Below are 288358 nucleotides of genomic sequence, written 5' to 3'. Positions count from 1 at the left end.
TTTGGTTGCAGTTTGGTTGTGGGGGAGTGATATGGTCGATCGCACCATACATTTTTGGTGTGACAACATGGCTGTGGTTCATGTCATTAATTCCCTTTCATCCAAATCGCAATGGGTTATGAGGTTGGTGAGGGCCTTCACTCTGCGTTGCCTGCGGCTTAACATTTTGTTTTTGGCCAAGCATGTTCCTGGGGTGAATAATGGGGTGGCTGACGCTCTCTCTTGTAAACAGATGGAGAGGTTTCATCTGCTGGCCCCGGATGCCGATCAGGAGGCAGAGCCAATGCCCCAGGAGCTATGGCTGATTGGAGAGCCGAGGCCTGCAGAGCAATAGGTCTAGCCATTGCGCCTAGCACCAGGAAGTCTTACGAACATGCTGTGTGGCAGTTTGAAGACTTTAGGGTGGAGGTAGGGTATCGCATTGTTTGGCCCCTCCCGATGGAGCAGTTGCTCCATTATTGTGTTTCCTTAAAAGGTAAGGGATTGGCCGTGCGATCGATCAGAGGACGCCTTTCTGCGCTGGCTTTTGCTAGCAAGGCGTTAGGGTATAAGGAGGAAACAGCAAATGTTTGTATTTGAAAGATGCTGGAAGGGTGGTCCAGAGAGGTCGAGCCTAATCCTGACACCAGGAATCCTATGTCTCCTGAGATTCTTAGGGGTTTGAAGGGGGTTTGGAGTGCAGTTTGTGCATCTCACTTTGAGGCTGTTTTGTTTCATGCAGCCTCTTTGGTGGCCTTTTTTGGGGCACTTGAGATTAGTGAGTTAGTGCCAAGCTCCAGGAAGGCTGTTTCTGGTAGGGCATTGTCACTTAGGAATGTTATGTTATTGGGGGGGTAAGGCGGCTCTTACTGTCCGCTGTTCCAAGATGGACCAACAGGGCATTGGGACTGTAGTGGAGCTGGGTCCATGTTCAGAGGTGGAGTTTTGCCCGGTTTCCGCATTGGCTGATTATTTGGTGGTGTGGGAAGGCTGTGAAGGGTTGTTGTTTTGTCTTTCTGGAGGCAGCCCTCTGACAAAACATCAGTTTTGGGCAGTGACGTCTAGGGCCTTAGCTCTTTTGGGGTTGTCGGGAGTGTGGTTTGGTACCCACTCCTTTAGAATTGAGGCGGCCTCTACGGCCGCGGCTTTGGGATATTCTTCCTCGTCCATCCAGTGCCTTGGCCGTTGGTGGTCTCGGGCTTATAAGTGTTATATTCGCCCTTTGCTCCACTCATACATTTGTCAGTGGAGTTGGGGTGGTTTTGGTTAGGTTTTATAACTTGTTTGTTTTTTCTCTTTAGATGCTGTTGTTCCTGGCCAGAGGAGCCGAGTTCTCATCTGCGGGCACAGATATGTGTTTTGGGTGGCACATCAGGCTCGGAGAACTGCTGTTGGCTCTCAGCTGGGACTCAGCCAATATGTTACTGTGGAATGGCGGGGGAGCCGAGGTCTTCAGTGGCCTGGTTTGCTTCCGCTTTTATTTCATGGAAGTGTTGTCCCACCTCCTCAGGTTTTAATTATTCACCTGGGGGGGGAATGATCTCGGCCTGATTAAGGGCAAGGCTTTGATCTTGCAGGCTTGAGACGATTTCAAGTACATTAGGAAGAGGTGGCCTGGTATCACTGTAGTTTGGTCGGCCATGATTCCGCGCTTGGTGTGGCGCAGTGCTTGGAATCCTGCTGGGATAAAGAGGGCTCGTTACAGAGTGAATAAGGAGATTCGTAAGGCATTGGAGGGTGGTTTGGGCCACTATTTGCCCCATCCGGATATTTCTACAAAGTATCCTGACCTCTACAGAGGGGATGGGGTGCATCTCTCGGAAAAGGGTAATATGCTTTTCCTGAGGGATCTTTGGCAAGGGCTGGGTTTGGCTCTGGGCCTGTCGGTGGGTGCTAAGCCCTAAGCAGAGACTTGGCCTTAGTTGTGGCAGGTTTTACTGGGTTTATGGTGCCATGTGGCCTGGGGAAGACTGGTTAGCCTCCCCCTTTTGGGGAGTTAGGGGTCTGGCAGGATCAACCTTTGGTTATTGGTGACCCAAGGTGTGTGAATGCAGACTGTCCTGGAGACTCGATCAGATGGGTGCCTTTCGCTGAGATGCACGTCTGATGGCTGGACCCTCCGGTACGGGCCTCCCTGCTGGGCCTGCCTGATGGGAGCTGTGACACACAGCTCCGGCTGTGGGGCTGGGTCTCTCACCTATGAAAAAGGCAGGGGAGTGGTCTATGGAGACCCCTGGCCCTGACCTGGCCTCAGTTCTGGTTGCCCTTGCCGTTGCTATGATTATTTAATAAAGTGGCCCATAGTTTTACCAACTCTCTTGTGTCCGCCTGTTTATTCCGACTTGCCGGGCAATGCCATTTCCCTCTAGGGAGGCACTGGAGATCAGTCAGATTTACAACTGTTCTCTATATGGCAGACATTAGCTCCCCTTGAGGTGGTGGTGGGGGGTCAATGCCTTCACTTGGGTGGGTGGGAAGATAGCAAGGGTGGCAGGCACTCGCCCAGAGCCTCCTTCTACAGCCTGTTGCATTTTTCTTCACAACAGGCCTTACTCCTAGTACAGATAATAAAGCAGTCAACAAATGTGAGAACTGAGTTGGAGCCCAGTAGCACCTTTAACTATTCAAAGTCCTAAAAGATGATGCTGTTAAAGTGATGCACACATTATGTCAACAAATCTGGAAAACACAACAGTGTCCACAGGATTGGAAAAGATCAGTTTATATTCCAATCCCAGAGAAGCATAATGCCAAGGAATGTTCAAACTATTGCACCATTGCACTCATTTCACTTGCCAGCAAGGTCATGTTAAAGATCCTACAAGCTAGGCTTTAGCAGTATGTAGATCGGGATTTACCAGAGGTTCAAGCTGGGTTTTGGAGAGGTAGAGGAACTATAGATCAAATTGCCAACATCCGCTGGATTATGGAGAAAGCACGGAAGTATTAGAAAAATGTCTATTTCTGCTTCATTGACTATGCTAAAGCCTTTGATTGTATGGATCACAACAAACTGTGGCAAGTCCTTAAAGAGAAGGGAGTACCAGACCACCTCACATGTCTCCTGAGAAACCTGTATAAGGGTCAAAAAGCAACTATCAGAATGGGATATGGAACAACTGATTGGTTTAGAACAGGAAAAGGAGTTTGGCAAGGATGTATATTGTTACCCTGCTTATTTAATTTATATGCAGAGTACATCATGTGGAATGCTGGCTTGGATGAAGCACAAACCGGAATTAAGATTGCTGGGGAAAACATCAACAACCTCAGATATGCAGATGACACCACTCTAATGGCAGAAAGTGAGAAGGACCTAAAGAACCTCTTGTTAAGGGTAAAAGAGGAGAGCACAAAAGTAGGCTCGAAACTCAACATAAAAAAAACTAAGATCATGGCATCTGGCCCCATTACAAATTGGCAAATAGAAGGGGAAGACATGGAAGTAGTGACAGACTTCATGTTTCCGGGATCCAAGATTACTGCAGATGGTGACTGTAGCCATGAAATTAGAAGACGTTTGCTCCTTGGGAGGATAGCTATGGTGAACCTGGGCAGTATAATAAAAAGTAGAGACATCACCCTGCCAACAAAAGTCCGTATAATCAAAGTGATGGTATTCCCAGTAGTAATGTATGGTTGTGAGAGTTGGACCATAAGGAAGGCCGAGTGCAGAAGAATAGATGCTTTTGAGATGTGGTGCTGGAGAAGACTCTTGTGAGTGCTTTGTACTGCAAGAAGATCAAATCAGTCAGTCCTAAGGGAAATCAACCCTGACTGTTCCCTGGAAGGTCAGATGCTGAAGCTGAAGCTCAAATACTTTGGCCACCAGATGAGAAGGGAGCACTCACTGGAGAAGATCCTGATGCTTGGAAAGACAGAAGGCAAAAGAAGAAGGGGACGGCACAAGATGAGATGGCTGGATAGTGTTACTGATGTAACAAACACGAATTTGAGCAGACTTTGGAGGATGGTGGAAGACAGGAGGGCCTGGCGTGACTTTGTCCATGGGATCTCAAGGAGTCAGACTTGACTGTGCAACTGAACAACAAAAGCACCTTTAACACCAACAAAGTGGTGTCTATAGCCCCGTCACAGTGACATCTTACCTTTTGATATTGTTTCGGACACTAGAGTTTCTGGGGTTACTTACACACAGACACAAATATTTCTCTGACATGAGGCATGGATTTTTTTTTGCTAGGGGGTTGGATAGGGCATAAATTGAGATGAGGAGGAAGAAGGGGAAGAAGAAGAGGAGGAGGAAGAAGACCATAGATTTATAACCCACCCTTCTTTCTGAATCAGAGTCTCAGAGTGGCTTACAATATCTTCTTCCCCCACAACAGACACCCTGTGAGGTGGGTGGGGCTGAGAATGCTCTCCCTGAAGCTGCCCTTTCAAGGACAACTCCTGTACTTATGCACCTTGACTCTCAATTCTGTTTCACTAGTATCTGATGAAATATGCTTGTACACAAAAACTTATACCTAGGCTAGAATGAAACTTTGTTAATATTAAAGGTGCCACTGGTCAAACTTTATTGCTTCAGAACAACACAGCTACCCACTTGGATCTAAATAAAACAGTGTGCATGTACATGAAAGCTTATACCTAGAATTAACCTTGGTTCATCTTAAAGGTGCCACGGACTCCAACTTTGTTCTGCTGCTTCTGACCAACATGGCTACCCCACCTGATGTGTTCTGGATATCAAAACCTTAGTAATTAATTTAGAGAATCCAAAGGTACAGCAAAAAAAAATTGCAGATCAGAATTACCTTTCAAGAGTTCTCCTTCAACCCCCTAGGCCGACCAGATCTGTTCCTCCTCCATGGATCTGGCAGCAAAAGACCTTTCTTTTCCCCAGTCCCCACCTGTCTCCTTTTTTCCTGTCTCCAGAGATAGTGGTGGTGGGGGATGTTTACCTATTCTATTCCTGCTCTGCTAGCTCATTAGCATTTGTAAGAAGGTGTAGGAAATCACACCACACTACTGACTTTCTTGTTTTCAGCCTAGAGAAAAAAAACATCAAAGGAGTTTGTCACTATTTATTGCTTGGTTGCCAAGTCCTGAAGTCCTGTACTGATTGCCGGCAGGGGCTGAGCCCCGGGTGGGAAATTCTGGGGGGTGCTTGAGCCCTCCAGCCTCCACGTAGTTTATGCCTATGCCCTCATATATATTCTCTGCTATCTTCTGGACTAGACTGGATTGGAAGAAAGGGTTTTTTCATCTGCATTAGCTTGCTTCTTCAGCAGTAATGTTGGAACCATTATAATAACCACTAGGCTATTGTCTGTGTTAGCAAGGGTTAGCTAAACCACACCAAAGAAGAAAAGCAAATGTCCTTCAGGATCTCTGTCTTCCCAACCACCATTACCTTTGTCTTGTTGGGATTAGTTTAGTTCACTCTTAGCCATTTAACTATAGTAGAGCGGAAGCGATTCAGGACCTCTGCCACAGGAGATTTGGATAAGGAGATATAGAGCTGGGTGTTATCAGCATATTGAAGACTACCAACCCCCAGACTACTAATGATTTGTTCTAGTAACTTTACATAGAAGTTGAATAGAATGGGGATAGGACTCTGCCTTATGGAACTCCACACAACATGTCTCATACTGATGACAACTAATGTTCCCTCTAAGCTGCAGAGTCTTATGAGCAAAAATTCTACTTTGTGAGCTACTGGCATTAAAGTTGTGAGCTACTGCATAAATTATTGTGCTCTGGGGTATTCCTTTCTGAGCTAAGACAAAAATGTTTGAGCTGGAGGCTAAAAAACTGTGAACTAGCTCACGCTAACTCATCTTAGAGGGAACACTGATGACAAATGGTCTCCAACAGCAATCCTTTAAATCTGGTCTGTGAAGGATGATTAGAACCAGTCCAAGATACATCACCTGATATCTACAGATGCCTCAAGGAAACAGAATTGTCCACTGTATCAAAGACCACAGGTAAGTTCAGTACAAGCAACAAAGAGCAGTCTGCATTCAGGCGGAGGTCATCAACCAAAACCCATCTCTGTCCCATCCCCCAGCCTGAAGCCAGATTGAAAAGGGTCCAGAGCAGAGTTATCCAGAAAGACCTGGAGTTGGTCAGCTCCTGCTCTCTTAATCACTTTGCCCAGACAGAAAATGGGTGGTAACATTATTTTTTGGTAGGGATGTTTTTTAAAGTAGTGGATGTACAACCACCTTTATGAATATTATGTATTTAGATTTTTATTCTGTACTCTCCATGAGACAGAAGGTGCCCAAAGTTTTCGCACTCACCTCCAGCCGGCGCGACCCCCCTCTTCACCGCGCAGGATCTGCGCGGATTTCGCACTAAATGCCGCGGAGCAGCCTTTTGCGCCGGAAACTCCAGTTGCAAAAGCCGCGCAAACGCCAAACTTACTGATGTGGTCTTTACATGTCTTTGGTAGCCAGAGTGCACAAGGGTCCAAGGTCCCCACACAATTGTATGTCACCAAATAAGATACCCATTCTTTATCAGTCAAATAGTAGTTTTGAAGGATGCTAATTTTACTATTATTTCCCTTAAGTTAAGAAGATCCCTTATGTTAAGAAGATCCTGAATAACTTAAGGGACTTTATAGAGCAGCACTGAATGGTAGGGGCTTTTTTGTGTGAGTGAAAAATGCAGTCTTTGTAACACTGATTTATTTATGACTAATTTATATGATTTCTGACTGATTGAAATATCTCCTTAAACAATTGCCTGCCAAGTGGACTAGTGGGGCTCCAATGAACATATGAACATATGAAGCTGCCTTATACTGAAACAGACCCTGGGTCCATCAAAGTCAGTATTGTCTTCTCAGACTGGCAGTGGCTTTACAGGATCTCAAGTTGAGGTTTTTCATACCTATTTGCCTGGACCCTTTTTAGTTAGAGATGCCGGGGATTGAATGTGGGACCTTCTGCTTACCAAGCAGATGCTCTATCACTGAACCACAGTCCTTCCCCATTGAGCTGTGCTTTACCATACTGTTAAGAAGAAACAGTTGAGCAGCCTGCCAAACTGCCACAAAAGGGCTGATGGACAGTCTATTGAAAAATTAGCTTCCTGTTCAGGACTGAGTGGGCCATGAGCCAAACTGGTGGGGAATCCTTAGGTTTTATGTGTCTTCATGTCTTTAACAGGCATAGTGACCTGGTCATGATGCTGGAGGATTTCTCTCAGGATACTGAAGACCATGTTGGGAGGGAGAGACCAGAAGGCACTCCACCTGAGCATCTGCCATTCTGAGTCTAACCAAGCTAAGAGCAGAGCAGCACCTCATGGTTCTCAGGACATTAAAATCATTTCAGCCTAGAAGGAAGAGGCTTAAATGCTCATAAAGCAGTGAGGGCTAATATAATGGGAATGGGGTAAGAAGAAGAAGAAACACTATGTTTTTTAATAACATTATTAACCATGTTTAAGGCTTTTTGGTCAAAACTCACGCTATGAACACAATCAATCAGTTCTTTACTTTGGAGATGACCACAGGAACACTGGAAGATTTCAGGGTACCATTCGTTTGAAATCCATTAATCTAGTGGAGGATATCTAGAAGAAGTACAATAAAACACTGTAACATCACACGGTATCATCATCTTGAAATCCTCCAGTCCTCTTTTTGGAGCTCTGCACTGAAGACTAAATGTGTATAATGTATGCCTCAAAGCACACCAGAAAGAGCCAGGAGGGCCTCCAGGTTGCAGACTTGTACTGGCTCAGAGAACAAGCTGTTATCCAGGAGGTTGCTGCTTCAAGTGCTATCTGTCCTTAGGCAAGCAACATGTGCTCTATAATTATACTGGCCATTGTGGATGTCACTGTATGTCTGATGATCATCACAGAGTTGATTAAGTTACATTAGCTCTTATGGATGGAAAAAGGTATTTATTGTGTGAATTTATTCCTGTTCTTGGTTGTTCTGGCCAACCAGTAACTTTTTCTAGGCCATGATGAGAGCATCCAAGGATATTCTTTATAAACTACTGTGCACAATGTTTAATTATTGAATTATGAATTAATGTTGTATGCTAGATTCCTATATATTTTTATTAATTTACATTTGGGATTGAAGTTAAATAAATAAGAGGGGTTTTTTATTATTTTTAAAAACTGTCTCTCTTTCTTGATGCATTTGGAAAACTGTAGACCCCTAAGTCCAATCTGCACATGACTTGGAGAGCATGTAGAAGAGCATCGGGGGGAAGTCTTGCAAGTTTGATGTCTCTGGCTTGTACAGAGTCTGTTCCATACATATTGGAACCTCCTGGACCTCCACCTGTAATTTCCCCAGAAAGTCTGTTCCTGGAGGTGCCTTCTTTAGGAGTCCACAACTTAGATCCTGTGAATCCAATCCTCACCAAACTTGGAAGGCAAGTAAGAGGAGATTCAGCTGCAGACCTCCTGTGAGTCTGGTGTTTCTAGCATGCTGGCTGGGCATTCTACCACATCATGAACCTTACAAACCAAACTGTTTCTGTTGGCATCTAAAAGTTCATAACAGTTCCTGGGTCATGAACCAGGCATGCCATGAACTGAAATGAACCACATTCTTCTGGTTTGTGCCCATCCCTACCCTTCACTTTTAATTTTCTGGGCAGCAAATTCTTGCACAAGACATGCAACTAATGTTTGAAGATTAAAAGTTGTTAATAACTTGCTGATTTCAAAAACAGTTGGCCTAAACTTTAGTTGCAGAAAAAAAATACCTGGCTCAAAAAGTAAAGAGGAAATGAGTATAATAACACAACTATGGTGGATCTACCTCCTGTGGCATCCTTTTGGTGGTAGCCATTTGGTGGCTGTGTGCCCACCATACTGTGTCAGAATTCCAAAAGTGCCCACAGGCTCAAAAAGGTTGAGGACTCCTGCTGAATGGGAATACTCAGAAGTGATGTCATGCTGTTACTGACAACAGCCCCCCCATGCCCCCCCAGCAGGGTTTCCAAGTCCTTCCTGGCAATGGGCAGGGAATGGGTGAGACTTACCTGGAGAAAGAAGAAGGCCCAGGCCATTTTGCTAGTGTCACTCGGGAAATGTCTTCATCGTGTACAATGCCACTGTAATGTTCTGGTATTTGGCTAAAAACTGTTTCTGCCGAATACTGTTTGTACACCTATGATATGGAAATAAATGTTATTAACATATCCAAGTAAAGGCCAGTCTGTAGCACTTAAGTGTACCTGACCTCATAAAGCAGTGTTTAGAACATCTTTATTGCATTCATGTCTGGTCATTTGCTTCTGCCTTGCTTACGTTTCTAGCAATAAACAATCTGAGACTACAGTAACAAGGCTCGGCACCTTCCCAGCTAAGCCGGCTTCGCCCGCGATCAAGCTGGGTGCCGTCTTTGCCCCCGCGGATGAAGGGAGGAGCAGATCGTCAGTCGGATGCTCCCGAGCTGTTGGGGGGGCGTGGTCAGGGCTTTATAAGCCCTGGCTCCGCCCAGACTGTCCGTCGTCTCCGCTGGCTCTCTGAGGGAGAGCCTTGGTCATTTGCCTGGTAGGGCTGAGGCCTTGGAACGGGGAGACGACGTTGAGTCGGTGGAGCGGCACGGAAGTTGAGCGGCTCTGTCGGCGGTGGATCGTTCGCTGGCTCGGAGGAGCCGGTCTTCGTGGTTTGGTTGCGGGGGAGGTGGATAGCCCGCAGGGATTACGCTTCGGGGTGTAAGGGAGGCTATTGGGACGGTGGTGACCGGTTTTTTGGGCCACGGCGCGAGCAAGGGCCGCTTTTGGCGAGGCCCGCGGCGCGAGCGGCGGCCGTTTGTTCGGGGCGACTTTAGGCCTCTGTTGAGCCTCGTGCACAGCACGAGACGCGCGCGGTGGCCATTTTAGGGCGAGCGTCAAGCGCGGGGGTGGACATCTCATTGTTGGTCGCCCCCCCCCCTCTCCTTAGTGTGCCACCTACCTGGGTGCCGCCTGCAGCGTGAGCGGCGGCTGATTTTCGGCGGGGCCCTACAGCGCGAGCGGCGGCTGATTCTGGGCGGGCTTTAGGCCTTGGGTAGAGCTTCGTGCTGCACGGAGCGCACGCGGCGGCCATTTTGATTGAGCCGCGTGCTCTGGGAGGATTGCCTGTTGCTGGGCGGCCATTTTAGGGCTCGGCTGAGTTCTTCTTTGGGCGGTCATTTCAAAGCACATCGGCTGAACGCCCATTGCTGGGCCGCCATTTTGACGTGACGGTGGTTGGGTTTGTTATGCCAGGTGCGGGCGGCAGTCATTTCTGGGAGTCCCCACCTGGCATTTTTGTGGCAGTGCTGAGGGGCATTGCCTGGGAGTTTAGCATTATCATTGCGAGTGCTGCAATCAATTTTGGGGGTTTGCTATTTGAGTTTTGCTCCCACCTTTGTGAGGCCGGGGTGTTAGCCGTAATATTTGGTTAGCATGGCGCCTAGAAAGGGTTTGGGTAAGGCTAAGGGCAAACAGCCTGCTCGCCCGACCTGGGCCTGATGCGGGGCAGATTTCGGAAGAGTGGGTTAGGTCGGCCATTATCCAGCAGCTGGAGGCGTTAGAGCAGCAGAGAGTTGCTGCAGGGGCCCCTATTTGGCAGGGTAGCCGCCGCGCTTTGGAGCGGTCAAAGCGACCCATGTTTGAAGCGGAGATGCTGGCCCGTTTGTCTGCATTGCAGGGCGGAGCAGCAGTACCTGATCCTCCGCAGCAGTTGGATGACGAGGAGGATCCTGGTGAGGGCCCGTCGGGGGAGCAGTTGACTGGCGGCGGCTTGGGGGACGGTGTGCCTCGGACTCTGGATGGTGTGGGACCTTCTTTGGATGCGGGTAAGTGTTTTTTGCACCAGGCACCACATTGGCCATGGGGACCGGTGCAGACGCCACCCCTCCCCCCAGTGATGGGGAGTGGGGTTTGGGGCGGAGGGCAACCTGGGGCACCCACTGTTCCCTGGGATTCGGGGTCTCCTTGGGCCTGGGCCCTGCAGAGTCCTGCGGTGCAGGGGCCCGGTTTAGGGGCGGCTAGCTTAAGTAGCCCTGGACCGCAGACACCAGTCCAGCAGGCTGTCCCGTCTACCTCTGCGGCTGTGACGGTCGCACCCATGCCAGGGGTTTTGCCGTGGGGTGGGCAGCAATATGCACAGTGGCAAGGGCTGTGGCCCAGGGAGCCAGGCGGTGGGTGGTTTTACCCCCCCCGTTCCTTACTCTAACATACCATGCCACGCGCTCCCATTTGGCGACACTTCGTTGCCTTTGGGAGATCACCTAACGAGCGCCACGCGTGACAAAATTTTGCGTGGTGAGTACGTTGACGTGTTTAGTCTCCTGTATCGTGAGCTCGAAAAGAAAAGTAAGGACGAGCTTGATGAGAAGGAGAAAAAAAAGCTGAAGCGCAGGAAGGTGGATAGGACCTGGGCAAACTGGTTGCCTGGGTTTCTAATTTACGCGGGAGTCATTGCCCGGGCTCAGCCAGCACGTGCCGCCGCCTTGTTCCAATACATGGATATAGTGTATAGGGGTTACTCGGACTTTGTCGGTGCAGCATGGCTGCAGTATGATAAAGCTTTCCGAATGAGGGCGGCGGTCATTCCAGGGTTGCCTTGGGACCAGGTCAGCCAACAGCTCTGGTTGCAGCTGATGTCTCCGGCCAAGCCGAATGTGGGAGACAGATCCGACAGCGGACATTTGGTTCACAAGCAGCTGCAGCTTACAGGGGCCCGCCCAGCGGCGGGCCAGCCGGTTCAAACCCGGATGCTTTGTTGGGAGTTCGCTTCCAAAGGAGCGTGCCCTAGGAAGCCCTGTAAGTTCAAAAATGAGTGCCCGCTCTGTAGCGGGCCTTATGCCATGTCGGCTTGTAGTAGAGCAAAGCCGAGGGGAGGGGGCAAGTGCCCTGGTGGTGGCAGTGCAGGACAGCAGCCCCCTGGTAAAGGGTCCTAGTCCCATTCGGCTGAGGGTACTCAGTAACCTACTGAGGAGGTACCCACGTAAGTCAGATGGGCAATATTTGTGGGACGGGTTTTCAGTTTGTTTTAGGATCCCATTTCAGGGGCCTAGGGCCCCTTATTTTGCGTCCAACCTCAGGTCTGTGGCCGGTCTTGAGCACATTGTTCGAGCTAAGATCGCCAAGGAGTGTGAAGAGGGCAGAGTTCTTGGCCCTTTTGACACTCCGCCTGTCCCGGCATTGAGGGTTTCCCCTTTGGGACTGGTGCCAAAGAAAGCACCTGGGGAGTACCGCCTCATACACCATTTGTCCTACCCCAAAGGGGCGTCGGTTAACGACGCCATTCCAGAGGAACTATGTTCGGTTAGGTACACTTCCTTTGACCAAGCGGTCAAAGTAGTGCGTGGTTGTGAGTTGGGGGCGGAGATGGCAAAATGCAACATCAAGTCGGCATTTCGCCTCTTGCCAGTTCACCCCGAGGATTTTGAGCTCCTGGGCTTTTGTTTTGAGGGCAGATTTTATATGGATCTTGCCCTCCCCATGGGTTACTCTATATCATGTGCAGCTTTTGAGCGATTTAGTTCCTTCTTGGAGTGGGCATTACGGGACAGGACTGGGTGTACTGCCACTGCGCATTACCTTGATGACTACCTTTTCGTGGGTCCTCCGGGTACTGGGCAGTGTGGCAGGTTGCTACGTGCCTTTCAGGGGCTGGCCGATGAGCTGGGGGTGCCCCTGGCACATGAGAAGACAGAGGGGCCCTGTGAGGTGCTTACCTTTCTGGGTATTGAGCTAGATACGCTCAGCCAGTCTTCTCGACTGCCAGAGGTGAAGGTAACCGACCTGAAGGCTAGGTTGGCCGCATTGATGGTGAGACGTAAGGTCTCTTTGTTGGACCTGCAACAGTTGGTTGGTCACCTCAACTTTGCTTGCAAAGTTGTGGCACAAGGTAGGGCCTTTTTGAGGCGTCTTTGCGACGCTATGTGCCAGTTGCGCTTCCCGCACCATAGGATCCGGATATCGGCGGGCATACGGGCGGACCTGGAGGTATGGGTTAGGTTTTTAGAGGAATTCAATGGTATTTCCTTTTGGAGGGAGGATTTGAAGATTGAAGCTGAGCTTCAGATCTCCTCCAATGCCTCAGGGTCGACCGGGTTTGGAGTCTATTTCAGAGGGCACTGGTGTGCAGAGCAGTGGCCGGCAGAATGGCTGGATAGCGGGCTCATTAGGGATCTGACATTTTTGGAGTTTTTCCCTATCCTTGTTGCAGTTTGGCTCTGGGGTGAGCAGCTTGCCAACCATTCTGTGCTCTTCTGGTGTGATAACATGGCAGTGGTACATGTTATCAACTCCTTGACCTCGAAATCCAAGGTGGTGATGAATCTGGTTAGGGCCTTTACGCTACGTTGCCTCCAGTTGAACATTTTGTTCACGGCGAGGCATGTACCCGGTGTCTGCAATGGGGTGGCGGACGCTCTATCTCATCAACAGATGGAGCGTTTCCGGCAGCTCGCCCCAGAAGCGGACCCGCAGCCGGCGCAGATGCCATGGGAGCTATGGCAGCTTGGGAAGCCAAAGCCGGTAGGGCCATTCAGTTGGCTTTAGCGCCTAGCACCAGAAGGGCCTATAATAGAGCGGCCGGCCAATTCTGGGAGTTCAGGAGGGCTGCTGATTTGCCGGACTGCTGGCCGATTCCCACGGCCCACATTATGCAATTCAGCGTTTCCCAGAAGGAAAGGGGTTTGGGGCTTAAGACTATTAGGGGCCAACTGGCTGCTTTGGCCTTTTTGAGTAAAGCCCAGGGGTTTGCGGACAATACGTCCGACTTCCGTATTAGGAAGATGTTGGAGGGTTGGGCCAGGGAGCGTGGCCCGCGTTCTGACAATCGGCAGCCCATTTCCCCTGCTGTTTTGAAGGGGTTGTTTGGATGCTGGCCTGTTATTTGTTCTTCTCCTTTTGAGGCCGCGTTGTTTCACGCGGCATCATTGTTGGCGTTTTTTGGCGCGTTGCGCATCAGCAAGTTAGTTTTGCAATCCAAGACCGACGTGTCCCGCCGGGCGCTGCAAGCCGGGGATGTCAAAATGGTCCAGGGGCAGATCATTTTGACGCTACGGCAGTCCAAGACTGACCAGAGGCAGCGGGGGTCCATCATAACAATTGGTCAGTGTGAGGTACAGGAATTATGTCCGGTGCAGGCAGTTACACATTACATTCAGCTCAGGGGCTGTGTGGAGGGCCCCTTTTTCCTGCACGAGGATGGATCCCCTCTCACCAAGTTTCAGTTTTGGGCTGTGACGAGTCGAGCGTTGGCTGCCATTGGCTTGAGGGGGGTCAAATTTGGTACACATTCGTTTCGCATTGGAGCTGCCTCCACAGCGGCTTCAATGGGTTACATGCCATCCACTATTCAGAGGATTGGGAGATGGCGGTCAGCGGCCTTTAAGACATATGTGCGCCCGTTGTTGGCCTAGAAGGGCGCCTATTGGTGGCCTAGTTAGAGGTCATTCAAATTTGGGCTTTACTGGTTTTGATTCACCGGTTTAACACTATTCTGTCTTTTCAGGTGCTGTGGCTCGGGGTGAGAGACGGCGTATTCTCATCTGTGGGCACAGCATGGTATTCTGGGCTGCCCATCAAGCTCGGCGGTCTTCAGTTGGTACCCAGCTGGGGCTCAGTGCTTGGGCTGTCGTGGAATGGCTGGGACGGCAGGGCCTACGTTGGCCCGGAATTATGCCCCTATTGTTCAGGGAAAGGGCTGGCAGGCCTCCACACATCCTTGTCGTTCATTTGGGCGGGAACGACCTGGGGATGCTGCGAGGGAAGGCTCTCTCGCAGCAGGCCCTGGCTGATCTCCGGGAAATCAGACGGAGATGGCCGGGGGTGCTTTTAGTGTGGTCCGCTATTCTGCCACGCAGGGTGTGGAGGTATGCCCTCTTGCCTGGGGGGATTGAGCGCGCTAGGCGCAAGGTTAATAGGGCTCTTCAGATAGCCATGGAGGGTGGTTTGGGTTTGTTCCTGCCTTATCCGGCCATACGGGTCGAGGATGCTGACCTGTATCGGCCGGATGGTGTCCACCTGTCGGAGTTGGGCAACCGGGCCTTTTTGGAGGAAATTCGGCAGGGTTTGCGGTCGGCTCTGGGCCGCCCGGTGGGGCGCTAATGCCTAAGCAGAGGCTTGGCATTGGTGGTGGCTGGGGGATGTTTTGGCCACAGGATTTGCAGGGGAGCCCCTATGGCCTAGCACCAGTGGTGCGGGTGGTCTGTATGAACCGCAGATGGGCTACACGGCTCAGTGCGGGGAATGCAGACCACGGGTAGCCTCACCTGGGCGGATCTTTCCATGGGGATCGATGCTAGCCTAGGTGGAGAATGGCTGAGGGCCTGGCCGCTCAGTTACAACCCGAATTACGGCGGGTTTGTGCTGGGGGCAGGGGTGCTCGCCCTTAGGACAAGACGGGGTCAAGGGGTGACCCCAGGGCTTGTTCTGATAGGTCTTATCCCTGCCGAGTTTACAGGTTAATTGATTTAATAAAGCGGCCCGGTTATAACCCAACACCTGTGTCTGTCTCTTCTTTCGACTGGGGGGGCAAGGCTCGGCACCTTCCCAGCTAAGCCGGCTTCGCCCGCGATCAAGCTGGGTGCCGTCTTTGCCCCCGCGGATGAAGGGAGGAGCAGATCGTCAGTCGGATGCTCCCGAGCTGTTGGGGGGGCGTGGTCAGGGCTTTATAAGCCCTGGCTCCGCCCAGACTGTCCGTCGTCTCCGCTGGCTCTCTGCCCGCCCACCCGCCCTAGGCAGTACAGGTTTCAACCGGTCACCTTTTTGGGGCCAGGTAGGAATTTTTTCTTCTTCACAGAATTGGCCCATCTGGAGTTGTTTTTCGCCTACCTTGTACTGCCTTGTAGTGTTAGGTCCTGTAATTTTTTCTGCAGTTGTTGGTCGCTGGCTGGGGGATGTTTTGGCCACAGGATTTGCAGGGGAGCCCCTATGGCCTATCACCAGTGGTGCGGGTGGTCTGTATGAACTGCAGATGGGCTACACGGCTCAGTGCGGGGAATGCAGACCACGGGTAGCCTCACCTTGGCGGATCTTTCCATGGGGATCGATGCTAACCCAGGTGGAGAATGGCTGGGGGCCTGGCCGCTCAGTTACAACCCGAATTACGGCGGGTTTGTGCTGGGGGCAGGGGTGCTCGCCCTTAGGACAAGGCGGGGTCAAGGGGTGACCCCAGGGCTTGTTCTGATAGGTCTTATCCCTGCCGAGTTTACAGGTTAATTGATTTAATAAAGCGGCCCGGTTATAACCCAACACCTGTGTCTGTCTCTTCTTTCGACTGGGGGGGCAAAATATTTGTTACATAGCTGCTTATGTTTCTGGCAAGCATCTTCTGTTTCCTCTGCCTGCACCTGTCAGGCTATGTGGTCTCTCTCTTGAGAAGAAGCAGGAGTGGTTTGCTTGATTGTTAAATGGTCTGGATTTGGTTTTTTTGCAATATCGTTGTGTGCACACTGTTTCAGGAAAGAAGCCATATCGCCATTCCAAAAATAAAACAATGGAAACACATCATGCACGCAAAACATTTTCAGAACACAAGTGGCTACACCATTGGATGTTGGTTGTGAAATGTTTAGAAATCTGCAATGTATTTTTGTAATGAAGGTGGTTATTCAGCGATGAATGAAAGTCTCAAGCCCCCTTCGTTTTACTGTTTTGTTTATACTGTAAGGTACTGGACATAGATTGCAGGGCCTCAGTCTGGCAAGACCTAACTCAAATGAAACACTGGAAAAAAATATATAGTGAGTAAAGCAGGGACAGCATGATTTCTGAAAAATGAAAAGAATACTGCTAAATATTTTTGCTGTTTTCATGCTCTTGCTGGGGTTTTAATAGTGGGTTCTTAGATTATTTTATTATGATTGATTTGTATGCTGTTTTAAGATTTTAGTATGTTTTATTTTGCAAACTGCTTCATTCAGGTTCTCTGCAGAGACAACACACATTTTTTTCCTACATAAATAAAATAGTGGATTTTCTGCTTTTTGCAAGCTAGTCTTCGCTTTTTAAACTATCATGTTTTGATGGCATTGTTGAATTGCTGTTTTAAGAACTGCAGCCTGTTTTTCTTGGAAGTCAACATCTGTTCTCCTGCCTGCATCAGTGTGTAATGGCTGCACACAACTCAAGCAGAGCATGCCCGCACAACTTTGCAGCTGTGCATTAGCTCAGGTGGTAGAATTTATTCCCTTCTTCCTTGTGGCTGCTTTTGCATCTGTCCAATAAGTGAAATCAATCATCCATTAGGGTCATGGATGGTTGGGTCATGTAATTAAATGACATGGAGGAAGGGGGAGAGCTATGACTCTCATAAGTCTTTGTGAAAATTTGCATGCATTATATGTTGATAGCACAGCCTTAGGTCAACCCCAAACAGGAAATTTTAAAACCCACAGCATTAGCTTATAAACGAACAAGAGGTTTGCTCACTTGATTCAGAGGTAATACATCTGAGGGTGGGGTTAGGACTTCTATTGAACTGTGTTCTATTGGGCATGCCTGCCTGCCATGCAGCCATTTGGCACTGTTCTGACTGAATACATGGAAAGTAATCCACCGAATAGGCTCCAGTTGCTCACAATTAAAATGCCCAACAAAATATAGGCTTCCTATTCCTGACTGCTGAGTGGAATGTGAACTGAGCCAACATGTGCTTAAGCATCCCTAGACATAACTTACTTCTCAGGGTAGTTGTAAAGATAAAACATTTCTGGGAGGAGGAGGGGGCAGGGAACAATGCGTGCTGCCACAAAATCCTTAGAAGAAGGATGGGACCAAAAGGTGTGTTTAGATGTATTCTAAAGAGTGTCTTCAATTCTTCAAGAATTTGGAAAGCCATTTACAACATCAGTATAATATAATTAGAATATCCAAGTGAACAGTATCCAACTTTGAGAACCGGGGGTTGTTTCGTAGAAAAATAGGTGGTGGAGCTCAGTATAATTCATTAGTGTATGTGCCCCCCCACCAGCCCAAAGCAACCTGATGCAAGAAAGGCGAGCCCTGGGTGAGTGAGATCTTGGACAAGGTAGGTAGGTGGGGAGGAGGGGGGCACAGAAAGGTTCAGGAGCTGTGCTCATGTGAGCTCCTGCTGAACTCTAAGGCCTGATGAGAACAATAAACAAGTGTCTTAAGGGCACATGGTCAACTTATTTAGAGGCAGCCTGTGAAGAAATGCCTTTTTTCCAGGGGAAAAAGAGAGGGGCTAAAATAGGGTTGCTAGGTGAGGCTGACAAAGTGGCAGGGGACTTACCAGGAGGCTCTGGGAGAGGAAGGGAAGAAGCATGACTGAACTCTGAAGTGAATCTTGGGTGAGCTGGCTGTCACTTTTAAAGGGGCCACATTCCTTTTAAATGAATTCTTTCCATTGGAGATAATGGAGGATAGGGGCACTTCCTTTTGAGGCTCATAGAATTGGACCCCCTGGTTCAACCTTTTTGAAACGTGGGTGTTTTTTTTGTTGGAATACGAAGAAGAACAGTTAGACAAAGGATAGTATAATGTAGCCATGTAGAGGACAAACATAGTTAGACTAGCTGATATGCTAAATTGTTTTTCTTTTTTATCCCAAGCACCCTATCCTGATGTTTTCTAGTAACCTTTAGATAAGCTTAAGCCTCGACTCCAATTATTGCCACTCCACGCCTCTGAATTTAACGTATATTTCCCATCAAATTGGTAGCAGATAGCATGGTTTATATTGGAGTTTGGCATATTGGAAAGTGATTTTTTTTAAGTCAGAACAGGCAGAAAGTCAAAGTATTTTTGAGTGACCAGAAGCTGTTTGAAAAAGCTGTATTTTTCGCTACCGGAATGATGGAGAGGAACAAAGGACCCGCCGAGAGCCTAATTCCCTTGCTTGAAGCCGCTGAGTGAGAATCTGCATTTCAATTAGAAGCTGGAAGCACTGCATTCCTCAACACCGCTTTCTCCTGCTGACCCGCTGCAGCCTGAATTCAAGAATGTCTGACACACAAGAGGAAAATCCGATAACATCAGCTGTGGTGAGAAACGACGCCCAAGCAAACGCAATGATGGTACACATCGTGAGTACTGATCCAATCAATGTTAACATTCTGTTCTTAAATGCAAGCAATTTTAGATTTTGGTCGATTAAAATGCAACTGCTCCTTCATGAAAAAAATTGCTTTGAAGCAGTTTTCAATGAAAATAAGGATAAAATCCCAGATTTTGATCTTAAAGATAATTGTGCAAAATTAATAATTCTGAATGCCATATCTGAGAAAGAATCTCTTTTGGTGCTTGATTGTGAGACAAGTGCAGAGATATGGAAATTCTTGGAAAAGCAATCATTTAAACCTTCTATGACTCAGAGAATATTTCTCTGGGCGTTTTCGCACTGACCTTCAAGTGGCGCGACCACCCTCTTCACACCGGAGGATCTGCCCGGATTTCGCACAAGAAGCGCCGGCGCACCCAAAAGAGCCGGCTACTTCCGTCGCGAAACCAGCTCAAACGTTTTCCTGCTTCTTGGCGGTTTCCGTTTGAGCGGGTTTCGTGACGGAAGTAGCCGGCTCTTTTGGGTGCGCCAGCACTTCTTGTGCAAAATCCGGGCAGATCCTCCGGTGTGAAGAGGGTGGTCGCGCTACTTGAAGGTCAATGCGAAAACGCCCTCAGAGAAAAGCTGTACAGTTTTAAGATGAATGATACAGATTCAATGGCTACCCATCTGAATCAGATAATGGAAGTGGTTTCAGAGCTTAAAAGAATTGGAGCCACAGTGGAAGATGAAGAAGTAATGGCTGCTTTATTTGAATCTCTTCCTAAAAGCTATAAAAGTACTGCATCCTTGTTGAGGATGAGAGAGAAACAGGAACTTGACTACATTCTGGAATACTTGAGAGATGAGGCCAGAAGGAGGGAACTTTTTGAAACTGAGAATAAGATGTCTGTACTTAGAGTGCATCCTGGGAAAAAGGAAATTATATGTCATTTCTGCAACTTGAAAGGGCACTATCAATATTCTTGTAGAAAGAAATTAAAACAAAATCAAAGTGCAAATGCTTCTACTGGAGCAGCAACACCCAGTGGGCAAGTGGAGAATAGCAACCAACAAAAACATGATTTTAAATCTGCAAAGTCAGCAACCAAGGCTAAGAATGTGTCTGATAGGAATCCTACATATGCAATTACTGAATCAAATGCAAATCTTGAGAATCATTGGATGATAGATTCTGGAACTTATTATCATGTCTGTAAAGATAAATCTTTTGCGGAATTGGATGAGAACAACTACCCTAAATTAGAGCAAGCCAATGGACAAATACTGAAAGTTGAAGGAAGTGGGACTGTAATCTTAAATGTTATGGATGAAAGTCAAGAAATTAAAAAGATTACACTAACAGAGTGTGCATATGCCCCTGAGGCAGTCAGCAACTTAGTTTCAACAAAGAGAATTATCAGAAGAAATCATGAGATTGTACTCAGAAAGGAAAATGGAAATATTGTTGATCCTGAATCTGGAACTGAATTTATGCTTGATGTAGTTGATGGTCTTCATTATCTAAAACTTGCTGCTGCTGATGATGATGTGCAAAATGATGCTGAAAATATTTCTGATGTAACAAATGTTGTTGGATCAGTGTATAATACAATGCAATCTGTATGTAAGCATAAATCATGTCTTCTTAAATGGCATATAACTATGGGGCACCGTAGTGTGCAAAGTGTGCAAAAATTGTTGAAAGAATGTAATGTTGATGTTATTGATTGTGATCAAGTGCAATCTGGTTGTGATATATGTTTAAAGGCAAAAGGTACCGCCCCAAGATACACGGGTAAAAATACTGTACACAATGAACAATTTCTAGAGATGGTATTCTCAGATATTGCAGGGCCAATCAAAGAATCAGCTGGTACTTTTGAACATTTATAGAAGCTAAGTCAAGATATGTCTATGTCTACTTAATTAAAAGCAAAGATTTAAATCCTTTGTTGCTGCTGTGAGAAATAAATTTGGCAAAGTTCCAGAAGTATTGTTCACAGGCAATGGAACTGAATACAGTAGCAGTGAGTTCCAAAGGTTTATGGAACAACAAGGCATTCAACATAAAACTACTACACCCGATTCACCACAGCAGAAGGGTGCAACTGAGAGACTGAACTGAACAATTATGGAAATGGCCAGATCAATGCTAATGCAATCTGGACTGCCAAATTATATGTGGGGTGAAGCTGTAAATACTACAGTTTATTTGCATAACAGAATTCCATCCAAAGTGACTAATAAATCGCTATTTGAGATTTGGTATGGCAAACGACCCGATTTGAAACATTTAAGACCTTTTGGTTGCAAAGCATATGCGTTTGTACCTAAGGAGAAAAGGGGAAAACTAGAACCCAGAACAGAACTTGGTATACTTGTGGGCTATGCTAATGGTGGAAGAGGATACAGAATCCTAGACCCTAATGCACATACTGTAAAAGAATGCAAAGTGATATATATAGATGGCAACAGTGTTTTGCAAACTCCTATGCAAGCTGAATCCACAGTACAGAATCCTATAGAGGATCTTACCTTCAGTGAATTTGCTATTTGGCAATCTGTAGAGACCACCTGTGAGCAGGCAGGTCCACCTTCACAAGAAAGCAATGAATCAGAAGGGGAAGCAGGAAGTCCAAGAGAAGCAGAGACAACCACAGTTACTGTGAGAAAGTCAGCAAGGAGCAACAAAGGCTCCTTTTCTCCCGTTTGCACAATGCAAGAACTTGTGGACATTCAATGAAATTGCTGAGCAGTCAGGTTAGAACGGATAAAAGGAAGCACTTCTTCACCCAAAGGGTGATTAACATGTGGAATTCATTGCCACAGGAGGTGGTGGCAGCTACAAGCATAGCCAGAGGGGATTTGATAAAAATATGGAGCAGAGGTCCATCAGTAGGTATTAGCCACTGTGTGTGTGTATTGGCCACTGTGTGATACAGAGTGTTGGACTGGATGGGCCATTGGCCTGATTTAACTTGGCTTCTCTTATGTTTTCTATATTCTTAAAGGCGTACCACCGCCAAGACTTGGAATTTGTGCAACAGTACAACCTGTCAAAGAACCCTCAACTTGGAAAGAAATAAATCAACTTCCCGATCCAGAAAGAAAGAAATGGATGGATGCAATGAATGATGAAATGAAGTCTTTACATGACAAACAAGCTTGGACACTTGCAAACTTACCTCCTGAGAGAACAGCTATTGGTTGTAAATGGATACTCAAAGTAAAATACAATCCTGATGGAAGTGTGGATTGCTACAAAGCATGTTTAGTAGCAAAAGGATACAAGCAAGAACAAGAAATTGACTATACAGAGACTTTTGCACCTGTCATAAGTAATTTTGCATTCAGAATACTTCTAACAATTGCAGCCTCCAAAGGCATGCAAGTTTAACACGTGGACATTAAAATAGCTTTCCTCAATGGAGACTTAACAGAGGAAATCTACATGGAACAAACTGAAGGATTTGAAGAAGTTGGAAAGGAAAAACTTGTGTGTAAACTTCAAAAAGGAATTTATGGATTAAAACAAGCCGCAAGAGGTTGGTCAGCTAAGCTGACAGAACTACTAAAGAAGCAAGGATTTCAACAAGGGAAATCAGAACCCTGTTTGTTTACAAGACTCAAAATGGACAACATTGACTTACGTTGATGATCTGATTTTATGTTGCTTCAAGGAGGACATCAAAGAAATCGCTGATGAGCTAAATAAAGATGTGGAAGTCAAACAACTAGGAGACATAAAACATTACCTTGGAATACAAATTGAAAGAGCTGAAGCTGGAAGTTTTCTGCTGAACCAAAACCACAAAATTATGGATTTTGTTGAATTCATGGGAATAAAGAAAGATGGAAACATTAGTACACCACTTGATCCAGCATACTTAACTTTGAGAGAAGGAAAATTACATGAAAACAATTGTGAGTATAGAAAAGCAATTGGAAAACTACTGTACTTAAGCAGAATCTCAAGACCAGATATTTCTACTGCTGTTGGAATCTTGAGTAGAAAGACAAGTTCACCCTATTATCATGATTGGAATGCCATAAAGAGACTGGCAAGATACCTATCTCAGACTGCTGATTACAAATTACTAATTTCAGCATGTGACAACCCAAGACTAGTAGTCTACATGGACGCCAACTTTGGGAGAAATGAAGGAGATGGAAAATCAATAAGTGGAAATGTATTCTTCTATGGAGATAGTGTGATTGACTGGAACACTAAGAAACAAAAGATTGTAGCTCAATCTACTGCTGAAGCTGAATGTATGCCCAAAAGGCATGCAATGAACTGGAATGGATTATTTTTCTTCTTTGGAATAAATAAAAGGAATTTGGAATAAAGGAACCTAAACCAGTACTCATGTATGAAGACAACCAAGCAAGCATAAGCATATGCAAAGCTGAGAACATAAAACTAGACAACGAACATATTGTCATCAAGTGTTTACTTGTGCAAGAGATGATTAAAGAAGGACTGATTGAATTACAATACTGCCCTACTGAAGAATTGATCACTGACATCATGACGAAGCCGCTTGACAGACTGAAGTTTGAACGACTACGTGAAAGTATGAACTTGATCAAAATTGCTTATGACTGAAATGTTACATAACTTGAGAAGGGGTTTGTTGGAATACAAGCTATGCACATTTCAGACATTATAGAGTTAACTGTTTACCTGATAGAGAAAGTGATGTATTGTAACCTAAACCCAATTGTGAGCCGAGTCTTCTTTGCCTGCGAAAGATGTAAACACAACATTGGTCAGAAAGGATGTTAGGTGTGAAATGTTTTGATCTTGTATGCAAGCTGAATTGCTCTTCTTCCTGGCGAAATGCTCTTTGGGAAGAAGAACGGTTAGACAAAGGGTTGTATAATGTAGCCATGTAGAGAACAGACATAGTTAGACTAGCCAGTATGCTAAATTGTTTTTCTTTTTTATCCCAAGTACCCTATTCTGATGTTTTCTAGTAAATTTTAGATAAGCTTAAGCCTCGACTCCAATTATTGCCACTCCACGCCTCTGAATTTAACGTATATTTCCCATCTTTGTTTTTTGAGGAGCTATGCTGAAAATTTGGTGCCTCTATCTAAAAAAACAGGGACCAGTCTCCATATGATATAATGGAGCACCCAGAGGCCATCCTTTCCACTTTTTGATAGCCCTGAAGCAGGAGCTCCAAACTGACGAATCCCCCCAAACTGGAAATTGGCAACCCTAGGCAAAAGCCACCACCATACAATTAAATCCCCACCCCCGGGCAGAGAATAGGCTGGGAAGGAGGAAGTCTGTCAACAACTGTCCAGGCTCACCTCAGCTACCTCTTAACAAATACTAATGGGTCATGTGGAGAAACACCATCTTAGAGTGCTGGTGCTTCATTGGCAGGGATCAGAAAATCCCTCAGCAGGCTTTGTAGCCTCCCTCACTCCCCCCCTCCCTTCCAGAGCCAAACCAACAACTCTAGGGGGAAAGTCTCCTAGAGAGGCAGGAAGTGCTTTTGTTCTTTGCATGTGTTAGGCAGGAAGAGAAGCAGATTTGAACGGGGGGCTCGAGCGAGCATGTGGTGAGCATGGGGGCTCCTGCCTGGGAGGCCCCAGGCAGGCAGACCAAGTAAGTAATTCTCAAGACAGGACAAGTTTAGACCAGGGACAGTAGAAAGCGTTTATAAACACCTTTCCTTTGTCATGCTGTTTGCTGTGCTGTGCTGTGCTGTGCTGTGCTACTTTTTTAAATGCAACTGTTTTTGTTTTGTTTTTCTTTCCCTATCTTTTTCTCTTTTTGAATAAATATATTTTTACTGTTTAAATGCTGGCAGTCAAACTCTGTACCACATAGATCCCCAGACCGCTTTAGACCACGCTGTGTGGAGAAGGGGGCCCCGGGGAAGGGGGAAGGCATGCAGTTGGATAAGGTGCCAATCCTCCAGGGGTGCCCCAAAGAAGCGCTGAGGTCTCTGTGAAACCCAAGTGCAGGGTGGCAGAGGACCTGGAGGCCGAGCCTCACAGCTGGAGAGGGGGATTGGGAGTCCTGTTCCTCTCAATCTGAACCCCTAGACTGAGCAGGTGGTGGCAGCGAGCCCAAGGGGCAGGAGGAGAAATAGCTCCCTCCAGGAGTTGGCGACTCCATAGGGAGCTGATGGGACCGGGTCTGAAGGCAGAATCGGGCCGGTTCCGTCACACGTCAAGATTGAGAAAATGGGATGGTCAAGTCCAACTCCCTCCCCCCCCTCTCCCTCTTCCTCCTTGTAGGGATAGTCTTCCAGAAGGAGATTCCTGGAGCTCCAGGAAATGCCTCTTTGGCCTTATGACCTGGTTAGTGCATGAAGTACCAGAGATGATACAATTTCCTTGCAACAAGAAGGCTCCATCTTTTCCTGGAATGCTGTGTCCATGAGCACACACAGACCTCTCCTCTTGCAAGGCAGCCATTGACATGGCCAACACGTGGGAGTAGTCCAAGTAGACAGCTGCCTATGGTGTCACCTGATCTACAGGGCACCACTAGGCACCCCCTCTCCCTCCTTGGAGCTTACCTTTCCCAACAGAAAGGAGGCTCCAGTTTCGCATTCCTCGGGTCTGTTATAGACCAGGAGAATGCAAAAGCAGGTGGTGCCTGCACAGTGTGCTCCTTGGAGCCTGGCAGACTCTGAGGACCGTACTGCACAGGTGCCACCTGGCCACTTTCGCATTCCCCAGGTTAGACCCGGGGAACGTGAGGGTAGCTACCCTCCGACCCCACCCAGTCTTCCCAGGCCACGAGAAGGCTGAGTGGGGTCAGTGAAGCACCCAAGCGCTGAGTGTGCTCAGAGCCTGGCTCTGAGCATGCTCACTGCTGCCCCAACCTGGCCCAGGCTTCCTGAGACTCAGGAAGCCTGAGCCAGGTTGGGGGGTCATGGCAGAGAGCATTCTCGAAGCCCAGCTCTGAGCATGCCCACTGCCACCCCTGACTCCAAGCTTCCTGAGACTTTGGAAGCCTGGACAAGGTCAGGGGGATGTGTGGCAATGATCGCGCCCAGAGTGTGGCTCTGAGCACACCTGCTGCCACCCCGACTTTGCCCAGGCTTCCTGGGTCCTGGGAAGCCTGGGTGAGGATGGGGGACAGTGTGGCAGTGGGCGCGCTGGGAGCCAACTCCAAGCAGCCTGCTACCATGCCTCCTCCCTCCCCAGCTGGAAGTCAGTGGCGAGGGGCAGGGCTCTGCCTGGGGCGGCAGAACCCCCAGTGGCGGGTCTGGCCATTGATCATGTGCTTTCCTCAAAAGCTGGCGCAAGCTTCAAGGTAGATGTAATGCTGGAGGGATTTGTAATCACCTAAGCTAAAAGGACCTGTTCTATATTAACACTGGATAGGGCATGTATAGAAAAAGGGACAGAGGATTTTAATTTTCCCCATTTCTTTTGGAATCCCTTGCTCAGTTTGGTGTGGTGCTAAATGTATGCTAGTAAACACTTTCTTTTAAATAAATATTTTATAACTTTGGATGTTGGTAGTAGTTCTCTGTACCACATAAACTTCCATTGTCTTGGGTGCACTATTTCAAAAGGGGCAATTGAGAGGACGGCCAGCAGTTGGCAAATGGCTATTCCTCCAGAGGTGCTCAAAGCAGTGAACTGTTCCTGTGGTGACCAGGCAGCAGGAGACACAGAGGCAAGCCTCAGAATTTGGAAGAGAAGCTGGGAGTCCTGACCCTCCCAGTTGACAATTCTATACAAAGGTCATGTGGTGATGGCAGGCTACCCTAAGAGTGAAAGAAAAGCCCCTCCAGGTGTGGAGAGGCACCTAGGAGCGCAGGGCAGAATAGGGTCTGCAGGCCAGAGAATATGCATTCTTCCCACAGCCCATGTCATGAAGGGAAGATGAAGTGAATCCCCCAGGCAGCAGGATTTGGCACCACTGAAGGGTGGCATCAAGAACAATCTCTCTGGCATGAGTCATCAAGAACAATCTCCCTGGAAATTCCACTGAGGTGAATGGGAGAACTACTCTAGTGTATGTTAGTAGGAAGTTAGTACTCTAGTTAGTAGGAAGTTAGCACTCTAGTGTTAATTAGTAGGAAGGGGATGCCATTTGGGTCCTGTACTTCAAGCATGGAGGTGTCTTGAGCTCAGCACTGAGTTTATCACAGGGCATCTTTCCCCATGGTTACTTCACATTGCAGTTGTCATGAAAATAAACCCTCCAATTTCTAGTCATGAGGTAATAGCGACAGTTCCTAGCTGCAACCAGCTCAGCTGCTGCCTTGCCTCCCTCTAGCTAGTTTTTTTTTTCCCCCAGAAGATGTATGGGAGCAAAGATATTGTCCATGTTCAGACCAATGGTCATTTGGTCCCCTTGCAATGTGCCATAAAGCACAGACTTAACATACTTTATGCAGCCACAGGGCATTTAGTCATCCTATATTAGTTTGCTGCTGTATTACCTTTGCTTCTACTGACAGTAGAGAGCTGTTTTGGACAAGGTAGATATCTCAGCTCAGTGATGACAGATATTTGTATTGTTTAGCTTTGTTCTTCTTTGCAATTTACTTGGATGGTCCCCCGCAGACAAAACTTGGGTCCCAGAACAAAGCAGGGTAGAATGGTTTAGATTACAGCTGTCAGAAACAGTTATTTGGAGGCAGGATTGGACAGCCAAAGAGATCTGAAGGGAATGCAGGGGGAAGCTATTTATTCCAAAGTCTCTTACCTCTATAGATGGGGGGCATTTTTTGATATAGAGAATATTCTACCATTAGAGAAACAGCCCGGGGAGTATTTGCATTTGTGAATTTTGTGTGTGCAGAGGGAAAAAAATCCACCCACAGCCTATTTCTGTGGATGATGTATCAAAAAAGAAATTGTTAGAAGTTTTATGTGAAGATGGGGAAAGCAGGGAGACTCTTTTTCTTTTTTAACAAGCAGGTTTTAAAAGGGAGAAATGACTTGGGATTTTAGAAGCTCCCACGAACTGGAAGATACTTTATGAGCTAACCACTTTGGAAAGCATTGGTGGTGTGTGTGTGATGAGAAGCTGGAGAGGCACAGAAAAACCATTTGATCAGAGTAGCAAAGCACTGTCACCTTTCCCTCAAGCAGTGAGATGTTCCAAGGTCATTGCCACCCTGGTGTGGTTTCCTTCAGATGAGAAAGGAAGGACAGGTCTAGTGAAAGAGTAAGCAAGCTTTCTAGCTTGGGTGCCAGAAAAGTCTACCTGTGATGATGTTCATGTGATGCCAAACAAAAGGGCTGCCAGACAAGGGCTGTACTTAGGCAAACACACTGGGAGCAAGCTGAGACTTGGGCTTGCCTCAATTCTGAGGTCCTAGTCTAGCATGCTGTGGTCTGATTTGCCTGTTGCTAGTCTAGGGCCTCTGCAAAAGTGGCTTTATTTACCAGTATGCAGGAAAAGCAGAACTAGAAGCAAAAGGCACTCCCCACCCCCAATGCCACAGGCACCTTGTGGCACCTTACAGATGAAACACATTTTTATACAAGCAAAAACCTTCATGGACTAGAGCTTACTTCCCAAGCTCTCCTTCAAGAACATAAAAATATCTGGAGATCAGCTCCAACCATTGGCTCCTTACAGCTCCATCTACAGCTGTTAATAGACATTAATATTATTTTGTCAAAGGCTCCCAAATCCCCTCACTTTAGTGAGAAATCATAAGGACATGAAAAAGGCCTGCTGGATCAGACCAGTGGTCCATCTAGTCCAGGGTCCTGTCTCACACAGTGACCAATCAGTTCCTCTGGAGGGCCAACAACAGGGCATAGAGGCTGAGGCCTTCCCCCGAGGTTGCCCCCTGGCTCTGGGATTCAGAGGCTTAGTGCCAATGAATGTGGAGGTTCCCCACAGTCACCATGGCTAGTAGCCACTAATAGACCTATCCTCCATGAATCTATTCAATCCCCCCCTTAAAGCTGTTTATTCTTGTGGCCATCACTGCATCCTCTGGCAATGAACTCCACATTTTAATTACTCTCTATGTCCATCCACAGTGAAAGTAAGTTCACAATGCATCACTTTAAGGCTTCCTCCATGCTCAGTTCGTTTGTTCCCTAATAGTCAGTGTTTGGTGCTCAGTCTTGCTTGGTTTTCTCTTCCCTCCTTGCACTTTTGGTTAGGGAAAAGAAGAATCTAGAGAGAACTCAAATCCCTATACAGTCTTGCAAAATCTGTCCTTTGCATCTTCAGCAAAGCAGAACTGGAAGCAGAAGAGCAGTGCACCCTACTAGGGGGTGTGCAGTTGGAAAATTATTGTTTTAATTTCATATCATAATTTCAAAAAGGGCATGTTATTGTTTTCATTAAATAGTAGGAATATTTTATTGTATTGAAATTGTGTCAGCGAAAATTTCCATTTTCATTAACCTCGGATCAGATGTCTGCCTGTTATTTCCTATGGGGGGAATGGGGGTGGGGTTTCCAGAGTGCTTTTCCTCCCACCAAATGACACCAAGATTTCCCAAAACCTAATAGTCCTTCCTTTTTACTAAATACCCCAAAGTTTCCAATAAATTAAAGAGAGGTCCAATTTTATAGTCTCTTGAAGAAGGTGCTCCCCAGACATCCTCACCATTGTTTCATATTGGAGAGATATGGTAGGTTTCCAGAATGGCTGTTTTTTTCACCAAATGGCACCAAAATTTCAGGAAATCTATCCTCCCTACTAAATACTGCCCCCCCCCTTTGCCCTGTCTTGGATAGTCTAGGTAAGCCCAATCTCCAAAGCTATGTACTTTGATGGGAGACCTTGAAATACCAGCAGTCAGGAGGTGGGGTAGGCTTTATTCAGCCATCTCTCTGAATATCCTCCATGCTCCCAGTAGGGGTCAGTCACTAGAGATTACCATGATTTCCAGGTGCATTGGCACACTATCTCTCACACAAAATATCAAATAAAGAAATAAATACCCCCCATTTCAAGTCATTTTGCTGATTTTATGGCCCCCTGAAAAAGGTGCCCATCCCGTAGGAATGCCAGCCTCCAGGTGGGACTTGAGGATTTCTTGGAATTATAGCTCATCTCCAGGCTACATATATCCATTCCCCTGGAGAAAATGCATGCTTTGGAGGGTAGACTCTATGGCATTGTACCTCACTGATGACCGTGCTCTCCCCAGGCTTCATTCCCAGATCTCCAGGAGTTTCCCAACCTGAATCTGGCAAGCCTATCCCCTTATCCCCTGCTGCTGGCCAGGGGGGACTTGGCAACCCTAGCCCCTATGTCCCAATAGGGAAATATGGCAGGTTTCCAGAGTTGTCATTTATTTTAACTTAAAAAAATCAAATTAACAAAAGTTAAAATAAGAACAGTATATTAATAATAACAACCAAGCAACTTCCTCACTTTCCCACCCCCAATAACATAAATATGCACCCTTCATATCTAACCTAACCACCCAGGAAAAAAAAAATAAAGCTAGCTGCTATTCATAATAAAAATTCATAAAAGCAGCCTGTAGTCTAGGCAAAGATCCAGCATAGGAGTCCAATGTCCAGGTCAGAGTCTGCATAATCCAAGCAAGCACCAGGCAAAGACCTCCAAAGTAATCCAAGACTTTCTCAAAGCCACCAGCACTCAAGGAGCAGTGGGAAGGAATAAAGTTAGGGTCCAGTGGCATCTTTAAGACCAACCAAGTTTTATTCAATTACTGCACATCACCCTGTAGCTAGGGGCCACAGTGGGGCCACTGGCAGAGGGGGCCACAGGGGCAAAAGCAAGAAGAAAGAGAGACTGGAGGCTGCCCCTCTCCCTTCCTGAGTTATTTAAATTGCATGTTAGCTTTGATTCCCCTTCTCCTTCCTTTCCTGGAGCTCAGCCTACAGCAATCAACTTCTGAGAGTCCAACAGAGAGCCAATTTCTCTTTCTTTCAGTGCTCCCCCCCCCCCCGCACTTTTCCACTCTCACATCCTTCTCCCGCAGATGTGTCTGTGGTCCCTTTCACTGCATGCAGTTACAGGGACCCATTCTAACTGGCTTGCAGAGGGAGAGCATGACAGAAAGTTTTTTGAGGGGGGCATTTAAGCCCTCTGAAGTCTATGCATGAAGGGGAGCAAGTGGGATTGGGTGCCTCAGTGGCATGTGAGGCTTGGCAAAGTGGGGGTGGGTGGGTGTCAGCGTAGAGGAGAGAGGGAAAACGCCAACTCCATCATAGTCCTGCCACTCCCCTGTGCAATTTAAAGGGCCTGCCACTACTGATCGGCTGATTGGCATGACTTTTAAATGGTAGGGGACAAGCAGTGGCTACTCCTCGGCACTCCCCCCCCCCCAATGATTTAAATTATACAGGAGGGGGAGGGCCCTCCAAAAGCTGTCGGGGGCCAGGCCCTGTGGGCCCCTGGTTAGCCACGGGCCTGCTGCACATCCTGATTGGCTAATCATTCCCTGGGATCTGATTGGCTGGGAAACCCCTCTTCCTCCTCTCTCCAGTTTCACAGGGAATAAAAATAAACTGCAGGCAGAGAACTGAGAATAAGCCTTCTGACCTGCTTCTGGATTTTTCCAGTAATTGTCAGATGTAAGTTACTGAAAATGGGAAACTTTTGCTGTCAGATATTACTGATCCAATCCAATAATGGAAAAAATGGAATATTTTATCAGGTTGGTAATATCCAATTGCACATCCTTACACCTATTGTGAAACTATTGAATGGCTTGGAAAATGGAGGAGTGCAGTAAGATGTGAAAAGTTGCTTTAGGTCACAATTAGGGAGAAAAGCTTGATATAAATACAAAAGTATAATAAAGATAAGATTGGATGTATATATCTAATTCAAGTAGCACTGTTGCATCTCCTTGGTGTAGACAATGAGAAATTTGTATTTCAGCATGATAGTCTTGTGGAAGAATAGGAACTGCAAAGGACTGGCACTTCCTGTTTATACTGTAAATGGCTTGGTCATTTTGCTATTGGTTTAGTGGTGTAACTAGAGTGGGACACTAAGGAGCCATGCCCATTGTGCAATCAGCACGGGGATACAAAATGGGCATCAGAAGTCATGCTATATGTTATTAAAATAATGGGCTCAATCCTGCAGCATAAACTAGTGCAAGGAATTTGAAGAATGGATACCAGTGACTGTAGGATGTATACATATATTGGGGAGGGACAGTGGCTCAGTGGTAGAGCATCTGCTTGGTAAGCAGAAGGTCCCATGTTCAATCCCTGGCATCTCCAAAAAAAGGGTCCAGGCAAATAGGTGTGAAAATCCTCAGCTTGAGACCCTAGAGAGCCGCTGCCAGTCTGAGTAGACAATACTGACTTTGATGGACCAAGGGTCTGATTCAGTATAAGGCAGCTTCATATGTTCATATCTCACTGGAACACATTGTACTCTTGGGTGGAAGTAGGATTGCCAATCCCCAGGTGGAGGCAGGGGATCCCCCGGTTTGGAGGCCCTCCCCCCACTACAGGGTCATCAGAAAGTGGGAGGAAGGGAAGGAAATGCCTGCTGCAGGCTCCATTGTTCCCTACAGAAACCGATTCCCATAGGGTTTAATGGAAAAATGATCTGCAGGTATCTGGGGCTCTTGGGGCCTGTTTTTTTGAGGTAGAGGCACCATAATTTTAGCATAGCATCCTGTGCCTCTCTCCAAAACGCCCCCCAAGTTTCAAAAAGATTGGACCAGGGAGTCCGATTCTATGAGCCCCCAAAGAAAGTGCCCCTATCCATTATTTCCAATGGAGGAAAGGCATTGAAAAGGTGTGCGGTCCCTTTAAATGTGATGACCAGAACTCCCTTTGGAGTTCAATTATGCTTGCCGCAACCTTGCTCTTGGCTCCACCCCCAAAGTCTCCTGGTTCCCCCAATGTCTCCTGGCTCCACCCCCAAAGTTCCCAGATATTTCTTGAATTGGACTTGGCAACCCTAGGTGGAAGTTAAGACCACAATCCATTCTCCCACTATTCACAATCATTATTCCTTCTTTTTAGAACCTATGAAAAGGGCTAGAGACCTCAAGACATGGGAAGATGTCAGAGAAATAATGGGGAGTGGTATGCTTGTCATTTTTGTAGTTGCCATATGTGAATGTTGCTGGTTTTGACTCAAGCCTTCCTCAAAGAAGCTGCTTACCCTTTCACCAGATGTTAGCTATTTCCTCAGCAATTATACCTGCCTAACCTACAATCTCACCTGCTGTGCTATATGGCCCGTGTCTAAGTGCAGCCCTGATCACAGACTCTGATATGGGATGGAGGTTAATGCTCCTGATGGTCTCTAGGAGGGCAAAGGGGATGCCAATGAGCTTAATTGTCACAGTGCTTTGAGATGCAGAGCTGCACTACACTGACAAGGGAGAGAGGAGGATTCTTTTGAGTGCACTCTTCAGTAGAAAACAAAACAAACGTCATTAACTGGGGCAAATCTGCAGTCACCTGGCAAGCAGGTTGCCTAAATCCCAGCATTAATTCTAATATCTCTCCTCTTCTCCTGAATCGAGAGACACCCATCCAGTTCTGTGAGCATCCAAGGGTAGCATGGTGAAGTTGATTAAAACTGCAAGGCTGCAAAAGGTACCCACCTGGTGTCCTCCCCTAAATATTGCTTTTTCACAGCTCTGCATATGTGGAAATGTAACCAGGCAGCTGGGATGGCTGCTGGGCTTCAAAAGGCTTGCTAATGAGGCAAAAAGGAACCCAAATGGCATGAAGTTTGGTCACCAGCAATCAATGTTTCAGTGCTAGCAGCTGTGGGACCCTTTCTTGATCCCTGTTTACTTGTTCATTTAATGGCTTCTTTGCTTCAAGGCTGCTTTTGTGATCATCACTGTTATAAAAACAGCCAAAGACAGTAAGTCTGGTACTGCCACACCTGTGGGAGGCTACAGAAAACTGAGTGTTATCAGACCTCTTTAGTCAGAGCTCAGCTGGACAGACTGTCAGGTAGTCTTTAACACCTCTTTAACATGGGGTGTCCACTTAGTCAGGGGTTTTCATGATATATTCAAATCAGGAGCACCGCAATTTGGAGAATGCACCAGGATTATTTATAATCCCAACTATTTATCTATTTTATTTAAAACATCTCTATGCCATCTTTCTGTCTAGAGTCCCCAAGACAGCAAATATCAAAACATTACAGCAGCATTTTAAAGAAGGTATATATAATTTCTTTAAATGATTCAATAAAATCAAATAAAGATACAGAAACAACACAGCCAAGGAAGATGGTTAATAAAACTTACTGGAATACACCAAGCAAAACAAACAAAAAACCAACCTTCTGACAGAAGAAACTACAAAGGAAGATGGATGAATCTCATTGGAAGGGAGTTCTGAGTATGACATCTCCCCATACACAGATGGCATGAAATTTTCAGGAACTACACCGCTCATCCAAGGATCCCCCATCCCAAATTTCAAGAAAAGGGAGCAATAATAATAATAATAATAATAAATTTTATTTATATCCCGCCCTTCCCGCCTAGGCGGCTCAGGGAGGCTAACAACAATTCTTACATTAACATAAATGGATAAAACTTTAAATTTAACAATTAAAAAAAATTAAACATATAAAAACCAGTTAGTTAAGTTAAAATACATAATTCAAATCACATTAAATGTGTCTGGCAGCAATAACTGTTCTGGCGCTGGTTCTGCCAGTTTAAATAGTACCAGGTACATGCACCTCGAAATCTAACACAGTAAGCATATTCAGCCACTGAAAGTGTCCTCATTCTAACTACGCAGTTTATATTCCCACTTGCGTAAGGAACACAAGCAGGCATGAAATGAACTTTTTCCAGGCAGTGAGTCTATTGTTTTACAAGACAGCACAGGCAAGAGGAGCCAAATAAACCTCTTTACCTGACTCTGAGGTCCTCTTTCTATATTATTCCTGCCCAGCTGGTTTGTGGTATCAAAGGCTGCCTAGGAGAAAATGCACTTCAAGCACCAGTAAGATGTGGGGCAAACTTTGGGTCTCTTGATTCCATGTTTCAGTTGTCTTTAAAATGTGTCCAGCCCTTTACTTTTTTACATGTACATGGGAGAGGCTGCCTTGCTTTTGCCCTGCTCAGGGTTAATGGCAGATGGGTGAGAATCTGTGTTTCGTAAAGGGTGCCTCTGCTTAGTGCTTACCATGATTTTACAAATGTTGAGGAATCTCACTTCCCAAATCAGTAGTTTCCCCTCATATAAAGAGATGATCTCTTTACTGATCTCTTGCCTCTCATTGGGTCTGGTGGGTGGGTGTGAGGTTCTCAAAAGGCAGAAAAGCACATATGCTCAGTAATCATTAACACTCTTTATTCTCTATTTGAGGTACACACAGGTTGTGTGATACATCTCAACAGCTTACCTAGGAGGATCTCAAAGATGAATGCCATCTGTGCATTTGCTACGTAAGTCTGGCCAGTGAGAGGTGGCTTTTGTGGCTTCTCACTTGGGTCTTCTCCTCCTCTGGCCCCATCTAGGTCTATTTCTCCTCCCCCCACCCCCTGCCCCAGTGTCTCTTTCCTCTCCTCCACCTCTGTTCTTACTACATGGTCATTGTCCTCCAGCCTCTCTCTTGGTCCCTTTACTTCTCTCATTACCTGCTTTTGCTTCTCCTCCAGACTACTGTAAGGAGAGGCAATGGGGATACAAAGTTTGAGGTTCTATGTGTGTTATGTTTTTTGAATTCCCAACATTTAAAAGGTAAGTCTCTATTCCTGTCCATGGCTGAGGTATGCCTTTCCCTTAAATCTCTTCGATGGGAGAGACCAGAAACTTACTTTTGAATACAAACAAATGAAAGCTGGGAATTCAGAGAACTTGGCATGCATATTTGTTATAACATGGATCAGCATAATGATATTCTAGTGCCAAATGAAAAAAATGTAAAGGCTCCTGTGGTGGGAGGAGGAAATGGCTGCTTTGGGGACAATATCAGGGAAAATCTGGGGAATTTGGCTTGTGTGCCTCTTGTCAGTAGAGGATATAACTGACTTTTTCATATGTCCCCATTTTTCCTTCCTTATTAAGTATCTTTATATTGTCATCAGTGGTTTTTATGTTTGGGAGAGGGGAGTAGGGAAATTTTTTTTTTTAAATTTAGCTACTTCTTGAAAGAGACTGATATAATTGAAAGTGACTTATTCCCATGTAATTTGGGTCTCATCTGTATTTAATTTATAGTACTTCAGTACGCTGGCCTGGTGTTCTGGCTGGGAAATGTTTCTGATTCTGCTTGCTCATTCCTTTTTGCACTGTATTTTATTTCAAATAGCATGGAAATCACTAGTTAAGTAAAATCTGTTCTTTCATAACTCTATCCCAATTTTCTTCACACTTTCTTACATAATGAACAGGGGGTTTTTATTCATAGTATCAGGAAGCCAAATAATTGGGGGGGGGGGGGTTGTCGTATGTGGAGTGCAGATAACAGCCAAAGCTCATGACAACATACAGATGCTTAATGAGGAAGGAAAATTGGGGACATATCAAAAAGTCAGTTATATCCTCCATGGACAGGAGGCATGTCAGCCAAGTTCCCCAGATTTTCCCTGAGATTGTCCCCACAGCAGCCATTTTTGTCCAGGGGCCATACTGACTCTCAGCACGTCTGCCTCCATCTTGTCTTTTGTCCTACTCCTTACCCTATTCTATTCCATCTCTATCGCCTCTTGCTCTTTGTCTCTTTCTTTTCTTTTGTCCTTTCCATCTCCTCCTTCAGTTGCTGCCAAACTCTTCCTGCTGATGGGCCATCCATGATCGCAGCTGGTCTCCACCCTTGCATCCGTTTCTTCCACCCACCCATTTCTACTTTGGGGTGGGCAGGGTGAGGTGAGAGGCCATCTTCAAGTCCTAGGAGTAGTTAGATTGGGGTTCTGAGTGGGGTTCTGGAAGCTGCAGCAGAGCCTCTTGCAGCTTCTTCTTCCACCTGCTTTGTGAGGGGAGAGAATTCCCACTGTTGCTGGTACTCAGAGAGGCTGCTACCCCCCCATGTCTCCTTTACAGTGGTTTTGTAGGGTTGCCAAGTCCAGTTCAAGAAATATCTGAGGACTTTGGGGATGGAGCCAGGAGACTTTTGGGGTGGAGCCAGAAGCAAGGGTGTGATAAGCATAATTGAACTCTAAAGGGAGTTCTGACCATCACATTTAAAGGGACCACACTCCTTTTTAAATGCCTTCCTTCCATAGGAAATAATGAAAGATAGGGGCACCTTCTTTGGGGGCTCATAGAACTGGATCCCCTAGGCCAATCTTTTTGAAACTTTGGGGGTATTTTGGGGAGAGGCACTGGATGCTATACTGAAACTTTGGTGCCTCTACCTCAAAATACAGCCCTCAGAGAGCCCCAGATACCCGTGGATCAATTCTCCATTATTTCCTATAGGAATAAGTCTCCTTAGGGAATAGTAGAGTTTCCAGCAGACATTTCTCTCCCCCACCTCGCTTTCTTATGACCCTGAAATGGGGGGAGGGTCTCCAAACTGGAGGATCCCCTGCCCCCACCTGGGGATTGGCAGCCCTAGTTTTTGACAGCTGTAGAAGGAAACTCTAGCTTGCTTCTAATTACTTCAGAAACTTTATCGAGAATATGATTCTAAATGTAAGTTGGAAACCCCCACAAAACCCCATGATTGAAATGTGGTATGATAAGTTATGGGATCAGTATGTAATGGGAAAGACAATGGATAACCCTTATGATCTACTTTGGGCCCCGGTTTTGGAATTCTTTGGAAAATTTCTTTTTTGTCTAATACAATAGGCTATTTTTGAATTCTTAATACCTAGCATATTATACACTGTTTTTGTTTATTATATGCATCCAATGGTTTAAATTAGATCTTTGTATGTTAGATTTATATTTTTATTATTTATTTTCCCTATGCTTCCTTTGAATTGGATTGATCACGTTTTTTTCATTGTGCTCCTGAAGCCCTCTTATTTCTTTGGGTTTTTTCCCCTGTAAAATCCTTTATGAATTCAATAAACTGTTTCCCAATTAAAAAAAAAACCTAAATGTAAATCAAATTGATCCATCAAATACTAATCCCAGTAGGGTTGGCAGGTCTGAGTTGGAAAATGCCTGTAGACTTTGGGGGTGGATTCAGGAGACAGTGGAGTTTGGGGAGGGGAGGGGCCTCAGCATGGTACAATGCCATAGAGTCCATTCTTAGGGTTGCCAAGTCCAATTCAAGAAATATCTGGGGACTTTGGCGGTGGAGCCAGGAGACATTGGGGGTGGAGCCAGAAACAAGGGTGTGACAAGCATAATTGAACTCCAAGGGAGTTCTGGCCATCACATTTAAAGGGGCAGCACACTTTTTTAAATGCCTTCCTTCCATAAGAAATAATGAAGGATAGGGGCACCTTCTTTTGGGACTCATAGAATTGGACCCCCTGGTCCAATTGTTTTGAAACTTGGGAGGTACTTTGGGGAGAGACACTAGATACTATACTGAAAATTTGGTGCTTCTACCTCAAAAAACAGCTTCCCCACAGCCCCTGAAACCTCCAGATCAATTCCCCATTATACCCTATGAGAATTGATCTCCACATAGGGAATAATGAAGTGCTCAGCAGACGTTTCCCTCCCCCCCCCCCCGTTTCTGGTGACTCTGAAGCGAGGGATGGCCTCTCTACTCAGGAGTTGCTGCCAACTTCTCCAAAGTAACACAGACACACCATCCCAAGAGGAAGCCTTTCAATCAGAGACTGAAGCCTCCAGAGGTGGAAAGGCACATGGTCCTCTGGGGGTGGGGCTTCCACCTGCCGGCCAACTGACTGGGGGCGGGAAGGAGCCTGGGAAAGCAGAAGAACCCCCACTGGGACCTAGGGATTGGCAAGCCTATCCATTCTTCTAAGCAGCCATTTTTTTCCAGGGGAGCTGATCTCTGCCAGCTGGAGATCAGTTGTGAAAGTGGGAGATCTCCAGGTGGAGGCTGGCAACCTTATATCTGCAGCACACAGAGGCTCCACATCAAAAGGGGAGCAAAGCCTGGGTACCTGTTTCTGTTTCTCCCAACCCTACAGCTCTACTTGCTAGGTAGTGGGAAAGTGTTCCCCCCAGCGGTTCTTTTGTAGAAAAATAGGTGGTGGAGCTCATTAGCATATGCTGCCTCCCCACCAGCCAAAAGCAATCCAATGCAAGAAAGGAGAGCCCTGGGTGAGCAAGGCCTGCTTGGGCTGGCTAGAGATCCAGCCAGCCCAAGCAGGCCTTGCTCACCTGGGGCTATCCTTGGTCACACACCCCCCCACTAGTCAAAAGGCCAGCCAGCCACTCACCACCCAAAATAACATAAGAAGTGGAGAAAGGGTGGTGCAGGCTTCTTCAGGGGTTAATGAGGGCTGCTGGGTGTGTGGCAAAGCTCCTGGTGGCTGCCCACTCTCCTAATCCAGGGATTGTTATGCAGCTGAACCTACTATTCAATGGACAAGATAGGTAGGTGGGGAGGGGATGTCAGAAAGGTTCAGGAGCTGTGCTCCTGACCTGTGAGCTTCTGCTGAATTAAAGGTCTGGTCTCCCCTATATATTATGTGTGCATATGATGAGTAGGCTTGCCAATCCCCAGGTCCCAGCGGGGGTTCTTCCACTTTCCCAGGCTCCTTCCCGCCCCCAGTCAGCTGGTCGGCAGAGGGGGAAGCCCCGCCCCCACAGCCACCATGTGACTTTCCACTTCCAGAGGCTTTAGTCTCCGATTGGAAAGGCTTCCTCTTTGGATGGTGTGTCTGTGTTACTTTGAAGAAGTTGGCAGCAACTCGTGAGTAGAGATGCCAGTCCCTCACTTCAGAGTTGCCAGAAATGGGGGGGGGGAGGGGGGAGAGGGAAATGTTTGCTGGGCACTTCATTATTCCCTATGTGGAGATCGATTCTCATAGGGTATAATGGGGAATTGATCTGGAGGTATCAGGGGCTCTGGGGGGGCTGTTTTTTGAGGTAACCAAATTTTCAGTACAGCATTTATTGCCTCTCCCCAAAATACCCCCAAGTTTCTAAACAATTGGACTAAGGGATCCAATTCTATGAGCCTCAAAAGGAAGGTGCCCCTATCCTTCATTTCCTATGGAAAGAAGATGTTTTAAAAGGTGTGCTGTCCCTTTAAATGTGATGGCCAGAACTCCCTTGGAGTACAATCATGCTTGTCACATCTTTGCTCCTAGCTCCACCCCCAAAGTCTCCTGACTCCACCCCCAAAGTCCCCAGATATTTCTTGAATTGGATTTGGCAACCCTAGTGATGAGCCTTTGTTCCATCACTTCCCCCCATAACTGCTCTGCCTGTCTGTCAGTGCATTCAAGCAGAGAATTTCTCTCTCTCTCTCTCCTCTGCAGGGCATATTGACAGGCTGATGCTGCTTTTTTCACTTTGGGGAGTGGGAAGCACAGATTCTCCTTTCGGCCCATCTGCCTTGCCAGCAAAGTCTATCTCCTGTCTGTCTAATATGAGTACAGATCCGCATAATGGAGTAACTCAGGTAACTAGCATATGCTTCTCTCAGATCTCTTAAAATGTTTGTAACTGCCCATGTATACACCCCTCCCCCTCTATCTGAGAGAGAGATATTATTGGGGGCAGAGTGTAGGATGCCCTTAACCCATGAAAGTATAGCTTTGAAGGAAAAGTGAAATATCTTAGCAGGATATTTCCCTCCCTCTCTTCTCAGACCTTCGTTTTTATTTCATGCAGCAAACAGAGGATTCTGAAGTATTCATATACTCTGATAGCCATTCCACCCCCCAGTGGCGTCACTAGGGTGGGGCCAAGGGGGCCATCGGCCCTCCCCCAGAGCATTCTCATTGGCCCCAGGCACTGACCCATGACCCCCCCCCCCAACAGGAAGGGGCTAGCCCTGGGACTAGAACGCTGCTGCTGTGTGTGGGCTGGCCGGGATTCTGAAACCGGGGCCGCACTGCCGCCGGCTCAGCTAAAAGCATGTGGGTGAGTGGGGGAAACTTAAATGCTGCAAAACTGGTATCTTGGATTACGGGGGCTGGTCATGTGACCAGAGGGTGGATGAGGGAGGGGCCATGTGAAGTGGGCGGGGTTGTGTGTGGAGGGGGTGACGCAGCCCTCCAAAAGGGGTGATGCCCAATGGGGGGGTGACTTGAATCAGTTACACCCCAGGGTGCAACCCACCCTAGTGACGCCTCTGCCACCCCCTGTACCTATGCATGTCTATTTTCTATTTTCTTCTGTCTGATTTGTTCCTATACAATAACCAATGCTGCTTCTTTTTCTTCTGCACAATGTTGTTACTTTTTCTTTACCCTGGTTTCCCTTTCTCTCACTTCATACTAGGAATGTCAATCCTAGGATAAAAGAACATAATGGATGGATACATTTCTTTGTGATGTTCTAGCCAACTCTTTCTATTTGGAAAGGCAACCAACAAAAGTTGCTCTTAATTTAGGAACAGTTCCTTTAACTGCTTGTCTGAAATGTTGAATCTTCTGTGGTAACTAAGCTAGGGTTGAATGCCAAAACTACCCCAGAGGACTACAAAGCTTGCTGGGTTGGTGGCATTTCATTTATACTTCCTGCAGTGAACCCATGGCAAAGCACTCATCTGGAAATACACAGAAGCAGATCCAGGCAACTGCTGCCCATGCAGCTCCCTGCAGTGACAGGATGAAAAGCCAAGAGACACCTGTTTCAAAAGAACACAGCACAGCACAGCCTCCCTTCCTGAATCCAAGATGCATTGAGGATCCCACTGTGTTAGACTAATTGAATTTTTTGCCAATAATAAGACCAAACAAATTAGGGGTTTTTTTCCTTCTAAATTTTCACCCAGGGCATTAACTTTACCCAATACAAATTGCACTGCTGTGAATTGTGAGTCTTTGTTTCACCTGTGTGTGCATGTGAAGGCGTATGTGTGTGAGTGTGGAGAGAAGGAAAATAAAGAGGCATCATTATTGGTTTTAGGGTTTGTAGAATCTTTCGGGCTCAAGTGCCGTGTTCTACTGGAGAAAGTTTTCCTTCCAGATGTTTCGTTCTCAGCTGCGGAGAACATCCTCAGCGGCGTTGCAGCTGGAGCAGGTGCTCTGACCTTCTTGGCTGCTGCTCAATGCTCAATGCACAGCAGCGCCTGCTCCGGCTGCAACGCCACTGAGGATGTTCTCCGCAGCTGAGAACGAAACGTCTGGAAGGAAAACTTTCTCCAGTAGAACACGGCACTTGAGCCCGAAAGATTCTACAAACCCTAATGATGTTACCAGCCGTGAAAACCTGAAATCTTTGATTATTGGTTTTCTTTGCGCTACTATGTTTGAAATGTGGGACAGCTGAATGAACACAATTTTGGTGGGAAATTTGATCGTGAATCTCTCATGCAATGTGTTAACTCAGCCCTAAGCCTCCAATACTTCCATGAAGTGTGCATTTGGTTCAGTTTATTTTTCTGAATTTAACAGGATTTTCCAGAACATGGAGAGCTGCTACCTAGACATGTGTTTGATCATTAGCTACACATGCCAAAATCCATGGAGGCAAAAAGTCAGCATAGTTTCTCTTCAATTTGTAAAAATAATGGTTAAATTAATCACCATCAGATTTTTTAAAAGCAGTTTGTTTTTTCTGTGCTCCCTTATGGGACAGATAACTTCCCTGGAGAACCCTGGAATGGTCAGTTTTATCAGGAGATGGAAAATCATTTGCTGAAGCTCCCTGTTTTCAGCATGCAGGCCATCTTCCTTTGGTTGTTTTATTATCAGTTAACATGAGTGGACTGGGATACTAAAATAGCCTTAAAGCAAGCTGAGCCAAGTGGCTATTGTGGTACTGCTGTAGGTCTGCTCAGCTCAGACCTAGTCTGTAGTGAGCTTCCATCAACACAACTTAGATCTGAACTGAGCAGACCCTGAACACTGTAACCGATTTCGCACTCACCTTACGCCTAGGCTTCCCAATCCCCAGGTCCCAACGGGGGATCCCCCGGTTTTACAGGCTTCCCCCCAGCCAGCTGGCCAGTGGGGGAAGCCCCGCCCCCACAGCCACCATGCAGCTCTAGATCTCCGGCAGGTTTAGAAACCTGCAAACAGGCCTGTTTCAAAATGTGTGTGTGTCTGTATGCCTTTAAAGTTAAGCAGGAAGTACTTCATGGGAAGGGTCAGCAATACAGTCCATTGGTTTGTTTTGCTTTTGTTTCAGAGGAACTAAGTGTGTGTGTGTGTGAGAGAGAGAGGGTTGCCAATCCCCAGGTTTGGAGGCCCTCCCCCCGCCGTGCCTTAAGGTCATCAGAAAGCAGCGGGGGGGGGGGGGGGAAATGTCTACTGGGCAATTATTCCCTATGGAGAACAATTCCCATAGGGAATAATGGGGAATTGATCCACAGGTATTGGGGGCTCTGGGGGGGGTTGTTTTTTGAGGTAGAGACACCAAATTTTCAGTATAGCATCCAGTGCCTCTCCCTGAAATACCCATCAAATTTCAAAACGATTGGACCAGGGGGTCCAATTTTATGAGCCCCAAAAGAAGGTGCCCCTATCCTTCATTATTTCCTATGGAAGGAAGACATTTAAAAAGGTGTGCTGTCCCTTTAAATGTGATGGCCAGAACTCCCTTGGAGTTCACTTATGCTTGTCGCACCCTTGCTCCTGGCTCCACCCCCAATGTCTCCTGGCTCCAACTGCCAAAGTCTCCTGGCTCCACCCCTAAAGTCCGCAGATATTTCTCTAATTGGACTTGGCAACCCTACTTACGCCACTGTCATGTTCCTCTTCTCAGCACAGCGTCCAGATTTCCCACTATCTGCTCCGGGGCTGCACCAAACATTGCAGTTTTTGCATGGTAAATGGAAACTAGTTTTTAGCGGTTTCCATTTGCCACATGAAAACCGATGTTTGCTATAGCCCTGGAGCAGTTAGTGGGAAATCCGAAGGATGCCATGCTGAGAAGAGGAACGTGACAGCGGCGTAAGGCGAGTGCGAAATCAGGTGACACAGGGGGGCACTTGGCTGGCCTGGCTATTGATTGCTAGTGGCACCCCAGGGCAGTAACTCTGTGGGAACTTTTGTATTAAGTGAAAGGGCCACTCTGCCCTAGGCAGTAAAATATATCTGAGACTGGTTTAACTTGATAGTGTAGATATTCCCTAAAAGAAATGCTTCATTTGTCTGCTATAGTCACATCTCTATGGAAATTAAGTACCTGACTAATATTCTTTAGGGAAGCATCTGGACCCCTCTAGCCATGTGGTTCTCTATAGATACCTATTTATTATTGGGTCTACAAAAAGTACAGTCTAATTTATTGTATGCTTCTTGGAAATAAAGGCTTTCAGGTAGCATTGGGGCAGAAGTCTCTCTTCACCTCCTTTTCTTATGATTCCAGTTTATCAGAAGAATAGTTATGTGCCCTTTCCCACTCTGAATAGCGAGAAGTTCCTGGAGGAGTACTTTCAGTGTTTAGAGGAAAGAGCACTGAAGACTTATGGTGTTGTTACATTTGCTTTATATGTATATATACATGGACACACAGAGTAGAACAAAAGTGAAAAGCACTCTTCCAGGGCAGCAGTTCTGCTATCCCACAGCAAAGAGTGAGAAATCCTGTACTCTGAGATGCCGCAGCCAGTTCAGGCTCTCAATTCCTCACTCAAATTAGGTGTTTTCTTCATGCATATTTCCTATGTGTATGCTGTTTCTTCATACGTATTTCCATTCCCCGCCCTCCAAGTCACCTTCTCTGAGTTCTGAATAGCAACAGAGCCATCAGAGGACCCCCAATATACAATTTGCATCCACTGTAGTAGACAGATATTCTTTTGTCATAGCTACTCCTCTGGAATCCTTTTGTCGTAGACTCTGGCTCCTATTTGCCCGGTCATACTTTATGCTAAGCCCACTCATAGTAATTAGCCAGCCAACACTTCATAATATTTAAAGTCAACTTCTGCAGAACTTTACTGCTTTTGTGCTCCAGGTTGCTCAGTTAATAGCTTCTTCTCAGCCCACACATAGCCATTGAGGTTGTGTGAAATAATCAATCAGTCACAAACAATCTTTCTCAAGACCTGCCTCCTGCAGGGTTGGAGGGAAGGCAGTTGTAAAAGCCTGCTGGGTGGAAGGTAAGTACCAGCTTGTGAACTGAGCTGGCCTCTGTTGGTAGGAGATAATTAGCTAGCTTCCCCATGAGTTGGTGGGTCATGATCTATAAACATGATTGACACAGAAGGTGTCTGGTGGGACAGGAATGAGGCAGACCTGGCATCAAAGCCAGGAGCAGTCAAGTGTTATAAGGCTGGGATCAGCTGTAGAAGTGGTTATTTATTGGCAAGCAGCTTGGCTTTTCAGGTATGCTGTAAAAAGGCCAGTGGCACTTCAAAGGAAGTTGGTGGGAGAAGGACAACATTAGGGGTATGAATGGGACAGAACTGGAATTAGAACAAAGATAATTGAGAGGAAGGATTCATTGTGGGGAATCAGGAGTGAAGCTGCCTTGGCAGGCTGTAGAGGAATTCTTCTTTCCTGCTAGGTGACTCAGTTTATTTGCCAGCCAACCAAACAGGTTCCCACAACTTACAAGAAGTTATAAAGTATCCAAACAATGTATTACAAGAGACAGTGCAAAACCAACAACAACAAAAATAATACAGGTCATCAATATGACAGTCAATGATTATTTCACCATATCAAAAATAACGGGAAAACTAATATTTTAAAAAGTATGTTTGCATGTATAATGAATCCTAGGCTGCTAGATTTATCCTTTCTTCCTTTGTTAGGGAAACTTCTCTCAAAAGAACTTGGGGAATTAGATTGAGAGACAGCTGGCCCAATAGGAATCTTTTATTATCTGTGTATACCAGGCTCAACCGATCAGAGAGTCAATGCTCAATAAAAGGACTCTAATTTAATAAAAACCAATTGTAATTTATTTAGAATAATATTTCTTTCATACAAGGTAAAAATACAAAACACTCACACATTCACACAGGTCTAAGGAAATACAGATAGATTGATAGGGGTAACATATACGGGTAGACAAACAGGGTCATATTTACCATCGTCGTCTTCAGGGAAGGTTTCTAATGGCGACATAAGAGGACAGGGGAATGGACCCAACACTGTGGCCAGAATTGGGGATGGATCTAGACAGCGGGTAATAGGGGTTGCTGAATAGAAAGCACACCTGTGGGTAGCTAGTCCACAGGTTATATAGTATCACCTCAGTCCTGAGGGGATGGGAGGTAACTGGGAGTGTTAATGGGAGGGTCTGCTGATGACCAAGAAGGCTGGACATCGGCTAGACCAATGGCGAGTCCATGGCGACACCTGATTGGGTGTATGCTTCGACCAATGAACATCACCTTCATCCTGGGCATCCTGGAAACTTCCAAGTTGCGACAGGGCCTGGGGCGGCTCCAATGATATCAGTATGGGAATGGTTGGGTGATTGGGAAGAGATGGGATTAACTGGGAAAGGGACAATAGAGAATCAGATATGAACCTAGGTATTCCGGTGTAGACAAAAGGGCTTGGATGTATCAGGAGAGATCCTTCCTCTTTCTCCTCATCTCTTGGGTGAAGCCTGTTTGTTCAGGATATTACTTAGTAATCAGGATCAACTGTTGAACCATTAATCCATTCATAAACTAGATAGGTTGCTTGCGGGCTAGGAATGACTCAAGGTGTGTACGTGAGGTTCCCACTAAGAAGGAATGAAGCCCCACCAGGCAGGAAGATGGCTACATGTGATGTTAGCGAAACACAGTGGTTTCCATGCTTAGCGCTTCAACACCGTTCGCCTGGACAGCTCCGTGGCGGCGTAGTCTCTTCCTCGCCATGGCGGATTCCACGCGGTAGCGGGGAAACGTTGTGTGCGTCTGCAGACACTCTGTGCCTGTCTCAAGCACTTGTATAATGAGCAGATGGTACACATGAGTCTTACGTAGTCCCTGGATAGCTTCACTCGCATTCACTGGCCAGGCGGATGCAAGCTCACTTCTCCAGGCGCCCTGGCAACCTTATGTGTGTGACAGAGGGGTCATTTTCTCACACCTTCTCTTTTGGAAGAGTAAATGGGGCCGGTGGCATTAGGACCAGCCTAACTGTAGGGCAGAGGGCTGATGTGTTCCTGAGTTATAAAAAGTCAGGAGGAGCCGGGGCCCTTCTCCCAAGTAATGATTAAATTCATTGTTTCTTTCATCTAAAGCTGAAGTGATAGATTCTATTGACTGGTAGGTGAATTTGGCTCCCATCCTAAGGCCACATTGGATAACACCTTAGTAGACCTGCTTAGGTTTACTCCCTTTTATTTTAAAAAAAAAATCCATATTTCACTTTTCACAACACATTAACATTATGCAAAAATGACACATTTCAGATTAAAATGCTGTAATTTGCCGAAAGACCTGAAGGAGTTACTTCAACAGCCATGTTTTGCCCCTATGTGCAGACGAAGTTTCATAAACTGGAACCAATATTTCCTTCCTGTCATTTGACTGTTTCAAGTTCATCCCCCTCAAGTTCTTTTCCCATCTGTGAGGGATGCTATAGGGTGAGAAAAGCAGCCATGTATTGCCATCCACCAGGTGGGACCTGGGAATTCCCTGGAATTAGAGCTGTTTACTGGAAAATGCACACAGTGGAGTGTATGAAAGACCTCTGCAATGGCCACAAAGCATCTACCCAGCAGATTTCCCCATACTTTCCTTGTCTCAGCTCTTTCTACTCAAGGCCACTTGAGAACTTTTTAAAAAGGGAATACTAGATCACTATACCATCATAACATATATAAAGGCAAGTGTCCATCTGTTTTTGTTGTGGAGATAGAATAGGATGTGTGGAACCTGAATTTCCCCCCTTATAACTCTGCAGTGAAAAGGGTTGCATCTAGAGACCTTTCTTTTAAAAACGAAAGTGGAGAAGTAGTAAATCATGACAACAGGTAGTATAGAGTTAGGATACTACACTGAGCTAGCAAATTCCCAAGTTTTTAAGTAAAGCTGCCCCACCAAAACCCTCAAGTGTATATGGTGGAATGGTGGCCATGGTTACTGAGATAAGAACAATAGTGCTGATGTGGGACTTGTAATCATGTGCACCCTTCTATTCTCATGGTATCCAAAAGCACTTTAACTGCAATCTTTCCAAAAAGCTTATATCAAAGTAGATTTGGTAAAGATTGCAGCAAAGCAGGAAAAACACAGAAGCAGGAAAAATAGAAGACAACATTGCATGGATGCTCCTGAAAACAGCACTGCTGTAAGGAAGCCAAGGCAGAGGAAAACATGTGGAAGAAGACTATGTGGAAGAAGACTAAGGCCGTTTTCCCACTGACCTTACCCCGGAGCGACGTCCCTCTTCACTGCACAGCGTCTGCGCGGATTTCCCACCAACTGCTGTGCAGAACCAGGAAGTGCTGTGGCTTTTGCGTCGCAGATGTAAACCGCTAAAAACCAGTTTACATCTGCGACGCAAAAGCCGCCGCTCTTTCTGGTTATGCGCAGCAGTTGGTGGGAAATCCGCGCAGACGCTGCGCGGTAAAGAGGGACGTCGCTCTGGGGTAAGGTCAGTGGGAAAACAGCCTAAGTTGCTGTCCTTTTAAGACGCAAAGATTATGACCTGCTCTTCAGTTATAATATTTTCAGCTTTCTGTAGTGATATCTGACAGTGATTTTTAGAAACAATATTTTCTTCATTTGTACCCTACCTTTCTTCCCAAAGGGGAATCAAAGCAGTTTACAACAGTCTCCTTTCCTCCATTTCATCCTTTAGGCATCAGGGGCTGGGAGTGGCCCAGGAGCACAACCAGGCTGCAATGCCCTTGCAGGAAAGCCTGGGGACCCTAGAAGGAAGGTGAGGCTGGAGTGAACCTTGGGAAATGAGTGGGAGCTGGAGGGTGGGCTTCTAAGCCCAACAGCAGACATGGAGACTAGTAGTCAAGAGGGCTTTGGCCCAGGGCTACCCCTTTCCTGGAAAGTAGTTTGGCCAGGACCTAGGACTATGAAGAAGCAGGAGGTACAGAGGTGCAAAGGGAGCATGTGGAGGGAAGAAGTTCCAGAAGTTGACTAACAAACCCATAGGCTATGGAGGATCCCCATGACTACAGTCCTGTGGCCAGGTACCCAGTCTGAGGCCAGTGGTGAAAGTGACAATAAACAAACAAACAATATTTGGATTGTGTAGATTCTCTCCACTCCCTAAATATCAAGACTCTTTCCATCACAAGCAGGTTTTCAAATATATTTCCACAATTTTAATAAATGAAAGCTGAGGTTTCTTCTATTGATACTAGATTGTGCAAGGAATTTTGAACATACAGAATTGCTAAAGGTGAGAATTCCCAGGTGTTCCAGTATAATAAATTAGTGGATGATCCTTCAGTGCTGTCCCCTTGATAGGACAGTCTGGCACAGAAAGCAAGGCGCTGGGCATGCTGATAGCTAGAAATATCATGCATATTGTTCATGTTTGATAGATGGGGAACCAACATGGATTGGGGCCCCAGACAAGAGTGCAGAGCAGGGATGGACACGAACTGGGAAAATGCGGTTCAGTTTGTGATTCGTGGCATGCCGTTCTCAAACTGTAAACGGTCATGAACTTTTTAATGACAAATGAGCCAGTTTGGTTCATGAGGTTTGTGATGGCATAAACTCAGAGGAGTTCTCTGGATGAGTTTCCTCTACTGGCCCTCCAGGTTTGGTGGGGATTTGATTTACAGGGTCTGAGTAATGCCTCCAACCCAAGAAGGTGTCTCCAGGAAGCTGTTTTCTGGGGAAATGAAAGGCACAGGTTCAGGAGGTTCAGAAGAGTATAGAATGGACCCCCTGCAAGCTAGAGACATCAAACCTTCAAGGAACCTCCCCCTGAAGTCCTCTATATGACCTCCAAGTTATGTGCAGATTGAACTTGGGGGGACCAAGTTATGGCCCCTCCAAAGAAGCCACCTCCAGGAAAAATGTCAGGCACAGGTTCAAAAGGGTATAGAATGGACCCCCTGCAAGCTAAACGCACCAAATGCAAATGGAACCTCACTCTGCCATCCAATCTCTCCACGCTGAGGTGGATTACATTTCTGGGGTCCCAGTTGTGGAACCTCCTCACCCCCCCCCCCCCAAAAAAAAAGGTCTTCACAGTGCTCTGCTGCTGCAGTTACAGGAGTCCATGGAACAACTCAGGAACAAGTCAGTGACACCAAATTCACAGGGAAACTTCAGCTGGGCAGACCCCCTCAGCTAGACACTGGAAGCAAGGCAAACATCTCCCCAAGCTTTCAGTTTCTCCAAGTCTCCAAAGGTTGCCCAGAGAAACCTCATGACAGATTGGCAGGTATCCTAGCCACACAAGATAAGCAGGGGAAGTGTGCCCCAACTCTGACAGCCCTCACAGGCCTAAACACACGGGTTCAGAGTACACCCATCAATTTTCACAGCCCACCCCACCCAAGGACCAAAATACACAGGTCCAGAGCACTCTCATCAACCAGTGTGTTTTCTTCTACTCTGCAGAGGAATGGAAACACATGTTGAGCTGGCCATGCCATCCCCAAATCTCCAAAGGCAGATTTTGAACAAGAAAAAGGCAGACAGGCAGAATGGGACCTCTGTTACTGGTAGCCATCAGTGCCTACTAAGCTTTGGAGGGCCCCTATTGGTGATTTCAAGGCTCGAGAATTCTGCCCCCATTGCTTTGAAGTTTTGTAAGCATTTTAATTAAGCAGAGACAGTCTGTCTGGAAATGCATCAATTCATGAACTGCTATAAACAGCATGAAAATTCATGAAATGTTTGTGCTGATTGCCCTACCATAAACTTTGTTTTGTGAACCACAAACCAGCCAAAATTGGCAATGAGCTTTAGCTTGTGAGCTGGTTCATTCCCATCCCTAGTGCAGAGGCTTAACTCATTTTGCTCATGTGTCAGAATGAGAGAAGAGAGAGGATGCCATTATCGAAAAGGGAAAACATTTTTCCCAATGGGGAGATATTATGCATTGCAATTTATTCGAAATAGAAATATTTCTGCTAGTAATGGAGATGGGGAGGAATAGTTATATTGATCTTTATTGGTATCCAGTACATACTTGTGAATGTGCATAACCACTGTCTGTCCTGCTCTTGCAATTGTTAGGGAAGTATTGGCCCAGGTGGGTTGGATTGTGATTTTTTTGCATTGGAGATTCTGTCTGAAGAAAAAAAGCTGTATTTGAATTCTGTGGAAGATTAACAACTTTGCTTCTTTGAGGAAATGACAACCATCTTATTGTTGAGTCCTGTACTAAATGGGGGGTTGTCTTTTTTTTTTTTTTTGCATTAAAATTGGTGTGTGCAGGGCTTTTTTTGTAGAGAAAGCCCAGCAGGAACTCATTCGCATATTAGGCCACACCCACTGACATCACCATTGTTTCACACAGGGCTTTCTTGTAGAAAAAGTCCAGCAAGAATGCATTTGCATATTAGGCCACACCTACTGGCAACACCATTGTTTTACACAGGGCTTTTTCTGTAGATAGATAGATAGATAGATAGATAGATAGATAAATTTATTGTCATTGTTCTCAACAAAAAGAGAGCAACGAAATGAGGTGCTCTTCCACAAAACATACCAACACATCAAACACACACATATTCATATTCATACCATTTAAATACATCTAAAACCATTTAAACCATTAAAACCATTTAAATACATCTAAAACAGATAAACATTCATAAAACCATTAACATTCATAAAACAGATAAACATTCATAAAACCATTAAAACCATTAAAACCATTTAAACCATTTAAATATAAAAATGTCCATCAAGAAATCATTTGCATATTAGGCCACACCCCCTGGTGCCAAGTCAGCCAGGACTGTGTCCCTGTGCGTTCCTGCTCAAAAAAAGCCCCGGGCATGTGTGAATGTGTGTTTAAACAGACAGACAGACACATCTCTAGCAGAGCAGCATAATGACTTCTCTTATGTTCTTATGAATCCTGTGTCAGATTAACAACTATGCGTCATTGAGGAAATGACAACCACCTTATTGTTGAGTCCTGTAATGAATGGGGGGGGGGGGAGATAAATGCAAATAATAAATAAATAAAATTCTGGGCCTGTTTTGGTCTTCCAGATTTCATGATTCTGACAACAGGCTGTACATACGTATTGCTCTTTCATGTATTTTCAGGTAGGCAGCTGTGGAACAAATTCTTGTGTCTTCCCCAAAGTAATGTCTTTTGAATTACCCTTAAAACTGCTGTCCAGATCCCTCCCCCCTTCCAGGCAACTAAACATTGTATGACTGTAACAGATCAGATGTGGAACTAATCCCCCCAAGTATCTAAAAATGCACAACTTGGGTCAGCAAGAGAATAATTGTACATATTTGCACACAAGCAAATATGCTCTTGTTAATAGATACAACAGGAATATTGTAAAGTGTTCTCTAAATACAAAGCAATGGGAAATACCTTTTTATATAGAATTTAGCAAAAAGGGGTAGGAAAGCAAGTTGTGGCCCATTGGTGAACTACTACTCAATTTCTGGTAGACTAAAGTCTACTCAATACTGAATTTTTGCAAAGATTGCTACATATGGTGGGCCCAGTGTTCCCTGTAAGCTGAGTTAGTGTGAGCTTCTTAAAATGTGGTGCCCAAAACTGTATCCTTCTTAAAATGTGGTGCTCAAAACTGAACACAATACTCCAGGTGAGGTCTTACCAGAGCAGAGTAAAGCGATACCATCACATCACGTGATCTGGACACTATACTTCTGTTAATGCAGCCCAAAATTGCATTTGCCTTTTTAGCCACCGCATCACACTGTTGACTCATGTTCAGCGTATGATGCACTAAGATCCCTAGATCCTTTTCTACATACTACTGCTAAGACAAGTCTCCCCCATCCTATAACCATGCATTGGATTTATTTTTAAGACTGTTGGCTTTGCCCTAATTGTTGCAAGATCTTATGTATGCGCTTTTGCTTTGTAAATAAACTCACATTGGTGGAGAATGGGAATTGTTGTTAAAAGGGGGCGATTTAAAATGAAGGTCAGCCCACCCATGGAATAACGAACTCTATCTACTCTATTTGCTGTATTAAGCACAAACACACACTCCCTTTTAAAAACTCTCAGCTGCTGTTCTTTACAAAAGCTAGGGAAAGGATACTGTCTGTGGTATTGGAATATTGCCTTTAAAGTCACACTTTAATGCACTTTCCAACAGCAGAGTGAAGTAGTAATGCAATCTCTAGCAGCTGAGATTATTTTGGGGGAGAAAACGACACTTTGGTGGCCTTTAAACCAGTCTGTGAATAAATGAAACCTCTAGATCATCAAAACACGAGAGGATGCTTTAAAATAGCCTCCTTGGTGCAACACATTAGTTGACTATGTAGCTTCAGAGTGTAATGAGCAATATATTAATTTATAATTAGTGTAATACAGTAGAGCTCAGCAAATAGCTTGGTGCACTCTGGATAATTCATCAGCAGAAGGAGCATCCCTTAATGGGTTCGAAGGTTTGCTTGTCCCCGGTAATCGGAAAGGGCAGGATTTATTGTGATGCCGTTTAAGGGGCAATTTGATTGCAACCACACATCTTCATTTTGTACCTTTCCCCTCCTGCTGCATCCCGCACATTGAATGCTGCTGAAACTGAATGACTTCAATGTACCTTAAATGACCTCCTTTGTAGCTCTTTGCTGGTGGAAGTTGGGGTTAGTTGACCTTTGACCCTGAGGATTTCCTCCAGTATTTGCTCTGCGCCAGAATACTTGAGAGGTGGTCTTGCCAGTTACTTAGTAGTTTCCCAAGTCTGGGCTGCTTTTTTCCTTTTAAATGTGAAGACGGCAGTTTTTCCTGAGGGGGAGGCAGAAACCAGATTGTAGGAGGTGAATAGCCATTGGAAATAAGACAGTCAAGATGGTGTTACAAAGTGGCAAATGGCAGAAGGGAAACTTAGTTAGAGAGTGAGGACATAGTAGGAAATTTTGCTTTTGAGAATGAGCAAAACAGCTGCTTGTTTGAATGCAGGAAAGGAGATAGAGGAGACCTATAGCTTGATTATGTGGGGCAGATCACTCTGTAATATGTGAATAAGCCCTGCCATGTGTTGGTGGGTTGGGGCTAGAATTGGCAGAGCCTCAGAAGGAAAGGCCAACACCACCACTGTAGCTTTTGGAGAAAGTTATTTTTGAGAAGGAAATCCCTTCAAAACAGAAGCAATAGAAGCAGAGCTGGAAAGAGGGAGTCAGATTTCAGTGATGGTAATCAGTTGAAGGGATAGAGAAGAAAAAGAAGAAATCATGGACTGCTTTCCAAGGAAACAAATGGTAGTAATTAATTAATTAATTTTTCCAACTTATTGAATTGCCCCATCTTGACTAATGCTGGGTTCTGGGCGATATACAGCATAATTAATAAATACAAACATTTAAAACCAGTAAAATGGATTTAATTAACAATTATAAGCCCCTGATGGTATCCTGCTAATTTTATCTTCCCAAAGAGAGAGCATAAAAAGGGGAAGAGACAAGTGTGTGTGTGTACATGTGTGTGTGTGTGCACTGAGGGGGTATCAGCTAATAACAGTGTGATCAAGACACACATGGTAGATGGGTTCCATATTGCTAGAAGCAACCACCAGTAACACATGAAATGTGAAGCTGCCTCCTAGTGAATCAGACCCTTGGTCCATCGAGGTCAGTATTGTCTACTCAGACTGGCAGCAGCTCTCCAGGGTCTCTGGCAGGGGTCTTTCACATCACCAACTACCTCATCCTTTTAACTGGAGATGCCTGGGATTGAACCTGGGACTTTCTGCATGCCAAGCTGATGCTCTACCACTGAGCCCCAGCTTCTCCCACATTAGGCTGAAGATAACAACAGGTGGGAAGATAGGAAGGCCCAGGGAATCAGAAGGGCTCCGAGAAAGAAGGCAAATTGGATTGAGCTCAAGGAGATGGGTTACAAACCTCCTGGGACCTGGCATTCTCCTGCAACTGATCTCCAGACTACTGAGATTGGTTTCCCTGGATGTAATGGCAGCTTTGGAGGGTAAACTGTATGGCATCATGCCCCTGCTGAGCTCATTCCCCTCTTCCTCCAATCCCACCCCAGTTCTCCAGGATTTTGCCAAGCTGCAGTTGGAGTCCAAAGATCACGCAGGAACATTGTGGCAAGTCACCAAGCTTTTTTGCCTTTTATTCTCAGCTAGTACTAGAGGTAATTTAAATCATTTTTAGTACCCTCTTGTACACACAACTGAGTAAAAGGATAGTATGAGAGTGGTTATTAATCCTACCCATTCTACTGCACCTTGATATATGAAAGGGGGACTCAAGACAATTTTATTGTTTGTAGGTACAAAACTATGAACTATTGGCTATTACGGACAAATCAAATATCATGTGTAATCTTACAAGTGTTTGCTAAAAGACTGCAGAAACTTGTGTTAAAATTTTATACCTAGCCAGCAATCTTGAGCAACTTTGAAAAGTCACTTGATTTTTCTGGGACTCATATGCCCATTTATACCATTATTTTTTTTCTCTCTCTCTCTTTCCCTTAAAACAACAACTTTATATATTTTCTCTCTGCGACTCAAGGCGGATTACACAGTGTAAGTCAATGTGACCAGTGGACATCTGAAAAACAATATAATAGGACTAGGGTTACAGAAATTAAATATAAAGCACTAGTCATAGCATGTCAAACAATTCAGAAAATAGATTCAGGTGCATAGCTGGTCTGAAGCAATAGAACAAAGTTTGAATCTAGCGGCATCTTTAAGATCAACAAAGTTTATACCCAGACTTAAACTTTGTTGGTCTTAAGGGTGCCATGGGTTTCAAACTTTGTTCTAATGCAGAAAATAGTAAAACTTATTGAAGTGAATGAAAGTTAATACATACAGCAAACAGATTATACATACTATACATGGTTCTATAGTCCACAGTTCCCTTCTGTTCCTGAACCATTCTGTTACTAGCTTTGTAAAAATGCCCTCCTGAATGATTCAGCTTTGCATAGTTTACAAAATGCCAGCTGAGTGGGAGCCTTCCCGACCTTACCAGGGAAGCAATTCCAGAAAATGGGGGCCACAATAGAGAATGTATGTGGATGGGCAATTGTTGCTCTTGCTAATTTGGAGGGTCACACCAACAGAAATCTTTGTTTCCATAAGCAAAGCTGTTGACATGGACCCATTTTGTACAATGCAAGATGTAAAACAAGTAGCCTTATACGAAGTCCTTTAAAAAATAACCTTAGAAGGCAGTTTTGAAATTGATGGGCCCTTAAAATGCTGGTGCAAAGCGCAGCCTTTTAATAAAATCACAGTCGAATCATTCCATTATCTTCGTACTATTTTGCCCTATCATAATGCTTCTTTCTCCTTGTATCTATGAAAGGACTGATGAAGATGAGTTCAAAGTGCTTTAATAATTTAAGTAGTTAATGAAACTACTTTCAGAAGCAGCACCTGCGAACTCTGACAATTTGGAAATTAGGCTGGTATACGAAGTATCTCACTGCCCATTTAAGAGCCAAGGAGAACACCAGGGTCTATTCTTTTCAGGGTATCTACTTGAACTGTAATAATTAAATGTGCAACCATAAAGGAAAGCTTGCAGAAGTGTGTGTGCTGACTAGACACTCTTCAAGTCCTCTCAGGACTCAGTATTGCTGGGCGGCTGCCAGGGCCCTGGGACTAACTGCCATGTAACAGCACCAGGAGGCAACAGGGGTGGACTACTCAAGGGAATTTTTGCCTTTTCCAGCAGGAATGGAAATGACAGGAGGCAGTATGCTTAATGCTGGGAATACTGTAGTAATCATGCCCAGACTGCCTCCCCCAAACTCTTAGAACCACCTTTGAGTAATCAGCAGAGGGCAGATGTTTATGATTTATGAGAGCTACTAAATCCCCCCCTCCCAAGCCTTGGGAATTATCAGCCACAAAATGGCAGCTCTGTGGGTGGTGCCAATCACAAAAATGACAGTTTGTACAAAAGTTGCAGTGTTTTTGTGCAGGTTTTTGGTGCTCTGATGGGAAAATCTTTCCTCTTCCCATTTAAGTGTCTCCTCCCCCCCCATTGTACCGTGCCCTGCTGGGGGGAAATTATTCAGTGGTATGCTTTCCCTAGAAGAGACAAATAACAGTTCAAGAAGGAAGAGTCGATAACACACTCCTTTCCCATTCAGTGTGTGTGTGTACATGTGCGCATGTGCAGAAGAGGATGAGAAGTCGATGGCAAATGGTGCTGATGCCATTGTTTTCCCATCCAGAGCAAAGGTTTGTGCTTATGTGTGCCTCCTCCTCCTCTGCATGAAAGAGGAAGAGGAGAAAAGCTACTATAATAGGCTTTAAAAGGAAGGGTAAGAAAGTGGTTACAGCAGCACTGGAGGAGGGATAGAAAGCTACTTTTAATTACTTGGAGAAGCACTGGTCACTCCTAAGTGACTTTCTGTCCCCTGCTGGTCTATAGAACTCAGTGGTGGGCAGACACTCATGTTGAACAAGTCTCAACAAGCTACTGCTGACAATGTGGATCTCCATTATGAGTTTTTTCTCCTTGCCTGGGGAACTAGTTGTAAGGAAAAATTGCCTAGACTCATCACATTCCTTTCAACACCTAAAATTTGTGGTATCACGAAGGGTACTGACTTGTGTAGGACATGGATCTCACTATCTGTGAAAGAGTCCAGAAATGATCTTGTTTATATACATCATATCAATGGAATGTTAATTGTGTAAGCTTCATCAAACAATCTGGTATGGAACATAAGAGTGATAAAAATATTTAACTCATTCTGTTTGCTATTCATTTTTCAGAGCTAAAATGTTTTAACTGGCAAAGTAACATGCTATTTGGGGATAATTATGGGTTTTTCTCTTAATTATTTGATTAATATTAAAAATAAAATGCTAATATCACCCAGGGCTCATTTTTAATGTGTGGAGTCTTTGAATGGATTGCTAGACCTGATACAACTAGAATGCTATAATTTTTATAGTTCACACAACATATTTTCCTCTACTATGCTGGCAGTTTTGGGGCATGTGCTCACATGAAGAAAATGTCTGATTTACTTTGATACCCTGCTTTTGTCTCCATTGGGGAGAACATCATTTTTTCAACATCATTCTCTCCTCCTGCTCCATTTTATCTGCACAACCACTATCTGGTGAGATGAATTAGCCTGAGAGGATCACTGGTCAAAAATCACTCAAGAAGCCTGCATGGCAGAATGTGGATCTGAACCTGCACCCCATATTCGAGCCCAAAATTCTTAACTGCCACCACTGCATCACATTGGTATGATTGCCGCCCCTCTGCTGTCTGCTGTGCATGACACCCAAGCTCCATGGCTCAGAGAAAGAACATCTGTTTGGCATGCAGAAGGTCCCAGGTTAATTTGCTGGCCTCTCCAGCTAAAAGGACTAGAGGGTATGGGTAGATGATGTAAAAGACTGCCACAAAAGACCCTGGAAAGCTGCTGCCAGACTAAGTAGACAACACTGACTTTGATGGACCAAGGGTCTGATTCAGTGTAAGGCAGTGTTGTATATCCACTGCCTGTGCACTTGCATACCAGGGAATAGAACAAAGAGGGGTCCAGTAGCACCTTTAAGACCAACAAAGTTTTATTCAGAATGTAAGCTTTCGTATGCATGCATACTTCATCAGACAATGGAATGGGATACAGTGAGCAGAGCTACATATAGCTGGTGGGCAGTGCTTTAGAATGCAAAGTGGTACAAAGTTAGAATCCAATGGAAAAATAGTGAAATTGAAAGAACATTTGGCCTGGATATCATTTGTTTGGGAAACCAATAAAAGGTAATAAAAGCTGTCTGTTAAATGCTCTATTGCTTACAAATATGGGTTAAACATATTTTTATTTACTTTTTAACATGTAAATTAGGTGGACAGGAACATCACTTGTTCTATTGCTTCAGACCAACAGGGCTGACCACCTTGTTATGTATACCAGTGAATGGTTAGAGTTGACTCAAAGATATGAGGAAGGAAAACATTGCCCCCTTTCCCATATGCTTTGCAAAGGAGGGGTAGTGCATGTCAGCCCCCAGTTTGGGTAGGTCTGTTGTGCTTTAACAATTGGTAAGAACATAAGAGAAGCCATGTTGGATCAGGCCAACGGCCCATCCAGTCCAACACTCTGCCTCACACACACACACACACACACACTGTGGCTAATAGCCACTGATGGACCTCGGTTCTATATTTTTATCCAATCCCCTCTTGAAGCTGGCTATGCTTGTAGCCACCACCACCTCCTGTGGCAGTGAATTCCACATGTTAATCACCCTTTGGATGAAGAAGTACTTCCTTTTATCGGTTTTAACCTGACTGCTCAGCAATTTCATTGAATGCCCACGAGTTCTTGTATTGTGAGAAAGGGAGAAAAGTACTTCTTTCTCTACTTTCTCCATCTCATGCATTATCTTGTAAACCTCTATCATGTCACCCTGCAGGCGACGTTTCTCCAAGCTAAAGAGCCCCAAGCGTTTCAACCTTTCTTCATAGGGAAAGTGTTCCAACCCTTTAATCATTCTAGTTGCCCTTTTCTGCACTTTCTCCAATGCTATAATATCCTTTTTGAGGTGCGGTGACCAGAACTGCGCACAGTACTCCAAATGAGACCGCACCATCTATTTATACAGGGGCATTATGATACTGGTTGATTTGTTATCAATTCCCTTCCTAATAATTCCCAGCATGGCGTTGGCCTTCTTTATTGTAACCGCACACTGTCTTGACATTTTCAGTGAATTATCTACCACGACCCCAAGATCTCTCTCTTGGTCAGTCTCTGCCAGTTCACACCCCATCAACTTGTATTCGTAGCTGCGATTCTTGGCCCCAATGTGCATTACTTGGCACTTGGCCACATTGAACCTCATCTGCCACTTTGACGCCCACTCACCCAGCCTCAACAGATCCCTTTGGAGTGCCTCACAATCCTCTCTGGTTCTCACCACCCTGAACAATTTAGTGTCATCTGCAAACTTGGCCATTTCACTGCTCACTCCCAACTCCAAATCATTAATGAGCAAGTTAAAGAGTATGGGACCCAGTACCGATCCCTGCGCACCCCACTGCTTACTGTCCTCCACTGTGAAGACTGCCCATTTATACTCACTCTCTGCTTCCTATTAATCAGCCAGTTTTTGATCCACAAGAGGACCTGTCCTTTTACTCCATGACTCTCGAGCTTTCTAAGGAGCCTTTGATGCGGAACTTTATCAAAAGCTTTCTGGAAGTCAAGGTAAACAACATCTATTGGGTCTCCTTTGTCCACATGTTTGTTCACCCCCTCAAGGAAATGTAACAGAAATGTAACCCCCTCAAAGAAATGGTGGGCGGGCATGCATGCGCCTGAAGCGCTGTCTTCTCAATGCCGGAGAGAAGCTTATATGTTGAATTTCGGCCTGCGAGGCCGGGTCATTCCGGGGACAGGTGGGAAGGGAAAACCAGCAGGCAAGGACTGCTGGCTCCCAAAGAAAGGTGACTGCAAGCCGAGCGTGCCGACGGCACCTGCTCTCCTCGCAAACCAGGGCGGGGGTAGGAAGGAAGGAGCAAGCAAGCAAGCAGCTGCCGCGCGGAAGGCCGTCCGGCACGGGCCGCTGCAACCCTCGGCGGGAGCTCTAGGGGTCGCTGCGGTCCTTCCTTGCGGCCAGACGCTGCCTGCCCAGCAGCACCCGAAGTAGGCTGAGGCGCGGGCTGGGAGCACGAGCAGCAAAGGCAGCCTGATGCTGTGCCGTGCGGAGCCTCCTGCAAAGGTTGCGCGCCTGTGCGGCCGGACGCCGGGACCGAGGAGCCGGGCGGCCTTGCCAGGGGGACGGGGAGAGGCGATGCCAGGCGGCGCCTGGCGCCAGAGCCAGCGGGACCCGGGCACGTGGCGGCGCTGCTGACGGACACACCGACCGACGCCAGCCTGGGGCACAGCGGGATGGGCAGCGGAGGGGCCCCTCGCCAGGACTCGCCGGCGGAGCTGCTGTGAAGGCGACCCAACAGGTAAGTGGCAGGGCCGGGGAGGCGCCCCCCAGCCGTGAAAGTTCCTCTGTAGAACCCGCGGGGAGGGGGGGGTCAGCCGCGCAAGTTTGGTGGGCCGCCGGGAGCGCTCGGGTGCGCCAAGGCGCCCGTGCCGGTGTCTCCTGCCAAAGCTCCGAAGGCTCTCGGGCTGGCGACCGGGCGGGGTGGCAGTTGCGGCGTGTCGGATCGTGGCCGCCAGGAGAACGACTCCGGGGAGCCGAACTTAGGCACTGGGGTTTTGGCTGGAAGGGGAAGGGGGGAGTCTTCCTTCGCCTGCTTTCCACGGGTAAAGGAGAGCCGGGCTTTGGGGCACGTGCGGAGGCTGCTGACCCTGGCGACACTTGAAGGCGCGATGGTCAGTGGCCGCTCCGCTCGGGCGTGCAACAGAGACGCGAAGGCTGTGCCTTCGCAGAGCAGCGGTCAGATCTGCTTGTAGGCGAGCGGCTGCTGCGCTCCCTTCGCCCAACGCTTAGATAACGGAAACGTCCCACTGAAGACAAACAGAAGAGAAAGTCTCTTTGCAAACGAACATTAGATCACAGCAGCCGCTAGCAAGCAAAAAGCCTGCGCCTGAAGGGATTAGTTATTGGAGACAGCCCCCTTCCCCCTCGTAACAAATCTGTATGCGGAAAAAGAATAGGAAGGGGAAATGAGGAGGGAGCAGAGGATAGAGAGAGAGCGAAGCTATCCTCTGCCCTGCAAGAACTGCAGGAAGAGCTGGAAATGACCTTTCTCCCGCAGCCTGAAAGAGTCCGCAGTTGGGTTTCTTTGCTCTCTGCAGAAAGGGGACCCAGGACCTGAGAAAGGCGAATTCCCACCCACCCTGAAATCCCAGACTGCGATTGGTAATAGCTTCCTTATAGTAGTCTTCCATGATTCTGTGTGGATTGGTTGGTATCTCTTGTCAGCCTTAGTTCTGTCTGGAAGGGAACTAGAGATGATTCTGTCGGAGTGGAAGTACAGGTAGAAACTGTAGGGCAGCAAATGCATGTCTTCTTGGGTGCAAGAAATATATTTCTCTAACTCCATTGTAGACTGTTTTCTGTCTGTTTGACTGTTTTCTGACTGTTTGTGTTCTGTGCTTCAGGGGTGATGGTTGAACCCCGTTACATTAGAGGCAGTTCAGCTACCCCTGAGATGTCAGTTTCAGGAGGAAAGGCAGGCAGCTGTCTGGAAAATTGTGACTGTAGCAGAGCTCCACTGAGTGTTCCCCTAGTCTGGGCCTGCCTGTCTGCATTGATATCTGTTTCTCTCAGGCTAGAGGTAAAGCCTGCAAATGATATGTTCTCATCTTGGTTAAGAAGCCCCGTCCCAGTTCTCTTGGGTTCTGTTGACTAAGCATCAGGCAGAAAGCCTATCCATTTTATAAATTACACATAATGCTACTTGTAACCAATGTTGTATTTTTTTACCTGCAATACTTTTTTTTAAAAGTCACAGGAATAATTTTGTCAGCCACTCCCACAATTACGTGTGTTAGTGGTCTGGAAGCACCTAATCCTACAGTACTGGTGACATAAAGAAGCAGTAGTTGTGATTAATGCTTGCATGAGAGACTGCTGTGCAAGCCACTCTACAATTCCTAAAGGGGGAACAGCTTAGAAGTAAGATGATAATTCTAAAAAGAAGTGCAGGCCCACATGTGTGCTTTCCCAAATGTGCATCCCAATGCAGATGGTCTGTCCACAGTCTGTTGCTTTCAGTGGAATGTGCTGATGTGCATTCAGCTGCACACTTTATCGAGAGCAGTGTGGTGTGGATAGGCCATCTGCACTGGAGGAGCCCATCCCCGTTCCACTGGGATTGATTCCATGAGAAGATAGGAATGAAACTGGGAGGTTGCTGATCTAAGAGAGTGCATCATCCTCTCTCTGGGTCAGTTCTTTCCTCAGCATTACTTTAAGCTATTACGATGCATTCTGGGGGGGACCCTCTTGGCCAGTGGCTCTATGGAGCTGGGCCAAGACAATCCCCCCACTGCCCTTCAGAAGTCAGCAGCTGTGTGAGAATCTCTGAGCTAGCAAAGTGACTGTACCACAGGACCTAGGTTTTTCTGGACCTGATAAGCTTGCTGTTTTGGTGCAGTGAGGACAGAATCCTGTCGAGGCAGTGATTGTCTGTTGTTTATGGAGTCACAGGCCTAGTTGCAAAAACCTCTTTGCCTTGTTTCAGGAGCTGTGTTGTGTGCATGAATCAATGTATAGAATGTATTTTGACTTGTCACCTTGGAATTTCTGATTGTAAAAGGTGCTGATAAAATAATATTGACTTCCTCCTGGATACATGGATGGACTTATGGGGTAGGAGCATTACTGCTGCTTTCTTTGTAGGAAATTGGATGTTTGTACGTTCAAGCAGGCTTCATCTCAGCCAGGACCATGGTGGTTGCAACCATATTTCTCAAAAGCTGTTTTATGTCAGATGGTCCAATACAGAGCCATTGGAAAACCATCTTCTTGAATCTTTGGGATTCATAGTGCTATGTCCAGTGTAGCCACTAATCTGCTTTCCAAATCTGAGCAAATCCCTTCTCCTTTCTCCATCATGGTCTAAAATATACAATCTGTCAACAGAGCTGGGGGGAAAAATCAGGATGTTTAATTGCCAATAGGTGCCTGTCACTCAATGATAAATATATCTTTTTTTTCAGTTGCCGAACAGTGAGACATCATGAAACCAGTAGAGTGCAACATTATAAGTAGATTTTGAAATAAATTCTCCAGTGTTTGGCACAATATGGCCTAGCTGCTTACTGTGTTGTAAAAAACCTTAAATGTGCTTACATATCTTGCAGTCACCAAACAACTGAGAGAGAGTGATGATGGTGGTTTCTCAGAAATCCCATGTGCTGAGGATTTTTGCATCATCACCTCAGCCACAATCCCAGAAACCAAATGAGTTTTGCTAGATCCCCCTCCCCCTGCAATGGACAGTGCAAATGTTGAGCTTTATTTATTTATTTATTTATTGTATGTATGTATGTATGTAGTAAAAATATTGTGGGTAGCACTGGTGTCCCACTTTCACTTTAAAAAGAATATGTTTCTTAAGGAGTAAGGTTTCTAAGACTGGAGAAAGCAGTGAGGTTTCTGTGAGCCAAGGTGTATTGGAAATTTTCTGTTGAAACAGGAAATGCTGTGGATGCTGTCATTCTGAGATGAGATAAGAAATAGAGAATTTTTAGGTAAGTGTTGTGTGCAGTGCCTGCTGTCTTCATTCTCCAAGATATACTAACAACAGCCCTGTAAAGTAGATTTGACTGAGAATGCATGACAGGTCCTCCAGGAAGCTTCATGGCCAGTGTGAGGATTTGAATCCAGGGCTTTCAGTCTCTAACCACTACGTCATATGGGGTGCTTGATGGTGAATTGAAACAGAGAGGAAGAACTAGTGGAATATGGTCAGATTTGATCAGGGTAGGGGGAGTATGAACAAGAGAGAAATGAGGACAATTAGTGAGAAACTGAGGAAAGGGAAAGGAGAGCTAAGAGGAAATGAGGCCTGGGAAAAACTGAACGTGTGGCAATCTAAGCTACAAGGAGATGTGAAGATAAGACAGGTGTGGTCAATGTTCTGTAAACTGTATATTTCTAAGCCATATTTAAGCAGTTGTGACAATGTCAAATCAGTGAGTGGCTTATGGGACTGCTGTCTTGATAGCAGGCAATTTAAGTAACCAAAGGACAAGCATGTCTTTATTTATGGCATTTAAAGTATATCAGTTCTGTGCCCCAAAATCTTAGTTCTCAGGTATGAACCTGTTTGTGATTATATGTTTTTCTTGATGAGAGTTTGCTTATTCCATCAAAACTCCAGGATTTTTTTACAAAAGTTTTTCCTGTTGAGTCAAATTAGATGGAAGAATTTCTTTCTTTTTGCATTTGTGGGAGAGAAAAATCCACTCTTCAATTGATGTGTGACCTGGAAGAGGTAATGTGTCATCCAGAGTTGTGTAGCAGTCTAAGCCTGTGAGAGGGAATCTTTCTGCTACAGTGAACACAGCAGGTAACTTTGTAACCCATTTTCACCAGGTGCACTCCTGTTGTGATGCAACAGGTTCTTTTCCTGCAGGGAACCCAGTGCTTGTTAATTGCCCCTGAGATGAGCAGTCTCTTAAATGCTTTGCCGCCATTTGCTGGTCTAGCTGCTGCTGACTTTTGGTTTCTCACTCTGTCTTTCCTCTCCCCCTCTCTTTGAGCTGCACTGTTAAGTCTGGGAGTTTCCTGGCACAAGATGAGATGAAGAGGAGACCCAGCAGCAGCTAGGCAGGCTTCCGTTAGAGTAATTCCCAGTTGTTAGGCTAAATTAAGGACTTTCTGGCTTTTCCCAGGCAAAGGAAGTTGTGATATGCAGAAAAAAGAAAATTGGAGAAGGAATAAGTCCAATGCACAGGGGGATGGGAAAAGATATGGATGAGGTTTCTTTTTGCACAGGGGTATCCACTACTACCCGATTATGGGATGTGCATTGCTGAGTACCTTAGTACACATGGAGTTTTTCTTGTTCTTTTTGGCTCAGCTGTAACCACCAGCATTACGGGGCTCCACAACATTCTGTGGCTTACAGACTGTGCTTTCATGATACAACACTTACACTTCTCTGTGAAGAAGTTCCATTGAAGTCATAGGGACCTGTGTGAGATTTCTCCCTTAGGCATTCAGTGTGGCAAGGGGTCTGGTTGGTCATCTGGAAGAATGCAGCGTGAATCCTGATGGGATGGTGTCTTTATCTAGTGACTCTTTCTAGCTAGCTGTGGGCCCAGAAGACAAGTCGTCCTTAAACAGCAGCTGGGGATTCTCTACTTGGGAGATTTTTGTGAGCTGGCATATGCTTTTTTGGCACAGGGATCATGAGAAGAGCATGATCCATTCTTGCCCCTTCCCTGCTCCTGTCTTCCCATTAGGGGTCCCATTCCCCTGGTGGGGATGGGGGATCCTCTGCCTGCAGCTTCTGTTGCCTGCCATTGGGAGAAGGGGAGGAGGGTTATTTATTTAATTGGATTTTTCACCTGCCCTCCCCTGGCAAGCCCTGCTCAGAGCAGTGTACAGTGTAGTCATAAAGTATCAATTAAGAATGCATTACAACCAGTAACAAACAGAATGCAGATGGGGATTGGCGCAAGTTGCATATGGCTCTGTGTTACTTATGGGAAAACAAAACAAAAATGGAAGTGACACAGAGAAGCTGTAGAAATCACTGGAAACTCTATGGTTTTGTCTTCCATGGCTAAAGTGACCCTAAGCCAATTACTCACAGTTCCTCCAAATGTGTCTTCAGGATTTATTTATTCCTGTCTGCAAAGCACCCTGCCTTAAGTGATGGGAAGGGTTAAAACAGAAAACTTTCATTTGGTTTGGGGTTTATTATTATAAATCACCTAGAGAGTGAGTGGAAAGGTGGGATTCAAATGTTTTAAATAAATGGACCTTCTGTTTATGATTCCATGATCAGCTGTGGCTTTTTAGCCAATTTATATTAGTGGTGCTTCATCAGTTCTTCCCTCTGTCCTAATTCTTTTTTAAAGTGATTTTGTTGCCACAAGGTCAATTCATACATTATTCTATTCCCCAGCTTCATAGTTGCTTAATTCAATTTTTCTGAGGCCAAAGAAATGAAAGAATACTGTAGATAAAAATAATTAATTTGATTTTTAAAAACAAAGCAATCTCTTGAAAATAAGAATCTCTGCAACGAAAATGATTTTGCATTTTTTCTTCCCTCGCACAATCCAAAATGATAGTACCTCCCCCCTTGTTTCACGTCAAGTGCTCAGGGAGGCAGTAGTTGGCTGGCTGAAATCTGTAGGGCAACTGCAAGTGGAAAAGGGAAGGGGGGAAGCTAGTCAGCTGGCTTCATTGTTCACAAGATGCATGGATAAAAATTGAGTGGAGTGGTTCTACCACAGGGGAAGTATGTGCTCACACACCCTGCATGGTGGTTACTCAACATCTGGAACAGATACTTCGTGTGTGCCATTTCATGTCAGCTTTGCCTCTACTGGTGACCTGCAAATGATGAGTTTTTCAATAACCTAGGAACCAATTGTGTCTATATAAACAACATTTAGGGTATGTCTGCTCAGGAGGTTTCTATATGGAATATGATGTAAAGAGTGAAGGAATTTGCTGCTAGAGAGTTAGTGTGGTGTAGTGCTTAGAGCTGTGGACTAAGAACTGGGAGGCCCATATCTGAATCCTCAGTCTACTGTGGAAGCTTGCTAGGTGACCTTGGGCCAGTCACATGCACTTAGCCCAGCTTACCTCAGAGGGTTGTTGAGAGGATAAAATGGAGGAGAGGAGACTGATTTACGCTTCTTTGGGTCCCCATTGGGGAGAAAAGTGGGGTTTCGTTTAATAAATGCATTATCCAAAGTCAAGCATAGAATGTAGGTGGCTCAGTTTTATGCTTTGGAGTAGGTTTTTAAACCAATGTCAATGTTGTATAGCAGGGGTGGCCAACGGTAGGTCTCCAGATGTTTTTTGCCTACAACTCCCATCAGCCCCAGCCAACATGGCCAGTGGCTGGGGCTGATGGGAGTTGTAGGCAAAAAACATCTTGAGAGCTACTGTTGGCCATCCCTGATTTACACTTTACACCCAGCAAACTGTGTACTCATTTTACCGAACTTGGAAGGATGAAAGGCTAAGTTAACCGTGAACCAGCTACCTGAACCCAGCTTCCACTGGGCTTGAACTCAGGTTGTGAGCAGAGCTTGGACTGCAGTACTGCAGCTTGCCACTCTGTGCCATGGAGTTCTTAATTAGTCATTAAATAAATGAATAAATAAAACAGAACTAAGAAAATATAATTACATTCAGATATACAACCAGCTTGGGAAGTGTAGAGAAATGGGGGCTGAAGTGCATTGGAGACTTCTGAATTCAAAAGAGGGGTGATTCTGCCCACACCTTGGTCCAGGGACAGGCGTCCGTTTCCTTGTGGAGCAAGCTGGTGATTTTGCACCAGTTGCTCTGTGCCTCCATTTTGTGCAGGGCAAACCCGCGATTTGCGCCGCTGCAGTGTAAACCTGTTTTTTCAGGTTTATACTGCAGCGGTGCAAATTGCGGGTTTGTCCTGCGTAAAATGATGGTGCAGAGCAATTGGTGTAAAATCGCCAGCTTACTCCACTCGGAAACGGAAGCCTGCCCCAGACCAAGGTGAGTGTGGAATCACCTGAGCTGTCCAGCTGCAGGGTGGGACTTCACTGCCTCTCCCCTCTTACTGCATCCCAGAAGACAGCTTTGAAATTCCTGTGGTAAAGAGGTTTACCCACAGGAACAGCACAAAGAAGAAGATGTTATTGGATTTATATCCCGCCCTATACCCTGAATCTGAATTTCAGAGCAGCTTACAATCTCCTTTACCTGCCCCCCCAGACACCCTTTGAGGTGGGTGAGGCTGAGAGAGCTCTCACAGAAGCTTCCCTTTCAAGGACATCTCTGCAAGAGCTATGGCTGACCCAAGGCCATTCCAGCAGCTGCAAGTGGAGGAGTGGGGAATCAAACCCGGTTCTCCCAGATAAGAGTCCACACACTTAACCACTACGCCAAACTGGCTCTCTAAAGGGAGGATAGCAGAGGTATGCAATGGGAAGAGGAAACTGGTGCCCCCCTCTATTTTTGGAAATCCTCCATGGGATCCAAGTCAACATCTGTTTTCACAAGTGATTATATAGAGGTAGGCCCACTCTTTGTGGGAGATACAGGAGCAGATTATGATTTGTATGATCCACAAGAGAGATTTTTTTTAAAAAAGATGTTACGCATTACTCAGTATAAATCTGATAGCAATGTTGTGCCATGTGGAGTAGTGTTAAATCTTTTCTGCAGTTACGTGCTTCTAATGTGTTTATGTAAAAGTTCTTCCAGTTGTGCATCTCAGATCCATTTCTGCAAAGTATTCCTTCTTGCCATTCTGGAATAGCCAGGAATCCTTAATCTGCAGGAAGTGCATGTGTGTGTGTGTTGTGTATCCCATGGGTCTGAAGAAGATGAACTAGTTTGCACTGTGTCAAAACTTAATGGAGGAAAATGTTGGGCATCTCATCACCCCGAAGGCTAAGAATGCAAAGCAGATAGATCCAGGTAGCTGTGTTGGTTTAAAGCAAAAGAACAAAGTTGGAGTTCAGTGGCACCTTTAAGACCCACAAAAGTTTTATTCAAAGTGTGAGCTTTCACATGTCTAGCACACTTTGTCAAATGATAGTATGGAATGGAAAGTGCCATTACATGGACCCCCTCCTTAGGAATAAATGGGTAAAATTAACCCTCTTAAGAATGCAAGTTGTCTGGATGACTAATACTACTGTGACTGAACAAAAGTGGAGAAATACTGGATTAGTTCAGACTGTTCAGGCGATTCAGTTTGCTGGCTAAAATATCCTTGAAATCTAGAGTTGATAAATGGGAGCAAATTGATAATGCCATCTTTTGAAAATTGTCCTCCATTTACTCAAAGATGCTCCTACTCTTAAGGAAGGTGTGAGGTGGTTGACATGGGTGGCCAACTTGGAGTATCGTTAATTTGAATTGGTCTGGAAGTCAAAAAGATAGACAAAGGTTTCTGTTACACATCCCTGTGAAATGAATCAGTGCTCTGCAGAACAAAAGGGTGCTGTTGTGTGGCTGCTCTTCATTTCAATGGGGTTTGTACAGAAGAATGTCTCACTGACTTGTGTGCCATGTAAAACTGTTTGAGAAGACTTTTGTCTGCATTTTCACATCTGGCAACTTTGAGGCCACTTTTATCAGAAGCATTGGGTACTGTAGCTTTATTGACAGACAGGATCCTGGGTTGGATGGGCCATTTGTGTGACTCAGCACCACAGATGTGCTTAGGTGTGCAGATGCCTGTTTAATTACAATTGTGCTGCCTGTGCTTTGCAGACCACGTGCAAATAGCATGCAGGCTTCCTAAAACTCTGGGTATAATTCAGTGTGATGGAAAGGCTCTCATTAACACCACTGGACATTATTCAGCCTGTCAGGCTCTCTGCAGCTTGGTGGTAAGTGTTGGTGCTGGTAGGTGGGGGGGGGGGAATGTTGAAATAAAAAGTAATTTTATTCTGACCATATAATCTTTGAAAAATGAAACCAGCACTTTAATGCTGAGCTCATAATTTCCCTTGCTCTCTACGAATAACCTCTACTAACTCACAGTAACAATTTCTCACTCAGGGTTCTCCACTACGATTTTTAAAATGAATGCATTAAAAAATTAAACAAGTAGCTTTGATTTGTTGCACAATGGGGGCTGAGTGGACGAGGCTTGGAAAATAGAGAGTGTTAGAAAAACTGCTCTATTGCTTGGTAGTCATTAGCTTTGCTGGAACGGGGGGGGGGGGATTAAATGGTGCTTCTCTTTAATTCTAATGATATAATCTCACCAGCACTGGACAGGCCCTGCTAGCTCCACTCGTGAAGTGTCAGATTGCTGCTGGGGCTGAAAATCATGAAGAAAGTTGCAGAGCTGAGAAGAAATGTTAGCCCCTGAAAAAGACTGTGTGTCTGCTTAGTATTCCTACCAGAGCCCCTTTTGGCAACTGAGCTGACAGAAGCCCGTGGTATCTTAACTGGCATTGTCAGGAAACACATTGTCTCGTTTGCAGTCAGGGCTCCATGCCTGGCATGCTTCATTTGCTGATTACAATATAGCATTTCAGCAGCGGTCACACAGGTGGGGGGGACTGTCCTGTCAGCTCCCCCTCCTGCCTGTTTTGCTGCCTTTGGGCAAAGCATGTTTTTGTGACAGCAGTGTTCCCCAGAAAGAGTCCAGAAGAGCCAGCAAGAGGAAGAACATGGGAAAGGAACGCACCGCTAGCTTGTAAAGAAATTTAAAAGGCATCATGTAGTGCGGGAGTCAAAGGTGTAATGTCTGTCAGCTCTGGAGACCAAATACCATGCTGACTGGTTATATCATAGGCTAGTGAGGAAAAAGGATGTTTTTACAGGGTAGCTCAAGAAGGGGGACTCAGGCAACAGGTCTGCACACAGTTGCACATTCTGCATAATGGGATGAATCAGTTTGAATCGTTGTTCACCTAGCTGGGAAAGTGTCGCCAGTACAGAAAACATATATGCAGTATATATGATGGGGATGTGTATATCCCAGAAGAGAATACTGTATACACACTAGAACAATTGCTCACTTCCTTAGCATTCAGGAAGTATGAGTGGATTTGTATCAGCTGTGGACTTGATCAATATTTGGACAGGTCATTGCTGGGATCCCCCGCCCCGCCCCCTTTAAGAGAATGTGAAGCTTACAGAAAAAAATGCAGGTATAATATGCTTTGCTGCTGCTCTATCTCACCTTGGTCAGATGGAAGCCATATTGACATTCAAGAGAGATTATGAAGGATTTATCTCATACATAGATCTGGGACAGCAGCCACTGGATCTGTCTTGGGAAATGTATGCATTTTCTCTCAAACTACTACTACTAAAAAAAAGGTACTGTTATGGCAGAATATGGCCCTATATTTCTCTGAACTCCAGGCACCAAATCAATGGGGAGGAACAGGTGAAGGTGGCAGGTGTGTATTGTGCCCACTGTCACACAGTGTGCCAGTGCTGCTGCCACTGGGGGCCCAAAACAGAGTGCAGAAGCCTCTTTTCTCTGACTGGTCTTGACTTCTTCTGTTGCTGAGAGTAACAGGGGTATGAGGAATAGGGACCTTGGGTTCCTCTGATGGTTGTGGTAGTGAGGAAACTTGCAACAGCTTACTATGTTGAACTTGCCAGGCATACCACCCAAGCTTGATATCATGTAATTACACAGTGATATAGCACAATTCAGGTTACTGCTGTGTCACAAGCACAAATCAAGAGCAAAAAGCAGAGCAGAAAACCAATACAGGTGAACAGTTGCACATAGAGGAATCAAGCTTCTAGAAGACATTCTAGAAAAACATTTGATGGGAAACATGGGACAAGAATGATCTGTAAATCCATGGCAGAGAACTCTAGGAAGAATTTTACAGGTGAGTAATAGTAAGAATGGAATACAACTGTTCTAGCAGTGATTCCATGGTGGAGCCTTGAACAGATGCCCCCCCCCCCCCCCCCAAGCCCATCCTGATGGATTGACGTAGGGACTGCAGGGCTAAAAAAAGTCAGTAGAATCTTGCTGCTCATGGTCTTGAGGGCTTGAAACTCATCTGCTGCTACTGCTTGCACCGCCAGCTGGATCTGCTTTCTGCCACCTCATTTGAGAGCCCTGCAGTACCCTGGCCTACTAGTGTGTGCTGCTCTGGCACCATGATTGGGGTGGACAAGACAGCAGGGGAAGCTGAATAATTGGGGGTGGGGAACCATTAGTGTTGCCTCTTATGCTGCCCTACTTGTGTCTGGAGCAGCTGCTTGGTGCTGGCCACAGTCTTCTGCCAAGTGAGCCTTGCTGCTGGCCTGGGAGAACAGCCAACAGAGCATAGTGGAAATGCACATTTATTATCTGTCTTCTGTATTACAAATGCAGTAGGTGACACACAACCATCTTCAACCTGTTATTTTTCAGACACACAGGTTAGCACTATATAGGGAGACTTTACGTTTTTTGGGCCTGCCCATGCTCTGATGGGCACCTCAAGCAGGTGTTCTGAACATGAAAGGCAAAAGTGACACCTGACCATCTTGGCTGTGAGTCTTGGGGAGGCAGGGCTGGGGATGAGCAAGATGGTTGTGGTCCACTTGAAACCACCCTGTGAGTTGCAGATCTGTTACAGTTGATGCCCTGCCAGCCCTTGTGCTAGAAAGAGTACTGAAAAGGCTCTCTTGTGAGGATTGCTCACTTTGTATTTTCATAAAAGGGGTTGTTATTTCATTCTTGCCACATGCATATACTAGGGAAGTTAAAACTCCTAGTTGTGTTATGTTGCATGGTGACCATTTACTAAAAATGGGGAAATGTCTTCAGAAAATAGTTTCTACTTGCTGAGAGTAACAGAGGGATGAGGAATAGGGACTTTGGGTTCAATGAGACCCATTTGACAGGTTGTCTTCAGCTTGCAGGGCAGAATGTGGCAAGCTGCTGCCTTGTAGGTCTCTTCTTGCAACCTGGCTGTCCCCTTGAGAGAAGCAGACTGACTACTCTATATGCAGATGCTCCTGCTCAAGTAATTCATTCATGTGATAAGCATTTCTCTGACTTGCTCAAGGATAGAGGCTCACATTTCAATTGCCTGGAGGGACTGGAAACATCTGGCTGTTATTGAGTGACCTTCAGCAGATGGATGAAGCATTCTGTCAGGGAAAGATTGAGGGCTCCATATGATCACATCTGCACTTGAGACTTGGGACAATGCTTTGTACTGGGGATGGTTAAGAAAGTGTGCCTCATTACAGTAGCAATGTGAAGATTAATTGTGAGAAAACCAGGGAACATTGAGGGGTAGATTTCTGGAGAGAAAATCTGTATGTCTACTTCTGTGCATGTGCAGTGCAATGCCATTTTTGCAGCTTTCTGTGTTCCATAGCAGTGAGTAATCTATGAAGCCCAGGTAAGCCCCCATTAATCTGAGAGTTTGATCCTGGTACTGCTGAATCTTTCTCCTGTAAATTAATGTGGGAATTTACTTGATTGGGCTAATCCCATGGTTGTGCTGCAGGAACACATGCTATCAACTTCGCTGTCTCCAGACACAGCTGATACATTCTTCAAAGTTTTGTTTTAAATCCATGAGGGAAAGGGTGACAATGGTGCAGCATCTTCCTGCTGTGGTACTATGTCCCAGCCTGCCTCACTGGGCAAGAAAGAGACTCATGCCTCCAGTTCCCTGAATTTGCACCAAATTTGTATCTAGGGGTGCAGCCTTGTCAGTTTTCTCTGAGTACTGTGGCATAGGCATTGTAAGGGACAGAGACTTTGGATTGCTTTCAGCACCATCAACTGGAGGATCAGCTGGAATGGGTGCAGAGGAGGGCGACAAAGATGGTGAGGGGTCTGGAGACCAAGTCCTGTGAGGAAAGGTTGAAAGAGCTGGGCATGTTTAGCCTGGAGAGGAGGAGGCTGAGAGGTGATATGATCACCATTTTCAAGTACTTGAAGGGCTGTCATATAGAGGATAGTGTGGAATTGTTTTCTGTGGCCCCAGAACGTAGGACCAGAACCCATGGGTTGAAATTAAATCAAAAGAGTTTCCAGCTCAACATTAGGAAAAACTTTCTGCCAGTTAGAGCGATTCCTCAGTGGAACAGGCTTCCTCAGGAGGTGGTGGGCTCTCCTTCCTTGGAGGTTTTTAAACAGAGGCTAGAAGGCCATCTGACAGCAATGAAGATCCTGTGAATTTAGGGGGAGGTATTTGTGAGTTTCCTGCATTGTGTAGGGGGTTGATGTCCCTGGAGATCCCTTCCAACTCTATGATTCTAAGATTGCTGGGGACAGCTCTGTGGTTTAAGTTCTGAATCAGAGGCTTGAACTAGCCTCAAACTGGGAGTCTTTTCAGAAATTTGGAAACAAAACCAAGCTATATTCTTGTTGTTGCACCAGTTTTCTTTTATTAATTTGATTTCTGTCCCGCCCTCCCTGCAGGTAGGCTCAGGCTGGGTTGTAGCATAAGAGTTATAACATAAACCACATTAGAATTTTAGAAACATCAATTAAAATCACAATGGACAATGATAAAGATTGCATTCTGGAAAAAGATCATACTCTCTTGGTTCAGTATCATATTTGACTAGATATGGCCTGATTGATGGCTTCCCAAGCTTAATGGCTCCCTGCCAACAACAGTTTGAGCAGGAGGGGCTGATAATATTGGATGTCTGCTGCCTCTAATCCCACAGGGCTGTTATCTCTGTTGGGAGCTCATTGCAACAAGTCAGGGTTAAAAATGCCTTGGCCCTAGTTGAGGCTAAATGGATGTCTTTTGGGCTGGGGATTGCTGTTGTTGATCAGCTGAATGTGGGGTCCTTCGGGGTGCATAAGGAGAGAGGTGGTCCTGCTGGTTTCTTGGTCCCTGGTCACTCAGGGCCTTAAAGGTTTAAACTAACACTTTGAAAATGGATCTGGAACTCTATCGGCAGCCAGTGCAACTTGCACAGCACTGTCTGAATGTGTGCCTGCAGAGGCATCAGAGACAGCAGACGTGCTGCTCCATTTTACACTCACTGCAGCTTCTGGATCAGGTACAAAGGGAGGCCTGCATAGGGTGAGTTACAGTAGTCTAATCTGGAAGTGATCATTGCATGGATCACTGTAGCCAAGTCATGACTGGAGAGGTACGAGTCTAGTTGGTGAACCTGCTGAAGATGATGAAGTTGACGAACCTGCTGAAGATGAAAAAAGGCTGATTTGGCAACCGCTGTGGCCTGGGTCTCCATCAATAGGAAGGCATCCAGTATTACTCCTAAACTCTGAACCTTTGGCATCAGTGTTCTAGTTGTTGCACTAGTATGTCGGGGTGGGGGTTAGCTGTGCTTATGCTTTGTGCCATCATTAAAAAAAAAAAATCCAGATCTTGGGGAGAATTGCAACAATGGCATGCAATTTTTAAATATGTGTTTAAAATGTATTGTTAAATGTTAGGGAATTCCTGCAAGGAAGGAGGTTATATGCTTAAATGGTACTTTTAAAAAAAGGTCCTAATGATTGTTTCCATGTTCTATAAGAGCTTCTTTCTGGCTGCTTGGTGCAGATGTTTCTAGTGTTTGGAAGAAGGGTGCCTCTCTCTCTGTTTTCCCAGCTGCATAATTTCTGTTAGTCTTTACTAAATCATTCTTCCTTCAGTTTGTAGGACGATGAGGGTGGGCCATAGGAGAGGCTCTAGTCACATGTAGTAGTTTCTTCAGTGATCTGCTGGTAGCAGAAGTTTTGATGGGAAGCTGATAAATCAGCAGTAACATCTCTCTTCAGTAGTGAACTGTGGATGACCTTGACAGAGCCAGGGATCTGATGGGGGTTGGTAAGTGCAACGGATGAAGTGTTCACTTCCAAAGAAAGAGTGCTAGTGGAGACTCTTGTGATCCTTTGTTCTCTTGGTCTCTCGGAAATCAGAAGTGATCTAGAAAGTGAAAAAAATGAGTACCCAAAAGTATTGGTTCTCCATGATCCCCATTCTTCTGTCTCCTGATTTCTCTTCCATAGTGATGAGTGTGGAATGCATAGTTAATGCTCCAGTCTGTTCTATGCACATACATCATTGCAAACAGTCTCCAAAATAGGCTTAGCCACCTAAACATATGTCATCCAGGCCTATTTGCCAGAGGAGAAATTGGAGGTGCAGATGGAGTAAATGATTTGCACAGGGCTTCCTAATGAGGGAGTCTTAATTCCTTCCCATTCACACAAAGGCCAAAGAAGGGGAATAATGAATTCTCTGCCTCCCAAGAGCTGAGTTTTCAATAAACACCTGTTGGGATATCTTTGCCCTGGTGTCTGCCTTTTGCAGTGCTGTGTGGTTCTGCCGCTTATTACTTGTGTATGTGTGTGTGCTGGCCGCATTCCTTCAAATTGTCATGTAGCTGCTTGTAATTTTTTTGTGCAACAGTAGCCCTTTAATTCTGTTTTTATACTGATAATCCAGTGATATGGAAAGGGGCTGCGGGAAGGAAATAGGAGGTTGGTGGGGGAATGCAGTCAAAGGAAGTCTGGTAAAAATCCAGCCGCGGTGAGACACCAGAGGCTGCCCTGTTTGTAACTCTTTGCCTGCCACAGTAATTGCAGCACACTCAGAATTCAGGGCTTGCTGGAGGAATGTGCTTCTGTCTAGATGTTGTATTAAGGTTTCTTTTATCTACCAGATGTTTCTATGATACCATGACTGTTTTTCTCACTTAAGCTGTAAGGCTTCTGTGTGTCACAAGGAGATCCCCTTAAACCGGACTCACCTTCTTTTTTATAAACTTTCACCTCTTTTCCAAGAGTCCAAGATGACTCTTCAGCTTTGCTGTGCCACATAAGGTCTCCTCCTCAGTGGTGGTGCACACAATTATCCACAGCTGCTCTTCCAGGATCATTTTACCTTTTCATGTAAGGGAATCAGTGATTCAAGGACTTTGCAGTCACGTTGGATTGGGTTTTGAACATAAGAACATAAGAGAAGCCATGTTGGATCAGGCCAATGGCCCATCCAGTCAAAAAAAAATATCTCAAGTGCCATCAGGAGATTCACAAGTGGGTCTAGAAGCCCTTCCATTTTGCCCCCTCCCCCAAGCACCAAGAATACAGAGCATCACTGCCCCAGACAGTTCCAGTAATATACTGTGGCTAATAGCCACTAATGGACAGCTCCATATTTTTATCCAATCCCCTCTTGAAGCTGGCTATGCTTGTAGCCGCCACCACCTCCTGTGGCAGTGAATTCCACATGTTAATCACCCTTTGGGTGAAGTACTTCCTGTTTTCCGTTTTAACCTGATTGCTCAGCAATTTCATTGAATGACCACGAGTTCTTGTGTTGAGAGAAAGGGAGAAAAGTACTTCTTTCTCTGTTTTCTCCATCCCATGCATAATCTTGTAAACTTCTATCATGTCACCCCGCAGTTGACGTTTCTCCAAGCTAAAGAGCCCCAAGCGTTTTAACCTTTCTAAATAGGGAAAGTGTTCCAACCCTTTAATCATTCTAGTTGCCCTTTTCTGCACTTTCTCCAATGCTATACTATCCTTTTTGAGGTGCGGTGACCAGAATTGTACACAGTATTCCAAATGAGACTGCACCATCGATTTATACAGGGGCATTATGATACTGGCTGATTTGTTTTCAGTTCCCTTCCTAATAATTCCCAGCATGGCATTGGCCTTTTTTATTGCAGATGCACACTGTCTTGACATTTTCAGTGAGTTATCTACCACGACCCCAAGATCTCTCTCTTGGTCAGTCTCTGCCAGTTCACACCCCATCAACTTGTATTTGTAGCTGGGATTCTTGGCCCCAATGTGCATTACTTTGCACTTGGCCACATTGACCCTCATCTGCCACGCTGATGCCCACTCACCCAGCCTCAACAGATCCCTTTGGAGTGCCTGACAATCATCTCTGGTTCTCACCACCCTGAACAATTTAGTGTCATCTGCAAACTTTGCCACTTCACTGCTTACTCCCAACTCCAAATTATTAATGAACAAGTTAAAGACCATGGGACCCAGTCCTGAGCCCTGAGCACCCCACTGCTTACCATCCTCCACTGCAAAGTCTGCCCATTTATACTCACTTTCTGCTTCCTATTAATTAGCCAGTTTTTGATCCCCAAGAGGAACTGTCCTTTTACTACATGACTCTTGAGCTTACTAAGGAGCCTTTGATGAGGAACTTTATCAAAAGCTTTCTGGAAGTCAGGGTAAACAACATCTATTGGAACCATTTCCTACTTTTAATTGACAGAAATTCTTGCTTTCTGTCACACTGAGGCATTTTGGTGGATGTCAGGCATTCAGTGGTAAAACAGTTTGAAAGAGAAAAAGGACTAAATGTTTATATGATGCCTCCTGTATCATTGTTCTGTGGGACCTTTCCTGTGCATTGCTGATTCTGCGAACATATATAGAGAGAAGTAGCCACACATGATGCATTATGCAGCAGGTTTGGATTCCGTGAATCAGAACTGGCTTCTAGAATAGATTCTGGAATCTATCTCAAGTATTAATTAAGAGAGTGATCTCATCAAATAAGCTCAGCTGGAGCACAGATTGTCCTCTTGTGGGGAATGGTATATAATGCATATTCTGTACATTAGCACCTTGGGCCCTAAAGAGTTGGGTATGTCTGTTTCACATAATTCATATTCATTTCCCCTTAAAACACTACAGTTGTCCCATTTGTTCTTGCAATCTGAAGAGGATGTTATCCCCCCACCCTACTGTGTTTGTAGCAGAATTCTGGGGTTGCATAATTTGAGTAGTAGGAGGTGGTAGTGCTTCACAGTTCTTACATATGTGATATTATATAATTATATGTGATGTGTGGACAAAGTGCTAGTGCTGGGGGGGGGTTGGGGGGGTTGTTCTTTTGATGTCAGATATCAGTGCAAATGATAAGTGCAACCCAGTTCACACTTGCTGCGGATTAATCTTAACAGTGGAAACATATCTGGGTAGATCATCTCAAGCCTGTAGAAAAAGCTGAATGGAGAGTTTTAGTGATTTGCCATTGTTGTTTGACTCTGAAAAGTGATAGCTTCTGCAAGGTCATGAATGGTGCATATGAGAGAGAGGGCAGGAGCACCACAAAAACCTGTTAGCCTGTTTACTGTAAAGTGAGCAAGGGTCTTCTGGTACTGTTAAGTACCAGCACAGCTGCTCCTCGGGAATGTTGGGTGGTTCCTTGAGCTTTTCAAACCACTTCCTATTAGTTTTCTTGCCTATCTGAATTAATACAGGGTTGAGCTTTGGGCAGCCATCCTGTGCTGGCAGAGAATGCTAAGGTAAAGCAGCTATTCAGTGCTGTGGCATTGGAAGATGGGGAAGGCAGGCGTCTTTCTTCCAGCTTAGCCTCGCTACTCTCTGGTGTAGTAGGTAATTAGTTACAGCTGGCAATATGAGAGCAGCACAGTCTTATCTTTAAAATATAATGAGCACTTCCTGAGAAGTGGCATTTCCCTGCTGTTTCTACCCAGGAATCTCCCTGGCACAGCTGCATCCTCCCAGCAGCTCAAACCAAGCCCTTTAGAAAGGCTCTTGTGGAATTCTTTTCAGGCCACCCTCTTCCTCCCTCCTACGGCACAGCCTGGTGAAGCTCACAATTTCAGACACAATGTTACTTGAAGGACACTTTTACAGTAAGACTGCATGCTGTAGCTTTCTTCCATTATCACTTGCATCTCAGCAAAAGTGGCAAAAGTGGCAGAATCGCCAGGTTGTGAAATCAGGCATCAAAAGCAGACCCAGAACAAAATTATTTGGAAGTGGGTTGGGTGGGTGTCTGTTAGCTGTAAGTCCATGTCACTTGCCTTAGTATTTTATACAGTTGAGCCCCTGCATCCATACATATATTACTGAAGAGAAAAGATGCAGGTCACAGAGGTCTCTTTGGAAGGGTGTAGTACATTATACAGTATTGTATACTTCTAGACAATATTAGAAAAAACAGCTTTAATTTGGCCATTTAATAACAATATGCTGTGACTTTAGACAGAAATACAGCTTTAATTTGGGCAATTAACAGCAATAGAGTAGGAATCTAGACAGGTGGCTGCATTTCACAACTCTTACATATACTCAATGTGAAACTCTGTGATGTTTCTCTGGCCATCACACTTTCTAGGCCAGGACCTCACTCTTTTGAGCCTCAACAAACTTCAATCTCAAGAGGGGAAAGGGTTTCGCTCACCCATGCTCTTTCTCCTCTCTCCCCACTGCTTTCCCCTGCAGTCAGTTAGGCACAAAGAGAGCTGGGACCAATCCTTGGCCTGAGCTCTTGACCTTTAACATGCCCTATTGGCTGTGCCCATCCCCTCACCTGCCCTGAGGATTGAGGCACTGCTTTGCAGAGGAGAGAAAGAAAGCCTTTCCTTGATTGGCTGACAAAGGGAGGAGGGAAACTGCCACTGAAAGCTTCCTCTTGATTGGCACTGCTTCGCAGAGGAGATCAAGAAAGCCTGCCCTCCACTGACTGAGGGATGAAAAGGAGGGAAGCAGTCACAGAAAGCCTTCCCTCACTTGGCTGAGGGCTCCCTCCCCTGAGGAACCAAACAACCAGAGAGACATAGACAAAAAAAATGCGTCCCTTGGCAGCAGAACAACAGTATTTTATTCTAGGTTCACAGAGAGAGAGGGGGAAAGAGAGAGAGAGAGATAATATGGAGTCCTATGTTTAAAATTGGGCCACTGGGGAAGCTGCCTTTGCTTTCCCCTCAGTGCCTGTTGCTAGAGCTATTTAGTGCGACAAAGCAGGGCAGCTGGATTTGAGACACTTGGATGGGAGACCAAGAGGAAAGCTGAATGGGCAGGGTGAGTAGACAGAGCCACCTGGGTCTTCCTGGTGAGTGTGTAAAAGGAAGAGAAGTTAGCATGGTCCCTCTGTTTGTTTGGAGGAAAACTCCACCCCACCCCCCAGCTGCTCTGTTTTTGTTTTCCTAATAGTCTGAAGAAGTCAGTTGAAATACAGCAGATGATTACATTCCGCAGCTCCAGTGAGTAGATTACCTCAGAGAGACCACAAAAGTGTGTGCTTGCAAACTGTGTTTATTTTGGCTGTTTTGTGAGTTCGTGTGTGTTCATGTTCACTTTCATTTAGTAGAAGTGGAGCCAGCTGCTGGGGGTGTGAGGAAATGAAGACTATTTTCAGGGGAACTGCACTGCTGCATTTTTATTTATTTTTTATGGGAATGGGAAAGTCTCCTGCCTCCACCCCTCAAAGTTTTCTGAGTTGGACCTGGCAACCCTACAACCAAACTTGGTTCTGTCAGTAAAAGGTGGGGGGAGGAGGCCCTTTCCAGGTGTATTTTGGCCTTTGAGGGAGAGCTCCTTGTGGCCAGTCCTGACTTGGGTTGCCAGCTCCAGGTTGGGGAATTCCTGGAGATTTTGTGGTGGAATCTGTGGAGTCCAGACTTTGGGGAGGGGAGCTAAATATAATGCCATAGAGTTCACCCTCCAAAGCAGTTATTTTCACCTGGAGGAGAAAGATCTCTTGTCTAGAGTTCAGTTGTGATACTGGGAGATCTTCTGCCTCCACTTGGAGGTTTCTTACCCTAGGCCTAACAGCACCCTCTGGATTACCTTGGGTCAGTCACAGATCTTCTTCGTGGTCTCTGTGCACGATCCCGAACCTCGTATAGACCACCCAGACGAACACCATTCGCATCGGTATCGAAGCCGCCCGATGCTGAACCGATTCGACATCATTGGGAGCTTGCTCAACAGAACTCTTTGGAGTGAACGAAGGCCATAACAATGGACCCTGTTTCATCCCTGACTCCACACTTATCGGAGCGCTCTGACTCTCCTGATGCGTCACCCAGGTCTGTGGATGGGTCGACCCCGGCGGAACAAGAAACAACCTCATCACATGGGGAACCCTCTCCACCACAGAAGATATCAGAGGAACAACCCATTTTGCGCTCTACGGCCTTACAACCAGACACGCAGGCTTATAGTGAAGATTTGCCATTTGATGGCAATGGTCTCTTCAGCTCGAATACCGATTCCGTGTTGCAGAAGATGGATAAGAGTATCCGAACCTCCAGAAATCTAGGGGTTTCCACGCCACGTTCCCAAAATAAATGACCTTGGCTAAAGCCGTGGAATAAGAGACCTTACTCGAAATCTCCCACAGATCAATCTTGGTGTCCAAAATCTATATCACCATTCACCAAGCCGCCTTATACTGCTAAACCTAAATACTCTCCCTCGTCTTCTCAATCCTCTCGCCAGAAGGGCCCTAAACAGCCCAAACAGGGACTTTGACTGCCTTTTGCTCGTCCTCCCTTCCCAACCATCCTCTTTGAGCCGTACCCGCCTTTCTCCCTTTTTTCAGGCATGGTCCAAGATAACCTCAAACCAGTGGGTCCTCTCCATAATCCGGCTGGGTTATGTGATCGAATTCCATCAGGATCCTCCCACCCCAACCTTCATCTCCACCAACCCTTCAAACACCTTAAGAGAAGAGGTTCAGTCACTCCTTCTCAAATAAGCCATTGAACAAGTTCCATTAAACCAAAGGGGACTCGGCTTTTACTCTCGCTACTTCACGGTCCTAAAACGAGACAGAGGTCTTTGGCCTATCATGGACCTTCGAGCCTTGAATTTGTTCATCACATACCACAAATTCAGAATGACCTCTATACCCAACATCCTCTCTCTTCTCAATCGGGGAGATTGGATGACCACGCTGGACTTACAGGACGCGTTTTTCCATATCTCTATTCACCCTTCTCACAGGAAGTAACTAAGATTCACCATAGGAGCAGCCCAGTTCCAGTACTGGTCTTTGCCTTTCGGTCTTTCTATGGTCCCCGGGATTTTCACCAAGACTATGGTGGTTATCACAGCCCATCTGAGATTGCAGGGTGTGACCCTGTTCCTGTACATAGACGATTGGCTCCTCGTGGCAGAATCCAAGGCCGATCTTTTGCAGCACATCACCATCACTCTCTCCCTTCTTCAGGAGTTAGGATTACAGATCAACCAAAAGAAGTCGCACCTACAACCCTCCCAGAGGGTGCAGTTTATAGGGGCCATAATAGACACCCTTGCCTGCAAGGCCTTCCTGCCGCCAAATCGAGCAGATGACATAGTCAACCTGGTTCAGACCTTTCGCCGCAGTCCCAGGGTCACAGCTTGCCAGGTACAATGTCTTCTGGGCCTCATGGCTGCCACCACTTCTGTTCTGGTCTTCGCCAGAGTTCATATGAGGATCCTGCAGTTATGGTTCTTCAAACACTTCAAATGCAATGTCGATTCGCCATCTCGGCTGATGACCATCCCTCCAGAAGTCGTGTCCTCCCTCGCCTAGTGACAACAGTGGCATCATCTGATGGAGGGGGCGCCCTTCCACAGACCATCCCCATCGGTCACGATAACATCGGACACGTCCCTGTGGGGTTGGGGGGCATATATGAACGGCCTCTGCGTGGGGGACAGGTGGCCCAGTCACCATGTGCATCACCTTATAAATTTTCTAGAACTGTTGGCGATCTTCCATGCTATCCAGTCTTTCCAGGCACTTCTCAGGGGCAAAACATAAGAACATAAGAACATAAGAGAAGCCATGTTAGATCAGGCCAATGGCCCATCCAGTCCAACATTCTGTGTCACACAGTGGCCAAATATATATATATATATATATATATATATATATATATATATATATATATATATATATATATATATATATATATATATATATATATATATATATACACACACACACACACACTGTGGCTAATAGCCACTGATGGACCTCTGCTCCATATTTTTATCTAACCCCCTCTTGAAGGTGGCCATGCTTGTGGCCGCCACCACCTCCTGTGGCAGTGAATTCCACATGTTAATCACCCTTTGGGTGAAGAAGTACTTCCTTTTATCCGTTTTAACCTGTCTGCTCAGCAATTTCATCGAATGCCCACGAGTTCTCGTATTGTGAGAAAGGGAGAAAAGTACTTCTTTCTCTACTTTCTCCATCCCATGCATTATCTTGTAAACCTCTATCATGTCACCCCTCAGTCGACGTTTCTCCAAGCTAAAGAGCCTTAAGCGTTTCAACCTTTCTTCATAGGGAAGGTGTTCCAGCCCTTTAATCATTCTAGTTGCCCTTTTCTGAACTTTCTCCAATGCTATAATATCCTTTTTGAGGTGTGGCGACCAGAACTGCACACAGTACTCCAAATGAGACCGCACCATCGATTTATACAGGGGCATTATGATACTGGCTGATTTGTTTTCAATTCCCTTCCTAATAATTCCCAGCATGGCATTGGCCTTTTTTATTGCAAACGCACACTGTCTTGACATTTTCAGTGAATTATCTACCACGACCCCAAGATCTCTCTCTTGGTCAGTCTCTGCCAGTTCACACCCCATCAACTTGTATTTGTAGCTGGGATTCTTGGCCCCAATGTGCATTACTTTGCACTTGGCCACATTGAACCGCATCTGCCACGTTGACGCCCACTCACCCAGCCTCAACAGATCCCTTTGGAGTTCCTCACAATCCTCTCTGGTTCTCACCACCCTGAACAATTTAGTGTCATCCGCAAATTTGGCCACTTCACTGCTCACTCCCAACTCTAAATCATTTATGAACAAGTTAAAGAGCATGGGACCCAGTACCGAGCCCTGCGGCACCCCACTGCTTACCGTCCTCCACTGCGAAGACTGCCCATTTATACTCACTCTCTGCTTCCTATTATTCAGCCAGTTTTTGATCCACAAGAGGACCTGTCCTTTTACTCCATGACTCTCAAGCTTTCTAAGGAGTCTTTGATGAGGAACTTTATCAAAAGGTTTCTGGAAGTCAAGGTAAACAACATCTATCGGGTCTCCTTTGTCCACAAGTTTGTTTACCCCCTCAAAGAAATGTAACAGGTTAGTGAGGCAAGATCTTCCCTTACAGAACCCATGCTGAGTCTTCCTCAATAACTCGTGTTCATCAATGTGCCTACTCATTCTGTCTTTGATAATGGTTTCTACAAACTTTCCCGGTATTGAAGTCAGACTGACTGGCCTGTAATTTCCTGGATCCCCTCTGGAACCCTTTTTAAAGATGGGGGTGACATTTGCTACCTTCCAGTCCTCAGGAACAGAGGCAGATTTCAATGAAAGATTACAGATTTTTGTTAGAAGATCCACAAGTTCAACTTTGAGTTCTTTCAGAACTCTCAGATGTATGCCATCCGGACCCGGTGACTTATTAATTTTTAATTTGTCTATTAGTTGTAGGACCTCCTCTTTTGTCACCTCAATCTGACTCAGGTCTTTCAACACCCCTTCCAATATTAGTGGTTCTGGGGCGGGCAAACACTTCTCATCTTGCACGGTGAAGACGGAGGCAAAAAATGCATTCAGCTTCTCAGCCATTTCCCCATCCTCCTTCAGTAATCCTTTTACCCCATGGTCATCCAAGGGCCCCACTGCCTCCCTGGCTGGTTTCCTACTTCTAATATATTTGAAGAAATTTTTATTGTTGGTCTTTATGTTTTTTGCAATATGCTCCTCATAGTCCCTTTTTGCCTGCCTGATCACAGTCTTGCATTTAATTTGCCACTGCCTCTGTTCCCTTTTATTAATCTCACTTGGACTGGTTTTCCACCGCTTAAAGGAGTCCTTCTTACCTTTTACAGCTTCCATTACTTTGTTTGTTAACCACGCTGGCCTCTTCTTATACCTGTTTGTGCCTTTCCTAACTTGTGGTATGTATTTTATCTGAGCTTCTAGGATTATAGTTTTAAATAGTCTCCAAGCTTCCCCAAGGGTTTTGACCGTATTTATCTTTCCTTTCAGTTTCCTCCTCACATGCCTCCTCATCTCAGAGAATTTACCCCTTTTAAAGTTAAATGTGGTTGTGGCGGTCTTTTTGGGCAACTCCCTATTTATACAAACGGTGAAATCAATAACATTATGGTCACTGTTCCCAAGCGGCGCAATCACTTTTACGTCTCTCACCAAGTCTTGGGCATTACTTAGGACCAGATCCAGGATCGCCCCACCTCTAGTAGGTTCTGAGACCATCTGCTCCATAGCACAGTCATTGAGAGCATCAAGAAACTCAATCTCTTTCTCTCGACCAGAACACATATTGACCCAATCAATCTGCGGGTAGTTAAAATCACCTATTACGACACAGTTTTTACGTTTAGCCGCTATCTTTAATCCTTCCATCATATTATAATCATCCTCTCTCTTTTGATTTGGTGGGCGATAACAAACTCCCATAGTTAAATTTCCTTTTGGGCCCTCTATTTCAACCCAAAGCATTTCTAAAAGGGAATCTAATTCTCTGACCTCAGTCTTACTGGACCGTATATCCTCTCTGACATACAGAGCCACCCCACCTCCAACCCTTCCCTCCCTATCCTTCCGATATAACTTATATCCAGGAATCACCGTGTCCCACTGATTCTCCTCATTCCACCAAGTTTCTGAAATTCCCACAATGTCTATGTTTTCTCCCAACACTAAATATTCCAATTCACCAATTTTACTTCGGACACTTCTAGCATTTGCATACAAACATTTATAATTTCCCAGGCAAGCTAGGCCCACCACCTCTGTCCTGCCGCCTCGAGACTCTGGCAGACAGTCCATACTGTTTGTCACCATCACAGTGGACAACTCTGATCCGTTACTCGGTAGAAAAATAGAAGCCAACCCTTCATCTCTTTGAGATGAGTCCTCCCGAACCAGAGACATTCCATCTCCTGTCGGCTTTCCCCCAAGATTTAGTTTAAAAACTGCTCTGCCACCTTTTTGATTTTAAGCGCCAGCAGCCTGGTTCCATCCGGAGACAAGTGGAGACCGTCTCTTTTGTACAGCTCCCGCTTTTTCCAGAAAGCATCCCAGTGCCTAACAAACTTAAACCCTTCCTCCTTACACCATCGTCTCATCCACACATTGAGACTTCTAATTTGCGCCTGTCTCTCCTGCCCTGCACGTGGAACAGGTAGCACTTCCGAGAAGGCCACCTTGGAGGTCCTGGCCTTAAGTCTCCCACCTAGCAGCCTAAATTTCTCCTCCAGGACCTCACGACTGCATTTCCCCACATCGTTGGTGCCAACATGCACCACGACCACAGGCTCCTTCCCAGCACTGTCTATCAGCCTATCTACTACACGTGTAATGTCCGCTACCTTCGCACCAGGCAGGCAAGTCACCATACGGTCAATACGCGGTTTTGCCACCCAGCTATCTACTTGCCTAAGGCAAGTAGCCATTATGACAGACGACACGACGGCTATGTCCTACATAAACAGACAGGAGGGCACGGTCTCCCGCAGACTCTGTATACTCGCTCTGAACATATGGCAGATGTGCGTAACAATGGGTGTGTTGTTGGTGGTGACACATCTTCTGGGGGACTTGAATGTGTGTGCAGATTTCCTCAGTTGAGGGGGAGCTTCGCTCCATGAGTGGGAGCTCAACTGGGAATTCCTTCAACCCGTCTTCCTGAATTGGGGAGCTCCGGAGATAGACATTTTTGCCACCTGCAACAACAGGAAATGCAAACTCTTCTGCTGCAGGGGAGGGGCAGATCTTCTGTCCTTGGGGGATGGCCTTCTCATGCCGTGGCATCAACTTCATGTGTACCTGTTTCCCCCCATTCGCTTGATCACCAAGGCAGTGCAAAAGATATTGAGGGAAAGACCTATGGGTATCCTCGTAACACCCTGGTGGCCCAGACAACACTGGTTTTCTTGGGTTCTTCACCTAGCCAAGGGAACGTTCCATCACTTCCCTCAGGTCTCAAATCTTCTTCTCTCTCATCAAGGTCGGGTGGTACAACACGATGTTCTGCATCTGAAACTAACAGCGTGGTGTCTGCAGTTAATCAGTTGTCAGACAGAGCTCAATTCATCATATTGAACAGCAGGAAACCATCTACACGCAGATCTTATGCCTACAAATGGTCAAAGTTTGTTCAGTTTTCTTCGAATCTTTCCTTAGACCTGTCATCAGTGGGCTTAACAGCAATTTTTTAATTTCTTCTTTCCCTTTTGGATAAGGGATTAGCAGTTTCATCGCTACGTGTTTATTTGGCTGCCATCTCTGCTAATCATTCCCAGATCAATGGTCATTCTGTTTTCACGCATTCTGATACTAAGAGGTTCCTCAAGGGTCTCTCTAGACTGTATCCTGCTGTGAGACAGCCTACTCCGGCTTGGGACCTATCTTTTGTTCTTCATGCTCTCTTGGGGAAGCCCTTTGAGCCGATGGCCATGTGCTTCCTCCAATTGCTGGCTTGGAAAACGGCCTTTTTGGTGGCGATTACGTCTGCAAGGAGAGTGGGTGAGCTAGCAGCACTCAGATGCGACGCCCCCTACTTGTGTTTCACCACTGAAGGTGTAGTACTTCATCCAGATATCACATTTCTTCCCAAGCTGATCTCTTCTTTTCATTTGAACACTGAAATTTACCTGCCAGTATATTTTCCTAATCCAACTACTGAATCTGAACGGAGACTGCATGCCTTGGATGTGAAATGGGCACTATCTATCTCCATCGTGTAAATCCCTCTCGGAGGGACTCCAGACTTTTTGTATCTTATGTCAATGCATCTTTGGGGCAGCAGATATCGCCCCAAAGACTTTCTAAGTGGATAACTGAAACCATAAAACTTTGCTATTGAGCAAGACGCCCCTGCCGGGGCCCATACGAGCCCACTCCACTTGAGCTATGGCGACTTCAGCAGCCTTCATGAAGGGTGTTCCGCTCCAGGACATTTGCAAGGCTGCCACCTGGTCCTCTGCGCATACTTTTGTGACTCACTATGCGCTGGACCTACATCTTTGCCAGTATACGTCGGTGGGCCATGCTGTTCTGCAGTCTCTTTCCTGCTGATGGACCGTTGCACCCGCCTCCAGGTAGGATTTTGGCTTGCTAATCTCCCATCAGTGTGATGCACAGAGACCACAAAGAAGATAAACAGGTTGCTTACCTGTAACTGATGATCTTTGAGTGGTCATCTGTGCAGTCACACTACCCGCCCTCCTTCCTCTCTGCTGCCAGTCCATCATTGGAATCATGCAGCGGTTAGAAAGAACTGGCGGGATGTCTGCTCCCGTCTCAGTGAGCATGCGCAGTGGGGCTTCTGGGCATGCGCACTAGGACATAGGCGTGGAAATCCGCAGTTTTTAAGTTTACGGATCGTGATCGGCGTTGGCGCCTAATCCCATCAGTGTGACTGCACAGATGACCACTCTAAGATCATCAGTTACAGGTAAGCAACCTGTTTTTCTCTCAGGCCGTTTTCCCACTCACGTTTTACTGGCGCCACGACCATCCTGACGCCGGCGAATCTGCCTGGATTTCGCATCAGAAGCTCCGGCGCTCCCAGAAGCGCCGGCTACTTCCGTCGCTAAGCCAGCGCAAACGGAAATCGCAAAGATGCAGGAAAACGTTTGCGCTGGCTTAGCGACGGAAAGCGCCGGCGCTTCTGGGAGCGCCGGCGCTTCTGTTGCGAAATCCAGGCAGATTCGCCGGCGTCAGGATGGTCGTGGCGCCAGTAAAACGTGAGTGGGAAAACGGCCTCAGAGTTCTCTCAAGAGCAGTTCTCTCAGAGCTCTTACCCCCACCTACCTCACAGATTATTTGTTGTGGGGAAAGGAAGGGAAGGAAATTGTAAGCTGCTGTGAGACTCCAAGTGAAGGGCAGGGTATAAATCCAACTCTTCCTCCTCCTTGCAATTAGAGTCCATTAGAGTGTGTCCTCAAGTGTAGCCCCAAACCATAATTTATTGGCATTTTAGTTATCTTTATTTCCTTCTAACTTGGTAGTTTTGAACAACAATTTATATTTTGTAGTTGCCACATTTAATTGGTAACTGGACCAGTGAGGAGAGTTTTGGAATAATGAGAAATAGGTGACTCCCTACAAAGTTGCCTGGGTAAGGAGCAACAGATGAGATTGCAGCTGAAGCCCCATTCACAGTGCCTTCTTTGAACTAAAGATGGAATTAATGATGGCCTCATGTAGGGCTTTTGGGCCTTCACTTGGAGTTTGCTGTGGCTAGAAGTGCACCAAGCATCATCTTCTGCGTGCTCTTTTCATAAGCAAACACAAGTGTATTTGCTCAGGAATGCTTTAAAATACTATTAGCAGGGTTGAGCTTGCTTTTAAGTGGGTGTTTTATAGCTCCTGATTCTAAACTGCTGCCAGTTTTAAATGCTTTTTTTGTTTTTAACAGATGTTTTAATTTCTTTTATTGCATGTCGCATTGAGTATTTTATAGAGAAGAGACTAAAGCTTTAAAAAGAAATGCTTAGTGCTTATGAATCTTAACCTCTTGGTGAAAATGCCTGCTTCAGGCAAATGCTTGCTTCAGGCAATTGAATGGAAGTTTTTCCCCTTCCTTTTTGCTTGCTTCTGTAATGCTTCTTGGCTGGTCAGGCGATTGCATGGCTGTACATCACCATGAGCTCTGATTTAGGGAATGGGTGGTATATAAATTGAATATAACAAATAAAGTAGTGCAAGCCCAAGCTGCACATGGTGGATTTTGGATGTTGGTTGGAGGTGGCATTGGCTTAGCTGCAGTAGGACATTTATGACTTGTCTGTTGCTTTAAAAAAAGCCAATCACAACCTTGAAGTATCTAAAAAAGAAACAACCCAGCAGAAATGGATGTATGAATTTTTGCTCTTCTTTTATGCATTGCTGTATTCCTCTTTTGGCCATCCAGTCACAACCAACTTATGGTAACCCCTGTAGGGTTTTCAAGGCCAGAGATATTCAGAGGTGACCTGTCTCTCTCTATTGACCCAAGCCTTCCTTCATGGTCTCCCATCCAAATACTAACCAGGGCTGAGCCTGCTTAGCTTCAGAGATCTGAGGAGAATGAGCTGACCTGGGCTCTATTCATTTAGCATGCATCAAAGCTTAAACTTGGTTAAGAAGGTCGGGGGGAGAGAGTGTGTTACTCAGCCTCCAACAATGTTGGAAAAATAAATTTAAATAACATTTTTAAAAAGTCTAATGCAAAATGTCTCATTTTAATCTTTATTATGATTTTGATGGAATAGAGGGAATAATTAAATTTGCAGATGATACTAAGCTGGGAGGGATAGCAAATAAAGCAGAAGACAGAGTCAGGCTACAGGATGATCTTGGCAGGCTGGAAAACTGTGTTAAACAATTAAATGAATTTTCAGGGATAAATGTAAAGTTCTGATTTTTTGTAAAAAAAGATCAAATGCATAACAATAGGATAGGAGGACTTGTCAGTAGTATGTGCAACAAGAATCTGGGGTCTTAATGGAGTATACATTGAACATGTAACTGGCTGCCAGTTACATACCGGGTTCGTTACAAAGTGCTGGTCATTACCTTTAAAGCCCTATATGGTCGAGGACCTGTCTACCTTAGGGACCGTCTCTCCCCATATGAACCCCAGAGAGCACTGAGGTCAGCCGGGAAAAACTTGCTGACTATCCCCGGACCGAGAGAGGTGAAGTTGCAAAGCACCCGTAACCGGGCCTTCTCCTCTATAGCCCCGAGCCTATGGAACCAACTTCCAGAGGAAATGTGGGCCCTGCGGGACCTAGAACAGTTCCGCAGGGCCTGCAAGACCTTCCTCTTCAGACTGGCTTTCGCGGATGAAAATGGAAATTGCGAAGGAAACCGCCATCAGAAAAAGTAAACATAGCATTAGCACTTTTAAAAATTAATCAATTTAATTTTAAAACTTAACCAGATTTTAATTAAATGTTTATAATGTTTAATGTAATTTTATTCATTTGTATAATTTAACCCTGAACTATGTTGTTAGCCGCCCTTAGCCTGCTCCGGCGGGGAGGGCGGGATACAAATAAAATTTGTTGTTGTTGTTGTTGTTGAACATGAGTCAGCAGTGTGATGCAGTAGTTAAAAAGGCAAATGCGATTTTGTGCTGTATCAACAGAAGTATAGTGTCCAGATCATGTGAAGTGATGGTATCGCTTTATTCTGCTCTGGTTAGACCTTACCTGGAATACTGTGTTCAGCTTTGGGCACTACAATTTAAGAAGGATATAAACAAGCTGGAACATGTCCAGAGGAGGACAATGAAGATAGTGAGGGATCTGGAGACAGTCAACCAAAGAAAGGTTGAAAGAGCTGGGTATGTTTAGCCTAGAGAGGAGACAACTGAGATGATATGATCATCCTTCTCAAGTACTTGAAAGGCTGTCATATAGATGATGATGTGAAGTTGTTTTCTGTTGCCCCAGAAGTTTGGACCAGAACCAACAGGCTGAAATTAAATCAGAAGAGAGCCTGTATTTGGAATCCTAAAATCCCCCAGAGCATTCTGGAATCAAGTAGGGTCCATGAGCCTTTGTACGTGGACCATCTTAACTGGGCTGTCTTTCTAGTTGGGTTTCAGGGCCATATTCACCCTTGCATTCCAGCAGATAGTGATCAGACCATGGTTTGAACTGCATCTCCAACCCTAAATCCAGACTTTCCATCAAAGCCTCAGTGCAGAAGGTAAAAGTCAATGGTGTTTGATCTGTTATGATTTGAGAGATGTCCAAGGCAGTCAAAGAAACTATAAAATCCTGTGGCCCAATGAGGACATGAGAACTTAAGAAGAACCCTGCTGTATCAGACCAATGGTCCATTTATTCCAGCATCCTGTCTCTCACAGTGGCCAATCAGTTCCTCTGGATGGCTAACAAAAGGGTATAGAGGCTGATGCCTTCCCCTGATGCTGTTTCCTGGCTCTGGGATTCAGAGAATTAGTGCCTCTTAATGTGGAGGTCCCACTCACTCACCATGGCTAGTAGCCATTGATAGACGTATCCTCCATGAATTTATCTAATCCCTTTTTAAAGCTGTTTATTCCTGTGGTCATTACGATATCATCAGGCATGAAGAAGTCACCAAGAACAATCAGTTTACTTGTGTTCAGCACCACTGACTTTCAAAAGAGCACTTCTCCCCAATCAGACTAGGCAGCAAGTAAACAAGTAGAATGCCTAGGTATGTGAAGGCTTGAAACAAAAAAAAGAAAGAAAATAATCAGAAAATAATTTCCCCACACACACCTGGAGCCTTTTTTGTTTTGTTTTTTTCCAACAGAAAATTTGGAAATTTTGTGGAACACTGGGGGAAAAAAGCTTTTATGAAATATTTTCTCTTTTAGAACTAGTGAAATGCTTCTCAAGACAAGATGGACTTGCTGTAGACATATACAGCTCTTTAATACAAGATGCATTTCTGTATCTAGAAGGATACTGAAGCATCTTTGAATAATAAGAAGATATTGGATTTATATCCTGCCCTATACTCTGAATCTCAGAGCAATCACAATCTTCTTTACCTCCCCCACCCCCACCCACAACGGACACCCTGTGAGCAGTGTTCTCTTTAAGCTGAGTTAGCGTGAGCTAGCTCACAGATTTATAGCCTCCAGCTCACACATTTCTGTCTTAGCTCAGGAAGGATGACCCAAGAGCACAATAGTTTATGCAGTAGCTCACAACTTTAATATCATTAGCTCACAAAGTAGAAGTTTTGCTCACAAGACTCTGCAGCTTAGAGGGAACATTGCTTGTGAGGTAGGTGGGGCTACAAGAGCTGTGGCTGACCCAAGGCCATTCCAGCAGCTGTAAGTGGAGGAGTGGGGAATCAAACCTGGTTCTCCCAGATAAAGTCCGCACACTTAACCACTACACCAAACTGGCTCTCATGTCTTCATGAGGGGAGCATGCAGGGATTCAGTTGTATGCGTTCTGTTGTCCATTTGACTTGATACTGTTAACCTTTTCACCTCTCCCTCAGATCACTGTGACACATCTTCCTGCAAAAACCGATTCAAGTGGGTAGCTGTGTTGGTCTGAAGCAGCAGAACAAATGTCACTGGACTCGGACTTTGTTCTGCATCTACGCACAGACTGGATAAAAAGTAGATTATTGCCGTACTTAGTAGGAGGGAGAAAAAAGATCAAAAAGAGGTGGGGCAGAAACTGCACCAAGGCCTGAGGAAAACTGGAAGTTTCATTGCGAATTTAGCTCTCTCTAACCAGATAATAAAATTAGGGTACATGTGCTAAGATAACATAGTGTGCATCAGCTTGCAGTTTTCTCTCAAGTATTGGGTATATTTGCAATTTTGCTTATATAAAACTAAGGCGCGTATACCTTTTAAATTCCATGTATGTCAAATGTTGCAGTTGTATATGCTAAAGAAGTTATAAATGATGCATTTTATGTTGCTAAAGCAGTAAAATTAGTGTAGGTTTGATAAGACAGTAAGTATCGCATGTATTTAAATCCCCCTTTCTGTTTTTTTTCTAGAGAAAAAACAGGAAAATAAACAGTTTTTGCCCCTGTGGCTTCAATATTACTAGAATTTTTCCATCTCCAAGTATGCTTAGTCTATGATTAGCCTTTAGTATAAAGAGTGTATAGTCAATGCCAGTGATAGTTTGCACTGGGAATCTGTGGAAGTTGAAGGACTCATAGGGGATAATAGTCACCCCTCCTCTGTAGTTACCTGTGAAGGGTTGCTGGAGGACCACATAATCAGGCAGAGCTAGTTGGGACAGACACAGCATGTCATGGTCTACCAGCCATGTCTCTGTTATGCAAGCCAGGACAAATTTTCTCTTTCAGTAACATCCTGGAAATGCATGTAGTTTTGTGCCTCACTGATTATGATATTGCACAGTATTATTGCCCTTATGTTGCCAACTCTGAGAATGCTATGGAAGTTAGATAGCAAGCATCCTTGCCAAATTCTGGCCATTTTGATAACTACCATTCCCATACCTACCAGCTCCCACCTGTACTGAAATTGTGCATTCATCAAACATCCTGCTCCAGGTGAAGATTGTCCCCAGCACCACTAATAGTTCTCCAGTCCACACATTCAACATGCTAGCTTCCACAGAGAGTTATTTCCAAATAAATTTCCAAAGGATGATTTGGGTAGAATTTAGGAGCTGGATTGTAAAGCAGTCAGATTCAAGATGGGAAGAGAAAACAGGAATGCGCTATTCAGGAAACTATAGCAGGACAAGGCTGTTGGTGTGGGTGTTGTCTGCAACAGCAACAAAGAGATGCTGTTTGTGAGAGTGCTTGCTGCTGGCTAGGCCTGTAGCCCAGGTAAAAGAATGGAATAGGGAGCAAGAGATGGTGTTATGTAACTAGTTCCTTGTGCCAGATAGTAGCTCCCTGGACATTGCCCTAGTATGGCAAGGCCAGCAAATTCAGATTTGAGACCTGGGTCTTGTGACAGATGATATATTATCCAGGACTGAACTAAACTTATTGTGGGAACTGCAAATTGTTTCTTGCTATCATAATAATCCACATATTTGTGTCCTGCCTTGTGCCCTACAAGAAGCTGTGATATTCACATTGTGAGAGGACTGTTTTTTTTGTTATAGAGGTTATCACTTGCTTGAAATCTTCATTCTTTCATTGTGTTTTGGGACAGTCTTCTCTGAGGTTTTTGGAGGTGGGTGGGGGAGCATACAGAACAGTCAATAGAATATGCCAAAAGCATCTAAAATTGGGTCCATGTAGTGACCTCTGTTGTGCTTAAGTCCCGCAGTCTGAGTTTCTTGTCTTCCATGCTTTCCAGAGGCAGCTAGCATGTGCCTCATTCATAAATATTCACTGTGGGCTCTCTCTCTCTGTGTACATGCATGCACAGTGCTGTAATAAAATTGTCATCTGGAAAGAGGGCAAATCCTGATTGTTCAAAGTGGCTCACAGCGTACATTACATTACTGTTGCAAATTACCCACCCAATTGAATCATTTATTAAGTTAGGGCAGTGCCTGTACATTGTATAGCAGTACCTGTACATTGGCTAGGATACTAGCCCTCCAATGGCAAGAGTGCTTGGGGTGCAGTGTGGGGAAACAGTCTACAGGCTAAATAGCAATTCCTGTGAGGCAGGCTGCACTGCTTGCTTAAAGGTCTCCATCTTGACACCAAGGTCCTGTTTCACTTCTCTGCGATCATGAAGGGGATGGAAATGACACTGACACTTGCTCTGAGACTCTTTACACCGGCAGTGCAATGTGAAGCAGCCTTTGTGTAACTGAGATCTCATGTGCGCAGTGGTCTTTTCCCCCCTCTCAGTGGATCAATTAGCCTGCATTAGTTAATAGAGATAGTTTTACACTACAAAACCCTCTTTCTTTTTCTTGCTTTTCCATAGAGCTTGATCTGCCATCACATTTTAAAGATGCACTCATGAAATGCTTTATGTGAGCTTGTAAAAATGTTATCTGGCAAAGGGACATGTTTGTAGACTCTTGCATAAGAATGTGTACATCAGCTTGGATTCTTCCAGTGGTTTCTTACTGCTGTTCCCAAGCATGGTCTGTCAGATCAGCCACAGCTTGATGTTCTTGGCTGTGGGACCATCCCTCTGGATCAGATTCCTAGAGGAAGTTCAGAGGATGCACACTTGTTTGTTTCCAGAGTAGTATTGCAGAGTAGTACTGCTGAAGAGAGTGTTGGATAGGCACTGACAGTTTTTCCTGATGGTTATTTTTAGTGGTGGGGAAAGTGCTTGAGAATGTTGGGCTGTTTGGTTGGTGTTATTTTGACTGATTGTTTAAACCGTTTAAATAGTTCTTGTGCTGGGTTTGTTTTGGCACATGCTACGTAATCTGCTTTGAGCTTCTTTGAATGGATGGGAATATATAAATGTTTTAATAAATATAGGCTCACTCACCAAGGAGCTGGGATTTCCCATAACTCCCTGTTGAGCTCAATATCAAACCTGGATTTACTATTATTGTAAATATACAACATGAAAAGAGAAGTTTCTGAGAGCATTAGTAAGATCCTGTTAACCACAGAAAACAGAACAAGTAGGCAACTCTATGACTGAACTTTTGATATCTTTTATTAAAAATGACAGCAGTGGACCCCAAAGTGGACGGAGGCAATAGAACTAGGGAAGAGTGAGTTAAACATCCGGTCACAGATCCTGATTGTTAATGGTACATGTGAGAATTTATTTCTTCCATTTCAGTAAAGTTCTTACTATTGCATCCTTGGAAAGATAATTGGGAATCATTGGATGCATGCCCAGAATCAAATCTTACAAAATGAGGAATGATCAGATCATTGGTTTGCAACATTTCTATGGGAAAGTTAATTCCAAGCTCAGACACACTTACATCATATATTCAAAGAGGTGAATTCGATAGATTTGATAGAAGAGGATTCGATAGAGTCATGAGAATTTCACATAATGGAACCTGTATAACCTAGTCATGACTTGGCACCTCGAATAAATAAACTTCTGACTTCTCTTCAGTTAGAGGGCTGACAACTTATAGAAATTGGTTATAGAAGAGAATAATCATCTCAATATAGCCCTATAGTTTTGTAGTTAAAGAGTTTGTTTTAAAGGGAATGTTTCCTCCACAGATGGGGTCATACTCTGTTACAGTTTCCCGGTGCAGTTTTTTAAAATGGAAATCTCCTCTCCTTTTTCCTGACTAATGCTCACCATCCCTTGCTGGGGGAAAATATAGTTATCTATATGTTTTCTTTGGGAAGAGTAATTTAGATTATGACAATCTCACAGAGGAAAGAGTTCATCTCCTCCAAGACAAGTCCCTCATCCAGTTAGGAGTCCCTAAATTTGATGAATGAGACTCCTAGCATTTTCCTCTTTTAAATGGCAGGTTCACTGGGTTGCAGTTTGGGTCAGGGTCTTTTCATGGGGGTTTAAATTAGTCCACCTCCCAATTTTCCTGATCTAAAATAGCCTCCTGTAGTTCTTTTTTAACCTGCGGAGGAAATCTGCAGGTACTGATGCACATTTGGGCATTTTTTGTTTCCTTGCCTTAAAAGTTGGGATGAATTGGCATTCTTCTAGCCTTTATCCTCTTGGGAATGTTCAAGCCGTCAATTGCTTCTGGTCAGCAGACACACACAGTAAGCTGTTGAAAAGTGATGATTCTCTCTTGGTGTTTGTAGGAAGAATGGTTAGCTATACAGACCCCCCCCCCCCAAGGTGTCTTTTTCTTTTCTTTGCCTTGGTTGGGTCAACATGATATATTATGAGCTACAATCAGTTAGCATATTTTGCAGTTCTATGACTGGACAATATATAGGGGCTTTCATTCCAGGTGAAAACTTCATTATCATAGGGAGACTATCTGGTAGAATTTTCTCTCAGTTGGCTTGTTAAGGAAAGCTATTTTCAGACAGTACAGATCCTTGTGTTGTAGATATGGAGCAAGAGTGGAACAAATCTCAGGGTAGTTTTTCTTAAAACATGGAGCACTTTTCAAGAACCAGTTGTGCTCCTTCAGTTCATTCCTAAACCACACAGTGCCTGCAGCAAAATTTATGGAATGCTGTGTAGCCCAGCTTTTGTAGTAGTTCACAACACATAACAAGTAATTTAGAATAAACACTGTAAAATCAATATAGAAACATCACCAAAATCCCAAGCAAAAACAGTAGCATAAAAATAAACAACAAGCAGACAATCCAGGTCTTGAAACCTTGTGTCAGGAATATTTGGTGGACAGGCTTGTTCTCAATTTACTACCCCAAAACAGCTTTGAGGAAAGGAGCAAGAGAGCATCATGGGAAAGATTGTTTCACAGTATTGGGGAGACTATTGAAAAAGATCCGGTAGACAGAGAATTACCAAGAGTGGGTGACTGGAAGGATAAAATTCAGGGAGCCCAAGTCAACTGGAGCTTGTTACCTCCATCAGGCTATGGGTTCCCTCTTCTTCAGTTCTACTCATCTCCTGCACAGCTAGATCTTGCAAAATGTTAGTGTGTGGTAGCAAAATTATTGAACAAGCAACAGCTTTTGTTTTCTTTTCCTAAATTCCTCCAACTTTTTTCCACACTTTTATCTTCGATTTTGTTCTCTTCCTATCTATCCTGGTTAGCAATTTAGAATGTATTTTCTTTGTAGTATAGCAGCAAGCCGGCGAGTGGGCATCAGTGTGGCAAATGAGGTTCAACGTGGCCAAGTGCAAGGTAATTGGGGCCAAAAATCCTAACTATAAATACAAGTCAATGGGGTGTGAACTGGCAGAGACTGACCAAGTGAGAGATCTTGAGGTCATGGTAGATAACTCATTGAAAATGTCAAGACAGTGTGCGATTGCAATAAAAAAGGCCAACACCATGCTGGGAATTATTAGGAAGGGAATTGAAAACAAATCAGCCAGTATCATATGCCCCTGTATAAATTGAAGGTACGGCCTCATTTGGAATACTGTGTACAATTCTGGTCACTGCACCTCAAAAAAGATATAGCATTGGAAAAAAGTGCAGAAAAGGGCAACTAGAATAATTGAAGGGTTGGAACACTTTCCCTATGAAGAAAGGTTAAAACGCTTGGGGCTCTTTAGCTTGGAAAAACATCAGCTGAGGGGTTTACAAGATTATGCATGGGATAGAGAAGGCAGAGAAGAAGTACTTTTCTCCCTTTCTCACAATATGAGAACTCGTGGACATTCAATGAAATTGCTGAGCAGTCAGGTTAGAACTGATAAAAGGAAGTACTTCTTCACTCAAAGGGTGATTAACATGTGGAATTCACTGCCACAAGAGGTGGTGGCGGCTATAAGCATAGGCATCTTCAAGAGGGAATTGGATAAGCATATGGAGCAGAAGTCCACCAGTGGCTATTAGCCACAGCTTATCATTGGAACTCTCTGTCTGGGATAGTGATGCTCTGTATTCTTGGTGCTGGAGGGGCACAGTGGGAGGGCTTCTAGTGTCCTGGCCCCACTGGTGGACTTCCTGATGGCACTTGGTTTTTTTGGCCACTGTTCTTATGTTCTTTAGAGGGTGGACTCTATAGCATTGTACTCCACTCCCTGTCCCCCTCAGACTCCATCCCCAAATCTCTAGAAGTTTCCCAGCCTGGATCTAGCAACCCTACCCCCATTGTCTTCTGGAGGCCAGGGGGGTCCTGGCAATCCTACCCCAAACTGTGATCAGAAAGGTTTACTGTGGGATCAGCAATTTGCTTGGGGAGTTGCTTCCATCCACATGGCAATGCTGACATGAAGCTATCCTCTGCCATACTCTTTCTGCTTTTGAGTGGAAAATTTCTTTCTGCATTTCCCATTTACTACTAAATTAAGAGCACAATAAGTTTTTATAAGTTTTTTTTAAGTGATGCATGAGGCAAATTTTTGGGAAGTTGAAGGTAGGAAGGCTACGTACTCTTCCTAGCTAAAGGTCCCAGTTGGCCTCTCTGTGGGGAGGGAAAATGGGCCATGTTTGTGACAAGTATGAAGTTCACTGTGGTTCTTCCTGAGCAGTAGGTAAGGGTTTGTCTTTTGCTGGTAGGTTTCCATTTGTAGCCTGTGGTTGGGAAATACCTGGAAATTTTGGGAAGGGAACCTGAGGAGGGTGGGGTTTGGAGAGGACTTACAATGGAGTATAATGCCATAGAGTCCACCATCCAAAGTGGCCATTTTCTCCAGGAAAATTGATTGCTGTTGCCTGGGGATCAGGTGTAATAGCAGGAGATTTGTAGCCACCACCTGGAGCGGCAGATGTTTACCTAAAGAAAAAGGAAAAAGAATAATATATTGGATTTACCTGTTGAACTGTGGAATCATTTAATTTATTGGTTATATGTCCCACTCTCAATAATAAATTCTGTTGTCTATGAGAAATATATTTGCGAGTTGTAATAAGATTTATGTTTCTAAGTGGATATTTTTAGTAACTGTTGGTCACTTCAATAAGTAACTTTGAAGACAGTATACATGGAGATGCAGCTCTTTCTCCTTGCCAGTTTCTTCCGTGAGTTTCACTTTGGTTGTGAAACCTCCAGGTGGAACCTGAAGATCTCCTGGTATTACAACTGAACTGCAGGTAATAGTTCTCTCTCCCCCTGGAGAAAATTTGTAAGGTGGACTCTGTGTCATCATATTCAGTTGAGGCCTCTCCTCTCCCCAAACTTTGGCTTCCATAAGCTCCACCACAAAATCTCCAGGAATTTACCACCAACCTGGAACTGGCAGCCCTAGTCAGGACTGGGTCCAATGAATTCTCCCCCAAAGGCCAAAAAAAAAAAAGCCTGGAAAGGGCTTCCCCCACCTTTTACTGAGAGAACTAAGCTTAGTTGCCTTTTTACTGACAGAAGCAGGATTGGTTGACAAGCAACAGCTACTGCCTAGAACAGGGGTGGCCAACGGTAGCTCTCCAGATGTTTTTTGCCTACAACTCCCATCAGCCCCAGCCAGCATGGCCAATGGCTGGGGCTGATGGGAGTTGTATGCAAAAAATCATCTGGAGAACTACCATTGGCCACCCCTGGCCTAGAAGCTTCCCCAGTGGCCCAATCCTTATCTGTCCTGGGTCCAGCAGTGGGCGGGGGAGAGGAGCGTATCCAGAGAATAGCACAGGAAAGCAATTGACCAGCGGTTCATGGACCAATCACTAATGGAGTGCACACCACAGCCAATAGCAAAGCCTAAAGTGAGTAGGTGAAATGTCTTCCATATGTTATGAAATTGCTATTGATATTTGCACAATTATTTCAGTACTCTGTTTTTTCAAGGATCCAGCCTTGAATGTTACTGAATATTATGGTATCCCTCCCTGCCTCCCTCAGAATCTGATTTGGCTGTATATGGAGCTAAATGCAGCTGAATCTGACCTTAATCATTCCTCAAGATGCTCATAACTTCACATGGGAAAGGGTTAAGCACCTGTCCCCATGTACTGGTAACCTAATCCTATTTGGAAACGATCAGTAGCTCTTTTTAATAAGGTTGAAGATTTGGAGATCTGAGTATGTATTTTTAGCATCACATCTCTTGAGGGGCGTTAGGCTGGGTCAAAATTGCAAAGTGGACTCTTTGGTTGAACATAAATTTAAGCTATACAAAACAAAACTCAGATAAATTTTCCTAATTCAGATCACACCCATACACCAAATATGGAAAGTGGATAGCCATTCCTAAGGAATCAATAAGTCACATTGCTGAAATGCAACATGGTCTAAAACTCCTCTTCATTTTAATAGTCTCTTTGGAAGGAAAATTTCAGCAAGTGCATTTTTTGCCTTTGTGCTACTCTATTGGTAAGAGTAGCATCCTCTGCTGAAATTCTCCATCTTTCACACCTAGGGAAGGTATCCCATCTTGAATGAAAGTAACAACTTTGACTAGGAATTATATTTCTTATGTAGCTTTTTCCTTCATAAGGGGCTGAAGATGGCTTATGCAAAATGTATACCAGTGGGGTACAAAATATATACCAGGGGTGGCCAACGGTAGCTCTCCAGATGTTTTTTGCCTACAACTCCCATCAGCCCCAGCCATTGGCCATGCTGGCTGGGGCTGATGGGAGTTGTAGAAAAAAACATCTGGAGAGCTGCCGTTGGCCACCCCTGATATATACTAACAGGTGTACAAACAAACCAGAGAATCACAGTTTTCATTTGCTTAAAACTCTAAACATTAATTTAATTTATTTAATTTTTCAATTTATAGCATGCCTTATCCTGCAAGCTGGCTCTGGGTAGCTTACAACATTAAAAACCTTACAGAAATATTAAACAAACCACATCCAGACTAGGCAATATCATAATTACAAAATCTGTAAAATTACAGAATTTATTTTATTTATTTATTTTAGTATATTTCTATTCCGCCCATTCCCTATAGGGTTCAGAATCACAGAATTAGCAAAATAGTATCCAACATAACTTAAGCACCTAGATGGTAACGTGCTGATAAGGTGCTGGGGGAAGCAATGACTTCAGGGGACACCCGCTGGGTCAATTAAAAACCTGGTGGAAGAGCTCCGTCTTACAGGCCCTGCAAAACTCGAATAAGTCCCGCAGGGCCTGGATCAAATTAAGATCTCCTAAAAGCCACACACCCTACACATTTCTTTTTTTATATATATATATATATTTATAGTTTATTAAATTAATATATTGTGTACAAGCCTGTTACCATACAAAAGAAAAAATTATTAAAACAGAAGTCGAAGGCAGTGTTTTCACTAATTATATATACATTCAAATTCCATTATCTCTATTCACCATTTACTGCATTCACCTTCACTATTACATTACAAATTAAACCCATTTATCCTTTCACTTGCACTCAAGGAAAACTCAATTAAAGATATTTTATCGATGTCGCTTGAAATACTTTACTTCCATACACCTTTAACCGTCTGTATGACCTGCCCCACTAATCTAACTATTTGCTTTGGCATTCCATTCAGCAGCACCATCCAATTATGAATCCTCCATTTTTGGTATTTCTTTCCTAATGAGTCCTCCATTTTTGGTATTTCTTCCGTTTACGCCAATTTCTCTCTTGGTTATTTAAAACCTCTCTTGGTTTTGGAGTTAAATGCCTAATTATCCATGATATCTCTTTCATTTTTTTATTTTTCTGACCTCTAGATCTAATAAGTTGCTCCCTATTCCTTCTCCAAACTACATCTTTGATTTGTTTCCTTATGTCTCTTGAATGCATTTCTCTAAGTGAACCATTCTTTTTTAGCTTTAGAGAGTTTAACCTATATATATATTCAATTTCCCTCTCGGGTTTTTTTTTGTTCTTTTTCCAGCATGGGGGTCAATGTTTCCACTACTGAACAAAATAAATCCTCATTTATTTCTTCTGATATGGTTAAAAATCTTGGAGTATATTTTGCCTTATACATGTCTGATCTAGTAATCCTGGTCTCTGATTCTTCCTGTTTAATTTCCAAGTTGCCTGTACCTTGCTCCTTTAGTATTTGTTTTGTATCAATAGAATTTTTGGTTTGCGTCAACTTTGTCATATCCGTTTTTATGTCCTTCAGTCCATTTTCTAATCCATCAAGGTTAAATTTTAATCCCCCTATCTGTTCCATTAAATTGTTCTGCATCTGATTTAATGCCCTCATTAAAGAATCTTCAAAAGATGACTGAAATACTTTGAGAGCATCCTGCAACAACATGATTCCCTCTATCATTGAGTTAAGCAGGAGAAATTCAAATTATCATATAATAATATAGAATGAAGACACCAGTACAGAGATTTAGTATCCCTTTACCAACTAGTCTAAATCAATTTCTTCCCCAAGCAATAATGCTTCATGTTCACTGATTTCAATAATTATTCATTATTTGCCTTCCTCTTGCACCACTTAACCCTTTCAAACACTCCACTCACTACCTCTTGCAGACTACATACGCTCACTTCTTCATTCATTCTCCATCCTAATCCTTTCTCATTAACCATACACTTTTACTTAGACCCACACACATTCACACACTTTTGTAAATTATACAGTAATAGGCTAACAGCATTCAATTCCTTGCTTTCCCTCTCTTTCTTCTTTCTTCTTTCTTCCTTCAGTCCTTCTGTTTCCCCTTTCTTCCTCTTCTTTGTCCGTTTTTCCCCCTTTTTGTCTTTCTGGTCTTTCTAGTCTTTAAATTTCTTCTTCCAAGTTACTTATATTATATTGATCAAACTCAGTCTTTTAATGAACTATTCACTTTTCTACAGCTCTTAGTCCAAAGAAATAGTCCACCTAATCCTTAATATAAATCAGATCTTCTATAACATTATATATTTTCTCCCATCCGATCTCCACAACACGTAGCAATCTTTACACACAATGTTTTAAGTGAGTCTTTAGTTTTAGGCAAGTTTCAAGAAATTTACTTTCTAACTAGAGGTCTTTCCACTCTTGTAGCACAGGGTTGTCACTTTCCTCCTCCTCTCTTTTCCACGCCCTTCAGCTAGAGATACAGTGTTTTAAATCACATTTCAGTGTTCTTTAACAAGAAAAAAGTAGAATACTTCAAAAAGAAAGAAAAATACCAATTATGGTGTTTGCTAGCCACGGAGAGGAGGTGAGACAGGGAAAGAAAAAATCAGTTTGTTTCTTCAGTGCCAAATCCGCTGCTGCTGCCACCGCCCACCTCCTTTCCTCCTTCCTCTGACTTTGTTCCTCTGCTCCTCTTGCCAGCCACAAAGTAGTTGTCTCAAAGTAGTTCTCTCAGCCACACCCACATACGCGACCGAGGCAAGCCCAATTTGCAGCCATAACAAAAAGTGCCTCACTTCAGGTATATACTGTCCTTTTTTTTCCTTTTCGTCTCCTCTTAGTCTTCCGTTTTTGGGTTAGTTTCATTTACTTTCACCAAACGCCCTCCACCTTCACCTCTGTCTCCGGTAGCTGAGACTCTCTCACCTAATGGCGCACGATGCGGTTGGGGCAAAGGGAGGGTAGAAAAGCCAGGAACCTAAAAGTTCTCCCGTGCCTCTCCCCAAGACCCCTTCTGCTAGCAATGCTCCGACGGGAGCTTGCTGGGTCCTACGACCCCCCAACCCGCACGGTTCGATCCGTTCCTGCCCTGATGGCTTGAAACGCGACCGCCTCGTCTCACTGTAACCGGAAGTGCCACACCCTACACATTTCAGCCTTGTAAATAAAACTGTCTTACAGGACTTCCTAAATATTAACAGGTTTTGGCCAGTGTGTGAGACAGATAAGCGATTGATCCAACACAGGGCCGGATCTAGGGGTGGGGCAGAGGGGGATGCTTTCTCCAGGCGCCACTGGAGGGAGGGGCGCCAAATTGGGTATGGAGTCCATTCTAAGATAGAATGGGCCCATAAGGGGGTGCCATTTTTTAATTTTGCCCCCCCTCAAAAATGTGTAGATCTGGTCCTGATCCAACATGGCTTCTCTTATGTTCAAGTTGATGACTTGTGCCTTTCCAAAGATTGAGATGTTTGTAGAGAAAGCTCCTAGGTAGGTAGGTAGGTAATTTTATTTATATCCCGCCCTCCCCACCGGAGCAGGCTCAGGGCGGCTAACAACATCATTCAGTTATACAAAAAACAAAGTTACATTTAACATTAAAATTCTGATAAATTTAAAATTAATTAATAATAAAAGTGCTAATGCTGCTTGTTCTTTTTTATGATGGCGGTAATCATTAGCAACCACTTTCTTCGTCAGCGAAAGCCAGTCGAAAGAGGAAAGTTTTGCAGGCCCTGCGGAATTGATCAAGGTCCCGCAGGGCCCACATTTCCTCTGGAAGTTGGTTCCATAGGTTCGGGGCTACAGAGGAGAAGGCCCGATTGCGGGTGCATTGCAGCTTCACCTCTCTTGGTCCGGGGGTGGTCAACAAGTTTTTTCCAGCTGACCTCAGTGCTCTCTGGGGTTCATATGGGGAAAGACGGTCCCTAAAGTAGACAGGTCCTCGACCATATAGGGCTTTAAAGGTAATGACCAGCACTTTGTAACGAACCCGGAATATAACCGGCAGCCAGTGCAGCTCGCGCAGCCCAGGCCGTATGTGCTCCCATTTAGGGAGCCCCAGCAACAGTCTGGCCACTGCGTTCTGCACCAGCTGCAGCCTCCGGGTTCGATACAGAGGCAGCCCCATGTAGAGGGCATTACAGTAATCCAGTCTCGAGGTGACCGTTGCATGAAGTACCGTTGCCAGGTTTTGGCGCTCTAGGAAGGGAGCCAACTGCCTTGCCCGCCTCAAATGGAAAAAGGCTGACTTGGCAGTGGCTGCTATCTGGGCCTCCATTGATAATGAAGGCTCCAGTAGAACTCCCAGACTCCTAACCCGGTGCGCCGCTTTCAGCGGCGCCCCGTCAAAGACTGGCAGAGGTATTTCCCCTTCCTGGGCGCCCCGACCCAGACAAAGGACTTCTGTCTTCGCTGGATTCAGTTTCAGCCCACTCTCCCTCAACCACGTTGCCATATCCTGCAAGGCCCAGTCTAAATTCTCAGGGACGCAGTCAGGCCGGCCGTCCATCAGCAGATAGAGTTGGGTGTCATCTGCATATTGATGGCACCCAAGTCCATATCTCCTGGCAATCTGGGCAAGAGGGCGCATATAGATATTGAATAATATTGGTGAGAGAACTGCCCCTTGAGGCACTCCACAATCCAGTGTGCGCCTCCGGGACCGCTCGCCACCAATTGCCACCCTTTGTCCCCGATCCTTGAGGAAGGAGGAGAGCCATTGTAAGGCAGACCCCCTCACCCCTATATCAGTGAGGCGGCGGGTCAGTAGCCGATGGTCGACCGTGTCGAACGCGGCCGACAGATCTAACAACATCAGCACTGCCACACCGCCCCGATCCAGATGCCGTTGGAGATCATCTACCAGGGCGACCAGTACTGTCTCTGTCCCATAACCCGGGCGAAAGCCGGACTGGCAAGGGTCTAGGATGGAAGCGTCATCCAGAAAGCTCTGCAACTGCGACGCCACTGCCCTCTCTATTAATTTACCTAAAAACGGTAAATTAGAGACCGGTCGGTAGTTTGCCAATTCGGCCGGGTCTGCTGTACTTTTTTTCAAGAGGGGTCGGACCAAAGCCTCTTTCAGGGATGATGGAATGAGCTGAATAGATCTTATGAGCTGAAATAGATTTTATGAACATGAATGACTGAACAGCCAACAAGAGCTGTTAGGAAGAATGTAATTGTTAAACAGGTTTATATTAGGATCAGTATGTGGGTCCCAGATCAAGAAGCATTTTAAGAGTAAGAACCAGCACCTTAAGTGAGCCCAGAAGCAGATACACAGCCAATGCAGGTGTATGTTAAAACCAGCCTATTCCAGACCAAAGATAAGCAGTCACCTTTTGCACTATTTTTTTGAGTTGCCTTTATGGGTGGCTCCATATAGAGTATTTCACAGTAATCATGCATTAAGAGTTATTGTGTCATGGATCAGTATGGCCTGACTGGCTGTCGAGGGGAAGGTAATTTTCATGCTAGGTGTAATTGGAAAGGTTCACCTGACAACCATGATAAGCGCTCCTCCAGGTCAGGAATTCTATAGAACCTGTAAGGGAAAGCCACCTCATCAGAAGAGATAATTTACTGTCCTCTATCTAGAACCATCAGCCTTGTTAACAAGCACCCCCACTGTTTTATCTGAATTGAATCCCAGGTTGGTCTCCCACAGCCACATGATAGGGGAAGAGGCTGTGGCTCTGTGGTAGAGCATCTACTTGTCATGCAGAAAGCCCCAGGTTCAATCTCTGACATATCTTTTTAGTTAAAGTAAGGCCTTACTGTTCCCAGTATGATATGGAAGACTTCTGTCTGAGAACCTGGAGTAGGCTTGCCTATCCACAGGTCCCAGTGGGGGTTCTCCCGCTTTCCCAGGCTTCTTCCCGCTCCCAGTCAACTGGCCGGCGGGGGGAAGCCTTGCCCCCACAGCCACCCTGTGCCTTTCCACCTCTGGAGGTGTCAGGCTTCCTCTTGGGATGGTGTGTCTGTGTCTTTAAGGCTGAATGGGGGCAGGGGGAGCAGGCAGAACAAGATGGCTGCTCCAAGTGGTTGTGAAAGCAGCCCAGACCCTCTTGGTTACACAATCTTTTCAGAGGTTGTTTGCATAGGAAAGGTAAACTTGAACCTTTGGTTGCTCTGTGTTACTTTGAAAAAGTGGAAGTTCAGCAGCTCATGAGTAGAGATGCCAATCCCCAGGTGGGGTCAGGCTCTCTCCCACTTCAAAGTCATCAGAAATGGGGAGGGGGACTCTAGAGTCTTCTCCGTGACTCTGCATAAGAAATTGAAGATTGCATCTGGAACAGATGTTGAAGTACAGTGGACTATTGAGAACTGGGACTTTTGTGAATATTTTTGTATACGTTTGTATTTTCTGCCTTTATGAGATATTGAATACAACATTGCATGTGTGTGCTACTCGATTCTCAGTGCTTTTTTGCCAAATCCCCAGGTGGGAGCAGGCCCTCTCCCACTTTAGAGTCACGGGGAGGGGGAGGAGGGAAATGTCTGCTGGGCAGTTCATTATTCCCTATGGAGATTGATTCCCATAGGGTATAATGGAGAATTGATCTGGGGGTATCTGGGGCTCTGGAGGGGCTGTTCTTTGAGCTAGAGGCACCAGCTTTCCAGCATAGCATCTGATGACTCTCCTCAAAATGCTCTCCAAGTTTCAAAAAGATTGAACCAGGGGGTCCAATTCTATGAGTCCCAAAAGAAGGTGCCCCTCTCCTTCATTATTTCTAATGTAGGGAAGGCATTTAAAAGGTGCAATTCCTTTAAATGTGATGGCCAGAACTCCATTTGGAGTTTAGTTGTGCTTGTCACAACTTTGCTTATGGCTCCACCCCAATGTCCCCTGGCTCCACGCCCAAAGCCCCCAGATATTTCTTGAATTGGACTTGGCAACCTTAACCTGGAGAGTGCCTGCTGGTCATGAGTAGATTGTATTGAGCTTGATGAACCAAGGATCTGATTTAGCATAAGACAGCTTCATACGTACATCATCCAGGCACTCTTGCCTTTCCCCATAGGAGTTATGTTTAGCTTTCTCTTTGTTCCTCTGATGGTTTTCTGTCTCATTCATTGACCATTGATTTGTATGCCTTGTAGGTAGAAAGTACATCTCAGGTATCTGCTTAGAGATTAACAGAGGATCACTGCTTAGTTCCAGGTCTTATGTGCTGGTGATTGATGCTGAAACAAATTAAACTTATCCTCTTTTCTAGTTCAAATATAATTAGGTTGATTGTTTAACAAGTTAGAACTTTGGTTCAATTAGGACATGTTCAACTAGTTCAAATTTGTTAAAATTCAATCAAACTACCTACATAATTTCAATAACAAATCACACAATTATTGAATTAACAAATCCTATTAGCAGATTATTGAAGGCTGATGTGTGCTTTGGGCACAAAGCAAAACTGGCCTGAATTTTTTTAGCAGTGAATCTTAAAAAAAATCAGCATAGTTCTAAGTAGAGTTTTAAATGGGGGAGGGATGGTAGCTCAGTGGTAGAGCATCTGCTTGGTAAGCAGAAGGTACCAGGTTCAATCCCTGGCATCTCCAAAAAAGGGTCCAGGCAAATAGGTGTGATAAACCTCAGCTTGAGACCCTGGAGAGCCGCTGCCAGTCTGAGTAGACAGTGCTGACTTTGATGGACCAAGGGTCTGATTCAGTATAAGGCAGCTTCATATGTTCCTATGTTCAAATTACTTCCAGTAACACTTAATGCAGGCAATGGAGATTTGGTCTCATAGACTTCTGTTCCCACATTTTGTGAAGAAGAGGATCTTGTAATGTTCAAGGGCCAGAGGTAAGAAGTGAGCTGAAACAGTATTGCAAAGTTCCTCCTGGTCATTAGCACGGAATGGGGGGATTGCCAAATCGAGGTTGGAAAACTCCTAGAGATTTGGGGGTGGAGCCTGGAGATGACAGGGACCTCAATGGGGTACAATGCCATAGAGTCCACCTTTCCAAAGCATCCATTTTCTCCAGAAGAACTGATTTCTGGAGTCTGCAGATAAACCACAGTTCCCTCCTGGAGACTGGCATCCCTAGACTGAGATCAGGCCAAGGGTCAGCCTTATGAGGGAGCAGTCACAACTACTTGGTCCAGTAGTGAGAAGTGTAATGCAAAGTAGGCTATGTCTAGTTTTGGGATACCAGGATGGTTTATATTACTCGGATTGGTTTTAGGTTTAGGTTTTATTAAATTTATACCCCACCCTCCCCTCCGAGGCAGGCTCAGAGCAGCTGGTACATGTGTCAGGCTTGTAATGTCCAAGGAGTCCTCTACACATGTCAGATCAGATTATGTTGCCATTGTAATTATTTTGAGACTAGACAGTTTGGTGTATACCTTGGTCCCATTTGCTGCAGCACCCCAATGAAGAAGGAAAAATATGTGTGTGAGAGAATTACAAATGAAACACAACACTCTCCTAGCAAGATACAGTGCTAGAACCAAGAAGCAAACACATAATGGAGAACAAATACAAAAAAATGTTGAAATATAGTAACAGGTACAGTAATTCTACCCTTCTTTTTTGCCTGATTAGGGGTTAGTGGAGGATCTAAGTGGAAATAAAGGGAAAACATACATTGTCTTATTCTGAAGAGATCAGCCTGTTGGGCTTAAGTCCAGGACAGAAAGGGGGAAAAAAACCTGGTCTGGGTGAAGGAGAAAATCAAAACTGAAATTATGAAGTTGGGGATCCAAGGTGAAGGATTCAGTGAATGAGTGAAGGTCTGGGAAAATAAGCCAACCACAGAACTGAGGAAGGAGGCTCAGGTGCAAAACAAGGGTTCCCTTTTTTAGGATTTGGCACACCAGAGTTTAGGATCCACTGTGGGATTAGATTAAAAATGTAGGTTCTGGTTTCCCATTGGCATGTTTGAATTTTGGGTACTGATCTCAGAAGATGATGTATAGGAGGTGAAAGGGGGGACAGCAGGGTGTTTTTGGGATGAAGTTACTGGAACAGTTGACTGGCTTGGGCTGATCTGACAAAGGTGCCCTAGATTTGAGATTGGGTTATTGGAGTACACTGTATAGCAAGGAGGGTTCTATATGCTCAGGTTATCATCCAGCAAACTTGAGTCAGTTAACGTCTGGCTATTGTTAGGAAGAAATAACGTTCATTTATTCAATGGAAAAGAAAATCTAGAAGCCCCCACACTCTCCTCAACACCTGTCTGACAGTTGAATTATTTTCGAATTGCTAGCTTCCTGATGTGGCTTGGTGGTTAGGCCATTTCCTATTGCAGCTTCTCAATAGCTTGCTAGTATTGGACCTACTCCCCCTCCCTCACCGTTTTCCTATCTTAAGCCTGCAAAAGTAAAATGCTTCTTTCTCTTTTTGTATGCTAACAAGACAATTGTTATAAGTATAGTGGTTTATAATATTCAGCATAAATAGTGAGTAGAGTGCACAACAAAGAATTAATCAACCATTAGGGTAAAATTGGTTTTAGAGCTGTATACTCAGTTGAGTCATGCACACTGTTACTGCATAGATAAGAGGTGTCAGAATTGGGGACTTCAAAGGGCATCTGCAGATGTTTGTGAGTGGTTATCCATCACCCTTCAGTGGTTAGTGGTTGTTTGAAATGCAGAATCACAGGGTTAGTAAAGCTCACAATATGGAGTCGGTTGTGCTAGCTGAGTACCATTCTAGCTAAGCATATAGATAAAGAAGTTACAAGTTCTGACAAGAGGAAGTGTTGCTGGGCGGAGATATTTGTGACCTTTACCTTATATGGTCATAGCCTCAGCCTAATTGGTCGTGGAAACCAGAATGTGCGCTCTGCGTCCAATGGCAGGTTGCCACAGAGCAAGAGAGGGATGACGCTTCGGGGACCCTATAAAAGGCGATGGCTTGGCCAAAACAGACAGAGAGGTGACTCTGCCCTTTGTCTCTCTCTCCACTTTTGCAAAGGTGACAATAAAGCTGTGTTTTCTCTGAACAACAAAGCCTCCAGCCTGGTGATTGGTATCTGGAAGAAGGGGCATTGCCCCCAAAACCGGTTGACACTATGGTGGAGCTTCTGGAGGCTGGGAACAGTAAGGCCTTACTCAGAGTGCTTTGGAGCATTCTAGCAGGTGGGCTACTCCCAAGTAAGAGTTTCCAGGGATAATTCCTTTTAGTTCAGGGACTTCTACTTTGATATTACTGTATTATTTATCCAGAGGGTCTTTTAGGGTACCTAAATATAGGGGTTCCTGTGGGGGTTGGCCTTGCATATAACACTTAAGCAATGATGGGGAACAGAAGAGCCAATCTCAGTCTTAGACAAGTCTTCACAGATAGACAAATTGTCCAGACTGATGAGGTGGTGTGCAAGCTGAGGAATAGCATCTTGAACTTTACTGTTGGCTCCTTGAGTCCTCTGGTGGTACCCAGCCAGCTGACCCCAGACCAGGTAGAAACAGCAGCACAGATTTCCTGTTGCAGGCTGCAGCAGCTATCTGGGCAGGGAAGTGGTAGAGGTCCTTGTTTGAGTCTCACTTCAGTACTTTAAAGTAGTTCTCCCATTCCCTATCTCATCTCGACTGGCTTGAAACAGATTTTGGAGACTGAAATGTAGAAAACCCAATGTCGGGAGAAACAGATTTTGCTGGAGCTGATGAGGACTCCTAACACTGCTTCAGTAGGCCCCTGTAACTGCTTTTGCTTAATGTTGTAATCAGACATGATTCAGTTGTTTCAGATAAAACATTTGGAAAACCAAGCTTATTTTTGTGCATAGCACTTCAAGTTTTCTCTTGATTTTACCATCTCATGTGATCACATGGATTAATTGATAACATTTTAAAATTGTGCTGGGTAGTAGTTTTGTGTATGCACAGTGGCTGCATGACAGTTAGCCAGGTTGCTGTTAGTTCATACTTACTATTAACTGGCTTGCTGGGTTTGTGAATGCCTCAGGGTTATCATGGGCATGACATGCATCACTGTTTAAATCAGTTATATTTCAATATGTGTGTGCATTAAGTGCCATCAGGTTTCTTTTGATTTATGAAGACCCTAAGAATCAATGACTTCCAAAGTGTGCTATCGTTAGCAGCTTTGCTCAGGTCTTGCAAACTGAGGGTTATGTTGTCCTTCACTGAATAAATCCATCTCATGTTGGGTCTTCTTTTCCTGCTGCCTGCAACTTTTCGTAGCATTATTGGCTTTTCCAGTGACTCTTGTCTTCTTATAATGTGACCAAATTATGATATCCTTGTTTATTTAGCATCAAGGGTGAGTTAAAGCTTGATTTGATGTAGAACCCACTTGTCTTCTTGGTGGTCCATGGCATGGGTGTGCATTTGGTTTACCTGAACAAAAAGACCCCCCAGAATAGCTTACTGATATTTTTCAGGGCTTTTATTTAAGTCGAAAAGAAATTAAGGCCCCGTTCACTCAGCATGTTGAGTCGGTTCTGTTCCGAATTCTTTGTTCTGGATATTATCGATCAGACTGCCATACTGCAATTCGAATCACTCTGCAGTGAAACCGTCTTCTGCCATCCACACGACAGCACCATGCAGTTCTTTTTTTCTCCACTTTTAAGCATGTCATGCACATGCGTGCATTATGCACATATGCACATAGGTTAAAACATGTGGTTATGCAGTTATGCATATATCGCTAAGTAGTAAAAAAAAATGGCGACTGTAAACTGGATATCTGAGGCTTCTTTTGCTCCGGGACAGCCTTCAGACATCTGGAAGTTGGTCGAGAACTATCCAGACGGGGAAACTGAAACCAGAGAACTCAAAAAACACCGCAAAGGAGAGGAAGAGGTGAAATTTGGACTTTGTAAATTTAAAGGACAGTGTTAAAAAGTGGGAAGGAATTTATTGTTTGGTCTACTTGCGGTTTTGAAAAAAGAGCACCATCGTCACAGACCTGCAGCATATACAATCAACACAGGAAGTATGTCAAGTATCGTGAGATCTCTCTACCAGTGAAAATGAGATTTGGTGGCGAGTAAAGCAGGAAGTAGCAGATGAAAAGCCTACTCTAGGACTATAATACCATAGAGAAACATCGGCGGCCATTGCAAGGAGGTCAAAATTAAAATAATATTTTTAAAGTGTTCAGGACATTAAAAATTGTTGGAACTAATTGAGGTGATATAAGAAGATAAATATTATTGGACATATTGTTTATAATGGACTTTAGAAGCCCTTAAAAGAAAAAAGTCACGACTGCCATTTTGAAGGATTTAAAAACTTTAAAAATTAATATTTCGGTCTGGGAAGCTCTGAGGACGGCGAAATTAGGCTTGTTGTAAAGAGCAAGCTCTAATCTTTTGAACCTGATAGTCAAATATGAAATTGGTGAGATCATAATTTTTGGTGTTTTTAAATGTCAGAACACAAGCAAACCCGTGCAAGGGCTACCTCATTGGAGAAAATGCAGGATCAACTAGAGGCAATGGAGGCCAGAATGATGAGAGGCATGAAAGAGATAACTCCGTCTAAAAAAGAAATTATAGAAGAGATTTAAAAAGATATTGAAGATCTCAGAAATGAGACAGAGGAAACATCTGAGAAAGTGCAGGAGGTAGAAGGGAGAATGAAAGTACATGATTCCACCTTGTTGAAAATACAAGAAAAAGTGGCAATCCATGACTGCAAATTGATGGAGACTCAGATACGTCTGAGAGGAGTACCTGAGAAGGATGGTGATTTGAAAGAATATATAATAAAAATAATTGCAGAATTTTTAGAAGAAGATCCTGAAGAGACTAAGAATATGTATGATTATATGTACAGAGTGAACTCACTCTATGCAAAAAAAAAAATAATATACCAAGATGTTGTCATAAAATATATGACAAAAGAAATGGCGGGAAAGGTCATGAACAAAAACTTTGAAAAGACATTGATAGTGGGAGGCAGCAGAGTAAGAATTATGAAGGAGTTGCCAAGGCAAGTGATAAATGATAGAAGAACATATAAAAAAACTGACCGAAAAATTATGGGACAATCAAATGAGGTATAGATGGATAATACCAGAAGGTTTGAGCTTTGAACTTCAGGGGAAAAAAGAACTACAGTTACAGATGCTCAGGAACTGCATAGATTTTATGAAGAACATAAAGAATTTGCACCATGATGGATTACAAATTATTGTCTTGGAATGTAAATGAATTAAATTCACCACAAAATAGAAGGGCAACGTTTCATTGGATTAAAAAGCAAAATTGCAATATAGTTTGTTTACAAGAAGTGCATATTAAACAAAAGGATTACAAATTTTTATGGCATAAACAATTGGGATTAGAATTTTATTCATTGGCTGAACAGAAGAAAAGGGGAGTGATTTTTTCTATTAAACAAGAATTGGAGTCGAAATTAGTGTTTAAAGATAAAGATGGAAGATTTGTAGCAGTAGAAATAATATTAAATGTAAAAAACCCCGTTGTTATTGGGATTGTATGCACCAAATGGTGCAAAGGACGGTTTTTAAAAAGACATTACACAACAATTTGATGAACTGACTTATGACCAAGTTTTGATAATGGGGGACTTTAATGGAACAATTAAGAATACACTGGATAGGTCTGGGGAAAAAAAATAATAATAACGAAGGAAAATTGCCAGTCTTTTTTTGAATTGGTCAAACAAGAAAATTTGGAGGATATATGGAGGAAATTTAACCCTGAAGTGCAGGACTATACCTTTTTTTCAGCAAGACATAAAACTTTTTCCAGAATTGACATGTTGTGGGGCACTAAAGACTTAGGCCTTATAACAAAGAAAATAGAGATTTTACCTAAAATTGGGGCTGACCATAACCCAATAATGTGGATTACAAATAGGGTGACCATAATGTCTGAAGGCCAGCCAGGGACACGTTGGGGGGGGGGGAAGGTAGGGGTGCGCGCGCGCGCCGCCGGAAACAGGAAGTGACGTCACTTCTGGTGACGTCATGCCACCACAGGAAACAGGAAGTGACATCACTTCCTGTGACATCATTTCCCCGCGTCACCTGCCGGAAATGGGAAGTGACATCACTTCCTGTGACATCATTTCCCCCAAATGACATCATTTCCCCCAAATGCCACTGCCGGAAACAGGAAGTGACTTCACAGCACTTCCTGTGACATCCCCAAATATCACCGCCGGAAACAATTTTGTTCTGAAATCCTGTATATACTTCATCAGTATATGGGATAAGGCACTTTCTCAACTGTGCTGCATAATGCAGCCTATTTATTTTGTCCTGTTTGCTCTGTTGGCTCTATCTGCGCCACCTTCATCACTTTCGGGGTGTGGATCCCCCAGTGGGGTGCTCTCCCGACTCCCTCCGCCGGCTGTTTCTGATAGCCCTGCGCCCCCTCTTTCATTTGATATGTGTCGCGTGCGGGTGCCACCCTCCCGCCGGGAGATGCCGCAAAATGAGCCCCCTTGAGGCTTATGGCGGCAGGGCTCGGGGGAAGCGAGCTAGACTGCTGTTCTTTTGAGGGGTTATAGAGTGTTTCGAGCCCGTCCCTGTGGCATCGGTCCCATCGTTGTGGGGCCCAGGGGGCCGGCGCAGCGGCACGCCGAAGCAGCCTGTCACTAATAACACAGGTCGAGATGCAGGACAGGAACCCGGAAGTGACCGACAGGCTGCTTCAGCGTGCCGCTGCGCCGGCCCCCGGGCCCCACAACGATGGGACCGATGCCACAGGGACGGGCTCGAAACACTCTATAACCCCTCAAAAGAACAGCAGTCTAGCTCGCTTCCCCCGAGCCCTGCCGCCATAAGCCTCAAGGGGGCTCATTTTGCGGCATCTCCCGGCGGGATCCACACCCCGAAAGTGATGAAGGTGGCGCAGACAGAGCCAACAGGACAAAATAAATAGGCTGCATTATGCAGCACAGTTGAGAAAGTGCCTTATCCCATATACTGATGAAGTAAATACAGGATCTGAGAACAAAATTGCACCAGAAGACACAAACACAAAGCTCCCTTACACTGAATCAGTGCTTGGGTCCACCAAAGTCAGTATTATCTACTCCAGTCACAAACACAAAGCTCCCTTACACTGAATCAGTGCTTGGGTCCACCAAAGTCAGTATTGTCACATAAGAACATAAGAGAAGCCCTGTTGGATCAGGCCAGTGGCCCATCCAGTCCAACACTCTGCGTCACATAAGAACATAAGAGAAGCCCTGTTGCATCAGGCCAGTGGCCCCTCCAGTCCAACACTCTGTGTAACATAAGAACATAAGAGAAGCCCTGTTGCATCAGGCCAGTGGCCCCTCCAGTCCAACACTCTGTGCCACATAAAAATATAAGAGAAGCCCTGTTGCATCAGACCAATGGCCCCTCCAGTCCAACACTCTGTGCCACATAAAAATATAAGAGAAGCCCTGTTGCATCAGACCAATGGCTCATCCACTCCACCACTCTGGTCACATAAGAACATAAGAGAAGCCCTGTTAGATCAGGCCAGTGGCCCCTCCAGTCCAACACTCTGTGTCACATAAGAACATAAGAGAAGCCCTGTTGGATCAGGCCAGTGGCCCCTCCAGTCCAACACTCTGTGCCACATAAAAATATAAGAGAAGCCCTGTTGCATCAGACCAATGGCTCATCCACTCCACCACTCTGGTCACATAAGAACATAAGAGAAGCCCTGTTAGATCAGGCCAGTGGCCCCTCCAGTCCAACACTCTGTGTCACATAAGAACATAAGAGAAGCCCTGTTGGATCAGGCCAGTGGCCCCTCCAGTCCAACACTCTGTGTCACATAAAAATATAAGAGAAGCCCTGTTGCATCAGGCCAGTGGCCCCTCCAGTCCAACACTCCGTGTCACATAAGAACATAAGAGAAGCCCTGTTGGATCAGGCCAGTGGCCCCTCCAGTCCAACACTCTGTGTCACATAAGAACATAAGGAGGGAAGGAAGGGAGGAGGGAGGGAAGGGAAGGGAAGGGAGGGAAGGAAGGAAGGAAGGAAGGAAGGAAGGAAGGAAGGAAGGAAGGAAGGAAGGAAGGAAGGAAGGAAGGAAGGAAGGAAGGGAGGGAGGGGGAGGGAGGGAAGGAAGGGGGGAGGGAGGGAAGGAAGGAAGGAAGGAGGGAGAGAGGGAAGGAAGGAAGAAAGAAAGGAAGGAAGGGAGGAGGGAGGGAAGGAAGGAAGGGAAGGGAGTGAGGGAAGGAAGGAAGAAAGGAAGGAAGGGAGGAGGGAGGGAAGGAAGGGAAGGAAGGAAGGAAGGAAGGAAGGAAGGAAGGAAGGAAGGAAGGAAGGAAGGAAGGAAGGAAGGAAGGAAGGAAGGAAGGAAGGAAGGAAGGAAGGGAGGAGGGAGGGAAGAAAGGAAGGCCGCCCCCCGCCCCCCGCTTTCGGCCCCCTTACCTGCTTCCAGGGCGGCGAAGAGTCCAGCGGCGGCGGCGAGTCCTGCGGCGGCGGCCTCGCGGCGAGGGAGGGAGGGAGCTGCCGGCGCTGGCCTCTGGAGGCCTCCAGGGACCAGCGCCGGCTGCTCTGCGGCCTCTCCGCGGCCTCCGCTGGTCTCTGGAGGGCCTCCAGGGACCAGCGGAGGCCGCAGGGAGGCCTTCGCTGGTCGGCGCTGGTCCCGGAAGGCCTTCCAGAGGCTCTGGAAGGCCTTCCAGGACCAGCGCTGGGTGCTCCGCGGCGTCCCCGCGGCCTCCGCTGGTCCCTGGAGGCCCTCCAGAGACTCTGGAGGGCCTCCAGGGACCAGCGGAGGCCGCGGGGAGGCCTTCGCTGGTCGGCGCTGGTCCCGGAAGGCCTTCCAGAGGCTCTGGAAGGCCTTCCGGGACCAGCGCCGGGTGCTCCGCGGCCTCCGCTGGTCCCTGGAAGCCCTCCAGTGACTCTGGAGGGCCTCCAGGGACCAGCGGAGGCCGCGGGGAGGCCTTCGCTGGTCGGCGCTGGTCCCGGAAGGCCTTCCAGAGGCTCTGGAAGGCCTTCCGGGACCAGCGCCGGGTGCTCCGCGGCGTCCCCGCGGCCTCCGCTGGTCCCTGGAAGCCCTCCAGAGACCAGCGGAGGCCGCGGGGAGGCCTTCGCTGGTCGGCGCTGGTCCCGGAAGGCCTTCCAGAGGCTCTGGAAGGCCTTCCGGGACCAGCGCCGGGTGCTCCGCGGCCTCCGCTGGTCCCTGGAGACCCTCCAGAGACTCTGGAGGGCTTCCAGCGACCAGCGGAGGCCGCGGAGAGGCCTCCGCCACCGCTGCCGGCCCCGCGCGCGGGCGGGGAAGGCGGCGAGTGAGGGAGGGAGCATCCCTGCGCGTGCGCAGGGGCCCTGCGCAGGCGCAGGGACGCTCCCTCCCTCACTCGCCGCCTTCCTCGCCGGCGCCCGCGGCCCACCGCCTCCGGGGCTGGCTAAACCGGGACCTTTAATGGTCCCGGTATAGGCAGCCCGGGAGCCGGGATTGGGTGGCCAGAACCGGGAATGTCCCGGGAGACCGGGACGGTCTGGCCACCCTAATTACAAAATTGTCTAAGAAGTTGAGATGATGGAGATTGAATGAAGATTTACTACAGAATAAATAAATAGTGACATATCTAGAAAATGAAACTAAAGCTTTCTTCCAAATAAACGATAAAGAGGATATAGAATTTCAGACAGTCTGGGATGCTTATAAAGCAGTAATGAGAGGAATATTGATTACATTGAATAACAAAGATAAGAGGGCAAAAGAAAAACAGATGTTGGACATTCAAAATGAAATAAAGAAAAAAGAAGGAGAGTTGAAAAAAAGGCCAGGGAAAAAGAAAATTATAAGGGAAATTACAATATTACAAACGCAAATGAGACATTTGTTAAATAAAGAATTGGAATGGAATCTGAAAAGATTGCAGCAGAAATCTTTTGAAGGTGCAGACAAACCTGGAAAATATTTGGCTTGGCAACTGAAGAAAAAGAGAGAAAATAAAATTATTAATAACATTTTGGTAGATGGAAGAGAGGTGGTTAGCCAAGAGGGAATAAAAAGGGATTTTTTAAATTATTATGCCAAGTTGATTAAAGGTGTTAAAATAAAGAAAGAAAAGATAGATGAGTATTTACAAAAGATAACAATAGAACCCTTAACAGAAAATATGCAAAAAGTTTTGAATGATCCAATTGAAAAAATAGAAATTGAAGCAGCAATTAATGCAATGAAAAATGGAAAGGCACCTGGGCCAGATGGATATACAGCTAAATACTTCAAAACCTTTAAAGAGGAGTTAATACCGAAATTGCAGAAGTTGATGAATATGATAAGAATAAAAGGGAAAATACCAAACACCTGGAAGGAAGCTGTTATTTCGTTGATTCCAAAGGAAGATAGAGATGTCATGAATGTAAAAAATTACAGACCAATTTCGTTATTAAATAATGACTATAAAATATATCCAAGAGTCTTGGCAGAACAGCTTAAACAACATTTGATAAATTTTATAAAGGAAGATCAAGCGGGGTTTCTTCCAAAAGGCAAATAGGAGACAATATTAGAACTGTTGTAAATATTGTAGAATATTATGAAAGACATTCAGAAAAGGAAGTAGCATTATTCTTTGCGGATGCAGAGAAAGCATTTGACAATTTAAACTAGGACTTTATGTTTGCAGTAATGGAGAACATGGAGCTGGGAGAAAGTTTTATAAGAATGATAAAAGCAATATATACTGAACAACGTGCAAGGCTATGCATAAACGCAGATCTTACGGAAGATATGATAATTAGCAAAGGGACAAGATAAGGCTGTTCGCTTTCCCCATTGTTGTTTATAATGACTCTTTAAATGTTATTGATGCAGATTCAAGAAGAAAACGAAATAGAAGGATTAAAAATAAAAGGATTTATTTACAAATACAGAGCATTTGCAGATGATATAATGCTTATAAATGAAAATCCCATACACCTTTATTGTTTGCTAAAATACAAGAATATGGGGAGTTAGCGGGACTTTGTATTAACAAAGAAAAATCAATTTTTTTAATGTAAAAATATGCAAACAAACAAGCAACAGGCCTTGCAGAGACTGACGGGCTGCGAAGTTACCTCCAAGGTAAAATATTTGGGTGTGCAGATAACAATGAAGAATATCTATTTGTTCAAAAATAACTATGCGAAGCTATGGAGTAAAATGGATGAAGATATGTTATAATGGAATAAACTTAATTTGTCATTGCTGGGTAGAATAGCTGCAATTAAAATGAATATTCTACCAAGAATAATGTATTTGTTTCAAACTATTCCTATTGTGAAAGATAGTAAACAATTTGATAAATGGCAAAGAAAAATTTCAGATGCAAAAGAGAGAGGCAGATTCCAACTACCAGATTTAAAATTATATCATGAAGCAGTTTGTTTAGTGTGGATAAAGGAATGGATAATGCTGTTAAATAAAAAAACTCTTAGCGTTTGGAAGGTCATGGAAATAAATTTGGCTGGCATGTGTATTTGTATTATGGAAAAAAGAAGATGGACGGTTTTTTCTCTCACCATTATATAAGAAATAATTTGTTAAATACATGAATGAAATATAACAAATATGGAGATGAGAGAAGACCGCTATGGATAGTGCCAGCTGAAGTTATAAAAATAACGGCTGAGATAGGCGAAGAAAAGTGGTTGTCATATAATCAATTATTAAAAATACAAAGTGGCAAAATAGAATTGAAAACTGCTGAAGAGCTGAATAATAAATATGATTGGTTTCAAATGCAACAAATAAAGAGTTTGGTGGATAATGATATCAAAACTGAAGGAATAAGAAGAGAACAAACAGAAATGGAAAAAGTTCTGCTTGGAGACAATAAAAAATTAATTTCAAGAATATATAAATTGCTTTTAAAATGGTCTATGGAGGATGAAGTAGTGAAATCTCAAATGATTAAATGGTCAATTAATGTAAATAAAGAAATACAGATGGAAACTTGGGAATACTTGTGGAAGAATTCTATGAAGCTTTTGATGTGTCATAGTATTAAAGAGAACTGTTTTAAAATGATGTATAGATGATAACTCCTAAAAAATTGGCAAAGATGAACAACAAGATGCCAGATAGATGTTGGAAATGTAAAAAACATGAAGGTTCTTTCTACCATATGTGGTGGACTTGTGAAAGAGCAAAAAAGTATTGGCAGATGATTCAACAAGAAATTTCTAAGATCTTGGGATATGAATTTAAGAAAGTTGCAGAGACTTTTCTGTTGGGGTTACAAATGGAAAAATTTCCAAAAGAAGATAGAACTATAATTGCTTTCAGCTGCTGGGACATTATATGCGCAGTTGTGGAAGCAAGAAAAAATACCAGAGAAATGGGACTGGATTGTAAAAGTTATGACGTGGAGTGAAATGGACAAATTAACAAGAATTCTAAGAGACTATGATTTAGAAGTATTTAAGATGGAGTGGAAAAAGTTCAGAAGATATATAGAAAAAGAGTGGAAAATAAAAGGACATTGGACAATTTTTGATAATGATTAAGTCTTAGAAAAAAGGAGAATATTTTTTGTTTTTATTAGTTAAGGGTACCTTTAAATATTAATATTTTAAGTAAATAACACCGGCGGGGGTCAAGTAACGGGGGAGGGGTGGGTAGAAAGTAATATATGGGATAGATAAAAGAAGTTATTAATGATGCAAGAAATATAACTTGTTACCATATGTTACCAAATAAAATTGTTTTAACTAAAAAAAAAACACTGCAAAGGAGCAGTTAACAAAATACTCTGGTTTTGAGAAGGATTGGGGGGGGGGGGGGCTACTTTGAGTTAATACCGGGAGGCAGATGTTGCTGTCTGATCAGCCACTTTTAATCCGGTATGAATCAGCAGCAACAACTGATTATACTGTGCGTCTAAATAGCCCCGAAGAGTTTCTTTTTGGCTACTAATTTAGCTGAGTCCAAATAAAAGACAATATTATTCAGCTTTTATTCAGGTGCAGCTATGAAAAGGCATGTTTTGTCTTTAAATGGCTTCTGAGGTCATTTTCTGAGTTGCGCTGTTGCAGTGGTGTGTGGCAGTGGCATGGCTTGGCATTTAAACAGGGTCTTTAACACCTTTTCTTTCTTCCACTGAAAGCACTGGAGGATAGGGACAGCTTCTTTTGGGGGCCAAAAAATTGAATCCCCTGGTCCAATTTTTTAAAAAACTTGGGGTTGTTGTTTTTTGAGAAAAGGCACCAGCAGCTATGCCACAAATTTGGTGCCTCTACCAAAAAAAAAAAAAAACTTCCCCAGAGGCCAAAATCAATTCTCCATTACTGAAATAATGGAGCTGAAAAAATTCAGGTTTCCTGAATATTGCCCTAATCCGAATGCGGTATTGGTATTTAGAAATATTGGGATTATTTTTGTTTCAGTATTGCCAAACCAGAAAAATAGCTTTTTTTTTTTTTGCACACCCCTAGTCACAGTCAAATTGCCAACATTTGCTGGATTATGGAGAAAGCACGGGAGTATCAGAAAAACGTCTGTTTCTGCTTCATTGACTATTTTAAGCCTTTGTGTGGATCACAACAAACTGTGGCAAGTCCTTAAAGAGATGGGAGTATCAGACCACTTGTCTCCTGAGAAACCTGTATAAGGGTCAAGAAGCAACTGTCAGAATGGGATATGGAACAACTGACTGGTTTAGAATAGGAAAAGGAGTTCAACAAGGATGTATATTGTCACCCTGCTTATTTAATTTATATGCAGAGTACATCCTGTGGAATGCTGGCCTGGATGAAGCACAAGCTGGAATGAAGATTGCTGGAGAAAACATCAACAACCTCAGATATGCAGATGATACCACTCTAATGGCAGAAAGTGAAGAACCTCTTGTTGAGGGTGAAAGAGGAGAGCACAAAAGTAGGCTTGAAACTCAACATCAAAAAAACTAAGATCATGACATCTGGCCCTGCCACACTGTGGCAAATAGAAGGGGAAGACATGGAAGTAGTGACAGACTTCACATTTCTGGGATCCAAGATCACTGCAGATGGTGACTGTAGCCATGAAATTAAAAGACGTTTGATCCTTTTGCAAGGACAGCTATGGCAAACCTAGGCAGTATAATAACAAGTAGAGACATCACCCTGCCAACCAAGGTCCGTATAGTCAAAGCAATGGTATTCCCAGTAGTAATGTGTGGCTGTGAGAGCTGGACCATAAGGAAGGCCGAGCGCAAAAGAATAGATGCTTTCAAGCTGTGGTGCTGAAGAAGAATCTTGAGAGTCCTTTGGACTGCAAGAAGATCAAATCAGTCAGTCCTAAGGGAGATCAACCCAGACTGTTCACTGGAAGGTCAGATGCTGAAGCTCAAATCCTTTGGCCACCAAATGAGAAGGAAGCACTCCCTGGAGAAGATCTTGATGCTAGGAAAGACAGAAGGCAAAAGAAGAAGAGGACGGCAAAAGATGAGATGTCTGGACAGTGTTACTGATGTAACAAACACGAATTCGAGCAGACTTCGGAGGATGGGTGGAAGACAGGAGGGCCTGGCATGACTTTGTCCATTGGGTTGCAAAGAGTTGGGCTCGACTGTGTGACTGAGCAACAAAAAGTCACAGTATTTGTAAAACTCTCCCCCAACACCACATTTCAAATGAGTAAAATTTCTTCCTGGCAACTTTCTTCATATGGCTTTCATGGCCATACATACAGTATGTCACAGAAGTGAGTACACCTACTCACATTTTGTAAATATATAAGTATATCTTTTCATGTGACAACACTGAAGAAATGACACTTGGCTATAATGTAAAGTAGTGAGTCTACAGCTTGCATAAAAGTGTAAATGTGCTGTCCTCTTAAAATTAGGCAACACACAGCCATTAATGTCTAAACGGCTGGCAACGAAAGTGAGTACACCCCTAAGTGATAATGTCCAAAAGTGTCAATATTTTGTGTGGCCACCATTATTTTCCAGCACTGCCTTAACCCTCTTGTGCATAGAGTTAACCAGAGCTTCACAGGTTGCCACTGGAGTCCTCTTCCACTCCTCCATGACGACGTCACGTAGCTGGTGAATGTTAGAGACCTTGTGCACCTCCACCTTCCGTTTCAGGATGCCCCACACATGCTCAATAGGGTTTTGGTCTGGAAACATGCTTGGCCAGTCCATCACCTTTACCCTCAGCTTCTTTAGCAAGGCAGTGGTCGTTTTGGAGCTGTGTTTGGGGTCGTTATCATGCTGGAATACTGCTCTGTGGCCCAGTCTCCAAAGGGAGGGGATCATGCTCTGCTTCAGTATGTCACAGTATATGTTGGCATTCATGGTTCCCTCAATGAACTGTATTTCCCCAGTGCTGGCAGCACTCATGCAGCCCCAGACCATGACATTGCCACCATCATACTTGACTGTAGGCAAGACACACTTGTCTTTGTACTTCTCACATGGTTGCCGCCACACACACTTGGCACCATCTGAACCAAATAAGTTTATCTTGGTCTCATTGGACCACAGGACATGGTTCCAGAAATCCATGTCCTTAGTCTGACGGAAGGGCATTTTTCAACGCCGCTCAAAGAGGCAGTGGTCCGTCCCCTCTTAAAGAAACCATCTTTAGATCCGGCCCAATTGGCACACTATCGGCCGGTCTCAAATTTGCCCTTTTTGGGCAAACTTATTGAGAGGGCAGTGGCGATGCAGCTACAGACTTTCCTGGAGGATGCTTCCGTCCTTGACCCATTTCAGTCCGGCTTTCGCCCGGGACATGGGACGGAGACGGTGCTGGTCGCCCTAGTAGATGACCTTCAACGGCATCTGGATCGGGGCGGCTCGGCGGTGCTGATGCTGTTAGACCTGTCGGCAGCGTTCGACATGGTCGACCATCGGCTACTGAAGGGCCGCCTTGCCGATGCAGGGATTCAGGGGTTGGCCTTACAGTGGCTCTCCTCTTTCCTGGAAGGTCGGGGACAAAGGGTCGCAGTTGGGGGGGAGCTGTCCCAGAGGTGCACACTCGACTGTGGTGTACCCCAAGGGGCGGTCCTCTCCCCGATGTTATTTAACATCTATATGCGGCCTCTTGCCCAGATTGCCCGAAGGCACGGGCTAGGGTGTCACCAGTACGCTGATGACACCCAGCTCTACCTACTGATGGACGGCCAGCCGACCTGTGCCCCGGAAAATCTAGATCGGGCATTACATGCCATGGCTGAGTGGCTCAGGCTGAGCGGGCTGAAGCTTAATCCTGCGAAGACAGAGGTCCTTTGCTTGGGCCACCGCGGCCCGGGAGGGGGAATCCCCCTACCAGCCTTTGACGGTGCGCCGCTGGTAGCGGCGGACAGGGTCAGAAGCTTGGGGGTACTATTGGAGCCGTCCTTAAAGATGGAGGCTCAGATAGCAGCCGCTGCCAAGTCCGCGTTTTTTCACCTTAGGTGGGCAAGGCAGTTGGCCCCCTTCCTGGAGCGCGACGACCTAGCAACAGTGATCCATGCTACGGTCACCTCGAGGTTGGACTACTGTAATGCCCTCTACATGGGGCTGCCCCTATCACGAACTCGGAAATTGCAGCTGGTGCAGAATGCCGCGGCCCGGCTGTTACTGGGTCTCCCAAAGTGGGGACACATTCAGCCGGGTCTTCGGACCCTGCACTGGCTTCCAGTGATATACCGAGTCCGGTACAAGGTGCTGGTTATCACCTTTAAAGCCCTATATGGCTTGGGACCTGTCTACCTGAAGGACCGTCTTTCCCCGCATGTTCCCCAGAGAGTACTGAGGTCGGGAACACAAAATCTCCTTACTGTCCCTGGGCCGAAAGAAGCCCGCTTGAAATCCACCAGAGAAAGGGCTTTCTTTGTTATGGCCCCTACATGGTGGAATCAGTTGCCGGAAGAGGTGAGGGCCCTGCGGGACCTTGTTCAGTTCCACAGGGCCTGTAAGACGACCCTCTTCCGGCTAGCCTATACCTAGCTTGAGAACTTAATGCAACTTGCCAGATTTCTTTTATATATATTTCGAATATTTATTAATATTATGGTTTTATCTGTTTTAAATGTTTATTCCCTTATATGTTTAAATATTGCTTAATTTTATGCTGGATCTATTGTTGGAAGCCGCCCTGAGCCACCCGTGGGAAGGGCGGGATATAAATTCTAAATAAATAAATAAATAAATTGTCTGCAGCAAACCATTTGTGGGCTTTCTTGTGCATCATCTTTAGAAGAGGCTTCCTTCTGGGACGGCAGCCCTGCAGACCAATTTGATGTAGCGTGAAGCGTATGGTCTGACCGCTGACAGGCTGACCCCCCACCCCTTCACCCTCTGTAGCAATGCTGGCAGCACTCATATGTCTATTTCCCAAAGCCAATCTCTGGATATGACGCTGAGCATGGGCACTCACCTTCTTTGGTCGACCATGGTGAGGCCTGTTCTGAGTGGAACCTGTCCTGTTAAACTGCTATATGGTCTTGGCCACTGTGCTGCAGCTCAGTCTCAGGGTCTTGGCAATCTTCTTATAGCCTAGGCCATCTTTATGTAGAGCAACAATTCGTTTTTTCAGATCCTCAGAGTTCATTGCCATGAGGTGCCATGTGGAACTTCCAGTGACCAGTATGAGGGAGTGAGAGCGATAACTTGCTCCCCCGATACCTTGTACCACTGAATCACATGACACCAGGGAGGGATAACGGCTACTTGGGCCCCATTTGGACATTACCACTTAAGGGTGTAATCACTTTTGTTGCCTGCAGTTTAGACATTAATGGCTGTGTGTTACGTAATTTTGAGGGGACAGCACATTTACACTGTGATACAAGCTGTAGACTCACTACTTTACATTGTAGCCAGATGTAATTTCTTCAGTGTTGTCACATGAAAAGATATACTTAAATATTTACAAAATGTGAGGGGGTGTACTCACTTCTGTGACATACTGTAGTAATGGTATACATTAACTTGATCTTGGTCACCAGTGACAGATCTTTACACTCAAGAATATTTTCTAGCACCTTCTAATTTCTTGGTTGCAGTTTTTCTTTTGGTTGATGATGGAGTCAACAAATGGAAAATCTTTAACAATTTTGTTTAAAATTTGTGTAATTCTCCAGTAGTCATGACTTTTGTCTTCTTGATGTTCCACTTAGGGTTGCCAATCCCCAGGTGGGGCAGGGGGTCCCCTGGTTTGGAGATCCTCCCCCCGCTTCAGGGTCATCAGAAAGCGGGGGAAGGGGAGGGAAATGTCTTCTGGGAACTCTATTATTCCCATAGAAAATCATGGAGAATTGATCCATGGGTATCTGGGGCTCTGGGGGGGCTGTTTTTTGGGTTAGAGGCACTGAATTTTCAGTATAGCATCTCCCCAAAATACCCCCCAAGTTTCAAAAAGTTTGGACCAGGGGGTCCAATTCTATTAGCCCCAAAAGAAGGTGCCCCTATCCTTCATTATTTCCTATGGAAGGAAGGAATTGAAAAGGTGTGCTGTCCCTTTAAATGTGATGGCCAGAACTCTCTTTGGAGTTCAATTATGCTTGTCACAGCCTTGATCTTGGCTCCACCCCCAAAGTCTCTTGGCTCTACCCCCAAAGTCCCCAGATATTTCTTGAATTGGACTTGGCAACCCTAGTTCCACTGTAATCTTTCTTTGGCATTTTACCATTGGTCTGGAGCAGTTATCATGTTGACACGTGCTGAAATCTTGGTAGATCGATCTACAGTTTCCAGCTGGCAGTGAGAAAATGTACACAGTATTTGTGATTCAATTTAGAACTTTCAACACATTCAGAATCTGCTTTGCGAAATAAGCATGAAGACAAAGCTGTTTTCCCCACCTCACCCCTGCAAGTTTACTAAGGAAAGTTCCTTATGGATTCCCCCCCCCCACACACAGTTGGGTGGAAAGTGGAGGGGAAGAGGGAAAGCAATGAGAGAATTTGCACATGCAAAACCCTTATAATGAAACTGAGAACAGTGTTGAATTTTATTAGAAATCAAATGTAAATTTTGACAAGGAGCTGTTGTGACCTAGCGCTATGTCCGGCTGAGGCTGTGCTTTTGTGCCAATGAAATGCACTCACTCTTCAACTAACTGTTAATAAATTCTGATTGTGCAGTAAAGTTTTACTGCTTCTCTGGTTGTTCACTCTGGACCTGTTAGATCCCAGAAGGTGATAAACAAGGCTGTGAAGTTGTCATTTCCTCTCCACATCACTGCTAAATTGAGCTTGCATTGGCAAGGCCATTTTCTTCCTTTCTGCTTGCCATCCTTTGTATTTTCTGGTGAAAGGACCAAGATGAATAAATATGAAGGGTTTGTGTATGAACTCCAGGAAATACAATTCTGAATAGTGTATCCATCAATAATGATCATATCACAGAGTTTGAATAAGCTTTTGTGCTTTGGACAGTAGCCCAGCACCCCCTGGCCTCTCCCTGTGGCTCTTGAATTTTGGCTATGATTCTAGCTTAGCTTTCCAGATCTACTCAGAAATCCATTTAGCTGCTGCAGCCAGCCTTTCTTACTCTTGATGCATCTGAAGTCCTTGGCCAGTCATTTTGCATGGTTCAGAAAGTACTTGGGAAAAGTGCCTAGCAGCAAGATGCTTGGCTTCCTCCTCCCCTTGCATGCTGGCACACTTTGCAGCTCTGCTGTTTGTTCTCTGATTGGCCTGCCTAGGCCTGTAATTGCTGCCAGTACTTGCCAGACCATCTCACAACAGCATTAGAATTATCTTACCCAGGAGTTCACCATAATAGAATCTGGGTTCGACACTTTGTTGTCCCACTTCTCTGGTATTGGTTTTCAGCAAACTGATGTTTCATGGCATCTTTCTTACATATAGGAGATACAGAAAACTAAGGCTGCCCGTGCCATGTAAATGCAGATTAGAAAATATAGTTTTGATTATTAGAAATTTCTAGTGCAACATCCAAATTATGGGCCATCCAAAAAGGCCCAGCAACGACTATACTACTTAAGACTCTTAAGATCACTACAACTGTCAGGGAGTCTGCTGGTTGCCTTTTATCGTAGTTCCATTGAGAGCATTTTATCTTATTGCCTCTGCGTGTGGTTTGGGAGCTGCACGGAAGCAGAGAGAAGGGTGCTCCAAAGAGTGACGAGAAGAGCACAAAAGATTTGTGGATGTTCTCTCCCCTCATTGGTGGATTTGTATAATATGGGATGTAAAAGGAAGATACAAATGATCCTAAGGGACCCTTCACATCTGGGCCATTTGCTATTTGAGATCTTACCGTCAGGTAGACGATATAGAGTGTTGAAGGCTAGGACAAACAGATTTAAGGACAGTTTCTATCCAAGTGCTGTGGTTAGGTTAAATGCAGGGTTATGAAGGATTATCTGTTTTAGATGTATTTAAATGGTTTAAATGGTTTTATGAATGTTTATCTGTTTTAGATGTATTTAAATGGTTTAAATGGTTTTAATGGTTTAAATGGTTTTAGATGTATTTTAAATGGTTTATGAATATGTGTGTTTGATGTGTTGGTATGTTTGTGGAAGAGCACCTCATTTCGTTGCTCTCTTTTTGTTGAGAACAATGACAATAAATTTATCTATCAAATTATGTGAGAAGACTTCATTTTACATAGCTTCTGTGGATAAAAGGGATGTTAAGAGATACTGCTTTGCTGAAAATTAACTAATATATAGCCTGAGACAAGAATTTCAGTCAATTCCTAGATAGATAATATTGGAAGAGGAATGGTAGAGTAGCTCAAAGGGAGTGATTCTCTTAAATTTTTGGTAGTGAATTATGCTCACAGTTATCAAAGATTTCAGGTTTTCACGGCTGGTAACATCATTAGGGTTTGTAGAATCTTTCGGGCTCAAGTGCCGTGTTGCACTGGAGAAAGTTTTTCTTCCAGACGTTTCGTTCTCGGCTGCGGAGAACATCCTCAGTGGCGTTGCAGCCGGAGCAGGCACTCTGACCTTCTTGGCTGCTGTGCATTGAGTGAGTGCTCACTCAATGCACAGCAGCCAAGAAGGTCAGAGCGCCTGCTCCGGCTGCAACGCCACTGAGGATGTTCTCCGCAGCCGAGAACGAAACGTCTGGAAGAAAAACTTTCTCCAGTGCAACACGGCACTTGAGCCCGAAAGATTCTACAAACCCTAATGATGCTCACAGTAATTTATTATCTGATTAACATCCTGCAGGAGGCATTGTGGGCTGCCTTGGAGTTGTTTTTGTTTTAGTTGGCATCTTGTTCTGATTGTTTTAAAGCTGGTTCTTTATTATATGCTTATTGTTATTTGTTTTTTATATGTTGTGAGCCTGCTCATGGGATAGGGTGGGATATAAGTTTAATTTTTAGCACAGCACCAGACTGAGCAAATGATACAAAAGTAATGGGTAAAATGTCTATCCTTTGTTCCTCTCTCTATACATACTCTATCAGATGTTAAAATATAGGAGAGGCTCTTTAGCATAGTAATTCTAGATCTCTACAGAGTAGTCTTTATCTTGAAGTTTGCTCCAGCTCTTTCGGCAAGCACATGATCAATTGATGTCTTCCCAACGGAAGAGGTCTCTGTGTGCTCGTGGACTCAGCACTTGAGGAAAAGAGAGCTTCCTTCTGGCTTCCAGGAGTTTTATCTTCTTTCTTTCTCCACCCCATGACCAGGTCAGAAAAGCATTTCCTAAAAATTCTAGACATTTCCTTCCTAGTGTGTCTCTGAAATTTAATTCCTTCAAATCTCTGTTCCCTTCTTGGAGCAAGGGGGAGATCTTGACCCACCCGTTATCTCTTCTATTAGATCTATTAGAATTTGTATGAGAGTGGGCTGTCTGGAAAGCAATTGAACTGGCTTCTTTCCATCTGCCTGTTATCTGCCTAGAGGGAATTAAAATGCAAAGTGGAGGTTTGGCCTCCTTAGAACACCTAAAAACAACAGTAAGGCATCTGTTATCACATTTTACTACTTCTTTTCAGCCATTGAGACTATGATAACCTGTGCCTTCCAACAAAAGAATATCAAGCAGTGACCAAAACTTGAGGAAGATGCTTTACTGAATGGAAATACAGCCTGTTATACTGACAGACTATTTTATTTACTTACGCTTCAGTACATGACAGGTCAGCACTCAAATGATTCTAGTGTCAGAAGCTGAATATATGGGTTTTCTTTCTCCCTATTTAGACTCTACACATGGACATCACTTGATGGGCAGCACAGAAATCAGATTGATTATATACTTTGCAGTCAAAGATGTAGAAGCTCCTTACAGTCAGTAAAAACAAAACCTGGAGCTGATTGCAGCTCAGATCATGAGCTACTCATTGCAAAATTCAGGCTTAAACTGAAGAAAACTGGGGAAGCCATTAGGCCATTCAGGTTTGACCTTAAGAACATAAGAGAAGCCATGTTGGATCAGGCCAACGGCCCATCAAGTCCAACACTCTGTGTCACACAGTGGCAAAATTTTTTTATATACACACATACACTGTGGCTAATAGCCACTAATGGACCTGTGCTCCATATTTTTATCTAAACCCCTCTTGAAGGTGGCTATACTTGTGGCTGCCACCACCTCCTGTGGCAGTGAATTCCACATGTTAATCACCCTTTGGGTGAAGAAGTACTTCCTTTTATCCGTTTTAAAACGGATAACCTTGATCACATTCCTTATGAATATACAGTGAAAGTGAAGAATAGGTTTAAGGAACTAGAGTTGATAGACAGAGTGCCTAAAGAACTATGGACTGAGGTTCGTGACATTGCACAGGAGGCAGCAATTAGCACCACCTCAAAGAAGAAGAAATGCAAGAAAGGAAAGTTGCTGTCTAATGAGGCTTTACAAATAGCTGAGGAAAGAAGGAATGCGAAAGGCAAAGGTGAAAAAGAAAAATTCACCCAACTGAATCCAGATTTTCAGAGAACAGCAAGGAGAGATAAGCAGGCCTTCCTGAAGGAACAATGCAAAGCAATAGAGGAAAATAATAGAATGGGAAGGACAAGAAAGGACACATGGACACATGGACATCACTTGATGGGCAGCACAGAAATCAGATTGATTATATACTTTGCAGTCAAAGATGGAGAAGCTCCTTACAGTCAGTAAAAACAAAACCTGGAGCTGATTGCAGCTCAGATCATGAGCTACTCATTGCAAAATTCAGGCTTAAACTGAAGAAAACTGGGGAAGCCATTAGGCCATTCAGGTTTGACCATTAGGCCATTCAGGTTTGACCTTAAGAACATAAGAACATAAGAGAAGCCATGTTGGATCAGGCCAACGGCCCATCAAGTCCAACACTCTGTGTCACACAGTGGCAAAAAAATTTTATATACACACATACACTGTGGCTAATAGCCACTAATGGACCTGTGCTCCATATTTTTATCTAAACCCCTCTTGAAGGTGGCTATACTTGTGGCCGCCACCACCTCCTGTGGCAGTGAATTCCACATGTTAATCACCCTTTGGGTGAAGAAGTACTTCCTTTTATCCGTTTTAAAACGGATAACCTTGATCACATTCCTTATGAATATACAGTGAAAGTGAAGAATAGGTTTAAGGAACTAGAGTTGATAGACAGAGTGCCTAAAGAACTATGGACTGAGGTTCGTGACATTGCACAGGAGGCAACAATTAGCACCACCTCAAAGAAGAAGAAATGCAAGAAAGGAAAGTTGCTGTCTAATGAGGCTTTACAAATAGCTGAGGAAAGAAGGAATGCGAAAGGCAAAGGTGAAAAGGAAAAATTCACCCAACTGAATCCAGATTTTCAGAGAACAGCAAGGAGAGATAAGCAGGCCTTCCTGAAGGAACAATGCAAAGCAATAGAGGAAAATAATAGAATGGGAAGGACAAGAAATCTCTTCAAGAAAATTGGAGAAATCAAGGAAACCTTTCGTGCCAAGATGGCCATGATAAAGGACAAAAATAGTAGGGATCTAACAGAAGCAGAAGAGATCAGGAAGTGGTGGCAAGAATACACAGAAAAATTATGCAAGAAGGATCTCAATGTCCTTGACAACAGTGACAGTGAAATTGCTGACCATGAGCCAGATATTCTGGAGTATGAAGTCTAATGGGCCTTAGAAAGCATTACTAACAACAAAGCAAGCCGAGATGACAGTATCCCAGTTGAGCTATTCAAAGTCCTAAAAGATGATGCTGTTAAAGTGATACACACACTCTATCAACAAATTTGGAAAACGCAACAGTGGCCACAGGATTGGAAAAGATCAGTTTATATTCCAATCCCAAAGAAGGGTAATGCCAAGGAATGTTCAAACTATTGCACCATTGCACTCATTTCACATCCCAGCAAGGTCATGTTAAAGATCCTACAAGCTAGGCTTCAGCAGTATGTAGATCGGGAACTACCAGAAGTTCAAGCTGGGTTTCAAAGAGGTAGAGGAACTAGAGATCAAATTGCCAACATTCGATGGATTATGGAGAAAGCACGGGAGTATCAGAAAAATATCTATTTCTGCTTCATTGACTATGCTAGAGCCTTTGATTATGTGGATCACAACAAACTGTGGCAGGTCCTTAAAGAGATGGGAGTACCAGACCACCTCACATGTCTCTGGAGAAACCTGTATAAGGGTCAAGAAGCAAGAAGGGTCAGAACGGGATATGGAACAACTGATTGGTTTAGAATAGGAAAAGGAGTTTGACAAGGATGTATACTGTCACCCTGCTTATTTAATTTATATGCAGAATACATCATGCGGAATGCTGGCCTGGATGAATCTGAACCGGAATTAAGATTGCCGGGGAAAAAACAACAACCTCAGATATGCAGATGACACCACTCTAATGGCAGAAACTGAGGAGGACCTAAAGAACCTCTTGTTGAGGGTGAAAGAGGAGAGCACAAAAGTAGGCTAGAAACTCAACATAAAAAAAACTAAGATCATGATATCTGGCCCCATCACCCCTTGGCAAATAGAAGGGGAAGACATGGAAGTGCTGACAGACTTCACATTTCTGGAATCCAAGATCACTGCAGAAGGTGACCATAGCCATGAAATTAAAAGACGTTTTGCAAGGACAGCTATGGCGAACCTAGGCAGTATAACAACAAGTAGAGACATCACCCTGCCAACAAAAGTCCGCATAGTCAAAGTGATGCTATTCTCAGCAGTAATGTATGGCTGTGAGAGTTGGACCATAAGGAAGACCAAGCACAGAAGAATAGATGCTTTCAAGCTGTGGTGCTGGAGAAGACTCTTGAGAGTCCCTTGGACTGCAAGAAGATCAAATCTGTCAGTCCTAAGGGAAATCAACCCTGACTGTTCCCTGGAAAGTCAGATGCTGAAGCTGAAGCTCAAATCCTTTGGCCACCAAATGAGAAGGCAGCACTCACTGGAGAAGATGCTGGGAAAGACAGAAGGCAAAAGAAGAAGGGACGGCAAAAGATGAGATGGCTGGACAGCGTTAGTGATGTAACTAACATGAATTTGAGCAGACTTTGGAGGTGGAAGACAGGAGGACCTGGCATGACTTGGTCCATGGGTTTGCAAAGAGTCGGACTTGACTGTGCGACTGAACAACAACCTTTTAGTAGCTGTTACTAATTTGCTGCTTGTCTCTCAAACTTGTTGAATTCAAGCATTCCAGGCATGTTTCCCAAATAGTACTGTGAGCTGCATTTCGTAACTCTGATTGGCTTCCTTTGCAGAAGGGCTTTTACCACATGAGATTATATTTGGGGATGAATGGGAGACTTAAAATTGTCTTTAATGTTAGCTTTTATGGTTTATATTTGTTGTATCTGTTGGGAGCTGCCCTAGAAGTGTCTTTCTTGGATAAGTAGAGAACAATAAAGAGGAACATAGTATGTAATAACACAAAATCCAAAATGCTAGTCATCAGCACACTGTATACAGTGTATACACTCATTAGAAAGACTCAGGCAGGGAAATCCCCCTCCCCCCAAAAAATAGCTCCTTCAGGAAGAATCCAAAAGCCTAATGAAAATGAAGTTTTGCAGTCTTTCTGAAATGGTAACAGAGAGCTCCTTGGGAACAGTTCAAAGGATCCTGAGTTTGTGGCAATGTGGCTCAGAGTGGTAAAGCTGCAGTACTGCAGTCAAACTCTCTGCTCACAACCTGAGTTCGATCCCAGCGGAAGCTGGGTTCAGGTAGCTGGCTCCAGGTTGACTCAGCCTTCCATCCCTCCGAGGTCAGTAAAATGAGTACCCAGCTTGCTGGGGGGGAAAGTGTAGATCTGGGAAAGGCAATGGCAAACCACCCCGTAAAAAGTCTGCCGCGAAAACATTGTGATGCGACGTCACCCCAAAGTTGGAAATGACTGGTGCTTGCACAGGGAACTACCTTTACCTTAATGTTTGAAGTGATTCTGTATTGAGTTCCTAAACATGGTGGAGCTATTGTGTGATTGCTTCTTCCAGCAGATTATTCCCAGGTGTCTTTTTAACTGTCCCACATGTTTCAGTACTAAAGGTGTGGGGGCTCATAGGCCAGTGCCTACTTGGCCTAATTGTTAATCCGACTCTGCTTCCAGTTGGGACCTGGGGGCCCCCTGGAATTACAGTTCACCTTCAGACTACAGAGATCAGTTCCCCTGGAGAAAATGAATACCTTGGAGGCAGTGTTCCCTCTAAGCTGAGTTAGTCTGAGCTAGCTCACAGTTTTTTAGCTCCAGCTCACACATTTTTGTCTTAGCTCAGGAAAAATGGCCCCAGAGCAAACTAATTTATGCAGTAGCTCACAACTTTAATGCCAGTAGCTCACAAAGTAGAATTTTTGTTCACAAGGCTCCACAGTTTAGAGGGAGTATTGCTTGGAGGGTGAATTCTATGGCTTTGTACCCCACTGAGGTCCCTGTCGTCCACAGGTACCACCAAGTAGGCACTGGCCTATGGGCCCCCACACCTTTAGGGGCCCTGGGCTGGCTCTCCTCTGGTTTCCCCCCTTCTTGCACGAGCAGCCAGCAACTCAGCTGCTCTTTGCCAGATGTGCCTGGGGCGGCTGCTGCTGGCATTGTTACCAAGTTTGCCTCTCCCCCATAGCTTTGTCAATAGAGCTTTTGAGAAAGTGCCTGGAGGTTGCAGCAGGGGCTGTGGGTGGTGGGGTGGGCACACAGACTCTGAGATCATTTGTGAGGGGCCCCCCAAGATTTTGACTGCCTAGGGGCCTCCACAGGGTTTAATCTGGCACTGCCTGGAAGCTGGCATCGCTATCTGGGGCAGTAATTTTTGCAGGTTCTGTCCAGGAAACATCTAAATAGCTGTTTTCTTTCTTTACTTTCAGATGCACTGATGTTTGCCCTTCTTCACAAATACCGAGTCTACCTGAGATTGGCAAATGCACAGACTGTAGCTGTGAAGCCCTAGTAGGAGGTAAAAACAATTGTTTAATTGTTTGTTGGAATGATGAGCCTTTTCCTGCCTTCACAAAAAGTGTTGCTGTGAGAAAGCTGTATGAGTCTTGGCAAAAGGGACTATTTTTAAACAGGTGAGCACATCTACAGATGAAATGGGAAAGGATTTCAAATGCCAAGTTGTCTTTAAACCATTCTCTTCTCCCCACCCACTGCCTTTCTAAGGCCTAATTTTTTATTTATGGACTGAATTTTTACTGTAGTGCTTTTGCAAAACATCTCTGGTGAAGCTAGTGGGGTTTTTGTGTGTATAAAACTGCTACTGAGCTTGGTAGCAGAAAGAACGCCCCCCCCCCCCAAAGTCCTGGTACAACAGGAGCAAACTAGTTATTCGAAAATCTAAACAGCATAGTTGCCCAGAACTGCCTGTCCTTTCCAAGTCTTTATGAACTGCAGCTCAGAGAAGTGGTGCTTACAGCATTGGTACTGTTTGCTGTGTTCAAGGACAGGTGTTCAAGTATCACTGTACTTGCTTGGCATTATTCTCCTGTAATTTCTGGGTAAATTCTCAACCCATCTGGGGAGGACTATGTGCAGAGAATATATTATTTTTTCTTAGAAATACATGGCTTTAGGTAGCTCCACATTTTAAACAAATGTGTAGGGTTTTTTTAAGACTGCTATTTTCATCAAATTCTGTAGTTTAGAAATGCTGAAACATTCTGTTTTACAACTTCTGAAAAATAATTTAATCTAGTCTGCCTGAGGAGAAGTTGCAGCTGTTCTTTCAGGATGGTGAGTCTCAGGCTCTCTTTCTCTGGCATTTCAAATTTAAGGGGTTTTTTTGTCCTTCCATGGCAGAATGAGTGAGAGGGATATCCGAAGCTTGAGCAAAGGGGTATTGGTGCTTTCTCTCTGCCTTATAACGCTATGGGGAAGGCTGACGCTGGCCTCATCACACCACAGAAGCCATTCAGGTAGGCCCAAGGCTCTTTCCAGCTGTGCTATAGTTCTGAAGCTGTGATTATATGGTGCTGGTTGTTAACTTGCGTATATTCACCTCTCTGAGAACAGTTGCAACTGGGAGATCAAAATGATAATTCTGAGGAATATACACTGAAGGGGTATCATCTGGGCTGCTGTTATGTTTCTCATAGCTGCAACAAGCCAGCAGGCTTTTTACAGTTGAAGAAGGGAAGAAGAAGCCAGCCCCATGTGCACTCGTTCCATCACTGAACATAGTGTAGGTGGAAATAGATCTTTCCAGTTACTTGTCGTTGGCTTGATCTAGATGGCCAGCTTGGGGCAACAGCATCTCATCCCAGAAGTGAGCTGGCATATAGAGAAGCACCCTGGAGTGGTCCGATGACACGTAGCCTGCTGCCAGAACAAGGATGGGCCACAGGTGCTCTGGAGGAATGTTCACAGCACTCATATGCCTTACTACCACTTCTGGGGTGGTTCCTGGCCATTCAGATAGTTGGGAAAGGCACCTTGAAAACACCTCGCTGGTTTGTTACCACTTTGTATGGGGTAGCTTTTTGAGGTGATGGAAGGGCAGGTAAGTACAAGGTACGGGCAGGAGTGAGAACCAGATATGTGAGTTTGGATGCACTTTTTGGGGCCAGTTTGTGGAGCATCTGTGGGGATGGCTTAAACTGCCTATCTGCCCCAGCTCTTGTGAGACTTTCAGAGGAAGGGAGAAACAGCTATCCATGCTCTTGTGCCAGCACTGATTTCTGTTGGGCAGAGTTGAGATGCCTTTTTCAGAAGGGGTAGAAATTGGATGCAATTTGGAATTTGTGTCTCCACTTGCAAGACACTGCATAGTTGACCCAGCTAAGGAATTGTGACATTGCAAGTCTTTCATAGATAACAGGATCTGCAGTCTTTAGAGTGGCTACTGCAGTGTCTAAGTTTTTTGTACACTTACTCTGGGCCAAAGCAGAGAAGGCACAGAAAGTTTTCTGCATTTGGATCTCCCAGATTTTTTTTTTAAGCACCTGGTGCTTAGGGCCCTAATTCAGATCTAGATCATAGCACAGCAAATGGGAACTGAAGTCTCACCAATACCATTTTACCAACCTGAAACATCCTGTTGTGTTCTCCACTGGGAAAACATGCAGTCCTAATATGGGAGCTGCTATATATTTACCAGCCCTGCCTCTCTGTTTTTAGTGGGGAATCCTCAAGTTCCCCCATTGCAGAATCTCCAGCTTGAATGGCTGATCTTCCAGCATATTGAAGCTCTCAGCATCTTATCTAGTTTGACTCACAAGTAAAACTCCCACGAATGTGTTGCACTGTGACAGAACAGTCATGAGCTGTGAACCTGGTGGGTGCTACTACACCCGGTATTATGTTGATTGTTGAACAATCTGAAAATTAATGAAACTTGACCCATATTGAGGAAATAAATACAGCCCCGTCTGTTAAGGTGTGGGGATCTTTTTTTAAAGTGATGGTTTGAGCTTAAAGCCAGGGTAATATCTTATGGTATTTATGTTTTTGTAACTCCCTCTTGGAGACTTGAATGGCCCCTTTGTTGGCGACCTTCTGGAGATCAGTTTAAGATGGTTCTTCTCTGAAGGACTTTTGAGGAGGGCTGAGTAAGTCATCTCTCAAAAGTCTATTCTTGACAGGGCTAAAATTTTGGGTTTTATTTCTGCTATTTTATTGTTCATATTATTTTTTTAAACTTCCTTGACTGCTATTCGAGTAAAAAAGCAAGATATGAATCTTAAAAGTTACACACACACACACACACACACACACACACACACACACACACACACACACACACACATATATATATATATATATATATATATATATATATATATATATATATATATATATATATATATGTTGTTCTTGAATATATTTGCTCTAACTGGGAATACAAGAATGAGCAGTTAAAAACTTGAGAAACATTATAGATATTCTTGTAGTGGATGTAGCATTGAGTTTTTAGTTATCAGACCATTAAGAAACAGTAATGAATTCTAAATCTGGCTGTGCTGTCAGGTTAGTTGCATTAATGTATTATTTGTAGTGGTCATGGAGAAAAGCACCTGCTTTTTTATGAAGAGTATCTTGGATTAAGTCACCAGCATCTCCAGTTAAAAGGATTAGGTAGTAGGTATTGTGAAAGACCTGTGCCAGAGACTCTGGAGACCCTGTCAGAGGAGACAGTACTGACCTTGATAAACCACTGGTTTGCCTCTGTATATGACAGCTGTGTGTTTATTTTGTCATGTGTGCTCAGACCCCAGATGTTGACTAAAATCTACAGCTCAGATAGCTCCCTGTATTCTGATGGGGTGCTGGATGCACAGATAGCAAGCTTTGGTCACAAGTAGGGATGGGCATGAACTGGCTCATGAGCCTTTCTTTGTGGTGAATTTTGGCAGGTTTGTGGTTCACAAATTGCAGTCTGACCATGGACCTCCATGAACGTTTAAGACAATTTGTGAAGGTTTGTAAGGAGTGAAAGCTGCCCAAACTGCTGAGTAGCAAGCAGGCTGTTCCCTACCACTCAGTTGTTTAGATGGGAAAGAGCTGAGCCATAGGGCCAGCTTGGTCCTGCAGCTTAGTTGTTTCAGGCTTTAAACAGCTGAACATGTTCTCATGGCTTAGCTGTTTAAAGGGGCTTTCTTGGGCAGCTCACTCCAGCTAAAAATAAATAAATCAGCTTTCTTGGGCAGTCAACCCCAGTGACTGGCTGCCCAAGAAAGCTCCTTTAAATAATTGAGCCACCAGAGCAGTTTGCTTTGCATGGCTCAGCTGTTTAAAGGCCTTTCTTGGGTTTAATTTCAAGCAATTTAAACTGCTTTCTGCTCCCCATAGCTTTCTGCAAAAAGTAGCAGGGAGCAAAAAGCAGGAGTCATGAATCTATGCAAACTGGTTCAGTTTGCGAACCCACCTCTTGGTTAGTATTGGTTTGTGGTTCCATCATGAACAAAACAACAAAAATGCTTTGTGCCTTCCCTAGTCACAAGCACTTTCTCTTACTATTGTCTCTCTCTCTCTTTTTTGCTACTGCTTGAAGAAACAGGATTTGTGTGGCTTCTTTTATAGCTGTGTCACCAGAATCATGCTACAGTGATCTTAAACTGCACTAGAACTAATGTGCTTCATAGACCATTTCAAGGTACAGTGTAGACCTATAAATCTCTAAGCAGCCTGCAGCCAGCCTGCCTAAGAGAACATCTCTCCTTTTGAATGTCTTGTTGTTTGAGGCCTGGGTAGAGGGTTTGCTTCCAGAAAAGACCTGTAGGCAGCAGCATGGGACTTACTAAGCTGTGAGCCTGAGATATCAAAGTCACATGGCAGGAAGAAGGGAAACCAGGATAGTGGGTAGCAGATGAAGAAAGATGAACATAGAAACAGAGCTGAGCCCCGAGTATACTGTAGTGAGGAACAAGGCAAAGGCATTAGATCTCTGAAGGAATCTTCAGTGCCGTTGAGTGACTTCATCTTGCTATTTTGTGACTTCTTTTGACATGCATGCAAAGGGAAAGCAGGTGGTGTGACAGTGTTGTTCTTCATACATGTGCACTAGTAGCAGTTCCTCCAGAAAGCTGCAGAAAAGATCTCAACCCAGCTGGTGGAGCATTGATACCCATGTGAAAGTCCAAGGTCATGAGATGAAGACCAGTTATCTAATAGAGGTTAGGGGCCAGAGTGTACATTCTCTATTGTTCTTCCTGATTCTGTGGATCTTTCTCCTTGACAGTTCAGACACAGACCTACTTTTTTTTTTTTTTTGGAAAAGAAAATGCTGAACCCTTGTGCACATGGTGCTATGTGATTTTTGATTATGTCTTAATATAAACTTTATTATTTTCCTATTAGTATTAATTTAAATTTGTCACAGTTATGCTATTTGGCTATTGTTCTGTCATGAATTACTTCTCAAAATTGTTTCTTAAGAAAAGCAGTACAGAAATCTTCAATAAATAAGATCACTATTTCATATGAAGATCACAATGATAGTTTTTCTTTTTTAAGAAACACAGCCACATATCTAGCTTTTATTCTGTAAATCTGTTCTTTATTACTGGGTAGAATTGCTGATCTTTGCCTGGGTTTCATCATCCTTCCTCTGTGTTGTTGCAGCTGGAATGTGCTGTTTATTTTGGCAACAGTGTGCCAGGTCTGGAGAGCGATTTGCTTCACTGGTGGCAGGAGAAGGCTCACCCTGCCACATACACCATGGCGCTTCCACCTGTATTGGCACTGCAGACTCTTTGAAGTTTGTCTGACTGCCAGGAGCGCATGTGTGTGTGTGTCTCCTTGGGACAGAAAAATGCTTTGACCTGTGCCTTCGATGGAGCATGTCAGCATTCCTGCATCTTTTCAGAGGAGCATTGATAAGAGACTCCCAGTTTGAAGTGTTGCATTCCATGAGCAGCTGCTCATGATTTTGATTTGCAGCTTGTCTTGCCAGGCATTGTTGTTGCTGGGGAAGCATGAAAAGTAGCAAAGCAGGATTGCCAGGATTTCCTTCACTGCATAATGTGAAACTGTAGTTGCTGTACTAACATTAAATTCTGACTTCAGATCTTGGTTCAAGAAAGTCAGACTAACTCCCGTTAGAGTGCTGAATTCAAACAATCCAGTAACCATAAATAAATCATATTAACAATTATTTCATGCTAGGTCTGAATCAAGCCATATTCTTAGATATGTAATATGTTTGACCTAGTTTTTCACACTATTTTCAGAGAGGAGAAATGAAGATCCTGCTAGCAGCAAGGTAGCAGCATCTGAGGTCCACCTAGGTGGCTGGTCCCCCCTCCTGTTTTTTCCTGCAGGTTTTTAGCCTAGATTGGGCCAGAGATACAAGGTGAGAGGCAGTGGCCAAAGGGCTCTTGGCTCATGACTCACTGTTTTGGATTTGCAGTAGGCAGTTTGGCAGAGCTGGACCGGCCCAGATTTTTGTTTTGTTTCATGTTTGTAATTTGGATTCCTCTCTCTCTTTTGTAAGTTGCTTTGGATCTGTTCAGAAAAGTGGGCTAAAAATGCTTAAAAGTATGATTTTCAGCAAGAGTGCAAACATGCTATTGCCTGATATATAAGGAGGAGTCTAAATTCAGGATTTTGATTTTGTAGAGATTGGCAAGCATGTGTGTAGTTAACAATAGCAACACACATGTATTGTGTATGCCAGAAACCTGACTCACTGTTTCTTCCATCTCTGAACAGAGTGCTATGAAACCCTAGGCAGAAGGAGAATTGGACAGGATGACTTCAAAGGGATTCTGCTGAGTCTTGCTTCCCTAATTGCTCCATGCTATAGGGAGCAATTAAAAGAGAGCGGCTGCCTAGGGAGGTTCTGGAGTTGTTCCTATTCCCAGGCTTGGGAGAGCCTCTTTCGTTTACTGCAGGTGCCCAAATCCCGTTGCTACTGTCTAGCATGTGTCTCGGAGTGTGGTAGGAATTATAAAGAGAGAGAGATCAAGAAACGCATAATAAGCACCTGTCTGGGGAGAATAAAGGCAAATGCTGCTTCAGTCTCCGAGGCATGCCTGCAATGTTACCGTTTGAGTTGTAAATACAGTTCTGTCATTTTTAGTATGCAAGTTATTTTCAGTTCTCATTTTGAAGCTGCATTCATTCTTTTTTTGGGTGGTGGTGAGGAAAGCTGACTGAAGTTGAGGAAGTACCTGCTGAATGGGATTTGAATTCTGTTCACATATGTTGCCTCTTGTACCAAAGTTAATACTTCAGCCACTCTGCCTGGAAGTGAGCTGAAATTGGAGGCTTCTGAGATTAGCAGTGCTTGTCTTTGGCATGTTTTGGCTTCTTGCCCATAGGAATGTTCCTTTAATTTACTTTGCGAGCCAGTGTGGGACAGCAGCAGCTTTTTGGGCTGGGTTGAAGGAATATCCCAGCCTCCACCACTGTTAAGAGAAAGGGGAAAATGGTAGTCTTACCAACAGGTACCAAGTAGTGGTGCTGTTGCTGCTGAGGCCATGGCTGTAGCACTGTGCAGATACTGCTTCCAAGAGGCTATTGGAATCTGATGGCAGCAATTGACCAGTTGTTTCTGTGCTTCTGCCAGGTTCCTTTGACCACTCAATTCCAGTTTGGTGTAGTGGTTAAATGCACCAACTGTAATCTGGGAGAACTGTGTTTGTTTCTCCACTCCTTCACATGCACCTGCTGAGTGACCTTGGGTCAATCACAATTCTTGAAAGAGCTGCTCTCTCAGCCCTACCTACATCACAGAGTATCTGTTGTAGGGAAAGGAGATTGTAAACTGCTCTGAGACTCCGAGTGAAGGGCAAGATATAAATCCAATCTCCTCTTCTGAAGCTGTGCTCCTGTGTGGTGGTGCTGCTGCGGCCATGGCAGCAGTCTTACTATTTTTTACTGTCTTTTCCTCCATCACTGATGTAGGCTAGGATATTATATTCACTGTGTCTCTCCTCACAAAATGCCGCTACTGTGAGACTGAGACGGGGAGATCCAGGTTCAAACCATGAAGCAAATTGAGTGACCTTGGGCTAATTACTTGCTCTTTGCCTAGCCTACCTTAGGACGGGGCTGTTCCTCAATGGTAGAGTACATGCTTTACATGCAGAAGATCTTGGATTCTTTCCCTGGCATCTCCAATTAAAGGAGATGGTGTGGTCCATCAACCTCAGACCTGAACAGGGATTTCCACTCAGAGTAGACAGTGCTAAACTTGAATAAACCAATGTTCTGATTTGGTATAAGCAAATCAGAGATGCTCTGTTTAAAAAACCTACCATATTATGGAAGGGCTAATTACCTTTCTAATACAGTGTACATATATAATATTTTCAAAATATTCTTAGCAATATTTTCATGTTTTCTGGGGGCTGTCCTCCTTATTACTTAATTGAACAGTCCCATATTTGCAAATTGAAGCAAGGGGAACAGAAGGCCTTGAAGGCGCTGCTGTGCACTTGGGAGACTGCCTAGAAACCCATATTTTGAAAAATTCTGAGCTTTTCCAAGGAACATTGAGGTATATATCAGATAAAGTTACAATTGTAACATGGTAGTGTCTACCCATCATGGTGTAGTGGTTAACTGCAGCAGACTTTAATCTGGAGAACTGGGTTTGATTCCCCACTCCTCCATATTAAGCCTCCCAGGTGAGCTTGGACCAGTCACAGTTCTCTCAGACCTCTCTGAGCCCCACCTACCTCACAAGGTGCCTGTTTTGGGGAGAGGAAGGGAATGTGATTGTAAACTACTTTGAGACTTCTTAAGGGAGAAAAAAACAGGGTATAAAAATGTACTATTACTTTTTCTGTCCAAGATCCTCTAATTGCAGATGCTCTGGATTTAATTTGAGGCCTTCTGTATGCACATCATGTATTTTGTCTGAGCTTCAGTTCCTTGCTGGTGCAGTATTTTCAGTATGCACCTCATGTTGAATAATACAATTGCTGTTCACTTGCATTGAAGAATTAATAATGATCTCTACGCCTGTAGATTTCCAAGATGACAACACTGAAACATGTGACAGGATTCTTTCTCTTCTCTCTCTCTCCCCCCCCCCCCCCTGTCCAAATTTTCTTGGGGAAAGCTGGAGAAAATGCGATTCAGGCTAAGTTTTCATTTTAGCACAATGAATGTGATCTTGTACTTGAGCTGACAATCAGGTGGAAATGTTTTGTGTGAACTGATCCTCTATGTTTTGCCATCTCATCATCCTATTAATCAGAAGTAAAAGTTAACACTATTATAATCCAAGCTGTAAGGTCATCTGTTTCATCATTGTGCTGTATCACTTACCTGTACTGTGTTCATTGCATGCAAAAGAGAATTTGAAACTTTGCTTTCCACTGTAATGGTTGAACAAAAAGAATGGATTTGTTCTAGCCACATGGCATAGATTTCCTGGGTATGTGATAGCTGAACATACGTGTGACAGTATAGGTACCTAAGGTAGTTTGGGTAGACCTTTATTGATTTGTATATTTTATGCACTGTGGTATCTGTGAACTGCAAATGCTGGGTCCCCCCCCCCCCTTTAGAGCCCATTGGTGTTCTGCAACTTAAAGATTCTGCAACCTAAAGATTCAGACCCACATGCTGCAAATAGAGAAAAAATGAGTAACAATAAAATCAATTCAAAACCAGCTCTTTCCATAGTTACAAGAATACTTTTTTCAATTTAAAAAAGGCCCATGCAATTGACTAATTTTTTAAAGGGGTTTCCTACCTTTTGGTTTATGTTTCAAAAGTACTCAAATCTTCTATGGTGTCTTAGGGTTGCCAACCTTCAAGATCGGGCTCCCTTTTGGAGCCTCTTTCCAGATACCTAGATCATTTTCTTCAGCCTTTCATCCCTAAGATTAAATCTTATATTAAGGATACAGCCCACTTTATCCAGATCATAGAATCTCTTTCTGTTCCTACTGTCTCTTTAACAATGGTAATTATGGACATAAGTGCTTTATATATGAACATTCCTCAGAAAGAGGCAAGAAACATGGTGGAAAGGTATCTGGACTCTAGGTTAGATAAGTGGCCTTCTACACATTTCTTGATGGACATTCTTGAGATTATTTTGGAACACAATTACTTTAGGTTCCAGGATGAATTTTTGTACAAATCAATGGGGTCTCAGTGGGCAGCCATGTGGTGCCCTCTATTGCAAATCTGTTTATGGAGCAATTTGAAGTTGAGAATTTTTACAAACCTGAGGTAAATTCATTTCTGCAAAATATTGTAGCATATTTCAGATATATTGATGATATATTTTGTCTGATTAATGTTCCAGAGGCAGTTGAACCTTTTGTAAGGTGATGTAACACTCTGTATAGTTCTATAAAATTCAGCCATGCTAGTAGCACCACATCAGTTAATTTCTTAGACACCACTGCTTTTTTTTTCAAAATAGTACCAAATTGGGAGTGAAAGTTTATAAAAAACCCCACTGATTCTGATGCTTTTTTACATTTTAGGTCTTTTCATCCTCAGCATATTAAAATAAACTTACCATATAGCCAAAATAAACTTACCATATAGCCAAAATAAATTCAACATCCCCTCAGGATTTTCAAAACAGTAGTGTAGAAATGATGCATTCCTTTGAACAACGGGGATATCCTTTAGAGGTTATCCACAGGCTAAAAATAGAGCACAGGCTGTCTCTAGAAATGATTTATTTGTACAGAAATCCAGGAGTCGTGATGATTTGGTTTGCACCCTAAAATATACACCCAGGAGTAAGCAGTTGGTAAATATCGGCAATATTGTACGTAAATATTGGCATATGGTTCAGTCTTCACTAGGTGGTATGGATTTTCCCAAGGTGGGATGGAAACGCGGACGTAATCTTCAAGATTTGCTAGTGCATTCTGATCTGTTCTCTAAACAAGAAGTGGGACCACGTCTTCCCCCTGGGCACTTTAAATGCGGAAAGGACTGCACTATTTGTGATAATACCATTCAATCTAATGAAGTGTGTATAAATGACTTCACATGGCATCTAAGACACTTTTCTAATTGTGAGTCTTCTTCTAAGGTCATTTATTTTTTACGGTGCGGCTGTTCTTTGTGTTACATAGGGTCTGCTTTACATAGGGACCTTAAAGGTCCGTTTCTTGGAGCATCTTTCCCGCGTTAAATCAAAGGTAATGGAGGTGCCAATTGTTAGTCATATTTTAAGCTGTAACCATGATCTGAAAGAACTTAGGGGCGGCATTATATATAAGTTATTCTAGAGTTTATATATTCTAGAGTTATTCTAGAGTTTATATATAAGGAATGCTAGAGTTTAACCTCCTGTATTACTTTAAAAATTGGGTTCAAACGCTTAGCGCTTTGAAAACCGCTAGTGCCGCCTCAGTAATTGATTAACTGCATGAATAGCTGTTTGAGCATTGGGTAAGTTTCTTTCTATTTCTCGGGTCTCTTGGAGCAGTTTTCATGGAATACAGTTGTTTATTTTTGTATAATTTTGTCATAGTTCCAAAAATTGAAGTATTGTGATCAATAAGAAGTTGACATCGAAACACATGATTATCTAGAATACGTGTTATCCCATATACTTCAACACAGTCTGTGAGTCCTGCCTTCCTTGCAGCTCTGCATACACTTTTGTAGAACTTCTGAACCTTGTTTCAGCTAGAATTGTCATTTTGCAACTTCGTTGTGGATTACCATGTTGATACAAATAACGTCAACAGATGAAACAAGAGGTCTACGTAACAAGCAAGAAATTCTTTTATAGACTTTTTGCCTAGGTGAACTTGTCAGTGTTCTCTTTACGTTCATTTATATTTTGTGTTTGGAACATGAACTGCTTGTAAAAATTGGGTATTCTACCCTAAGATTTGTTATATATTATGTTTAAAGTTTACTAATGATTGTACTAATGTTTATGGCTAGATTAATAATACTTACCGCCACTGTTAGTTTAGGAATGTTTTAATTACTGATTGGTTTTAATGTGATTTTAATGTTTTATTATTGTATTGTTCATTTTAAATGTTGTAAGCCGCCCTGAGCCTGCTTCGGCGGGGGAGGGCGGGATATAAATAAAATTTTACATTACATTACATTACATTACAAAGTGACAAATCATAAAAGTGAGTTTAATTGAACTAATACTAAGCTTGCATAGCAACTTTTTTGATAGAGTGTTTTGTAAAAAAATTTTGTGAATAAGATTGTGGAACACAGGTGTCTCCTATTTACCAATCAATTACTATGTTCATCCCATGTGGTTGACATACAACCTTCAGGTGGGGGCTGTAGATCTCCTGGAATTACAACTGATCTGCAGGCTATAGAGATAAGTTCCTCTGAAAGGGCAGCTGTGGAAGGTAGGTATTTTGCCCTGCTGATGTCCCTTGCCCTCCCTAAACCATGCCCTCCCTGGTTCTGTCCCCCAAATTTCCAGCAATTTCCCAACGCAAAGCTGGGAATCCTAACTCTTCTACAACTCCAACTTCCCCCTCTCCAACTACATAGACCAGCCCTAAGGTATCTTGCTGTGTGTCATGGGTGGATCTCTCCAGGCCTCAGGAGGGGGATGGGAAGGGTTTTCTCTCTCTCTCTCTCTCTCTCTCCAAAGCTTCCCCTCCCTTTCCCCAGGAACCTGCCTTTAAAGGTCCAAATAGCCCGGCCCCTTCCCTGGACATACTTGACTTGTTCCTGAGGGAGGGTGGTGATGTGTTCCTCCTAGGTCTCTCCCCAGGCTGCTGAATGGCTCCTGTCCCCAGCTGTCCTCTCTTCTGCCACATTAGCTTTGCCAGGGGTTTGGCTGGAATAAAGTGCCAGCCCACAGTCTCCACCACTGCTTTCCCCTGGTTTGCCTTTGTATGGGCCTGTCTGGCCTCACCCTGGCTTCTGCCTGTGGAGGCTAGGGGTGTGCAAAAAAAAAAATCATGCACACACCCCATTCAGATATATCGGACCCCTCAAAAATTAGTATTTCCCAAGATTCCTGAATTCCAGTAATGGTATGGTATTTGGATTTTGGGAATCCTGAATTATTTTTTTTGCTCTATTATACTTAGGTATGTAATTGACTTGCAGTACACTTTGCTTGGGTAGTGTATCTTCCCATTCTGCTCAATTAAGTCCAGAGCCTTCCTTCAGCAGAAAGCTCTGGACTTTGGTGTGAGGCAGGTTGGATACTATTCACTGTGCTTTACTATATGCTGAAAAGAAATGATTACAGCTCCTAACAAATTTTGAGCATATTGCACTTATTCAGAGCTAGGAGCTAATTTAGTTGCTAGAATAAATCAACGTAATAAACATGAATATACAGTGGAGGTGAAGAATAGGTTTACGGAACTAGAGTTGATAGAGTGCCTGAAGAACTGTGGACGGAGGTTCATGACATTGTACAGAAGACAGCAATCAGCACCATCCCAAAGAAAAAGAAAAGCAAGAAAGCAAAGTCGCTGTCTGATGAGGCTTTACAAATAACTGAGGAAAGAAGGAAAGCAAAAGGCAAAGGTGAAAAGGAAAAATTCACCCAATTGAATGCAGATTTCCAGAGAACAGTAAGGAGAGATAAGGAGGCCTTCCTGAAGGAACAATGCAAAGCAATAGAGGAAAATAATAGAATGGGAAGGACAAGAGATCTCTTCAAGAAAATTGGAGAAATCAAAGGAACATTTCATGCAAAAATGGCCATGATAAAGGACAAAAATAGTAGGGATCTAACAGAAGCAGAAGAGATCAGGAAGTGGTGGCAAGAATACACAGAAGAATTATTCAAGAAGGATCTCAATGTCCTTGACAACAGTGACAGTGAAATCACTGACCATGAGCCAGATATTCTGGAGTATGAAGTCTAATGGGCCTTAGAAAGCATTACTAACAACAAAGCAAGCAGAGATGACGGTATCCCAGTTGAGCTATTCAAAGTCCTAAAAGATGATGCTGTTAAAGTGATGCACACACTCTATCAACAAATTTGGAAAACGCAACAGTGGCCACAGGATTGGAAAAGATCAGTTTATATTCCAATCCCAAAGAAGGGTAATGCCAAGGAATGTTCAAACTATTGCACCATTGCACTCATTTCACATCCCAGCAAGGTCATATTAAAGATCCTACAAGCTAGGCTTCAGCAGTATGTAGATCGGGAACTACCAGAAGTTCAAGCTGGGTTTCAAAGAGGTAGAGGAACTAGAGATCAAATTGCCAACGTTCGATGGATTATGGAGAAAGCACGGGAGTATCAGAAAAATATCTATTTCTGCTTCATGACTATGCTAGAGCCTTTGATTATGTAGATCACAACAAACTGTGGCGAGTCCTTAAAGAGATGGGAGTACCAGACCACCTCACATGTCTCTGGAGAAACCTGTATAAGGGTCAAGAAGCAAGAAGGGTCAGAACGGGATATGGAACAACTGATTGGTTTAGAATAGGAAAAGGAGTTTGACAAGGATGTATACTGTCACCCTGCTTATTTAATTTATATGCAGAATACATCATGCGGAATGCTGGCCTGGATGAATCTGAACCGGAATTAAGATTGCCGGGAAAAAAGCAACAACCTCAGATATGCAGATGACACCACTCTAATGGCAGAAACTGAGGAGGGTGAAAGAACCTCTTGTTGAGGGTGAAAGAGGAGAGCACAAAAGTAGGCTTGAAACTCAACATAAAAAAACTAAGATCATGATATCTGGCCCCATCACCCCTTGGCAAATAGAAGGGGAAGACATGGAAGTACTGACAGACTTCACATTTCTGGAATCCAAAATCACTGCAGATGGTGACTATAGCCATGAAATTAAAAGACGTCTGCTCCTTGGGAGGGCAGCTATGGCAAACCTAGGCAGTATAAGAAAAAGTAGAGACATCACCCTGCCAACAAAGGTCCGTATAGTCAAAGCGATGGTATTCCCAGTAGTAATCTATGGCTGTGAGAGCTGGACCATAAGGAAGGCTGAGTGCAGAAGAATAGATACTTTTGAGATGTGGTGCTGGAGAAGAATCTTGAGAGCCCTTGGACTGCAAGAAGATCAAATCAGTCAGTCCTAAGGGAAATCAACCCAGACTGTTCCTTGAAAGGTCAGATGCTGAAGCTGAAGCTCAGATACTTTGGCCACCAAATGAGAAGGGAGCACTCACTGGAGAATATCCTGGTGCTGGGAAAAACAGAAGGCAAAACAAGAAGGGGACGGCAAAAGATGAGATGGCTGGACAGTGTTATTGATGTAACAAACACGAATTTGAGCAGACTTTTGCGGATGGTGGAAGACAGGAGGGCCTGGCGTGACTTTGTCCATGGGGTCACAAATGTTGCTGCTTTGTAGAATGTGTCTTGTTAGCAGCAAGCCCTATGTATTTGTTTTGCCATTGCTTGGGGTTTTGTGGTTAGTAGGTTTTAGGGTACTGTACAGATAAGGGTGGTGTGACAGTGGGAGGAGAGGTGTTCTTGAGAGATAAGTAGTGAGAGGTAATTCAATTGGCTGTTTATCTTTGGTTTTCTGTGCAGTCTCACATTGGGACTGCAGTTGCACAGGCCAGCTACCAGAGGATTTCTTTCCAGCTTTTCTATTTCTCTCTCTAGAAAGCTGAAGGTTGTGTCCCTGTTCCATGTGCTGCAGGACATTGTTTTGCCTATTTTCTTCCCTTCCCCCACCTTGGAAGCAAAAAAGGCATCACACAAGTTAGACATTTGAAGAGCTTTATTAAACTTTTTAGAAAATCAGTGCATTTATTTTTATGTTATTCAGGCCCTTCGGGGGTAGAGCTTCTTCCTCCTGAACTACTACTAGAGTGATCAGGGAGCCCTATGACCAGGCTGGATAGCTGTGTCTGCTGACAATTTGGGACCATTCAACCAGGACTTAGTCTGAGTCATTCATTTTCAGGTAGCTTTTCGGGAATAGATCAGCAGCACAGGTCCCCAGACAGACAAAAGAGAAACCTGACTGAGGCACATAGTTTCACTTTTCTTTAATACTTTCCAACATAAACAGGCTTCTACTGATTCGCCACTAGGTTGGATCCTGTCACATAGACAGGATTCCAGCTGTACCAGCCTGCCCTTTCCCAAGAGTCAGACTAAATGGCACAAGTTCTGCTCATTGCCTGACAATCAAGTACTGTATTCTCTGTCAGAAGTAAAGCCAAAACACTCTGCCACACTACCAAGCAAAGCTGTCCTTCACTCTGTCTGGAGTAGTGGTTAAGTGCACAAACTCTTAGCTGGGAGAACTGGGTTTGATTCCCACACCTCCACTTGCAGCTGTTGGAATGGCCTTGGGTCAGCCATAGCTATCTCAGAGCTGTCCTTGAAAGGGCAACTTCTGTGAGAGCTCCCTCAGCCCCACCTACCTCATAGGGTGTCTGTTGTGGGGGAGGAAGGTAAAGGAGATTGTAAGCCGCTCTGAGACTCTGAGATTCGGAGTGGAGGGTGGGGTATAAATCCAATATCATCTCCTTCTTCTTCACCAGACCTGAGCTCTCAATGCTCTTTCACAGAGGCAGAACTGAACTGAACTCCTGCTGTGTTTCCCTCCAACATTCCACCCCCCTTTTCTCAAAGATAATTGGATGCTGGAGCAGCACTCTCAAGTGAGTGGCTGTTTTCTCCTTCAGGAATGGGATGGCCTTTTGTCCATCACAGTATCCATCAGAGATACAATTATGATGTTTGTGCAGCAAATGGACACTAGGAGGATCCTCAGAATTTCTGTACTTCACCATGGGGGCTGCTTGGTTCCCTACACAGTGCCAAGATTGGGCTCACCCCCCACCCTGCACCTGCAAACCCAAGTTGGAAGCCCAGGAATAAATGCCCCTGCCCTCCAGAAGTTGCCATCTGTATGTGTGGAACCTTCACCAGATGATAATTCACGTGAGGAAGTGCTGCTGCTAGACACATCACAGGATCACGTTGACTTTTGAAACTTCTGCTACTTGGCCCAGTTTGTTCCTGTGGGGAGGGGGGAAGGCTTTCTGTGGCAGCTTCCATTGAAGCACTGGATGACTTGGACTCTGCTGATGAATGTGATCTCCTTCTTCCCATGGGGCAGGGCCCATGGTGGGTTCAGGAGAGGTAGTACAGGCCCCCAGCTGATCCATCCATACTGATAGCAGCACTAATGTTTGTGAGATGCCCTGCAAAATAGCTGTGTTACCTATAGGAGTGGAATGTGCAGCAGAAGGTGCAGGTTGTGTCGGAGGCATCCTAACAGTGGCACGTTCCTAGCACTCCTGAAGATAGTGCCCAAGTCCCTGGCCTAGCAGGATGCACCCCAGGTACCAAAGGGGTGCCCTTGGAGGTGTGACTGTTGCTGTGTGGAGTCATGGGTCTCCAGCAGTGGACCATTGAGGAATTCAGTAAGAGTGACCCAACCTGTGGGTTCTTTCTTTCCTCCATAAGAAATCAGCCACAAATCAAAAGGACCCAACAATGGAATTCCATCTAACAGTATATATTTCTGTTATCTTATCCTAAATATATACATTTATTGACTTGTTACTATTATTATTTATATGCAACCAGCAACTATTATCCAGGGCTATTAAAATATCATATAGGCTATGAACTCTTAAAACTGGTATGAATTATGAATGCACGGAGCACTTTCTCTCATCCTGTGATGTGCCACAGTGAACTGAAGTCTACCGCATAGTGATCCAAGATGCTGTTGAGCACCAAAGACCGGGAGTGTGTGTGTGTGTTGCAGACTGCCTAAAGCAGTCACACAGCTAGGATCGTGCCAATTAAGTCTGGGGTAGGTAGTAGCCAAAGCTAAGCTGTTCCTGGCTGAGCAGGATGCCTACCCTGAGTAACAGAATCCGGAGCTTGCTGGCTCAGGCTGCAGCAGGTCCCACCCCCTAAGAGGCTGCTGGACCAGCTCTTCCCTTCTCTCACATTGCCTTCCCACCAATCCACAAAGATGGCATTGAGTGTTTATAACCTAGCTTTTCGGAAAGGTGCAAGAAGTTTCTTTTGAAAGCAAAGGAGAAACAAATCACCCAAAGTCATGCTGTGTAGGGAAGAGTATATCAGCAGTTCTGCTCTTCTGACAAACTGGAAATGTTGGCCTTCAGGAAAGCTATTAATACCAACTTAACAGGTGTCCACTCTCCCATTCCACCTTCTAGCTCCTTTCCCTGTTAGTAGCACGACAGCTATGTGAGTTTGCACTTAATTTTGTCCTGGAGAACTGAACACTTGATGAAGATACACCCTGCTCATCCCCTGCCTTTCATAAGGCTCTCTCTCCACTCCTCTTCATAGTTAATGATGAATGTTTATTAAAGAAACGGTATTGTGATGAGAACTAATGATAGCAAGCGAAAACTGCTGACTACATCCATTTAGGCAACCTTTGCCAGTTTAAGCTGGAAATTTATTCCCTTGCACAGCCTAATGCCACCCCTATTTCATGTGAGAATATCTTAATCACATTGTTTGATATATGTGTCTATTTAAATGCAATTTCCCGTTGAAAAGCAGCACTGTGACGCTTTCTCATCTTGCTTTCTTAGTTTGCTTATTGGGCCATACTCATTTCTAATGTCAGAAAAATATTTTTTAAAAGGACAATGTTCATGAACTAGCAGATTTTAAACTGAAAAGTGCTAATTAGAGAGTCTGATCTGATTGCCCTACATATGAATTCCTACTCTGAGTGCCTTGGCTCTTCTTGAATGCCTTGGAAATTATCATAATCTTTATAGGCTATGCTTTCCATAGAAAATGCTTAAGTTAATACTAAAATGACAAAATTGTTGACATCTAAAACAACAAAAGTGAAAGCAACAGCAAATAGCAAATTGGCAGCAGTGGGTACCTTACCACACAGAGCAACAGATAAATTATATGGAATAGCAAAGGTGGTAGCAAAGGGAGCTTTGACTCTCAGAAGTTCGTATCCCACAGATCTTGTTGGTCTGAAAGGTGCTACTGGACTTGAATCTTAGTTGCATTAACAAGAGAACATGAGGAAAAGACACCATTGTACTGAACAAATTGATTAGTAAACTGAAAAGTTTTTATGTAGTGCCCATACATTAATATATTAGGAAGGAAAACTTTGAATAATTGGGGTGTCACCACAGAAAAGTCTTGTCTCTGAGAAAAGGATAGTGTTGAGCTTGAAAAGATCAGCTTCAAATTATCAGGAGGCTAGTGCAGCTGCCCTATGAGGACTGGCTAAAAGAAAAAAAGGTGAATAAGGGAAGAGTTTATAGCAGGGGTGGCCAATGGTAGCTCTCCAGAAGTTTTTTGCTTACAACTCCCATCAGCCTCCGCCATTGGCCATGCTGGCTGGGGCTGATGGGAGTTGTAGGCAAAAAACATCTGGAGAGCTACCGTTGGCCACCCCTGCTTTATAGAGGTCTATAAAATTATGCATGATGTGAAGAAAGTGGACAGGAGCATCTTGCTCTCTCATAATACTGAAACCAGGCATCATCCACAGAATCTGAAGGGTGGGAGATTCAGGACAGATGCAAGGAAGTACTTCAGGAAAGGAAAGGAAAGGTCCCCTGTGCAAGCACCAGTCATTTCCAACTCTGGAGTGATGTTCCTTTCACATTTTCATGGCAGACTTTTTATGAGGTGGTTTGCCATGGCCTTCCCCAGTCATCTATACTTCCCCCCCAGCAAGCTGGGTACTCATTTTACCAACTTTGGAAGGATGGAAGGCTGAGTCAACCTCGAGCCGGCTACCTGAAAACCCAGCTTCCGCCAGGGATCGAACTCAGGTCATGAGCAGAGCTTAGGACTGCAGTACTGCAGCTTTAACACACTGCGCCATGGGGCTCTTCACACTTCACACAACCCATAGTTAAATTGTGGAAGTTGCTGCCACAGGATGTGGTGATGGGTGCCACCTTAAAAGGCTTTGAAAGGAGAATGGACATGGACATGGGGGACAGAGCTGTTATGATGGCTACTAATTGTGATGACTATCTACTGCCTCTAGTACCAGGGGCAGTTATGCCTCTTTATATCAGTTGCTGGGGATCATGGGTGGGAGGATGCTGTTGCAGCCCTCCCGCTTATGGGCTTTCAAGAAGCTGCTGGTTGGCCGCTGTGTGAACAAAATGTTGGACTTGATGGTTCTTGAGTCTGATCCAGCATGACTCTTCTTACATTCTGTCCCCTAAATAGTAGCCCTTTAAGGCTTGAAGCTGGTTGATAAACATCAAATCCACATTTTCTCACTATGTGCACTCAAATCCATGATTAGCAGCCTTCCTAGTATGCATATGTGAAATCATGTATGTGAGCTTTACACAGAATGGTATACTTGGCAGACAGAATGACAGACATTCACATGCCCATATAATGCCCATATAATCCTGAGTGAATATTAGTAATGTTGTACCATGCCAAGTACATGTCCTGGGTTTTCCCTCTCTCCCAAATCCAGGGAAAGAGAAGAGCCCTTTTTAACTCAAGGCAGGGACAGCACTTTATCAGAATCCTTCAGAGAGTCTACACCCTCTCTTCAGGCTAAACAGTAGACTGCTACCAGGCTCTTGAACTATTCCCAGTAACTCCAGAGAAAGAGCCAGCCTTTGAACCTTTCAGAGAAATTACTGCAGAAAGTCAACTCTGCAAGGTAGACTTGCAGCACTGAGTTTCTAAACTAAAATTAACTGTGGGTGGGCAAGCCAAGGCTTCTTGATTTAGCTTTGAAGCTGTAGAGACAAGATTTGACAAGATTAAAAATATATATTTTATTTAATATACAAATGTTAATTTTAAAGACAGACAGTAAACAAACAAAACAATAAAACCTATTCTTTTCCGGACTAACTAATACATGAGGGTTATAGTTACCAAGGTTCCAAACAAACAGGATGTTTCAGCATTCACAAGACAAGACAAGGCAAGGCCTTCAGCCAGGCATCCAAAGTAAACTACTCTTAACCACTGACATAATGGATAGTGTAACGTACTCGAAGCGGAGACGAGAGTAGGGCAACATGGTTTATTAGGAGCACGTTGCAAGAGAGGGAACACGCGGGCCGGGTCCCACTTATATACAATCCCCGGTACAACCTACAGGGTTGGTCAGGCCAATCCTGACCCGTTGAACTTCCCGCCACAGCTGTTGATAGGCGGGGAGATTCGCGCCCTGCGCTGGGGCTTCTGGGACGGCCCAGTTGCCCCTGCGCCCGGTCGCATATTATTTACTGATACACTACACCCCTCCCCCCCTGGTTAATGAACATAGTCTTGCAGATATGCGGGAGGTCGGCGCTCTCTGGTGGACCGTCTGGGGAGGTCCTTTGGGGGAGGCGCCGCCACCGCATCTGATGCTGCGGTGGCCCCTGGTGCGGACGGTGGCGGCCGGACTGGTTCTTCGGCACCTTCGGGCTCTGGCGGTTCCGGTGCTACCTGGGCCGGTGTTAGGGGTGATGGGGCCGCGTCCTCCTGTCGGTCCCCGGCAAGCTCCTCCCCGGCGCTTGCCTCTTCTGTGTCCGCCAGTTCCTCAGGTAGCGTGCGGCGCCTCAATTGGTCTATGTGCCGCCGTAGTACCTGGCCCCCCTCAGTTGATATGTCATAGTGGCGGGACCCGGTGACTCGTAGCACTCGGCCCGCCACCCAATTGGGCCCCCTTGCGTAGTTCCGGGCGTAAACCGGGTCGCCCGCGAAGAAACCCCTGACTGCGTCCCGGACCTCGGGGCTCTCGCGGGTGTCTGACGCCCGGTCGGGGTGTAGTCTGTCCAGCCGGGTTATGAGCTTTCGTCCCATGAGGAGCTCGGCCGGGCTAACCCCGGTGACCGGGTTGGGGGTGATCCTATTGTCGAATAGGAATGCCGCTAATCGGTGGTCCCAGTCTCCCTGTACAATACGGCCCAGGGCTTCCTTGGTGGTGCGGACCATCCGCTCTGCCTGACCGTTGGTGGCTGGGTGGAAGGGGGCCGACCTTATGTGCCTAATAAGGTATCGCTGGAGGAACGCCTGGAAGTCTGCGGACGTGAAAGCGGTCCCGTTGTCCGAGACTATGGTGTCCGGGATACCGTGTGTGCTTAAGACCCTGCGTAATGCTCGGATTGCGGCTGCGGACGAGGTGGACCCTACGGAGATGACCTCGAGCCATTTGGTGTAGGCGTCCACAATTATCATGAAGATCTGCCCCTGGAATGGCCCCGCGAAGTCGAGGTGGAGTCTTGACCATGGTTTCCTGGTGGACTCCCACCTAGTCGCGGGGGCGCTGGGAGGCTCGGGCCGCGACTCCTGGCACGTCTGGCACCTGCGGACCCAACTCTCTATTTCCCCGTCCATTCCCGGCCACCAGACGTAGCTTCTGGCCAGGGCCTTCATACGCACTATGCCAGGGTGGGTCTCATGGAGGGATTCTAGAACGCGTCTTTGCAGCGGGGGCGGAATCACCACCCTACTACCCCATAGTAGGCACCCCTTGTGGGCCGCTAGTTCTTCCCCCCTGACCTTATAGGGTTTGAAATCTTCCCCCATGTTCCCCTCTGGCCAGCCCCTCACCACCCAGTCGAGCACCCGTGCAAGTGTCTTATGTTTCTGGGTGGCCTTGGTGACCTCCGCTGCGTGAAGGGGCGGCTCTGGGAGGCTTTCCATCAGCATGACCTGGTGTGCGGGGGCGGGGTCTGGACCCATTTCCGGGAGCGGCAAGTGGCTGAGCACGTCAGCGTGACCCATAGCCTTGCCGGCCCGGTGTACCAGTGTGTAGGTGTAGGAGTTGAGGAATTGATTCCACCTCAACACGCGCTGTGACAGGATTTGGGGGGTTTGTCGATCTGGGGCCAGCAGACCTAAGAGGGGCTTGTGGTCCGTGGCTATGGTGAACCTCCGCCCGTACAGATACTCATGGAACTTGCGGACCCCCGCCACGATCGCCAGAGCCTCCTTGTCTATTTGCGCGTAATTGCGCTCTGCCGGTGTCAGTGTGCGGGAGTAGTACGCTACCGGCACCTCCCTCCCGTCCGGGAGTTGGTGCCCCAGGACTGCTCCCACCCCATACGGCGACGCATCGCAAGCCAAGATGACGGGGAGGCCCTCGTCAAAATGGTGGAGCACCGCGTTGGACACCAGAACGTCCTTGACCGCCTGAAACGCGGCGGCTTGTCGTTTGCCCCAAACCCAAGGGGCTTTTTTATCCAGTAGGCGGTGAAGGGGCTCTGCTAGGGCTGCCTTGTGGGGGAGGAATGAGTGATAAAAGTTAAGGACCCCCAAGAAGCTTTGTAGCTCCGCTTTGCAGGTGGGGGCCAGAGCTTGCACGATGGCCCGTGTCTTTTCTTCCGTGGGGTGGATTCCCGCTGCATCCACGGCGAACCCCAGGAACTCCACCCGCGGAACCCCCAGCAGGCACTTCTCCCTCTTGACCTTGAGCCCCGCAGCCTGGAACCGGCGGAGCACCTCTCTTAGGCGGTTGCCGAATTCTTCGGGGTCCGGGGCGGCGACTAGCACGTCATCAAAAAACGGCTGAACTCCCGGGATCCCTTTCAGGAGAGCGTCCATTATACTCTGGAAGATCCCGGGAGCGACGCTAACCCCGAATTGGAGCCTCCTCACCCTGAAGGCCCCCCTGTGTGTCACTATCGTTTGGGCTTCCGCCGTCTTAGCATCTACCGGGAGCTGTTGGTAGGCCTGTGCCAGGTCCAGCTTCCCGAAGATCTTGGACCCCGCTAGGGCAGCCAGAACGTGGCTTACCACCGGCACTGGGTAGGGGTTATCCTGCAGTGCCTTGTTTATCGTGCATTTATAGTCTGCACAGATCCGCACCTCCCCGTTTGGCTTGATGGGGGTTACGATGGGGGTCTCCCAGGTGGCATAGTCCACAGGCTCCAGGACTCCCTGGGCTGTGAGGCGGTCTAGTTCGGCCTCTATTTTTGGCTTTAAAGCGAACGGGACCCTCCTCGCCTTGAGCCGAATCGGCCTGACCGTGGGGTCTAGGGGTAGTGAGATGGCCGGCCCCTTGTAGCTTCCCAGGGACCCGTCGAATACTTCGGGGAACTCTTTGCAAATCTCCCCGAACCCGCTGGGCGTTAAGGTTTGCCCCACCCCCTCCACGCGTATTCCCAAGGGTTTGAACCAATCCAGCCCTAGCAGGGTGGCAAGTTGGCGCTTTACCACCAGGATGTCCAGCGGCCCGTAGAAGGACCCCCTCTCGACTTGCACTCGCGCCCACCCCGCAACTTGCACCGGGTTCTTCTGAAAGTCCCGGAGTATGAAGTTCGCCGGCGGTAGTTGCAGCCGCTGCCGGGGGCACAGTTCCCTCAGGGTCTCCTCCGCTATGAGGGAAATGGAGGAACCTGAGTCCACCTCCATTTGGCAGGGGTTCCCTTCGATGAGGACTGCCACTTTAATTTTATCGGGGGTGGCGAGGGGCAAGTTCAGTACCTGTAGGGACGTGGAGTCTGCTGAGTGGGACTCCGCTGACTCGTGGTGCGTGGTCGGCCTCCGGCGGTTGAGCTTGGCCCGGCAAGCCCTGGCGATGTGGCCGGTCTTCCCGCAGCTCCTGCAGTCCCAGGTCCGGTACTGGCAGTCTCTCCGATCGTGGGAGTCGCCGCAGCTGGCGCACTTGGTGGCCGGACCCCTCTCCGACGCCGGTGGTCGATCGGCCGCTCGGGGGCGTTGGGCCGCTCTGTTGGGTGGGCCGGCGGGGCGACACAGCTGGTAGGCTTCTCTCTCCTCCATGCGGTCGTGGTCCAGCTCCTTGTGGTGGACGGCGTCTGACCGGGTCTTAGGAAAGGTCCTGGAGGTCCTCTCGAACGCCACCGCCTCGCTGAAAGCGCTCTGGAGGGTGAGCTCTTCCTTGGCGAAGAGCTTCTGCTGGAGCCTCTCGTCGCGGAGGCCCCACGTGAATCGGTCGGCCAGGGTGTCTTCCAGCTGTGGGAAGCTGCAGTTCCCGGCGATCTTGCGGAGAGCCGCCAGGTAATTGGCGGCCAATTCCCCCACGGCCTGGTCTCTTCTGTGGAACAGGAACCGACGGGCCACCCGCGAAGGCTGTGGCGAGAAATGGCCGGTGAGGAGCCTGATGATCTCCTCGTAGGACTTCTCCGTGAGGCGGGCGGGAGCCGAGAGATCCTTGGCGATCTCGAACGTGGCTGGCCCGCAGATGCTCAGGAGAACGTCCCTCTTTGAGCCTGCGTCGGTGACCTTGTTGGCCCTTAGGTAGAACTCGACCCGCTCCGCGTAGGACTCCCAGGTCTCGGGATTGGCGGGGTCGAATGTCTCGATGTAGCCGGTGGTTCCGTTCTGTGTGGCCATGGCGGCGGCGGTCAGGCCTCGTGATTGCCCTAGATCTCCGTGGTAGCCGCTGAGGCTAAGATCCCACCTTCGTCGCCAGTGTAACGTACTCGAAGCGGAGACGAGAGTAGGGCAACATGGTTTATTAGGAGCACGTTGCAAGAGAGGGAACACGCGGGCCGGGTCCCACTTATATACAATCCCCGGTACAACCTACAGGGTTGGTCAGGCCAATCCTGACCCGTTGAACTTCCCGCCACAGCTGTTGATAGGCGGGGAGATTCGTGCCCTGCGCTGGGGCTTCTGGGACGGCCCAGTTGCCCCTGCGCCCGGTCGCATATTATTTACTGATACACTACAGATAGTCAATGATTTGAGCAGCTGCCCTCTGGGCAAAGCATCACTTAACTTATAGGAATGGGGTCTGGTTGCCTCCAGACCCAAGGACCCAATCAGAGCCTATAGGATGATGCAACCTTCTACCTTTTTGCCAAGGAGACTGAGAGTCATGTGCCGGCCAGTGTCCTTGGGCCCCAGGCTAGAGATGCCTACTCTCAGCTGCAAAGAATCTGTTAATTTGAAGCCATTAGGGATGGTACAGGCAGGTGTTGATACTCTCACTTGAAGGCTGCTAACAATTATTTCTGGTGAGAAAATGTTTTTCTCATTCAATCAGCCTAGCTGGGATCTTAAAGCCAGGCTAGCTTGACCACAGTTTGCAAGGAACCAAAATGCACTACAGTGCAGAATACAGATTTCTTACTTGGCTGACCATGGAATCTTTTTCCAGAAGAACTTCTGGTAGACCTAAGCCCCTTGGTTGGCAGAAAGCTAAGAAACAAAATTTTGCCAAATCTTGTGTCAGTTGCCTGAAGGGCTTAAATTACTTGCAGTGTTTGTGATTCTGCCTTTTAAATGAAAGAGGAAGAACAGGCGTTATTCTACTACATGCATGTGCTATAAGTCAATTCCGGGGATTTCTGTGTTGGGCTCATAAAACGAGACAAAATTCCCCATATTTTGCACTTTGGATATTGTTCATTTAGCTGGGGTGTCTTTTCAGATACCAAATGTAGGGAGACCAAAGTTTCTAATTCACAAACTTCCTGTAAATGTCTGATGGCTACACACTTTTTTTTTTTTTTTGCTGCCCCTTTCTGATTTTGTTCCTATCCTTAGCCCATTCTAGAGACACATTTAGGGGTTGATGTTCTCTCTAATTTATATTCTGCTACAGGCTGTCAATTTGTTTGTTGTTTAGTTGACTAATCTAGTTTTTAATTGCTCAATTAAGTAAATGAAATCTAATATTGTAAAACAAACAGTGGGTTGTTTTTGTTGTTTTTTTAAAAGAAGCGTTTTATTAAGGTTGTGTTCAGGCAGTTTATGAACCATGGTTTAATCAAGCCCCATTTAGGTGTGATATCAAAATGAAGATGATCCAGAAAATTGGCAGTTGTTAGTTGGTGCTGACCTGAGATTTCAAAGTCAGTTTTGTAATTGGTTTAACGACGGTGTGCAATAAGTGTAGCCTACTGTGGCATCTCAGTAACACTGCCCCATACATCCACCTGGCCACAGAGGTGGCAGTACAGGGGAAATGTTGGTAGACAAAGGAAGAAAAATCTAGGTTTTATTACATGTCATGATAAACAACTTGACCAGGGTTAGGAATCATGCAGTCACCACCAGGAATATTGCCATGGTGTCATGAATTGTCAGCCATCCTAGTAATAATTGAAGAATGCTTATTTTTAATTTCAAATGCATATTCATGAGCACTGATCACTGAACTGCTTGGTTCCCATTCTCTCTTGATACTCATTGATTTTCGAGGTGATTTGACTTGGAGACTGTTGCGTATATGAGAGGTAGAATGCCTAGTATGGGTTATCTTGGCTATTTGTTAATTTTTTTCTACTCCTGAGAATGTTGTAGAATACTGGTTTGTGTGTGTGTATCCAGGAATCTGAAGAACTATCGTAGATCTCTTGTGCTTAATGCCTTGCATCAGTCCAGGTGATGCCATAAAAATGTGTTTAGCTATTCATTTAAAGGTCAGCTGGAATAAAACAGGGTTGTAATTTTATTTAAGATTTTCCATTTTAAAAAATCTAGGGGCGGGGATATCAGCTACACTAGAGAAAAAACCATTGCATACAGTGCAAGAAATTGTCCCAAGCCCTCAAAGGATTTCCTGTTGCTCAGCATTAAACATTTTCTTTTATTTGTCTTTTCAGATAGAAGTGATAGGAGATTTCCTCCAGTTTAGCATGAAAAATGGGAGAGGGAGTAGATTTGCAGAAAAATGTTACTCTCATTACATATGGTTTCTAATGCAGGTCCCTTTTCCTGCATAGATGTGAAATGGAAGTCCTAAACAGATGGCTAGAACTTGGTAGCAACATCCTCTGACCCTACATAGACAACCCCAAAGCAACTCTCACCTCCATATTGTCATCAACAGATATAATGAATAGCTGTGACCTTTCCAAGTTGCCTATTCTGTAGTCTTCCTGGGTTCCTCCTTGGTCTAGCTGAGAAATGTACAGCCCAATCTTGACTTACGCGGAGGCTGGCCATTGCAACATAGGCGTAACTGGGTTGCCGCTGGCTGACTCCCTATGGGCTAAGTTAACCCCGGGCATGGGGGGGGGGGAAGTGTAGGTCTCCACATGCAAGACCATCCCCATGGCAACTTCGCTGGAGTGTGGACACATGGCAGAGGTGGCAGGAGGGGAGGGGCATCCCAGGGCCGCTGGATTGGCCAGTCCTGGCACGGACGCCATGGCACATGACAGTCGGAGTGGGAAGAGGCTGATCGCCTGTCCCTCCCCGCCCCCTGACAGAACTGTGCCAATCACAGGCATATGGCCCAAGTTAAAGGGGAGAAGTCCTGCTGACGTGGAGAGGGGAAAGGAGTGAGGCTGGGTGCATGCATGAGTGAGAGAAGCCTGCCTTGCTGCCGAGGTGGGGGCAGAGGGATTGGGCAGTCCCGCGGCTATGCCCACCAACTGTCAGAGACTTGTGCCAATGGCAGGCAGATGAGCAGAGTCATGTGCCCTCCCAGAGAGCCATAAACAAACAGGAAAAAACATAGTGCAGGAGTCTGCAATCAGAGAAGCCAGGCAAAATGTGCGTATTGGAATGAGCAGACAGAGTCCTAGCCTGCTACCAAGTCCCACAGAGAAGCCCTCCCCAGCATGGACTGAGCCCCTCTTTGACACCCTCCGCTACTTGTGGGGAACCCCTCCCCCCGTGGCAGCAGAACACAGAGTGCGAGGCACCAGCCATGCACCCATGGGGTTGGGCAGGCTGTGGTGATGCATCTGGCCCCAGACCACCCTCCCTCCCATAGTATGCATGGGGAAAAGACCCTGTGGGGCTCCACTGTCCAGCCTCTTGGCAAGGTAGCTCATTGGTCCCCCCCCTCAGCCTCCCCTGAGCAAGTGAACTCAGGGGGGGGGGAGAGGGGCAGATAGGAGCATGAAGCAGAAGCCAGGCAAGAGACAAAGTGGAGACACATCTGAGGCTTTATTGTGCAGGAACCAGGTGGAAGTTGGAAAGTTCTGCAGGGCAGGAGGCTCCACTCTGAGAGGAGGACAGAAACAGGTGTCTGAGTAGAGTGGGGGGGCCCCCTCGGACTTGCCATAACTGGAAGCTATTCTCTTGAATCCCCACCTGCAAAACAGAAAAAGATCCGGAGCATGTGGAGAGGAGTGCCAAGCCACCTGCAGCCAGAGTTGGCAGAGGCGCGGGGGGGGGGGGGGTTGACAGAACACCCCCCCTCAGCACAGAAGGGAACCAGCCGCTGCCCACCCTCCTGTCCCAAGTTGCTGCACTCCTGGATTGCTTGCAATTCTTCAGTCTCAGCAGCATGAGGAGGTGTGTTGGCCAGGGACTGCCTTAAAGGAACAGTCACTGACCTGCTTCCTCACAGGCATTGGAGCAGCTGCTGGGCCCCCCCCCCACCCGTTGCCCTGCCAGGGGTGGGAACGAGGCAATGGACAGACCATCTCCATGGAACATGGGGATGAGGGTTTCCAGCGGCATGCAGGGTACTTGAGAAAGAGCGGCATGATCTTCCCAGCCTCTAGCGAGGGGAGGAGGGAGGCAAGGCTGGGGTGCGCGCTCGCACCTACCTGTCTTTGTGCAACCAGCCTTGTGTACTGAGTGTCCAGAGGTTGGGTACCTGTTGGGACTTGGAAACAGGAGAGGTTAGCCACAGAGCAGAGACTTCACTCTCCTCTTTGCATGTCAAAGAGCTTGCCCTGTACTGTCTTGAGTGCCCTCTCTGTGCAGCGCCCACAATCAGTGTCTTGCCCTCACTCTAGTCCACATGGCAAAAAGCTCTGAGACAGAGTAGAGTGCTGGGTGCCCTACCTCAGGAAGTGGACATTTATGTAGGAGAGGGTGAACTGCAATTGGGTGTCTGGGAGGGGGCTCACTGAGTCCGGGGCGCAAGGGATGGGTGAGGCAATAACATTGTTCCCTAAGGAGTTTCCGGGCTTGTGCCGTGGTGGTGGTGGGGAGAATGTGTTTTTGGGAACAATGGATGCCTATGGGATGCACCAGCATTTTGCAAGGCATAACTTTGCGCCTCTCGTGTGTGTGTCAGGACCCAAAGTTCTTAGGGAGCCAACTAAGCCTGGACATGCCCCTGACTCCACCCTCCCTCATGCCGGCATTGGCCTCTCCACCAGACTTCCACCTGTGCTTGAGCACAGGATTGTGGTGTTGCTGCCCTGGGGCGGGGGCCCGCTTAAGCAGACCCACACCCACGTAAGTCACCTCCACTCCTACGTAAGTGGACTTAGAGTGGCATAATTCTGACTTATGCGGGCGTGGGACTTAGTTTGTTTCCAAAGGACTTTTGCCCCCCCCCCCCCGCCCTTAGGATTGCGCTCATAGTCTGGGAGTTCCATAACTCCCAGTAGTTCATGAGCCCAAATTTGGATTAGGACGATGGCCATAGATGGAGGGGGCTAAAGCCTTTCCTGATGTACCATATCCTTATTTATTAATGTTATATCCTGCTCTACCCTACAGGTGGGCTTGGGTCGGCTCACAATATATGTCGTTTCAGATAACAAAAATTAAGGTACATGTGTTAAGGTAGCCAAGGATGTCTCAGTTTGGGAGTTTTCTCTCAAGCGTTGGGTATATTTGGAATTTATTTGTAGAAAACTCAGGGATTCATAAATTTCTAAATATGTCAAATATTGCAGTTTTATATAAGTAAGTTATTAATGCTGCATTTTATGTAGTTAAAACAGTTTTATTAGTTAGGTTAGATAGGGCGGTAAGTATTGTTTATATTTTTTTAGTTTTTTCCTACTATTTTTCTGGGGAAAAGTTTGGAAAATTTACACCTCTACATATGGATCAGTCCTCTGAGTTCTCTCTCTCTCCTCCACCCCCATAAATATTTAAGTTCCTTTCTAGAGGCATAAATACAAGGTATTTCTTTTTTCTTATAAAAGTAAAAATGGCCATATTGTCTAGGAAGAAGACAATAGAATAAAAGAACAAAGATATCCCATCAACATTTCCAAACAATATAGCCCTATTCCTGGACAAAAAAAATGTAGAGGCCAAAGAATTGCTTCCCCCCACCCCGAACCCTCCCTTCTCTCCCTTTTCTTCTTGAACAAGAAAGTCAGAATAGAGGGGTGATTATACAGAGATCAGTAAAATGAAAAGATGATTCAAATAGAAAATTTAAGAGCCATTAATAATTATATGGATCTGTTTTGTTACATCTGCAGGGGTGAGTAGACAATTTTTGAGCATGCAAAATGTGAATATGCTGATGCAGAGTTAAACTACTTTGTTTTTCTTACCTTAAAAAGGCTACTATTCCAGTGCGATGCCATCCTTATGCCAGATCCCTAATTTGCTCATGTTACCACTGACCTCTCTTTCTTCTTTCCCCCAGTCAGAGCAAGAGGGAAGCTTAGAGCCTTTTGGTTTTTCATGGCTCATTGCCTGGAGATCTGGAGCTCGTTAGCAGGTGGAAAAATGCAATTAGCCACAGAAAAACAAGCTGGCAGCAGGATAAATAGTGCCTGATGGCATCTCTCTGTGGTACATGGGATCAGGGCAGTTTCATACCTATTCTTTATGGTTTAATCTCATCCCAGTGTCACCTGTTTACACTGCCTATCGATTCTGTGCTCTACATGGCCAGTTCTCTGATTGTTATTACAGCTTCAAATGAAGCATGGTCTGTGTATCCTTCTGGGCACCTCACCTGGAACAAGCCCAATTTGCTATAGGAAGAGGGCTTACAGTGATGCAAGATTACTGAGAAAAAAATCAGAAAACTTCAAATACTTTCTTGCTCTCAGAAATCCCCCCATTCAAGCTTTGTTGAGAAATAAAATAATTTTAAATGGTAACTATTTAGGGCCCTTAGTTGGACAACAGGAGAAGGTACCTGCTGTAATCCAAAACTCCTATCCCCAGAAGTGTATTTGGTGCTACTGTAGTACTGATGTATTTTTAAGATGTGCATACAACTCACTCTGGTGTCACTAATTCTGAGCCATGATTTCTCCCCCCCAAAAAAAGTTTCTATGCAGTTTTTAGAATGATTTTTAAAAGGCCTTTTTTAAAAAAAAGTACAGTTAGAAGGTTTACTATTTTAGCATAGTTGTGCATGTAGTGCTTCTAAAAAAGAAAATAAATGAAAAGTTACTCTTTCCCTTCTCCTCCCATGCCAGCAATATTTTTAGAGTTTTAGTACTTTTTCTTTGAATGACTGCTTAGAACAAGAAGCTACAAGTACACAGACAGAATGCTACTGGGGTCTAATAGCAGCACACCTGCTCTAAGTGTCCTGTATGTGTACTTTTTAAATGTGAATGGAGGAAAAATGATGGGGGACCCAGAGAGAATCTTTGTTGGAAAACCTGTGGTGATGACACTGAGTTGTATTTCTCCCTTGTCCCATCTCCAGTATTTTAAAAGAATTGAACTGTCAGAGGGAAATACATTAGTATCAGTCTAAGTTTCAGTTTTTATTATGTATTAATTTAGTTTATTTATAGCCTGCCTTTCTCCATGAAACTCAATGTGGATTACAGAGTGAAGAAAGAGGAAAACAAATAATCATACAGTATTGTATGCAGTAGGTCTAGGGATGCAAGATTCAATGAAAGTGCAAACAATGAGAATACCAAAGCAAGGTATCATGTGAACAATGCAGAATGTGGGAGTAAATGGTATAAAGTGATACAGGAAAAATCAGATGATACCTGTAGTAATAGATGACACCAGCAATAATAATTGCAGTGGACTACAGTCCTATTCACATATGATGGTGTCTTCCTGGATTGTCCCTCTTCCATTATAAGAATGCCCTTCTGAACATTTCTATTTTGCACATTTTGCAGAATGATAGTTCTGTGGGAGGCACGCTGTTCCACAAGGCAGGAGCCACCTCAGTGAGTGCATGTGACCATATCCATTTGCTGATCATATCCATTTGCGGGGAGGAGCTTTCAGAAGGCTTTCTTTAGATGAGCAAAGCTGTTGTGGCGGAGCATAGCAAGAGAGACAATCCCACCGGTATGTGGGTCCCAGGTCGTGAAGGGCTTTGTGAGTGATAACCAGCCTTCTATACTCAATCTGATAACTGATCAGCAGCCAACGGAATGACTGTGTGCAGTATTCCCAATGTTGCAGCACCACGTGCTTATAGAAAGCATTATAAAACCGGCTAACTCTTTCCCAACCACTATCCTAACAATCCCTAGTAATTTAATGTAATTCTGATGTAATATTTCTGCTGACACACTGAGAAATCATAGAAGTCGTTACAAAACTGAAGATGGTAAAAGAAATGTTCAAATCTTATTGTAGTTTTAAATTTGATTTATAATATTTTCAAGTTAGAAAGTCTTCTGTTCTTTAGTCTTGTCACTGCCTCAGTCATGCCACTGTGCATGCTGATGTATGTATATATCTGTTTAGGAATTTATGTGTACATCCGTAAGTAAAAATGGTTAGTAGGTATTTCCACTTAAAGTATTCCCACTATGCATATATAATGCTCCATTTGTGCTTCTGAAGACCCTTAAAATCATGAGATTTAGCCTAGAATTGCCTTTTTGTTTCTTCCTGCAAGATCACTAATTAAAATTTCACCCTCCCTCCAGTGATTTCACCACCCTCATTGCAGTAGTGCTGTTTGGGTAGGTGAGAAAAACCAGGAAGTGTTTACCACACTTCTCAGAAGTGGTGATTGGCTTGTATTTATCACTCTGAATCTGTTTTAGCTCCATGATGTGAATATCAGAGACATAGCATAGGTGGATGGAAATCGGTGTATCTAGGCTAAGGAAGAGCAAGAATGAACATACTGGCCCTACACCCCTATCTATATGCAGTTGCTGAATTGTGGGTATGGCATCTACACTCAGTTTTTCTATCAAAACCAGCTAAACCATGCTGCTGTTAGCCTTTTAAAGGAGGGAAAGTGCTTTTTAAAAGGGCCCATCTTTTTCCCTTTAAAGTGCCCATAACAATACATACCATGCAGTTTCAGTTAGTATAATTTATTTTATTTATTTATTTAGTTGACTTACATTCTGCCCTTTTCTGTGAGTGGGCTCATGTGCAGTTGAAGCATTGACCTCTGTCTCACTTCTGTGCATGAGTCTGACCTCAATTAGAACAACACATACTTGCAGTTTACCTTTTAAAGATGAATAAATATGTGATTTTCCTCATATCTGTTTTAGCCCTGAGAAGGGGTGTGCTCCAAGAAAAAGAAATAGTATAGATTCAGAGTGGATACCTTTGTAGTTTATTCTTGATTCTTAGGTAACCCAATAGAAGTTTGGAATTCAAATCCCTTTTTTTCCCCTTCCTTTTTTTTAGTTCCAGGATTTTTGGACCACCATTTTCAGTGGGAGAACCAATATGAGGGTCTGGTGCAGATTTTTTTAAAAAAGATAATTTTATCAGATTTGAAAGAACATAGCCCTTCCTCTAATCTAAATACTGCCCTAGTTTCCAGCAGAATGGACAAAGGGGTTCAGTTTTACAGACCTCAGAACCAGGTGCCCCCTGATGCACTTCTTTCCACTGTTTCCTATGGGGGGAAATGACAGGAGAGGTTGGCTGTCAGCATTTTTTTTTAATCCTGGCTGTATCCAGTTTCTTTATTTAATCTTAACAACAACTGACACCATCCTTCCTTTTTTTGGCCCGTTGTCTAATTCACAAAGAATCTCCCAGGTTGTTGCAGACTTTGAAAACAGTTCTCGGCATGATGACATAACTTCGGAGTGATGTCATCACATTCGGAGTGACATCACTTCGGAGTGATGTCATCACCTGAAAATGTCAGTTGGGTGTGGGATTTTCCTCTGCCGGCCAGCTGGCCAACAGAATGCAAGAGTCTGCCAAAGCAGGGGATCTCCCACTCCCCTTGGGGAACTGGGACTCCTAGGAAATATGCTCAGTGGCAAATAGTTTACACAGAACTTGTTCATAAGATCCAAACTATACTTTAAAACTGCAGTTGTTAAAAGGAAGGGAGGATATAAAGTTGTCCAGTATATTTTAGACAGTAGATGCTGCAGATTTCTCAAGAAGCCTGTTGTATAGTTAAATGTATCTGTTTGACATTTATGGTCATACTGTAAACTGATCTGGAATATATTTGGGTTGCATCAAAGCAGCTCAGATGGCTGCTGAACAAGTTTGATGCTCCATATTGGTTAGATTGGGGGATCAGCTGGTAGTAGGATTCTGACTGGAACTCCAAGCAAAAAAGGTACATAGTGATTTCTCTGCAGACTAAAATGTGAGCATGGGGTGGAGAGAAGAGATTCAGTCTCCTCATTTTCTCCACAGCCCAAAGTGACAGCTTTAGGGTGGGGAGAAGAGAAGTCAGCTGGGCTTCTGATTACCCCCACCCCTGCACACTAAATATGCTGCCTAAGCAAGTCTGAGATACAGCACAGTTTGGGAGATCAGAATAATCTTGTCTTCCAGCTGATAAACTGAGAGTCTGCTCCTGATTCCCTGCCATCTCACCCCTACATTTGTGATGTACCAAGCAAAATTCCCAAAGTAGTAGATCAGAAGTTAACTCCCAGCTGATCCATAATCATTTGGAAGATGGCTTCTGATGGTTGCAAGTAGCCTGTTCCTATGGATAGATAGAGGTTACAAATAGACCATCAATTAATTAGCTTCTTGATCATCACCAAAGAAGTGAACTGAACTGGCAGGTGTTTGAGCTTCCCTGATAAGTGTAAGGAGCTGCCATATATTGAGTCTAAATAACAGTCAATTTCTACTGAGGGGTTTTATTTCCAAGGCCTGCTGCCTCAGATCATTTTAACTGGAGATGCAAGAGAATGAGCCTGAGAACTTCTGTATGCCAAGCACATATTTTTACTTCCATGCTAGGTTCCTCTCTATCATTTATTGGCTATATGAAATATTGTTTCCATTTCTTCTGGCAGAGGTTGTCCTTGAAAGGGCAGCTGCTGTGAGAGCCCTCTCCAGCCCCACCCACCTCACAGGGTGTCTGTTGTGGGGGAGGAAGGTAAAGGAGATTGTGAGCCGCTCTGAGACTCTTCGGAGTGGAGGGCGGGATATAAATCCAATATCTTCTTCTTCTTCTTCTTCTTTAGGGGCAAAAAGCGCATCTCAATGACAAATGCATTTCTTAAGAAGACTGGGGTGTAACAAAGCCAAAAGGATATGATAAAGAACCAATGTGAGTTGTCATATGTTCAGAAGTGGTTTAGAGAAACAATTCCCAGTGAAAGTAATCAGGTTTTAGTCTTAGTACTCATGGTGGTGATAAACCTGTGTTTGGACTGTGCTGCTTCAGTTTGCTCCCTATCAGAAATCTCTTACATGTAGATCTAGATAACAGAAAGACTATGTGTTTACCTGTAGAATCAGGAGCAGTGTCCTCCTTTCCTCAAATACCATTTTTATTGGAACTCCTCAGCTTGGGAGTTTTGTGTTCCAGGTGTTATGGATAAAAGCAGGGGAGAAACCATTTCATTTTAGGAAGAGCTGACTTTTATGGAGATGAACCAGTATTGATGGAGACAGGTATTCTAGGAAAATCCCATCACTCCTAGATGTTTTTACATCCTTCATGGAAAATAATGAATCCCCTATGATGTGAATCCCCTCATCAAAGGGCTCCCGCAGTCAGGATTTCAGAGCCCAGATTGGCTCAGGACATTTGATGAACCTGAGGAGAGAATGAAAAGGTTCTATTCTCTCTGTTTTTTTCTTTCTCTCCCTCCCTCCATTTGCTGCAGTCAAAGATTTCTGACATTTTTAGAGCCCAAGCCCTTAATTCCATAGCCTGTACCTCCTAGAGATGTTGTTAGTAGAATAAAGCTTTGTATTGTTCAAGAGACAGAGTCTGCCTGGATTCCTGCCTACCATGTTACCAGACAGACCCATTTAATGGTCCTCCTGGCATCAAACTGACAAGAGGGATAAGTTCCAGGAGGTTGTGGTGGCTACTGAAGGGGAAGATCCTCTAAAGCAAGGGTGTTGAACTCATTTTGTTATGAGGGTTAAATCTGACATTAATGAGACCTTGTTGGGCTGGGCCATATTGGGCTGGGCCATGTGTATACCTATTAGCAGAGATATAAACTTTATAAAGGACACAGACAAACAGAATGACTTTTTAAAAAAAACTTAAAACATTAGCACTTGTTGGTCTTAAACGTGTTTCTTTGTATCTCTCCTGTGCAATCCAGTGAACTGGGCAAAGGAAGCTCTGGCTTTTCCCTTCTTTCTCAGGGGACCAGGAGGGAGAGGAGCCTCAGTCAATAGAAGGAAGAGAGGCTTGGCTCAGTAGCTCTGCTGTGTGATTGAGAGAGCTGGGCAAAGCAAGCTCTGCCTCCCCACCTTCTTCCCCAAGGGAGGAGCTTCAGCTAATGGAGAAAATAGAGGTTTTGCTTGGTAGCTCCTGTGCAATTGAGCAAGCCTTGCAAAGCAAGCTGTGTTGCAGAAGGAAGCAGGAGAGAGGGAGAAGGAAGCAGATGACAGCCAGTTGCTCTGGGGCATGATAGGAGCCCTCCAGGGGTCTGATTTGACCCCCAGGCCATATGTTTTACCCTTAGGTCCTGCTCTAACGTTTTTAAGAGAGTTGGAGAACACTGAGGGAAGACTGGGTTTCTTTCAGAGAGAACAAATCCTCCCTGTCCTCTAGGCAGGGTTGCACCTCACTTGCTTTCATGGTGGCTAGTCGTACAAGCTAGTAGAGTGTGTGACCTGACAGATGCCAGGGTAGAAAATGTTGCAACAGGAACATATAAGAAGAGCCTTGCTAATTCAGACCAGTGGTCCAGCTAATCCAGTGTACAGTTTCACACACTGGCCAACCAATTGTCTTGGTGAGCCAAAGAAACATTCATAGAGGCCGAGGCCTTCCCCTGATGCTGTCACTCAGCACTGACATCTAAAGGTTTGCTGCCTCTGTAGTTGAGGGTTTCCTTAGTTATCATGGCTGGTAACTATTTATGTGTCTCTCCTCCATAAATCTGTTTAATTCCCTTTTAAAGCCATAAGAACATAAGAGAAACCATGTTGGATCAGGCTAATGGCCCCTCCAGTCCAATACTCTGTGCCACACATTGGCCAAAAAACCCAGATGCCATCAGGAGGTCCATCAGTGGGGCCATTTTCATCTTTGCTAGCCACTATTTGTTGGTGTTCCCTAAAAGGTACATGGGTATGGAAAACATTGTGACCAAAGTGTGATGGAAAGTGCCTTCAAGTCACAGCTGACTTATGGCAACACTATATGGTTTTCAAGGCAAGAGACGTTCAGAGGCAGTTTACCATTGCCTGCCTCTTCATCATAACCCTGGAATTCTTTTGAGGTCTTCCATTCAAATATTGGCCTGAGCCGACCCTGCTGGGCTTCCAAAATCTGATGAGATAGGGCTAGCTTGGGATATCCAGGCAGGACCCAATCTACATGTTTTTTGAGGAGGGGCAAAATTAAAAAATGATGCCCCCTTATGGGCCTTTCTGTCTTATGGTTCCGTAGAGTACAATGGACTCCATACCCAATTTGGCACCCCCTCACCATTGGCACCTGGGGCAAGCACCCCCCTCTGCCCCCCCTAGATTTGGCCCTGTATCCAGGGCGTGACCAAAGTGCCCAACATTTATCACCCTTTCACTCCTAAGAATCACCTAATATTGCACTGTCCTGGGGCAATGTGATGCTTGTTTCCTGTGACCTCTGAGGCAGGCATTCATGTTCTTCAGGCTGCTTATTTTACATGCCTGTCATTTGATTGAGCTCTTTGTGGGGCATGAATGATAAGTATGCTATGCCTGTCTTAGGACTGCTGACTTGTAAGAGCAGAGAAGCTGTTTGTTGTTGCATTGACTTGCAGACAGAAACAGTTCTGAACTTCCACCAGAGAGGTAAATATTTTAGAAATTTTGAAGGCATACAGAAAACTTTCTTCTGTATTTTCCCCCAGGAATGGACAAGGGAGGTTGAAATATATGTAGTTCTTTATTATTAGGTTTAAGAATGTAAAGAGCATCATTCATAACTTTGTTAATCATATAAAATTGTACTGTTTGGCATGTTTATTAAATTTAAAAGCATAAATGCCTTTTTCCCCCAGCAAAATTGCAAATATACACTGCAAACTGCTACATGCTGTGCTACCTAGGTACATATATCTTGTTTTTTGCTATCAGAACAGTAGGGGAATTAGAAATCATAAATTTTGAGACAAGCAACGGAGAAGCAGTCATCAAACAATTACAGTATTATCATATTTGAATATTAACAACATGAAAAAATGACCTTTTCAGTAATATCATATGCATATAAAATTGATCCTATTTAAAGATATATATCCTTGAAAGGTTGTATATATCTTCAGTAGATACAGAAATTATTACCTGATTTTGTAGATTGTCTTACATAGAAATCTACATATTATACAGTTTTACTATTTGTTTGAAACATTGCTTTTCTCCCAAATGGGTTCTTTGGGTGGCAAACACTGAAGCATTAAAACATCAAGACATTAAAACAGCATTTTAAATATACCCGTTTATAAAACATCTAAACAGTTCAGCAAAATATAAACACATAATCATAGATAGCAACACAACTGGTGAGAAGGGCTAATAACAGTTAGTGGAGGAATGCCAAACAAAAAAAAAACTTTACCACTGCTGAAAGGCAGCAGTAGAGAAAGACAGATTAATCTCCCTGGAAAGGGGAGTTCCAAAGTTTCTGCACCATGGCAGAGAAGGCGCTTCAATCTAACAGGGGTACCCAAAGCAGGGCCTCCAGAGATAACCTGAGTGTGTATGGGTAGGTTCATATGGTAGAAGGAGGTCTTTAAGGTATGCTGTTTCCAAGTCGTATAGGGCTTCAAAGGTCAGCACCAGCACCCTGAATTGATCCTGGAGGCAAATTGGTAGATAGAACATTGGTAGACTAGAGTGATATATCCCTATGACCACTCCAGTCAACAAGCATTTCACTCGTTCTGAAATAGAATATTAGAAGGTTTTTCTCAGTGTTTCCCCCAAATAGAAATTTTCAGTTTTTCTTTTGGCAAAATGAAATTAAATTCCTTGGGCTGTGAGAGAATGGGAACCCCTAATCTAACATGCATTTTCCCCAGATTTTTCTGGAGTCTTCACATCTCTGACCTCTCCATTTTTAAAAAAAATTGCAGTGGTGCTAGGTAGAAATGAAACTCCATTGTATAGCTAAGAGACCATTTGTCACCCATACACTTTATAAGCCACAAAGAATAAAAGGGGAAACAGGAACAGTGTTGTGGCTTTGGTTGAAAAAGATTTCTGGAATATATTTTAACATGATATACTCATAAATTAGTTTTAGAAAGTGGGTTAGTAAGTGTTAAATTAATTGAAAGAAGTGACCAAAGAGCAATAAGAACAGTGTCAAGCATTGAAGAAGTAACAGCTAGGTTCTATGCTAGATAGTCAACAACTACCTGAATGGCTTGGAGAAACTACTGGACAGAGTGCTTAGAAACTGCAGATATTACAAAACTGGAAGAATTGCAAGTGTCATAAATCGTTCCTCTGCTGAAGGTGACTAGAGCTTTCCAATGCTCTAGGTTACTCAGCTACCATCTCTGTAAAGGCCATTCATCTTCTGAGCATTTTCCTTGTTGTTCTGCTGTATTGCTGCTGCGATCAAGCATCTTTAGTTCTTGCCATGGCTTTGTGAAAATCTTTATGGCTCGGTGAGCACATAAGACTCCTCAGCATTTTGCACACCTCTTAGCACCCGCTATTATCGTTGAGTTCTTTCTGCTTCCTAGCCTGCTTGCCAGATTTAATGAACAAATGGGCTAAGCTGGGCAAAATCCTCTACTAAGAGCTGCAAGAGACTGACAGAACTTGAAAGGAGGAAGTGAAAGAGACAAGCAGCACTTAGCAGATGCCTTTCTGAGCCAAGGAGAGAGAACCACAGTCTTAAATGGGTTTGTGCAATGGCCAAGGACTCTGCCACCCTGTGTGGTTTTGGCTTGACATGACAATGCCCATTTTGAGTTGCCACCTAAGTCTCAGTGTTGTGATCTGTGGCCCATGGATTTGTCCCTCATTTTTAAAATTTACATGAATGTCCTTGTCTGTTCAAAGAGATCTGAAGGTTATAGGGATGGAAGTGTCCCTTAAGAATGGTCTCAGATAGTGATTGAAATAATACTTGAACAAAGTAGCACCTTTAAGATCAACAAGGTTTTACTGAACTGCTTTGTTCTGTTGCTTCAGACCAACACAGCTGTCCATCTGGATTGAAATAATACTTAATATTCATGTTAGATTTTTGAGTGTGTACCATCACATACATTCTTGTTGCATGGTGGATCATAATGACCCCCTCCCCCATTGCAGATATTTATTTACTTTTATTTACATTGACTTTACTTTATCCACATCTTTCTCCTCAGTGGGGGACCTATAAAGCAGCTTACACTGATTGATATACTTCCTTCCATTTTATTCTCATAACAACCCATCACCGTCTCAAACATCTGTGCAGAAGTTCCATGGTCCAACCTGACTTAGCTGTTAAGGATAAGTAGAACTGGATGTCATCCACATTTTGGCACCTTACTCCATATCTCCTCATGATCTCTCCCAGTGGTTTCATGTAGATGTTAAACAGCATGGAGGACAAATAGATGTTAAATGCTATAGGGCCAAAAAGCAGTTCCCCAGCATCAGCCAGTCACATAAGAGTGGAAAAGGAAACATTACTTTACACAGAGAGTGATTAAAATGAAGATTTTGCTGCCAGAGGATGTAGTGATAGCCAGAGGAATAAATGTCTAATAAAGGGAATTAGATAGATTCATGGAAAATAAATCTATCAATGGCTACTAGCAATGGTGGCTGAGGGGAACTTCTACATTCAAACTCCCTAAACCCCTGAATCCTAGAGCCAGGAGGCAACATCAGGGGAAGACCTCAGCCTCTATTCCCTGTTGTTGGCTGTCCAGAGGAACTGGTTGGCTATTGTATGAGACAGGATGCTGGACAAGATGGACTACTGGTCTGATCCAGCAGGGCTCTTATATTATTATGAATGAAACCACTGAATAATAGTCCCCCCCCGCCAGCTCAGTCAGAAAGATGCCATGGTCTACTTCTGCTGAGGTCCATGTTCTTTCACATACAGAAAAGGGATTCAAACTTTCATTAAAACTGAGATACAGTAGTATTTAAGAGAGAGAGTGAGAGACAAATTTATAGCCAGGAGTGTTGTTACTAAATACATTCATGAGAAGTAATTGTGAAGAGAGCCATTGTGGTGCAGTGATTAAGAGCAACAGCCTCCAATCTGGAGAATCGGGTTTGATTGTGCACATCTCCATATGAAGCCAGCTGGGTTATCTTGGGTCAGTCACAGTTCTTTCAGGGCTCTCTCAACCCCCTAAAATAAGTCTAGTTCACCACGTAGTGGTGCATAACCCTAAAGAGCTAGAACTTAAAGCTGCCAATCCTATGATCTCCTGACTATATTATATGCAATGCCATACAGTAATAATAATTATTATGTAATTATTACGAGCAGTAATGAAAGAGATGATTCATTATTAGAAAATATCCATGGAATAGCAATAAGTAAAAATCAAATGAACTGGTAATAATGCAAAGCCTATATTGGCCCTGACTTCCCTGGGCTTCTTGGCATGTAACTCTGTCTGGCTCGTGTAATGGAATAGTCTTAAGCAGCCTGATCTTATGTAAGCTTATTCAGAAGAAAGTTCCATGGAGTTCAGTCAAAGTCATTCCCAGTATGCATAGGACTGTTGTCTTCTTTATAATGTCAGGGCTTGAACCATCTGTTCAGGAATCTTATCTGATACCTGGACTTTTCTAACAACCATGGAGCTTCATCTCTGATGAAAATCAAATGGCCTTTAGATTTGCTGGACAGCACTGGACCTAAAGCCAGGCAGCAGTTGTGCACCCATATGCCTTGATGTTGAAGCAGTGTAGGAAACCTGAATTATCTGGGTCAAATGCTGACAAGACAGCTGTGAGCCCTTTGGCCATTTGGACAAGAAAAATGTGATATCATGGGCTCACATGGCAACGTATCACAAATTTGGGATGTTTGCAGTCAGACATTCACAGAGCAGTTTGGTTTAAAATCTCTTTCTTTTTGTGGATGCATTTTTAAAAAGATTGTTTGGTGTGCACCACATGAGCCTACTGAAGGAAAGCATTTTTTAAAGTCCTGGTTTGAAGTAATGATCAAAAGTGGAATGTTTCTTGGATATTAATAAGTCAACAAAGAAATAGAAACCATTTCCTTTTTTCTGGCCAATTTTGAGACAAATTTATCTGCTTTTTTCTGGAAGTAAAAATAAAATAAACGTTTTAGCTCTAGTTTTGAATGATGTTATTGAAATCATTTGGATGTTTTCTTTGGCAGCCCTTCTAAGGCACCATGTGTGCCTCTTTTCCTGCTTATCAGTCTCCTGCAATCTAATAAGAAGCCTGGTGGGGAGACAAGATGCAATATACTAAGAAGGGCTTTCGAGAAACTCCTTCCCAGACTTGTGACACAGACTCCTTGAACACAGCCTTAAATGTTTCAAAGGATATTGTACATGCTCTCAAAGCAATCTGGATGGAAGATGTTAATGAAGAAGATTCTGTGCTATTGTGCAGCAGGCACAAAGGAAGTAGCTTTTATAGTCCTAGTAGCCCTTTCTCTATTAGAGCTAAAGCCAGACAATTTGCTCAGGCTCTCATCAGTCGTGATTACATGCTCCTTCCAACTGCCTTTCTTTCTGCCCAGTGGCTGATCAGCCAAGGAGATAAGTGTATCCAATTTCCCCACCTGATTCCCCTGCAAATGGCAGGGGAAACCTCTTCAGAGGCTCCTTTTGGAATATTTGGGGCCATTGTTGAGATTATAGACAAGTTTTACTGAGTTCTGTTCATTTTGTCCAGTTTCTGAGTCACTTTGACTGTTTCAAAGTGTCCTTCTTGCTAGTTTACTAAGTTTTGCTTTTTTGCTCATTGTCTCTGCAGCAATCTTTAGCAAGTTTGTCTGACATGAGATGAAATCCTAGGAGACAGATTTAAAAACAAAAAAACCCAACATCTTCTAGCCTGCATGTTTTGGCAACTTTACCAGAAGACTACAAAGTAGCTGGTGTAACACCAGTTTCTAAAAAGGGGTTCAGAGGAGAGCCTAGAAATACAGACCAGCTTACCTAATATCTGTTCCAGGGATATTACTAGAACCTGTTTATGATTATTTTACTCTCTCACACAGAATTTCCCTTTATATTCTTAGCTGAACCAACCCTTTTTCTTTCTTTTCTTTTCTTTTCATTTTTTCTTTCTTTTTTTCCTTTTTGCTTTTCTCTGGTTGTCAGAATTGGAAGCAAGTATGAAGTAGGCAAGTTAGAAAAAGCTAGTGAATTATTCCAGATGGTGAAAATCAAAGCAAAGTGTGAAGAGGTTCTCTATAAATTGGGTGGGTGGGCAACAGTGTAGTAAATGAAGTACATTGTATGTAAGTTTTATATGTTTTATATTGATTAGGGGAAAGCCCTACTATAAATATATGCTGATTAGATCTGAACTGCTGTTGAGTAAGTAGGAGACTGATCCTAGGGTTGTCATGGATAGGTTGATGAAAATGTCAACTCAGTGAGTGACAGCAGTGAAAAGAGGAAACTCTGTCCTAGGGATTATTAGGAAAGTTATTGGTATTGAAGGAGCCAATATTGTAATGCCTTGGTATAAAAATACTTACTCAATGAATAACTTTTAAAGAGGGATTAGATAGATTAATGGAGCTATGATGTGTAAAAGGAATCTCTATATTCTGAGACAGTGTCTAAATACCAGTGCTAGGAGGCAACAGTGCTAGGAGGCAACATCAGGGAAAGGCAACACCCTGCTTCTTAATTAATCAAGAGAGCTGTTTGACTGCTGTATGAGACAGAATAGGATGAACCACTGGTCTGATCCAGCGGGGTATCTTTTTTGTTATTAGGTAAAGCCTTTATGTCTGTTACTTGCTTTCTATCTAGGTCTTGTTCACTAATGTATTTTGTCTTCATTCATGGTTTTAGCCAGAAGACTTATCAGCCAGTCACCTTTGAGGCAATTTATTATGTTGCTTTAATTAGATAAATAAGATAACATGATGCCTATATTTAATGGAAATGATTGTATTTATCATCAAGATTGTCATGATTATTTCCATTGACATGCATCAAGGTTTGCAGTGTAGTATAAGCAACTGACAGGACCCTGTCCCAAAGGCCTTTTCTGTGCTAGGCCAAGCTTCTGCTGGGGATGGGGATCTCTTGCCCTCAGTGGGCTCTTCCCATGTGCTGCTCAGCTATGTAGCAGGGGGAAATCAGAGAGAAATGGGGGAGGGTGGCAATGGCCAGCATCCTGACATACTGATGTAACTTCTGTCATGACTGGAGGTGATGTAAGTTCATTGCTGGCAATGCTCTACTGCTAGAGCACCACCAACAATGGGATGACATCCAGAAGTGATGGTATACCACTGGCAGCGTTGTTTCATTGCTGAAGAGCCCCCACCCCCAAATCACCCATCAGTAGGCTTGCCAATCTCCAGGTCCCCGCGGGGGTTCTCCTGCTTTCCCAGGCTCTTTTCCACCCCCAGTCAGCTGGCCAGTGGGGGGAAGCCCCGCCCCCACAACCACCATGTGACTTTCCACCTTCGGAGGCTTCAGTCTACGATTGGAAAGGCTTCCTCTTGGGATGGTGTGTCTGTTACTTTGAAGAAGTTGGCAGCAACCCATGAGTAGACAGGCCAATCCCTCTCTTCAGAGTTGCCAGAAATGTACGGAGGGAGGGAAATGTCTGCTGGGCACTTCATTATTCCCTATGTGGAAATCGATTCTCATAGGGTATAATGGGGAATTGATCTGGAGGTATCGGGGGCTCTGGGGGGGCTGTATTTTGAGGTAGAGGCACCACATTTTCAATATAGCATTTAGTGCCTCTCCCCAAAATACCCCCCAAGTTTAAAAAAGATTGGACCAGGGGGTCCAATTCTATGAGCCCCCCAAAAGGTGCCCCTATCCTTCATTATTTCTTATGGAAGGAAGGCATTTAAAAAGATGTGCTGTCCCTTTAAATGTGATGGCCAGAACTCCCTTGGAGTTCACTTATGCTTGTCACACCCTTGCTCCTGGCTCTGCCCCAATGTCTCCTGGCTCCACCCCCAAAGTCCCCAGATATTTCTTGAATTGGACATGGCAACCCTATCCATCAGTCATCAGCCTACTATTAGAAACCCTATGTGGAGGGCACCTTCCCTTGCTGCGTTTACAGAGCCACATAAAACAGTTTTATTCCAGAGTGGAGAGTTTACTGTTTTGTGGATTTGGCTCTGTGTTGTTTTTAATGTTGTAGGATGCTGATAGTTTTCTGTACTTGCATTTTTTCTGCTTTGCTAACAACCTTGAGTCTGAGTAGATATTTAAAAAATAAAAGAGCCTGCAATGTAATTTTAGTGGCCTGTATCCTAATATGCTTTGCTGAGTGGAGGTGGTAGGCTAGAGGCCACTACTTTGGGGCAGGGAAGGAGGACGATAGAAGGAGAATAGAAAATAAAAGGGATTAATGAATTACATGAATGATTTTTGGTTAATGAAACTGTTTTAATGAGAACCATTGTAATATGTGTAGACAAAACTGAATCCAAAAAGCTTTTCTACAACCACTTAGTTCTCCTCCCCTAAACTTAGACCTAAATATGTATGAGGGAGGGAAGGCAGTATGGTACACTTTAATTTTGGAAGTTAAGCAGGGTTAGTACTAGATGAAAGATCACAGTGGAAGAACCTGCAAAAGAAAGCAATGTCAAGCCACTTCTGCTTCTCACTTGTGTTGAAATTTCATTGTTGGGTGCAACTCAGTGGCACAAACTTTTGTATGTATGACTTATATGATATCATGCATTCATCGTGCTATATAAATAATAGTAGTCTTGGGTTAGTCCAACAACCACCTGTAACTCGTGGCCTACTCCTGGACCGCCATGACTTAGATACAGGACCTCCATCTTCATCAGATTCAATTTTAGTCAACTCAGCCTGAGACACCCTGCCATGGCTTGTAAAGCCTGGGTCAGATTTTCCAGGGTACGGTCAGACCAGCCACCCACCAACAGACAGAGCTGAGTGTCATCTGCATACTGATGGCATCTCAGCCCATGCCTCCGGGCAATCTGGGCAAGGGGGTGCATGTAAATGTTAAACAGCATCAGGGAGAGAACTGCTCCTTGTGACACTCCGCATGTAAGCGGATTTCATCAGGATAGCTTCTCCCCTATCGCCACCCTTTGTCCCCAACCCTGGAGAAAAGAGGAGAGCCACTGTAAGGCCAACCTCTGGATCCCAGTGTCAGCAAGGCAGTGGGTCAGAAACTGATGGCTGACTGTGTTGAATGCAGCCAACAGGTCCAACAAGAACAGTACCGCTGAAACGCCTCTATCCAGACGTTTCAGTAAATATAATCTTAGTAAATATATGGACTAGCCTTTGCATTGGTAAACAGAGAAAGGAATTTTGGACAAAGATAGGTTTGTAATTGCCTTTAGTTATACCAACTAATTCTTGAACCAAAACAGCAATTTTCAAAAGCCTTTCATAAGTAATTAAATGGTAATCTTGACAAGTATATAAAAATGAACATTAAAACAGCTTGGAAATTAGAGTACTTGCTTCATCTTGTTAAAGTGCTGTGCAATCCTTTATTAAAGATTGGGGTGAGCTAGGTTCTGTGTTTGGCCTCTACAATAAGATTTACATGTGCCATTTGAAGGGATCTGCTTTTAAGGTTAATTATTGAAGTATTTAGTTCTATAGAGCCTTTAAGAGCAGCTGTTTGGAACACTATCTGGAAACTTAAGATGGTCCATGAGGCATTTCAGCCTTTACATATCGTGATCAGATGCCTTTTTGTTTTTGACACACATCCAAATGTCTGTTTTGAATGTGATCATCATAAGAGAACTCCCAGCCAAATGAAGTGGACCTGGAGTGTCCCCATCTCTTGTTAGTTGTTACTCAGCTCTACTGAGTAGGTTATAGTGCTGTAGTTTCCAGTGGAAGAAAGACCAGCTACACATATTACTGGCTAAATGTATGAACCAAATCAGGTTATTTTTATGTTTAATAGAACACTGTACTAGCAATTACAGATAAGCAGGTAAAATCATACAAAACATGACATACTACCTCACCCACTGGAATTAAGATACCAGCTCAGGGTGGCTAAACTTTCTTAATATAAGAGCCACACAGAATAAACCTCAGATGTTTGAGAGCCACAAGAAATGAATGTCAGATGTTGGAGGGAAGGAAGGGAGGGAGGGAAGCAGGCAGGCAAATAGATGGGAGGGAGAGGTAGAAAGAATCATAGAGTTGGAAGGGACCTCCAGGGCCATCTAGTCCAACCCCCCCTGCACAATGCAGGAAACTCACAAACACCTCCCCTTAAATTCACAGGATCTTCATTGCTGTCAGATGGCCATCTAGGCTCTGTTTAAAAACCTCCAAGGAAGGAGAGCCTGCCACCTCCCGAGAAAGCCTATTCCACTGAGGAATCGCTCTAACTGTCAGGAAGTTCTTTCTAATCTTGAGCCGGAAACTCTCTTGATTTAATTTCAACCCATTGGTTCTGGTCCTACCTTCTGGGGCCACAGGAAACAATTCCACACCATCCTCTATATGACAGCCCTTCAAGTACTTGAAGATAGTGATCATATCACCTTTCAGCCTCCTCTTCTCCAGGTTAAACATCCCCAGCTCCTTCAACCTTTCCTCATAGGACTTGGTCTCCAGGCCCCTCACCATCTTCATTGCCCTCCTCTGGATCCGTTCCAGCTTGTCTATATTCTTCTTAAAACGTGGTGCCCAAAACTGAACACAATACTCCAGGTGAGGTCTTATCAGAGCAGAGTGAAGCGATACCATCACATCACGTGATCTGGACACTATACTTCTGTTGATACAGCCCAAAATTGCATTTGCCTTTTTAGCCACCGCATCACACTGTTGACCCATGATCCACTAAGACCCCTAGATCCTTTTTGCACATACTACTGCTAAGACAAGTCTCCCCCATCCTATAACCATGCATTGGATTTTTCCTACCTAAATGCAGAACTTTACATTTATCTGTTAAAATTCATTTTATTGATTTTAGCCCAGTTTTCCTGCCTGTCAAGGTCATCCTGTATCCTGTTTCCTTCTTCTACTGTATTTGCAACCCCTCCCAATTTAGTATCATCTGCATATTTAATAAGCATTCCCTCTATTCCTTCATCCAGATCATTTATAAAGATGTTGAACAAAACAGGTCCCAGGACAGATCCTTGAGGCACTCCACTTGTCACTCCTCTCCAAGAGGATGAGGAACCATTCACAAGCACTCTTTGGGTGTGATCTGTCAACCAGTTACAGGTCCACCTAATGGTAACAGGATCCAAACCACATTTTACCAACTTGTCAACAAGGATAGTATGTGGAATCTTATCAGAAGCCTTACTGAAATCAAGATAAACAACGTCTGCAGCATTCCCCTGATCCAGCAAGGTAGTCACTTTCTCAACAACAACAACATTTTATTTGTATCCCGTCCTCCCCGCCGAAGCAGGCCCAGGGCAGCTAACAACCTCAAATACAGTAAATTATACAATAAATATTTAAAAACAGTAGCTTGTTTAAACAGTCTAATTTAAAATTTCTAAAATTAACATTCTGGTGCTATTTCAGCATTATGGTAAAAATCTCTGGCGAGTCCCTCTGTCATTTTTAATCGGTGAAGGCCAACCCAAAAAGGATGGTCTTGCAGGCCCTGCGAAACTGTTCAAAGTCCCGCAGGGCCCGCACTTCTTCCGGGAGCTGGTTTATTTATTTATTCTATGACTTATATCCCGCCCTTCCCATAAAATGGCTCCATAGGTGTGGAGCTACGATAGAAAAGGCCCACATGCGACTGCTCTGCAGTTTTGCCTCCTTCGTCCCGGGGATGGTCAGTTGGTTCTTCCCTGCTGACCTCAGTGCTCTCTGGGGTTCATACAGGGAAAGACGGTCCCTCAGGTAGGCAGGTCCTCGGCCATATAGGGCTTTAAAGGTAATAACCAGCACTTTGTAACGAATCCGGTATGTAACTGGCAACCAGTGCAGTCCGCGTGGTCGTGGCTGTATGTGCTCCCACTTCGGGAGCCCCAATAACAGCCTAGCCGCCGCGTTCTGCACCAACTGCAGCTTTCGGGTTCGGCACAGAGGCAGCCCCATGTAGAGGGCATTACAGTAATCCAATCTCGAGGTGACCGTTGCATGAATCACTGTTGCTAGGTCCTGACGCTCTAGGAAGGGGGCCAGCTGCCTTGCCCGCCTTAGATGAAAGAAGGCTGACTTGGCAGTGGCTGCTATCTGGGCCTCCATTGATAGTGAAGGCTCCAGTAGAACTCCCAAGCTCCTGACCCGGTACGCCGCTTTCAGCGGCATCCTGTCCAGAACCGGGAGAGGTATTTCCCTCCCCAAAGCGCCCCGATCCACGCAAAGGACCTCTGTCTTCGTCGGATTCAGCTTCAACCCACTCAGCCTTAGCCAAGTTGCCACAGCCTGCAGTGCCAGGTCCAAATTCCCTGGGATGCAGGCAGGCCGGCCATCCATTAGCAGATAGAGCTGGGTGTCATCTGCATATTGATGACACCCAAGCCCGTGCCTCCGGGCAATCTGGGCAAGGGGGTGCATATAGATATTAAATAGCATCGGGGAGAGAACTGCTCCCTGAGGCACTCCACAATCTAGTGTGCGCCTCTGGGACAGCTAACCCCCGATTGCCACCCTTTGTCCCCGACCCTTGAGGAAAAAGGAGAGCCATTGTAAAGCTGACCCCCTAACCCCTACGTCGGCGAGGCGGCAAGTCAGTAGCTGATGGTCAACTGTGTCAAACACAGCTGACAGATCTAACAACATCAGCACCACCATGCCACCTCGATCCAGATGCCGCTGGAGGTCATCTGCCAAGGCGACCAGTACTGTCTCCGTCCCATGACCTGGACGAAAGCCGGACTGGCAAGGGTCTAGGATGGAAGTGTCATCCAGAAAACCCTGCAACTGCAACGCCGCTGCCCCCTCAATAATTTTACCTAAAAACAGTAAATTAGAGACTGGTCGGTAGTTTGCCAATTCAGCCGGATCTGCTGTACTTTTTTTCAGGAGGGGATGGACCGTAACCTCTTTCAAGGGTGTTGGAAAACGCCCCTCCAGGAGGGATCTATTATGATGTCCCATAAAGGACATCTAAGCTCCCTCAGGCAAGATTTAATTAGCCAAGAGGGTCCAGATCTCAAGTTGTTGGGCGTGCAGAGGAGAGAATTCTGTCAACTTCCTCCAGGCTGAATGGGTCGAAGTGATCCAGAACTAAACCAGGAGACAGGCACGGAGCCTCCAGTTCATGTACTGTATCCATTGCGATGGGCAAGTCCTGGCAAAGCGACGTGATCTTATCTGCAAAAAAATTCGCAAAAGCCTCACAGCCTATTTCTAATTCTCTCACATTTGGTCTGCCTTGAGGCAGTGTAGTTAAGTTTCCAATTATTCTAAACAATTGTGCCAGGCGCGAATTTGCAGACGCAATCCTGGCTGCAAAGTAATCTTTCTTTGTGGCCTTGACTGCCATCTCATAAGACCTCATAAACGTTCTATAGGATGTTCTCGTTGCTTCGTCACGAGTACGCCACCACTGCCTCTCTAGCCATCTGAGCCCTTGTTTCAGCTAGGGTGACCATAATGTCTGAAGGCCAGCCAGGGACACTAAGGGGGGGGGGGGTGTGCCGGAAACAGGAAGTGACGTCACTTCCGGTGATGTCATGCCACCACCGGAAACAGGAAGTGGCATCACTTCCTGTGACATCATTTCCCCCGCGTCACCTGCCGGAAACAGGAAGTGACTTCACAGCACTTCCTGTGACGTCCCCAAAAATCCCCCAAATATCACCGCCGGAAACAATTTTGTTCTCAAATCCTGTATATACTTCATCAGTATATGGGATAAGGCACTTTCTCAACTGTGCTGCATAATGCAGCCTATTTATTTTGTCCTGTTGGCTCTGTTGGCTCTATCTGCGCCACCTTCATCACTTTCGGGGTGTGGATCCCCCAGTGGGGTGGTCTCCCGACTCCCTCCGCTGACTGTTTCTGATAGCCCTGCGCCCCCTCTTTCATTTGATATGTGTCCCGTGCGGGTGCCACCCTCCCGCCGGGAGATGCCGCAAAATGAGCCCCCTTGAGGCTTATGGCGGCAGGGCTCGGGGGAAGCGAGCTAGACTGCTGTTCTTTTGAGGGGTTATAGAGTGTTTCGAGCCCGTCCCTGTGGCATCGGTCCCATCGTTGTGGGACCAAGGGGGCCGGCGCAGCGGCACGCCGAAGCAGCCTGTCACTAATAACACCGGTCAAGATGCAGGACAGGAACCTGGAAGTGACCGACAGGCTGCTTCAGCGTGCCGCTGCGCCGGCCCCCTGGGCCCCACAATGATGGGACCGATGCCACAGGGACGGGCTCGAAACACTCTATAACCCCTCAAAAGAACAGCAGTCTAGCTCGCTTCCCCCGAGCCCTGCCGCCATAAGCCTCAAGGGGGCTCATTTTGCGGCATCTCCCGGCGGGAGGGTGGCACCCGCACGGGACACATATCAAATGAAAGAGGGGGCGCAGGGCTATCAGAAACAGCCGGCGGAGGGAGTCGGGAGACCACTCCACTGGGGGATCCACACCCCGAAAGTGATGAAGGTGGCGCAGATAGAGCCAACAGAGCCAACAGGACAAAATAAATAGGCTGCATTATGCAGCACAGTTGAGAAAGTGCCTTATCCCATATACTGATGAAGTAAATACAGGATCTGAGAACAAAATTGCACTAGAAGACACAAACACAAAGCTCCCTTACACTGAATCAGTGCTTGGGTCCACCAAAGTCAGTATTGTCACATAAGAGAAGCCCTGTTGGATCAGGCCAGTGGCCCCTCCAGTCCAACACTCTGCGTCACATAAGAACATAAGAGAAGCCCTGTTGGATCAGGCCAGTGGCCCATCCAGTCCAACACTCTGCATCACATAACAACATAAGAGAAGCCCTGTTGGATCAGGCCAGTGGCCCATCCAGTCCAACACTCTGCATCACATAACAACATAAGAGAAGCCCTGTTGGATCAGGCCAGTGGCCCATCCAGTCCAACACTCTGCGTCACATAACAACATAAGAGAAGCCCTGTTGGATCAGGCCAGTGGCCCATCCAGTCCAACACTCTGCATCACATAACAACATAAGAGAAGCCCTGTTGGATCAGGCCAGTGGCCCATCCAGTCCAACACTCTGCGTCACATAAGAACATAAGAGAAGCCCTGTTGGATCAGGCCAGTGGCCCATCCAGTCCAACACTCTGCGTCACATAAGAACATAAGAGAAGCCCTGTTGGATCAGGCCAGTGGCCCATCCAGTCCAACACTCTGCATCACATAAGAACATAAGAGAAGCCCTGTTGGATCAGGCCAGTGGCCCATCCAGTCCAACACTCTGCGTCACATAAGAACATAAGAGAAGCCCTGTTGGATCAGGCCAGTGGCCCATCCAGTCCAACACTCTGCATCACATAACAACATAAGGAGGGAGGGAGGGAAGGAAGGGAGAAAGGGAGGAAGGGAAGAAGGGAAGAAAGGAAGAAGGGAGGGAGGGAAGGAAGGAAGGAAGGGAGGGAAGGGAGGGAGGAAGGAAGGAAGGAAGGGAGGGAAGGAAGGAAGGAAGGAAGGAAGCAAGGAAGGAAGGAAGGAAGGAAGGAGGGAAGGAAGGAAGGAAGGGGGAGGGAGGGAGGGAAGGAAGGAAGGAAGGGGGAGGGAGGGAGGGAGGGAAGGAAGGAAGGAAGGAAGGGGGGAGGGAGGGAAGGAAGGAAGAAAGGAAGGGAGGAGGGAGGGAAGGAAGGAAGGCAAGGGAGGGAGGGAAGGAAGGAAGAAAGGAAGGGAGGGAGGAGGGAGGGAAGGAAGGAAGGGAAGGGAGTGAGGGAAGGAAGGAAGAAAGGAAGAAAGGGAGGAGGGAGGGAGGGAAGGAAGGAAGGAAGGGAAGGGAGTGAGGGAAGGAAGGAAGGAAGGAAGGAAGGAAGGAAGGGAGGGAGGGAGGAGGGAGGGAAGAAAGGAAGGCCGCCCCCCGCCCCCCCCCCCGCTTTCGGCCCCCTTACCTTATTCCAGGGTGGCGGATCCAGCGGCGGCGGCGGCAGGGAGTCCTCCGGCGGCGGCCTCGCGGCGAGGGAAAGAGGGAGCTGCCGGGGCTGGCCTCTGGAGGCCTCCAGGGACCAGCGCCGGGCCTCTCCGCTACCGGCGCTGGCCTCTGGAGGCCTCCAGGGACCAGCGCCGGCTGCTCCGCGGCTTCCCCGCGGCCTCCGCTGGTCCCTGGAGGCCCTCCAGAGACTCTGGAGGGCCTCCAGGGACCAGCGGAGGCCGCGGGGAAGCCTTCGCTGGCCGGCGCTGGTCCCCGAAGGCCTTCCAGAGGCTCTGGAAGGCCTTCCGGGACCAGCGCCGGGTGCCCCGCGGCCTCCGCTGGTCCCTGGAGGCCCTCCAGAGACTCTGGAGGGCCTCCAGGGACCAGCGGAGGCCGCGGGGAAGCCTTCGCTGGCCGGCGCTGGTCCCGGAAGGCCTTCCAGAGCCTCTGGAAGGCCTTCCGGGACCAGCGCCGGGTGCCCCGCGGCCTCCGCTGGTCCCTGGAGGCCCTCCAGAGACTCTGGAGGGCCTCCAGGGACCAGCGGAGGCCGCGGGGAAGCCTTCGCTGGCCGGCGCTGGTCCCCGAAGGCCTTCCAGAGCCTCTGGAAGGCCTTCCGGGACCAGCGCCGGGTGCCCCGCGGCTTCCCCGCGGCCTCCGCTGGTCCCTGGAGGCCCTCCAGAGACTCTGGAGGGCCTCCAGGGACCAGCGGAGGCCGCGGGGAAGCCTTCGCTGGCCGGCGCTGGTCCCGGAAGGCCTTCCAGAGCCTCTGGAAGGCCTTCCGGGACCAGCGCCGGGTGCCCCGCAGCTTCCCCGCGGCCTCCGCTGGTCCCTGGAGGCCCTCCAGAGACTCTGGAGGGCCTCCAGGGACCAGCGGAGGCCGCGGGGAAGCCTTCGCTGGCCGGCGCTGGTCCCCGAAGGCCTTCCAGAGGCTCTGGAAGGCCTTCCGGGACCAGCGCCGGGTGCCCCGCGGCCTCTCCGCGGCCTCCGCTGGTCGCTGGAGGCCCTCCAGAGTCTCTGGAGGGCTTCCAGCGACCAGCGGAGGCCACGGAGAGGCCTCCACCACTGCCGCCGGGCCCCGCGCGCGGGCGGGGAAGGCGGGGAGTGAGGGTGGGAGCGTCCCTGCGCCTGCGCAGGGGCCCTGCGCAGGCGCAGGGACGCTCCCTCCCTCACTCTCCGCCTTCCCCGCCCGCGCCCGCGGCCCACCGGCTCCGGGGCTGCCTAAACCGGGACCTTTAATGGTCCCGGTATAGGCAGCCCGGGATCCGGGATTGGGTGGCCAGATCCGGGAATGTCCCGGGAGACCGGGACGGTCTGGCCACCCTAGTTTCAGCTGACGTAGCTCCAAGGTATACCATGGAGCCAGCCTCACACAAGGGCGCAGAGGGCGTCGGGGTGCGATCTCATCAATCGCCCTGGATAGCCGATCTTGCCAGGCCTCGACCAGGACATCAAGGGAATCACCAGGGGGCCAGGGATCCCGTAGAGCCATTTGAAACCATTCCGGGTCCATCAGGCTCCGCGGGCGAGCCAAAATAGGCTCTCTGCCCATACAGGGTTGAGGCAGCATCTCCATACGGGCCTTGAGGGCTAGGTGATCCGACCATGGTACTGCTTCCACCACAATATCGTTCACCAGAATCCCGGACGCAAAGATCAAATCTAACATGTGTCTTGCCTGATGCGTAGGAGTCGTAACAAATTGAGAGAGTCCCAGTGTCGCCATGGAAGGCACTAGATCCATCGCCTGATTGGAGGCCGCGTCATCAGCATGGACATCGAAGTCACCCAGGACCATAAGCCCTGGGTACTCCAATGCCCAGCCCGCCACCACCTCCATCAGGGCTGGTAAGGCGCTGGCTGGTGCGTTAGGCGGACGGTACACCAGCCAGATCACCAACCCCTCTCCGACATCCCACACCAGACCGGTACATTCAATACCATCGATCGTTGGGGCCGAGAGAGCCCGGAAGGAGTAAACCTCCCGTATGAATAACGCCACCCCTCCCCCCTGCCTGCTAATCCGTGATTGATGAAAGACCGAGTAACCTGGGGGGGTCATCTGGGAGAGAGCCACCATCTCCCCCTCTCGCACCCAGGTCTCGGTCACGTAAGCCAGGTCCACGTCCTGCTGGAGCAGGAATTCCCTGAGGATTGAGGTCTTATTATTTATGGACCTGGTGTTGCATAACACCAATGACGGGAATGGGCAATTCCTCTTGGCCCCACTACCTGTCACCGTTGGGATGGAAAGTAGACTGGAAGGGGGCCGAGCACTGTTTTGTCTCCACCTCCTTCCCTTGCACTTGTGTCTATTCCCACCGTCATACCTTCCCCTCCCCAGGAGCACTGGAATCCCCTGGCCGAGCATCCACACCTATGCCCCGGTATGGTCTTATTAATAGTAGGATGGCCTCACCCACCTAGCTAGATTGTCTCAATTTACAGCTTAGATTCCCAATCTACCCTCTACATTCAGTCCTCAAAAAAAGAGATCAGGTTAGTCTGACATGACTTGTTCTTGAGCAACCCATGCTGGCTCCTAGTAATCACATCAATTCTTTCTAAATGTTCCAGGACCGACTGTTTGATGATTTGTTCTAAAGCTTTTCCAGGTATAGACGTCAAGCTGACGGGTCAGTAGTTACCCGGATCATCTTTTTCCCCCTTCTTGAAGATGTGGACCACATTCACCGCCTCCAATCTTCTGGCACCTTTCTTGTTCTCCAAGAATTCTCAAAAATAATAGCCAGAGGCTCAGAAATTACATCCACAAGTTCTTTTAGAACCCTTGGATGCAGTTCATCTGGCCCAGAGGACTTAGTTTCATTTAAAGAAACTAGATGTTTATGTACTACCCCTGTGCTGATCCTAGGTTGGAACTTCATACCCTCATATGTTCAGTTTTTGCCATGTTGAGCACCGTTTCCCTGAGAAGAGGAGACTGAGGAAAATTAGGAGTTGAGCAGTTCTGCCCCCTCCTCATTACCTGTTACAATTTCACTTTCTTGCCCTCGCAATGGGCCTACCATGTCCTTGCTCTTTTTCTTACTCTGAACATACTTTGTTGTTTTTAGCATATTTGGCCAACCTAAGCTCATACTGAGCTTTAGCTTTCCTGACTTTTTCTCTACAAGCACTGGTGATTTGTTTACATTCATCTTTGGTTATAAGGCCCTCCTTCCAATTCCTAAAGGAGTCTTTTTTATTTCTCAAGTCTTTAGAGAGCTGTTTATGGAGCCAACTTGGCTTCTTTAGGCTTTTTCCATTTTTTCTTCTCATCAACTTTAAATGCATTTTCCAAGCTGCCTTCTGGCTTGTCTTGGAGAAATGATGCAGAGTCAAATGCCTTCTCCAAGCTGGCCAGTGGGGTAGTGGGGGCTTCAAGAGCCACAAAGTATGTGTGAAAGAGCCACATGTGGCTCACAATCCACAGTTTGTCCATCCCTGTACCAGCTGAAGCTACAGAGTAGCCAGCGGATCTCTTCAGAGGTTGAAAATATCTGGTCTTGTCATGGATGGTAGAGAGGAAGCCAACACCTCAAGTTGTGCCTGGTTTTGCTTCTGCAGTGTTTTATTTAAAACCTTGTTTTCTTAGGATATTATCTCTTGAGTTTTTTCCTCCCTGCATTGCTCTGAATTTCCTTCATTAAATGGTCCATGTTTAAAAATAAATGTGTCTATTGTTTTCAGTTAGCAGATTTAAAGTTATACCTTTTCCCTGTCACTGCCTCTTCCACCTGTGTTCATCTTTGTGGCTTCTGTGCAGGCACACATGGGATACCTGGAAGCTTGCACAGGCCTGCCACAGAGATCTCTTTATTAACGCTCTCTAGATTATTTGGAGCACTCAGCCACATCCCCTCACAGGCCAGATCCTGCCCAACTGACATGTGATGGGGTCGGGTGAGCACTCCTTCCCTCAGTCCATTCTTTGCTGCTGTGGGGAGTAAACATCTTCAGTCTCTTCTGATCCTTGCAGGTGTACTCTAGTGATCCCCCCACTTCACTCTTCTTCCCTTTGTCTCTTCACACTGCTTCATTAAAAAGGGGGATTGGAAGGAGGATTTTATTATCGAGGTATGGCTCTCTTTTTAAAAAGTGTGTCAAATGTAGCCTAAAAATGGCTCAGTCAGATGACTATGACCACTGTCTCTTATGCCTGAGTGTGTCCCACAGCATCTCTGCCTGCTCTGTCTGCGAGCAGTTCATTCCAAAGACTCACTTGTACTGGCTTTCTGGCAGAAAGCTGCCTTTTGGGAGGAGGTGTTAATTGCTCCAGGCAAAGGTTAAAACCCCTCTATGAAGTTGTAATTGGACCACTGGACCCATACCCCCCCAAAGGTCAGTGCTGTAATGATCTTTATCAGAAACAGGCTCTAAAGAAATCCTCAGCAGTATATAGTGCCTTGGAACCACTGTTGCAAAAGGGAAAAAAAAAATCAAAGTTGAAGCCTAGACTTCCTATCCCTCCTCCCCCACCTAGCAAACCCAGACCCTTTCTCTGACTCACAAATGGTTGCTGTCATTTTCATCCAACAATGAACATATGAAGCTGCCTTATACTGAATCAGACCTTTGGTCCATCAAAGTCAGTATTGTCTTCTCAGACTGGCAGCAGCTCTCCAGGGTCTCAAGCTGAGGTTTTTCACACCTATTTGCCTGGACCCTTTTTTGGAGATGCCAGGGATTGAACCTGGGACCTTCTGCTTCCCAAGCAGATGCTCTACCACTGAGCCACCGTTCCTCCCCGAATGCTCCCCAGTCTCCTCCTGAAGCAGGCAGGGAGCTTCAATCTGGGAAAATAGCAACTAAATGCCACATGACATATCACAGACTCATGCAGTAGATCCATCACTTCCACCATAGTTGTACAGCATCTTTTCTGGCTCCACTGCACTGCCTGTCCCAGTGATACAAGAGTGAGAATAGAGGGCCTCCCTTTTGAAGGAAGAATCTGTTCAGCTTCCAAACAAATGATGTCCTAGACCAGGGGTCCTCAAACTTTTTAAATAGGGGGCCAGTTCACTGTCCCTCAGACTGTTGGAGGGCCGGACTGCCGTTACTGTACAAGGCCACGGGCCGTGAGTTCTCCGTCTTCTGCATCTCTCTCCCTTCCCCACACCACACACCCCGGCCTGGGAACTCACCTCACCTCAGTATCACCTCACACTCTGTCTCCACCGCCTCAGCCCAGTGCCGGAAGTGTGCGTTGCTAACGTGAGTTTAGGTCGAACGTCACTTCCGGTCTGATTTTGCCATAACCCGGCAGGCCGCATAAACGTCCTCAGTGGGCCGCATCTGGCCCGCGGGCCGTAGTTTGAGGACCCCTGTCCTAGACCATATGTGAAAGAACAAGATCACTACAAGGTCCCTTGGCATCACTTATCCACCCACCCAGACCCACAAATCTCTCTGCTTTCTGAGACACATAGCCTATTAACAGTCATCATGATCCTATCAGTACCAGACATACTGCTCCAATTCTTCCTTGCAGCCTTTGTTTCAGTACCCTCTGGGCAAGAAGCAACAAGGTTGCGCTTGCTCTGGGCAGGGTGCTGCTTCCTCTTAGGAGGCCTCAGGCAAGGATAAGCCTCAATCCTGATTATCCTCCCAGTCTCTGACTGTTTTATTCTGTTTATCATTTTATCTCCCCATTTGGGAAGCAGTTACCTCTGACACTTGGGTTCTTAGCATCATTCAGCAAGGATACTTTGTTCAGTTTTGTGTTTTACCAGTTGGTTGTTTTCCTGTTTCCTCCCCATCCATGCCACCCCCAGAGTCGCAACCCGAGGTGTTCCAGTTTTTGAGATAAGTGGCTATTAAACCTGTTGCATTACATGAGACCAAAACTGGTTTTTATTTTTGTTATTTCCTAAAGGTTTTTATTCTTGTTATTCTTGTTATTTCCATAGAGGGGTTTTCCTAGAAAAATGATGGTAATGTAGTAGATCTTAATAAATTCCTCATGGTCCCTAAGTTTCACACGATCACATTATGGGAGGTCATAGGGTTGATTCTCCCTCATGACTAGTTTATTGCAGGGACCATGATGATATAATTTTGCTGACCCATTTATCTTACACCAGCTGGGGAATGTATGGAAGGAGTGGAGGCAACTGATATTACCTAGTGCAGAATTGGAGTTTGTTTTTAGATTGTTACATTGCTTTTAGATTGTATATTGTTTTATTATATGTATTTGATTTTAATCTTGTATTATTGATTGTTGTTACCTGCCCAGAGCCCATTTGGGAATGGGCGGGCTATAAATTGAAAATAATAAATAAATAAAATTATTGATCTTAAGGATGCCTACCTCCATATTACTATAAACTCCAGATCTAGAAAGTTTCCTTGTTTCCAGTGTGGCAGGCCTGCTACCAGTATGATGCCCTTCTCTTTGACTTGGTCACTGCTTCCAGAGTGCTTACCAGACTCATGTCTGTGGTGGTTGCTCAGCTATGCTTGAAGAGCTGCATCGTCTGCACCTACCTGGACAACTGGCATTTTACTGCAACTTCCTCTGATCTACTAGGTAATCATGTTTCCCTAGCTGTTTCCATGTCAACTTCTCTGGGCCGTCGGATAAACTGGGATAAATCCATCCTTTATCCATTGTAGCCCATTATATTAATCAGGAGCCTCCTCGACTCCAATACTAGCAGTGCTTTCCCCCACTCAGAATAGGGCAGCTTCCATATAAGCAATGGTTTGGAGGTTTGCCTCCAAATGATTTCAGTCTCTTAAGTCCATAGAGAGGCTTCTGAGTCTCATGGCCTCCACTACTAATGTAGTCCTTTTGCCTGATTATTCATGAGACCCCTTCAGAACTGGTTCTGCCAGCATGCAATCAGGAACCCCCCCCACACACACACACCGGTGGAAATTGTCTATTCCTAGAACCATAATCCATTCCCTAGGTTAGTGGTAATCTTGGGAGAACCTGCTGACAGGCTCCCCATTTGGGGTGACCTCCCATGATCAGATTTTCACAGATGTGTGTCTGTCAGGCAGGGGGGAGGGTGCACTGTGGGTCTCATAGGGCTAGTGGGTATTGATCCCTTCTGAATGGGGCATGCATATTAATCATCTGGAATTTAGGGCAGTCAGATCTGCTTTGCTTTCTTTTCAGCCCTAGTCTGTGGCAAAAGGGTGCTAATTGCTGCAGACTGCATTATAATGGAGTTCTACATAATCTCCCTCTGTTTAGAAGCTTTCAGCATTGGACCATCCAGCACACCATTTTATTGGAGTGTATGCATGTTACCAGTATGGCAAATGTAGAGCAGTCACTTTCAGCAGAAGCAACATTTTCTCTTAAGGATGACTACTTCCTGTGTTCTTTCAGTGGGAGCAGTCCTAGGTGGACCAGTTTGCCTCTTCCTCAAATGCAAGTGTCTCCAGTTCAGCTCACTGGCAGGGGCAGATATCCATTCCATAGGGAATGCCTTCCAGCTGACATGATGAAACCCCCTGTTCTATGCCTTTCCCCCAATTCCCCTGCTAAGGGAGGGTCCTTGACAGCATTTAAGAGGACAGACATTCTTGATCGCACCTTTCTGGCTCAAAAAAGTATGGTTCCCAATACTGTGGCTTGTGTCCTGAGGCTGTTGTATATCTCTCCCCTTGGTGTCATACCTGCTCCATATAGGGCTTCTCCTCCACCACGGTTTCCAGTCACTGTACCTAACGGCCTGGTTGATATATGATCACTTGAGTTGTTGGATAGGATGGCACAGGTATCACTGTCCTCTAGACACAGGAAAATCTTATTCTGCAAAATGGTCCAGGTTTTTTTCCTGGATGGCTGCTCATGCCCCCTTCCCAAGTCCTGCTCACTGAATTATGTTTTTGAATACCTACTGCACCTGAAAGATAGTATCCTAGCTGTTATTTTGATCAAGGTCCATCTTTTGGTTATTTCAGCCTTTCATGAGCCAATTTCAGGTTTTTCAGGGGTGGGGTTGGCCCCAGTGTCCAAAAAAATCCCTCAAGGTTTTATTTAACTTACACTCTCTGGCACTCCCTCCTATTCCCCAGTGGAGTCTCTCCCTGGTGTTCTCTGTATTAATATTTAAGCCCTTTGAATCCCTTTCCGTATGTGGCTTGTCTTTTATCTCCTATAAGGTAGCTTCTTTCTGACAATTACTTCTGACAATTAAAGGTAGGAGAACTCAGGGCTTTGTTGTCTTCCATGCTTTTTACCAGGTTTCATCCTGATAAGGTTGTTCTTTCCCATAGTCTGGACTTCCTGTGAAAGGTTTTGTCCATCTTCCACTTTTCCCAAGATATGTTTCTGCCAGTGTTTCTTCCTCCCACATTGGACAGAGAACGAACCCTACACATGTTAGATGTTCATAGGTCACTGCTTTTTTATTTAGACCATACAACATCCTTGCAGATGGAGGATAACCTGCTGGTCTGTTTTGCTGGCTCCCATAAGGTCAGCCTCTTTCCAAATCATCTCAGGTTAGATTGTCAAAACCATTCAATTGGTGTACTCTGCCTCCAAGATTGATTGCCCACTCTTATCTCAGGGCTCACTCAGCCAGGTCTCAATCTTCCTCTGCAGCCTTCCTTGGCAACATCATCTTGGACAGCTCCTACAAGGCAGCCACCTGGTCTTTCTTGTTGATGTTCATCAAGCACTGTGCAGTCGATGTCGATTCCAGATGGGGTGCAGCTGTGGGGAAAGCAGTTCTTCAGTCCTTATTTCACTGAGGATCCCACTCCCACCTCCTACTGGTAAGTCAGCTTGCTATTCTCCCATGTGGGACTGCACAGAAGCCAGGAAGATTAAAAACAAGGTTGCACTTACCTGTAACTGTTGTTCATCAAGTGGTCTTCTGTGCAGGCACACATTCCTCTTGCCTTTCCCCGCTATGGGATCCTAACACTCTTGAAATTCTTCCACTGTGGTGAGAAGGGCCTAAGGGAAGGATCTCTCAGCCCACCCCATCATGTGTTAGCTGGATGGAAGGAGCTAGCCTGTGAGAGGAAGAAACTGAGTGCTCTGAACATTCTAGAGAGCTTTAGTGAAGAGATCTCCATGGCAGGCTGTGCAAGCACAGTCCTACATGTGCCTGCACAGAAGATCAATTGATGAACAACAGTTACAGGTAAGTGCAACCTTGTTTTCTCACCACATCATGATCTTATCCAAGTTTCAGCTTGTGTGTGTTACATCATCATGTCACATACTACAAGACAGCCATAAAATAGCCACTGCTTTAGGATTGCTGCATTGCGATGCAGTGTGTTAATCCAAGTTATTTTATTTGTCTTGGGAAAAAACTTATTTGATGTGTGGAAACACTTGCAGTCAGCTATATGGCTCTAATCTGCAGTTTGACAGATGTTCAATTTAAATAAACATCCGAGGTACAGTGTTCAATGCCATTCCTCTTCCAAATTACTAATTATATACTAATATAATAATGAAGAACATTTGGTGTTGGAGGTAGCCTCATAGCAGCCTCAACTGTCATCATGGGCATATGTCACCCAGGATTCAATGCGGATTTCAGAATGTAGGTGGAGGCCGATTTGCTTGTTTGAATACACTTTGATATCAAAATTCCCTCAACATGAAAAGGGAGCACATAATGGAGAAGAATTCTAGCATGGTTTTATATCTGCCATGCTAATTTTCAGTGTCCAAGGAGCTTCTGACCAGATGTTCCATTTGAAATTGCAGTCCCCTGCATATAACATTTAAATATGTTATCACTTTCAGAATACAGGTCAATTATGTTACTAAATTTTCCCATGCTATTATGACAATCAGGAATCAGTTGACTTTTCTTATTTAAAAAAATCCGTGATACTATAGCCTTGCAGATCTGTTAAAGATTGGGGAGGGGGGAGAAATCAAATATTACAAGAGATATTGGCTGTTTATCTTATTACATATACTAACCCATCCTCCACTGTATTTTAATGTATTCCTTTTTTCTAATGGCAAACTATAATGATGTTATAACCTCTTCAGAAACTATGCCCTCTATTTAAACCCAAAACTAACAAAGCCAGAATGTTACCCGGATTTATGGCACTTCACACTTATGACATCAATCTGCTTTTTTATCACCCTCCAATGTTGTTTCAGCCCAGTTAACAACACTAACTAACAAACATAGAGCCCAATTTGTGATTCTTTTAATCTGCTAAAAACAGTCCCATGATTCTGCATACCAACTGACTGACCACTTATATTAAGAACTGCTGCTTGCCATTCCATTTTTGTCTGATGAAGTCTGCTTAGAGCATACGAAAGCTTACATTCTGAGTAAAACTTAGTTGGTCTTAAAGGTGAAACTTGTCTACTGCTTTGTTCTATTAAAAGGGGTAAGCAACCTTTGGATTGCACTCAGGGCCTCATGCCACTGTCATGCTTTACCCATATACTTGCAGAGAGGAAAGAGGGGAGAAACACAGCTGAGATGGTGTGCAGGTACAGATGTGAAGGCCCAGAAAAATTCAGGAAAATTTTTTTCCTCATCCCCCCCCCCCATTTATCCCCTTCTGGGGAGTCCCCCAAAAACCTCCTCCTATAAGATTATTTTTCTTTTCAAATTAGTGAAATACTTCTAAAGACAAGGTGGGCATGAACATAAGAGAAGCCATATTGGATCAAGCCAATGGCGCATCCAGTCCAATACTCTGTGTCACACAGTAGCCATATAACCCAGGTGCCATCAGGAGGTCCACCAATGGATCCAGGACACTAGAAGCCCTCACACTGTTGCCCCTCTCAAGCATCAAGAATATAGAACATCACTTGCCTCAGAGAGTTCCAACAATATGCTGTGGCTAATAGCCACTGATGGACCTCCGCTCCAAATGTTTATCCATGCTGTAGACATATACAGTTCTAAAATCTAAGCATTTCTGCACCTAGAATAATAGCTAATCCTCATGAGAGTAGTATGCTGGGCTTTCATTGCGTTTCAGCTGTTACATGCCTTCTGTTGTATTTTTGACCTGATTTGTGGTTGACCTTTTCATGTCTTCCTCCAACCACTGCTACACATCTAGCTACAGAGGGTGTAACATAGTTTATTGCTCGACTTTGCTATAGGAGAAAGAGATCAGAAGCAGGTGGGGCTGAATTAGCACCAAAGCCTCAGAGGAAAATTCTGAAAATTTCATTGAGAACTGAGTTCTCAGTAGATAGCTAAAATTAAGGTATGTGTGCTAAGATAGCTTAGGGTGCATCAACTTGCAGTTTTCTCTCAAGTACTGGATTTGTGATTTTATTTACCGCAAACTAGGGCATTTATAATTTGCTAATTCCATAAATATGTAAAATATTGCAATTGTATATGTTGAGTTATAAATAATGCAGTTAACATGGTTAAATCGGTAAAATTAGTTTGGGATTGATAGGGGTAGTAAGTATTGCATATATTTCAATTTCCCCCCATATTTCCCTACTCAATTCCCCCCCCCCTCAGCTTCAAAGATTCCAGAAATTTGCATCTCTGTGTCCAGCTGGCATGGTGTTCCCCAACAACAGTTCCTTTTTCTGGGTACAAACCTCAAGTTCTCCCACCTACTAAAACAACAATAACAAACCCTTTCCTTCTGTTCCCTAGAGGGGTATGAGAGTGATTGCATGACTTCTGTCAATCAAGCAAAGACTAAAGGTTATGGGGCATTTTTTGCTCCATTTAACCTTATTGAAATGCTGTATTGTTACCACAAAGTCTCAGGGAGGTTGTATCCATCTGTGCAAAGTAAAAGAAAATGCCTTAAGATAATTTTACTATTAACATTTGGTATTTGGAGAAACAGCTTTTTAGTGTAAAAGCCTCAAAACGTTGGCTGTCTTTTTAGAGAAGATTTATTCTAACCATTTCATCTGCTAATCTGATGAAAGTGAAACATGCAACCCCTAATCAGCTGACATGGTGAAGTCTTGGTACCTGGAAGCTACCAAAGGGAGTTTGTCATCTCTAGCTTTTGCTTCCTATTAGTTGTCAGTAATTTTTCATTCCTTTGAAGCTAGGAGCTTTCATCTAGAGGTGCTCAGTTGGGGTAGTGGAAGAGATCTACCTTTCTTGCCATTATTTGCTGCCTCAATTTAAATGAATGTCATGTTTTCTTCATGACAACCATATTCTATCTCTAGGAACATAGCCAGGTTTTGTAAAGTTAGAGTCCAGTGGCACCTTTAAGACCAACAAAGTTTTATTCAAAGTATGAGCTTTCGTGTGCATTCACACATTCAGAAAAAAATGAAATCGGAGAAAACCATTCAAACTTACAGACAGAGACTGAACAGCAAATTACCATGATGAAGATATTTTGAGACAAAACAGGAATAACAAGTGTATAGGGTCAACAGCTATATGGATTTAATTAAGGGGAAACAACAGTTGAATCAAGAAATCTTCTCTAATTGTGGGAAGTTAACTGAGACTCCTTTACGACACACCATTCATCTCCTTTCAAGCGTGAAGGTAACAAACAGCATTTTTTTTTCTTTTGTTGGGGTGGGGTGCAGTGTTACGTAGTTTGAATAAAACTTTGTTAGTTTTAAATGTGCTGCTGGACTTTATTCTGTTGCTTCAGACTAACATGGCTACCCACCTGGATCTAACCAAGTTTTGTGTTTATGTGAGAATCCAGTGGCACCATTAAGACCAACAGACTTGGTATGACAACAGATTCTCACTATTGAGGGTATATCACTCTGCAGTTCTGACATATTTATTACCTATCTTATGCCCCCCCCCCAAGTTGAACTCAAACAGGTGATATCCATAAACCAAACCTGTTATTATTTTTATCTGCTAAGAAACATCTTCACCATTTTGCATGCTAATTTACTACGCACCCTCTATATGTACGACTGGTTTTCCTAATTCCATTTCATTGTCGGATGAAGTGTGCTTGTACATGAAAGCTCACTGAACCTTGAATAAAACTTCATTAGTCTTAAAGATGCCACTGAACTCTGATTTAAGGACTATACTTAAAAATGGAGGCCATGCTTTGAAAGGGGAACTGGCAACACAATGGGTTATTATACCTAGATAATTAGAAACTTTGATTCAAGGATGTGGGCATTACACTAACAGGATGCTAGCAATAATATTTATTTGCCCGATGATCACTTAACAGCTTTCTTGCTGGTTTTGACCCTTATGGCTGTTAAAGATTGTCCTGAGGGGAAACAGCAGTCTAGCTGATTGACCTTTGCTTTGGACTGAGAAGTTTTGTTTATCTTATTAGGTTGCTTTAGGCTTGTGCCCAGTTGGTTGATTTATTCATTTATTGACCTGCATCATCTGTTCTGAACATATCTGCATAATTTGCCTCTCTTGGAAGACATATTTTCTAGGCACTTCTGAACTGTAATAAAAATTGTCAAACAGAAATTTACATAAGAACATAAGAGAAGCCATGTTGGATCAGGCCAATGGCCCATCCAGTCCAACACTGTGTCACACAGTGGCCAGTATACACATACACACATACATACACACACACACACATATATATATACTGATATATATATATATATATATATATATATATATATATATATATATATATATATATATATACACACGTACATACATACTGTGGCTAAGAGCCACTGATGGACCTCTGCTCCATACATTTATCCAATCCCCTCTCAAAGCTGGCCATGCTTGTAGCCGCCACCACCTCCCGTGGCAGTGAATTCCACATGTTAATTACCCTTTGGGTAAAGAAGTACTTCCTTTTATCCGTTTTAACCTGACTGCTCAGCAATTTCATTGAATGCCCACGAGTTCTTGTATTGTGAGAAAGGGAGAAAAATACTTCTTTCTCTACTTTCTCCATCCCATACATAACCTTGTAAACCTCTATCGTGTCACCCCGCAGTTGACGTTTCTCCAAGCTAAAGAGTCCCAAGCGTTTTAACCTTTCTTCATAGGGAAGGTGTTCCAAACGTTTAATCATTCTAGTTGCCCTTTTCTGCACTTTTTCCAATGCTATAATATCCTTTTTGAGGTGCGGTGACCAGAATTGTACACAGTATTCCAAATGAGACCGCACCATCAGTTTATACAGGGGCATTATGATACTGGCTGATTTGTTTTCAGTTCCCTTCCTAATAATTCCCAGCATGGCGTTGGCCTTTTTTATTGCAACCACACGCTGTCTTGACATTTTCAGTGAGTTATCTACCATGGCTCCAAGATCTCTCTCTTGGTCAGTCTCTGCCAGTTCACAATCCATCAACTTGTACTTGTAGCTGGGATTCTTGGCCCCAATGTGCATTACTTTGCACTTGGCCACATTGAACCTCATCTGCCACGTTGACGCTCAGTCACCCAGCCTCAACAGATCCCTTTGGAGTGCCTGACAATCCTCTCTGGTTCTCACCACCCTGAACAATTTAGTGTCATCTGCAAGCTTGGCCACTTCACTGCTGACTCCCAACTCCAAATCATTAATGAACAAGTTAAAGAGCATGGGACCCAGTATTGAGCCCTGCGGCACCCCACTGCTTACCGTCCTCCACTGTGAAGACTGCCCATTTATATTCACTCTCTGCTTCCTATTAATTAGCCAGATTTTGATCCACAAGAGGACCTGTCCTTTTACTTCATGACTCTCGAGCTTACTAAGGAGCCTTTGATGAGGAACTTTATCAAAAGCTTTCTGGAAGTCAAGGTAAACAACATCTATTGGGTCTCCTTTGTCCACATGCTTGTTCACCCCCTCAAAGAACTGTAACAGGTTAGTGAGGCACGATCTTCCCTTACAGAACCCATGCTGAGTATTCCTCAGTAACTTGTGTTCATCAGTGTGCCTACTCATTCTGTCCTTGATAATGCTTTCTACCAACTTTCCCCGTATTGAAGTCAGACTGACTGGCCTGTAATTTCCCGGATCTCCTCTGGAACCCTTTTTAAAGATGGAGGTGACATTTGCTACCTTCCAGTCCTCAGGAATGGAGGCAGATTTCAATGAAAGATTACATATTTTTGTCAGGAGATCCACAAGTTCAGCTTTGAATTCTTTCAGAACTCTTGGATGCATGCCATCTGGAACTGGTGATTTATTAGTTTTTAATTCGTCAATCAGTTGTAGGACCTCCTCTCTTATCACCTCAATTTGACTCAGGTCTTTAAACACCCCTTCCAAAATTAGTGGTTCAGGAGTGGGCAAACACTTCTCCTATTCCACAGTTAAGACTGAGGCAAAAAACGCATTCAGCTTCTCAGCCATTTCCCTATCCTCCTTCAGTAATCCTTTTACCCCTTGATCATACAAGGGCCCCACTGCCTCCCTGGCTTGTTTCCTACTTCTAATATATTTGAAGAAATTTTTATTGTTGGTCTTTATGTTTTTTGCAATATGCTCCTCATAGTCCCTTTTTGCTTGCCTGATCACAATCTTGCATTTGATTTGCCACAGTCTGTGTTCCCTTTTATTAATCTCACTTGGACTAGCTTTCCACTGCTTAAAGGAGTCCTTCTTACCTTTTACAGCTTCTATTACTTTGTTTGTTAACCATGCAGGCGTTTTCTTATACCTGCTCGTGCCTTTCCTAACTTGTGGTATATATTTTATCTGAGCTTCTAGGATTGTAGTTTTAAATAGCCTCCAAGCTTCCCCAAGGGTTTTGACTGTAATTACCTTTCCTTTCAGTTTCCTCTTCACATGCCTCCTCATCTCAGAGAATTTACCCCTTTTAAAGTTAAACGTGGTTGTGCTGGTCTTTTGGGGCAACTCCCTATTTATACAAATGGTAAAATCAATAACGTTATGGTCACTGCTCCCAAGCGGTGCGATCACTTTTACATCTCTCACCAAGTCTTGGGCATTACTTAGGACCAAATCCAGGATCGCCCCACCCCTGCTAGGTTCTGTGACCATCTGCTCCATAGCACAGTCATTGAGAACATCTAGAAACTCAATCTCTTTCTCTCGACCTGAACACATATTGACTCAATCAATCTGCGGGTAGTTAAAATCACCTATTACGACACCGTTGTAACGTTTAACTGCTATCTTTAATCCTTCCATCATATTATAATCATCCTCTATCTTTTGATTTGGTGGGCGATAACAAACTCCCATAGTTAAATTTCCTTTTGGGCCCTCTATTTCGACCCAAAGTATTTCTAGAAGGGAATCTAATTCTTTTATCTCAGTCTTACTGGACTGTATACCCTCTCTGACATACAGAGCCACCCCACCTCCAACCTTTCCCTCCCTATCCTTCTGGTATAACTTATATCCAGGAATCACCGTGTCCCACTGATTCTCCTCATTCTACCAAGTTTCTGAAATTCTCACAATGTCTATGTGTTCCCCTAACATTAAACATTCCAACTCACCAATTTTACTTCGAACACTTCTAGCATTTGTATATAAACATCTATAATTACCCAGGCAAGTTAGGCCTGCCACCTTCCTCCTGCTGCCTCGAGACTTTGGCAGACACTCCATACTATTTGTCACCATCTCAGTGGATAACTCTGATCCATCACCCGGTAGAAAAGTAACAGCTAACCCTTCATCTCTTTGAGATGAGTCCTCCCAAACCAGAGACATTTCATCTCTTGTCGGCTTTCCCCCAAGATTTAGTTTAAAAACTGCTTTGCCACCTTTTTGATTTTAAGTGCCAGCAGCTTGGTTCCATCTGGGGACAAGTGGAGACCTTCTCTTTTGTACAGATCCCACTTGTTCCAGAAAGCATCCCAGTGCCTAACAAACTTAAAACCTTCCTCCCTACACCATGGTCTCATCTACACATTGAGACTTCTAATTTGTGCCTGTCTCTCCAGCCCTGCACATGGAACAGGTAGCACTTCTGAGAAGGCTACCTTGGAGGTCCTGGCCTTAAGTCTCCTGCCTAGCTGCCTAAATTTTTCCTCCAGGACCTCACGACTGCATTTCCCCACATCATTGGTGCCAACATGCATCACGACCACTGGCTCCTCCCCAGCACTGTCTGTCAGCCTATCTACAACACGTAATGTCCACTACCTTCGCACCAGGGAGGCAAGTCACCATACAGTCAGAACGCGGTTTTGCCACCCAGCTGTCTACTTGCCAAAGGATTGAATCACCAACTACCAAGACCCCCCACCTCTCTTCCTGCCCAGGGATGGTTCCTTGGCGCGAAAGGATACCCGCTCACCAACTGAAGAAGAGGTCCCTTCTGAGGGTGCATTCCCCTTATCCTCAGCACGGTGCCATTCCCTCTCGACCCTCATGCTCCCTGGCAGCAACGGGGCTGCCACGTTCAGAGTGGGGCTCATCTAATACATCCCCAAGAGTCTTCTCTGAGTGCCTAACTGACTGTCTCTGCTTCTCCAGGTCTGTCACCTCGGCCTCAAGTGTACGAGCTGGTTCCCTGAGGTCCAGGGGCTCCCTGCATCGAGCACACACCCAAGACTTCTGTCCTGTGGGCAGATAGTCATACATGTGACACTTAGTGCAACACACTGGAAAGCCCCCACCCCCCCGCTGGCATTCTACCTTCATGATAACTTTTTAAAAATATACAGTCCCCTTTTAAATCCTGTTTGTTTATGTGGCTCTCCTTCTGGAGGGTCTACTTACCTTATTGGAAACATAAGGAAAATAGTCACACAAATTCAGAAATTCTCAGCAACTCCCCCAGCTGTTTGGAAAGCCAAACCTCACCCTTATAGCACTTCTTATCTGCTCTCTCTCAGAGCTCTCTGAAATGTCATCTTCAATTTCACCATTATGGTGGCCTTCTTTAGGACAAGATGGTTGGTCCTCAATGTTGCTGTTTCTTGGTGGGCTGAGTTTCCAACTTTTTTCCCCCATGTGGTGGTATTTTATAAATCTAGCAGGATGAACTACAGTTCTTCATCATCTAGCTCAGGGGTGGCCAATGGTAGCTCTCCAGATGTTTTTGCCTACAACTCCCATCAGCTCTAGCCAGTATGGCCAATGGCTGGGGTTGATGGGAGTTGTAGGCAAAAGAAAACATCTGGAGAGCTACCCCTGACCTAGCCCATTGTCCAGGAAAATTACCTGGAATGTGATGTATAAATATAGCCAGGATAAGACTATGAACGAACGACAAGTAGGTGTGAATAAAAAGTTTTATGTTTTTTGAACATGTTCATAATCGCAACAGCTAGAGAAGGGGAGAGGCTATAAGTCAAATTATAGAATTTACCTTGTGTGCCAAAGATCCTAGATTGAATCCCTGCATGTCCAGCTAAAAGAATCTTCAAAAGTAAGTACTAGGAATGATCTTGCTCTCCCTGAGACCCCAGAGACTTACTGTTAGGCAAAATAATCATATTGATCTAGATCAGGGCTGGGGAACGTCAGACCCGAGGGCCGTTTGCAGCCCTTGAGATCACTTGGTCTGGCCCTCGGGAATTGCTGGGCCAAACTGAACCACATGCAGCCTCCCAGGGGCCTGGCTGGCCGACAAAGATCGTGGGGCCCAGCTGCACTGTGCAGCAGCATCCCCCCCCCCCGGGGCCTGGCTGGCTGGCAGGAATTGCAGGGCCCAGCCACGCTGTGCAGCCTCCCCCCTATTTCTTTATTTCTGTTCCTTCCTTCCTCTCTCTGTGGTACCTGAGTGATAGGCATTGTGAAGGACTGCTGCTGGGGTATGTGGGTGCCTTTAAAGGTCTGCTGGGAGCAGCTGCAGTTTCTGCATGAAGGGAGGGAGGGATGCACTTGATTATCCCAGATGGTGTGGCCTAATATGCTAATATTAGGGAATGTGGTCTAATATGCTAATGAGTTCCTGCTGGGCTTTTTCTACAAAAAAGCCCTGGACCTAGGCATTTGCCTAGGGCAGCAGACCAGGCGGGGTGCACCAAATTAGGTTCACCCCTTATGACTAAATAGAAAAACAAATATTTGCATTAATTTTGCTGGTCTGAATCATTCTTCCTTGGCGGAGCACTGTTTTTAAAGTTGATAATCTTGTATGGCTCATGAATGATGTTATAAATATCCAAATGGCCTTAGGCAGAAAAAGGGTTCCCTACCCCTAATCTAGATGGATAGTTTGGTGCAGTATAAAGCAGTGTCATGTTTAAAGTTACATTTTAAAAATGAAAACTAAGGTTCCTAGGTTCTAGATTCTAAACAAAGCTTTGTAAACAGATAATGAACAACCTCCATGTGATGTTTAAAGAGATGGTGCAGCACCATTTCATACATTTGCAAATTAGTAGGCATGCATCTGTAATTAATATATATTTGTGAAGGCTTCTATCTTTTGTGAGTTCTACTTGCATTTTCTTATGCTTGCAGACTGCAGCGTAGCTGCTAGGCTGCATGAGCAGAGTTTGCTTCCCTGGAGTCTGCCTAGGGTTTGGGGTCTGCTGGGGCAGGGGTTGTGGAGCCCAGGGGTTGGTCTTTCCCCTTTTAATTTTTGAGGGTATGGGCCTGTGGGGCAACCTGGGTTTTTTATTATTGCCCTTGAGGTTGGCAGGTGACCATTTTGGAGAGCCTCCCCCCCCATTTTTCTCCTACTGTGGACATTGGTGTGCAGCAGAGGCTTTTGTGGCCATTTTGAATTCCCTTTCTTCTTCCGGGGGAAGCCATTTTAGAGTGGAGCTGCAGGAGGCCATTTTGTGGTCTTGTGCTTGCTATTTAGATGTCTGGTGGAAAAGGGGAGTACGTGGATATTTTTTTTCTTCTCTTTCGGGAGGTTGAGAAAAAAGACAAGGAAGAATTGGGTGAGAAAGAGAAGGAAAAATTGAAAAAACGGAAGGTGGACAGGACCTGGGCTAATTGTCTTCCTGGGTTCTATATTTATGCTGGGGTGATTGCGAGGGCGCAGCCGTGGCGGGTAGCATCCCATTTCCAGTATTTGGACATAATTTATAAAGTCTATACGGCCTTTAGTGGACCAGCCTGGTTACAATATGACCAGGAATTTAGGATGAGAGCTGCCCTGTATCCGTCCCTTCAGTGGGATCGGATCCATCAGCAGCTTTGGCTGCAGGTTATGTCCCCAGCTAGGCCTAATCTGGGTGATCACTCTGATAGAGGTCACTTGTTGAGTAGGTCATCCACATCCGCTGCTGGTTCATCAGGCTCTCCCCGCGGTGCAGCGGGGCAGGCGGTTCAACCCCGCATGCTCTGCTGGGAATTTGGATCCCTTGGGGTATGTAATAGAAAGGCGTGCCAGTTCAAGCACGAGTGCCCCATGTGTGGTGGTTCCCACTCATTTGACAACTGCCCTAGAGCCTGTGGGCGTAAAAATACAAAGAAGCCTGGCGGGAGTGAAGGAGCCTTTCCAGCTAAGAAAGGGGCCCAGCCCGATAAGGGTGGGACCTCTTGAGCAGTTGCTGTCGAAGTACCCTCGAAGGTTTGATAGTTTGTATTTGTTAGAAGGTTTTAAAGTTGGATTTAGGATCCTTTTTCAGGGTCCTCGAGTTCCGTTTATGTCAGGAAACCTTAAGTCAGTTCAGGGCTTGGAGCAGGTCACTAGGGACAAGATTGCAAAAGAGCTGGCTGTGGGAAGGATACTGGGTCCTTTTTCATATCCTCCAGTGAGTACTCTTAGAGTCTCACCTTTGGGTGTGGTACCTAAAAAGGCGCCTGGTGAATTTCGTTTGATTCATCATTTGTCTTTTTCTAAGGGGAAGTCCGTGAATTATGGGATCCCGGAGCACTTATGCTCTGTTAGGTACACCAGCTTTGACCAGGCTATTGCCGTGGTGAGGCATTGCGGGGTGGGGGCAGAATTGGTGAAATGCGACATTAAGTCTGCGTTTCGCCTTTTACCTGTCCATCCCGATGATTTTGAACTTCTAGGGTTTTCTTTTGAGGGTCAATTTTACATGGATAGAGCATTGCCAGTGGGCTGCTCTGTGTCATGTTCGGCTTTTGAGCGTTTCAGCACATTTTTTGAATGGGCTGTGCGGGAGAAAGTGGGTTTGCAGGATGTCGTTCATTATTTGGATGACTACCTTTTTGTGGGTCCCGATGGGACTGGGCGTTGTGGGCAGTTGCTGTCTTGGCTTTGTTGAGCTGGTGGTGGAGCTTGGGATTCCTTTAGCGCCTGAGAAAACTGAAGGTCCGACCCAGAGGTTGACCTTTTTGGGGATTGAGATTGACACTATTGCGCAGTTGTCTAGGGTGCCTCTTCAGAAAATAGTGGAGCTGAGGGCTAGGATTTCTACCTTTCTTCTTAAAAGGAAGGTTACTTTGTTGGAGTTCAGCAGCTAGTTGGGCACCTTAACTTTGCTTGCAAAGCGGTTGCTCCTGGGAGGGCTTTTCTTAGAAGGCTGTGCGATGCTATGGCAGGGTTACGCTTGCCTCAGCATAGAACTAGGGTCACTTGCAGCATGAGGGATGATTTGAGGGTTTGGCAGGAATTTTTGGAGTCCTTTAATGGAGTCTCTTTTTGGAGGGATGACATGAGGCTCGAAGCTGAGCTTTAGGTCATGTCTGATGCTGCTGGTTCCTTAGGTTTTGGAGTTTATTTCCATGGACATTGGTGCACGGATAGTTGGCCAGACTCCTGGGTAAAGGTTGGTGTGAACCGGGATCTTACGTTTCTCAAGTTCTTTCCTATTTTAGTCGCGGTTTGGCTGTGGAGAAGGATATCGCCAATCACACTGTCCATTTTTGTGATAATATGGCGGTGGTCCACGTCATTAATTCCCTTTCATCCAAATCTGGCCGGGTTATGAGATTGGTGAGGGCCTTCACTCTGCACTGTTTGTGGCTTAACATTTTGTTTTTAGCCAACCATGTTCCTGGGGTGAGTAACGGGGTGGCTGACACTATCTCGTAAACAGATGGAGAGGTTTCGTCAGCTGGCCCCAGATGCCGACAGAGAGCCGGTGCCAATGCCCCAGGAGCTATGGCTGATTGGAGAGTCGAGGCCCGCAGAGCGATAGGTCTAGCCATTGCGCCCAGCACCAGGAAGTCTTACGAACGGGCTGTGCTGCAGTTTGAGGGCTGAGGTAGGGTATTGCAGGGTTTGGCCCCTCCCGGTGGAGCATTTGCTGTGTTTCACTGCGAGGTAAGGGGTTGGCCGTGCGATCCATTAGGGGGCGCCTGTCTGCATTGGCTTTTGTCAGTAAGGCGCTGGGTTATAGGGAAGAAACAGCTGACTTTCGTATTCGAAAGATGCTGGAGGGGTGGGCCAGAGAGGCCGGTCCCAGGGTTGATACGCGGAATCCTGTCTCCCTGCGGAGGGTTTGAAGAGGGTTTGGGAAGTGGTGTGTACCTGTCATTTGAAGCATGTTTGTTTCACGCTGCGTCTTTGTTAGCTTTTTGGGGGGCTCTTAGAGTAAGTGAGCTGGTGGCACAGTCTAGAAATGATGCTTCTGGTAAGGCTCTGTTGTTAAGGGATCTGCAGCTATTTGCGGGTAAGGCAGTCATCACTTTCCGTCGCTCTAAGACGGATCAGTTGCAGAAGGGTACGGTGCTCGAGTTGGGTAGTTGTTCAGAGCTTGAGCTGTGTCCAGTTACTGTGTTGGCTGCTTATTTGGCAGTTAGGGGGCCCATGGAAGGGTTTTTGTTTATTCATTCGAATGGTAGCCCGTTGACAAAGCATCAGTTTTGGGCAGTAACGTCACGGGCTTTAGGTGAGTTGGGGATCTCTGGGGTGCGGTTTGGGACCCACTCCTTTAGAATTGGGGCAGCCTCAACAGCGGCTGTCGTGGGGTATCCTTCCACTTCCATTCAGAGATTGGGCAGGTGGCGTTCCTCGGCCAATAAGGCTTACGTGCGACCTTTTATTAGGCCGTGAGTGACTTGGTGTTTGTTTATTGTTGGTTCTGTTCTTGCTTAACTGTTTTTTCTCTTTAGATGCTGTTGTTCCTGGCCAGAGGAGCCGAGTTCTCGTATGCAGCCATAGCCATGTGTTTTGGGCTGCTCATCAGGCTTGGAGAACTGCAGTTGGCTCTCAGCTGGGACTCAGCCAGCATGTGTGTATCGAATGCCGGGGCCTTCAGTGGCTGGGCCTGCTGCCTTTGTTGTTTAAAGATTGTGTGGGTCCTCCTCCTCAGGTTTTAATTGTTCACCTGGGAAGTAACGATCTGGGACTCTTAAAGGGCAAGGCCTTAGTTTGGCAGGCCCGGGATGATTTCCAGCACATTCAGGAGCGATGGCCTGGGACTACCATAATTTGGTCAGCCATGCTGGTGTGGCGTTGTGCTTGGGACTCTGCAGCTATAGAAAGTGCCTGGTATAAGGCTAATAAAGAGATCAGGAAGGTGCTGGAAAAGGGGTTGGGCCGCTATTTGCCCCATCCGGACATTTTGTTGAAATTTCCTGACCTCTACAGAGGGGATGGGGTCCATCTCTTGGAAAAGGGTAATATGCTTTTCCTTAGAGATTTGCAGCAAGGGTTGCGGGTGGCTTTGGGCCTCCTGGCGGGCGCTAAGCCCTTAGTAGAGACTTGGCCTTAGTAGTGGCAGGTTTTGGGGGTTTAGGGCACTATGCGGCTAGGGGAGGACTGTGAAGCATCCCCCTTTTGGGGAATTTGGAGTCTGGCATGATCAGCCTTCGGGTTTGAAGACCCGGGTTTGGAGAATGCAGACTGTCTGGGAGGCTCAGCTAAAGGGTGCCTTTCTGGCGAGACGTGCGTCTGGGTTTGGGCCCTCTGGTGCATGGCCCCCAGCTGGGCCTGCCTGGAGGGAGCTAAGTAACACTCAGTTCTGACTGGGGGGCTGGGTCTCTCGCCCGTTAATGGCAGGGGAGCGGTCGCGGTCGCGGTGACCCCTAGCCCTGGCCAGGCTGCTGGTGGGATACCCTTGCTGTTTATTAGAATATTGAATAAAGTGGCCCAATTTTATACCAATACTCTGTGTCTGACTCTTTATTGCATCCTTGGGGAGCAATCACTGCATGCACAGACTATGGGAAGCCAAGAGTTTGATCCAGCTGAAAATTTCCATTTATGCAAGAGGTCTTGCAGAAAGGCAATAAAACTGACTGTGCTAGCAGTTTGTTCTAAGTTAAACTGATTATATCTCAGCTTGCATTTCCACTTGTGCATGACACTGTGAAACTAATTACTTGAAGAAAGGGATCAACAGGCTTTGCAGTATATTTAGTACCCCTGCTTGCACAACTGTGCTAAGCAAAACCATTGTTATTTTTGTACAGTGAGAAGGCCCCTAGGTGAAATATTAAATTTTTGCTTGGATCTGTCTTAATGGAATACCATGACACAACTAAAAAGATATGTGGCATTCTAAAGTGATTGCCTTTTATTTTTCATTCCAGTCCAAAGTTATACAAAACTATTAGTAAACATATGGTTCTTAATGAGTCTTTTTGGAATTTATTTGATCTTGGTCCAATTCCAATTAGTAACTAGCAGTCCTAGAAGAGAAAGGCATGCTGAGCTGGATTGCTGAACCTACTTGCAGTTTCACATCCAGTCCTTCCATATTCAAGAACAAACAAGAGTATTTGAGGTTGTGGTAGTAGTGGGGGAGGGGGGAAGGGAGAAATAGCACCTTGTACCAAGAGGTGGATATGGATTTCAGACTTTGAGCCTTCAGACATTGTTGCTTTCATTCTAATATTGTTTCTAGTGCTGCAGTTCTTCAATGATGTAGATATTTCTAAATTAAAGAAAAAGCTTACATGTGGATGCTTAGTTTCAGGTGGGTAGCCATGTTGGTGTGAAGCAGCAGAATAAGGTTTGAGTCAAGACCAGCAAAAGCAGAAGCTTTCCTGCGCATACACACTTCTTCAGATATAATGAAATGGAAATTACTGGTCCATAAACATAGATAGAGGGTGAACAGTAAATAAGCATACAGCATAATAAAGCTGTTTAACAAATTCAACGACCCAACAGGAATAACAAGCTTAGTTTTTATGGTTACTATTTGTTTGGGTTTAATTCCCCGGGGGGGGGGGGAGAAACATAGTGAAGGAAATAAATGTCAAAATTGTTGACTGATAGGCAGATGTATCACTAACTGTGGAATGCTTAGAGTAATTAACTGAGACCCTGCTATTACACTCCATCCATCTCCTCTAAAGCATGGAGGTAACCTTGCATATCTTCTTTTTTGAAGTGGAGCAAATTGGCAGTGTAGAGTTATCTCCCCTGTCCCCAGGCCAGAGAAATGCATCCTGATCAAATATTGATTATCTAAAGAGAAAAGATCAATAACAATGTGCACTTTTCTTCCCCAAGGATATGGAGGTACAGTCCTAACTACTGAAAAGCTGTGTGATATTATCTCCAAAAAGCTTTGAATTTATGGAATCTCTCACTGAATTTAATTTGTTAAGTACTGGGGTTTTGTGGTTAAGTCACACTGTGAGTTCCACACATACATAACCTTCCCAAAATATCAAGCAAAATTATTTTCATTTCTGATTTCAGTGACATGCAGAATAAAATACTGTGCGGATTCAAATCATATAACGGTGAATTGCCAAATATATTGTATTATTAACATACTCAAAAGCTCATATACTTCATATCAGAATTCCAAGTCCATAATATATAAAAGGTACTTCCTTATATATTAGGAGAACACTGTGCCTGCTGAGAAAGACATAGGATGGTCATTTAAAAATTACTTGAGGCCTGGGCACTCCATTTGTTGAGATTTTTTTCTCCTCTATGTTTAAAATGATGCATTAAGATATTGCTCTGTGAGAGAAGCTCAGCTGTGGATCAGGATTCCGAAACCAGACCTTTTGCATCGATTAGCAGTCAGCTGAATGGGTATTTTTATCTCCATGAGTAGCACCATCAGAGATTTTTCCATGTAGTTACCTGGAGAATTTGTAACAGAATTTTGGAGAGCAGTTTTGTCTTATGGAAGTATGGACTTGGGAGTATGTTTGTATACTTTGGTTGTGTGTAATTTCTAATTGTGCTATTGAAAGTTCATTGCTTACTGTGTATTTTGATGTTTTGATATTGTATGAGAGGTGTCTGATATCATTATATGCTATTACATGGTAAAGTATTAGTGAAGACTGTAATGTACTATTTACTGGGGGTTTCCTTTGCTTGTGCTTGATATGCAGCAGTGATTGAGAAAGTTTGACTATGCAACAAGAAACACTACCGGATCTTGTCTGGAACTGTGGAGTATCATCTTCGTTATTTTCAATATGGATTGCTACTAGTTGGATGTTTTTGGACACTCCTTGTGGTTTTGGGCTTTGGACTTTATAGATGTATGGCCATGGAATTCTGATATGAATTATATATGTTTTGAGTATATGTTAATAATACAATGTATATGGGAATTCAGAATTATATAATTTGAGTCCACACAGTATTTTATTCTGAATTAGCTGTCTCAGATACTATGAGCCTTCATTGTTCACTTGTTCAGTGAGATGCAGCCATGCTGGAAAATTCTCACACAGTAGTGATGGGTTGTGTGAGAGTACTTGTGTTCAAATATGAGTTTGGGAATGCAGATCCCACCTGGAAACAGAGCTGAAATGAAGGTGTTTTGATTTTTAAAAGCAGGTGTTCATGGAAAAAAATGAGTTAGTAAAATAAATTGGAGACTTGATTGAAGAAAGGTGTCATTTCTTTAAATTTACACTGCATAGCTAATCTGACATTGGCATACCAAGAAGGCAGAAAAATGTACAATAAAACATTAACAGTTTTGGTGGTGGGGTAAGGAGCTGAAAACAAGATTGATCAGTAAAAAAAGTAGAACTAAAACTTGCTGAAATTTGGGCTTGCCCTGAAACAGAAATAAAGACCAGGAGAATGTGTAGCATAAGCAAGAAGATTGAAAAATGACCAGTGCTAGTGTATGGGCTGAAGACAGGAAACATAGGGTAATGAGTGTCTTACAAAAACTTAACATGAATGTTGAGGAAGATCTAAAGTGCAGGTTACACTAAGATTCTTGTGGATGTAGATAAGTACAGATTTTGAAGAAGATGAAACTGAGATTAATAAGAGCCTTCACATAGCAGATTTTTGACTGATTGTTTATAATAATAAGATATATCAGTACTAGGTTTTCTTGGCATATTTCTTTTCTAGCAGGTTGTCCATGTCTGGGTTTCTTCTGGACACGAGCTTTCTTCTTCAGGAATTGAGGATTTATTTGCTTTTTGCTAATTCTGAATATGTGTAACTGTAGCTACACCCATATACACTCCAAGTTGCAGTTAATGCAGTGTGCTACAAGGCTGAACAAATCTTGGGCTGTCTTGGTGGGATTGTGACAAAACTGGAAACATGTAAATTCAAAAATTATCCATCCATGGTATAAAACTGGTAAGAGATGAAAAAAGTGTGAATAGATGAATATGTGCAAATTAAAGTTTTAACGACATTATAAAGATACAAGTAATAGAGAATAAAGCGAATGGATAGTGATGTGTCAGTTTAACTGTATAAAAAGTATGAAATACTCAGACAAATGACAAGGATGGGAGAATGTTGTAAGATCATTGTTCAAATATAAGCAACATAAATTGTGAGGGAGTTAGTACCTCTCTATTTCACATGAAGAAATAAAGGCATCGAGTGCTTTATGGAATTCTGTTGGTGACAGCAGATGGAATGAAATGTTGGCTGCACCAACTTCTTGCTTTACAATTCACTTCCAGATTGTGCAAAAATCACATGAATTTATAACAATTTCCAGTGTGTTAAGTGACAATTGGCAGACACTTAATGACAATTAGCACCATATATATCTTACAACACTCTCCTCTTCCTCAGGAGGTGAGAAGTTTCTTAGGATGGGAGAATGCTAAGGGCTTTGTTTACGTTATTTACAGCATAGATGGAGGCAAAGAGGTACTCAAACAAGGGAACAGATTAGCTTTCCTGCATCAGACTGTAATCCAAAGTACAAACTATTTTCAGTGGACAAAGAGATCTGTATTCCCTTCTCTATGTGTTTCTCCTGTGTTTGTTCCAAACATACATACATACCCTGCCCCTCCTTTCAGCTGGGGAGTGTGTCACTTTCTCCAGGCAGTAATTTAGGATTGCCAGCCTCCAGGTGGGGCCTGGAGATCTCCTGCTTTTACAACTGATATCCAGCTGGCAGAGATCATCTCCTCTGGAGAAAATGATCAAAACAACTGGAACCAGTGTAATCAATGGAAATAACAAAAACCACCGGAAGCAATGAAATATACATGGAAATGTGTATAAATACGTTTTAGTGCAAGCTTAAATGGAACTTAAAACTGCACTAAGGAACACTGAACTTTCAACATACGAATTTTCTCACACAGTCTTTCAGTAGCCCTGTAAATCAGCTTTCTTCAAGTAGACTCAGTTGTGGGTGAACGTTTTTTTCTCCTAATGATGCGGAGAGAGTAAGGAAGAAACCGCTTATGAAAGGACTCCTCACGGTTTCGATCACTTTGTCAGCCTCCTTCTCCTAACGTTACATGGAGCCTCAGCTCAATTTTTTCCACATGGGTCTATGCATGCTCTCATCAGTTGCTGCCGGCTCTCCAACTGAGAAAAACAACAACAATAAAATATATTGAAAATGGGTTAAGTATAATATCCCTATTTTGAGTATGTCAATACAAAAAATTATTCTGATACACTATTCTAAAAGAAATACATTGGAATACTCTGGATGTATAATAGGGGTCCCAATCCTCCCGCTCTAGCGGGGGACCCCAGGATTTCCACCCTCTTCCCCCGCTCCCCCCAAAAACGGAAGCGGGGGGAGGGGAGGAAACGGCGCCGGGGAGCATGGCCAGCCGCCCCATCCCAGAGCGGGTGAAGCCGCTGCGCCGCCGCCGCCCCCTCCCTGCCCACCGCAGCTGCTCCTCCCCACCCAGGCTGAGCCCATTCAAACCAATACAGCTACCCATCCATCCTTGGAGACCATTCCCCACTTCCAATCACGCTCCTTTCCCCTTAGATTTGACAGAAAATGATCTCCCGCCAGTTGGATGAGACCTCAGCCTTTTTTTTGTAAAGAAAAAAAACCCGGAACCATGGTTATCGGCGCGGGTTCTTCGGGGACAGAAAACGCAAAGGCACTGCACAGCGCTGGCTGAAAGCGAGTGCGTTTCTATGGTGACCAGCCGAGCGTCTTCTCCAGTTGCGATGATGCCTGCTTGTGGAGACGACGAATTTCGGCCCCAATACACTTTCCACCACCTCCCTCAAAAAAGCTTTCCCTCCTTGGAAAGCCAGGAGACCCGGAACCGCCTGGTCAAATGGTGAGGAGGAGAGCCGGCTAGAGTAGCTTCCTCTGGGGTTGGGGGGAGACGAAACCGTGGTCTGAAATGGAGGATCCTTTTTGAGGGCTGTGAGATTGGGGTGGGAAGAGGTCCCCGCTTCAGTCGGAGGTCTCTGAAATGCAGGGGGACGCTGAGTGGATGGGTTGCATTTCTTGAAGTAGTGAGATTTTAGGTCAGAAACGCGCCCGTAATGATTCAGCAGGTAATTCCTAATGTTAAAAAAGCACTTTTGTAAACATTTTTTAAAAATTTCTTTGACCATCTTTGCTGCATATTTGTTGTGATATGAAATGGTTGCCTCTTCTGTGTGTCTGTCCTCTTTTTGGGCTCTTTAAAAAAACCCTGATGAAAATGTCCTTTTTGGGTTGGAAGGTTATGGATATTCCTAGCTAGTAACAATTATTGCAAGTTATATGTTGTCGAAGGCAGGTTAAGTAGTATAGTATTGCAGGTTAAATAGCAGCTAGTGCCTCTCCCCAAAATACCCCCCAAGTTTAAAAAATATTGGACCAGAGGGTCCAATTCTATGAGCCCCAAAAGATGGTGCCCCTATCCTTAATTATTTCCTATGGAAGAAAGGCATTTTAAAAGGCGTGCTGTCCCTTTAAATGTGATGGCCAGAACTCCCTTGGAGTTCAATTATGCTTGTCACATCCTTGTTCCTGGCTCCACCCCCAATGTCTCCTGGCTCCACCCCCAAAGTCTCCTGGCTCCGCCCCCAAAGTCCCCAGATTTTTCTTTAATTGGACTTGGCAACCCTAATGTATAACTATACTCAGTGAGAGTGGGTTTAGCATCTGTAATGAGATTAAAAAAAAAAAACAGTATCCCTGTTCAGTCTGGGGAGGTGTTTGTTCCAAGTTTCATAATAATTTCTAATTCAGCAGTTTCTCTCTCCATTCTGTTCTTGAAGTTCGTTTGCAGTAAAACAGCTACTTTGAGGTCACCCATTGAATGCTTTGGAAGGTTAAAGTGTCCCCCCACAGGTTTCTCAGTTCTGTAATTCCTGATGTAAGATTTGTTTCCATTTATCCTTTGGCGGAGGGTTTGTCCTGTTTGCCCTATGTAGAGAAATGAAAGGCATTGTTGGCATTTAATGGCATATATAATGCTTGAAGATGAACAAGCAAAGTATGCTGCCACATACACCCAGACAACACAATCACTGGACCTAACAGCATTAACTACCTAATCTGAGGCTCATTCATTTGTTCATCTTCCAACTTTATATATGCCAACAATGCCTTTCAGTACTTAACCCATTTTCAATATATTTTATTGTTTTCTTTTTTTCTTTGGCAAACTTTTTTTCTTTGGCAAACATGTTAAAAAGTAAATTAGGTGGACAAGAACATCACTATCCAATTTATTTCTCTTTTAGCTGTATTGACATACTCAAACAGGGAATATTGGTTGTTTATCCTATTACATATACCAAACCCATTCCCACTATATTTTAATGTATTTTTCTCCTAATGGCAAACTATATGTATGTTACATGTTAAAAGGTAAATTAGTTGGATGGCAAAACTTCTGAAATAGAAATGCCTTCCTTTTGGCCTAGGCTTATAACAATAGAGTCATTAACAGACATTCTCACATTTTGACATATTACTATTTTATTGCTTTCGCATGCTCATGCTACTCAGATCAAAGATTTGCTCAATTTGTTCATTTTACTATTCTGTCATTGGATCTTGAATTTGTACCATTTTCCATTTCTAAACCATTGCCTACCAGATAATTTTACTTTTCTGTCATTGGATTGTAAATTTGTACCATTTTGCATTCTGAGCCATGGCCTACCAGCTTTGTGTGGCTCTGCTCACTGTACTGGATTCCTCATCTGATGAAGTGTGCTTAGAGCACATGAAAGCTTACATTCTGAATAAAACTAAGTTTGTCTTAAAGGTGCAACTTGACTCTTATTTTGTTCTAACCTTAGGACTGTTTTGTTTGACATTTTCTTATTGGCAACTTTAGTGACAGAAGTAAGAATGTGTTAATGAATGACACTAAACTGTGAAGAACTTTCAGTTCAGTTGGGAATTGGGAAAGTATACATAATAAATGGAATTATTTATGAACTGGAGAAACAGAAAAGGAGAGGGATTTAACAGTGCAAAGTACATTGGTATAAGCTTGGGACACATTTGGTACCTGATAGAAATTTATGAGTTGAAAATGCTAGAGGATCATAGGTTAAATCATGTGGCATTTGTGAGTCACCGGTGTTACGTATCCGTTAGGAAGATGGGTATACTGTTATATTAGCCAAATCATTGGCAGTTCAAAAAGTTGGGATAAGTGCACAAGAAGCAAATGGAATGATGAAGGAGAAAGCATGTGTGAGATCTGATCAGGAGGAGCTAGTCCTCCTGAGTCAATGGCATTGTGACTCTGGCTTCAACCTGATTCCATTTGCTTCCAGTTCCTTAGGATATAATATTTCTAGATGCCTAGCTAGAATTATAAAAGGAGTTATTAGTGAATGGTTCAACTCATCTGAGGAGAATATATGTCATGCTAGCTTTCTGTGACTTTTACAGCATTATATCAAGGCTTCTGATGTATTTGTGGAAATCATGGCATGAAGATTTTACCTTATACCTGTTTTTTTAGTTACAAGCAATAGCTGCACTTTCAGAGTCTAATAACTACCAGTGGGAATCTGTTAATAGATAGATTTCTGATTTCTGTATCCAGGTCTTTCTTTTAAAGCTTTTACAGTCATGCTTTGTTTCATACTTGGTGCTGTAATACAGGAGTCCCCAACCCCTGGCTGTGGACTGATACCGGTCTGTGCCCTGTTTGCAACTGGGCTGCGGAGTGAGGCAAAGGCACTGCACCACCCCTTTCACCTTCCTGAGTCCCAGGTAGACAAAAGAGGCAGCGCAGCCTCACTCCGAAGCACCACCTCTTTCATTTGCCTGGGTCCCGGGCAGGCAGAAGAGATAGCGTGGCAGTGACCTTTGCCTACCCCTCATTTAAAGACCCCCATGGGTGGTAGGGACAGAGCATGGGAGAGCAGCCTGGGGCAGCAAACACCCCAGCACCCTCACCCCCACCCGTCTGTGGAAAAATTATCTTCCGCAAAACTGGTCCCTGGTGCCAAAAGGGTTGGAGGCCACTGCTGTAACATATGCTTCTATGCCAGCTAATTCTCATGGCCCTGTGTAATTTATTATGCTTTCCTTCCCTGCAGTGCACATAGAGCCTGGCACATGTGAAGTCATTGCTGCCCACAGATGCTGCAATAAGAACAAGATAGAGGAGCGCTCACAAACTGTGAAATGTTCTTGTTTCCCCGGTCAGGTGGCTGGGACAACGCGTGCTGCTCCTTCATGTGTGGATGGTAAGTATGGACCCCCAGTAAACTGATCTTTGGATGGATAAAGAAATCCACTCATTGTTCTTCAGCTTTTAACTCTGGATATGCCTTATGGGAGATTTATATCAAAATCCTCCTATGTTATGTTATGGCGCAGAGTGGTAAAGCAGCAGTACTGCAGTACTGTGGTCTGAACTCTCTGCTCACGACCTGAGTTTGATTCTGCCAGAAGCTGGATTTAGGTAGCTGGCCCAAGGTTGATTCAGCCTTCCATCCTTCCGAGGTCAGTAAAATGAGTACCCAGCTTGCTGGGGGGAAAGTGTAAAAGACTGGGGAAGGCAATGGCAAACCACCTCGTAAAAAGTCTGCCGTGAAAGCAACATCACCCCAGAGTCAGAAACGACTGGTGCTTGCACAGGGGACCATTCCTTTCCTATGTTAGTTTACTTAAATCCCAGAGTTAAGCTGAACATTCTCCTGTGAAAACATTTGGTTCAAAAAAGGGCCTTTTGAAAGAACTCCAAAAGCATACCATACTTATGACAGTTCACTGCTATTCACAGCCCTGAGAAGCTGTAGCTTCAGTGCCATATGCAAAGCTTTGGGGACATATGTGCTTGTTAGGTGGAGCAGTGAAACTACTCAATTTGCATATTGGGAGGAGTGTGTGTAGGAGTGACTAGAGAAAAAAGAAAGAGGAAGTAGGGTGTGGAGCAAGAGGCCTAGTCCTTTTATCTCTCCAAGGACTGGAGTGCTGAGGCCTCAGCTAAAGAAGTTTTTGTTTGGTGTGGGCCCTCCCTTTATGGAAATCCCTTCTTCTGGAGGAAGTTAACTCCCAGACCATCTGTCTTTGAACTGGAACTGATTTATTTCTCAGCTGGTGAGGAGAGAGGCCCTGAGGACTTTTCTTCTCACTGGAGACCTGCTTCTGAGGGACTAGGGGTGCGGAGTACCACATACCTTTTGTGCAAAATTGTATTTTCTCTGTTGTAATAAACTGTTATTTTGCTTAAGCCAATGTGAGAAGAGCCTTAGACTTGAACTTGACCTTATTTCCAACTCCTGGGTTACACGCATTTGTTTAAAAAGTTTCTCCTTGTCTTCATTTTTAACTAGTGTCCTTTGTCCCTGAGTGATGTCATCACATAATTCAAACGCTGCCATTGTGCAGATGTAAAGCTTTTCACTTATGAACAAAGGTTCGAGACAATCAGGCACCTCAGCTTGAGAAAAAAAGTGGAAAAAAAGTTGTTAATCAATCAGTTGTTAGGAATGACCCCAGACTCCTTCCCCCCCGCCCCCGTTATTTCAAGAACCCTCTGGTACCAGATAGAGGGTTGTTGCTTTAGTGAAATGAAGATTATTAACACCTAATATAAATTGTTAATAATTCTTGGTAGGCTGATAGCATGCTGGTCCTTAGATGGTCCCCCCCCCCAGATTATTCTACAAAAAAGGCTAAAATTATCCACTTGTTTGGCTATCAAATGCTTGAACTCAACAGTTTTTGGTATTTTGGGTATGAGTCCAAACTCCATATGAAAATAAGCAGTCTAGCTCCTGGTGATGCCCTGGTAGATTGCCCTTTTTCTTCTTCCTGCATCCTCATTTGTTATGGCACATTTTGAGTCCACTACTTGTAGTATAGCTTTCTTTCTTTCTTTCTTTCTTTCTTTCTTTCTTTCTTTCTTTCTTTCTTTCTTTCTTTCTTTCTTTCTTTCTTTCTTTCTTTCTTTCCCTATCCCGTGAATGGGTTTAGGGTGGATTACAATATTATTAAACAATTAAAACAAGAATATTAAAATCAGCAAAGCAATCATTAAAACAGTTAACCTCATAGTTACGAACAGGAGACAAGAATAGTTCACAAAAATATCCAGTTGGCAGATGAATCAAATACTATATCATGAGTGGGCCATCAAATAGACACCTCAACATACTCCAGTATACTGGGAAAAGGAACCAGCTTTGAGATAAAAAAACAAATAGTGCTGACATGTATGCCATCCCATCAGTTAGGTAGCTAATATAGAAAAATATGGGTAGCATTCTTATGGTCCCACTGCAGTTCTTATTATTCTAAAGAAAACTGGTATAATAAAACCACAACCCTAACTTATCCTTCCATTCTGCCTGGCACTACAGTTGATAGGGAATGTAGGCTGAGGAACACAAGCATGTACAATATGGAGGGGATTGGCTATAAAAGGAATCTGCTGGTGATGTTTCAAGATTTTGTACTGTTGTGGGATTTTATGAACCATTTAATTGCTTAAAACAGCATAATTAATCCACTCCCTGCTTACTTTAGAATAATTCCATAGATTTTAACAAGATTATTTTGAAATGAATTGCTTGTGGATTGAAGCTTTAATTACTTGACATGCCTGATTTTGAACTCAGAAATAATTTAGTACCCTTTCTGAATGTTTGTTAAATTAACTCTGAAAGAGGCTAACCTATAGGTCTCTCTGTTGTAGGCTTGGCACATAGTGATCTAGGCTGCCTGGTCCAGAAGTTCTGTCATTGATTTTTTTTTTTTAACATAGAAAAGCCTGTTACTGCAGTGTAGGTGCTGAACACATAAATAATAACATGCCATCTAATCACCTGTGCAAAGCACTAAAAAAAACTCACAGCCCATCTATTTTTTATTGAGCACTGTCATTCTGGATCTATCTGAAGTGGCTAGAAGCCTCTGCTGGTGCATTATTGATTGACTTGGCAGCTTGGCTAGTGCAAATGGATTTGTGCTTGATGCCAAGAAACTACTTTAAAAATGCAGGATAGAATTCCCATGAAAGACTGCATCCCAAGCTGCTTCACAAAGGTATTTTCTTCTATGTGAACAAAACAGTTTCCCTGAAATTATCCACAGAAACTTCACTGAAATCATCATGGAGGGATGAAATAAAAACCTAGGCGTACAGTTCTTAAAGGCACTTCATTTACCTCAACACTAGAAGTGAACTGATAGGGAGTTAGTGCATATAATGCCTTCCTGTTATCCATATGACATATCACTCCATGGGTTTGGGAGACTGATTTCCTGGAATGCTCAGAAGCACCCTAATTGCTCTGGAGAAAGAGGTCAACAATAAAAGCAATTCATCTTCCATGAAAGAAGTGAACATCCTTTTAGGTGAAAGGTCATATGAGGTGCAGGGCATATGAGAAGTATATGTTGTTGGGCATTAAGAGGGAATACATGGACGAGTGCTGGATTCCTGGGACACTGCATCAAACATAGTTTGGTGTAGTGGTTAAGTGTGTGGACTCTTATCTGGGAAAACCGGATTTGATTCCCCACTCTTCCACTTGCAGCTGCTGGAATTGCTGGCAGAGCTGTCCTTGAAAGTGCAGCTTCTGTGAGAGAGCTCTCAGCCTCACCCACCTCACAGGGTATCTGTTATGGGGGAGAAAGGTAATTGTAATCTGCTCTGATGGTGCATTCAGACTACACTAAATACTTACCGTTTTCGCACACAGCTTACCTCACAGTCACAATCCTGTTCCCTCCGCAGCATCTGTCGGATTTCCCACCATCTGCGCTGAAGTTACAGGAAGTGCTGCGGCTTTTGCGTAGCAAACGTAAACTGGGTTTTAGCGGTTTACATTTGCTACACAAAAGCTGCGGCACTTCTTGTAACTTCGGCGCAGATGGTGGGAAATCCGACCAGACGCTGCGGAGGGAACAGGATTGTGACTGCGAGGTAAGCTGTGTGCGAAAATGGTCAATGTGTTTTACATCTGGATTTTTACTGTGTAAGAAGAATAGCAAAAATCCAGATGTAAAATGTATTATTTAGTGCAGTGTGAACACACCATGAGATTTAGACTACAGGCAGGGTATAAATCCAATATCATCTTCCTCCTCCTCCATGGTGGCTTCCAGGCAGATGTGCAAAACAGATATGTGACCAGAGTTTAAACTGAGCATGACAAGCTGAATGAACTGAGTACATGTAGCTCATGTCTTTTACAGGCCAGTGGGTAGAGAGCAGTCTGGGTTCTTTTTCCCCTCATGATTATCCTATCTGTGGTTTCTATGGCCAGGAAGAATTGGCTTCTGGGTCTATAAAGTCATGTACAAAGCAAACCTTAGGGTGCAACTAGACCCCTCAATCCTTACCAAAAAACGCTTCTTAAAAAGGATAGTAGTGGTTTGCACATGGTCTGCAGTCTTATCTGTTGCTTACCAGGAAAGCCCTCATGTTGTGAGATACCCACCAGTTCTGTCACGGATTGTGCATGTCCTGTTAATCTTGCTTAAACCTCATTTCCCCCTTAGTTAAGGACATGTCTGTTGCATCATTATAACTCATGTTTTCTGCATTTGGAGGGGTTTGAATGAGTGCTCTTGTTTGTTTATTTATTTAATTTATATCCCACCCTCCCTGCGGAAGGCAGGCTCAGGGTGGCTCACAGACCAAGGGTCAACACAAGCACATTAGTGTGACCGATAAAATAAACAATAAAAACATTAAAACAATTTTAAAATATTTGCATGTGCTACTGTCATTTCAGGTCGTGATTAAATTCTGGTGGTTAGCTGTACTCAGAGGTCTCAGGATTGCCACAGTGTGGTGAAGTAGGCCATTGGTGGTATTCTTATGGGCCAGTCCCGTTGCTGCAGATGTTATTATCATGTAAATGCCTGGCGGAAGAGTGCTGTCTTGCAGGCCCTGTGGAATTGTTGTCATAGAGATGGTCTTATGGCTCTGTCCTCAGAGTATTCCAGTGTCCTGCTGCTTGACTGACATGTCTGGCCCTAGATTTTGTGTAATGTGACTGATAAAGTAAGTTTTGGGACTGCTCTGTTGGATCACTTTCCTGCTATAGATACTCTGATGTTCTCCTGAAAAAGGCTTCCCATTGACTTTTTGCTTTCACTTTTTTTAGTGCCAGTCTAAAGACTGAGTGGAATGATGATCTGTACTGGAATAAGCAAAGTGAAAGCAAAAGTCAATGGGAAGACTGAGTGGAATGATGATCTTGCCCATAAAAGGAGAGTGCCCTTTCAGTACTATAATTTGATCCTAGGAAAAGCTGTTTACATATGCAATCATTTAGAATTTTTTATTTGCTTGTTTCTATCATTTTTTTTAATCTTTGCATCAGTCCTGTATGTGAGGTTGATAGTATGATACGTTACAGGTAGGAAAATACATGAAAACCCAAGTATAATTAGGGGTCCCAAATCCCCCGCCTGGGCGGGAGACCCCCGATTTGGAGCCTCCTCCCCCCGCTCGCCAAAAATCTGGAAAGCGGGGGGGAATGGCGGCCCTTCCCACCTTCCCACCAAGACGAGCCGAGTGCAAGCGAGCCTCTGGCTGGGTTGGCTGCCCACCGAGGTCTCACGCCGCTGGAGCTGGGCGCTCCTTCTCAGAGCCCTTTTCTTTCTGGTGGAGCAGCTTCCCTTCCCGCCTCAGCCCAGCTGGCTGGGGGCTCTTCCGTGCCCTGGTGGTGGAGGGCCGGCTGTCCCCGGAAGGAGGGAGGGAAGCGCGCTTGTGGGCCTCTTCTGCGGCGGCAAAGCAAATGAAGGAAAAGTGAGCTCCTTTGCTGCTGGCCGCGCTCGCCGCCTTGGCGCCCGCAGCCACTTTGCAGCGACGACGGCTCCAGCTGCATCACCCCCCCCCCCCCGCGCCCTCACTTCCTACCAGGGGCCGCAGCAGAGCCACTTGGGGAAACCCCTGGCAGAGCGGCCGCTTTCTACAGGAGCCAGCAGGCGACAGGACTGCACGCGGGTGGCAGGACTCGGCAGGACTGGCTCTTCTGACTGCCTTGACTCGAGGGAGGGCAGGTGAACTCCCAGCGGCGAACTGGTGTGGGTGGGCAGGCAGGCAGGCAGCCGGGTGGGCGGCTTCTGTTGCTGGGGAGGGGAATGCCCTTAATCAATGAGCAGGCGGGAGCGGCGGTGTCGGACTCGGAAAAGAAGGTGCCGGGTTTGCCTTGGGCACTTGAAGCTGGGGGACAGACAGTCAAAGTGGGGGAAGTGCAGGTACTGCTGGAAAGGGCGAGCGAGCAAGTGCCAGAAGGGCAGCAGCAACGGAGCATGGGACCAGCTGCCCATCGTGCCTTCCTTCACAGCAACACATACACACCAGAGTTGAAGAGCCCATGATCCTCTGGGGACGGGGCTTCCCCCTCTGGTCAGCTGACTCGGTGGCAGCGCGGGAAGCAGTTCCCCCCCCCCCGATGTAGGACCATGGTGGAGTGCAGATTTGCATTGGGGGCTGGATCCACATGTCACTTGAGGACTTATCACCAGCTTTAAGAGGGGATTGGATAAAAATATGGAGCAGATGTCCATCAGTGGCATAATTGCCCATCTTGGAGTTCAATTATGCTTGTCTTACCCTTGTTCCTGGCTCCGCCCCCAATGTCTCCTGGCTCCACCCCCAAAGTCCCCAGATATTTCTTGAATTGGACTTGGCAACCCTAAGTATAATGATATTTTATTATTTTTAAGATGTGTGTGTTGCACTGCACATTGTCAAGCTGTAGTTGGCTGTAATTTTCCAGTATTTTTGCTTCAAGTGTATATGCAATCTTGTGTGTAATGGTTGCTTGTATCTGAATGATTACATGGATCTTGTATATTTTTCCCCAATGGAATGCTTTCCTTATGTGGAAAAAAATACAAATTTGGGGGCACATTAGAAAAAACTCCTAAAACTATTTTCTTTTTTGGAATGAACAAAATACTTTTTCAAGACATACACTCAAAATGTATAGTGTGAAAAATGTCTGAAGACTTCATAATTTTATGCGGGAAAAATTGGAAAATTTTGGAACACTGGAAAAAAAAATCCCTACTTGGAATGAACAAAAAAAAAGATAAGATTTTACTTAAAATGTGAAGCATGGAAAAGTTTTTATAAGAAATCTAAAGCATTAGATTATGATAATTCCTCTGTATACTATATACATAAATATGCAGACGTGCTGTTAGGTTTGCCTTTTGTGGCTGTATGAGAGTGTTTGTCTAAATAATCTAGGTTTTTTTGTGGTGATTGTTTACTGCAGATTTGTTTTCTGTCTTCAACTCTTTTTTTCTAACTTTCAGACAGCAAATATTAATATAGCATAAGGAATAGCAGTTAGCAATTCTTTATCAAGTACGGGCCATACTTTCAGTGTTCCTTATAGACAAGGAATATATTTATATTTTTACATTCCACATATATGACAGATAGTACAGTTATTATGCAGGGCTGCCAATCCCCAGGTGGGGCCTGGACATCTTCCACTATTACAGTTGATCTCCAGACAACAGAGATCAGTTCCCCTGGAGAAAATGACTACTGTGGAGGGTGGATTCTATGGCAGTTGTGTCCTGCTGAAGTTCCTCCCCTCCCCAGTCTTAATCTCCCAAATCTTTAGGTATTTTCCTATCTAGAGCTGGCAACCCTAAATATGGTAACTAAGTAATAAAGTATGTATTGATTGTGAAAGAAGTTTAGGCTTGATGCAAAAATAAGTGGTGCCTACAGTTTTTCTCAAGATTTCTGGATTCCAACCCTCCTGTCATACCCAGCTTCAAAATTTTCCATCTCTAGGCAAGTCAAGAGCAGCGGAGGGATCCTTAGAGAGACTTGCCAAAGTAGCTTTTTATATAATTTCAGGAGAACTATGTGGCAGATGTATATAACAGTCTCCTAAGGAGCAGCTGCAGCCACCCTTTGGCAACTGAAAATACCTCCCAGAAGCTACTTGTTCCCCTCATGGGGAAAAAGAAACATTTAATTGTAAGTTCAATACCTAGTTAATTTTTCCCTCTCCCTGGATGGAAAAGCAATGAGAGGGAGGATTTTGTTGGGTAAACAATTTTTAGAGAGAAAGTTATTGTTATCTCTTCTCTTGCTCTTTTTCAATTCGTTTGCAGCATCCCATGCCGCCTTCTCTTTTTTCCCTTCCAGAGTTTGGAAACAGTATGCCTTAACTGCATGTTTTCATCATGGTCTTGGTACTCAGACATGCCCTGTGAATTTGGAATTGAATTTCCAGGTGCATTGGGACCAATTTGGATTGGGATCACAGCATGCAAGGAGATGAAATTTAAATGTTCCTCTTGTGCCACACTCATTATCTGAAAGGGACCAGGAGGGTGTTATCTGAAACACTGGGGAAATCTGATGTTCATGTAGGATTGCCATCTCTGATCCGAGGAATTCCTGGAGATTTGGGAGTGGAGCCTGGGAGGATGAGGTTTTGGGAGAGGAGGGACCTTAGCAGAACATAATTTCATAGAGCATGTGGCGAAACAGACCCCTGCCCACACTCCTAGCAACTATGCGACTGTCTGTATCTTGCAAGTCCTGCTGCTGCCCCTACCCACCCCCTAGTGGGTGTAACCTTTTCTCAGTTCACTGCCACCATTCACTGAATTTGTCACTGCTGTCTTAGAGGGGCAGTGAGACCCCTCTGGCTGAATCTCCTTGTTTGGAGGTGAAATCTCCAATCTTTGGGGTGGGCCTGGAGAGTTGGCAACCCAAATATCAGGCCTCCCCTTTCTCTTCTTGGTAACATGCAGAGTGGGGGAGGCTAGGTGGTCAGAGCATGACTCCACTAGTAACTCCAAAAGAAACTATAAGTATTTATTCATACTATTTACACTATAAACAGGGAATACATATTTTGATTGGGTAAGGCACACTACAATGGAAGACTTAAACTGGACCAACAGGCACAAATAAAACAGAAGAAAAATGCAGTCCTCCCTCCCTACATACTTCCCTAACTTCTCTTCCTGGGAGGTTGCAGTGCAGTTCAGGGTCTCTTTTCCAACAGGCCTTCAGCTCTCCTTCTCTCTCTCTCTAGAAGAGAGCAGAGAAACTTCTAGTCCACCCCAGACTGGTTGCAGCTGAATCCTTTGGATTCCCACTTCTGATATGCAGGGTTCTCCACCTCTGTGGCCTGGTCACCCTCCACAGCAATTCCACAGGAGTCTCTCCTACTCTTCTGTAGCTCAAAGACTGCCTGCTTCCTGGTTGGATAGGAGTCTCTCCAGAGGTCGCCCCACCCCTTGAGGAAGTTCTTCTCCCCCCCCCCCGCACTTTTTAGGCCTTGTAGGTTAGAGGAGGAGGACATTTTAACATCTAAAACTACAAACAATAGCCATTTTAAAACCAGCCAACTGCCAGCACTTTAACCATTTTGTTACAGAGCCCATCCCCCAAATCAGCCATTTTCTCCAGGGGAACTGATCTCTCAAGATGTAATTCTGAGTGAACTATAGTGGCCTCCTAGAATTAGTTTCCCTGGATAAAATGGCTGATTTGTGGGAGATTGGCAGTCTGCCAATCTGTATGTAAGTGAGACAAATAGGCAAAATGAAGATGGTGTGTGGGAAAGGTACTATATGCCACAGTTCCAATCTAAATCAGTCCCTGTGCATCTGGAAATCCAGTTCTGAGCCTGGAACTCACAGTACATGTCTGATCACCAGAAAATTTACAGTATTTGCTGGCGTATAAGACTACTTTTTTGCCCTGAAAAACATGCCTCCAAGTGGGGGGGGGGGGTCGTCTTTAGGGTTGCCAAGTCCAATTCAAGAAATATCTGGGGGCTTTGGGGGCGGAGCCAGGAGACCTTGGGGTGGAACCAGGAGACATTGGGGGTGGAGCCAGGAACAAGGGTGTGACAATCATAATTGAACTCCAAGGGAGTTCTGGCCATCACTTTTAAAGGGGCAGCACACCTTTTCAAATGCCTTTCTTCCATAGGAAATAATGACGGATAGGGGCACCATATTTTGGGGCTCATAGAATTGGACCTCCTGGTCCAATCGTTTTGAAACTTGGAGGGTATTTTGGGGAGAGGAACTAGATGCTATACTAAAAATTTGATGCCTCTACCTCAAAAAATAGCCCCCCCAGAGCCCCCAATACCCGCAGATCAATTCCCCATTATTCCCTATGGGAATCGTTCTCCATAGGGAATAATAGAGTGCCCAGTAGACATTTCCCTCCCCCCTTACACTTTCTAAAGCGGGGGAAGGGCCTCCAAACCAGGGAATCCCCTGCCCCCTCCCTCTCTCACACACACAAATACTTAATGGGTCTTGTTCCTGCAGAATATTCCTGCTTGCTCTGAAAACGAAACCAAAAGAAAGGGAGGGGCCGTTCTCTGAGGAAACTGTTACAGATTCTTTCCCATGAAGCCCTTCCTGTTTCCTACTTCCTGCTCAGCCTTAAAGGCACACATTTTAAAAGCTGTTTGCAGGTTTCTAAACCTGCAGGAGCTCTAAAACTACAGGATGACTGTGGGGGCGGGGCTTCCCCCGCTGGCCAGCTGGCTGGGGGCGGGGAGAAGCCTGTCAAAACGGGGGATCCCCTGCTGGGACCTGGGGATTGGGAAGCCTAGTCATTTTATAAGCCAGGTGCACTTCAGTTGGGATAGACATAGCTGCCCATAGTGGCCTTCCGATGCTCACCCGGTGCCCATAGTGGCCTCCCGATGCCCACCCACCTCATTCTACATATCGTCCAGTATCACGCGGTATCCAGCGCGGCCGCAGTGGGTCATCAGCGTGGCTGCGGCGAGCATCAGCAGCGAGACATGGGTGCCAGCCTTTTCGGCGTGACCAGCCCGTTCTGCTTGGTGGGAAGCAGCGGCGCTCCAGCCCGCCCCTTGTCTACGCAGAGCACGCACATGTGCACTTGTGCCAGTCACAGGGAGATGCAGGGGCGGGCCGGATGTTCTTTTACCTTTTATTTGGTGTGTGGAAGGTGTGCGGAAGAGGGGGTAGTCTTATATGGTGAGTATATAACAAACTCTATGTTTTGAGTGGAAATGTTGGGGGGGGGGGTCGTCTTATACGCCCAGTCGTCTTATACGCCGGCAAATAGGGTAATCTATTATTGTGCTAGGGTTGCCAAGTCCAATTCAAGAAATATCTGGGGACTTTGGAGGTGGAGCCAGGAGACATTGGGGGCGGAGCCAGGAACAAGGGTGTAACAAGCATAATTGAACTCTAAGAAAGTTCTGGCCATCACATTTAAAGGGACAGCACCTTTTTAAATGTCTTCCTTCCATAGGAAATAATGAAGTATAGGGGCACCTTCTTTTGGGACTCATAGAATTGGACCCCCTGGTCCAATTGTTTTGAAACTTGGGGGGTAATTTGGGGAGAGGCACTAGATACTATATTGAAAATTTGGTGCTTCTAACTCAAAAAACAGCTCCCCCAGAGCCCCCGAAACCTCCAGAACGCTTCCCCATTATACCCTATGAGAATCGATCACATAGGGAATAATGAAGACGTTTCCCTCTCCCCCCCCCCCCCGTTTCTGGCGAGTCTGAAGCAGGGGATTGGCCTCTCTACTCACCCGTTGCTGCCAGCTTCTTCACAGCAACACAGACACACCATTAAAGCCTTTCAAGTCAAGCCTCTGGAGGTGCAAAGGCACATGGTCCTTTGCAGGCTGGGCGGGGCTTCCCCCCCCCGCGCCAGCCAGCTGACTGGGGGCAGGAAGCAGCCTGGGAAAACAGAAGAAAGGCTGCTGCGATCGGGGCTGGGTGGGAAGGTAAGGGCAAGGAGAAGCTGCTGGGATCAGGGCTGGGTGGGAAGGGCCGCCATTCCCCCCCCCCCCCGCTTTCTGGATTTTTGGCGAGTGGGGGGGAGGAGGCGCCAAATCGGGGGTCCCCCACCCAGGCGGGGGATTTGAGAAGCCTATATTGCGCCCCGTGACATGTGCCTAACATGACAGGGATAGTGTGGTCCTTTGAAATGAAATATCTTCTTTGGGTTTTCCCACATTTTACTAGACCAGTTCCACTGTCAGTTTTAGTTGCAGGTTGTGAAGAATTGGAATGGGTTTTCTGTTTTACTTTTAATGCATCTTTAATTGAGTATAGTACTTTGAGTGTTAGTTGTTTAGAACCTGTTTCACTACTTAGAGCAAGCACTTCCTCAGCAATGGATTCTCCTTGGCTGATTACAGACCAGCACTTTGGGCCAAATCAGAGACAGCTCTGAAATCGACCAAAAAAATCTCTCCACACGCAAACATCTGCCGCCCATCCTGTACTCACCCTGTCCTCTTGCCTCCGCAGGCCAGCTCAAAAAACTACCACTTCTGAAGTGGTAGCAAATTTCTGAGTCAACAGCCAGTTGCCTGGACCATGTCTGGAAGCAGAAAGGTGGAAGTAAGGCAGCTTGGCGTGTGAAACCGTCAAGCTGCCCAAAGCTGTTTCTGCCTCCATCGCCCCCCAAAAAACCTGCCTGGAGTGCTTGAGCGCATGAGTGCTTAACTTATTGGGGAGGAAAACAGAGCACAGCCCCCCCCCTTCAGGCTGAAGTGGCTGAATTGCACCCCCCCTGGCTCTCTAGCCTCCACCTCCCTCCCGTCCCCACCGTTTCAATGCCCAGAAAGGGGCGGTGAAGCAGCCGGGGCTTCCTGGGGCATGTAAAGGGAGGGGCGGCAGCAGCAGGAAGGATGAGCCATGGAAAGAGGGCTGTGGCCACTGCTGCCATTGTCTCCTCTCCCCTTCCATCTTGGAACGTGTGGGATGGAAGGGGGGAGGAGGCGACACCAGTGGTGGCTGCAGCAGCTTTTTCAGCGGCTTGTCCTTCCTGCTGTTGCTGCCCCCTCACCCTGCACTGATAGTGATCACACCAGAGGGCTGTCATAGGAGCCCCGAGCCTCCAGAGCCAGTTTACCCACCGATCAGCTGATTGGGGGGGGGCTTTATATGCCTTGGGAAGCCCCAGCTGCTCCACTGCCCCTTCTCGGGCATTGAAATGGTGGGGATGGGAGGTAGAGGCTGGGGAGTGCAGCCCTCAGCCAGCTGCGGAGGCAGAGTTGGGGGGGGGGAGCTTGAGTGCCTCCTCAAAAATCCCAAGGCCCCCTGACTCCCCAAGTCCTGCCTACGGCCCTGCCAGCTTCTGAGGTGTCCCCCTGTCTGATTGTGCCAAGCTGCCTTGTGGACGCCTCCCATCCACCCCCAACTGCCCATCTGTTATCACCCCTTATGTTGTTTTTCTAGCTCATGTGGCTTATATGGCTAATCACTGAGCTTTTTGCCTTTTGAACCTTGTAACATCCTTTCCATTATTTAGTGGCAGAACACATACTTTGTCTAGAGGAATCCCAGAATCTCCAGTTAAAAAACAACAAAAACATATAGAAAGGCTGGGAAGGACCTCGTAAAGCTGCTGCTAGTTGAAGCCCAGTACTAGGTTAGTGTAGCAGTGATCTAACTTGATATAAGGCAGCTCCATATAGTTGTAGTATTTCTCAGACTTTTGGCAAATCTGAGAATGTCATGCTGGCTCAGTGATTTCATTTCAAAGTATTCACCAAAAGTGACATCACACCATTGGCATAACACTGATTTTTGTTACTTTTGTGCGCCGCTCCACCTCAGTTTGCCAGGGAGCAGTAGGTAAAGAAAGAGAGGGGCCAGGAGGTCTCCCTACAAATGTATGATGCTGCCTTCCTTCCATCCCCACCTCTTCCCTCCCCCTATACACTTTTATATTTCCACATGAGTTTGAATGAATCTGAGACAGATGATATTCAGGTGTTAGAATTATTTTCCACTGCTGTCCTCTGTGATTTAAAATCATTCTGTGTTACGATTTCTCATTATTTCCTCTTTTTTGGTTGGGCTGTAAGCAATTTCTTGGTAGGTTTTTTTTCTCATTTAAAATACATTCATAAATTGATTTTTTTTTAAAAAGACCTATATGGGTATTTCTGGCTCTGATTTCATGACTGTAAGGAAGGAGCGTACACTTCAAAAATTATCATTTTAATTGTGTCTGAGAAAGTTAGGAAGAGCATGATTATAATTCTCATAAAATATCAAGAATATTGTTATTGTATTGGGAGCTCATTTTAATAAATATCAGAAAAATTCTCCGAAGTGAAAACAGTAAACAGTAAAATACTCTGTTAAAATGATGAAGTCCCATCCCATGAGGCATCGGAAGCAGGGAGGGAGGAATAAGAAGCAAACTGTGGCCCCTGAAGCATTTCTGCCCTTTAAACTTTTATCATTTTCTATGGGAAGACATAGCCTCTGGAATGTGGAGTCTATCTGGAGCCCATCATGGTTCTTTAAATGTTAACGCAGGGGTGTCAAACTCCTTTGTTACAAGGGCCGGACCAGTCATAAATGGGACTTTGTGGGGTCAGGCCATGCATATCATAAAATGTAATGCCAGATAGTGGAGATATAAACTTTATAAAAGAATACAGAGAAACACAATTAAAGTTATTTTTTTACTTTAAATACAATCATGCTTAAAACTCTTGTGATGTTTTATTTAAAATGGAAAGGTGGGGGAATAGTGGGATTTGGCAATACAATTTTAAAAATAAAGCATCAAGAAAAAGCACAAGGATCACAGCAGAAACTGAAACTTATAAATAAAAAATATAAAATGTTCTGGTCTTAGGAAAACATGAAATGGCTGGGCATTGCAAGCTTCTTCCCCTGCCCCCAGGTCTACTCAGATTGGCAATGGCTCGTCAGTGTAATATCCCTCTTTGGCTGTGGGTTCCCAGGTTATAGTACTCACTAGGCACCAGTTCTAAGACATGCTGGCTCAAAGTACCAACCCTTTATTTGCAAAGTCACACACAACTCCATCAAGGAACAGCTTCTAACTGGCCATATAAATGCTGAGAAGTGAAACTGAGCTCCACTACATTAAAATACATTGCAGCATAGACAAAGCTGCAAGGAAAACATGGAATCGCTCTGTGCCCAGATAGACTACTCTCAGAGTAGTGTAAAAAGGGGTGTTAAAAGGGTAGAAGTGTCACAGAGCACCTGGGGCACTGAAAATATTGGATGGTAGACCTGGCTTCCAGACTCCAGGTCTTCCCATAAAAATAATGGCTCTTTAAAAGGATGTAGTCCCTCCTCCCTGAAAGCCAGTTTGGTGTAGTGGTTAAGTGTGTGGACTCTTATCTGGGAGAACCAGGTATGATTCCCCACTCCTCCACTTGCACCTGCTGGAATGGTCTTGGGTCAGCCATAGCTCTGGCAGAGGTTGTCCTTGAAAGGGCAGCTGCTGTGAGAGCCCTCTCAGCCCCACCCACCTCACAAGATATCTGTTGTGGGGGAAGAAGATAAAGGAGATTTGAGCCTCTCTGAGACTCAGATTTAGAGTATAGGGCGGGATATAAATTCAGATTATAGGGCGGGATATAAATCTTCATCTTCTTCCCCAGCAACTCGTGTCTTCCTTGACTATTCCTGATTCCGATATTATTGGGAGTGGAAATATTGGAGCTTTGGGGAGGGTCCTCCTATTGGACATTGCCAATCCCATACTGGACATACCAGGCATTTTGTAGGGTCAGCACTATCCCAATTGCATACTCCAAACATAAAACCATCAAAAATAAAGCAAGATTGATAACGGATTGGATTAATCCACCACAAAAACAATAGGGGCAATCCTGAAATTTCACCATATTAGGGGTGGATTTCTTATAGATCCAGCAGTAAAAATGTTCACACACAAGGCAATCCCCCATCTTTTTTATGGTGTTGAGGTATGGGACTGGAAGGAACACATACTCTCCAGCCTGGAATCAGTTCAAAATTTATTCACTAGGCGAGTTCTCGCTCTGCCCAAGGGAACCCCTGCAGCCCTTATGAGGGCGGAACTTGGCTTGCCATCAGTTAGGCCCCGTGTCCATCTTGCCTTACTTAAATTTTGGGTTAAATCACTACCACCAACTTGCACAGTAATCCGTGTTTCCAGTTAATGTCATGTAACAATACAATCTGGTCTATGTGCTACAATAACATACTCACCCTCATAACATACTCATACTCTATTCCAGATGACTTGCTGGGGGCTTTGAACAATGGTTCCAGTTTACGAAATTGGGTGTAGTGATGCCTTACTGGATAGCTTTACCATTTCCAAGTGCAAATTTCCCCCTTGGTTTAAGCTAATCAAAAGAGATCACATTAGACCTTCTTACTTGGTAAATATCTCACCTCAGAAAGGCATTCACTTCTTTACGTTTTCAGACAATGCCAATGGCTTTGCTCATGGGAAGATATTCTCAAATACTGATGGAACTACGTGTTCGTATATGTGGTGCTTCAGTTCCAGAGGATATATTACATTACACTTTATTTTGTCCCATGTATGCAGAAGTTAGAACTAAATTCCTTGAAAACCTGTTAAAGGGACAAGCTGGTTTTTTTACTATCTGTTACTGACCCATTCATTACCCACAGAGTGTTGCTCTTTGCCCTGGCTGCAAAAAAAATTAGGCCAAGATTGCCATTTCGGTAAATAAATCTTATTTATTTACCGAAAGTCATGCCATGCCCTCCTGTCTTCTACCATCCTCCTGTCTTCTACCATCCTCCGAAGTCTGGTCAAATTCAAAACGGTGTCCAGCCATCTCATCTTTTGCCATCCCCTTCTTCTTTTGCCTTCTGTCTTTCCCAGAATCAGGATCTTCTCCAGTGAGTGCTCCCTTCGCATTTGGTGGGCGAAATATTTGAGCTTCAGCTTCAGCATCTGACCTTCCAGGGAACAGTCAGGGTTGATTTCCCTTAGGATGGACTGATTTGATCTTCTTGCAGTCCAAGGACTCTCAAGATTCTTCTCCAGCAAGGTCATGTTAAAGATTCTACAAGCTAGGCTTCAGCAGTACGTAGATCGGGAACATTCTTTGGCATTACCCTTCTTTGGGATTGGAATATAAATTGGTCTTTTTCAATCCTGTGACTACTGTTGTGTTTTCCAAATTTGTTGACATAATGTGTGCATAACTTTAACAGCCTCATCTTTTAGGACTTTGAAAAGCTCAATTGGGATACCATCATCTCCGCTTGTTTTGTTGTTAGTAATGCTTTCTAAGGCCCATTTAACTTCACACTCCAGGATGTCTGGCTCAAGGTCAGCTATTTCACTGTCATGGTTGTCAAGGACATTGAGATCCTTCTTGTATAATTCTTCTGTGTATTCTTGCCACCTCTTCCTGATCTCTTCTGCTTCTGTTAGGTCCCTACTATTTTTGTCCTTTATCATGGCCATCTTTGCATGAAACATTCCCTTGATTTCTCCCAATTTTCTTGAAGAGATCTCTTGTCCTTCCAATTTTATTATTTTCCTTTATTGCTTTGCATTGTTCCTTCAGGAAGGCCTCCTTATCTCTCCCTGCTGTTCTCTGGAAATCTGCATTCAGTTGGGTGAATCTTTCCTTTTCACCTTTGCCTTTCGCTTTCCTTCTTTCCTCAGATATTTGTAAAGCCTCATCAGACAGCCACTTTGCTTTCTTGCATTTCTTTTTCTTTGGGGTGGTGCTGATTGCTGCCTTCTGTACAATGTCACAAACCTCCGTCCATAATTCTTCAGGCACTCTGTCTATCAACTCTAGTTCCTTAAATGTATTCTTCTCCTCCACTGTATATTCATAAGGGATGCGATCAAAGTCAAACCTGAATGGCTTCCCCGGTTTTCTTAGTTTAAGCCTGAATTTTGCAATGAGTAGCTTATGATCTGAGCCGCAGTCAGCTCCGGGTCTTGTTTTTGCTGACTGTAAGGAGCTTCTCCATCTTTGACTGCAGAGTATATAATCAATCTGATTCCTGTGTTGCCCATCAGGTGATGTCCATGTGTAGAGTCGCCTTTTAGGTTGTTGGAAGAGGGTGTTCGCTATGACCAGCTTGTTCTCTTAAGAAAACTCTATTAGCCTTTGCCCGGCTTCATTTTGTTCTCCAAGGCCAAACTTGTCAGTTGTTCCAGTTACCTTTTGACTTCCTACTTTGGCATTCCAGTCCCCTATGATGAGGAGGGCATCTTTTTTTGGTGTTAATTCTAGAAGGTGTTGTAGATCTTCATAGAACTGGTCCACTTCAGCCTCTTCTGCATCAGTGATTGGGGCATAGACTTGGATTACTGTGATATTGAATGGTTTGCCTTGGATACGGACCGAGATCATTCTGTCATTTTTGAGATTGTATCCCATTACTGCCTTCCTCACTCTCTTGTTAACTATAAAGGCCGCACCATTTCTTCTATGGGATTCTTGCCCACAATAATAGATGTAGTGATCCTCTGAGTTAAATTCACCCATTCCCATCCATTTTAGTTCACTGATTCCCAAGATGTTGTTGTTCATCAGTCTTGCCATCGCTTGTTTGACCACATCTAACTTACCTTGATTCATAGATCTTACATTCAGTGCTTCGATGCAGTATTGTTCTTTGCAGCATCGGACTGTTCTTTCACCATCAGACGCATCCACAGCTGAGCATCCTTTTGGCTTTGGCCCAGCCGCTTCACTCTTTCTGTGGTTACTTGAACGCTCTTCCCCAGCAGCATTTTGGGCACCTTCTGACCTGAGGGGCTCATCTTCCACTGCCAAATCTTTTAGCCTTTTGTTTTATTTTAGGTGTTCATAATTTTATCATATATTAATATTTGTAATTAATTAGGTTTCCTATGGTTGAGCCTAATGGTAATTGCATTTCTGCAATTCAGTATTACTTGCTTTTATATATTATCTTGTAACTGATTTTTTAAATGATGCTTTTATTTTTAATCATTAAGTTCTTAATTTTCTATTGTGATGGCCTTTGGCTATATACAATAAATATTTCTGCTCTGCTTGGATTTCTTTCTAAGCTACTGCTCTGATCACAGTGTTGTCTAAACTTTTAAATGATAGCAGTTGGACTTGAGAATCTGTTGTTGGTTGTGATCTGATGAGATTTAAGGTGATGAATGTCTTTCTTCAACACTTTGCACACTGGGGTCTTAGGCTTCTGATCAGTGATGTGGATTTTTTTATTCCATGTTAGACTGGTGATTTTAATAGCCCTTCTATCATGTGAGAGGACACACACATATATAAGACTTCTAGCATTGATTTTGATTTAACCTGCATAGCCTGTCAGGTGAACTGATAACCTCATTTTTATATTACAATATGCATTAGTGTTTGTAGCCCCTAATACTCTCTGTCCCAGTTCCTAGGGATAGATGATCACCTGAAAAACATCATTTACAATTTTGTTAATGCCATGCTTTCTTGATATTGTATCAGCAATAGCATCAATTCATTGTTAATTTTATGAAATGATAAATCTTTAGATTTTCCACCCTACATCTCTTCTTCTGGTTGCTGCTACCGAACAGATTATCCATTTAAATTCCTGTGTAGAGTCTCATCTGAGAAGATAAGCTCTTGAGTCCAGAATGTTTTTCCATCATGTCTTGTCTTTGTCCCAGCCTCAATAGTTATCCAGAAGTGGTGGTGCCAAATGCAGCCATGCCTAGAAGGAGAGGAATGTAAGGTGCTACCAGATTCATCTGGATGGAGCTGCAGTAGTGGAAACAAAGTGAAAACAACTAAGGTATTTCTTTGTTGATTTCTGTTTGAAATGGTATTAATCCAGACTGAGCAAGAGAAGGTTAAGTTAAACAATCTCTTTATTTTTTCTGCTGGATGGTATTTTTGCAATCTCACGGTGGTCATGATCAAGAACTGTGGGAAGACGAATCAGCAGTGTCTCCATGTGACAGTCCACAGTTTCTTATGTGATAGATACTTTAAGAGATTATTCAAAACAGCTTCAGATAAGGTGCACATATTAAAGTGAGCAGGAATTTCAAATTGCAAAATGTACAGAATGCATGAATTGTTTCCTCTGTCATATTTAAAGCTTCTTTGGAGAAGTTTAGAAATCACTTTCCATGCCTTTCTTGGAGGCCTTTTAGACTCGTATTTATGAATATGCAGTTACACCTTTCTCTGATTTTCAGTCAAAATATCTTTAACAGAGCCAGTTTTGTTCAATGCAAATTTTAAATTTGCTTTTATCTCATTTTGAATTGTTCCTTTAACCAGTGGTAATAAAAATAGTACATATTAATAAAAAAGAAAATCTAGAAGATGAAAAAATGGAGGAAAGCAAAACATCTTTTAAAAATCAAATCTCATCATTATTGTTAATGAAATAGATAATTTCAGGAGTAACTTGGAACATTGCAAATCGCTATTTTTATCTATTGAAGAGTTTCATTCATTGTGATCAGATTTCTCTTAAATGTCTTATACAGGATTCCCTAGCAGAATTATACAGTAGTAAATGACATATGTACTGCTGAGGAACAAATCAAAATAAACATGATCCCAGAGATAAAAATTATTCTCTATTCCAGGGGTGTCAAATTCATTTGTTATGAGGGCTGGATCTGACATAAATGAGACCTTGTTGGCCCGGACCATGTTGGGTTCGGCTGAGCCATGTCAGGCCGGGCCATTTGTGTACCTATTTAAGGTTAGGTAGCAGAGATATAAACTTCATAAAGGACAGAAATGCAATTAAATATATTTTTAAAAAACTTTAAAAATGCTTAAAACATTAGCAGTTGTTTGTCTTAAAGGTGCTTTCTTTGTATTTCTCCCATGGGATCCAAGGTACTGGGCAACAGAAGCTCTGGCTCTTTTCTTCCTACCGCAGGGGACCAGGAGGGGGAGGAGCCTCAGCCAATAGAAGAAAGAGATGCTTGGCTCAGTAACTCTGGTGTGCAATTGAGAGAGCCTGGCAAAGTAAGCTCTCCATCCTTGCCTTCCATCCCAAGGGAGGAGCCTCAACCAAAGGAGAAAATAGAGGTTTTGCTCTGTAGCTCCTGTGCAATTGAGCACACCTTGCAAAGCAAGCTGTTTTGCAGAAGAAAGTAAGATATAGGGAGAAGGAAGGAGATGACAGCCAATTGCTTGGGGGGCTGATAGGAGCCCTCCAAAGGCCTGATTAGGCCTCCAGACTGCATGTTTGACACCCCTGCTCTATTCTCATCCTTTTGATAGGATTCTAGTAAGAGCAGCTCATATTAGGATCAGGAAAGTTTTTATCAATTGAAACTCATCATCCCAGGTTTTTAGGGGTAGATGCTGTACCTATAAGATTTCTGCCAATCACCATCTGGTGCAGTGAGTCTCTTTTCCTTAATCACAATCCACCCAACATCTTTCCAGCCTGTCAGTGCTCCTCCAGTTGGAGCAGTCATCTATGACAGAGAGTGCATGATTATTATTTTCATGGCTTGCTGAATACCCTGAAGAACAAGGTATAATTAAAATTTTATCAAACTCATTAGTAATTACATGTATGTCATGGTTAATCAGTTGCATAATTTTGTAATCATTGTTCATACAGTGGAGCGTAATTATTTTTCAGGCTTTGCTTGCTTCGTGCTTCCATCTCCTTTTCGCACAAACACCCTATAAAATTATCCTGTAAAGTAGCAATGTGTTGTTTCTTCCTTATCTTTATCTCCACAAATAGCATGTTCACACTGACAGCCCCCCCCCCCAATATTATAGCAGACTCAAGCATCGAAATGGTGATGAGTAATCATACCAGTTTCACACCATCAATTTTGTCTTATCTTTTGCCTATTTTTGGTTTATTTACCATTTTTAATGGTAAGAGCCACCTTTCTATCCAGATTGCAGAGCTCTTGGCAATAACAGGCTTGTCCTGCAGCTACTTTAATATATCCCCTCCATCAGGAAAGCACTTGACATGAGGGCTGCTTACTTAACCTAGCTCTGACTTGGTCCCTCTGTGAACACTTTGGAAACAAACTGCTTACAGCCAGTACACAAACTAAGAGATTGTTGCCTAACTTGTGTTGGGTCAATTTAGGGCAGCACATTCACTTTATGAAACGATGGAAAAACACTAGTGTTCAGTAGATAGGAGCAAGGGACTTCATTATTCTGTGGAGGTGAAAGGAAAAGTCCAGTAATGAACAAGGTGAAAAGATGGGCCAGGTATTCACCTAAGCTAGAATGTGATCTTCAGTAACAAGAGAGAAAAACTAGCCATCACCACAGGACTACTTCTGTTAAATTTGTTCTGCTGACGGGAAGTGAGCTTTCAGTGGTGCACTGAGCAGTGCATCCTATGTTAACTTTCTGAAGATGTTCCTTTGACTTAAAAAGCACATAGAGACAGAGCACAAAGTGTAATGAATGGATGCATTCACACACACTAGATAATGCACCTTGCAACAATAGTAAATCTTTACTATTCAAGAATGGCAAAATCCACTTCCAAACAATCACCATGTGGAAGCATCTGCTTTGCAAGGAATACGTTCATTCAGCTTCCATAGGACACAATGTTTCTCTGGAAAATAAGGATGCAGGTCTGACCATTCACTATCACTGCATGTTCCCTCATAGTTTTGCTTTTTTTAATGACTTTTGTGAGTTGTGTTCCCCCAAGCTGGCCATCTCTACATTAAAGCAGATCACTTTGGTTTATTCTGTACTCTTTGAAGCCTGAGATATAACAGCTACCACATTACTAGCTGGGCAGTTGAATAATGAGCATATCTCCTCTCCTTAGCTGTGGGTCTCTGCTGTGTACAAATTGAACTTTTTTATGGTCTCAGTTTGATCTCTCTGCCATTTTGTGATGGATTTGCTAAATTGTTCCTGCTGAATCTCTCTCTTGTTCGGCATGCACACAAGGCCAGGGAGAGAATTTAAATAGCAATATTTCAGATGCATCCATGGTTCTGATGGCTGCCTTGACAGAAATTGCTAGTCCTACTGTGAAATCCATAAGAAAGGACATTGTAATGGGTAAATAGGGTATGGGATGTCTGAAGGCTGTAAAATCATCCACAGTCATCAGCATAACCCTGCGTTTCAAAGTCCAAGACCCACTTTTCAGGCTGCTACTTAGGGAGGAGAATTTGTTTAGATGACTTACTATACATCAGGCATATGGAATGAAAGAAGGGGGTCTTTGTAAATCTTTACCTTTAGAGCCAGGAAATATTTAACACTCCCCACTCCCCAGAGCTGTCCTTAATTATTTCTCCTGTAGCATGCGTTTTTGTTATTTTTTTTCAAAGGCTTGCACACCACTGACTTACTTTGCAGATGTAAAGCAAATGTAACTGTGTTAGATTAATTTTAATTAAAGAAAATATCTTGCACAGTAGCTGCTAAAAAGGTCATTCAAAGTAATCTTGGAACTTTGAGGGCATTTGAGAAGAGTTTGAGGGCATTAATTTTTAAAGGTATTTTAATATTTTAGACAATTTGAATAGATTCCTTTTTTGCCTGTTCTGAAGTAAGTCTTGATTCTTCCATTGTCTTGGCTGTTGTGCTTGAATCCTGGATGCCTGTGGATATGTTGTGTGGTCTCCCTTATTGCCTCCTTTTGTATAACATATTCCTTGGGAGGACAGTATTGGACTATTTTGTACACACTGCAAATCTGCAATAAGGTGATATTCATATGTAAGGTAAATTAAATGGTTAGATGAAGCATCCTTTCTTACTGGATTAATTACAATATTGTGTCTTAGGGGGCCTTCCAAGCTTATGATTCTATTGGGTGCTATTTTTGAGACCCTGGAGAGCCACTGCCAGTCTGAGAAGACAATACTGACTTTGATGGACCAAGGGTCTGATTCAGTATAAGGCAGCTTCATATGTTCATATGTTCATATAAATGAAAGGCACTGGATTTAACTATTTGAAATGTAACTCTGTTGATTTTCAGAACAAAGCACTGACTGATTTCAGTGCCTGCTTAGTATATTTGATGAAATAGTACCTTGCCTGCAAAACATAATGCTAAAATTCATGTGCTAGTTTTTAAAATAAAGTGTTTCAAGACCTTTTTGCTTTTGTTGCAGTAGACAGATATGGCCACATTCTAACACATAAGAGCCTTTTGTCTTTCATTCATCTTTCCACTCTGCAACAATTTGTTATGTTTAGGAGCTTTCATAGGATTTTGCCCCCCTTCAAAAAAAGTTGTAGCTTTTGTCAGGGAGTTATGCCCATAATTCAAGTTCCAAAATTAACTGATTTCTAAAAACTATACCATTCCAAATGGAACTGGTTCACCTGCAGGGGCTTCTGTATTCTCCATGAATGTGCAAAGTCCATGAATGTGCAAAGGATGCACATACAGAATGGCTCTCCATTGAGATGAATAGAAAGCCCATTCATGCAAGAGCTCTATATGCTTTGGAGTACATATGAGACCCTGAATTAATGAGAATTATACCATAGACCAGCAGAGATCTGTCTGATTCATTCTGATTCATTTGCAGGTCACACGGTAGGTTTGGGAAAATCTACTTTCTTTGAAATGATCTGCATTGACATGGCCGGAATTGCAAGAATGGCACACCATGAGTTTTGTTCAAGTTCAAGAAGTGTCCTGCAACACTGGAAACAGGAGGACATCCTTGGCTTGGCACAGGATTGAATGCAACTGTCTTATAGGATGGCTATTCTGTATGGGCGCTTTATTGTTCTTCCTCTAGTACAACCGCCAAGGGAATGGTGCCATGGATTGCTCCCTCCTAGAACAGCACCAAGGATTACAGAAAGGGAAAGGCATGTTTGTCTGGGCAGAGATCATGGAAAATATCCTTTGGTTATGAAGACAGAATGTTGCATCTGTGACTAATTCAGTGTAGCCTCTGAGGTATTTAACATTGGTTGCTACTAAGTCTACAATAATGGGTCTTGATTGCATTGCAAGAACTTCCTTCTGCTCCACATTTTCCCTCCATATCATGGGTGTACCTGCAAGAAACATGCATTTCTTCCCCTTTTGCTCAATGAAATGTTGGAGTCATATAGAGTCTTTTGATGACTACAGAGGAAAAGCAGCTTTCCTTCCTTTTATTTTTCCTGTGTCTGTAGGCTGGCTATGATGATTGCTAAGAGAATCAAGATGTTGAGTGGGCGTTGCATTAGCTGTTTTAAAATAAAATTAGTGTTTTTAATGTATTTTCCCCAAATTATGATTGTGTTGTTTTCACAGCAAACAGGCTTTGAACTGGGATTCTGGAAACAGTGAACCAAAATCTGATCTGGTATAAAATGAGAGGAATTCCAAGGAAGACCATGCAGTTGCTGCAGTACTGATCCAGATATCAACTTCAAATTCTGCATCAGGAGTTTAGAAGGCTATACAATAAAGACAAAAAATTATGTCGCCTTGTTATGAATATCAGAGACCTGATGAGAGCAACTATTCATCGTGTGTTCTAATTTGGGGGGTGGGATGGGGTATTTGAGGAACAAGGAATGTTCTCTCATGATCTCCACCCCCCTTTCCCTTTGTATAGTAGTTACCATTAATTATGTTGATAGTCTTCTCTGTATTTTCATAGAATACAGGAATAACATTACTTCTGACATTCACAATAGAATTTGGACTTATTACAGCAGTTGAGGGAAAGAAAGTACATTTTTCTTGACTATATTGCATCTGGCACAGTCTGAATCTTAGTTGAAGGCCTGAGACCAGCTTGGTTACATTTAGCATTAGATACTTTATCTGGCAACTATAATGACTGCAGATCCCCAAATTGTTGCTTTCTGTAATCAAATTCCCAGACAATAAAATGTTAACTGACCTGTGTTAATCTCTCCAGCTAATAATTCTATTGCTTTTTCTTCTAATATCAGAAGAGGGAAAATCCCACTTCATTGGAGAGGTATAGAGAAATTTTGTATCTGTGGTGAGATTCATCTTAAATTTTGATGCACAGATAGAAATGCATTCTTCATAGCAGATGTAAAAAGAGGGGTTTTCTGTAGCCATGAGTAGTTGTTTTCATATGGACTGTTTGGAATCACTCCTAGTTATTTAATATTCACAACACTTCTATATGTTTATCTTACTATGGCTACATTGATTCATGAAGATTTTGTGGATGAGGATGAAAATTGTTGCATCTCGTGCCATTCCAAATATAACCCAAAGGGAACATTTGACATTGACTAAACTGGAAAAAGTTTTAGGAATACTCAGATAATGGAGAAGGCAAACAGAACTGCACCTTCAAAACTCTGCCCTGACCTGTTTTGCAGTGGCCTGGCCTCCATGCTGTGACTGTACAACCTGCTGGCTTTGTTAATCTAAACGTTTTTTGTAACAAACTATGTTATACCTGCTTCAGATGCGATGTAAATACCAGACTGTGAAATATTAAAGTTCATTTTAATCTCTGCAAAATGATTTGCTCATTTCAATTTGCTGAGGGACGGGTTCTTTGTGGTGGAATTAAATTCATATTTGATTTAGGCACTGTTCTTGATCAGAATGCCGTAGGAATAAGAGATGGTGTTCTGGATCAAATGCAATGCAAATTTGTATTAGATAATATTTGCAACTCTACTTTTTATTTGAGTCATAGTTTATTTGGGAATCTTTTTGTCCACAAATCCAGAGTTTAACTCCTTCTCTTATAAAAATTGTTTTTCAGTCCTCTTCCCTCTTTTTTCACCAGTTATTGATCTCATGATTCTTAATTTTTTTTAGAACCTTGTGAAAAACAATTTTTGAAAGGTCTAGTACATGCCGTTTAGCCCACAAGAGCCATTGGTGAATCACAATTTCATTTCCTTGATTCTTCCTCAGCAAGGCTTGTCCTTCACTCACTGCAGAGAACTCTCATTCCAAACTGAATGAATAAGCAGTAAAATGCCAAATGAGGTCGATGGGTGTAAGTGTAAATTGTAACTTCATATATACACTGATGGGGGTTAATTGTCAATGACTTGTCATAGGATTGGATCCTGTGGATCCATTCTACTGTACAGAGCAGCCTTCTTCTGTTGCAAAGATGTTACCGCCAGTGTATGGCTCTTCTGCTGGAGCAATGCTTCTTGTGCTGACAGTGGAACAGATCTCTAGGATCCAACCTCAAGAGAATATCTTGATTAAAATGATGTGTGGCAGCCATGAGAAATGCGTGTCTCCTTTATACCTTTATAGCAATCTATTGTGTGGATTTAGTTGATTACAATGTACAGTGCTATCTCCTCATCTTAAAAAATATACCACAATGCTAAAAGATATAGGCAAAGAGCAAAATGAATAAAGCGTTTGAGAACCTTTCCAATGAACCTGATTTGTAGTAGATGCAGGAAAGACAACAGAAATATACTTCACATAATGAATTTATAGAATTCATTGCCACAAGTTATAGTTAGATGGTTTGAAAAGTGGACTGTACACATTTATGGAAGTTTATCAATAGATATTAAAATTGTTCTCTGAATGGGAAATGTTCAGAGGCAATGTACCTCTGAACATCAGATGTGGAGAGTAACAGGTGGCTATTGCCTTCATGCTGTATTGTGGGTTTTCCAGAAGCATCTATTGGCTACTGGGGCAAGCAAAATTAGATTGACTTGTTGTCTGATCCAATGGAGGATATCTTTGCTTAACAATTGTAATTTTTAATAATAACTAATTTTGAGCTGATATATTCATTAGGATGTTTTGATGCTTTGTGTTTATAGTTAGCATCAAGAATAAGAGAGTTCACTGAGTAATTACATCTTATTACTTCCATGTAGCACTTTAAGGTAGAAAACATTTCCCAGCAGCTTTAAAAGGAACATGTTTTGATCACTGATCAGATTATTCTAGCAGCAGTGAGACAAATTAATGGATCTCTTTGCCTGGCTACTTTTCATTCCCGGCTTTTCCCTGGATTCTAGACAGTGGCCTATGTTCACTTTGTGGGAAAAGTGAGTCAATCTGCATATACTGAGATGCTTACATCTTACTGAAACACTTAGCTGTTTCCTGCATGACTTAGTAAAATATTCTAAAGGAATACGTCACACAAGATGCGTGTGATGTAGCTTTCCATGCCAATACAACTTGCTCCAAGGGAACAGGGAGATTGGTATTGGTATTTAAATTGTCATATGCCTGGCTCTCGTGGTACCTGAATTACACACATTATTGGAGTAGAACAAAGTTTGAGTCCAGTGGCACCTTTTAAGACCAACAAAGTTTTATTCAAGATATAAGTTTTTGTGTGCAAGCACACCTCCTCAGATACAGTCATCAGAACCTTCTTTACTGGAGTATAATTTTTTTGGGAGGGGTTATAGCTCAGTGGAAGAGCATCTGTTTTGTTTGCAGAAAGTCTCAAGTTCAAAACCCAGAATCTTGTGAAGAGGAGCAAGTAGTAGGTGATGTGGAAGACCTCTATTCATAGACTCTGGAGAGCTGCTGCCAGGCAGAATAGACAACACTTTGATAGACCAATGGTCTGATTCAGTATAAAGCAGCTGCATTTGAAAGTTGTGAGAAGAAGCAACCAGAAAGCTTTGGTAACAAACACTAATGGTAGTAAAGGGTGAGTGCTTGGTGCTGATTTCATTGGTTAGTTCTGTGAGCTTGAGGCTGAAAGCATCTATGTAATTGGTGAAGATGAAAATCTTCCAGGAGAGGGCAGCCTGTTAGAAATGATTGTGAGTCCATCAGAAATTTGAGAACCAACGCAGGCATCTAGAACCTTGCTCTAAAAATATGGTTTTGGAATTCATGCATTAATTTACTTTAGACAAAATGCAGGACAGAGCTAAGGGCTGTTTTAGAAAGTTAATGGAGAAAAGGGATATATAATGACCAGAGATGAGCAGAAGATGGAAAAGAATTGCCTTCTGGCAAAGAATGGGCTTGGAAAAGTTCTTGAATTTTTAATTTACACTTTGAACTCTGTGTTGCTCTAGTGTCTAAATAGATCTTCCCAGAAGAGCAATTAAATGGAATGACAGAGTCTTACTGCCTGATTTGAGGGGAAATTAAAGATGACACAGAGAGAATGAATGCCTGGTTACAGGCAACTGAACCCCCACCATAAATATTTCTTATAAAATAAGATGAACTATGAATATTAATTTTTGGTTTGTTCACTTATGGAATGGGGAATGGCATATGAAACAGGGAAATGCAAGGCATGTTAATTTCACTGACCTTTTCTTGTTGCTATTGAAAAGTTTAGCCCAAGATCTCAAAAACAATTGGATGTGATTTGAGAACAACCCTAAATAGGACTACTCAAAAATTCGATTTTCTTCAATGGTCCTTAATCCTAGGAAATTGTTTTTAGGCTTGCAGCTTTTGCTCAGTCTTGTATGAGTGTTAGAAGCAAATTAATTGCATATGTGTATAGTATTGTTACTATTTCCTTGTGTTCTCTACTTCCAAATAACCTTGAGCCAATTTGGTGTAGTGGTTAAGTGTGCAGACTCTTATCTCGGAGAACCAGGTTTGATTCCCCACTCCTCCACTTGCAGCTGCTGGGATGACCGTGGGTCAGCCATAGGTCTTGCAAAGCTATCCTAGAAAGGGCAGCTTCTGTGAGAACTCTCTCAGCCCCACCAACCTCACAGGGTGTCTGTTGTGGGGGAGGAAGGTAAAAGGACACTGTAATCCACTCTGAGATTCAGAGAGAAGGGCAGGATATAAATTCAATATCTTCATCTTCTTGTTTCCATGTCAAAGATAGTGACATTGGTAAAATACATGCTTTGCATAAAAAGATCTTAGTTACAATCCATGCCTGTTTGCAGTTAGAGCCCATACAGCATAGTGATTACGATATTGAACTAGGATAAATGTGGACTCAAATCATACTCAATTACAAAGCTCACTGGATGGCTTCTGGCCAGTCACTCTCCCTTAGTCTAGACTACTTCACAGGATGGTTGTGAAGATAAAATGGATATACTGTATACACCAATCCTGTTGTAGACCTGCCTTTGATCTATCTGGAGGTTTTCTGGATCCTAGTCCAATGCTTTAACCACCACAAAATCTTAGTTTCTATTGTAAATAACATGAGGGTCTGGAGATAACCTGGGCCAAGATATTTCAGTTCCTTTCATTTTGGCCTTGAAACTGCCATGATATTATTTATTTATTTTATTTGATTTGATTTATATCTCACCCTCCCCACCGAGGCAGGCTCAGGGCGGCTCACAACATAAAACTTCACAGTAATAAAACAATACATCCTATAAAATAGTACATTTGATAACATTATACATTCAGTAATTAAAAACAGCATTTCATTTCATTTGATACTAAGATCTAAGTATTGTATCATTCCATCCTGAAGCTGGTGGCTCAGTTTTTACTTTCCTAGCTTTGTTTTCTAATGAGTTATGCCTGCCACAAATGGATAGACAGATGGACATGTGGATCATTTTAGTAGGGGAGGGACAGTGGCTCAGTGGTAGAGCATCTGCTGGGTAAGCAGGAGGTCCCAGGTTCAATCCCCGACATCTCCAACTAAAAAGGGTCCAGGCAGATAGGCATGAAAAAACCTCAGTTTGAGACCCTGAAGAGCCACTTCCAGTCTGATTAGACAATACTGACTTTGATGGACCAAGGGTTTACAAGGTAATGCATGGGATGGAGAAAGAAGAGAAAGAAGTACTTTTCTCCCTTTCACAATACAAGAACTCATGGGCATTCAATGAAATTGCTGAGCAGACAGGTTAAAATGGATAAAAGGAAGTACTTCTTCACCCAAAGGTGATTAACATGTGGAATTCACTGCCACAGGAGGTGGTGGTGGCCACAAGCATAGCCACCTTCAAGAGGGGGTTAGATAAAAATATGGAGCAGAGGTCCATCAGTGGCTATTAGCCACAGTGTGTATATGTTTGTGTGTGTGTGTGTATATATATATCTATAATTTTTTTGGGCCACTGTGTGACACAGAGTGTTGGACTGGATGGGCCATTGGCCTGATCTAACATGACTTCTCTTATGTTCTAAGGGTCTGATTCAGTATAAGGCAGCTTTGTATGTTCATAGTTGATCCTTCCCTTCCTGTCTGATGATTTCAAAGGCTTCTCTGAAGGCACATACAGTGAGACATCTTTCGGCCAGGGACAGCGCTAGTCTGACCCGGAGCAATCAACCTAAGTATAACGACTTTTATTCGAATATTTAAAGCCCTCATCAGAATCCTATACTCTACATTAATGACTGTAATTGGTCTCCAGTTCGTGATCAATGTAGTGTCACAATTGTATAGTTTCCGTTATATATAAATGACATAAGGCCTTGTAAAAAACTCTTGCCCACAGCTTGTTGTGTTCACATAGTATTATATAATTTAACCAATAAAGGAGCAAATAAACCTTTAAAGTGTCTGTAAAAACCATAAGATAATCCATCTGGGCCTGGCATGGACGAGCGCTTACCAATTGCAAGCACCTGAATGACTTCCTTGGTATTAAAGGGAGCAGACAGAAATGCCAGATCTTCTTGACTCTATTCTGGCCTCAATCCTTTGGGAAGAGACAGATACTCGTCAAGTTGTTGACTTTCTCTGGCCTCATTTTGATGTAGATAGAAGGAACTGTAGTATTGTGAAATAAGCCTTAAAGCCTCCTGGATAGATGTAACCAGTTCCTGTTCTTCACTTGTCCTCAGCGCTGTCAACCATTGGGTTGTATTTGTCACTCTGTCTTTCTGCCATTCACCCCGGAGGAACACTTGGCTCACTGATCTAGCAAAGGTCATTAATCATCTTTGGTTCTGAAGACCCATTTGATAATTGTATACAGTCTGTTGATGCCTGTCCAATCAACTCATGTCAATTTCTAAGCTTTTATCTCTCTTCTACTGTGAGGCTAAAATGCCTTGAATAGCCTGATGATATTCTCATAACTCAACTGAAGAATTCACCCTCTTGCCCTGAATGCATATCTCTTTAATGGCCAGTTTCAGTTTGTCCCACCAAACAACCAAATCTTCCACATGTTTCAACCAAAGAAAATAATCCATCACCTGTGACACTCCACTAACAAAAAATCTCTGAAGATCCTTATCCTGCAGACACCAACGAGGAACTGGCAGCAGCTTGTGTGGATTAACATGAAAGGAAGTAACCATAATAACGTGGTCAGAGCAGATTTAAAAAATTCATTTCACCTTAGAGGGAGGCAAAGAGACATGACTCCATATCCTATCTATCCTACTCTCAGATGATAGTAAGTCATTTTACTCTTAGATAAAGGGCTATATTTGGATTGATAAAAATCCTACGATGGACTGGAAGAAAGTCCAATTCCATTGCAATAGTCAAAGCAACATCTGTAAGGTTTAACTGCTCCTTCAACAGGTTTTTGAAAGACTTCTCCTTTACAGTAAGGGAACACAAATTAAAAGAATGCCTGTCTTCCAATTTTGACCACATATTAAAATTTCCCCCTATTAGTAAAGCTTTTCTGGTCACAACATAATCCCTTAAAACTTGCCATATCCCTTTCCTCTGTTCCACATCAACAGGAGCATACAAGGTGATGTACCACCTCCCCCTCAAAATCCCTTGTATGTCATCTTTGTTCAATTTCAGACAAACACATCCCCAACTCAGTATTGAGATTTTTTATTCTACCTCTAATCTCAATTTTTAAAATATATTTCTTTTAAAAAAATTCCCTTCTTGAGTGGATAGAGAAAGCTTGTGTGTGTCCACCATTGAATAAAAGTCTTCCTGTAATTTATCTGATTCCTTTCTTTCTAGATATTTTTATCTGGCATCTGCTACCAGCTCATCATCCCCCAGCACTGCACACATCCTCTTCCATATCACTGCATCAATAAGAAATTCCCCCCACGCATACACCCACCGATTCTGAATCTATTTTACTCCCTTTTCTTTTTCCCCTCCCCTTTTGCAGGAGGATAATCTTGGCCAGACACAGAAGAACAGGTAGTTACCCCCAGGGGTGGAATTCTAGCAGGAACTCCTTTGCATATTAGGCCACACCTCCCTGATGTAACCAATTCTCTAAGAACTTACAAAAAAAAGCCTTGTAAGCTCTTGGAGGATTGGCTACATCAGGAGTGTGTGGCGTAATATGCAAAGGAGCTCCTGCTAGAATTCCACCCTTGGTTATCCCAATATTCATTGCCTCATTCTCTTTCTCTTTTTCTGTCCCTTCTCCTTCATCTTCACCTTCCTCATCACTGTCAGATCCTATCTGTGAAGAGTTGTCCACTTCCATCTCCATTCCCTCTCCCTGATCTCTCAGAACATCGAATCTATTTCCTGGCTGTTTTGGAGACTGTGTTTGCGACCTTTGAGGCTGATAAATACTTTCAGTTACTACCCCTTTTGGTTCCCTGGATTTCTTTTTAACTACCTGTGTCCAGTCCTGTTTGTTAACTTCCCTGTGTTCTCTCCCTGCTGATGGCATTCCCATGCCACCAACCCCAATGCTTGCCCCATATCCCATACCAGCTGCTGTCCCAGTCTCTCCCTCCTCCTCGCATAAGTTGGCCAGATGGGGATGGGAAAGAACCAGTTCCTTTTTGGATTTCAGATATGCCCGATTTGAATAAGCACTTGGGCACAAAAGGTGAGTGTGACCTCTGACCCCACATAAGTTGCAGAAAATCCCCTTCCCACATGAAGTGGAGAGATGGCCCTTCTCTCCACAATTTGAACATAAAGGAGATGTGCAATTTTGCCTAATGTGATCATAGGCACCACACTGGAAGAAGGCTGGAGGCTGGCCACTATATCCAGTAATCCCCCAGTTTGCTCCCAGAAAGAAGTACTTAGGCAAATGATTAAGCCTACTATGAATATCCCTCTGCAGGGCTATGATGGCTTTAAGCTCAGCGACCCCCCCCCCCCCAATATACTGTCCTCATCCAGTTTCTTGGTTGGAGACATCAGAGCATTACATTAAATGCTTAGCTACAATTCTATATCTTCAACAGGAACACTGGTAGCTCTGAAGGCTACCGTAAGAACCCTAGCCTCCCCCCTCCCAAACAAGGGAATTATGTCAAATTCTTTCAAGGGATCTTTAGTCACCTTAGTCAAAATTGGATTCTTCCCCACATTCTTAAAAAAAAATTTCTGCCAATATATGATCATCCAATTGTTGTTCAAATTCATAACCTACAGTTCTTCACGGTATCTCCCCTGTCCCTTCCCACTCCATCTTAGGTTTTGTAGCGATGGTGGAACCCTCTTTGCTCCCAGCCTCCCGGGAATCAACCATCCATGCATAGGATAGAGTAGTATGAGGATGGACAACATCCCTTTGAGTACCATGACTAGCCATAACACTGGGTCCTCATTCATCTCACTATGCACAGAAGCTATGCACAGAAGCACTGCTATGTTTTCCTCTATTTACAGATTGACTTCCCAGAGAAACATGAGAAGGAGCCAGCATAGAATTTTCTGTGGGATCCGAAAAGGCAGGTAATATGAAAGTACAATCTCTTTCTCAATATTTCCCTTCCCCTTTTTATCTTCTCCCTGTGCCAGTGCTTCACTCTTTAAACTTTTATTAGACTAATGAATGCTGTGTCTTACTAACAGGCTGATCTATCTAACTATCTTTGGGCACAACTGTTTCATCATACTATCCCCTGGAGTCTCTCAACTCCTGTTTCATCTATCTGTAGAAGACCGTCCACACTGTAGCAGAGCTGATTCAGTCCTTGGATGCATAGGGAGCACTGGAAAGACAGGGGAACGTTCCAAGTCCATGTCCATAGTCTTTTTCAAACTGCTAGCAGGATTTCTGTTCAGTCTCTCCTTTCCCCCTTTTCCAGTCCCCGTTGATGTCATAACATGCAGATGGGATATCTTTCATTGAACTGTAGAGTATCACAAAGAACCTTTGCACAGTAGGGTGTTCCAGAACCATCTAACAAAACTTCCCCCATACCCCTCCCTTGTCTTGTCCCTTTCTCTTGTCCCTGAACACCATCCAAACCATTTCCACCCTCATCTCCCTTTTCCTCCTCTGATTCTAAACTTTCAATTCCAGAAATATCTCCCCTGCTATTTTTTTTAGCCATTAACTCCTTCTCCTTTTTTAGCCATTAACTCCACGCTTACTGCTAATGTGTCCTAAGTTCAGAAAACTTAATATCCTGGGAAGGCTCACTAACATGAACATATAATATTCTATCAGAAGACTGAATATTGACATCTTTTAAAATACTCTGCTGACCACCCCCAGCAATCGTAATGTCTGTAGTACACTGTGATGCAATAGCTATAGCAGAATAATTGGTAGAATTAATACAGGAATCCTCACTGGTTTTGTGGGGAATCTGTGAGACAGATTCCCCCTGCTGCAGTTCAGAGGCCCATCACAATACCATGGCATTGGCTCTGTCGCCTGAAGTCACTCTTCATATTTTGAATTCTGGTCTTCATAGTGTGAACCGCTTCGGCATAGCATTGGACCCAATTGGCTTTGGAAACAGGTGTTTTAGAAGAATTCATGGTAGCACAATCCCAAGCAGTATACTTCTCCCCAGCTGCCACATTAATAGCTTTTAAAAGACTCAGAAAGCCTGTGTTAGATAACCATAAACATCAGAAGATGTGTGGTTTCCTACCAAATTATCTGTCTGTCAATAATCTTTAAAGACAGAGACCTAGCATAAATAGCATATATTCTGGATCTTATTCTTCATCAGTCTTTCTGGTATCAGTGAAAAATATAAAAAGTGTCCATTTAGCCTTGTTCAACATCTCTTGAACAACTTCTTTTGTCCCCTGTGATCATATTCACATCCAGTAAGGAAAGGTGAAACAATAAGAATCCCCAGAGTTTTACGAAGTCCAGTTTATGAAAAACAGGAGGGTTCAGTAAGAACATAAGAGAAGCCATGTTGGATCAGGCCAATGGCCCATCCAGTCCAACACTCTGTGTCACACAGTGGCCAAAAAACCAGGTGCCATTAGGAGGTCCATCAGTGGGACCAGGACACTAGAAGTCCTCCCGTTGCTCCTCCAGCACCAAGAACACAGAGCATCACTTGCCCCAGACAGAGAGTTCCAACAATACGCTGTGGCTAATAGCCACTGATGGACCTCTGCTCATATGTTTATCCAATCCCCTCTTGAAGCTTGCTATGCTTATAGCCACCAACACCTCTTGTGGCAGTGAATTCCAAGTGTTAATCACTTTTTGTGTGAAGAAGTACTTTTTGAAAATTCGTTCTAACCTGACTGTTCAGCAATTTCATTGAGTGTCCATGAGTTCTTGTATTGTGAGAAAGGGAGAAAAGTACTTCTTTCTCTGCTTTCTCCATCCCATGCATAATCTTGTAAACCTCTATCATGTCACCACTCAGTCAACGTTTCTCCAAGCTAAAGAGCCCCAAGCGTTTGAACCTTCCTTCATATGGAAAGTGTGCCAACCCTTTAATCATTCTAGTGGCTTTTTTTAAATTGCAGTCACACACTGTCTCAACATTTTCAGTGAGTTATCTACCACGACCCCAAGATCTCTCTCTTGGTCATTCTCCTCCAGTTAACACCCCATCAACTTGTGTGTATAGTTAGAATTTTTGACCCTAATGTGCATTACTTTGCACTTGGCCACGTTGAACTTCATTTGCCATGTTGATGCCTACTCACCCAGCCTCAACAGATCCCTTTGGAGTGCCTCACAATCCTCTCTGGTTCTCACCACCCTGAACAATTTAGAGTCATCCACAAACTTAGCCACTTCACTGCTTACTCCCAATTCCAAATCATTAATGAACAAAAAACATCAGACTCAGTACTGAGCCCTGTGGCACCCCACTGATTACCACCCTCCACTGCAAAAATTGCCCATTTATACTCACTCTGTTTCCTATGAATTAGCTAGTTTTTGATCCACAAGAGGTCTTGTCCTTTTACTCCATGACTCTTGAGCTTAGTTAGGAGCCTTTGATGAGGAACTATTTCAAAAGCTTTTTGGAAGTCAAGGTAAACAACATCTATTAGGTCCCCTTTGTCCACATGTTTGTTAAAAAACTCTAACAGGTTAGTGAGACAAGATCTTCCCTTACAGAACCCATGCTGAGTCTTCCTCAACAATTTTTGTTCATCAATGTACCTACTAATTCTCTCTTTAATAATGATCTCCACCAGGGTTCATTTTGTAGAAAAATAGGTAGTGGAGCTCATCCAGGGATTGTTATGCAGCTGCATTACTATTCAATGGGCAAGGTGGGAAGGAGGAGGGGGAACCCTCAGAAACGTTCAGGAGCTGTGCTCCTGTGAGCTCCTGCTAAATTCAAGACCTGGTCTCCACTAACTTTTCTGGTATTGAAGTCAGACTGACTGACCTGTAATTTCCCAGATCTCCTTTGGAACCCTTTTAAAAGATGTATTTGTATTTGTAAACCATCTTTCAATGAAACATTCCTAACAGACTCCCATTCCTCCAATAATCTAAACTCTTTCCCCCCAGAAAACCTTTTTGGGGTACCCAGAGTGGAAGGGCCTGATTTAGACAGTGACAAGATTCCAGTAAAGAAAGTATTATAAATCTCTGGACTTAATGGGAGCATCTTTGAACCTTCTGATTCTTGCCCATGCTTAGAACAGGTGAAGTCAGGATGTTTGATGAGAGTTCCCTCTCTCTTCCTTCTCTTAGAAGGTGGTGGTCACCCAGGAGACTCTTCACCTGACACAAAAACACCCATAGGATGCTGCATCTGATAGGAAAATGCCCCCGTATCTTGATTATTAGGTTCTGAGATTGGAACCTGTTGAACACTATCATGTGTTGGAATGTTATCAGCAGACAAACGGCTTGGCATCTGTGACTGTCCCTGATTATTTGCTGCTGCAGCCATAGCAAACAGGTCTATAGGCCCTTCCCTTAAAGCCATCCCAGTCAATTGTTTTTGCACTTTATCTAACATATGAGTCTTTGGTGTGCACTATGTTTCTAACATCTTTTTCTATTTCATTAAAGCACCATGAACATTCACATCTGTGTTACCTAGCAACAAGCCTTGCATTTCTTACAATTTCTGCTGTACTTGCAGACTTTCCTTAAGTTCCTTATCAAACTGTTGTTGATAGAATATTAAATCAGACTCAGAAAAATCTTCCTTAACTACTATTTTGTCATGATCATTTTCCTTTTGCAGCCAAGAAAATGCTTGGGAGGAAAAGGTCTGACAAGCCACTGCCTTAGAAGACAATTCACTTTGCCATCCTTTTCTAACAAAAATATGTCTGGTTTTCCAAACCCACATTTGCAAAAACTTGAGGAGCCTCTTTCATTTTTTTTAAGGACCTCTTTCCTTTTGTGTGATACACTTAAAATATGTGCACCAGCATTCTGTTCATCAGCCACAAACTTTTGACTTTCAACAGGTTCCGTTAATGGATACAAGATCCCAGACTGCAAAGACATAGGCTGCAAGGATATGGACATGGGATGCAAAGACCTGAGTTGCACAGGCATAGGCTGCCCTGTCACGGTTTGCAAAACCATAGGCAGCAAAGACTGCCCTGGTAAGGTTTGCAATGATAAAGGCTGTAAAGCTGTTGATTGTACAGATGTAGTCTGTAACCCTTCTACAATAATCTTCTGTTTCAAAGCTTGTCTAATATTTGCAGCAGAAGCTTTCAATGAAGCTTCCAACCGAACACGCCCGCCAACAAACTGAGTGCCTTCCTTAAAAGTATATATTTGTTCTTTCTTTTCCATAAACATATCCATTTGTTCTTTCTCTCTCCCTACCTTGTCTTGTAACAGCACGGCTCCTGCAATTAATGGACCTGATAAGCTCTGGCATTCAGAGGCAATAGGTAAAGTCTTGACTCCCCACAAAGGAAGAAAATGGCTGACTGCCTTGCTGTCCAGGATCTGATTTCCTGAGCCCAGGGACTTCTGAAGAAAAAGAATGGGTCTGTAAAGAGGATTCCAAAGGTCTTTCAAAAGTACAGCTGTAATGTACTGAGTCGCGAGATGAAGGCAACATGCTTTATTCGGTGGTACATTACAAGAGAGAGAGCACGCGGGCCGGGTCCCGCTTATATACATTACCCGGAACAGCCCCCTCAACTGACCAGACCAATCCTGGCCAGTCAAACTTCCCGCTGTAGATCTTGATGGGCGGGGCGTCTGGTGAGCCACATCCGGGGACCCGTAGGTCGCCTTTAGCAGCGATCGCCATGCGGTACACAGCTTATGTTCAATACATAACACTCCTCCCCCCTTAGCTCAGGACACATAATCCCGCAAGTAAGTGGGGGCTGTGCGCTCCCGGGTTGACTTCCTCGGGTTCACTAGTGGAGTCAGAGCGGCTTCTGGTGCTGCTGGAGCCACGTCTGCTGTGGCAGACGGGGCGGCGGCTTCCCCGCGTGGGAGAACCCCCGGCCTAAGGTTGCCGGGGCCTTGCTGCTTGTCTGGTGTCCCTACTCTTGGGGGGTCACTCCCGCTTTGGGGTGGCTCAACCGCCCGATCGGCCTGAGCAGTCAGTGGGGCCGGGCTGGCTCTCTGCGTAGGCACAGCCGTGGGTTCCCCCTCACTCTGTATTGCAGCCGGCTCTTCCGGTAAGGTGCGGCAGCGCATTTGGTCAACGTGCGTCCGCAGTATACTGCCTCCCTCCGTTGATACGTCATAGTGGCGGGACCCTATTACTCGTAGCACCCGGCCTGCTACCCACTCGGGGCCGCTGGCATAGTTTCTCACGTACACCAGATCCCCTGGGAAGAATCCCCTGGCCGCTTCTCTGATCTCGAGGGAACTGCGGATGTCGGTGGCCCGGTCGGGGTGTAGCCGATCTAACCGTGTGATTAGCTTCCATCCCATTAACAGCTCGGCTAGGCTGACCCCAATGACTGGGTTGAGGGTTATCCTATTATTGAATAGGAAGGCGGCTAGGCGGTGGTCCCAATCCCCCAATCCCCCTGCACTATACGGCCCAGGGCTTCTTTAGTGGTGCACACCATCCGCTCTGCTTGGCTGTTGGTGGCCGGATGGAATGGGGCGGACCGTGTGTGATGAATTAGGTATCTCTGCAAGAACTCTCGGAATTCCCGGGAGGTGAAGGCCATCCTATTATCCGAGACGATCGTGTCTGGAATCCCGTGCGTGCTCAGGGCCTTGCGCAGCACCCGGATCGCTGCTGTTGAGGTCGAAGCTACCGGGATAACCTCTAACCACTTGGTGTACGCATCCACCAGGATGAAGAAGATTTGGCCCTGAAAGGGGCCCACGAATTCGATGTGTAACCTAGACCACGGCTTCCTGTGTGCTTCCCAGCATTGAGTGGGGGCGCTGGGCAGTTCGGGTCGGGACTCCTGGCAAGCTTTGCACCTCCAGACCCACCCCTCTAATTCTTCATCCATCCCCAGCCACCACACATAGCTGTGTGCTAAGGCCTTCATCCGTACAATCCCTGGATGTGTTTCATGAAGGGCCTCTAGCACTTGTCTTCGCAGCGGGGGGGGGGGAACCACCACCCTGCTCCCCCATAAAAGACATCCCTTGTGGGTGGATAGTTCTTCCTTGTGTGTTGTGTATGCCCTGAACTCTTCGCCCTGTTTTCCCTCTGGCCATCCCCTTACCACCCAGCCGAGAATGCGCGCGAGAATTCTGTCATGCCCCGTGGCTTTCGCTGCCTCCACTGCATGTAGGGGTCTCTCTGGTAGCGTTTCGATGAGCATCACATGGTGGGCTGGGGCCGGGTCGGGGTCTATGGTGGGCAGTGGCAGGCGACTGAGATCATCTGTGTGTCCCATCGCCTTGCCCGGCCGGTGGACCAGGGCATAGGTGTAGGAACTGAGAAACTGATTCCACCGCAAAACACGCTGTGATAGAATCTGTGGCGTTTGGCGGTCCGGGGCAAGGAGACCCAGGAGCGGTTTGTGGTCCGTGGCTATGGTAAAACGTCTCCCATACAGGTAGTCGTTAAACTTTTTCACCCCTGCCACGATCGCTAAGGCCTCTTTATCTATCTGGGCATAGTTTTGCTCCGCTGGCGTCAGGGTCCTTGAGTAGTAGGCTACCGGGACCTCCCTCCTGTCTGGGAGTTGGTGAACCAGGACGGCGCCCACCCCGTACGGTGACACGTCGCATGCTAAGATCACCGGAAGGCTCTCATCGAAATGGAGGAGCACATTGTTAGATACGAGCAGCCCTTTGACCACCTGGAAAGCGGCGTCCTACTTCTTTCCCCAGACCCACGTGGCATTTTTGCCTAGGAATCTGTGGAGGGGTTCAGCTATGGCAGCTTTGTGGGGCAGGAATGAATGGTAAAAATTTAATAACCCCAAGAAGCTTTGTAGCCCCGCCTTGCTCTTGGGGGTGGGAGCTTCCACTATGGCCTTAGTTTTGTCCAGTGTCGGGTGGATCCCCACTGCGTCTACCGCAAACCCTAAGAACTCTACCCTTGGTACCCCAAGGGAACACTTTTCTCGTTTGACTTTCAGACCGGCCTCTTGGAAATGGTGGAGTACTTCTCGCAGCCGGTTGCTAAACTCCGCATCCGGTGCGGCGATCAAAACGTCGTCGAAAAACGGTTGTACCCCAGGGATCCCTTTGAGGAGGGAATCCATCAGGCTCTGAAAAGCCCCCGGGGCCACGCTCACCCCAAACTGCAACTGTCGTACCTTAAACGCCCCCCTGTGGGTTACTATGGTCTGTGCTTCTGCTGTCGCGGCGTCCACGGGCAGCTGCTGGTATGCCTGGGCCAAGTCTAGTTTCCCAAAGATTTTGGACGCCGCTAACACTGCCAGAACGTGGCTGATTACTGGTACGGGGTAGGGGTTATCTTGTAGTGCCTTGTTAATGGTGCACTTATAATCGGCGCATATGCGCACCTCCCCATTCGGCTTCACCAGGGTAACTATAGGGGTCTCCCATGAGGCATAGGCAACGGGTTCCAGCACTCCCTGGGCTGTAAGGCGGTCTAGCTCTGCTTCGATTTTCGGCTTCAGAGAGAACGGAACCCACCTGGCCTTCAGCCTCATGGGTCGCACGTGGGGATCGAGGGGTAAGGATATGGGAGGGCCCTTATAGCACCCCAGACCCCCATCAAACACCTCTGGGAACTCCCGGCACATGTTTTCGAATCCCCGCATCCCCAGCTGCTGCACCCCCATGATCTTTATTCCCAGAGGCCTGAACCAGGCCAGGCCCAACAAGGTGGTGAGCTGCCGTTTAACCACCAGTATGTCGAGTTTATCCCTAAACCCGTTATACTCCACCCCCACCGTTGCCCATCCCAGGACCTGAACGGGGTTTTTTTGGAAGTCCCGTAGCATGAAGCATGCCGGTCGTAGTCTGGGCCGGCCACGTGGGCACAGCTTCCTCAAGAATTCCTCAGATATTATGGAGATGGAGGAACCCGAGTCAAGTTCCATCAGGCAGGGTTTACCCTCGATCCTGACCGAGACTTTTACCTTTTGCGGGGTATCGTCGGGCAAGTTCATTACCTGCACGCTGGTCGAGGCGGTCGAGTAGTCCCCGGTCGATTCCTGGTGGGAGGACTGGTGGCGGCGGGTGGCCTTGGCCCGGCACGCCCTCGCAAGGTGGCTCATCTTGCCGCAGCTCCTGCAGACCACGTTGCGGTAGGGGCAGTCCCGTCGCTCGTGTTTGTCTCCGCAGCTGGCGCACTTGGTGGCGATTGGTCTCTCGGCCGCTCGGGGCCGCTGGGTCGCTCGGGGGCTCATCCCTGTTTGGCGGCGTAGCTGGAGTACCTCTTCTTCACCTGGTTGGCTGGGGCCCATCTCTTCCTGATGGACGGCTTCGGCCCTTGCGTTGGGGAAGGTTTTCGTGGTCCGATCGAATGAAACGGCCTCATTGAAAGCGTTCTGGAGGGTGAGCTCTTCCCTCGCGAAGAGCTTTTGTTGCAATCTTTCGTCCCTCAGGCCCCAGGCGAAACGGTCCCTCAGGGCCTCCTCCAGCTTATCGAAGCTACAGTTGCCCGCAATTTGGCGGAGAGCAGCCAGGTAGTCCGCTGCCGTCTCTCCCGCCTCGTGGTCCCTCTTGTGGAAGAGGAACCGGCGAGCGATGAGTGAGGGTTGGGGCAAGAAGTGCCTGGTGAGGAGTCTGACGATCTCCTCATACGTCTTCTCCGTGATCCTCACGGGGGCCGAGAGACCCTTGGCGATCTCGAACGTGGCCTCTCCGCAGACGCTCAGGAGGACGTCTCTCTTTAAGCTATCCTCCATTATCCTGTTCGCTCGAAGGTAGCACGCGACCCGCTCCATGTAGGTCTCCCACCTCTCCAGAGTAGCGGGGTTGAATTCTTCGAGACGGCCCGTGGTTCCACTCTGGTTAGCCATGGTGGCTGCGGCGGCAGGCGAGTCGGTCTACAACCGATTTGCCTTCATCGTCTCCGTCCATATCCGCAAAGCCCCTTTGGATTGGGCTGGCTAGGATTCCACCTTTGTCGCCACTGTAATGTACTGAGTTGCGAGACGAGTTGAAGGCAACATGCTTTATTCAGTGGTACATTACAAGAGAGAGAGCACGTGGGCCGGGTCCCACTTATATACATTACCCGGAACAGCCCCCTCGACTGACCAGACCAATCCTGGCCAGTCAAACTTCCTGCTGTAGATCTTGATGGGCGGGGCGTCTGGCGAGCCACATCCGGGAACCCGTAGGTCGCCTTTAGCAGCGATTGCCATGTGGTACACAGCTTATATAACAACAGCCTTCTGCTCCTTACCCTCTCCTCCAAAAACAAAATGTTTTGAGATTGTTAAGGGATTTTCCAAGTCTCCAACATTCTGCAAGCAGGCAGCAGAAAAACCAGACATCTCCCTCACTTCTACTGTGCACTGAAGAGTAGGTCTGGTGGCCATTTTGTCTACTTCTTTTGTCTACTACAGCTCACACATTTTTGTCTTAGCTCAGGAAGGTTGACCCCAGGGTACACTAATTTATGCAGTAGCTCACAACTTTAATGCCAGTAGGTTACAAGGTAGAATTTTTGCTCACAAGACTCTGCAGCTTAGAGGGAACATTGCTTATAAGCCCAGTATTCTCAGCCCCAAGAGGTATACAACCAGCAATGGACAAAAATGAACCATATTTGGTTATCCTGCACATTAGATCTTGGAAACTTTTCAGCTTTGTTATGTCTTGCATTTCAGTCCTGAAGTTACAACACAGCGAACGCTACAGAGGCAACCAGTGGAAGCCCACTGGTCCCTGGATGTAGCTCGCTAATACGCTCCACCAATCAAGATCTGTGGCGGGAAGTTTAACTGGCCAGGATTGGACCTGGCCAGATGGAGGGTTGTTCTGGGGTATGTATATAATTGGGACCCGGCCCGCGTTTCCTTGCCTTGTGATGTACTTGCCAATAAAGCATGTTACCTTCAACACGTCTCGTCACTCAGTACATTACAGTGGTGACGAGGATGGGATTTTAGCCAGGTAACTTCCCAAGCGGGACTTCACTGACCTGGCCGGAGACGAGGAAGGCACGCAGTCTAAGGAGACTGAAGCGCCTGCCGCCACCATGGCTAACCCGAGTGGGACGACGGGCCACCTTGCAGAGTTCGACCCTGCCAACCCTGATAGGTGGGAGACCTACACGGAGCGGGTCGACTGCTACCTACGAGCGAACATGCTTACGGATGACAGCCGTAAGAGAGATGTGCTCCTGAGTGTCTGTGAGGAGGTTACATTCAAGATCGCAAAGTGTCTCTCGGCCCCTGCAAAGATCATGGAGAAAACGTACAAGGAGATGGTCAGACTCCTGACCGGGCACTTCTTGCCCCAGCCATCCATCATCGCCCGCCGATTTCTCTTCCACAAGAGGGATCAAGGGGCAGGAGAGATGGCCGCAGTCTACCTGGCCGCCCTCCGCCAACTTGCGGGGAACTGCAGCTTTGACAAGCTGGATGAATCCCTGAGGGATCGATTCGTCTGGGGCCTCCGAGAGGAAAGACTGCAGCAAAAGCTCTTCGCAAGGGAGGAGCTCACCCTCCAACTCGCCTTCAACGAAGCCACCGCGTTTGAGAGAGCCACCAAAGCTTTCCACAACCCGCGAGCAGAAGCCGTCCACCAAGAGGAGATGGCACTGGGCAACCCAGAGGAGGCACACCAGCTCCGTTGCCAACCAGGAATGGGGCCAAGAGCGACCAATCAGCCACGAGCGACCAAGAGACCAGCCAACACCAAGTGCGCCAGCTGTGGGGATCCACACAAGCGACGGGACTGCCCCTATCGCAACATAGACTGCAGGAACTGTGGAAGAGTGGGCCACATAGCGCGGGCTTGTCGGGGCAAGGCCACCCGCAGATGCCAGTCCACCAACCATGACTCGACGATGCCTACTTGACCTCAACGACTAGCCTGCAGGTAATGAACTTGCCCCTCGTCACCCCTGATAAGGTCAGGGTGTCAGTCCTAATTGAGGGTGCTCCATGCCTCATGGAGCTGGGCTCGGGCTCCTCCATCTCCATAATTTTGGAGGAGTCTCTAAGAAAACTGCCCCTGTGGCCAGCCCAGGCTGCAACTGACTGATTTCATACTGCGGGACTTCCAAAAAAAACCCGTACAGATCTTGGGTTGGGCCACTGTTAGGGTATAGTTCAAGAACTTTTGGGGCAACTTTAGGGACATACTCATGGTCAAATGCCAGCTCACCACATTACTGGGGCTGGCCTGGTTTCGACCGCTTGATATTCAGATAGTGGGGGTGCAGCAGCTGTAAACTCAAAATTTCAAGCACGTGTGCCAGGAATTTCCGGAAGTGTTTGATGGGTCCCTGGGGTGCTACAAAGGGCCTCCCATCACCTTACCCCTCGATCCCCATGTGAGACCGATAAGGCTGAAGGCCAGGTGAGTTCCGTTCGCTCTTAAGCCAAAAATAGAAGCAGAGCTAGACCGCCTCATGGCCCAGGGAGTGCTAGAACAGGTTTCCTACGCTGCATGGGAAACACCCATAGTCACTCCACTGAAGCCTAATGGAGATGTGCGCATCTGTGCGGACTATAAGTTCACAATAAATAAGGCACTTCAGGACAATCCATACTCCGTTCCGGTGGTCAGCCATGTACTGGCAGCCCTAGCTGGCTCTAAGGTTTTTGGGAAACTGGACTTGGCCCAGGCATACCAGCAACTCCCGGTGGACGCCGAGACAGCAGAAGCCCAGACCATTGTGACTCACAGGGGAGCTTTTCGGGTGCGGCGGTTGCAATTTGTGGTTAGTGTGGTTCTGGAGATTTTTCAGAGCATAATGGATTCTCTTCTCAAAGGGATCCCTGGGGTGCAACCATTTTTCGATGACGTTTTGATCGCTGCCCCAGACACTGAGGAGTTCAGCAGCCATCTGCGTGAGGTACTCCGCCGTTTCCAGGTGGTGGGACTTAAAGTAAAGCTGGAGAAGTGTTCTCTCGGGGTGTCAAGGGTAGAGTTCTTGGGGTTTGCAGTAGACACCGCGGGCATCCACCCGACGGCCGACAAGACCAGGGCTATTGTCCACGCCCCGGCCCCCATGTGCAAGACGGAGTTACAAAGTTTCTTGGGATTATTAAATTTTTATCATTCATTTTTGCCCCACAAAGCAGCCATTGCAGAACCCCTTCATAGGCTCCTTGATAAAAATGCCCCATGAGTCTGGGGAAAGAAGCAGGCTGCCACTTTTCAGGCAGTCAAGGACCTCCTAGTTTCCAATGATGTGCTCCACCATTTTGATGAATCCTTACCAGTGATTCTGGCTTGCGATGCTTCCCTGTATGGGGTGGGCGCCATTCTGGGCACTAACTCCCGGACGAGAGGGAGGTTCCCATGGCCTATTATTCGAGGACCCTGACCCCCGCCGAGTGCAACTATGCCCAGATAGACAAGGAGGCCTTGGCAATAGTGGCGGGTGTGCATAAATTCAATGACTACCTGTACGGTAGGCGTTTCAAGATCGACACAGACCATAAGCCGCTACTGGGGCTCCTCGCCCCAAACCGCCAGATGCCGCAAAGTTCCTCAATTCATACACATATGCCCTGGTACACCGCCCTGGCAAAGCTATGGAACACGCCAACGCCCTCAGCCGCCTGCCACTGCTCTGAGTCCACTCGCGGAGAGGGCGGGATATAAGTCAAACGTAATAAATAAATAAATATGGACCCGGACCCCACCCCTGCCTACTATGTGATGCTTATAGAGACTCTACAAGAGAGGCCCCTCCACGCCGCCGAGGTAGCTAAGGCCACGGGTAGAGACCGCATCCTTGCCCGTGTTTTAGACTGGGTTGGAAGGGGATGGCCCGTGGGCAAACAGGACACAGAATTCAGGGCATTCGCATTACACAGAGAAGAACTGTCCATGCACAAGGGGTGCCTTCTCTGGGGAAGCAGGGTGGTGGTTCCCCCCCATTGCGGAAACAAGTGCTAGAAGCCCTACACAAAACACATTCGGGGATAGTGCGGATGAAGGCCCTGGCACGTAGCTAGGTATGGTGGCCGAGAATGGACAAAGAGATAGAAGGGTAGGTTCAAAGGTGCCAACCCTGCCAAGAGTCCCGGCCTGATCCGCCCAGTGCCCCTGTCCACCTCTGGGAGTCCAATAGGAGGCCGTGGTCCCGGTTACACCTAGACTTTGCGGGGCCATACCAGGGCCAAATATTCTTTATTCTTGTAGATGCATACACCAAGTGGTTGGAAGTGATTCCCGTAGCTTCTACCTCCACTGCGGCAGCGGTCAGAGCCTTGCGTAGGGTCTTTTGCACTCATGGGATCCCCGATACCCTCGTCACGGACAATGGGGCCGCTTTCACCTCCTGTGAATTCCGGGAGTTCTTGAATAAATACCTCACCCAGCACATTCGGTCCACCCCCTTCCATCCAGCCACCAACGGCCAAGCAGAGCGCATGGTGCGCACCACTAAAGAGGCCCTGGGTTGCATTGTACAAGGAGATTGGAACCACAGCCTGGCAGCCTTCCTATTTGATAACAGAATCACCTCCAACCCCGTCACCGGATTAAGCCCTGCTGAGTTACTAATGGGGAGGAAGGTGATCATGAGGCTAGACAGGTTGCATCCTGACTGGGCCACGGACCTCCGCAGTTCCCCTGAAACCAGGGAAGCCGCTAGGGGTTTTCTTTCCAGGGGATCTGGTGTACACTAAGAACTTTGCAAGCAGCCCGGATTGGTTAGCTGCCCGGGTGCTGTAGGTCACCGGGTCCCACTCCTACGAGGTCTTGTCGAAGGGGGGCCAGATCCTAAGGAGGCATATCGACCAGCTGCACTGCCGCACTTTGCCGGAGGAACCGACAGGAATCGGGGGAGGGGGGAGCGGGGGAGAACTGACAGCAACATCCCTGGGAGCTACCCAGCCTATGCTGGCCGCACCAACTATACGGGCGGAAGAGCACCACAGCGGTGGGAGTGACCCCCCCAGATAGGAGATTCCAGAAGAGCAACAAGCAGCGGACAGTCCTCTTCTGGCATCACCCCACCACGAGGGACCAGCCACCCCGTCAGCCACGGCGGCCACTTCAACTCCCCAAATAATCCTGAGGAGGTCGACCAGGGAACGCAGGGTGCCAGCCCACTTGAAAGACTTTGTGTCCTGAACTAGGGGGGAGGAGTGTTGTGTCTTGCATTTCAGTCCTGAAGTTACAACACAGCGAACGTTACAGAGGTGACCAGTGGAAGCCCACTGGTCCCCGGATGTAGCTCGCTACTACGCTCCGCCAATCAAGATCTGTGGCGGGAGGTTTAACTGGCCAGGATTGGACCTGGCCAGATGGAGGGTTGTTCTGGGGTATGTATATAATCAGGACCCGGCCTGCGTTTCCTTGCCTTGTGATGTACTCGCCAGTAAAGCATGTTGCCTTCAACACGTCTTGTCACTCAGTACATTACAAGCTTCATTGGACGTCCCCCAGTTGTTACTTAGAAAAACACACAAGAACCACAGACCCACATCTAATAAACCTAGGCTACCATGTTTTTGTTGACGGTAGGTCACCACCCGAGCAAGAGAAAAATTCACAGTACTAAAAAGCCACTTGAAAACTTCCATTGAAATACTGGTCACTACCTGTTCTGGTGGGGGAAAACAGCTGCTAAATAATTGCCAGAAGGCACACAGTAAGTTACAAAATACTGGACTTTTTGTGATGTGAATAACTTCCACTCCTTCCATTTGTCCAATTGCTCCATGGTTCTCTGCTGCCATGATGTCCAATTAATTTTCCATCCATCTGTTGGCAAAGAAAATAGAATTTACAAGATCTTTATGGAGTTTCCTTCTACTGATTTTTGTATATATTCTTGTTCTCTTTCTCTTTCTTGTTCCTTTGTGCATATCTGGTCTTGATGTTGTTCATGCTTCTGCCCTTTTTCATCTCCTTGTTCTTCACTTTGTTCTTTTTCTCCACTTTCTTCTCTTTGTTGTAGTTCTTTTTTTCCTGTCATCTTGGTCTTGTTTATGTTGACTTTGGTGTTGTAGTTGGTGTTGTATCTGGTCTTGATTGTGTCTCATAGGCTTACTGGAAATACTTTGCGATCTCCCATTCAAAGAAAAAACTTTGAATTTATTTTATTTATTTATTTTCGTCCCAGACATACCCATATTTATTTTAGCCCCAGACACCTTCTGATAAGCTTCCAAGTGAGTTTCAACTCGTCTTAAGTCAGCCTCATGTTGACACCCGAACATTCGTCATCTTTGTCGATGAAAGGTCTTTTATGAGACCATCTGTTCTAATGGCTTGGAGTAATGGTTCTAGAGTTAAAATGTATAATGGAGCTAAGAGGGCACCCTTGCCTCAAACCTCTTTGGATGTTAAAAGAAGATCCCCAGCATCCTTCCACATATGGGTAAATTGTTGCACCTTGATATAACTCTTGAAGAAAATATATCAGAGGTGTTGGTATGCCACAGCGCTGTAACATTACCCAAAGAAATTCATGTGAGATCCTGTCAAAGGCCTTACTCTGATCGAGTTGAAGCAAGAAGAGTTGTTTTTCCTCATTACGTATCTATTCAAAGGCTTGACGGAAGGCACATGCAGTGTGCATCATTTTCCTGCCAGGAACAGCACTGGTTTGTCCCAGGGATACAATCCTACCAACTAATATCTTCAAATCATTTTAGTGAGAATTCTATAGACTGTATTTGTTACAGTGATGGGTCTTCAATTAGATAGTAATGAAGCATCTGTTTTTGTAAATCAATTAAATTAGTCCTTGTTTAAAACTGCTATCTGCAACTTTGTCAATCCACATAGTGTTGTAAAGTTCCAATAACAAAGGAAAGAAAAGGTCTTTGAGTTCTTTATAAAGACCATAAATAAGACCGTCCGGACCAGGTGCAGAGACCAAAGCCTTAAGGACCTCTTCTTCTGTAAAAGGGGCTGTCAATCCCAGGAGATTCTCTTCTGACCATTGGGGGTGCCATTCTTGAATGCAATCTAGGTACCTGTACATTTCCAACTATTCCAACAATGCAGAGTCCTTTTTATAAAAGTCACTATAGTGAACAGATACAATTTTTACACTCTCCTGTAAATCAGTAGCAAGTTCTTGGTCCATTGGAGATCATAATGCCAACAGACAAGTAGCTGTTTTCATTACTTTATCCTTTTACCATTCAACTTTTACAAGGACACGGCCAGAGGATCTTGCAACTGGCATTGCTGACACAGTGACAATTGATACTTTTTGATCATTTGCTGGTGTTTTTCCAATTTTCTTTGATCAAAATCACAGCCTTTGTCCATTCTTCATTGTATTGACAACAAATCTTGAATCACATGATGATGATCACAAAATTCTTTGGAAGAGTTCATATGCTTTGCTGTTACACAGGCTCTTTTGATCATTTTCTTAAGTTGTTCCCACCAAACAGTGATGATATCAAAGAGTTTAAAGCATTTATAGTGTTCCACTACTCGTGTAATTTCTCTTATTAAAAAGTTCTTAAGTACATTATCTTGTATTCTCCATCTAGGAATATAAGTGGGTTTTTGGGTAAGAGTGTTAAATAAAATAAAAATAGCACATCAAGGAATAAAATCTGCACTACTACATCATTAGATCATGCATTGCAAATAAGTCTCATTGTTCCTGATGTAGTGAAAAACCACACCATACCCTATCAATGCAACTAATCGTAAGTGAATGATAGAATGTCATTTTACTTCCACTAAATGAAGCATACTTACTTGGAAAAAAGGTCCTATGATGAGTTGGTAGAAAATCCAACTCACAAGTTGTGTCCAATGCTACATCCACCAAATTCAACTGATTCTTCTAAAGTTCTTTCAGAGGTTTTGGAGCATCATCTCTTTCTTTCAACCTATTAAAGCATCACTCATATATCCTGGGGATTCAGTAAGGAATTCAGAAGGAAACGTGGTGGATGCTATACCAAAAGGGGTATTGGATAGGAAAGAAGTTGATGCTAAAATGATAATGGCTAAATGAAATACTCAAGGGATATATATTCCTTCTGCAAACATTTAGGATCATTTCCCATATATCAGAATCTAGTAACATATATTTGGTGTGGGTCATAGCCCACTGTCTCAGTTTTTTCTTCAAAGAAGAGCTCTAATAACTTTTCATCTACAAGATGCTCTGATTCGAGGTTTAACTGCTGTTTTACAGGTTCTCCTGAAGACTTGATATTTCCACTCTGTCCTTTATAGCCATCACTATCCTTGCGACCCAATCTAGGTCTATTTATTTTTATTTATTTATTTTATTCGATTTATATCCTGTTCTACCCCACTGAGGTGGGCTCAGGGCGGCTTACAACACAAAAAGCTAACAAAATCAATTTAAAATACATTAATAATACATTAATAATTATGATTATACAATAAATTACATAAAATACTTATAAAATACATAAAAACACGTAAAACTCACTTCAGTATGTACTATGCTACCTTGCTTAAATCAATTCTTCAATATTCCAGTATTGAATAATCTGATGTTCGAGATTTGAATGTTCAGGCATTCTGATAACAATTAATTATATGCCAACCAGAAGAGGGCTGTTTTGCAGGCCCTGCGGAACGGTTCAAGGTTCTGCAGGGCCCTCACCTCCTCTGGGAGCTGATTCCACCAACAGGGAGCTGCAATCGAGAAGGCCCTGTCTCTGGTCACTTTCAGACGGGCCTCCTTTGGCCCAGGGATTGTAAGAAGGTTTTGAGACCCCGATCTCAGCACTCTCTGGGGAACATGTGGGGAGAGACGGTCACTAAAGTAGGCAGGTCCCAGGCCATAAAGGGCTTTAAAGGTCATAACCAGCACCTTGTTCCGAACTCGGTATGTTATTGGCAGCCAGTGCAGTCCTCGAAGCCCCGGCTGAATGTGCTCCTGTCTAGGGAGCCCTAACAACAGCCGGGCAGCGGCATTCTGCACTAGCTGCAACTTCCGGGTTCGGCACAGGGGCAGCCCCATGTAGAGGGCATTGCAGTAGTCCAACCTCGAGGTGACCGTTGCATGGATCACTGTTGCCAGGTCATCATCCTCCAGGAAAGGAGCCAACTGCCTTGCCCTCCTAAGATGAAAAAATGCGGACTTGGCAGTGGCTGCTATCTGGGCCTCCATAGTTAAAGTAGGCTCCAATAGCACCCCCAGGCTCCTAACCCTGTGCGCCGCTGACAGAGGCACACCATAGAGGGCCGGTAAGGGAATCTCCCTCCCCGGACCATGGCGACCCAGGCAAAGGACCTCTGTCTTCAACGGATTTAGCTTCAGCCCACTCAGCCTGAGCCATCTTGATACGGCCTGCAATGCCAGGTCCAGGTTTTCTGGGACACAGGCAGGCCGGCCATCCATAAGTAGATAGAGCTGGGTGTCATCAGCATACTGGTGGCAACCCAGCCCATATCTCCGGGCAATCTGGGCAAGAGGGCAAATGTAGATGTTAAACAACATCGGGGAGAGAACTGCTCCCTGAGGGACCCCGCAATCCAGCGGGTACCTCTGGGACAGTTCACCCCCAATCGCCACTCTTTGTCCCCGACCCTTGAGGAAAGAGGTAAGCCATTGTAGAGCGAACCCCTGAATCCCCACGTCGGCAAGACGGCAAGTCAGCAACCGATGGTCGACCATATCGAACGCTGCCGATAGGTCTAACAACATCAGTACCGCCGAGCCGCCTTTGTCCAGATGCCGCTGGAGATCATCCACTAGGGCAACCAGCACTGTCTCCGTCCCATGACCCGGGCGAAAGCCCGACTAATGGGAGTCAAGGACAGAAGCATCCTCCAGGAAACTCTGTAGTTGCAACGCCACTGCCCTCTCAATGAGTTTACCCAAAAAGGGTAAATTTGAGACCGGCCGATAGTGTGCCAATTCGGCCGGGTCCAATGTTGGTTTTTTTAAGAGGGGGTGGACCACTGCCTCCTTAAGAGGTGTTGGGAATTGCCCTTCCATTAGGGATCTATTTATGATATCCCGTATAGGATACCTAAGCTCCCTCTGGCAAGATTTAATAAGCCAGGAGGGGCACGGGTCCGAATTACAAGTTGTAGGGCGTGCAGATAGGAGGATCCTGTCAACTTCCTCCAGGCTGAGAGCGCCGAAACCATCCAGAATACAGTCTGAAGACAGGCAAGGAGCCTCGGGTTCGCATACTGTCTCCAATATGGCGGGGGTGTCGGGGCGGAGCGACGCGATTTTATCTGCAAAAAATTTCGCAAAGGCCTCACAGCCGATTTTCAATTGACTAGTGTTTGGGCTGCCCTGTGGCAGCGTTATCAAAGTCCGAATTGTGTTAAACAATTGTGCCGGGCGCGAAGTTGCAGACGCAATCCTAGCCACAAAATATGTTTTCTTTGCGGCTTTGACTGCCATCTCATAGGACTTCATACATTCTCTATAAGATGCTCTAGTCACTTCGTCTCGAGTGCACCGCCATTGCCTCTCTAGTCGTCTGAGTCCACGCTTTAATTGCCGCAACTCCTGGTTATACCAGGGTGCTAGCTTTAGGCGAGGGCACAGAGGGCGCCTAGATGCAATCTCGTCGATGGCCCTGGAGAGCCTATCATTCCAGGCTTCCACCAGGTCATCGAGGGAATTGCCAGAGGGCCAGGGATCCCGTAGAGCCATCTGGAACCGTTCAGGGTCCATCTGGCTCCGCGGGCGAGCTAAAATGCGCTCGCCGCCTAAACGGGTTTGGAGTGGAATATCCACACAATCCTTAAGGGCATAGTGGTCCGACCATGGCACTGTCTGAGCAGTAATATCGTTCACTAAAATTCCCGCCGCGAAGATCAAGTCTAGCATGTGCCCCGCCTGGTGGGTGGGCATTGTAACAACCTGGGAGAGTCCTAGTGTCGCCATGGATGACACTAGGTCCATCGCCTGACTAGAGGACATGTCATCGGCATGGACATTGAAGTCACCCAGGATCAAGAGCCTTGGGTACTCCAATGCCCAGCCTGCTATGGCCTCCATCAGGGATGGTAAGGCGTCGGCCGGTGCATTAGGCGGTCGGTACACCAGCCAAACCGCCAACCCCTCCCCAACGCCCCACGCCAAACCGGCACATTCAATGCCCCCGATCTCTGGAGGCGGGAGAGCCCGAAAGGAGTAAACTTCTAGTATGCGTATAGCCACCCCTCCCCCCCGCCCGCTGGTCCGAGACTGGTGAAAGACCGAGAATCCTGGGGGAACCAACTGGGAGAGAGCTACAGTCTCCCCCTCGTGCACCCAGGTCTCGGTCACGCATGCCAGGTCCATATCCTGTTCCGACAGGAACTCCCGAAGGGTAGAAGTCTTATTATTGATGGACCTGGCATTGCATAACACCAGTGTCGGAGGCGGGTAATTTCCTCTGGCCCTACTACTTGCCACCGTCGGGATGGGACATAGGCTGGAGGGGGGTCGAGCCCTGTCATGTCTCAACCCCCTTCCCTTATAATTCCGCCTAGTCCCACCGTCATACCTTCCCCTCCCCAGGAGTACTGGAATCCCTAGGCCAGTCATCTCCTAGTTGTGTCCGCTCCACTGATGGAATAGCTGAAGCTGAAGCTGCCCCCTCCTCAAACCCTCCTCCTCTCAGCCGATCTATTTATGAAACTAATCAGCCAATTGCTCTAATAGTTATTTAATTAAAAGCCCCACCCCAATGTTCCCAATAAATAATTAGCTAAAAATTTATTTATTAATTAATTTTTTAAATTATTATTATTATTATTATTATCATCATCTAATTCTGAAGCTCCTTAATTGTAAAACCCCACCAATAAATAAATACACTTCCCAAATTAATTTGCCGCAGATAAATTTTCAGTTTAGCTAATTAATTAATAATCAACGTCTAATTTAAATAACTAACAATTTAACCACAATCCATATTATTAAGTTGGCAATCTTAGATCCGCTGAGGTAAGGGTTAAAACAGGGACATAAATAGGGTGAATAAAGTGCAGTAGATTTAAAGTGGTAGCACCTATAAAGCGCAATGCTCTTGTTCTCTCTCCTGTTCTTCCTTGCCTTTGTCTCTAGTGCGCCGGTGTCTATGTGGAACCCGTTCTTTTTTTCTTTCTTTGGGTGCAGCCTGTCGGATCAGTCCCTTCAAGTGTTCCTCCCATCTTTTGTGCCGCTTGCCCCGGCTCGTCGCTCACACACGGAGGGGGAGGGGGGGGATGAATGGAAAGTCCAAGGCAGTCATCCCAAGCAGCTTCTGCTGCCGTGGTACTTTGCTTCGCCTCCCCCAAATCAGCCACACAGGCCACACCCAGCACACGGCCCGCGGCTGGCCCACACCTCCAGCAACTCCGGCGTTGCCGACCACACTGCCCGCTGTGACTCTCCGCTCAGCTGCTCCACCCAGCTCCACTCCAGCTCAGCCCAACTCGCTCCGGCTCAGCCTGCACCTCCGCGGCACCAGCAGCTTGGGCTAGCAGCTCGGAAACCGCGGCTCAGACGCACGGCTCCAGCCCGGCTTTAAGCCCTCTGCCTACCCCCCTTTGACAGTACTTGCATACAAACAAAGAGAGGTTCCCTTCTTTCCTGTACTGTTTGTATTTGAAATTGTTCTTGAGCTTGCCTTTGTGAGGTGTTGATCAGAAATCCTTGTTTTAGTTGTCATGTATCACTCTGTAAGTGACCTTGTGTATTTACAGATGTGTTTTCGGTGTGCATGAAGCCCCTTTCAAAAACCCAAGTTGTCAAGCAATCTAGGCAGTCCTTATATGGGTGCAAAACGCAATGCCCTAATGAAATGTTGGGAGTTTATTAGAGAAGAAGCAGACAGAAATAGCACACCAAGGAATTGTTTAGTAGACAGCTTTCCTTCCAAAACGTTGGACAGAACAGAATACATTTAAAACTATGTATACACACTAGCTGAGACTGACAGCTTGACTGATTGTCTTCCCAGATGAAGTTTTCCTGTAGTAATAGTCAGGTTAAATGGATCATGGTGATCACATTGTGCTACTGGATTTGTGTGAGATAAAGATGGAATTTTGCATTTACAAGTGTAAGGTGAACAGGAATTGAGAAGGATGAAAGCTCATACCCTATGAGGTTTTTACAGCTGGCATCTTTGCAGTACCTTTTCAGCCAAGAAGAGCTCTGCCCTTCTGAATCTCCACAGCTGCACTCAAAATGCTTAATTCCACGACCTTCCATGCTCTAGACACAGTCAGTAATCATGTATTGCAGCCTGGAGAACCAAAGTGGTCAACTGGCCACAGGAGATTTCACCAGCTATCTTTAAACCTAATTTTGCCACCAAAAGGATGAAGGAAAGGAGGAAGAAAAATAATGAAGGGAAGTACACTATAAATCACTTGTTATGGCTCAGCATGCTTCAGATTAGAGTTTTCTTCAAAGGTAACTTTATTGTCTAATCTAGAAACATCCTACCCTTGCGCAGAGAGTTGAACACTTTTTTTTTTTGCTGAAGAATTCACTGTCAAGCATACATTTTATTCTCAGTAGAAAGCTGTATTGTTTATTATCTTACAGTTCTGTTGCATATCAAAGCTATGTAAGCCATCCTCTAATTCTCACCTACTGTAACAAATGTAGAAATGCCAGTTTTGAAGATAGTGCCTCCCTGGGACAGTTTCCCAGGCAAGAACCTGGGACCCAGGATGTTTGTTACCACAAAAGATAGCCGAACCTGTGATTCACTCTGTACCAGGTTCCATGCATGAACTGTACACTTACAGAATTCACACAGCATCTGTGACTGTAGCTTTTCCCAAACACTCAGTTCATTGGGATTATCCTAAATTAAAGTACAGCCCAATAATTGTATTTCTTAGCACATCCCTCCAAGAGTTGGAGATTTTGTCAATATTAATATAAATATTGCCTTGTTTGAGCCAACAAAAACTTATGCAGCTGTCATTTCATAAAATAAAGATATTCTGTATAAAAACACTCCTTAAATTTTGCCAGCTCACTAAACAGCTTTCCAGAAATCATTTTATAGTTGTGCAATAGACTGAACTGATGAAAGGCAGTTTTGACAAAATGTGCAATAGGACAACATTTGCCATTCTTTCAGTCATCAGATTTGTTCTTGAGGAAGAAGACAGCATTGCAGGTAGTGATATGATTCATGTACAGAATTTATGCTAATATTTTCTTGAACTTCATTGCCATGGTACCTGACCTTAGTTCCATAACCTCAGTTAGAATAATCCCTGGGGCCAGCTGTATACTGAGTATACCTAACAAACCATACAGCAATGTATAGAACAGTAAGTGGGAATTAAGAAATCTTGGAACATTGACAGGGAAGGCATACAAGGACAGTCATGCCTAAGGCTAATCAGGGTCTACAAAGAAATTGTGCTTATCCAAGTGGGTGCAAATTGGATTTAGAAAAAAGTTGGTCAGAAGACAGTATTATGGTGCTTGGTAAACTGGCTGAGAGAGCAGAAATAGTAACACAGAATTTAGTTATCACCTGATATGGGGACAAAATGAGGCAGGGAGATCCATGTATGTCGCTATGAGCTCCATGGGGAAAGGACAGGATAAAATTCTGATAGACTAGTGTACCACTTGGAACATGGTATTTTTAAAAGAAGTCTTCAGACCTATGCCTGATTCACATATTCAGGATATGACTTGATTTCTCTATACTTCATTATCATGATTTGAGTGAGTAAAGTAATATATGTGATGAAATAGGGAAAATGAACCCTCACAGTCTTTGCAAAAAAACCCCCAAAACAGATCAGAAGCATGCAAACTAGGAATCAAAATCCCATCTGCAAATCCAGAAATGGAAGGAGAAGCATATATCACAATAATGCTTTCTCATTGGTTTCAGACTCAATCCTAATGCATTGTTTATTGAGTGTCTCATTTTGTTGATTGTTGACTCACAATGTGTAATCTGACTTGAGACCCTATGAGAAAGGTGGACTATAAATTAAGTAAATAAATACAAATTATCAACACAACGTTAAAAATGGAAATTAAAAATGGAATAACCTAGGGAAATCTCAATCGAAAATTCTCACTGCCCTCATAGAATGGCAGGATTTGGAGTTCCTTAAGTGAGCTAATTAACATTTCAAACCAGTTTTATGATCTAAATCAGTGGTCTCCAACCCCATGAGTCAGGACCCTCAGGTGGGTTATAGAGCCCTACCTGCTGGATCATAGGATTGCCAACTCTGGTTTGGGAAGTTCCTGGAGATTTGGGGGCAGAGCCTGGGAGGTCAGAGTCTGGGGAGGGAAAAGAGCTCAGCGGGGGTGTGAGGCCACAGAGTCTACTCCCAAGGGCTAGCATTTTTTTCCAGTGATCATCTTCTGCCTCCCTTTACATGCTTGCTGAGGGTAGCAGCAGGATGGTAAGCCCAAGTCACTCAGCAGCAGAGAGCAGTCCTCTTTGGCATAGGCGCACACATGCACACACAAACACATGCTCTCTATTGTCTTTTTCTCTCACACCCCCTTTTCTTGGTCTAGCCCAGCTTCCTTACATCTCCAAGAATTGGAACTGCAGTGCTCTCAAAAATACACACAATATGGAGCCCCTCTTTTTACAAAACTGACCTTCCAGTGGCCCATGCCACAAGCATGGGTATTATTCAAGAATGAGTGTGTCTAGACCAGACAAGGAGAGATAAGACAAGGGAAAGATTTTGTACAAGGAGGGTGTGTAACTGAATCTGCTTGTGCTGACTTGTTCATCATTTTGATATACTTCCTGGTACTCGGCTGATGTTCCTCACTCTTTCTCCACTGCCTTGGCACTTCTAACATCACAACTTTGGCTCTTCCTCTTCCTGTCACTTGAATGAAATCTCATGAATTTTTTGCAGAAATATAGGTCCTGTTCTGCAGCTACCTGAGGGTTAAAAAGGGTCCCCTGCCTGGATACAAAAAGATTGACCCATCAAGCTATGATTCCTCTAAGTGGAAACCAGATAGTGATAACTGTTCAAGCAGAAAGTTATTTTATGAAGTTCTTCATCCCATGCACTAGGACATCACATCATTTCCATGTTTTCCACTTTAAAAGTAAATGTATATGTATCTAAATTTTCTTATATGTTAGAACCTGGAATATTTAAGCACTTTCTGTCAATAGCAGTGACAAAAACACCAAGATCAAAACTGGCACTGAAAGGATATGGAAAGTGAGGTGCCATTGATAATGGGTCCAAATTCTAAAGTATACTGCTGTCAACAATCCTAAATTCTATGCTCTTTGCATTGGTAATGTGTGACAGTCATAAAATCAAATTAAATTCGTTTTCATTAAAAGCTCATTTACTTTGGCTAAAGAAGCAGAAGGTGATCTGTCTCGACAATGGGTTTTTTATTACTATATGGAGCCCAGGTAGTTCTTGATTTATTCTGAAAGGGCTGAGGTCTTCATTGCCCACAGATACCATAGTGATGGGAATTAATTATGACATTTTCCCTTTCATTGGTAGGAGAACAGATAACCCTAGTAATAGAACCCCAAACCAGGGTATCAGGTTTATATATACATGCTGCCCTTACTGAACATTCACAGGGAAGAAAAAATGCTAGACGTATTGTGTACCTCATTTTCATTAGGAAGTTTGAAGCAGGGTGCGTGTGTGCTATGCTGATTTGATTTTTTCTTCATTCCTTTTGTTGTTCTCATAGATTTACATATTCTGTAAACTTTTAATACACAAAGGGAATAAAGATAATCCTAACATAAAAATCCTGACTCCTTATAATTAGGTGAATTTTAAACTACTCAGCTGGCATCTATAACAGTAGAAAGTTCTGGCTTCTTTCCAGGTCTGGCCTTCTCATAATTCCTCTGCCCTTCTGTAAACAGACTGACCTGTGTGAGGCAGTAAGGAGAAATACTGCTTTGTAAGAAGGGATGTCTGTTGCTTGCAGTTTGCGGCTGTTAAATTATCATACCTCTTAGTCACAATTATTAAACCAGATTTTTTAAAAACCTTTGCATGCTGTTGACTGGAAGCTGGCAGTTCTACAATATCACTTTTGTGGCAGTTAATTAATAGTAAAATTGCTTATGAAGAAAGCCACGAGGTTTGCTATCTTGAACCATTTCCCCTCAGTTTTGTTTATGGGGTACAGGCATATTGAAATTTTTATTGATCAAATTCTGTGAGGTTGGACACTAGGCAGTTGGGATGTGAACACAGTGGAATTCAAGTTCCTTTTTACCAATTAGTATAGCTTCATATTTTGTCTCGGTGTATTCACTGTTATTCTGTTATCTCAGGAACTGGATGAATGGCTACCCAGAAAGCTTCCCTTGCTGGAATGTGCATTTCTTTTGTTCAGCCTAGCAATCATACTTCATAAATAGTTCCAGGGTAAGGCTGGCTTATCCTTTGCGTACATTTTTGTCTTGGGATCAGAAGCATCATCAATAGTGCTGTGCAACCCAAATTTATTTCTTCTGTAAAAGACATTGAAGTTCTGGCAGCATCCAGCGAATATCTCTGTCATTGCTAGAGACCTAATGTGATAAATGGACAGACTTTCACACAAATGCTACAATTCCTTCCTTCCTTCCTTCCTTCCTGCTATTCGTTTATTAGTTACTGAAAGACAGGCAGAAATTCAATAGGTACAACTTTTTCTCTAGTGCGATAGAAGTCATACCAGTTGAATTTATGTGGTGATTCATGTGGCTATTACAGGCAAAGAACCTTCAGTCTTCGGAAAAGGTGGCAACTAACTCACAAATTACATCTCTGCAGCTGATATGTTTAAATTGGGAGTATTGTGGTAATCTTAAGTGCCTTGCTGGACGAGGGCCACACTCAGGGAAATGAGGAAAATTTTGTTGAGTCTGACAGCTTGAAAAGATGTAGCCTTACCCAGAGAGTGACCTCTGTCTGACTTTTGCATTGATCAGTTGTTTGTTAGTGTAAATAATTCATCTGGCTGCTTTTCAGACTGATGTGGTAGAAAAGGAGAATTAAGTGCAGAAACTAATGTGTTTTGATTTTTTTTTCTTTTAAAATTAGAGCTTTTGTGCTTCTGAAAATCTCTTTCTAGGCCTTGGAATCTGCAGCTTAACTTTTCAAGCAGTTATTTCCTTAAAGCTAGTGTCTTAACCAAAGAATTAAGGTGTCAGGTGCTTAACATTAGTGCTAGCTAGGCTTTTCCTTTCCAGTCTTTGTAGTTTTTAGTTTGATGTTTCCTTTCAAACTCTCTGAACTGACAAAGGTTTTTATTCATGAATTTGTTTATGACTTTTTCTTTGTATATAATCCCTTCATAAAATAGATGAACTTAGAGCTCAAAAGTAAAACATAAATAAAATTAAGCAGCTAGAGAATAAGCCTTATGTAAGGAGAAAACTCAAGGATTAACTTTTGATTTTTTTTAAAAAAAGGTGAGCTTGGTAAAGTGGACTGAAAATCACTGCAGAGACTTGTAAATCACCTGAAAGTTGATTGAAAGTTTAATTTCTTGTATGCCAGATGCCCGTGAAAACAAATTCACAGACACAAAAGTTTGTTAATGGAAGAATACTAGGGTCCAGCAAAATGAGATGAAGCAGTGGCCACAGACTTACCTGGGGCTGCATTTGGAGTCTGGGGCTGGGAGTAAGTGGTGGGAGGCTGTTTCTGTCAATTCCAGCTGGGGCTGCATGGTGGAGGAATGAATGGGGTACCCACAGCCCAGGCTGGCAGCACATCCTTCTAGGTTGGTCAGACTGTGTGTACCTCACCCTGCCCTTCCCCTAGATAATTGAGCCGCACAGAGGCCTTGTCCTCACTTGGCCTTTGGCCCTCCCTCCCACCAACTCATTGCATTCAGTTGTTATGGATTGTGTCTTTTTTGGGGGGGAGGTTGTACTGTTCTTTGTTTTCTGTCACAGTTTAGGTGGTAGTTTGGTCATGGACAGATCTTTTTGTGGGGGGAATCTGTGCCTGAAAGTTTGAGGGCTCTCTTAAGGGATCTTGGAGGTGGAGTGATTCAGCAGCATGCCTGGCTTGGGGGCTGTCAGCTGGCTCTCACCATCAGCTGGCAAGGGACCATTCAGCATTGACTTATGCCTATGTGTGTCCACAGTTATCCCAGAGCAGCTGGGCCTGGGTGGATGAGGGCTGGGTGGCTGGTGGATCACCTGATGCTGGATCTGTCTTCATACTGCACCAATGCTCCTGTAATTGTATCTAAGACATCTGTGGCTTAATTCCCCCCCCCCAATTAATTTCTCTGGTGGTGTTGTCCCTTGCCCCTCCTCCCTCCCTTGCCGCCTGATCCACAAGATCCAGCATCTTTAAAAAATGAATGTCAAGCATCCAGGGATGTGAATCAGATTGAAGCCACATAAAGAGGGAGTAGCATTTTAAAACAGTTGCAGTTTGTGTTCTATAATGTAATGGTTTATACATTGAAAAATTAAAAAATAATTAATTAACCTATACACCCTCACATTTCTATTGGCCTTGGAAGATCAAAAAATAGACATGTGTCCATTCCCATCCCACCCTTTAAAGCAGGGGTCCTCAACCTTTTAAAATAGGGGGCCAGTTCACTGTCCCTCAGACTGTTGGAGGGCCGGACTGCCGTTACTGTACAAGGCCGCGGGCCGTCAGTTCTCCGTCTTCTGCATCTCTCTCCCTTCCCCACACCACACACCCTGGCCTGGGAACTCACCTCACCTCGGTATCACCTCACACTCTGTCTCCGCCACCTCAGCCCAGTGCCGGAAGTGTGCGTTGCTAACGCAAGTTTAGGTCGAACGTCACTTCCGGTCTGATTTTGCCATAACCCGGCGGGCCGCATAAACGTCCTCAGCGGGCCGCATCTGGCCCACGGGCCGTAGGTTGAGGACCCCTGCTTTAAAGGCTAATAGGGAATATCTAGTGGAGGATGGTTTTGATAGCTGAAACTCCCCCTCTCTTCCCTCTCTAGGGCCCACACAGCTGCACCGAAGAATGGTGAGAAATGCATAATCTCTATCAGTTTGACCATGAGAAGTTAAAGTAATCAAACGGAATGTAAGGGGGAAAAATACTAAAATGTGGCCATAAAGTTGTTTGCTGAAACTGAATAGATGAGCAACCGCCAGTTCCAATTTTCTTTCTCTTATTTTGGCACCCCTCCGCTTCATCTCTTTCCCAGATCCTGATCTATCACTCAGTTGTGTTTTCATAACTAGTAATGTTAACTGGTTGATGTTAATTTCCAGGGGTTTTTTTGAACAGGAACGCAGTTCAGGCTGGCTTGGTGTCAGGGGGTGTGGCCTGATATACAAATGAGTTCCTGATGGGCTTTTTCTACATAAAAAGCCCTGTTCATTTCGGTAAGTCCTTAACTATATTGGCCCTTTGCCTTTAGACCTGTTAAGCATGGCAGTCTCTGTGCTGATCCTTTGTAAAATCAGTGCAGCAGAGAGCGATAGCATGGCTTCTAACATCTGGCAGATTAAGGGATTTTACAAGGAGAGACAGGTTTCCTGAAAATTACTTGTAAACTGTTTTCTAATAGTCACAATTTTTCTAAGGAAGAGTGGATACGTTCAACTTGTATGTACACTGATCTTTTTCTTTTTGGAATAAATATACCTATTTTGTTTTTGTGGATTGGATGACAGCTCATCAATCACACTTCCCTGTGCTGTGCTTGGGGATATATTTGTTCTTTCCTCCAAGAATCCTGCTTCATACAAGCTCAGAAATGTTGGTCCCTGTCATAGATCCTGAAAATTTTTCTTTCTTTTCAGCTCAGACAGAGATGGGTATGACCAGTTATAGAATATGATGAATGGAAGGTATGCTAGGATTGCTTATGCTTTCTTGCAGCAATGGAAGAACAGACATTATGATAATTCTATCCTTTAATCTTGACTCTTTTGCTGTTACATGGTCTCTTCCAGTTTTATCTGCTGTGAATGGATCTTTGGCATCTCTAGCCAGATAACCCAGGTGAGCGGGACCCTATTCTTAGTGTTGTTGGTTAGTTTTCCTCTTTGCCTAATTTGAAACAGCTGTGGAAACCTGAATGCCTCCTCATTGACTGAATGTGTTGAGAACCACTTCCTAAAACTGGAGTTCAGCTGCTATCTCTGCTAATTTTCACTCAGATGAGAAACCTGATATTATAAGTGAACTAACCGGTCTTGTTATACTGATAACAAAGGATTAGGTGGCAAGACAATAGGAATATGTGAGCAAGCCACTCCAGAATGACTGTCAGAAGCTGTAACAGCTAGAAGCAACAAAAATGCAAAGATTTTTAGGCAAAATAAAGTTTAAATATATTTCTAGTTTACTCTGTGCCGCTGTTGTGACTTAGGACAAACTATTTCCATGTGCTTAGTTGCATTATCAGATAGCAGCCCTGAGATATAGCATGGCTGCCAGCAAGCCTGCCCCTACCATGTCTCTTTATCAGAGAAAGGACGCATGGTGCCCTGAGAGCATCATCCTTAGTAAGCAGATCACCCTGCCAACACTCAGGGTTCAGAGAGTGTTTCTCTGTGTGTCTCACTCTAGAGGCTTTCCTCAAAAAGTGTAGGTGTGTGTGTTAAGTGCCATAAAGTCATTTCTAACTTATGGTGACCTCCCAAATGACCTGTTGTTAACAACTTTGCTCAGGACTTGCAAACTGAGGGCCATGACTTCCTTCACTGAGCCAGTCCATCTCATACTGGATCTTCTTTTCTTATTGCCTTCACCTTTTCCTAGGGTTATTGTCTTTTCCTCAAAAGGTTAAAGTCGCAAATGGAGGGGATCAAGAAAGCCTTGACTCCCAGGTCTCTAGCCTAAATTTTAGCAGACATTTACCAGCGACAGATCTGAAATGAACTAGTAATCTTTTCAGCTTCTAAACCAGGCACCCTATAGTCTCATATTGAAGCAAAAATATGAACTGCTTTCATGCTAGCTGCTTTCTCTGAAATTGTCATCATTAAATTATGTGCTTATTAGAGACAATTCAGGCAACATCACTGGCAGCCTGGTATATATTTTTGTCCCCACCTCCACTACTGTCTTCCCCTCTTTTGGCATTTTTTAACACCATTGCAGCACCTGCCTATCCAATATGGACTGGCAAAGCAATGCTGAT

General features: G+C 44.8%; 2 protein-coding genes across 2 annotated transcripts; one reads left to right on the top strand and one right to left on the bottom strand.

Annotated features, from left to right (window-relative positions):
• The first annotated feature begins 60772 nt into the window (after positions 1–60772).
• Positions 60773–249313, top strand: TAFA3 (TAFA chemokine like family member 3). Its single transcript, XM_060231216.1, has 6 exons — positions 60773–60839; positions 137275–137363; positions 138206–138321; positions 223181–223330; positions 242532–242656; positions 247392–249313. Exons 3-6 carry the CDS (start codon positions 138207–138209, stop codon positions 247401–247403), a joined length of 402 nt encoding a protein of 133 aa, XP_060087199.1. The 5' UTR covers positions 60773–60839; positions 137275–137363; position 138206; the 3' UTR covers positions 247404–249313.
• LOC132567794 (uncharacterized protein K02A2.6-like) lies at positions 158532–162005 on the bottom strand (the record flags this gene model as incomplete). The annotated part of the gene is made up of 4 exons (XM_060233479.1): positions 158532–159239; positions 159450–159863; positions 159948–161129; positions 161667–162005. Coding segments are annotated over 4 exons (2643 nt in total), but the record flags the coding sequence as incomplete, so codon positions are not given.
• Positions 249314–288358: the final 39045 nt, after the last annotated feature.

The sequence above is a fragment of the Heteronotia binoei genome, chromosome 2 (genome assembly GCF_032191835.1).
Source record: "Heteronotia binoei isolate CCM8104 ecotype False Entrance Well chromosome 2, APGP_CSIRO_Hbin_v1, whole genome shotgun sequence".
NCBI lineage: Eukaryota > Metazoa > Chordata > Lepidosauria > Squamata > Gekkonidae > Heteronotia > Heteronotia binoei.
The sequence above is the reverse complement of the archived record's forward strand: the minus strand, read 5'-3'. Positions and strand labels throughout refer to the sequence as shown.

Coding starts and splice junctions, on each gene's coding strand:
- TAFA3 (XM_060231216.1), top strand. CDS start 138,207: ATGAGTGAGAGGGATATCCGAAGCTTGAGCAAAGGGGTATTGGTGCTT. Junction 138,322..223,180: donor ACACCACAGAAGCCATTCAG/GTAGGCCCAAGG, acceptor CCTTCCCTGCAG/TGCACATAGAGCCTGGCACA. Junction 223,331..242,531: donor TGCTCCTTCATGTGTGGATG/GTAAGTATGGAC, acceptor TCTTTGTCCCAG/CCTCAATAGTTATCCAGAAG.